The sequence below is a fragment of the Ambystoma mexicanum genome, chromosome 1q (genome assembly GCF_040938575.1).
Source record: "Ambystoma mexicanum isolate Mex_15411 chromosome 1q, UKY_AmexF1_1, whole genome shotgun sequence".
NCBI classification, from domain to species: Eukaryota; Metazoa; Chordata; class Amphibia; order Caudata; family Ambystomatidae; genus Ambystoma; species Ambystoma mexicanum.
The window spans coordinates 249,237,336-249,525,693 of NC_090922.1; the positions used below are offsets into that span (position 1 = coordinate 249,237,336).

At 48.3% G+C, this 288,358-nt stretch overlaps 1 protein-coding gene across 2 annotated transcripts; it reads left to right on the forward strand.

Moving 5' to 3' along the window:
* Positions 1-23,574: 23,574 nt before the first annotated feature.
* LOC138527157 (galactoside alpha-(1,2)-fucosyltransferase 2-like) lies at positions 23,575-130,863 on the forward strand. 2 transcript variants are annotated; one of them, XR_011283816.1, is made up of 4 exons: positions 23,575-23,739; positions 24,195-24,302; positions 24,516-24,620; positions 93,768-96,203. XR_011283816.1 is itself a non-coding variant. In XM_069638265.1 (4 exons), the coding sequence occupies exon 4, from the start codon at positions 128,925-128,927 to the stop codon at positions 129,969-129,971; it is 1,047 nt and encodes a 348-aa protein (XP_069494366.1). In that variant the 5' UTR covers positions 23,575-23,739; positions 24,195-24,302; positions 24,516-24,620; positions 128,904-128,924; the 3' UTR covers positions 129,972-130,863. The 2 variants fall into 2 exon arrangements, 1 of the variants encoding a protein (XP_069494366.1); XM_069638265.1 differs by lacking the exon at positions 93,768-96,203 and adding an exon at positions 128,904-130,863.
* Positions 130,864-288,358: the final 157,495 nt, after the last annotated feature.

The following is a 288,358-nucleotide window of genomic DNA, read 5'->3' on the forward strand; positions in this document are numbered from 1 at the left end:
CGTTCAAGCACACAGAGACAATAGGGAGTTAAACTCTACCAATCCGGTGTTTCAGGCCCAGTCTCCAGTCGAGTAGACTACAGGGAATGGTTCGAGGTCATAAGAGGTCAGAACAGGCTGAGTGACGTCCCCGTGAATACCAGGTGAGCGTTACACCTGGTTAAATTTAGAAGTCTGCTTAATATCCTCTCTGTGCAAAGTTGAATTTAGAAGTGTGCCTAATATCCTCTCTGTGCAAAATTGAATTTAGAAGTGTGCCTAACAGCGTGCCTTTTTTTACTTAGAAGCATGCCGAATATCCTCTCTGTGCAAAGTTGAATTAATAAATATGCCCAATATCCTCTTTGTGCAAAGTTGAATTTAGAAGTGTGCCTAAAATCCTATCTCTACAAAAGTTAAACTTAGAAGTTTATATTACAATATCACTTTGGCATAGCAGAATTTAGACATTGGGCCTTATTCCGAGTTTGGAGGCAGCCATGGCGCTATTAGCGCTATTAGCACCATGGCTGCCTCCAAAATCGGTCCGACTCCGGTCTAGTGAAGGGAGTAATTACCGGTCCAGTCCAAGGTCGGCGGGACCGGTAATTCCCCATTTACCAGAGCCATTCCCTATTCCCATTTGAGCCCCCATATGGCTCAATGGGAAGGGGGAAGGCAGCAATAACGGTACCGCAAACTGCGGTACCGTTATTGACCCCGGTAGCCCTTTGCGGGTCAGTCCATAACGCCTGGTAAAACCAGGTGTTAAGGGAGGGACCCGCAAAGGGACCACGGAATAGGGCGCAAAGGGATTACCGGCACCAGTGTCATTACCGGTGCCCGGTATCGCTTTGCGCCCAGGTCGTAATGACCCCGAGTGTCCCTAATAACGTCACTGTGTCAAAGTCTAGAAAGGCTGCCCTATAGCTTACCTGTGTCATAATTGCATTTACAAAGTCTGCCCTATAACACATCTGTGGCATAATTGCATTTACAAAGTCTGCCCTATAGCTTATCTATGTCAGAATTACAATCAGAAACTCTGCCCTATAGCATATCTGTGTCATAATTGCATTTGAAAGTTGCATTAGAAAGTTTACCCTATAGCATGTCTTTGTCATAACTGCATTTAGAAAGTCCTCCCTGAGGCCACCAGGGGGCATGGGCAAGATGGCCGCCTGAATCTCAAGCTCCCAGCATGGCCCCGGGAAACTCACGGAAAAACATGCCTTAAGTGCTTTCTAACCCCATATATCAGCGATCGTCGAGAAGGGGAACCGCTGTGGACTACCAAGAAGCTGGTCCGGACTTCAGAGATGCCCCTGTTCCCGAGATAACGACCTGTGAACGGTGACCCCCCTGCACCTGAGGGAAGGCCCCGCGTGGGAGCCGCACATCGCCTAGCTGCGCAGCGGGGGGAGGAGTCGAAAACCCCACCCGCTCTGACTTGTGCACCGAGGCCTGGGGTCCTCTCGACGGCTAGGGCGGGCCCTGCGGAGATCCCCTTCAGCGGCTTTGGCCGCACGGCTGACGGCCCCCGCCTCTCCGGACATCTCAGAGGAGTCCCCACGCCAGAAGCGACGGGTCATCTGACCCCACCAGAGAGGAGTAACGGCCCGTGCGACCGACACATAGGGCCCAACGCCGGGCGGGCCTTCCAAGAAGTTCCAAAGGCTGCCGGCGACCGGCCCATCCATCATTGGGGATACGGCGGCACCACTGCCACACCTACCGCTCTCACCGAGCCAACGTGGCGGCGCACCGCGGAACCATCTCAACGGCCCACGTTTCCACACCTGACCACCACCCCAACGGCCTACCTCCCCACAGCCCCCACGGGGCTCCGGATTAGTGGCAGAGGCGCCCACCCGACCTCCGGAGAAGGCTCATGCCGTTGTGGGAGCGCGCCTGGGCCACCCCGCCACCCGGCAGACACCTCAGGAGAACATTATAGCTTGGTGCAATCAATACCCCATGAACTGGAGGGATACCCTTGCGCAATACCAATACACGCCTGGGTCCCTCGAAATGGAGACCGGCCCTGCAGCCTAGCAAACCCCGGACATGAATGCCATACAGAGCAAAATCCAAATGATCTTAAAAGAGATTAGGGGTATGAGGACAGACATGGGGGCCAAGTTGGCGGACCTCACGGCCAAGGTTTCAACGCTGGAGGATCGGGTAGAAGGGGTTGAGTGTAACCAGGCATCGACGGACATCCTCGAGGCACAAATGGAAACTAGATTTCAGGAACTGCACCGCCACGAGGAGGACCTCTGGCACAAGGTCGACGACATGGAGAACCGGGAGAGGAGAAACAACTTGAGAATTTTTGGCCTTGAGGAGACGGAGGGAGAGACCCCGGCTGGACTCGAAAGCAAAATCCAAGACATCATCAGGATTGTCCTGCGGTCGGACTCGGGGGAGACTCTCCTGCTTGATAGAGTCCATCGGGCCAGCGGGGGGGGGGCAGAGGTCCACGCTCAGTTCTTGCAAGATCTCACTATTATAAGGACAAGGCTAGGGTGTTGGAGAGGGCTAGAACCCTATGGGATATTCAACATGGTAACTCCAGGGTGACGATTTATCAGGATCTCTCGGCCCTCACTCTCCAGATGCGAAAGAAATGCGGCACTATCACCAGGTGGCTACAGGAAAAGGGGACACACTATCGCTGGGGCCACCCATTCCACCCAGCATTTGAATGGCAGGGCCAGAGGTACCAACTAGTCACGGAGGCGGAAATCCGAAGGGACACTAGGATCTCACAGGCGACATTGCGGAACCATCAGAAAATCGGGATGAAACCAACGGAGACCGCCCTCGTGCCCCTCGAGGCCCGGACCTCTCCCAGGGGAAGCTAAAGGTCAAAGGCTCACGTAAATTCCGAAAAACCAGACGTCCACCCACAGACCGAGGAGATCCTGTATGAGCGTACGAGCAGCAACCAAGGCTCGCCTTTCTGCACAGAAGGCCTGATCCACACCCCATGCGACGACTCATGGAGCCCGCCGTTCATAGTGTTTTTGCCCCACGACCCATGGGGAGTTCTTTGTTTAATCGACTTCGGTCAGGGTTGACGTGTTGCCCATTTGGAGGCTGTTGTATGGTTTCATAGGAAGTAGCACGGCGACTCCACACGGACAACGGCCGACGCCTCTCCGGGCCTCATGTCGTGATACGCCCCGACAGGGGCAAAGGAGACACGACCAGGTACACGAGCCGGGGGGGCCTGGCTCGGGAGTCACTACAGCCAGTTCCCCACTGCGGATCAGAAAGGGCCGGTACTTAACGAAGAGAGACAGGTTGGAAAGCGCTACACCTAAGAAAACGTTTCCCGGGGCCAGGGAAGCGACCCTGGTGGTTCGTTGCCAGTCACATCCCCACCCGGGGACCCGGCGGCGAACGCCCCACAAAACGGGTAAGGGGGGTAGGGGGTAACAGGGATAGGGAGGGGGGATGGTGGGGAGGGGGGTTGCCCCACGGGGGGCTCGAGGGGAAAGGGGAAACCAGCTCAAACTATGGACACTTTTTTTGCAACGGGCTCCGAGTAGCGATATCAGTGCGCATAACGAAAAATGACAATGATTGAAGCAAAGATAGGCACGTTGAACGTCAAGGGCCTTAACTCCCACAATAAGAGATCTCTCACGAGCAACATGTTCCGTAAGCAACACCTAACGGTTCTTTTCCTACAGGAGACACATTACAGGCAAGGCAGGGAATCGAAGATCAAGGGGAAAGACATCGGGCGCAATTACTGGGCCTCACACAGAAGTTCTAAGAAGGAAGGGGTGGGAATCCTCCTGAGCAGGGCGTTCCATCTCACAAACATATAAACCAAGAGGGGTTTTAGTGGTCGTTTCTTGGGCATTAAGGGAACCTGTGAGGGTGAGCGCGTTACCCTGGCCGCTCTATACGCACCCAACTCAAAACAAATACACTTTCTCACCCAGGTCTTTCATGTCATGGATGAGTGGGCAGAGGGAGCCATGATACTGGGGGGGGGAGGGGTTCAACCTTATAATGGACCCGAGGCTCGACTGGTGGTCTGCGAGAGGGGGGACACCCAGGGGCATCTCCAAGGACAATCTGGCCCTGCAGGCCCTCCTGAGAGAGCACTATTGGGTGGACATCTGGCGAACAGCAAACCCGAACCAGGGTGGGTACCCCTTTTTTTCGCCCCCTCATTGCACCTACATCAGGATCGACCTCTTGTTAATCTCGGAGGAGGGGAATGGGGTGGCACAACAGCCGAAGGTGGAAGCCATAACTTGGTCGGACCACGAACTCCTCATAGCGAATTGGTCACTGCCCATCTCCCCTAGAACTTCCTGATGGCATTGCAATGACATACTCCTCAGGGACCCAGTATTTCGTGATTTCATGAGGCAGGAAATGCTGGCCTATTTTGAGACAAACGACACCGACGAGACGATATGTCCATGGTGTGGGATGCCGCAAAAGCCACCTTCAGGGGCCTTCTCATAGCGGAGGGTTCGAGACGTAAATGGGAGAGAGGCCTAATCGAGGGTAAACTCCGAGCAGAGCTGGATGCTCTGTGATCCAGACTGGGCCACCCGGGGGAGGATCGAGGGGCTCTCCTGGAGGAGATGCAGGGCAAAAGACAGGAACTCCATACAGTCCTCATAGGGGAAGTCATCAAGAAAATGAGATACACTAAGCAGAGGAACTATGAACGGGGAGATAAGGTGGGGACCCTATTGGTGCAGAGGGCTCGGAGCTGCAGGGTTGAGAGGGGAGTCACTCATCTCAGGGATGGAGCAGGTGGGATTCACGGGGGCAGCCAGGAAATAGTAGAGTGTTTTGCTGACTATTACAGCAAACTCTATTCCAAAAAGGTAGGTGAATCACTGGAGGACATCCGTGCCTACCTGGCGGAACACCCTCTGCCTAGGCTGTCCGATGTGGAGCTAGAGGTTTTGGAGAGAGAGATATCGGAGGAGGAGGTTGAGGGCGCCATCAAAAGATTGAAGGTGGGAAAGGCACCGGGGGAAGACGGCTACACAGCCAACTTTTACAAACAGTCCCAACCCGTCCTGCTGAAGCCCCTGGCCAAATTGTTTAACCAGATCAGGAACCGGGAGTCCATCCACCGACATTTTTTCAGGCCCTCATCACTGTTATACCCAAACCTGGAAAGGACCAGATGGAATGTGGGTCTTACAGACCCATCTCACTTCTCAATCTGGACGCTAAGATCTTTGCCAGAGTCCTGGCGACCAGACTTGAGGGCTGCCTTCCGCGCCTGGTACACCCCGACCAAGCGGGATTTGTCTTGAACAGGCAGGGTTCTGATAATATGCGGAAGACGCTCCATGTGCTTGCCTCGAGACGGGTCCGCGACGAAGGCACGCTTCTACTGGCCCTTGACGCGGAGAAGGCCTTTGACAGGGTCAGCTGGGCCTTTATGAGGGAGGTATTCACGACCCTGGGTATGGGCCCGAGGTGGCTGGGTTGGATCTCCGCACTCTACTCCTCCCCCTCCGCTAGAGTGGTGGCAAATGGGACCGAGTCGAGGACATTCCCCCTCGAGTGTGGTACACGGCAGGGATGTCCTTTGTCCCCCCTAATTTACGTGCTCGTGATGGAACCATGGGCAATCTCGATCCGCAACAATGCGGCCATCAGGGGGGTACAGGTCGGAGAGATGCAGTGCAAAGTCTGCCTCTTTGCTGACGATGCACTGCTCTACATCACAATCCCATCCCAAACAGTCCCCCGAATGCTGCAGGGCCTCTCGCACTATGGGGACCTATCGGGGTACAAAGTTAATCTGGAGAAATCGGTGGCGTTCGTAGGGGGTAATCTACCAGACTCAGAGATGACCTTTGTTAATGGGCTCCCCTTCAGGCTGAGAGACGACGGATTCCGGTACCTTGGAGTCCAGGTCACCCGAGACCCTGAGGGCCTATACCCGTCCAATTTCCCCCCCTCCTCTGGTCAGCAATCCGGAAAGACATAGAGCGATGGTCAGGGTCGGGTGTTCTGACTTGAGTGTCGTGTAGACCTTTGAGACCTCCGTCCCCAAGTGACACACAGGGGAACCAAAATAAACCCGCTGTGCGACCTTTGGGGCCACAGGTGGGAGATGTTACTTCCCGGATCCACGGAATCTCTGGAACACCGATGCTGCTGCAAAAGAACGAGGTTAAGTACCAGGCAATCACAATATATATATATATATCACAATAACCAAAGGATCTGAATAGTCTTACCTATCAGGTATTTGGAAAACCCAGGAAACCTAGGAGGGAGGTTCGAGACTCAGATGAAGCGGTCCCCAAAACGAGAGGACCGCAGTCAGGCGTGGATACAGGATAGGCCACCTGTAGAGCTGAAGGCGCAACTTGAATCCCAGAAAGTAAATGGCATAGAAGTTCAACAAAGTACCAAGGGATGATCCAAAGACAAGTGAGGGTCGTGTCAGAAATCCAGCAACAAGTAAGCAGTTCCAAGCAAAGGTACAAAAAAATAATCCGAAGGAGTCCACGTGAGAGTTCCAAGATCAAGGTAAACCACTAGTAATATCCAAAACGTAGCGCCAAACAGGGTCTGAAGACAGCTGAGAAGCAATGAGTGTTCCGTGCATCAAGCCTTATATACTGTGCGTTTCGGGGTCATGTGACGTCCACCAAGGTCACATGGGAAACGCCGCTCTGAATCACGTGAACAAGTGAACGATCGGCGTGGAGGTGTTCCGCCGCCCCTTCTGCTGTATGTTCTCCATGGCAACTGCCAGTGCAGGAAGGGCTGCAATCGAGCCCGTAAATCGTACCTGGTACAGAGCTTTCGGTCCTTTGGGTAAACCGAATCACATGAGCCTCGAACCCTGGAGGGAGTCATGTGGGAACCCGATGAAGGTGTTGGGGAAATGTGAGCAGTGTTCTGGTGTGCAGTGGATCGGTGTGCAGAGGATCGCCTAACATCGGGGCTCTCCTGGATGGCACGTCTCAACCTCATAAAAATGGTAATCTTCCCCAAGATTTTATTTCTTTTCCAAATGCTCCTGGTGCTGATCCCCAAAACGTTTTTCAAGGAAACTAAGTGAGTCCTCCTCAACTTTCTCTGGTCAGGGAAAAAACACAGAATCTCCTACGAGGTGCTGACCAGACTGAAGGAGGATGGAGGGGTGGGATACCCTGCCCTTGAAACATACCATAGGGCCTCCCAACTGAGGGTCCTGGTCGACCACTTTGCCCCGGGGACGAAAAACAATGGGTAGCCATGGACAACGGGCCTTTCGCGCCCGTCACCATAGAGGAATGGCTCTGGGTGCCGAGGAAAAAGATCCCCAGAAGTGTCTTGTGTCACCCAGTCCTAAAAGTGTTGTGTTCCCTATGGAAAGAGGGAGGGGGTTATTACCGCTGGCTCACAACCTGGCCCTCCCCCTTGAGCTGCATTTGCCCCCCCCCTTCCTGGCCAAGATAGCGGAGCCAGCGGCGTACCAGACGTGGTTCGAGATAGACCTTAGCAGGACTGGTCACCTATGGGTGGGGGGCTCTTTCTTACCCTTGAAAGATCTGGAGGAGGCCCTGGGAATAGGCACCCTGTCCCCCTTTCGCTATCTCCATCTTAAAGGAGTCCTCACCGAACCATCCTGGGGGACACCCTCAGGAGAGACCTTACAGACTTCGAAAAATGACTCCTTTCGGCGAGGGGCTCCAAGGGAATAATATCCCACCTCTACAAGCTCTTCCTCTTTTCTGTCCCGCGAGACCCCCCACCTGCATGCACACAATGGGGAAAGGACCTGGGTGAGGAGATCGACGACGAGAGGTGGAGGGAGATGTGTAGGCGGGCCAACCGCTCCACGGCCTCACTCCAGTATCGTCACCAGGCCCTCAAGGTATTGCATCGCTGGCACTACCCCCTGGAGAGGATTGCCAGAATGAAGCAGGGGTACGATCAACATTGCTGGAAGTGTAGGACCGAAAGGGGGGATTATATTCACATGTGGTGGAGGTGCCCGGTGGTCGAAAAGTACTGGGAGGAGGTTTTAACATGGATTAAGGGGATAGATGGGGTGGAGCGACCTGCCTGCCCCTGGCTTCTCCTTTTCGGAATTGACATTGGGGACGATCATGAAAGTACCCATGACCACATGCTCCAGGTCATGTTGGTAGCGGCCAGGTGAGCCTGGCACATAAATGGAAGAACCCCGGAATGCCCAAGGAAAAAGCATGGGTAACCAAGGTACGGGCCATTTACGTCATGGAATTCCTCACGCATTTACTCGACGAATCTAGATCCAACATCGAGGAAATATGGCTCGCCTTCTTCGAAAAATACGGCCGCACAGTGTAATCTTAGGCTCCAGACCCGGAGAACCCCCCTCTGGGGTCCTCAGGCCAGCGTTCACTGGTCCAACTCTGAGTCCTTCAAAGCTCGGCCCATGACTTCGGCGTGCCAAGTGCACAACACGTAGACTTTGCTATGCTCTTTTCGGAACCCGTCAAATATGCAATTATTGAGAACTTGAACTGTTGGGGGGTCAGGGGGTGGGAAGGGGTGGGGGACGAGGAGTTATAACTGGTTTCCTGTTTATTCATGTTTAAATATGCTCTGCATTGTTGTAACACAGGTGCGAAACCTAATAAAATTTGATTTTCAAAAAAAAAAGTCCACCTAAAAGCATATCTGTGGTGTTGTTAAATTCGAAATTCTGCCTAATAGCATACCTGTATCCCAGCTTGCTAGAAGAAAGTCTACCTAACAGCGTAACTGGGCTGTAGTTGCAACTAACTAGTCTGCCCAATAGCATATTCTATGGTCTAGCTACATTTCAAAACTGCCTAAAGGCATATTCTGCAGCCTAATTTGCAATTAGAACATTAAAACTCAGAATACGTGAATAATATGACCCTGTTTAGTTGAACCCAGAAACCATGAATAATCTCACCCAGTGGTGTACCTGAACTTATAAAGTCCAAATAAAGTGTAATTTGCATCTGAAACTGTACCTACTAACAGGTACTGTCGTGGTATTGCTAATCATAAAAGAGTGAGCAATTAACATCCAGTGTTATTGCGAAAGTCGGATGGTGTGAACGAAATCTTCCAACCCATCTATATCACAGTTACTAACACTGAATGCACCCAATCCACCAATGTCTGCCGGAAAGGACCACCGTACACCACCCCCCCTACTACCAGCCCTACCTCCCATCTGCCCCTTACCAAATCATCCCACCCTCCACCACATCCCCTACCCATCCCCTTTCCCAACACCAAGCCAGAGGGGCACGATGGCGAGCCAACCACCCTAAGACCATTGCTCCCCCGAACCCCTCCACCGATCAGCCTACTATGTTCATATTCGCTCCCCTCCCTAGCCTCCCAGGCACATCCTGCCCAGCAACCATGCACCCCGCTTTTCCTACCAACCCCCACCATCATCCCCCCGACCACACTCCTTCCCCTCCTTAAAAATTGCACGCATAGGCCTAGCAAGAACAGAAGCCTCATCCCTCTCCCCCTCTGACTCTCCTTCCCTCTCGTACACTCCAATCGCAACAAAGACACTAAAGAGGAAACATACCTGGTCCCCCTCAATCTCTCAGCACTCATCGCCTCCCCTGTCTCGACCCACCACCTCATCCCCCAATCACCACCCTCCCCCTAAGCCTCACCATGCCTGAAACCCCTCTCCCTCGATTTCTCACTGACCGCAACTGAATCTCCTAACCCCTCACAACCCACCTTCATATCCCCGGTGCCAAACCAAATCATCCCAACACACGCGTCCATCCACTCCAACCCGAAACTAACCAACTTTTCTGCTTGCCCACTCTTCCCATCGACCATCAACCATTCCACCCCTCTCGCTCTCCAGTTTCCACCCTCTCCCCACCATCCTCCATCTCTGCAGCTCTGACATCAACCGCATCTACCGAAGTGAATTTCATCCTATTTAATCCCCGATCCTTAGCAAAAAACAGACACAACATCTTTGACCCCCTCGCCTCTGACAAACCAGACCTGGTCTTCATCACCGACACCTGGTTCTCTGACGATTTCGCCCCTATCGCCAATGAAGTCTTCCCCCCGACTACTCCCTCATCTCAATGAACCGTCCCTCTAGAGGAGGAGGAATAGCATTCGCCTTCAAGTCTCATTTCCACATCTCAATCATCGACAACCAACCTTCCATTCCGTCCTGCGAATCACTCCTCTTTAAACTATCCCTTCCCCCTTCATTCTCCCACAGCTTCCTAATAATCTACAGACCCCTTGGCTACGATAGACAATTCTCAAACAACCTCTACAACTCAATTGCCACCCTCCAACTAAACCATCCCAACCTCAGCCTTCTAGGAGATTTCAAGATATGGCTCGACATTCCCAACAATCCTATGACACACCCGCTGGTTGACGGCCTAGACGCAATTAACCTCCAACCCCACATAAATGGCCCGACTCACTATAAAGGACACACTCTTGATGCCATCTTCAGCTCCCACAACCGGATACATCTAAACCCCCTCACCCCTATCAAATGGTCCGATCACTTCATTGTTTCTTTCGCCATTCGCTCACCCAACCCGCTTCCCGTACCCGAACCTGAACCTCTGAAACTACGCAAATGCTGGAAGAAACTAATAATCCTTCCTGACCTAGCCGACGCACTCCTCCAGTCCCCTCCCCCTACCTGCCTACTCAATAATCAACTAACCCCCGACGCCTTTGACTCATGGGTCAACACCTCACTAATGCAGCTCCCACCCTCTTGCAAACCATCAGCCCGCTGTGGCCTTTTCCCTAGATGGTTCACACCTGAATTGAAGACCAGTAAACAACTTTATAAATAGCTAGAACGCAAATGGCGGAAAGACAAAACTCCCCTGAGCAGATCCACCTTGGCCCGGCACCTTCATCAGTACAAGGCCGAAATACGGAAAGCAAAAAAAGGCCATTACAACTCCCGAATCCTAAATTGTAAAAACCCCACCAACTTCACAAATCATCACCGAATTCACCAAACCATCATGCACCACCACCGTCCCGAGCCCCTCACAATCACTGTGCGACTCACTCTCTCTCCACTTTTACACCACAGCTCTCAAAAGAACAAATGCTCTAACCAACAAACTAGCTCTCTTACACCCACCAGGCAACCTACCCCCCCATACCGGCCAACCCACTGCCTGCGACCACTACTCAACCAACGTTCGACTCCTTTAGTCCAATATCAGCTGACCAATTTCTCAAACTTCTCTATGCCCGCAAACCATCTGGCTCTCCGCTGGACCCTTGCCCGGCCACAACCCTCAAAGAAATGTTCGCATCTACCTGCACAGGAGAACACGCAAGAACCATCATAAATGACTCGCTTTCCTCAGGAATTTTTCCTGACGCATTCAAAACGGTGCATGTCAAACCTCTAATAAAAAAACCTTCCCTCGACCCTCTCGAGCCCAAAAACTACTGCCCCATCTCAAACACCAGGTTCCTTGCCAAACTCATCGACCAAACCACCTAATCCCAACTAAATGCCTTTGTTGAAGCCAACAATCTCCTAGACCCCAATCAATCAGGTTTCAGAGCCCGACACAGAACCGAAACCACCCTAACCTCAATCTGGGATGACCTTAAAAACACGGCAGACTCTGCGGGATGCGCCGCATTAATCCTTCTTGACCTATCCACCGCCTTCGACACAATCAACCACTCAATCCTCCTTGACCGCCTCCACTCCCTAGGAATTCATGGAACCGCTCTCAAATGGATAGCATCCTTCCTTAAAAATAGGAACCAAATAACCCTACTCTCCACCTATTCCTCCCAAGCCCAACCAGTCGACACGGGAGTTCCACAAGGAGCATGCCTATCAGCCCTCCTGTTCAATCTCTACATGGCCACCCTCCCACGCATAATTTGTTCACACAACATCCTGTGCGACAACTACGCTGATGATACTCAACTAATTCTAAAACTCCTGAACTCATAACCCAGTTGCCGACCTGACCTCACTTCCTGACTCCTCGACATAGACCTCTGGATGACCACAAACCACCTCTTGCTAAACCCCTCCAAAACCAAAATCATGGTATGTGGCAACACCAAACTTCTTCCACACCCACTACCCTGGCCACCTGCCATGGGCAACTCGCCGACTCCCTCTAATTCAGTAAAAAACTTTGGCTGCACCCTAGACTCTGACCTAACACTCTTGCGCCAAGTCAACAACGTCTCAAAGTCCTGCCACTACCACCTTAAAACTCTTAGGCGCATTTTTCCATACGTCTCCTTTCCCAACAGACTCTCCGTGGACTACGCTATCCCCTCTACCTCGGAGTCCACGCATACCAACTGACTAAACTAAAAAGATCACAAAACGCTGCAGCCAAACTACTCCTAGCGCTTGGCCTGAGAGACCACATATCCCCAGCCCTCAAAGCTTTGCACTGGCTTCCGGTTGCCCGAAGGGTGACCTTCAAAACCTTATGCATTTCTCACCGAGCACTGCGTAAATCTGGACCTCAATATCTGCAAGACAAACTAAAACCCTATCACCCTGCACATACTCTAAGATAAAGCTCAGCCGGCCTCCTAGTCATACCACAAACAAACTCAGTCAGGTTAGGCAGATCCTCATTCTCAGCCTTGGCCCCGACACTGTGGAACGCACTCCCACCCCACATCCGACTCATTGAAGACCTCCTCTCTTTCCGTAAATTACTGAAAACCGACCCAAACTCAAACTAACTCAAACTGGATAACAGCATCTCAATGACTTTGCCAAATGCTAGATCATAATAGCAATGCAGAATCATGATCCAAGCGAGAAATTGAAAACTAATAACCTCTATTGGCTAGCTAAAAAGGACAAACAAAATAGAATGAGAAAAAAGGATCAAACCTTCGAAGTAGATAAAAAGAATAAGTTGTACGAGAGAAGTAAAAGTGGCTGAAATTAATGAAATGGACGAAATAAATGTAATGGACAAGATGATCAATGTGGACGTGAGGAATAAGGTAGATAGCAACAATTCAACTAACTCAAACTACTAGATCTTAAATAACAATAAAACAAATAACAATACAACATCAAGATCCAAGCAAGAAATCGAAAAAACGAACAACTTCTAATGTAAACTAAAAAGGACAAACAGAATAGAATGAGTAAAATAGATCAAAGCAGTGAAGTTGATAGAAAGAACAAATTGTACGAAAGCAGTAAAGCGGTTGAAAGTAATGAAATGGATGAAATGATTGCAATGGACGAAAGGAACAAAATGGATGAAAGGAATAAAGTGAAGAGGATGGAAAGATGAATACAAGAGACAGATGAGGGCACAGACAGATGGCATGGAATGTATGAGTGCATGGTATAAATGGAAAGTACAGAATAGACGATTAGAGTACATGAGACGGGTGTAGTGCATGGGACAGATGGAGAGCATGGAAATGATCGAGTGCGTGCAACAAGTGACATGGGCTGAACCGATAATGCAAGATGAATGAACGAAATGAGTGGAGCGTATGAGGTTGGTGGAGTGGATGAATCGCGTAGAGCGGATGAGTGCGTTGAGCAGATGAGTGCATTGAGCAGATGAGTGCGTAGAGCGGATGAGTGTGTAGAGGGAATGAGTGCGAAGAGCGGATGAGTGCATAGAGCGGATGAGTGCGTAGAGCAGATGAGAGCGCAGAATGAATGAGGGCATGGAGTGGATGACAATGTGGAGCAGATAAGAATGTGGTGCGGATGTAGGTAATGGTGCGGATGTAGGGTGTGTGTGATTAATAGAGTGGAGCAGATGTAGGGTGTTGAGCAGATTTAGGGTGTTGAGCGGATGTAGGGCGCAATGGTGTTGAGCAGATTTAGGGTGCGGTGGTGTTGAGCCGATGTAGTGTGTTGAGCGTATGTAGGGTATGGTGCGGGTGTGAAGCGGATGTAAAGTGCGGTAGGGGTGTAGAGTGTGGAGCGGGTGTAGAGTGCAGAGTGGGTATAGAGTGCGGAGCAGGGAGCGGGTGTAGAGTGCGGAGCGGGTGTAGAGTGCGGAGCGGGTGTAGAGTGCAGAGTGGGGAGCGGGTCTAGAATGTGGAGCGGGTGTAGAGTGCGGCGCGGGTGTAGAGTGCGGAGCAAGTGTCGAGTGTGCGGAGCAGGTGTCGAGTGTGGAGCAAACGTGTGATGTATGTGAATGAACAGGTGAAGTGGTTGGAAGGAACGGGTGAAGTGGGTAGAAGGAACGGGTGTTGTAAGAGAAGAAACGGGTGAATTGGGTGGTAGGAACGGTGGATGGATCTGGAAAAACGGGTGATGTATATGGACGAGTCGTGTAAAGTATGAAGAAGAACGGGTGAAATATGTGGACAAAATGGGTCAAATATATTGAATAGAACGATTGAAGTATGTGGATGGAACGGGTGAAGTGGATGGATCAAGTGAAAAATGTGGTTGGAACGGGGGAAGTATGGGGTTGGAACGGGTGAAGTATCTGAGTTGAACGGATGAACTGGGTGGAAAGGATGAACTGGGTGGAAAGGATGAACTGGGTGGAACGGACGAACTGGGTGGAACGGACGAACTGGGTGAAATGGATGAAATATGTGGACGGAAAGGGTAAGGTATGTAGATGGAAAAGGTGAAGTATGTGTATACCGGGTGAAGGATGTGGATGGAACGGATGAAGTATGTGGATGGAATGGATGAAGTATGTGGATGGAACGGGTGAAATATGTGGATGGAACAAGTGAAATATGTGGATGGAATGGATGAAGTATGTGGATGGAACGGATGAAGTATGTGGATGGAACGGGTGAAGTATGTGGTTGGAACGGATGAACTGGTGTAGAATAGGTGAAGTGGTGGAACGGGTGAAATGGTAGAACGGATGAAGTAGGTGGATGAACGGGCGATGTGTTTAGAACCGGTGAAGTGGGTGGAACGGGTGAAATTGACGGAAAGTGCGAAATAAGTGGAACCAGTGAAGTGGATCGAACATGTAAAGATGACGTATGTGGATGGAGAAAGGATAATGTGGGTAGATCGAATGAAAGGAGCAGGGCATAGAATGGTTGGAGTGCATGAAATGGTTGGAGTGCATAAAATGGGCTTGGAGTACATGGAACGGATTGGAGTACATGGAACGGATTGAAGTACATGGAACGGATTGGAGTGCATGGAACGGATTGGAGTGAATGGAACAGATTGGAGAGCATGGAATGGATTGGAGTGCATGGAATGGATTGGAGTGCATGGAACAGATTGGAGTGCATGGAATGGCTTGGAGTGCATGGAACGTCTGAAAGAGCATTGAAAGGAAGGGGAAGATGACGGGTCACGCAACGCTCAGGCACCCCGAAAACAAAATGTAACGTGCACGCGACCCCTGGTAGCCTACCTGTGTGGAATAAAGGACCCGCACTACGCTGTTTCACCCAGAAACACAAAATTCAGCGTATGCATGGTACACGCAGGCTAAAATTACCTCTGAATGGGTGAGACACACAGGGGCAACCACAGTTGAAAAATATGTGAGCGACTCACCGTCTGCCTGGAAAAAGAATGTGGAAAAGACGCACGTGGGCGCGTTGGCAACACCCCCGCCAAAAGAAGAATTGAACGCTGTTTAAGTAAACAAGGAGTACGAACTGCAACCGTTGTGAAGTAATCGCGTGTGAACCGACAAGAAGTACAAGAATCACCCGTTTGCTCTGCACAAAAAGCACATACAAGAAAATGGTGTCCTAAGTGCACGTTTTAACCCTGCCCACACATGCCACGTCACTTACACGCTTACGCGCTAAGGGCCTTTCCCCCAATTACACGCAGTGACACCCAGACGTGCAGTTTTTGCACGTGTGGAATCACTATGCACCTGTGTGGAGGGAAACGCCTGTGCGCGTTACATCACAGACGTGCTTACGCGCTAAGTGCCTTTCCTCCAATTACACAGTGACGTGCTGTTTTTTCACATGCCAAATCACTCCGTATCAAGCTGGCCACGTGACAACACACGGAAGACCATGCTCCTGCCCAGAAGGCCATTTTCCTGCCCCCCCCCAGAGACCTGAGCCGGCTCCCACCAGCCATCTGCTGCTGCCTGCCCGCCTGCTGGCCACGTGCCCTGCTATTTGGTGCCTGCACGCCTGCCATCTGTAGGGCGCCAGTTGCTGTGACCACCCCTGCTGGAACAGAAGACTCCCGACTGCAGTTCCATCGCTCCACAGCCCAGCACCAGGACCCAGTTGCCCACCCACACCTGCCTCGGGGGTTGCCATGTCGGGGGAAACAACATCAGAGACCACTGGCAACCCCCAGCCAGAGAGGCAGAGGGCTACCAGCTTCAGTGCCGCAGAAGTTGGTATCCTGGTAGAGCAAGTCCTGGTGCATTATGATGCCCCCTTCGGAAGACCACGCGCCAAAGATGAAGGATGGAAGAGGATCTGGAAGGACATCGTGGCTGCCATCAACGTGAAGGGGGTGGCAGCCCGCAACATAGCACACGTCCAGAAGCGCTGGGAGGACTTCAGGTCCAGGACCCTCAGGAAGGCCCAGCGCCTCTTTGAGGCAGCGCATGCAGAGGGGTGCCGGGTCCGCCTTACCGACAACCAGATGAGGTTCCTGGAACGTATACGCCCAGTGCTCCACCTCCAGGTCCTTCAGAGGCAGATCCATCTGGAGTCGAGCGGTAAGTGTCCATGTGTACTGATTGGACGCAGTGCATGTTGAGGTGTGCCAGGAGTGTGCAGCTTGGACATATGTCTGGAAAGACCCATGTATGGTTGTGTATGTGCAGGGACATCAGCCCGCCGCATGTGAGTCCAGTCATGTGTCTTAATCCAAAGTTTATTCATGAAGTAGATGCAACCCTCATTATTACCAGACATGAACGTGTCCCATATATCATTATCACTGTATTGCCCACGTACTCCCCATGCTTGCAATACCCTTCACTAATGTCTTTTAACACACCACAGCTTAGCATTACATGTTTCACTGTTTCAATGCATTTGTACTCACATAAGCGACAGTGCCTATCCTCCCTTGGTGTACCATAACACGCTCCCAGAATTTCATGAGTGCTAGTAGCACCGGGAAACTTGATTCTGATGTATGCCCAAATCATGTAGTTCCCCAGGTAGTTAGCAATGTAAGTAGGTATGCCCACCCGCCTTTGGTAACATGCAACAAATAATAAATAATACAGCCGAAATATCAGCTAATTTCTGCTCAAGATCCAGCTTCTTAATTAAGTAACGCATCTCTTTCTTAAATCTCACAATAGGCGATGATAGCCTAGCACAAGTAGGTTTACTGGTCCATATGCGAGCACACAAGGCCAGCCTGCCTATAAAACTATACTTCATATGGTCGCCTTTACTGCCTAGAGCTTCTTTTAGAAACCGTATTAGTGTACGCGCACTTGCGTTTACAGTTTTCCAGCAAAACCTAATACAACATGTCTCAATCTAGTGATATCGTACTCCAGGTACATATATTCAAGAGGTGAGCTCTTCTGTAACCGTCAAAGCGTGTGCAACATACATCTTTCTAGTTTTGCCTACTCTGGGACCATCTTTATGCCCCAAAATTCCATGCCATGGGTGATAATAGGCACAATTTTCAATTGTACGGTTTAAGAATAGTGCCCACCAAGTAGCCTACCGCCTTCTGAGTCAGTTTTGATAGCATCAAAAACCTGGGCAGAACTAATTTGAACATTCTATAGTTGCAGCTTACCATCCTATTTGCTATCAATAATCCCCTCAAGATATTTATAGGGGTTACCAATTTCAATCCGATTTCCATTCAATGACCAGTTGTACACATTGCTTTTCCTCCTAATACGAGCGTTAGGTGAAAACTCTGTGATTTAACTTTTGCTAATGTTGATCTGAAGAGAGTTTAACTGGGCAAATACTTGCAGGTGATACAGTAGGGACTGCAATCCCTTAGGAGTAAGATCCAACAGTGTCAGGTCGTCTGCATATCCCAACCACTGGATGCTAGTATTAGACAATTTCGGGGGGATCAATGTGTTATTTATGATGGCCTCACCCAAGTCTGTTAGGTAGAGATTAAACAGAGTGGGCGCCAGGATGCACCATTTTTTGAGGCCGGAGCAGGTGTTAACCCATTTGCTCTCTCCTCCCAATCGGTTCACCCTCACTCTAAGCCATCAGGGCCAGGCACTCTAGAACATTTAGATGAGCCAATCATGTCCATGATGTCTACATATTCCAACCGATACCCCCACCGGGCAAGTCACTCTATATTGTCTATTACCAGACAAATGGAAGGAATGCCCAACATACCTTCAATATACTTCATCCAGTCACCTTCAAGCACCTCGCATATCTCTGGACAAGACCGTTTATGGGAATAGATGATATTCCAGAAGGATTTAGAGTCATTAATGGAGCTACTACAGACGCGTTTCTTCCACTTGTTGCACTCCATTGTGCATTTATGTTGTTTTAACCAGCGTTTATAGTACGCCAACACTTAAGGCATGGTTCCGGGGGTCAAGTGACTAACTACCAATGTTCCTCAATTCAGTTCTTAGGAGTCTTTTCCTATCTCTGAGAGCAATATCAAAATCATGTGTGTGAGTGGATTGTGCCTTCCTCCATCCAAGCGTAGTGGGTCTGTTCTTATTTGCTGGTATGCACACACTAATACTTTTCACACAGCCTTGGTATGTGACAATGCCTAGCTCAGCCAACTCCTTAGTTAGGTGCAGCTGAGGGCTGTTGTCTTATGCTGAGGCACAGCAATTAAGTATCTCTCTGGCCCTTGCCCCCACAACAGTTAGATTGTTAGAGGACCAGATAATATGATTGTTCTGCGTGTCTATGGCCAAAAACTGGTCTCTTTCTTTTCGAATTGGGGTATTTCCCAGTTTATTGCACTTATTAAGGGTAAATGATCACTCTCCTCCCTAACTAGTACAGTCATATCTGCCACAAATGTAGGGAACAGAGAATGGAAAACATAATTGATGCAACTAGATTTGTTAGAAGAAGATCAAGTATAATGAGCGGGGGAGTCCGAGGCACAGTTGCCATTTTCCATCTGGAGGCTAGCAGAATACAAAATGTTGGCCCAATCTCTACCATGCTTGTTAGCAGGTTTACTGCTACCATCGGTGACTTCAAAGGGACCTGAGGTCATGACATTTTCCTCTTCCATTCCATCTCTGGGGATGCAAGCATTACAATCACCACGTATAAGGATACCCTTCGCATCTGAATTAGTTTGTGTATTAATAAGGGTCTCCAGCTCTCTCATTACTTCACTGTGATCTTTTAGCACAGGGGATCATATATGGTGAAGCCCACTATCCATTCCCTATGTGGTCCCACATTACTCCTATTTATTAAAATGCTGCCCCCAAGAAGGTCATTACAATGAACCCAACTTCTTCCTCATAGTGCCAGACATGATATGCAGCTGCTGTTATCACTAGCGATTGCCCAGAATGAATATATGCCCAGAATGTACCTGTAGATACCCGATCCATTGTAGTAACATAGTTCTTGTAGCCCTGACATAACAATATTCCAGGGCCATTTAGTTAACATATGTCTGATGGTTTCACACTCTGCATAACCCCAAGATGCCAACCTTCCTCAGGGACACTATGCATGGCCTACTAATCTTAAAAAACATCAATTGGAAAGCCTGATATTTGCTTGGGACGCTAGATGTGAAGGCTTTATATACCTCTATGAACACACCTCAGCCTTAAAAGCCATAGACCACACGTACACTAAGGTCTCTGCATCCTTCTTTTCACCTCTTGAAATTCCCAGAAAATTCCTGGAGTTCCCCCTTCTGAATAATGTGTTCCTTGTCTATGGTATATACTACCGCCAAATCAGAGGTATTACTATGGGTGCAGCATACACCCCAACAGTAGCCAATCTATTCATGAACCATTATGAGCAGGTGTTTGCATTTGCTAACCCACTGTCATGTACACAAATGGTACAAGAACATAGACGAGGTACTAATGATCTGGTTGGATCATTGGACCAGCTTGCCTCCTTTAAGGAGTACTTCAACGCCAATTATTTCTGCATTAAACTGACAGGGAATGAGAGCTATGACAGTATAGACTTCCTAGATATCAGAATTACTATTGAAGCTTTGGGTTTACACCACAACAGATAGAAAACCAACTGAGGTGAACTCTGGCCTGTTCGTCACCAGCTGTCACAGAAAGATTGTCATCCAAAATATCCCCACTCAGGAATTCATATGTGCAAAGAGAAATTGCAGCAACGACTCAGTGTACCAAGCCGAACGCCAACTCTAAAAGATTTACGAACAGGGAATATCAACAAAGGGCAAGTGAAACTGCAAAGAAAACTACCACAGCAACGAACAGGGATACACTCCTTACCCCCACAGAAAAGACCAAACCTAAAGATGAAACAATAAGATCAGGGGTTAAGTCCTAAAAATTTAAGTGGGGGACTCATCAACAAACCTGATGGGAAGTGACGTCACCAGAAATTAGCATATCAAGGTGAAATATGCACATTTCATTAAATAGCCTTTGTATAACCACCCAAATTGCACAGTACACATGGCATTTGCCTTTCATAAAATCAACACACAAACAAAACCAAGACAGGATATTTTATTCTAATCGTGTTTTGGAAAACGTTTACGGTGTACATGTTTTAAAAAGACTAAATCAGTGACTCAACCAATTCAAATGTTTTCCCTGGCACTTGTAGTACCGAAATGAGACATTTCACCTTCAGTTTTTAGGTTTTTTCCATCATGTTATATAGTGCAGTGGTGAAGTATCCAGCCTGTAAACCTGACAACTGCATTTCGATCCCAGAGGTTGGTTTTAATTTATAAATTCAAATAGGATATTCTGTGTTTCTCATTTTAGCTGGGGGGACTAAGTCCACCCTCTGAAAAAAGTGTGTGGACTCCGTTCCCCGCGTGTACCCTTGATTTGAGCCCTGAATAAGATACATGTGGCAGTTCCACCAAGACAGTTACAAACTACACAAAATCCTCAACAAACTCTGGCATTTGTCAGCTACTGATGCAGACATCCAGAAATGTCTTCGAGCAAGACCATGCTTTTCATTCACCAAAGCACCCACCCTCAAAACAATTCTCAGCCCATCATACATGGCACTGACACAACCAGTAAGCCAAAACTGGCTCACTGCATCGAAAGCATCCGGTTTCCACAAATGTGGAACCTGCTCCATGTGTCGTTAGGCACCAAATGCCAAGTCTGTCAACCTCAATGACACCATCTGAAATCAGATCGATCAATTCATCAATGTAGATCTAAATGTGTTGTTTATCTTATCATTTATGTGTGCAAACAGTCAAATGTGACGCATGAGGAGGGGACCGCAAGCTCAGACTGCGACAACGAGAAGCAAGACTCATATGTAAATACAGATGTGTCAACCAGGGTTTAAACACTGAGCATGAACCTCATTTAATGCGTGACAACTAAAGTCTATAAAAAACACATTGTTGGCTGCCTGCAGCCCTGGGTGAACGGGGCTCTTACCTCATCACTAAGACGCAGGAGCACCGTTTTACAAGAACCCCACACCGGCAGCAGTACCCACGCCTAACCACCATGATCAGCGCAGTGATCTGGTCATTTCAGTGCTCTGCCCTTCTTTTAATTCATTTCCAAAGAAAAATCTAAAGTTTATTTTAGACTTGACCGCCGGTGAGGGAAATGTGGAAAGCCTTACACTATAGCACATACTTCTGCCAATTTGAAAACATAACTTGTTACACATTGAAAATCCGATGTGAAAGCAGAGTGATTTAGTCACTTGAAAGGTGCCATTACCCCACAGATACAGAGATTTCGGCCACGTAATGGGTGTGCACTAGTGTTGCACTCTTAAAATGCAATCCCAGTGCAATCAGGCAGATGTCAGAAGTGGCAGGGTGCAAATGCAGCTTCGACATCCCTGCAGTGCCGGTCAGAAAGCCCATGCAGAAACAATCAGGAACATGTGGGGACAAAATTAATCGCATTCACACAGTGTGAGACTGGGGCATAACATTGTCACCGGCACCAATGAAAAAGTGGGCCACAGTTGAAAAAGGCAATTCATACCTTTTGTAACAGAACCGTTTGAATAGTACCCAAGGGGGGGGGGGGGTGTTTTGATGAACTGGCATGGCGTAACTCATCGAACTAGCCCACATTGGCCCCAAAAGTGGGCCATTTTGACCAAAGAAACTGGCCCACGCTAGCATTTTGCCTTTTTCGCTCGGACATTGCCCTATTGTGCTATAGGGCAGTCCGAGCCTGCGTACACAAGCAGAGCCCGCTCCTGCTGCGCACCCTTCTAAGCCTGCACTGTTTCACACATTGCCTTGCTGAGAGGCCACTGATAGGCTCGTGGGTTGTTCTTCGGACTAATCAAGTGTGCGAATTATGCTACATTGCCATGATCACAACATCAGTTCGACAATGCAACCATGCTTTTTGTAATATTTTTTTCGAGAAGGAGGCCACCACACCTTTGACGCAATGCAAAGCAATACACGTTTGCAGGAATGTGCTAGTTGATCAAACGCCACTTAGTGCATTTTTTCACCTAGGGCAATTAGAACGCGAGTGTACATTGCCTTGACAGGCGTAGGATGCGGAGTAGCCATTGCCCCCACTCCCTCCGCTTGCCATCCCTCATGCCCACCAGGTGCCTGCTTCAGGAACATAGGGGCAAGTTCACCTATCCAAGCAGCCGATACAGCAGGTGCCTCCTGGGAGCACCAATGAGAATGAACATGCATGCATAGCTTTCATATTCGCTAGAAGGCTCTCCTACAGTGAATTCCAACGTGGTGTGTCTGGGTGTGTGTGTAATGGAGTCTGGGGAGAGTGATAGGTAAGAATGCAGACTTCAGCATGCGAGGCTTTACATGACGACAGTACAGGAGCATGCAAGACTGGGCTTGCCATTTGAGGCCACTAACTCGTTATACGAGTGTGTTCATAGTATGTGAGGACAGCACCTGAGCATCTGAACCCGCGCTTGCCATACGTTGGAGGTAAAGGTGCATGCAAGGCTATACATAGGGTTCCATGTGTTAAAATCGCAGCAAAAATGGCCATTTGCACAAAGAATCGCGGCAAAAAGGCTGTGCTTTTGCCGCCGCAATACATGTAAATGATGGGGGACGCCCCCTAAACCCCAGACCCATTATACCATTTAAGGAGAGTGGGGGACACTCCTGCAGCCCCCGCGCCCCTTAAATGGTATAATGGGGTACACTTTTACTGGGTCAAACCACAGCATTTTTGCCGCGATTTTTTGTAAAGGCAATATTTTACGCAATTGTATTACTGCATACCATACATAGCTCATACTTGAGCCTTTGTGGCAGTGCCTTAGGATATGGCACATAGAAGTGGAAGAAAAGTGCAGTTGGCACTATCTTCGGGCTCCTGATGTTACAGGAATACTGGAATAGACTGTGGCTGCTGGAAGACTGTGTGTGTGTCCCCACCCAATCAGGTTGCACACAACCAAGAGGCACGTCCCCCTTCACTAATTAGCGACGCCGACCAGCGTTGCAGGCACGGCAAGACCCACCCAATTCAGACAAATACTTCAATGGGGTGCGTCAGCCCTAATCCTTATCCAACCCGAACGCGGGCAACAAGGCAGTGAACTTTTAAAGCTGCGGGCTTCACTCTAGCGTCCACTTACAAGCACAGAAGTGCGATTCCACAGCCGCGGGCTGACGAGCGGCTCACGGGTATGCATAAGGTACGCTGCTTCATTCACAATCTCTCTCACACACTTACTGTTAGGAGCATCAGTTCTTCCTGACTCATTCACGCTGAGTTTTTCAACCGTGTTTCATTTTCTTTCTTTCTGACAGTACGGACCTGAGCTACTAATTATGGAAACACGAGGTCCCTTTAGCCCACTGTTTCTGACTGTTACCCGCCACAGCGAACACTGATCAGTGACAAAGCGCGGCTTCTTACTCAAAGAGATTAGACGTATGTGGATCCACCACACGCCGACCCATGTAGGCGGCTAGTGTATACCAAATGTGTGGCCACTGTTACCTTTGATCCTGCTTACTGCCATTCCGCGGTTTTCTCTTTTTCTTTTTTCCTAATATTTTTTCTCTATGCTTTGTTTTATATTTGAGTATTTGAACTCACATTATTGAGTTACCGCCATAATTTTAATTCTGTTACCGTTCCTTACAGGGGAATATTACCCACGAAACCATTGCCATCATGTCACCCCCTTTCGCTGGATGATTGAACATCAATCCCCTTCATTTCTATTCGCATACCGACGCACACCGCGACAAGGTACTGTGGACCAGTTTTCTCTTGCCTCCCATTTTTTGATTTCTTCTTTCATATTTTTACAGTCCAAACTTATTGCACCATCAACTGCAAATAACTGTTAATACCTCCTAGCATCACAACCCCTTTTTACCACTAGTTCTGTGTTGGTTTATCATTATTTTTTTGCCTACTCAGCCCAGTATAACACAGGGACCCATTTTCTCCTGTCCACAGAGTGTGTGTTTTTCTGTGCCCTTCCCCGCCATGTTGAAGCTGCACTATTGAGGATCACTATGGCTTATTATTTTTTTTCGTGCTCTGCCCTGAGAGATTTTTTGGGTAAGTACCACCGCAGTCTAAATATTTGGCAGTTGCCATTATGGCTACATATAGTCTGAAAGCAATCTTGACACTTTAAATCCAGAAGTTAAATTCTTGTCTCTTTGTTATACTCTTTATTTTTTTAAACTGAACTTGTTTGTATCTGCTCCCACATAGGGTCCAGTTGTGTCTTTTTCGCCCTGAGGAAGGCAATTGTTCGACTTTCTATGCCAAGCAGGTTGCTCTATTGCCGAAACGTGTTTGAGAGGTCCATTTTGTCTAGTAATCTCATGGAATCAATAACTTTGAGTGGCACATACACGTAGGCAGACCTGCTAAAAAATCAAAAACAAAAATTTGTCAGCCATTTTCTCTTAAAATTAAAGTAGTGGCTGTTTTTAAAAAAAAACACCACCAGTAGGTGCTTTAACAATTTATGTTGTTTAAGTGCACCATAGCTAGGTGTTTATGTTTTTGTACTTTTCTTTGTAATTATGTACAATGATTGACCTACTATTTCATTTTTTTGTTTCACAAACTAGATTGAACTATGTGATTTTGTTTAGTTTTCTCTTCTCTTACTTGTGTTATTACTTTTGTCTGTGCATTGTGTTTCGTATCACAAGATTCACGACAATAAAATGTCGATTTTCACAAGAGCTTCTTGAATGCTTTCAGAACTCAACATAGCCAGAATTTTAGTAGTGATATCGACAATTATACACTCTACATCTGAATCATAAAGAATTGTTTTACAATATAACTAATAACGAATTCTACAGCAGCTTGGACCACATTTTTTATGTTTTGCTGGAAGACTGCTGGCTCTGCCCACCCCCCTGATCTTATAAACCTGGAGGGCTGCACATAGCACACGCGTGGAAGTGCAAGAAAAGTGCAGTCTTCACTATCTTTGGGCTCCTGCTGTTACAAGATTACCGGAACAGACTGTGGATGTTGAAAGACTGCTGGCTACGCACCACCCCTCACCCCCTCCAGCTCTTCAAAACCAGGAGCATTGCGAGTAGCACAGATGAATATAAGTGCAACAAAAGTGCAGTCGGCAGTCTGCCATCTGCGGGCTGAGCAGCTGTGCCAGTAAACTTCACTGGCTGGGGCGGTGTCAACGCTGTTGAGCTTGAGAAGAGTTCTTGTGGATTCGACCCTTACTATCAATTTCTAATCTTGGCATATATCATTAATAATTGAGGAGCAAAAACAGATTTCCCCATGCCAGAAAATGTGTTACAATCTTAGGAGTGCGGGTGGGAGTTTGGCACAAGCCCCTCTTATGACTAATGGTCATATGTTGCTAAAGGCATTAAACTTAGACATCCCCAGTAATACAGCCTTGAAGGATAGCCTGATTTCTCGGGGGGAAATGACCTAATTCGTTCCTGTTTGTTTAGATAAACCAGCATCCACTCAAATAGTTTGGCTATTGAAGTAGGAACAGCTGAAATGACGCAGCATGTTGAGGCGAAACTGATTGACAACAACTCCCTATTGCAAATGTGCATTGGATTACAGGAGTCAAATGCTGTGATGATTACCCACTGACGATCATGCTCAAAACTCATTTGCATTACTCTAAGGAGGTTAATCTATCTGGAACCCCAAATTTTGAACTGATTTCTGGTAAATCATGCAAATTGAGTTATAACATAAGTGATACTTCTCTATCCTCCAATCGCTTAAATAACAGCGTATCGAATATCTTTATGATATCTATTCTAGCTGCCTGTACGGCGATACAAGAAACACAAAAATCAATATGTTATGCACAGCGAATAGCTGAACGAATGGAGGAGCCTGAGGTTGTTAACCAAGGTCACTCACCGGAATTACATAATAATTTGATGGAGGTGTCGGTACAACTGATACCAATAAGCAATGACCCGTGACAAATAAATGTTTTGGAAGAACGGGCGGGGAATATGTGACTCTATTAACAAGCGTGATATGCCTCAGGTTAACTATGTCTTGAAGCCTAACGCCCTTGTAAATCATTCCTTGATATCAAGTTTGGGTGTTGTTCAATCACATGGTTGGGGGAAAAAAGCAAATGGATGGAAAAAGTTGCAAAAACTTGTTAAACAGAAAATAATAGATATGTGAGTACTTGCGATGGTAATACCTCGAGCATTGTTAAATCCCAAACAAGTGGAAGAGAGACTGACCAAATTATAGTGGTGGAAACATTGGATAAGTGTGAAATCAGGAATGAAAATATGACCAAGACGAAAAGGAAAAAAAGATCAAGAGAGGGAAAAGCGCACTCGGCTACATTGGACACATGGTTGAAGCGACCTGTTGACACATTGGTAGACATTGATCCATCATCATTGTCATCTAAGGAAGTACCAGCAACTGCAGTATTTGAGGTTGATGGTGACTGTGGGGATATGCAGAAGAATGACCTTGAATCGGACTCAAATATGGGTGATATTACTCAAACACCACTAATAACTAGGAAGGTGTCTATTAACAAATCCCCCATAATCATTGGAGAATAAAGGTCTTTTGTTATGCAGCCGTAGGCTGACAACCCTGTTCGAATTAGTTTGAATGATCAAGGTAAGCTTACCGATTTAACAAAAATGAATAATAGCTTAAATCAGGGGTGCGTACCGGCACCCCTATTATTAAACGCATATATCTCAGACATTGATGGTATATTAAGCAGATTTAATTGCTATCCACCCAAGATTGGTTATAGTCATTTCACCTGGCTTGGATATGATGACGATTTAGCTTTAGTGGATAAAACCCCATTGGTATTGCAAAGACTATTGGATGATTTTGCTTCTTACTCTAAGACTAACCATTTACAGATACATTCTTCCAAAACAAAGATAATGAGAGTTGGTGGGAAGGCACGCACTATTTGTTTTTCTGGATGCTGAATGGTCAAAAGATCCAGAGGGTGGACCAATTCATCTATGTGTTCTATTAAGATCAGGCGCATAAGCGTTGACTTTAAAGAACTATGTAGCTAGTAAAGTAAGTAATACATTTATGCTCAATAATATAATGCAAGTGGCTTCTCTATTGAAGGGTTGCTTAAGTTATACAGCACATGTACCGTACCATCCGTTCTGGCCTAGAAGATTTTAAAGAAAAAGATGTAATATGGCAAGATGCACTTGAAGGTAATCTATGCTGCAGGGTACTGGGCTTAAGTAAATCAATCCCATTACAAGCTTCTAGCCCTGAGCTGGGTTTAATGAGCTTATTAACTAGCTCTAGAGTTAAAGGTAGCCTGTAAGTTGCCGCGATGCTGACAAGCCAGAAAAACACGCAGTTAGGCGACTTTGGCACACTGACTGAGAAAGGCTTGCAGGAGGAGCCTAAGGCCTTAAGCGAGTACACAGAAGACTATTTTAAATGTTGCATGTAAAAAAATTGGGATATGTGTTTAGAGAAGGACACTAGGATTATTAAAGCTTGAAGCAGCATAAAAGCATATAAATGGGATTGGGCTACGAATTGTGAAAATCTATCTAGTAAAAAGACTGATACGGAAAACACAAAACAATACTTTAAATTACTAACCATGCCTTATTACTTAAAAGTAACTCATGCGCACAGTTGATATGATATGACAGGTTATTTGTAATGCACGTAATACTCAAAGGGTTCTAAGCGCGGACCAGGGGATCGAACCTGTGTTGCTCCGTGTAGTCTTGCTTCCAAGGCGAGCACATTGCCCCTGAGCTATCCTCCCGAGTTGTGCTGTTTTATAATGCAGTTAATACTGAACAGTTTTCCTCTTTAGTCATAACTCCTACGCAGACCTACTCCTCTTTTGAATGCCTTGTCTGCCGACTCTCTCTCTCTCTCCTAGCCGTTCCCTTACTGTGGCTACTATCTATCGGCCACCTGCTCAAATTTCCTCCTTCCTCTCAGAGTGGGCGGACCTCTCCTCTTCACCCCTGTCCTCAACCACTCAACTCCTCTTTCTTGGAGACTTCAACATCCACCTGGATGCCTCCTGGCCCCCCTCTGGACTCTTTTGCGACCTCTGCGAGACTCTCTCACTCTGTATTCTCCCGTCTGGGCCGACTCATTCTACAGGTCACACTCTTGATGCTCTGATCTGTTCTGACCTTCCCCTCTCTGTCCCTCTCTCCACTTCTCTCTCCTGGAGTGATCACTTTATCCTATCCTCCCACCTCACCTTCCCTACCCCACAGGCAAAGCCACCCTCATCATTGCCACCCTCCTTCTCGGTAATCCGACCCATGAAGCCACCTTCTCGCCCCCCCCCCTTCGGCTGACTCCCACCCTGACACAGCCCTCTCCACTCTCCACTCTGCTATATCTGATACTCTTGATATCCTTGCCCCTGTCATGAGAATCCGCCGGAAGCCCAAAGCCAAATGTAACTCCTGGTATGACTCGGATCTCGTCACCCTTAAACGCAAGTGCAGGGTGGCAGAGAGGAAATGGCATGCTTCATGGTCATCCTCTGACAAACTGGCCTGCCGCCTGCTCCAAAGGCAATTCCGGCTCTCCATTCTCACCAAGAAGAGAGCCCTTATCCAAGCCCGCATCTCTGCGGCATCTAACAATTCGGCCGAATTCTTTAAAATCTGCAAGGAGCTGGCCAACCCTGCTGCAGTCTCTACCTCTAGTGTCCCCTCCCAGGCCCTCTGCACGGCACTGGCCTCTCACTTCATTTCAAAAACTCAGGACATCCTGTCCTCACTCTCCTCCTATCACCTCCCCCCCTCTATTCCCTGCTCTTCCTCTGGCCCTTCTGCAGCCACCCCTCCTCCCTCCTTCTCTGCCTTTCCTCTTTTTTCTGCTGACAAGGTTTCGAGACAAGTCCGATCTATTAAAGTCTCGTCAAAACAGGTCCACCCCTGTTCCTCCAAAACTATCAAGGACCACATCAACTCCTTGGCTCCTGCCCTCGCTGACTTCTGCAATCACTCCTTCACCTCTGGAGTCTTCCCATCCCCCCTCAAGCACTCCCTTGTGCACCCTCTTCTTAAGAAAACCTCTTCCGACCCTCTTCCGACTCCTCCTGCCCTGCCATCTATCGCCCAATCTCTATCACTCCCTTCCTGGGTAAACTCCTGGAGAAACTGGCCATCTCCCAGCTTAATCTCCATGCTGAATCTGTTGGTAGTCTTCATGACCATCAGTCTGGCTTCATAGCTGCCAGAAGCACGGAAACTGCTCTCGTGAACATCCGTGAGGACCTGCTCTCGAACCTTGACTCTAACACTCCATGTGTTCTCTTTTTGCTTGATCTCTCTTCTGCCTTTGATACTGTCAACCATACCATCCTGCTCAACCGTCTCCGTGATAACCTGGGTATCACTGGTCAGGCTCTGACGTGGCTGACATCTTTCCTCTCCAATCGACCCTCCCAGGCCCAACTGGGGTCCTTCCTCTCTGACATCTTTTTCTCTACCTGTGGTGTCCCACAGGGATCTAACCTCTCTCCCTGGCTGTTCAACCAGTATCTGGCACTTCTTTCCCACCGCATCGCCGCTCTCTGCCCCAACTTTCAGTGCTATGCAGATGATACCCAGCTCATTTTCAGGCTACCCTCGGCCTCCTCCTCTCCTTCCCTCATCTCTGACTGTCTTTCTGCTATCCATGAATGGTGTGCTGCCAACAACCTCTGCCTAATTGCCAGTAAGACTGAGATTCTACTCATCGGCACACCCACTCCCTCCTTCCCTGCAGCTCTCTGGCCGGCCTCTCTTGGTCCTGTTCCTGCTCCTACCTGCAAGGCAAAAAACCTCGGGGTCATCTTCGACTCCACCCTCTCTTTCTCTCCTCACTTCTCTGACGTCTCTAAGAAGTCACACTACCAGCTACACCTCCTCAGAGGTATCCTTCCTTTCCTCTCCTTCCCCCAGAAGCTCACTGTCTCTAGAGCCCTGGTTCTCTCGAAGCTGGACTACTGTAACAGCCCCTATCTAAATCTGCCTGCCTCTACTCTCCGCCCTTTGCAACTCATCCAGAACAGGACTACGAGACTTGTCCTTGGTCTCAAGCACAGGGACCGTATCGCTCCAGGACTGAAAACACTACACCGGCTCCCAGTGGCTGCGAGGATTAAGTTCAAAACCCTCTGCATTGTCCACAAGGCCTTCTGGGGCCTTGGGCAAAAAAACCTTCAACTCTCTCTTCCTAAATACCTTCCCTCTCGAGCTCTTCGCTCATCCGCCTCCAACTCCCTCAGGGTCAGCCGCTTCTCCAAGCAACGAGTTGGGGGTAGATCTCTCTCTGCAGCAGGGGCCTCCCTCTGGAACAGCCTTCCTGCCTCCCTGAAACTTGAGGAGAACCATCTCCGGTTCCAGAAGCACCTCAAAATCTTCCTCTTTGCCTCCGCTTTCTCTCCCCCTCTCCCCTGCTAAAATTACTGAAACTCCCCTGCACTGCAGGACTGTCTCTGTATCCCTACAGCCCCCCTTCCCAGCACTTGTCTGCACTTACCTTGCACTTGGCACCAGCTGGCCCTTATTTATCTTGTATTCTACTAACCCTGTACTGCACTTTCCCCTCTCCCTTTCCCCCTTGCACTTTTCCCTTCCCCTCTACCCTTGCGCGATCTGAATGACACCTGGCCTAGTAGGATCGTTGTCTGTCTCCCCTTTGTCCCCCCGCCTCGTCGCGCCTTGAAACACTTGTGTATAGGCGCGTTACAAATGCCATATCATATCATATCATAGCAGGTGCATGCAGAGGCATTCCACGAATTGAGAACTATTGCAGACTGTAATCCACTCGACGCTTATTGGTTCAATGTCCATTGCTCATTTCTAAATATGAATTGTATTATGCAAAATATGTACATGGCTAAACTCCATTGATACCAATAAATGTTGGTCCTATATATTATCGGCTAGATCTATTATCTTTTCAAATGTGGTATTGAATCTATGGAAAGATGTTTTTACGGGTATAATGAGTAAGGCGTCTTGCTAAAATCGAATTACTCAAATGTATTGGGGATTTGTTAATATTTATTAATGTAATAATGAAGTGATAATTTGGCTACTTTGGAATGCAATAGGGAATGTATTTTATGTTTTATATAATAATGGGTTGAAGGTTTATGTTAACCAATTGACACAATAAATAAATAAAGGTGCATGCAAGGCTGTACATAGCACATGGTGGACATGCTTGAGCCTTTGTAGTAGTCCCTTGGGATATGGAGCTGTAGCTGAACAAACAAAACTGTACTTGCAAATAAACCGGGGCATAACAGGCTACAGTGGACAGAGGATGCTGGTCCTATACATGAGCTGTTTGATGCATAAGAAGCTGTCTCTAAGAAATGCAAGCAGGCCCTACCTTGGCACTCCAGGATGTAGCCAGGAACAGAAGTCTGATATTGGGCATACAAATCTGCTCCTAGGGGGCGCTGCGGAGCAGCCAAGCAAAATGGCTGTTTAGCCGAGGAGCTACGCTCTGCGGCACGGAACACTGCACATATCATGTTGCAGTCATCATTGAAATTGCATAAGGAAGCTCTTTTTGAACTCCCCACTGGAGACTGCTTCGTTGGGTTGCATCCAACCTACTATATACTCTAAAAACCCACTACGCTTCGGGTCACCTGGCCCGTATTTTTCATATCCTCTGTGGCGCAGGGGGCCGCCCTGGAGCGTCATCTTCCCCTAAACTGCTTCACCTTGCGGGGGTGCGTGTGAGTGCGGTGGGCCACTGAGGCCGCTCATATCTGCCTCATTGCAGCGATTCCCCCACGCCATTATCCACGGCAGCAGTTGCCGGTGGGATCGAGCAGGAGAGCCATGCAGCATTGCCGCTTCGGGGAGTGCACACTCCTTCATCAGCCGCAGTGGCGTCGCTAGGGGGGGACTGGGGGAGCCGGGGCCCCCCCTGTGAAACCATGTGCCCTCCCTTGTGCCTCCCCCGCCTAAGACGAGCAGTGACCATATTCTCCCCTTACATGTGTCTGTGCCCCCATACTTTTGTCTTTGGCCCCCCTGTGCCCCTCCTAAATTTGATTCCCGGCGACGCCACTGACGAGCCGCTGAGGGTTTCATGCTTTCTAGAGGCCCGGGTTGCACTACAGTACCACGGTTGCGCCTGGCGGGCTCCGCGAAAGAGTGGCAGCACCAGGACTGCCCCTGACCTGATAGGGCCTGGCCAGACTATGCTGTAGCACTCACCTTATTAATAGGTGCTTGAGCAAAATTCCGATGACCCAGTGAAGTGTATTCTGGGCTCTGTTCTCCTCTCTTGCCAGATTGTCTCAGGTGGGGGTTGGGGACTCATGCCCTAAGATTGCGCACGGCCGTGTGCCCATCAGGGTGAGGGAGAGGTGCGCTGGTCAGGAGGGTAAAACTTAAGGCAGGTGCTTGAGTGAGTCTAGAATAAGGCACACACGCAGATCTGTGCTGGGAGTCTGCACTGGAGCATTGGTGCTGTAACAATGAGCATCGACTTCTCTCTGTTATCACCCCTTTTTTTAGTTTTTTAGTTTTGTTCGTTGCACATCATTACCAGGGGCGCAGGCGGGGATAAGAAACCTGGAACCATGGATAAATATATTAAATCAACCCCTGTAAATAGGGAAATTTGGCATTCACTGGTACAGCTGCCCCTGAGCAGGCTGGGAAGTGCCCTCCTTTGAATTGAAACATATGTTGGACACCATGACGAAGGGGTTCGCCACTATGAACAAAAAGCTAGATGACATTATGAACAATGTTACCACCATCAGGGCGCAGTTCGCTAAGGAAGTCCGACGGATCAACGAAGCTGAAGAACGCATCAGAGCCACCAAAGATACGGTATATGGCTGTCAGGCAACAGTGGCCGCGCTGACAAAAGATATGAGGTGTACGTCAAGGCCAAATGTGATGACCTTGAATCCCGCTCCCGGAGAAATAATGTTATGATAGTCGGGGTTGCCGGAGGATGCCCTCACTGGGAACATGGAACAGGCGAAGGAGCGACTGCTCAAAGAAATTGGGTGGAAGCCACTGCTTTCACCTTATTTTGCTGTTGAACGTGCGCACAGGGCGCTGACCCAAAAGCCAAAGCCGGTTGACTTCCCAGGGCCAATAATAGCAAAAATACTGAGCTACCGCGACCGAGATCTATGCCTGAAGCTGGCAAGAGACAAGAAGGAGCTCCGACTTGGCTCTCAAGTACTCTGGATTTTCCCCGATTTCTCTGTGGCGGTTCAGCAGAAGCGCTAACAGCTCTTGGGGGTTCTTTGCTTCTGCATTCTCTCCCCCTCCCCTGCTGAATTCCTGGTTGAAACTGCACTGGTTACCTGGCCACACATTCTGATCTCGGGCCCAGGCACACCTGCACTGCCTCCCTGGCAAGCCCCGCACCTGGGGACTGTTACTCTGTATCCCTACAGTCCCCCCACCAGCACTTATATTGCTCTTACCTTGCACTTGCCACCATCTGGCAGTTTTATTTATTCTACTATCCCTGTACTGCACTTTCCCTTCTCCCTTTCCCCCTTCCCATGCACTTGCACAATCTGAATGACAGCTGGCCTAGTAGGATCGTTGTCTGTCTTCCCTCTGTTCCCCCTCCCTTGCCTCGTCGCGCCTCGAAACACTTGTGTATAGGCGCGTTATAAATGCCATATCATATCATATCAAAAAGATGTTTAGGAACACAATATTCAATATGCAATGCTGTTTCCGGGTAGACTTTGCAGGTAAATTGTATGTTTTCAGGGTCCTGGAGGAGGCGGTGGAGTTCATCGAGGCAAACATCCTGCTTAAACACCAGCCTACCAACTCTCAGGCAGGACAGTCAGTGACATGAGCCTGTTTAGACTTCATGTTCCAAGGGCTTGTAGTCATTACTTATGTGCTGATGGCATTGAGTTTACACGAGTGCAAGGGCGGTTGTTTGCTGCTGTGTCTGCGTCTGGTATTCAGTCCCCACCTGGGAGCCTGCAGTGATTGCCTCCAGAGACCCCCCCCCCCCCGCCCCACCACCATAAAATCTTGGTTGGAGCCCCGGATCAGTGAAAGCCCGGCTGGTGCAAGGGCAGCTGTTTGCTGCCGTGGCATGTGGTTTAAGCGGCCAACAACAGCGGGGGATTTAATCACTTTCCTGCTGGAATTTGTGGGGCCATATTGCACGCACACACAACTTACAAAACAATAGCATATGTCAGCCGTTCAACTTCAAAGGCATCTAGACATATCAAGGTTCTGTTCGAGAAGCCGGCCAGAAGGATTTGCCCGGCAAGTAACGTTACGTTCAAGCAAAAGACACCCATGGCACGTTAGTTACTGCTGGCAAACTAACGAGTGTACCAAACCCCGAAAGATCTTTTCGCGTCTTGAAACACTTGTGTATAGGCGCGTTATAAATGCCTTATCATAACATATCATATCATAACTGCCAATTGAGCAATACCGGGTGCGCACGCAGAGACACACTGATTGCGCATGTCACCCGCCTGGCGAGGCTGCTGGGTCAGGCGCTTTGAGACATTCCATTCGACTGGAATAGCAGGGAGACAGACTAAGGCGTCCCCTTCAGCCATCGGGCGTGCCTCGCTCCGCCCCACTCCTGTTTCAGCTGGGCTATAGACATTCTTGGGATTAATTCTAAGTCGTTTTAATTTCTTAATTGATTTTATTAACTCGAGTGGTTTATTTATTACCTCTGTCGTGAGTTTTTAGGAACTCATTCAGTCAGGATCAAAGCATCCGATACAGCACTGGACACAGCAAAGTGAGAGATCGGGCGCGGGTGCTAACACGATATCTGGGTGTGTTGGTGGCCGTTTGCCGAAGACAAGCACCAACCGCCGGCCTGAAGTTAAGTGAAACCTGAGTTCCTCCATATTGACTCGCTCTTTTCTGAATGCTTTGCGTTTTTTTATCTTATTTTTTTGTTGACGTTTTTACTTGCATGGTTTTCACTAACAGCGTTGGAATCTTTATTGCCCTACTTGCATTTTTTTTTTTTTTTATAAATTAGCTCCCCGGGGAGCGGTCGCAATTCGTAAACACTCAATAATTCATTTCAATAGAACTCTTGTTTAGTGCTAACCATTATTGTTTCTATTCGAGTGGCAACTGATTTTTGTGCCAGTACGCCCCATCTCTAGTACATTTTAAGCACCTTCGTACTCATTATAGATGTTTTTTTTTAAATGTCTAAGAGGAAAGCTACCTCAGAAATCTCTCCAGGAGGGGGGCTTTTTAAAAATGTTCAAACCAATACAAGATGTTAAAGGTAAATCAAATTACTTATTAAATGGTGAGCAGGACAAGGCCATTTCTGAGATTGGACCTGACTGCGCGATTTCAAATAGAAACTTAGCAGTAGTAGGATGGGGTGCGGGGAAACACTTGATGAGTTCATGGTGGAAGGAGGGCAAGAGGCGGGCAAGAGGAGGCAGGTTAATGGCAGGGACATTGAATCTACACGGGAAGGTAGGCCCCTGTGTGATAGAACCAGGTCCAACATGCACTCAGTGTGATGTCCTTGAAGATACGGATGTAGGCGAGTTAGCATCCCCATTAAATGAAAACTCCTCCGAGGATGGAAGATTGAAGAGTGATACGGGGGAGAAGGGTGATAGGGAGGAGGAGGTAGAAGTTTCTCCCTTAATACCCACTGCAAACAGGTTTTCGCCCTTGACTGGCCAGGATAGCCCAACGAATGCTTGTCTAGGAAGGAGCCCCAGGACCACAGAGGTGACGCGGGTGGTGCTTGTCTAGGAAGGAGCCCCGGGATCACAGAGGTGACGGGGTGGGTAGGGACCCTGATAAGGGTGTGGATGTGAGCCTGATAACTCCAAAAATAAATAGGTCCCGTGCAGTGAATGCACAAGTTCAGACACCAATAGGCCGTTCAAAGACTAAGGCCAGAAATCCCAAACCCCCTCCCGAGGGTTACCCTGGGAGATTTGAAACGGAACACAGAGAAGCCACCTATTAGGATAGTGAGGGAAAAGGGGATAAACAGGCAAGGACCAAGATGGTGGAGTCGGGGGATGAAGAATCTATCCGTTGTCGGAATGAAGGGGCCATTGAAGTGCTTATACAAGGGGTGGCAGCCATGAAAGAAATGATGGAAAGAATATTAACTGATTTAGGTAGACTGGCAAGCACTACAATGCAGAGATGTATTCATGGCCCCGGCACCCACAATAAAGAACAGGGTGAGAACACTTTGGAGCCTATAAAGCACGTCACCACCAATATAAACCAAGATCGCCCCAAGCAAACCACAATGCGAACCAAGGAGAGACCACTGGGTATTGTTCAGGGTCAGGCTGAGAGCTTGAGTTGGGCAAGACCACTCCTAGAGTTTATACAAAATGAAGCTGCTAAAAGGGATTTGTTGACAAGAGATACAATGGGAGGTTTAAAACCATCTTGAGAGGCGACCAGGGAGCACGCAGATGAAGGAAGACTCTGCATAGTTCTCCCCGTTTATGGTCCCATAATGTGGATTGAGCCCACACTTGTACCCCCCGCCCCAATACAGACGGGACAGTGAGAGGTGAGAACTACCCCTGCAACTGCTGTCCGAAAGAAGGGAGAAAACTGGCCTGGGATTCGTAGAAAACGGGCTTCACAAAGGGACGCTGAAACCGAAAGTAAAAACTCTGCCTCCTGAGGAGCAGTGCTTGGAGGACACGTGTGATTCCGCTGAGACCGGATAAGAATAGAGGGGCGTTGCGACTGGTGACGGGAGACCCAGGACATATTTTCCATTTCCCCACGTAGCTGGCTGAGTGGTTCCCCTGCATGCCCCCGTGAAGGGGGAAGCGACACGAACCCGCTCCAGGCTCCATTGGGGGCAGAGAGGTTTGTGGGTGCGCCGCAGGCCCTGGCGGCGGAGAGCAGCCAGTGGTGAGGGGCCACCTGCCGAATAGTGGAAGCGGCCTGGGAGTTGCAGCACAGGAGCAGCGTATTGGCAGCAAGAGGGTGCGGGCAGGGATACAGGCCCTCCCAGGCCGGAGAGCAGCAGAGGGCCGGAGGCCCGCCCCCATCAGGGCAGACCACGAAGATTCATTCGACCTGTGCAGTGCTGACTCCACAGGGACATATGGACCAAGTGAACTGGCATAGGCCTTGCTCTGTACCCCCAGCACCACAGGACAATAAGTCAGCTGTTTGGTAAAGGAGTTGCATCAGGGACCACGTTTGATTAGTGCGTGTGTTCGTGGTGCACCATTGAATATGTGGGGGCACGGACACTGAGAGGGAAACCCACCTCCTGCCTACACCATCGGGGGGTTGGGATACAGAGGTTCTGAGTGACTGTTAGGTGGCGGACCCCCACGCTGAACAGTGCCCGGGGATGTTATCCATTGGAGCAGCCGTTCATGTGTGGCAATTGCTGACAAGACCAGTAGGCAGAGCACTCAATCCTCGGGGAGCCCCGGACCCAGGTCTTGCATGAAGAGTGTCCCGGGTCATAAAGGAATACAGCCCCCAATCCAGGGGCCCTGCACAGTTGCAAGGCTGTGAGGGGTATTGGTGCAGGGGAACAAGCAAACTAGGTATACTTCTGAGGGTTTCTCCTTGCTAGGCACAACCAGCCCCCCACGCCTGGAGAAGGTGTCGTTGCTCTAACTACATTGAGTCCCAGGGCCCGGCTGACATACAGGGAAGAAAGAGCAGAGGAGCTCCACACGACCAGGGAGGGGTGGGCCCCCGACTTCGGGGCATGTGCCCTCCTCCCTGTTTAAGGAGTCCCCAACGACCTGCTCCTGGGGAACTGATACGGCTGGACGGGACCCCACCCTGGTAGGCCAGAAGCTGAAGAGGAACAGTGAGAGCTGAAAGTGGACACTAGAATAGAGGCAAGGCACCAAAGCGTCTGAAGGCCCTAACTTTGGACCTCTGTGGGGTTGGCCCCCATAACTGGGACTTGTGCCTGCCATGTTGGCCTCAAGGGGAAAGCAATGACATAGTCAATCATGGACCACTGGAGAGGCAGGCAATAAATTACGGCATCTGCCCCCTGATAGGGCACGCCAGAGGAGACTACTAAGCAGCACTGCGATCTTGAAGACTGACCGAGCCTAGCTGCCATGGCACCAAAGAGTCGCTATTAGGGTATCTCAGAGCTCCGCATGCCACCTCTGGACTCGACTCGTCCCAGCCTTCATCCCCCTTTTGTGCAGAAGTGAGACGGCACAGCCGCTATCATCCATATGAGAACACTACCGGTTGGAATGTATTAAAGGCCATGCGAGGGGCAGTGAAGGAAGTGTATGGAAGCACAGCAAAAGTAAGACGCCTACAAATATAACCCACAACGCCCTGGGTTGGAGACCCCGACTTACAGTAACATGGCGGCGTCAGTGGAGGAATTGGCAGCAACAAAGCAGGATGTGGATGCCCTGATGGAGGAAATAAGGAACATGAGGGCGGACATTGGTGGTAGGGTCGACAAAATTACCCACACGATAAACAAGATGGAGGAGCACCTAGAGGAAGTTGAAAATAACAAGACCTCCCTGTCTACCTTGGAGGCCTAAATGGACCAAAGACTCATGGATCGGGAAGAGGAATTCCGCCTGAAGATGGATGATTTGGAAAATTGGGAAAGGCGTAACAACCTGAGACTCTTTGGGATCCGCGACAAAAAAGGGGAATCGGAACAGGACCTTAAAAGAACGCTTCGTGAAGTTACAAGGCTAGTATTCAAGGATGACTCCATCGATGAAGTGAAGAGCAAGAGGATTCACAGAGCCAGAGGGACATCCGGAGGCACTAGGTCCACCTTGGCTCGGTTTCATAGCTACAGTGACAAAACTAAAATCCTGGGGAAAGCGAGGCAAAAGGGCCCAATCACCTAGAGCTCTGCTAGAGTGACTATATTCCAGGACCCATCATCACCGACCCTAGCCAGAAGAAGGATGTGCATGCCCCTGATGAAGTGGTTACAGGAAAGGGTGTGCGCTATAGATGGGGTTCATGTGCTCCCTCACGTTTGAATGGGAAAGGCAAAAGCAAAGATTGCCATCAGAGAGGGACATCCGCAGATGCATTTCTGAGCTGCTGGGCGAGTCGGGAAGCGAGCAGAACTAGGGTGAAAGAGCAGCCGATGACAGGGAATGGAGTATTCAAGGGCCGAAACAGAGATGTATACCGGGCTCCAGAAAGTACAGGACAGTGAATGCTTCACCTGTGATGGACACCTGAAGTACACCGGATGTGCTATAACGTTTCTTAAATGCTCAATGGTGTCTGCAGAGAGTTTTCTATATCTAGAAGTCGGGGTCTTGTGGGAGTTTTGAAGGGTGAATCTCCTGACAATGTGCCAGAAGGTGGGGCACATGGCCCACGGGACTTGTTGTGGACTTGTATAGTGGGGAAGTGTTTGGGGGAAGGGGAGGCGGCTCAGTAATTATGGGGTTGAGTTAGAGAGGGACCGGTAGGAGATCAGTCCTAGCTGATGGTCCAAGTTCGGCCTGGTGATGTGAACTGGGTGGTGTCGGACGCCTTTGAGGGGGAATAGGGCGTGGGTGGCAACAAGGGTGGAAACAGTATCCTCTTTGAGGTGATTGTAAGTGACAGTGAGGAAGCAGAATATTGGAATGGGCCCCCTGGGGGGTTAGATGGTGATACAGGTGGGGAAACGCGAGTATGGCAGTAGAGTCAGGTTCCCAGGGGGGGCTCCTGAGGGTGTGCACTCTGAATGTCAAGGGGTTAAATTCTCCCACAAAACGGTTGTTAGTGGCTAGGGAATTTCCGAGAGCGGGCCTTGATGTGATGTTCCTGAAAGAAACTAAATACGCAAAAGGGGAGGAACGAAAGATCCTGGGTCTGAGATTGGGACGGGAATATTGGGGGTCGGGTCCCCTGAGGAAGGCGGGGGTTGGCATCCTCGTTAGGAAGGGGCTGAATATGGAGGTGACCAAAGTATGGGCAGGCGTGGAGGGTGGGCCCTGATGGTAGTAGGCACTGTACGGAACATGAATTTTACACTGGTGACGGTGTACTGGTCCAACACGGGCCAGCCACGGTTCCTGCAGAGGACACTCCCGAAATTGATGCTTGAGGCCGTTGGCCTCATAATCCTGGGCGGATGTTAAGCTGGACAGGCAAGTGGGAGATCATGGAACACAGGACCCGGGGTCACAGAGATGTTGGAGGTCTATGGGCTCAGGGACGCATGGCAGAATTTTCACCCGAATGAGAAGGGATACACCTTCTACTCGGCACCCGACGGTGCTTTCACTAGGGTTGATTATTTACACATCTCAAGTGCCCTATGGGACGTGGCGCAGGGCTCCAAGATTTCTCCCGTCGAGTGGTCTAACCACGATGTGGTGACTGTTGACTTGGATTGGGCTGGCCTGCCGCATAAAGGATCAAAGTGGAGATGCAATGAGTCACTATGGAAGGACCCTGTGTTCCGAACAGAGATGACTGGGGAAATTGGGGAATACTTAAAATGTAATCATACGGGTCTCAAAGAGGACAGTGTGGGAAACGGGGAGGGTGACATGACATGGTATTCTGACCAGGGAGCGTGCCAGGAAGAAGAGGGAGAGGACTCTGCTAGAGACCGCGTTGAGGGGGAGATTGCCCACCTGGACAGGTTGGCTAGGGAAGTCACGGAGGAGAGGGAGATCAGGGTCCTCGAGGCCAGACAGAAAAGAGAAGAGCTCAGACTCCTTGAGAAAGGCCAAATAGTCTGTAAATTACAGTTCCTGAAACAGAAATTCTACGAAAAGGGGGACAAGGCGAACGTGTTGTTGGCTGCCAGACTATGTGGACAGCGTGCCCAAAGATAGATGGGTGACGCCAATAGAGGGGGAGGGTGATAAGCGGGATACGGGTAGGGAGGGGATCCCAGACGCATTTGCAACGTTTTATGAGGCTTTATATAAATCTGAGGCCATTCAAGGCAAGAGGGGTATAGGACTATACCTGGCTGATACACAGATGCCAAGGCTCTCTCGTGAGGTGGCGTGCGCACTGGACGCCCCAATCACAGTGGAGGAAATTAAAAGGGCGGTGTTGCTATTGCCTTTGGGTAAGGCCCCAGGAGAAGGTCCTTTATCTCCCCTTCCCTCTCCTCCCCTCTCCTCCCCTTCATGGTGGAGCTCTTTAATGACATTCTCGAGACGGGGGAAGCCCCCAAATCATTTTCAAGGGCTTTAATTACAGTGATCTTAAAGAAGGCAAGGACCCCAGGAGTTGTGGGTTTTACGGTCCTATATCACTCTTAAACATTGACGCCAAGATCTACCTGGGGGTTCTGGCTGCAAGACTCGAAATATATATATGCTGCGTCTGATAAACTCGGGCCAAGTTGGTTTTATAATGGGACGACAAGGCGCGGACACAATGTGGAAAACTCTCCATTTGATACATGAGTTAAGGAATATGAGGGGGGACCCGGCTCTTCTCTCAGTGGATGCAGAGAAAGCGTTTGACAGGGTGGAATGGGGCTTTCTGCAGGAGGTCATGGGCAAAGGGGGATTGGGCTCTAGGTTCAATTAAAGGTGTCATGGCAGTGTATCCATCGCCTTGGGCGTCAGTTGCAGTTAATGGGGACTACTCCTGCTGGTTTAACCTGAGTAGGGGCACGAGGCAGGGGTGCCCCCTTTCACCGATCTTGTTCGCCCTTTCCCTCAAACCCCTAGTCCAGAGAATTAGAAGTGACCCACAAATGGAAGGTCTCATGTTGGAGAGGAGGAATAGAAGGTGGCTCTTTATGCGGATGACCTGTTGTTGCATGTACAGAACTCGCTGGCCTCCTTACCTAAGATGATTCAGTTGATTGAACAGCATGGGGCACTACCCAGCTTCACGATTAATAGGGCCAAGTCGATCATGTACCCACTAAAGGCCCGGGGGCAGGGAGATGGTACTAGATTTGCTTCATTGGGACTAATGGTGGGGGGGACACCCTGAGATACCTTGGGATAAACCTCACGTGGGAGATCGGAGCCCTGTTCGAAGCCAACTTCCCCGCACTGGCCTCTGGGTTCCGGGCTGACCTAGAGAGATGGGGAAACTGACCATATCATGCCTCGGACGACTGAAGGCTCTGAAGATGGTCTGCTTGCCCAGATTCTTGTACCCATTTCAAATGCTCCCCGTTCGCCTTCCAGACTCCTTCTTCTGAGAGGTGAAGGGGGGAAATGCTGAAGTTCCTATGGCAGGGGAAGAAAGCGAGAGTTGCGTATGAGGTTCTTACACTGCCCAAGGGAAGGGTGGGAGTGGGACTTCTGAATCTGAAGAAGTACTATGAAGCGGTACAGCTAAGGGTTATGGTTACCAATCTAAGAGGGCAGAAGGAACTGCAGTAGATTGCTCTAGATAACAGTAATCTAGCCCCAGCCATGGTGGCAAAATGGCTGTGGATACTGAGAAGTAAGCTGCCATGTAAAATTAGGGACCACCCGATTCTGGGCACCATATGGGAGGTTTGATGGGTGCGGGTCGACTTGCAGGGGATTACCACATGGCCATCTCCCCTGAGTCACATCTGGGCACCCGGGATCCGAGAGGCAATCTCAAACCCGAAAGATTTCAAGCTTGGCTTGATGCAGGCCTGGAGAGGGTGGGACAGCTCTGGAAGGGGGGCTCTTTCATTACGATCAGACCTGGAAGAGGCGCTGGGCATAGGACCCCTTTGGGTTTTTTCCTTCCTCCATTTTAAAGTGGTTGTTACAGTGGAAAAGTGTAAGGAGAAGATTCAGAGAGACCTTACCCCCTTTGAAGAGCTCTTAGATAAATGAAGGGAAATTAAGGGTTTGATTAGCCATGTGCGGAGCCCAGGTGATTTTTGGGAAGGGGTCAATGGAAAATCTAAGGCCCCAATGGGAGAGGGACCTGGGAACAGATATAGACCCGGATCTCTGTGGGAGAATATGTAAAGGGGCCTTGCAGACCTCGATTGCCAGTCAATATAAATTGCATGCTATTAAGCTTCTCAATAGATGGCAATACGACCCGCTAAGGCTTTCAAGGATGTTTCAGTCGGCTAGCCCTGGGTGTTGGCGCCTGTGTGGAGAGAGAGCTGATTATTGGCATGTGTGGTGGGGTTGTCTCCATATCAAGGTTTTCTGGGATTAGGTCTTGGGGTGGATAAGGGAACTGGATGGGATCCAACGTGCTAACTAACCGTTCTTGATACTGTTTGGGATGGAAGAGTCCGACGGAGACTTTAGGAGGGTGACGGGACTGGCAATGCCCCTTCTTCTTTCGACAAAGGCCTGCCTTGTGATGCAATGGAAAAGTACCCAGATACCAGGAAAGAAAGAGTGGATTAATGTTGCCTCAAACATATGTATAATGGAAAGGATAACTGTAGCGCTTCATGGGAAAGTCGCACCGCACAAATTGCTATGGGGTGACTTTGTGGCTAAATATCTGGAGAGCAAGTGATGGGATACATTGTAAAATGTGTTAGAGGATGGACAGCCATAGATGCAAGAATGTATTAGGAGAATACCCACTCCCACTCACAGAAGGGCCTTCCCTGGCTTGCTGATTTCGTATTATAGTTTATGCCCTCTCGAGGCGGCCAAAGGTAATGATTAAACGCAAGAGTGATCACTGTCCACACATCACAGTGGTACAGTCCTGTGATGGTGATATTTTGTAGAAGACAATGTTCAAGGGGAGAGAAGAGAGGGGGGTGAAGGGGGAAATGTAGCATAACAGAGGGGTGTGATTTTTGTGGGTTGGGGTGAAAGGCAAGTGCAGGTTTGTATCACAATCCTAGTTAAATTGTTATTGATTTTCTATGTAAAAACTGCAAATATATATATATATATATATATATATATATATAATTTTTTTTTAAAAAACATCTTGAGGGCTCAGGCCAAATAATGGCTGGCTAACTCCCATGGTACGAACATCAAACCCTGCCTGTAGCAAGAGACCTAGGCAGGTAACACCGGGAGGGGATGGTAAAGGGACTGGTGAACCCAGGCAAGAGAAGCATTTTGTGGGCCTGGTAAATGTGTTGAGATTAGTGGAGGGAATTTATGAGAACCAAGAAACGCTGGTTAATAGTCATCCACTGGATTCATCATAAGAGAGGGTGCACCACAGTGATCCTGATGACATTGTGTATTGTAAGAGAAGTAGATAATTCAGAGAAGAGAAAGATTACATCCAGGTGTTTCTGAGGGAGGAATGGTTAGTACAGGGACTACTTGGAATTGAAACCAGAACTTACCCACCAGAGGGTTGTAGCATTTCAATGAAAGCCACGCTCCCAGAAACCCATTTCATGGCCTCGTGGCCTCGGGCATAGTAGGAGGTAGATATAATAGAGATTCTCATTGGTGAATACAGGTATCAAAGTGCCAAATGGGTCCACTTGCCATGACCCTAGGGACGACACATTGGAAATGGTTGCTAACCATCAGGGTGTTGATTGACTGACACAGGTGGCCGTATCAAATAAGACAGCAAGGTCGCACATAGTAAAATTCCTTTCCTGGAAAATAGCATGTCTTACCAAACATCTTAGTGACAGTGAGTGGTTTGGGTCATTGGAGCCCTATGATGTAATCGTTTTCCAAGAGACATGGGCTTTGGAGGGTGTGGCGATCCAGGGGTATGAGTTTTCTTTTTATTAAGCTTAAACAGGGGCCAAGACAGAGGCCATTGGGGGGCTGGCTGTCGGGATAAAGACAGCACTAAACTGGGAAGTCAATCAGATTAATACAGGGTCCCTGGACTTGCTTGCCTTGGAAATTACTATGCCTAATTGTAGCAGGTTCCTTCTGTTTGATATCTACAACAGACAGAAAAGGCAAGTCGAACACTAATGCTGTGACAGCACTTTGAGATATCATTGAGCGTAGAGGGATGGCTGATAGTGACAGAACATGTATTATTGCCTTGGGGGATTTTAATACCCAATTAGAACTACCAAAGACGTTGGAAGGTCTCTGGAACGACTAGGATGAGGCCTGGGGTATTTTGAAAATATTAGTCAGTCCATCAGTGAGAACACATCAAAAGTTGCTAGTGACCACAAAGAGCCTGTATAACGCCGGCTTGGGAGGTTGTAATGGTCGGTTTATTACTGACCAACTGGCAAGGTACGCATACTATGGGCAGAACGGTAGATCTAGGATAGACTTTGCACTTGTATCAGGTTCTGATTGGCATGGAGTTGAAGGATTTGAGGTACTTGAGCGAATGGAAAGTGACCATAAACGGATTATGCTTCAATTAAAGAACCCTGAACCCTCACCTCCTAAAGCGGTTGATAGAGCAGTGGCCATGACAGTACATGGCCAGGCTAGGTGAACAGTGAAGTGGGCGACAGTGAATCTAGAGGATCTAGCCCCATTACTATATGGTAACATTATAAATCATATTGAAACAATGGGCCTCATCACGAGTTTGGCGGTAACCCTTAAGTCCGGTGGCAGCGCTGTTACCGCCGGATTTAAAGGTCTGCCAAATCAGGCATTTGGCGTATTTCTCCCCAGCTCCGAGCTGGGGGGAAATCCACCGAAAATTCATGCTCATACCGCCGGCGGGAAATCTGCCGGCGGTATGAGCGTGAAATTTCCCCATTGAGCCCAATGGGTTATCGGGCATTCCCGTATGGGCTCAATGGGGAATGGGGACTTCCAAATCCGCCAAACCCATGATCCGGCGCTAAAAGCGCTGGTGGGTTTGGCGGTAGGGCAGATTGTGCCAGCGTAATCGCCCAACTCGTGATGAGGCCCAATAAGTGGTGTAAACATACCTCCTAAGCATAAGTGTATGAGCTTTGTCAGCATGCTAGAACTGGTTGGCCATTTTTTAATGGTCCCAGTAAAATGGATTCGAAAGGGGAGAAGAAACCATGGACTTGGTTCGACAGGGACTGCAGAGAAGCAAAATGGACCCTGTACACATATGTGAGGGGCAATGGCCCAGTTGATAATGCCCATCTGCAACTACTTAGGAGGTTTTACAAGAAGGTTTTAGCAAAAATAAAGTCTCAGTATTTGCACGATAAATGGGTAACTATGACTGAACGTGTTCAAAACAGGGATAATGGTAGATTCTGGAGAATGATCTCGGATTTAAAAGGCAATGTAAATGTCCCGAATGTATAAACTCGATAAGGTGTTGTGACCACTATGAAGGTTTGTATACCTGCCCATCTAGGGGCGGATGGTGTGGGTCTGATGGCTGACCTGGGAGATGATGTTGAAGTAGAAAAAGGTGGTGACAATTATTTGGTCACTACAGTGGTAGATGTGGAGAGGGCATAAAGAGCGCAAAAGGGGGGGAAAGTGCCAGGACCTGATGGGGTGCCACTGGATCTCTGCAAGAGCGAGGTTGTTATCTGGGCCCCGGTTCTAACAATGATATTCAATGCTATCTTGCAGCAAGAATGGGTCCCAGCAACCTGGACATTGGCTATGATTGTCCCTATTTTAAGAAAGGGGACAGGGTGGACCCCGGCAGTTACCAACCCATCTTGTTGCCGGACGCGGCAGGAAAAACCTTTGCGAAGGTGCTGCAGCAGTGCCTAGCGACATGGGTGGAGGATGCCAATTAACTTAGACACCTACAGACCGGGTTACGGGTTGGTAAAAGCACAGTGGACCAGAGCTTCAGATTTAACTTAGAGCTCGAAAAGTATTCAAATGTCAACTTATAAAGGGTATTTGTGGACCTAAAGGCAGCTCAATGCCGTACCAAGAGATATTTTATGGGCTGCCCTCCGTGCAATAAACATCCCGATGAACTATTGTGACCTATACAACTTCTCTATAGTAATAGTACGATGGTTGTCTGTTGGTGGCTGGGAGGCAAAGTCACTGATCCATTCCGAGTAGACAGAGGGGTCCGCAAGGGGTGTGTCCTCGCCCCAATTCTATTTTGCCTGTACATAAACTCCATCATTCCGGGTTTGTTTTTTGCGGATGACGCAGTCCTATTATCTACAACACCCATGGGACAGTGTTCTGCCCTGTCCATTTTTGCAGATGAGTACAGCAAATTGGGCCCGGAAATTAATATCATAAAAACTAAGGCCATGATTTTCTCTACAAAAAGGACTGTGATTAAACCCCTGAACCGAGAGGTGGGTGGTAAAATCCTTAAGCAGGTGGACTGGTATGACTACCTGGGGATACGGTTTACAAGTGGGGGGTGATGGGGCAATCAGAACCTCAAGGCTAATATAACCTTACAGAAAAACTGTGGGGCATTAAAAGGCATACCACACAACACATGGTAGGGGTGCAATAGGACTGGTTCTTAAGTTGAATCAGGCACAGGCTAAGGCGACAGTGATGTACAAGGCTGAGATTTGGGGTCACACTGATACAACATCCCCAACAGTCTCTGAAAATACATTTTTGAAAGCACTCCTGCTGCTTCTGCAAAGCACCCCAACCACCACTAGCCATAAGGCGTGTGACCTCCCACCTAAATAGGGATTCACCGGTATATTATTGGGTTCAGGGTTGGGCCAGAGAGGAGCTGGAGAAATATCGTGAGGCCCTGGAACAAGTAATGTCGCTTGGGGGCTAGCACAGGATTCACTGGCTAGCTCACGTAAAAAAGTGGCTTGCTCTACTGGGTCTGTCCGCCTACTGGTATAATCCACAAACCATGGAGGGAAATATGAAGGATAGGGTGAAGGCTGCATTCCAGAGATATAAGCTGACTCGGGTGATGATAATCCCAGTAGCCCCAGCCTCTGGGCCCAGCTATTTAGAATGAAAGCAGATGAATCTAATGGAGCCAGCATATGCTTGCGCCCTGCTTCTGCGGATGCGCGTAGGTTGTGCACGGGTGCGAGAATATTCAACCAAGTGCGGAGGGAGAGGGAGCTCTCTTTGCCCACTGTGTGGCGATGGCGTAGAAACCATTGGCCGTTTCTTGTTACTTGGTGAAAATTTGAAGGAGCTCAGAATTCGGGATCTGAAACCTTTCTTCAAGTTATTTCATATCTCCACAATCAGGGATGCTTTGTAGTTCTGTAAAATAACTGCAGACTTGAGCGTGGTCTACTTTGCTTCTGAGTGCATCCACAGGGCATGGCTGAAGAGAACACATGTATTGCATCAGTGTGGGACGTAAATTGCTCTAAGGAACATGTTTAATCCCTAACATTTGTATTTACGAGCACTATTAAGTAATGTGATAGAAAGTGATTCTTGAGTGTTTTCTCCTGGAGATATATTTGGTTAATCCTACTGTGGTCTTGTGATTTTATCAACTGTAATTAGTGTTTGTATGCGACTGAAGCGAATTATGACTGTTTTTATTCAATCATTTGTAATGTGGTTTTATGATTTTATTAATTGTTATAAGTGTATTTACCTGTACACTGTTTGATGTACCTAAAAGGCTACAGCCGAATAAAGGTTTGCAACAACAACAACTACTATTGTTTGGGTGAAGGGTGTATGCTATCAGAATTTGTAAGAAGTGCCAGGAGTGGCGACCGTACACGCCTGTTGCGATAGCATGTTGATTATTATAGTCGGGGATCAGCCAGGAAGTCGGGCTGTACAGTTGTAGGTTGGGGAGGTGCGGAGGGTATGGTTTACACTGCCATTTGGGAGAGACAGTGAGGGTGGGTGGGAAAGGGGAGGGAGAGTTTGCAGGGTGCAAAGTTAAAAAGGCTTGGTGTCCTATTCAGCGTTCACAACATGGCGATCAGCACAAAGTTGTCCTAGGTTTTGTTTCTCAGAGAACCCATGGAATGCATGTCAGATGGTTGTTGGGATGGTGCTGAGTGTGACCAAGATCAATTTACTTAGCTAGAATGTTCGCGGGCTAGTTAATTTATTTATTTTATTTATATATTGGTAATTCTTAAAGCACCTATACACTTAGACAAGTGTTTCAAAGCGCTCCACCGCAGGCAAAAAGCACAGTATACAATCAGCAATAGAAAGATATTCTTACAAGGCCATGGAACATCCAAAATGGGGAAGTGCAATGTGTTAATGTGGTACAAACATGTGAACTGGGACGAAAGAGACTTGAACAACATGAAACATGGACCATCCTAACGACCTGACGGCATTTAGTGTGGTGCAAGTCCAGTGACATTAAGTGAGGGAAGAGAGGGGGTGGAGAGGGGAAGGTACACACAGAGACATACAGAATAAACCATTCTAGAGGCCTGGTGGCATCTAGTGTGGTGCAAGTCCAGTGACATTAAGTGAGGGAAGAGAGGGGGTGCAGAGGGGAAGGTACATACAGAGACATACAAAATAAACCATTCTAGAGGCCTGGTGGCATCTAGTGTGGTGCAAGTCCAGTGACATTAAGTGAGGGAAGAGAGGGGGTGGAGAGGGGAAGGTACATACAGAGACATACAGAATAAACCATTCTAGAGGCCTGGTGGCATCTAGTGTGGTGCAAGTCCAGTGACATTAAGTGAGGGAAGAGAGGGGGTGGAGAGGGGAAGGTACATACAGAGACATACAAAAATAAACCATTCTAGAGGCCTGGTGGCATCTAGTGTGGTGCAAGTCCAGTGACATTAAGTGAGGGAAGAGAGGGGGTGCAGAGGGGAAGGTACATACAGAGACATACAAAAATAAACATCCTAGAGGCCTGGTGGCATCTAGTGTGGTGCAAGTCCAGTGACATTAAGTGAGGGAAGAGAGGGGGTGCAGAGGGGAAGGTACATACAGAGACATACAGAATAAACCATCCTAGAGGCCTGGTGGCATCTAGTGTGGTGCAAGTCCAGTGACATTAAGTGAGGGAAGAGAGGGGGTGCAGAGGGGAAGGTACATACAGAGACATACAGAATAAACCATCCTAGAGGCCTGGTGGCATCTAGTGTGGTGCAAGTCCAGTGAAATTAAGTGAGGGAAGAGAGGGGGTGGAGAGGGGAAGGTACATGCAGAGACATACAGAATAAACCATCCTAGAGGCCTGGTGGCATCTAGTGTGGTGCAAGTCCAGTGACATTAAGTGAGGGAAGAGAGGGGGTGGAGAGGGGAAGGTACATACAGAGACATACAAAAATAAACCATTCTAGAGGCCTGGTGGCATCTAGTGTGGTGCAAGTCCAGTGACATTAAGTGGGGGAAGAGAGGGGGTGCAGAGGGGAAGGTACATACAGAGACATACAAAAATAAACATCCTAGAGGCCTGGTGGCATCTAGTGTGGTGCAAGTCCAGTGACATTAAGTGAGGGAAGAGAGGGGGTGCAGAGGGGAAGGTACATACAGAGACATACAGAATAAACCATCCTAGAGGCCTGGTGGCATCTAGTGTGGTGCAAGTCCAGTGACATTAAGTGAGGGAAGAGAGGGGGTGCAGAGGGGAAGGTACATACAGAGACATACAGAATAAACCATCCTAGAGGCCTGGTGGCATCTAGTGTGGTGCAAGTCCAGTGACATTAAGTGAGGGAAGAGAGGGGGTGCAGAGGGGAAGGTACATACAGAGACATACAGAATAAACCATCCTAGAGGCCTGGTGGCATCTAGTGTGGTGCAAGTGCAGTGACAAAACTTGAGGGAAAAGAGGGGGGAAGTACAGACAACAGACAGGAGGAGAAAAGAGCAAACCTATAACAGGGCACAGAAGGAGGAAAAAGGTCAGTGTTCATCACTGAGGCACTACTAAAGCACACAAAAAACGAAAATGGCTACACGATGCAAGGTCACCTAAATTCGGTTTTCTGGAAAGGCACACTGAGCACACAAAAACGAAAATAACTAGGGATGTATGGTCACAAGAAATCGATTTTGGTGAACTGCCACAACTTACAGGTAAATCTGCATGGGTGTATAGGTTTCAGAGGCCCAAGATAGTGGGGTCACAGTCTCCTTGCAAAAGTCCAGGCAACTGCTTCATGATGTGCTATGTTGGGGGGAAAAGATGGGCTCTCCTCAGCCCGAATAGGCCCAGACAGGGTCTGCAGTGACCCTTATATGAGGCGCCTGCAGGAGGGCCGGCCTTCGCCTGCCAGCTACCATGCCAGTGGGCTTTGTGGATTCTGGCAGCCAAACCTAGGCCTCCAGGCAGAGATCGGGGACAAAGTCAGGTGATGGCGGCCATGATGGAAATCGCCTCACTGGGCCTCTTGGAGGGGTCCCATGCGGTCCGGGTTTAAGGGCTGCAGGCAGATGGTGTGGGCCCTGCAGCAGAGGTGAAAGAACAGGCCCAGACAAGGTCTGCAGTGACCTTTATATGAGGCCCTTGCATGAGGGCCGGCGTTCGCCCTGCCGGCTACCATGGCAACCGGCTTTGTGGATTGTGGCAGAGAATTGTCTCGGCCTCCAAGCAGAGATCGGGGACAAAGTCAGGCGATGGCGGCCATGATGGAAATGGCCTCACCGGGCCTTGTGGATGGGTCCCATGCAGTACAGGTCTAAGGGGTGCAGGCAGATGGTGTGGGCCTTGCAGCAAAGGTGGAAGAACAGGCCCAGACAGGGTCTGCAGTGACCCTTATATGAGGCCCTTGCATGAGGGCTGGCGTTTGCCTGCCTGCTACCATGGCAACAGGCTTTGTGGATTATGGCAACCAATCATCTCGGCCCCTAGCAGAAATTGGGGACAAAGTAAGGCGATGGCGGCCATTATGATGATGACCTCACCGGGCCTCGTGGAGGGGTCCCATGCGGACCGGGTCTAAGGGCTGCAGGCAGAGGTGTGGGCCCTGCAGCAGATTGAAGAACAGGCCCACTTAACTTTGTGAAAATCATCACCCAGGCCAATAGGATGGTTGCTAACATACTCTTCTTACAAAAAAACTCTTGTGGTGGAATCAGTTGCTCAACGGGTCACCCTCCCCTGGGGAGGGCAACAATATTATACATCCTAGTCTACCAGGGCATGTGGAGTGATGATATTAATACATAAAGCACTTCCATTCTTGTGTCAAGACGTGGTTGTGGACGAGAGAGGCAGGAACGTGCTGGTGCACGGGTCACTTTGCAAGATGGATATAGTTTTACTAAACTGTTACGGCCCTAACATAGATGATCCAAATTTTTATGTAGAATTGATAGACTGCCTGTCAGGTTTCCCGATTGCGGTTCTTATATTGGGAGGTGATTTTAACACTATAATGGATACAGCAGTGGATAGGCCGACAGCTGGCTCCCAGGATCAAACGAGGGCAGCTCGGGCTCTTTGGTCTGAGGGGCGTCATTTGAATATTGTGGATGGGTGTCGACTGCCATGCTACTGAACAGGGATTTACCAATTATTCTGCAGTGCATGATATGCACTCCTGCATAGATATGTGGTTCCTCTCAGACTCTGTCCTTCTCAAGGTGGAGGACTGTTTCATGTATCCAAGAACTTTCTCTGATCATTCCCCCTTTATGTTGATTGTGAACTGGTCTTCAGAGGCCCGCCCTAAGCTCCCATGGTGTTTCAAACCTGAGTCATTGAGGGACCTTGCCTATGTGCAGGGCTTGAGAGAGAGAGCATCAATGTTTATTTTGCCCCAAATGTGGGATCGGTCACTGAAACGGCAGTATTGTGGCAGGCGTTCAAGGCCTACATACGTGGGGTTGCGATGTCGATTGATCTGGGGATCCTAAAACAGCGTACACGCGATATGGCTAAGTATGGGGAAAGATTACCGGAGCTCCACAACAGTCATGCCGGTACCTCTGCTCCTGCAGTGCTTTTAGTGTCTAAGAGGGAGTTGGATAGTTTCTGGGACCTTGCTCAGAGAGAGATACGATTCCGGGATAGGCCCGGAATGGCACACTGATATAGGTAGGCAGTTCGACCAGAGAGTTTCCTTACCCAGCTGATCCACAAAGAAATGGGTAGGGGACCGATCACTTATATTGACACTGATGATGGGTCCAGGGTTTGTTCTGAGACGGGTATTAGTGAACCATTTTGCTCTTTTTAAGACAATCTGTATCGGCCTAAGGACGAGGCATTCGAGGGTTGAAATTAAAGAATATGTTGGTGTGATTCCCACTTTTTATTGTCTATGGAGGCTTCTAAATCTTTGGCAGGTCCTCTTTCTGTGGAGGAGCTGACACAAGCAATTAAGGAACTCTCCTCGGGCAAAGCTCCTGGTCCTGATGGGTTAGAAGCAGAGTTTTACTAGGAGTTCCACAACATCCTGGCCCCACATTTGCTTAAGATGTGGGAGGAGGCCCTGGACAAGGGAACTCTCCTGGAGACGGTGCGTGAAGCTGTGATTACGGTTATGTTAAAACAAGGCAGATAGGCCGACGCATGTGTGTCATTTCGCCCCCTGTCCTTAATCAACGTTGATGACAAGATATTTGCTACAGCGATAGCAAACCGACTCCAGCCTTTGATGCCCTACCTTATCCATAGCGACCAGTTGGGGTTCATACCCAGTAGAGCTACTGCGTTGAATCTTTGCTGCTTTTACAATATCATTGCACGGGTGCCCCCGACTCAGATGCGGTAGCTATATCCCTAGATATGCAGAAGGCATTCAACACAGTGCATTGGCCCTATTTATTTGTAGTACTGGAGAAGGCTGGGTTTGGGCCGTGCTTTATGTCGTGGGTGCAGATACTATACTCTAACCCAAAAGCGAGAGTACTAATCAACGGCACAATATCTTCATCCATCAAGTTGGGATGCAGTACCTGGCAAGTGTGCCCGCTGTCACCCCTCTTGTTTGTGCTTGTTATAGAACCCCTAGCCAACTTGGTCCGCTCCCGACATGCTAAGAGTGGGCTTAGATTGGCTGGTCTGCCAACAGTAATATCATTGTACACAGACGATATTCTCCTTTGTATTGAGGAACCAGCTGGTGAAACGGGGGCGATTCTCCAAACGTTAGAGGAGTTTGGTAGATACTCTGGGTTGCATCTCAACCGTGACAAATCAGACCTTTTGTCATTAGCTATGTATGGACAGAATCAGTGGGAGGGGCATGGGCTGTGAATGGTGACCACCTCCTTTAGGTACTTGGGTATAATAGTCCATAAATCGGTGAAGGAGACGATAGCACTGAACTATACAATGTATATGCAACGGTGTCTAGTCAAATGGTCGACAGACAAATGGTCGACAGACAAATGGTCGACACAATTTGGTCGACAGGACAAATGATCGAATTAAAACATTTATTTTTAAGTTATATATATTTTTTTAGGTTTTCGTTTAGGGGAAAAAAGGGGTTTTGAGCAAAAAAAAGGAGGTAGTGGGGGAGACCCCCTCCCAAAAAAAAATGTGAAAAAAATAAATAACAAATTCGCTCATTTGACCTGTCAACCTTTTGGTGTCGACCATTTGTCCTGTTGACCATTTAGTTTCGACCAATTGACCTACAACCATATGCAACAGCTGGGGTCTAAGATAGAACACAATAGCAGGGTGCCAATGTCACTACTGGGACATCTCTCGATAGTTAAAATGCTGGTCATTCCGAAGAGATTATATTTGTTTAATAATATCCCGGTTTGGCCGGGCAAGACATTTTTCCTGGAAAAACAATCATTTTGTACATCTTTTGTGTATGGGCGCAGAGGGGTCTGTATGAGCTGGAAGGCAATTACCAGGCCTTGGGAGGAGGGTGGCCTTAGAACTCGCCATTTTAAACTCTATTATTTGCCGGCACAAGTGCTTTTTGCCTCCTATTGGGAAGATCACCAAGACCCAGCATCACACGTAGCAATTGAGAGGATGGCAGCGAGTACCGCTGAGATACGCACTGGAATGTATGGTACCACATATGAATCTCGTGGGCTCCTTGATCCATTAGCCACCACATGCCTGGCATGGTGAAGCGGCCTTGCCATCGTGGGTTGGAACATCCTTATGACAGCAAGGCTCCTCTATGGGGTCACGCAGGGATGACGCCAATGCTGGATCGACGCATATCTTGCAGCTGGAGCATGGCAGCCGTCACCACTATGGGGTGCATGTATACTCAGGGCACATTGATTGATTGGGAATAATTTAAGAGCTTTGTTGGTGACCCCCATACTGAGGCTACTTTATCGGTAGATCAGAACTGTGTTCAGGCTGAGGTGGCAGAATATCCACGTGAACCTGAGATGTCCAGGGGAATTGTATATACACGAGGCTACGGCGGGAGGTACTGCAAAACGGGTATCAGTATTGTATGATCGATTGTTACGTGTAATAGTACATAAGGGCCCAAGTGTAAGAAAGAAATGGGAATGTGACCTGTGTACCAAATTTACAGATAAACTGTGGGCCGCAATGTGTGGGTTGACCAAAGGAATTTCCCATAACTCTAAATTCCGTTTGATTCAGTTCATGGTTCTGAATAGACTACACTATACCCGGAGAAGATCCAGCAGTTTGGAAGCAACGGTTCGGCAGATGACCCAGGTATAAGTGCGAGGGGGACGATCTGTTGCACAAGTTCTATGCCTGTCCTCATCTGCAGTCCTACTGGGAAGGGGCTAGCGGTGTTCTAATGGAAGTGACAGGACATACCGAGTCATTCTCCAAGGTGGGCATATTGCTCGGGATCATGGAACCAATGGTGGAGGAGAGGCATAGGTTCCTCAATCTGGGACTCTTATTGGCTAAGAAACGGATTTTGTTTGCCTGGAAGCAATCGGGTGCCCCCTTAATACATGGCTGGTAAAATCGACCTAACATGGGTGAACAATATGGAAGAGTTACATGGAGCAAAGGTGCATCCCCAGTGCAGGCCCAAAGACATCTGGACTGACTTTTGCCACTATCTGTCTGACATTGCAACGCCCGAGTCGGGAGTGTCACCTGTTGTGGACACTTCTACTGTATAACACCATTCTTGTGCTGTAGGCTGCTCTGAAACTGTTCATGAAAATGCTATGCTGTCTTTCTCTTTTTCTTTGTAGAATAGAAGTTAAAGACATACTGTCCAACAGAGGTCCACAGCAATCAGCAGACACAAAGATTCGGGTCCTGACTCCGCTTCCGCTCAGTGGACGCCAGGGGTCTTTGTAGAATAGAAGTCGAAGACAGACTGTCCAACTGTCCCGGTAGGATAGCTCAGCGGCAACGTGTTCGCCATGAAAGCAAGTCGACACGGAGCAACATAGGTTCGATCCCCGGGTCCACGCTTAGAAACCTCTGGGTATTTAAGCGTGTTATAAATACGTAACTAAGACAGAAGAAAACTTTTCCTGTAACAGCGCCTCAATGCCCACAGGCTGTGTGAGCACTTTAAAAATTCAAATAAATAAATACAGAGGTCCACAGCAGACCGCAATCAGCAGACACAAAGACTCAGCTCCTGACTCTGTCCGCTCTGCAGATGCCAGGGGGTCTCTGTAGAATAGAAGTCAAAGACAGACTATCCAACAGAGGTCCATAGCAGACAGCAATCAGCAGGCGCAAAGACTCAGCTCTTGACCCCGCATCCGCTCCACAGACGCCAGGGGTCTTTGTACAATAGAAGTCGAAGACACACTGTCCAACAGATGTCCACAGGAGACGGCAATCAGCAGACACAAAGACTCAGCTCCTGACTCCGTGTCTGTTCTGCGGACACCAGGGGTCTTTGTAGAATAGAAGTCAAAGACAGACTGTCCAACAGAGGTCCAGAGCAGACAGCAATCAGCAGACACAAAGACTCCACTCCTGACTCTGCGTCCGCGGATGCCAGAGGTCTTTGTAGAATAGAAGTCGAAGACAGACTGTCCAACAGAGGTCCATAGCAGACAGCAATCAGCAGCCACAAAGACTCGGCTCTTGACTCCGCATCCACTCCACAGACGCCAGGGGTCTTTGTACAATAGAAGTCGAAGTCACACTGTCCAACAGATGTCCACAGGAGACAGCAATCAGCAGACACCCAGACTCAGCTCCTGACTCCGCGTCCGCTCCGCGGATGCCAGAGGTCTTTGTAGAATAGAAGTCGAAGGCAGACTGTCCAAAAGAGGTCCACAGCGGACAGCAATCAGCAGACACAAAGACTCAGCTCCTGACTCCGCGTCCGCTCCACAGACGCCAATGGTCTTCGTAGAATAGAAGTCGAAGACATTCCGCATTGGCTCCGCGGATGCCCGGGGTCTTTTGTAGAATAGAAGTCGAAGACAGACTGTCCAACAGAGGTCCACAGCAGACAGCAATCAGCAGACACAAAGACTCAGCTCCTGACTCCGCTTACACTCCGTGGACGCCAAGGGTCTTTGTAGAATAGAAGTCGAAGACAGACTGTCCAACAGAGGTCAGCAGCAGACACAAAGACTCAGCTCCTGACTCTGCATCTGCTCCGCGGACGACAGTGGTCTTTGTAGAATAGAAGTCGAAGACAGACTGTTCAACAGAGGTCCACAGCAGACAGCAATCAGTAGACACAAAGACTCAGCTCCTGACTCTGTGTCTGCTCCTCAGACGCCAAGAGTCTTTGTAGAATAGCTGTCGACAACAGACTGTTCAACAGAGGTCCACAGTGGACAGCAATCAGCAGACACGACTCAGCTCCTGACTCTGCGTCCAGTCCGCGGACGCCAGGGGTCTTTGTAAAATAGAAGTCGAAGACAGACTGTCCAAAAGAGGTCCACAGCAGACAGCAATCAGCAGACACAAAGGGCCTCAATACGAGTCGTGCGGTAAAAACGGGGTCATAACCGGCATGACGGAACGAGCGGGTGCGTGCTCGTATGACACCGCTAATAGCGGGTTATTATGAGTGCGCGAGCACGCGCGAACCCCCATGCCGGTAATGTCCATACCGGCATGCCGCAAAAGGCCCTCCAACCCCCAGATAGCGCCATCAAGGGACCCGCCGATACCACCACCGCCTAGGAGGAACCCCTAAATACCGACCCGGTAATACCAACATGCTAATACCGGGCTTGTAAAACCAGACCTGGAAATAACATCATTGCGTCGGAATGGGAAATGGGCCAGCGGCCATCTTTAAAAGCACAATCCACTGCAATCCTCCCAAACCACCAGTCGATTCCTGTTGAGCTCTGTGGCAATACTGTGAGGATGTCCAACGCTACCCGAAGACCACCCCCCGGCAGCGGAAACAGCGTTTCTCCGACGCTGAATTGAATATATTAGCGGACACTCTTGCTGCACATGCAGACCTCATTAAATCAAATGACATGAAGCGTGAGGCCCAGCAGAAGAAAAAAGAAATCTGGCAGGAGGTCGCCCGCAAGGTGTCGGCTGCGGGGACCACCACACGTACTGTCAGGAACTGCCGGAAGAGGTGGGACGACCTCTGCTTGAGGGTCCGCAACATCATGTCAAGCAACAGGAGGGCGGTCCCCACTCTCCTGCAAAAATGATGGCCTGAGAGGAGACCCCAAGCAGCTTCATCGATCCAGAATCCATTGAGGGATTCAGGGAGATGGGTGCAGCATCAACCCCAGAAGGAGGTGAGTGATCCTGCAGATCCCTGTAGGGGAAACCATGACGTAGGACAAGTGATGTGGAAGGGAGTCTAGGCAAGGCAATGCATGTCCCAACACCCACATTAACATATCCAAGTCAAGATTGCGGGCCAAACCCTGCCTGACAGAAATGCATGCTGAGTGCCAATCCCATAACCAACACACGGCCAACACACCTGGACGGTGCCCATGTAACACATCACACAAACCCTAAATCAACGGCATGCCACCTGCCATGCAGTGAATGCCAAAATGCCCCCCCAGAACACCTTGTGTGACACGCCTGTAAGACATGATTGCATAATTGAATGAATATTGAACAGCACAATTGTATGCTTCTGGCATGCACACCATCACTGATGCCCTGCATCTCTTCTACCCCCAGGCACCGATGAGGAAGATGCCAGGGAAGACTGAAAGGGCATCCACGTCCCACCCAAAGAAAAGGGCTATCGCCACCACCACCACCATGGCAGCCAAGCAGACCACACCCACAGCCAGTGTGCCTGACCGAGCCAACACACAGCCAACAACACCTGCTGCCAGTGTGCCGGACATATGTCAGACCCAGCAGCCCACACCAGTTGGAGGGGAGTCCCTACATGCACCGGCCACCACTGAGGAAGACATGGATGGCAATATGGACCAGGAGGGAGTCACAGAAGTGACATGTCCACCCAGCCCAAGCCCCCTGTCCACCCCCCCACCCCATATCGAGCCCTCACCCACCTACAGCAGTACCGATCCATGCCTCCATGACTCGGACCTGAGCACCATTGAGGAGGACGGCACCCAGAATGCAGGCCCTGTGAGTGCACCACCCACCACTCCAGCTCCCACCAACACCCTGGAGTCACGTCTGTCAAGGGTGGAGGCCCTACAGGAGGCCATGTTGGAGCTCCTGCGCCAGTACATTGCCAATGGAGAGGACACCAGGCGGGGAATCGCCACTGCCATTGTGGGGACCACAACGGCCATTGCAGCAAACACAGCCGCTGTGAATGCGTCAGCTGTGCTGATGAGGGATTGTCTGGGGGCAGTAACACAAGTACTCGTTTCAATCCTGCTCCACATGCAGCGGCCACGCCTTGGAGCAGGCGTGGAACCTGCCTCCGACTCATCAGCAGCCACCACACCTGTATCCTCAATCCCCACCACCCCTGTGTGCCAGACCTGAAGGAATGCACGGCACTCCGAGATGCCACCTCCGGACAGCAAAAAGTCCCGGAAGTAGTGTGGGCAGACAATGGGAGTGGGACACATGGTTGGGGGTGAAGGGGAGCATTTAATGGAGTAAATTGTTTTTTTTAGTATGTTGGGTGGTTTGGGAGTTCACTGGGGGTTTTGGGGGTTTGTTGGGTGGGTTTGGGAGTTCACTGGGGGTTTTTGGGGTTTGTTGAGTGGGATTTGGAGTTCACTGGGGGTTGGGGGTAGTGGTCACAATTTTGCTGTTTGAACTAATAGACCTGTTGTGTCAAAAAACATTCAATGGCTGGATATTGTTCATTTTGTGTGTATCCATTTAATGTGTGACGGTGTTCAGTGGCCAACTCCCATCAATCCCTGTGTGCATGTCCACATGCACCCATTGTGTCACTGACGCATGTCTATCATAGTCCCTGTGGTTCAGAAGTATTCGTGAATCAGTGTTTACTGGCAGGGGGGTTACTTCACCTCCGTCTCCATCCTCATCATCCTTTCCCGGTGCATGCATGTCAATGTCAGCTGGCAGTGGTACATTTCTCCGGTCGCACATGTTGTGCAGCATGACACAGGCCATGGTGATCTTTGCCACCTTCTCAGGCCTCTAAAGGAGTGCCCCACTAGACCTGCTTAGGCAATGGAAACGCGCCTTCAACAGGCCAAAGGTCTGCTCAATCACAAGACGGGTATGGGTGTGAACACGATTGTACTCCTCTTCATGGCTGTTCTGCGGGTTCCGCACAGGGGGTAAGTAGCCACGGCCTCAAGGGATATCCTGCATTACCTGCAAGCGAATATAAATAGGTGTGTCACTCTGAGCTTCCACCTTCAGGAGGCACACTCGTGGCCGCAGCTATTTGGTGTGGACATGCACATGTCCCTGTACGTATGCAAGAATGTTAACTTGATGCATACTATACTGCTATGAGGTGTGGTAGTCTGGATGGCGTTCAATAGATGATGCAGGGTTAAATAATGCATGCTTAGGCGGATGTACTGTGATTGTTTAGCCTCCCATTCATGCTGTGTATTATACACTGTGCATGGCCACACCAGCCACATTGCCACAGTTGCAATCCTGTTCAGTCATGCATTGCTTGACATACCCATGCTGGCGTGGTTGTGCCTCTGACTTGTTTTCATCGATATGCATAATTTGTAAAATGTCTGCCTGTGATGTGTCTTTTTGGGTTTGGGAGATTCAGGTCAGGAGTGTCTAGCTCTGCATGCATTCTCCAATCACCGTCAATTGCCACCCAGGTGGAGTATGCATCCCCCCTTTCACACCCAGGTGGAGTATGCATCCCCCCCCTTTCCCACCCAGGTGGAGTATGCATCCCCCCCTTTCCCACCCAGGTGGAGTATGCATCCCCCCCTTTCCCACCCAGGTGGAGTATGCATCCCACCCCCTTTCCCACCCTGGTGGAGTATGCATCCCTACACATCAGTAGCCCATTGTATTGCCATGGCCCACTCTGGCAACTCACCAAGCAGCCAGGCACGTCATCCAGCATGTCGCTCCATGTGACGGGGTAGCGTGGAGTTACGCAGCACCATGGCATCATGTGTCGATCCGGGATATCGGGCGCAACAATGTGTGATGAACTTGCTGTAGTTACATACCATCTGCACCTTGATGAAGTGGTATTGCTTGCGATTGCGGTAAACCGCCTCTAGGGCATGGGGGACTACCAATTCTACATGGGTGCAGTCGAGGCCACCAACGCAATTGGGCATGCCTGCCAGTGCATGGAAGCCTACTTTGGTGTCGTCTATCTCCTGGGCAGTCCGTGGTAGGGATATGTGGGTGCTAGCGTGCTTCAGGAGGGCATCCAGCACTTGGGTCAGCATGCGTGGAAAATAGTGGTTGTGAAATGCCAGGCAGCTGGCCCACTGTGTGCTGGTAGGTGCCTGTGGTTAGGAAGTGGAGCACAGACACCACCTTTAGTAGCGGGGGGATGAAAGTGCGTATTTCTGAGGCTGACGATGTCATGTATCATGTCCACAATGGTGGTGATGATGTCCTGGTCCAACCGGTACAGGCTGTGTATCTGCTCAGGGGTTAGATTGAATGGACTGGGTCTGATGCGAGGGATTGGTTGCTGCCTATGAGGTACTACTGGCTGCACTGGTGGTAATTGCTGGCCCTGTCTCACCCTCCTTCTCCTCCTGCGTCTCCTCTGTGCTGCCTGTTGCTGTAGTTGTTGTTGTAGTTGGTGTTGTTGCTGTAGTTGTAGCAGTATACGCATCTCCTTCAGCTCCATGATTGCAACAGCTAGTGGTATCATTTTGGTGTAAGAAGGGGTGTGGTGTGTGGGTGTACTCCTTTTATACTGAGACAGGCTCCATTGACTCCACCTGTGGTGATGTGTGCACCTGTGGCAGTTGCCTTGACTGCAGGTTGCTGTTTACGGGTGGTCCGCGATGCCTGTATGGCCGCCATCGTGCAGGCCCTTATTAGCACCTTCGGGATGCCGGAAATTGCATGCCCGCGTGAGCTGTGATGTCCTCCTATTACCGGCATCCCGGTATTTACTCCGCAAAGGGGCGCGTGTACGTGCGCATGCCGGTATGAAGGGGCACGTTACGGGCGGTGGCGGTATTGGCGGGTTGTCGGGTCGTAATGGCCCGGACCCGTTAATGATGCTGGTATTACCATTCCGCCTTCCTTTTTTCATTACCTCCTTTCTCGTAATGAGGCCCTTTGTCTTGGTCTGACATTGCTCTGTTAGCAGTGATACATTTGCACATTTAAACTGATTTTATTTGCACACACCTGTGCAAGCCATTTTTGTGTCACTGTTGGAAAATCCTGTTTTTCATGTGAACGGTATCTTTCATTCCTCCTTCTTTTGTAAATTAAAATGCTGCTTGTCCTTTGGTAATGACAGGTAGGCAGGCCCCTTTTTCACATGGCTCTTCAATTTTACTTGAAAAAAAAAACCAAAGGCGTTTTTGTTTCAGTGTTTAAAGTCCTGCTGTTCATGTAAAAGAGGCTTCTGTTTGGGGCCTTTGAATGCAACCCACATTTGCATGCTGGGGCTCTTAGTTTCATATTCCCATTGAAAATATAGGGGTTCAAATCCCAGTATGCAATTTGGAAAATCAGGGCTGACTAAGGGCATCATGCAGGGCTTTGGGCCACTTGGCTGCTATGTGCAATATCATCCCCAAAAATACATAACTTGGTATCCCTGCTTATGTTTATAAACTCTTAAAAAACATTGCTTCGCTTTAACTTTCGTTCTTCTACTCCTCTGTTTCTCATTCCTTATTCCCGTTTTCTGGAAGTTTCTATGTGTGCACCCTTTCTCTGCTTTTCCTTTCTTGTCCACCTTTTCAATGTAACATCATTGATGTGTGAGGTGCATTTAAGGCCCTAAGCAGAAATCCCCTTCACCTAAAAACCGCATTAAACATTGCCACCAAAATGGTTGTGCTTCTGTCTTCCTGGCACATGTGTGGCAATCAGTTAAACACTGCATTGGAAAAACGGCCCTGCCTTTGCTTCACTTTCATCTGCATAACATGAAGTGATGCCCTGCATTCAGAACAGCTTTGCGTTTTCTTGCATCTGGACAACAAAAAGTATGCACTACATCCAAAACAGCCTTGTCTTATTGATAAATCACATGAGGGGCAAGGATTTCTACATTGCGGCCCGACACAGCTTTTGTTTTCCCTTTGATGTGAACCACTGCACTCAAATCACTGCAAATGAAAGAAACAGCTTGGGCTTTTCCTCTTTTCTGTGTCAAAAGTAAAGAAACCCTGTGCAGTATCCCTCTGTGTCCATGAACCAACAGTACATGCTAACCCCTCCAAAGGACTAATTAAAAGAAAAAACCATGACCTACAGAACCGCATTTGAAATATTAAATGAAAGGCTTGCACACGTGTGAAGGAAAAATGACGTATAAAAGCCAACGTGAAATGACATCTTTTGCTGGAACAGAAATGCCTGTGAATATGTGTAGGCGGGGGTTTGGTTACACAATGTACCTTATGTTTGTTCCCAAAAGGATTTCAGTAACCTTGTAGAAGGCTCAGAAAACCAGTTAAACTGTTTTTTGGCTCAAGCATAGAATTCAACTGAAAGCCTGGCCTCCCACTGGAAGTCACATTAATCAGTGAACCATTCCGCAATGGCATGTGATGTGACCAAGAGTATGAGGATTCTCTGCTCTGCCAGACTAGCAGGCAGTACTGGAAGAGGGAACAAAGAAAGCCAGTTTGACTAGTGCGTGTCCAAGAAGTGATATTTCCTCCAGCACCCACTCTGAAGGATAAATGTAACGCTCACCTGGTATCCACGGGGACGTCACTCAGCCTGTTCTGACCTCTTACAAACTCAAACCCTTCCCTGGAGTCTACTCGACCGGAGACTGGGCCTGAAACACAGGATTGGTAGAGTTTAACTCCCTATTGGCTCTGTGTGCTTGAACCCGTTCTTCCCCGGGGTCCAACCCTTCCCTTTGATCCACAATTCACCTTGTTTTCTTGGAAAGTATGCTCTGTCCTGCTTTCAGCGCAGGGGCGTGTTGATTGATGCGGGCTTGTTGCTGCCTAGTTACTTCACTGGCAAGAGTCTGACAGGTAAGTATAATGAGTCTTTTGAACAGTTCTCTAACTTTATTCCTTTCCTCCCTTAGATGATGGCCGGTGTCCGGGGATGGCGACGTGCTGCTGAGATGAGTAGCGCTGAAGGTGAGTGAGAGCGCAATGCGCGATGCGACCCTTTCGCATTTGTATTGAACTGAGTTATTTTTTTGTGTCTTTTAGGTGCCGCGACGTTTTCCGCGTGGATGCCAGTTATGAAGAAGAAATGCGGTGAGTAAGCGCGGTATGCGGTGCCTCTCGATGTTTCCACGCTAACGTGGAGTGTCTTTTCCCTCTTGCAGATGGATGAGAAGTTCCGGAGACAGAGTACCCCCAGAGCAGCTGGGATTCAAGTAAGCGTTTGAAGCTCGTACAGTCTTTAAAAATAAGCGAAGATTTGCTGAATGCTTACTAATACATTTTTTTCTGTTCTTTTCCCTTTTCCTTAGGAAGCGGCGTGCCGGGATGGGAATGACACAGCCGAAGATGCCAGCAGAACAGAAGGAGCGATGAATGATGGGCAGACGCGCCGCAAGTTAAGGCTGTTCCTAATGGTGTTCTTGTTCTTGCAGGAGCTGAGTGCAGAAAAAAGATGCAGGCCTACTGGAGACCGATCCGAACACTGTGAGTGTCACGCTGCAGGTGCAGAAAACACAAAGCATGTTTCTCAGCCTGGGCGTGGCTTAAATAGTCTGAGTATCCCAGGTGTCTCTGGGGTGAACCACACCCAAAAGACTAGACTGCACATGCAGTTCTGGGAACCGAAATATGTGGGGGCATCCATCTTGTCCCCACCAATGCACTACAAGTCCAATCCCCAATGTTATCCTATGGGAGTGAGTGAGTCCGGTGCCACAAGCGCCAAGTCCGACTCCAAGTGGGTCTTTGGAGGGATGGAGAGGCCCTTGAGGACCACGTAGGTGATCGTGGCCTGGCTCCAGCCTGACATCTTGGAGGGCTGGGGACTTGAGGGGCAAAAATCATGACAATAAACTGTCAAACGTCAAAGGGCATCATAAAAGTCTTTTGTCGCGGCATCATAAGTCTTTTGTTGCAAGCCAAGCCAGAAGGAGACAGTTTGCTGTGGGGGAATGAAGCACCGCCCCCATATGTGACAAATCCTCCACATTGACATTAAAGGACATCTTCATTTTGAGAAATTTTTCTCAGCCCTCCTAATAAGTAATAGTTTTGTTTTATGCTAGTTTTCCATGTCATTTTTTGGTGGATGTAAAGAGACCAAGTGCATATTTCTAGCACTATATGAACTGAAATGGCCAGGTAAAACGTGTTTCTGGCTGATTTATAAATGGGACAAATATGAAACTTGGGGGAAAGATGCAAAATGAGATTATGAACATGTGCAATCATTGGCAGAATTTTAACTGGTATGCATTTTGTGAAAATGACCAAAAGGTGCCAAGGGGTGATGCTACCTCACAGAAAACGGCGATTGGTTTGTCCAATTCCCTGTGACCAATTGAATCCACATATCTACTTCTTATGGCAGTGGCTAGTATAAGTTTGAAGGTTTGATCCATAACTCATTTATGCTAAAAGGTGGACATGAGAGACTGAGAAAGGTCATACATTCAAACAGACAAATGATGCCCTTTCGCCTGAAACAATAGGGCCAGGGGGAGGAGGGAGGAATGGTGGGCTGTCCTATCCCAGTATAGGAGTAATTCCAGAGTACTTCCCCCAGATTGTAAAATAAGTGATGTCATTTGGGCTATATAAGGGAGAGACAGAGAGACACAAGGGATGCACAGCAAGATACATAGATTCCAGATCCAGACACACACAAGAATCAGGGGAGACAGCTGATCCCATCCAAGAGAGTTGCAGTGACCAGACCCTGGCCTAGCTGTCCAGAATCCCATCCAAGAAAGCGCAGTGACCAGATCCCTTGTGCTAGCTGTCCAGAGTGACCAGAGACCTCGCTGGCTTTCCAGAATCCCAAACCCAAGCTTACATTGTAAGTAGCAAAAAAGCCCAGTCCCAAATTGCATACCCCTCTCTTTTGAATCTTGCATCCCATTGAAAATCCCATTGAAAGTCCTAAATTGTCAATATCATTCATTCATCTTTCCTTAGAAGAATCTGTATCAGCCTGTGTATGTTAGCATATTCCTTTTATAAATCTTTTAGTTGTCTGTATAAGTCCTTAGTATCATTTTGAAGTAACCCCCTTGTGCTTAGTGTCTTCCTTTAATAACTATAGTCATTAAAATATAGAGTCTATATTTTAATGACTATAGTTATTCTCTGTGTAACAAAAACCAAATGGGCCTGTCTGCTGTGAGCATTCCCACGAATTCCTAATTTGCATCTGTCCCATAGAAAAACCCAAACTGTTGTCACATTGAGAACAATCCCTTTCTGTTAGAATCCTCTCTGTTATGTTCCTGTGTCCTTATCCTTAAAATCGATTTCTGATTTTGACAGCTAAGCCTTTTCCTTGACTGCCTGTCATCATAAATCCTGTGTAAAAACGAAATCCCCATTTGCTGTGTGTGGTTTTATTTCTTTGTTTTCTTCCCCGAAAATCGATGTTCCTACCTTGTTTCATGTTGTTCTATATAATGATTAATAGTCTTAAAGCTTCCTTATCTCCTCGAGTGTAGCAACACGAATTTCCTTTCTAGTAACAAGTCAAATCCGATTATGCCGTTTTGCTCATAAATCGGATTTTCATTTTCTTTTCTGGCCTCCCATCTTGGGGTGGTGGACTTTATTGCAAATCTGATTTTTCTCTCTTTATCCTCACTCCTTGCCACTGCTTTCCATCCAAAAAGAATTAAGTTAGCAGATGTTGGGGGTGAGTGTTACGGGGGAGTGCTTAACCTTAGTACCATCACATGCTTTAAACCCATTTTTCCTGTTTGCCATTAAAGATTCATGTGAAGTGTGGGGATTTTGAACTCAATGGTCCTCATTACGACCCTGCCGGTCCGGAAAGAAAGGTGGCGGTAAAACTGCTGCCAGCGTTGTTTCCGGACCGGCTGATTCAGTCCTGCAGGTCTGACCTGGCGGGATTAACACCACCCACCTGCAGGCGGACATGGAAACACCGGCTCTGTCATAGACGGAACCAGTGTTTCCATGGTCCCCATCCCCATGGAGTCTTATGGGACTACATGGGCATGGGGATTTACAGAATTCTGCCTCCGTAATTACCGGTTCACCAGGGTTGTAGTGCCCCGGTGATTCCGGCAATCACAGAGGCGGAATGGTATTACGGGTCCGGCAGCAGCCTGCCTGTTTTTCCAGCACGGCTACCGCCGGACTCGTAATGAGAGCCTGCAGGCGGGATTAACACCACCCGCCTACAGGTGGACATGGAAACACCGGCTCTGTCATAGACGGAGCCAGTGTTTCCATGGTCCCCATCCCCATGGAGTCTTACGGGACCCCATGGGAATGGGGATTTACAGAATTCCACCTCCGGAATTACCACTGGGGGTTGTAATGCCCCGGTGATTCTGGCAATCACAGAGGTGGAATGGTATTATGGGTCTGGCGGCAGCCTACCTGTTTTTCCAGCACGGCTATTGCCGGACTCCTAATGAGGCCCATTGTGTTAGAGGAATTTTTGCATTTGTATTGCCACAACATTGGTGGCTGCCATCAAATTGTTTGATTTTGCTTTTATTTTCATTAAACAATACATTTATAAATATCTTGTGACACAGGTGTTCGTGAAGGTTGGGTGCAAGACGGGTTGGGGTCCTACCCAAATAAAATAACCTGTGGTTGATTAAAGATAGAAAGCATTTTATTGTGCGCCACATTCATTGTCAGGGGAAGGAGTCCCTGGCTGGAGTGTGCCGTGTTATAAAACAGTTATAAAGTGGGGGCTCATGCCGTGATTGAGGTTAGTGTTTCCACCCGTGACAGTCTGAAACAGCAGGCTAACCCATTAAAGGTAGGGTTATTTTTGGTGGTTAGGAAGCTGTGTAACACAGTAAAGGCACTATCCAAAAATGTATACCCTAGGTATTAAGCCTGTGTCTCAAAATAAAGTATTGTAACAATAAACTAGGCAACCGCAGGGTAGAGATTTTGTACTTGCACAGATAAACAAAGGTTGAACACTCTTCCTAATGAGCACCATTGAAATTAACATAGCTAGGCAGCACCTTCTGTCCAAATTATTCATTAGAGGGGAATGGACAGAGCAGGGGCAGGAGGCCTGGCTATCCAGTATAATGCAACAGGTCACTTCCATAAGCATGGATGTGTGGCAGGACAGCGGCCTGTTACATCAGGCCCTGGCCGAATTTTATATGACTCAGAACATCAAAAACGAACAAATTAAGATGGTTCAACTCACTGCTTAGATGTACTTCCACATGATAGTCATGGATGAAAAGTACGAAGAAAGTGTAACCTCTGGGCAAAATCAATCTGAGCTTTTAAATCAAACCCAGAGTGAATTAAGGAAGGTAGAAGAAAAAATGTGAGAGAACCAAAATTCTGAGTTAAAGTTGGGAAATCTCATCAAGCAGTTAAAGGAGGAGTTGGCAGTACAGCAACAAATAAAGTCAGAACAGGAGGCCCAATAGTCTACACTGAAAGAGAGTGCCAGGAAAGGTTTCATTCCCTGAAAGAGAGTCAACTAAAATTGAACCAATAAGTAGCATACAATAGAATCTGCTTAGAGGACATGGGCGCTTTATAAAAACAGATCGAGAAATTGGAAGAGGAAAATAATAACTTAATCATTAATGAAGTCTATTCCCAAACCGATTTCGACCAGGAACACCCGAAGTTAGGCACTATAAAACAACAGAGGGATAACCTGACTGAACAGATTGGCACCTTGCATCAGGAAAAAGATGCCCTATGCCAGGAAGTGTGCACATTAAAGGCAGACATGGAGAGAAGTGAGTCGGGTCTTCAGGAACTGACTGACCTAAAAGCAGAGTATGACATTTCAATGGGGCACATAAAACAAATGGAAGGTGATCTAGAACAGACCACCCAGACCAAAAATGCGCAGAGGGAGGAGGTGCATCTCCTGCAACAAAAATGGTCTGAATGTTCCCAGACAATACAAGAAGCACAAAAAGAAGAGGAGGCTCTTTATGATAAGAACAGGGGACTCCAGAGCCAGGTAGCCGCACAAGGGAAGGCCATAGAGGGCAGTCAAGCCCTGATAGCAGAGCACAAGGCCAGGCCTTTGCCTACTGTCAAGAAATAGGGCCTGAGAAGGAGAAACCAGAGAGGTTAGAAAAAGAGTGTGCTAGGTTAAATAAGGATTTGAGGAACCGCGAAAGGTTAGAGAGTGGCAGGGCAACACCTGATCACAGTGTGATGACCTCTGCATCAAGGGCCTCAGGTCAACTTACCACCCTCTATGCGCAAGTCACTTCTAACTTCATGTCCACAAATTCCCAAGAATCAGGAACCATGAGGAAGCCGGACTCAATTAAGCCCAGTATGATTGAACCAACAAGCTAGCGTCCATCGGAAATTGATGAACGTGCATCCCTGTACAGGTTAAAAAATATTATGGCCGATGTATCTGACCAGGAAGACTCCTATGAAGAGAAGATCAGGGAGTTAGACTGTCAGAAACATCAGCTACAAAGGAACCTCTTGGTTCGCTTTGCAGATAAAAAGGAGTCTGAGTTAAGGTCCGAAAAGAGTATTCTGAAAACCTCCACGCAATCAGGGAGGTGGGGGGGAGTTCTCCACCAACCTCGAAAGAAGGGGGAGTCAGATGAGTACTGCCCTGTGTGAAAGAGGGAGTCCAAGGGAAGTGACCTGTTGGGGTAATTTCCCGGGGGCCGGCAAGGCTGTCCGCGGACCTCGGGGGTTGGGGAGGCCCCAACTCCTCCCGCATCCCAACAGAGTAGGAGGCACACACAAGAGCAAAGAGATACTGCTGTTTATTGCATAAAACAGTCAGGGACGGGCTCACAGGTCATAGGCATCCGAGAGACCTCTCGATCATGGTGGGCTCGCAGGCCCTTTTTCTATCTTTATGACGCGGCTATGTGCGTCACCTAGGAAGACTGGCCCCAAAACCTAACACCATCTCGGGTTGGCTCCCCGAGTGGTAGAGTCAGTATAGACACATATAGAGAAGACGGTTAGTGGTGGAGAAAGGGTCAGGTGGTACGCTTGGGCCGTAGTATAGTGGCATCATGGTGAGCCCCTCGTATTCTGATTGGTTCATCCGCGTGCCCCCAAGCCTGGGACCATCGCTGTTCCCAGCTCGCGGTGTACCTGGTGCTGGCAACAAAGTATGACTATGTGTCAGTGGCGGACAATGGACAGGTCTGACTATTAGCTGGTGTGCATGTCTTTCCCATCACTGTCAGTGTCCAATTTGTCACTTCATTGTTGCAGTCGGTGTCCCAGACTTGAGACCCCAGCGCTTCTCTGTCCCGTAGGGCTTGGCATCATATCAGGTCGGCCTGGTAATGTGTTGTGAGAGGGTGGCTAGAGCAGAATTATGAGAATTTGATTTGTATTTCAGCTCTGAGGAGCGTTTTAGCAGTGGTAGGTGTAACCTTGGCGAGGGGAGTGCGGCATGTAGATTGCAACATTGGGTTACATCTTCATAGTTGTAGTGGCGAGGAAGCATCTGTAAGCATGTACACAAGCTCTTCTGGCGTCTTGGGTTTCTGCGGTGCTGTAGGTGGCCTATGTGAAACATAACAACAATGCATGTGTGGTTGTAAGTGGTCCTCTACGTCATAGCACTGAGTATGTTCTTTGTGTGGATTGGTGTGTGGGTGTCCAGTGTGCTTGGTGACACGTGGTCTTGTCCGTTGGCTATGTCGTCATGGCATCTCTAACAATGGCAGTATTTTGTGGTTGCTGTCTAATCGAGTTGATCCATATGGTCGATGTCAGTTCCACCTGAGGTTCCCGCACATGGTTTGATTGATGGGCAGGTTCCCTGGCTGTGTGGGGCGGGCCACAGTGAATCTTGACATCTGGGGCGGCAGTGAGCAGGTCGAATTCCTCTCTCGGGTGGTGCTTGGGTCGTGACGTCCTCGGCCATGGTCTGGATGGGAATCGGGGGAAGGGATTGTCCCATTTTCCCTCATCAGTCCCCCCTCTGGTCGACTTGTTGACCACAAAATTATCCACTCTCTTGTCTTCTCATACTCGCCATACCTTCGTTATTCCTGCCAAGTGTCCGTATCAGTCCACATGATCTTCAAATGACCAGTACATATAAACACATCCGCCGCCGGGTTTGCAATAAACCCATTTTCCAACATAGCTTTTCGGGTTCCTCGGGTTCTCGACCTTTATTGATGGTGGATACAAATGTGCCTCCACTATCTGCTGGCGCAGCCGTTCACGTTCTTTAACAATGACGTCTGTGTGTTGGTCGTCTTCAGCTGGCATTAGGACGTGCATACCTATCATTTCTAAAGCAGTACGCCTTGATCTTTCCTTCCATGCCTCTATCCCCATCAGAAAAGCCATTCCCAATATTATGCATCCTGTCATAATCTTAAGACCACCTGAGAGCCATGATGGCCTCCAGGACCAGATGTAAGAGAACCAGCTACCGTCCTTCACTACCTTTGCTTCTTCCATTTTGGCGTGCATCTTGGCCAGCTGTGATACTGCCTCAGACAGCGTGCCAGGGTCCTCATCGTTGGCAGGAACAAACGTGCAACACGAGCTCCCAATTTTTGCACAAACACCTCCTTCCATTGCTGTCAGGAGGTCCAGTACATATCTGTTCTGTAGGGCCACCATCCTTATTGCCCTTAGTTCTTCCTTTATCGCGTTGAATCCGTTAACTGTAGAGTTTATTGTCATCATTAGCTCCCACCTTGTTATTTTGAGCCACTTTGCATTTGCATATGCCTGCACCCCTGGATGTACGATGGAGGAAAAGAACATTGCTGCTCTGCTAAATAACCTGTGTGCTGGTGGAATGTCACTCAGGGCTGTTTCTGACCTTCCCCACAGGTAGTTTCCCGTCAGTGGTTCTCCTTGCCTCTTTACTTTGGACAGGTGGGTAGTGTCGCTCAATTGCTTGCTTCCTCCCATCTTTAGTGACCTTTTCTTCCTTTTATTCCCTTCATCCATCTTAGGGAAGTTCTCCATGTTGACGTGTTTTTGCGGTACTACCAGAGATGGTACGTTGATGTGTACCATAGTGTATACTCCATTCCACAACGGTGGCAAGCTGTGGTATGCCTTCGCTCCGCAGGCCCAATAGTGATCCATCAGAACTGCTGTTCCTGCACCCCCTCAGGAATCTTTATTGTTCTTTTGCAACCATAATTTCTCCCAACATCAACTTCTCCGTCATGCTGATTGCATGTTGGTGCAGTGAGTGGAAGTATTGTTATTGGTTCCTCCTCCTTATCTAACCATGTGACCAGTGCTGCACTCTTTGTCCATTCATTGTATATACATTGGTAACGTTTTGATGAAGTTGTCTTCATAGGAGTATGTTGACCTTGCTTTCCATTTTAGTGTTGCTTTTTTCCCTTGAAATCACCCTCGTGTTTGGAACAATGCTAAGTATATCAGGCAATCCACCAATGTTGCAGGTACCTCGCCACAAATTTTGATGCGCGTATGGTGTATGGGATCAACGAGCACACATAGCAGTTGTCCTTAGTTGTGTCCTTACCAATTATGGAAATGTGCTTGTACCACATGTTGTTGGAGACGTGTGCGGATTCTGTAATGTGTATGTCCACCCCATGTACATCAATAGAAACACTCTGTTTATCCCTCTTTATGTTGGGCCCCGTACTACTTGTACCACCTGACGCTGTGCTCGTTGCAGCCATGGTAGGGGAGATGTTAGTAGAGGGGGATGCCATCACATAGAAAGCGGCAGTAATCAGACCAGTGGTAAAAAATATCCCTATCATTTTTATTACAGTTGCTAATATCACTGGCATATCTCTTACCTTTGCTGCGATCCTGCAGCTACTTTACTTACTTTTAGATGATAAAGATGCCTGCCTTAAAATCTCTCAAAATATGCGTTATTATTGTTAGTAGCTTTTAGTCAAGCCCTGCTTACCAAGTAATCGTTCAATGCCTAGACGAAAAGCTGTTCCCACGCTTTCCTTACCATTCTATATCTTAGGGCGGGTATTGCTGCATGGAGATGTGGGAATGATTGAGCTATTATCATAAGAAATGTGTTATAATATACAGGTATTCTACTTCTTCTTAAGTGTTTTGGCCTTTTTAAAAAATATACAAACTGGTGTGACAGTGCTTCAGGGATGTTATCGTCCACGGGTAGCATTTACTCATGGGCAGTGACGTATATTCCTTTTCTTTTGTTACATACACAATAGCAATGCGCAATACCTGCATGTGCGAGACAAAAAAGAGAAGAAAACATGCACGTGTTTACACAGTGTGGTGTATATTGCAGATTGTTTGACAATGTTCTTTATTAGATGGTGGCTGGTGGTGGTTAATTTTAGCTCATTTATTTATTTTGCCTGGGATCTCATGACCATAGGGTGGGCTATGGGTGGTAGGTCATTTATGTTCTTTGGGGTATCCGGTGTCTGTACTGTGTCGTTGTTGCTATCAATTGTTGTTGCTGAAGCGTTGGGCCCTTCGCTGAGATGAGGGAGGGTCTGTGCTTTGTAGGGCTTGATGTCGTTGATGTGGGTCCACACGTCTTTGCCTTTTAACTTTATAGCCCTAGGGGCTATTTTGTCCACCAAACGCGAGCCTGTAAATCTAGGATTGTTCCAAGTTCGTCTATAATTCTTGAGGAGAACCTGGTCTCCCTCTTTGACTGTCCACTGTGCTGGTTGTTCCTGTTCCTCGTTGGTTGCTTCCCCTTGTTGATTGTTCTTTGACCCGCCCTGTGTCCGTTCGATCTGTTGAGAGATAAAAGTGGCACTAGTAACCAAGGAAGAGACATACTCATGCATTACTTCACCAAAAACAGTACTTGTGGCATGGCAGTCAGTTGTGGACCTTGATGGTGGTGTGAGTGCGAGGTGCATTTGACGTCTGGTTACCACCTCGTGGGGAGTGAGGTGGTGCTCCAACCCTGGCCTATTTCTCAACTCAAATAAGGCCAAAGGGAGGCAGTACAGCCAACTCTTTTTGGTTGTTTGTTGGATCTTTGCTATCTCTTCTTTTAGGAGGCTGTTGAGGCATTCGCAGACGCCATTTGCTTGCGGGTGATACGCGCATGCAAACTTATGTTTTATTCTTAAAAGGGCAGTTACATGCTGGAACAGTTCATTGCCAAAGTGTGGACCATTGTCTGACCGTAACACCTCACATACCCCCCACCTCGGGAACACCTCACTCACCAAGAATATGGCTGCTCTGAACGCATCTGCATGGGAGCAGGGGGCAGCTTCGATCCACCTTGAAAATGGGCACACCACTACAATCATGTATCTGTAACCTTCACATACATTGATCATGTCAATGTAGTCGATGTGTAGGTGCAGGAATGGTCCTTCAGGCCGGGGTATTGTACCTTTGATCACCTGCAGTGTGTGACCGGCCGTAAATTGTTGGCATGTGAGGCAGTTGCATGATTCTTTTATTCGTGCAGCAATTACTTCTTTCCCTGTATGTGTGGGACAGTGTAATTGGGTCAGGGCTGTTTTCAATAGTGCCAGGGGCATCACAACTTTTCCGGTATTATTCTGTCACCATAATGCATCTGTGGGGGACATGGTGCATCCTATTTTAAGCCATAGTTCCTTTTCTGCCATTGGTGCTGCTGCCTGTAATTCCATGATCTGTGTCTCTGGGATGTGTGTGTACCCATCCTTCATCAACATCTGTCTAGCCCCCCCCCTTATCTTTTTGTTTTTCTGGGAGGGTCCATGTCTCACCAAAATACAGAACATGTTTCGCATGTGCGTCTGCTGTTTTGTTACCTCTTGATATTGGGTCATCCCCATTAGTGTGGGCCTGACATTTTACCAATGCTACCTCTTCCGGGTAATTAATTACTTCAATTAGTTCAGCCAGTAGGAGAGCATGTTGTACCGGAGTACCGTCTGCTCTTCTGAATCCTCTTCTTTGCCATTTTATTATTCCTGAGTGTACTGTTGATGTAACATTTGCACTGTCAGAGTATATAGTTTATCTTTTCTCATTGCTTTCTTCTAAGGCCAAAATGAGTGCCACTAGCTCTGCTGCTTGCGCTGAATAGTGTTGTTGTAATTGTATGCATTTCACTGGAAGGTAAGTCCAGTCTTACCTCAATCGTACTACTGCTGCTCCTGTCCTTCTTATCCCATCGCTCTGATCAATTGTGGATGACCCATCTATGTACATTATCTCTCCCCCCTCCAGGGCATTTTCTTCCACTCTCCTGGAACCTGAGTAAATTTCAATTGCCTGTGTGCAGTCATGTGCGTGCTTTCCGTCTTCCACTTCTTCTGCTGTAAATCGGGCTGGGTTAACATTGCTGCATCTTACTATTTTGAGCTCCGGTCTCGAGAGTATGATCTCATAACCTGTAGCTTATTTATTTATTTATTCACATTTGTTTAGCGCACAGGCAGCCCGGAGGGCATCGTGGCGCTTGTTACAGAAGTTGGAAATGACTTATTGTACATACAGTGAAGTCATTACTTAGTTACAAGAGGAGAATTGCAGTTGTAGGAGAGGAGGAAAAGAGAGTAAACAACTAGAGGGAAGACAGTGTTAGTTAAACAATGTGGTTTTTAGTTTTTTGCGGAAGGCAGAGAGAGAGAGGTTTCTGCTCTGAGCGTGCTGGTAAGTGCATTCCATAGCTTAGGGGCAATGTAGGGGAAACATATTCCACCTGCTCTAGCTCGTTTGATGCGCGGGACCCTTAGTTGGTTTGTGTGACATTGTCTAGTAGGTCTGGTGGACTGTGATCTGGCTAATGTATCAGACAAGAATGAGGGGGCTGACAGATTGATGCATTTATGTGCGGTGGTAAGAATTCTGAAGGTAATGCGCTCTTTGACAGGCAACCAGTGTGCTGCCTTTCTGGCTTGCGAGATGTGTTCCCCTTTTGGTATATTGAGAGCTGCTCTTAGTGCATTGTTCTGTGTTGTTTGGAGTTTATTAAGATTAGATTTGGAGGTGCCGGCCAGTAGCGCATTACAATAATCTAATTTGACTCCAATGGTAGCTCTGGCAATAGAAATGCAGTTATCTTTGGTTAGGAAAGGTTTGATGGCATTAATAAGCTTAGTGCTCAGGGCGGAGGCAGAAACAATTGAATTGACTTGCTTGTCCATGGAGAGGGAGGCGTCAATGTGGACTCCTAGAGTTTTGACACAAGGTAGAACTGGGATGACACAATTGTCTATGCAGAAATTGGTGTAGAGTGAGACGAGGTTAGTGAGAGTGGATTTTTGACCAAGGATGAGAATGTCAGTCTTATCTCCGTTAAGACATAGACCGTTCGTGGCCATCCATGCTTGGATGGTGGCGTATATATTCTGGAGGGTGGCAGCGTCCTGATGGTAGAGTCCTGTGAGTGGGAGGAACACTTGGGTATCGTTGGTGTAGGTGATCCCAAGTGGGTCCAGTTTATCAAAGAGGGGTTTGGTAAAGAGATTATAGAGGGTAGGAGCCGTACATGAGCCCTGAGGGAACCCATACCTGATTGTGGTAGGCTCTGCGTTTGCTATATTGGAAAACACTTTCATCACTCTTCCTTCGAGGAAGGCGGTGATCCAGTTTGTGGCCTGTTTGGAGAAGTGTGCATCCTGAGTGAGATGGTTTGTGAGGATGGCATGATCGACCAAGTCAAATGCCGCAGAGAGGTCTAGGAGGAGCAGGAGGGCCGGCTTGCCTTTATCTAGAATTTGGGTGATTTGGTTCTTCAAATATAGTAATACGGTTTCAGTGCGGTGACCTTTACGGAATCCAGACTGCCTTTTACCTAGGACAGAGTTGTTTTCCAGGTAGGACTGTATCTACATGTGTGCAGCTTTATCTAGGATTCTAAGGAGAAATGGAACCATTGTAATGGAACGGTAGTTGTTAGGTTGGGCAGGGTCCAGGGTGGGTTTCTTTAAGAGCGGGCGCACCCACGCCTCTTTAAGGCTGTCTGGGACTTTGCCCATCTTGAATGAAGCGTTAATGAATGCTGTGCCGATCGGTGTGAGAGGTGCAGCACATTCTTTAATGATGTTGGGGGGGCATATATCACTTTTGCATTGAGATGGTTTGAGCTGTTTAAGGATGTGAAGAACATCCGATTCGGTGATTTCAGAAAAGTTAAATTTTGGGTGATCAATGTGGATTTTGGCTTGTTCAGTATTGCAAAAAGGGCGTGCTCCACGTATAGCATGGTGGGGCATCCCATGGTGATTGAGGAGGATTTTTCGACCGCAAAGGCAGCTGCGGCTAGGCTCTGTTCACACAGGAAATGACCCATCATTACAGTATCCAAATGGCCACTGTAAAATGCAACTGGCTTGTGTCCCATGCTTGATTTTTGTGTCAGTACTGCTTTCATTACTGCAGTAACACAATGTGAGAATATGTAAAATTGCTCTTCGTAGTTGGGGGTGGCTAGTGCTGGTGCAGTTGAAATGGCATGTTTTAATTCGTTGAATGCCTCTGTCATTTCTCTTGTCCATCCCAACTTCCTTTCTCCCCTCTGTGCTTCTCTAAGAGCCTCGAGCAATGGTCCTATGTATGAGCTGTAGTCAAAGACCCATGCCCTGCAGTAGTTGCAAAGGCCCAAACATTGCTGCAATTCTCTGATTGTCTGAGGTTGTGGGGTATTTGTTATTGCTTGTGCCCTTTGTGGTGCAATGTTACTTCCTTTTTGTGAAATGATCTGCCCGATATAGAGCACCTGTTCTTGACAGTACTGCAGCTTCCCCTTGTCAACCTTGTATTCTTTCTCAGCCAGCACTGTGAGCATCTTTACAAAGTCCCTTCTGCACTTCTCCTTGGTGGTGCTGCAGACGATCAAGTCATCTACATATTGCAGCACTGTACTCTCCCTCTCTGTTTCCTAGATCCATTTGTATTACTCTGTTAAAGATGGATGGTCAGTACCCTTGTGGTAGTCTAGTGTGTTCCCACTTTGTGTTGCGGTATGTGAAACTTGTTAAGTCTTGTGAATCAGGGTGTAGAGGAATTGAGAAAAAGGCGTTCTTGAGGTCGATCACAGTGAATCATGATGCCTCTGTTGCTATCCCACACAGTATTGTTGCTGGGTTAACTGCTATTGGGTACTCTGCCTCTACAATGTGGTTGAGGGGCCTGAGATCTTGTATGAAACGCCAGGACCCTCCCTTCGCCTTGCCTTGCGCACAGAATACACTGCAGTGTTGCATGTTGACTCTGATGGTATCAGTATTCCTCTATTCACTAGAGCAGTTATTGTTTCATAGATCCCTTCATCAGCTTCTTTGGATAGTGGGTACTGTTACACCCTGGGAAGCATTGCACCTTTCTTTAACTTAATTTTTACTCCTCCAATGCTCTTTATGCAGCCTACATCATATGGACTAGTGGTCCATAGAGAGGCTGGTACTGCTGCTAAATCTTCCTCGTAGAAGGGTACCTGGGTAGTGGTTGGTGCTTCTAGTGCCATTGCCATTTTTTGTGCTACCTCTTTGTATGTCACTCTCAACCAAATATAGACGCTCATCTGGAACACCATCTCCCCATCTCCTGCTTCATCTGAAAACAGCTCCTCATCTGATACCTGTGTTAGCCTGAATCCTTCTGCCAGTGCTATTACTGCTCTCCATGCTTTCCCCTCCCCTTCCTGTGCGTGAACTGCAATGTAGTCTGTGGTTGCCACAATGCTTTCTATGTCCACTGATATTATAGCCCCTTCTCCTTCACTGGTCGGTGTTTCTGGTCTGAACAGGTAAGCTGTTGTTCTCCTCCACACCTTGCCCACAATTCCTGGTAGCTATGCTAATGCCATGTCCGTCCCATATTGGAAGAGGTCCCCATCCACAGGCTCTGCCCTCGCTACTGCTTTGCCACAGTAAGCCTGAAGTATGTGTCGTGCTGTGAGCATGTTGATGCCTGGTGTTGAGCACACTATTCCCTTATCAGTAAAGGATATAGTCATGTTCAACCTGCTCATTATGTCTCTCCCTAGTATGTTTACTGGTGATATCTTTGAGTATAGCAGTGGAAGAGACAGGTAGTGATCTCCAACAGATAAGGAGATGTTATCAGTGCAAGGAACCAACCCTCGAGCCCCAGAGAAACCTTGAGTGTGTGTAGCTTCACCAGACAAGTTGAACTTTCCCTCCCTAATCCAGGACCTAGTGGCCCCTGTGTCAACTATGAAAAAAAATGTTTTGTCACCTATCGCCACATTTATGCATGGTTAGGTGTTACCGATAGGATGGGACACATCAAGGATATTGTGGCTATAGTGACTGTCCGCTCCCTGAGTATCTGTGTATGGGTTGTGACCTAATATTGTCACCCTCCCCAATTGTGTCTATTGTATTGGTGTGTCTGCGGGTAGTAATTTATCCTCCTGTATTTGTGTGAGCTGTTGTAATGCCTGGGCGTGTTGTTGTATTGTTGCCACTTGCTGTTGTGCCTGTTGTTGCGGTTGTTGGTACTGTACTTGCGGTTGTTGTGGTGTGTATGTTTGTAGTTGTTGCTGAGGAGGTGGTAGTGGTGCTTGCAGTTGTATTAGAGGTGGTGGCGGTGGTGCTTGCTTTTGTATTAGTGCTCCTGTGCCCTGCTGCTATTGTTGTTGTTGGTAGAATTGTTGTCCCTCATTGTAACCCTGTTGCACTTGCTCCCCCCAACCTGCTTGTGTCTGTCTTGCCCTGCACGTTCGTGACATGTGTCCTACCATCCCGCATGTCCAGCACATTGGTGGCTCCCGTGCTTGCCATGGGTATCCCCCAGTGCTGTCTTCATATCCCTGCTGCCCATATTGGTTCTGCCCCCGGAACCCTCCCCCTTGTACTATGCTGCTGGCCCAAATCCCCTCCCTCTTGTGTGCCCGCCCCTCCCCCGGTAGTTGTTCATGTACCCATTTCCCATTTGAGTGTATCCACCTCCCATCTGTGTTGTGTATTGTGCTGTGTATGGTGGGGGTGGTGGAATTTGCTGTGTCGTCATTTGTGCTTGCTGTAGTGATGCTGTTTGTTGTTGTGTAGTGTCTTGTGTCGGTGCGCCTGGTTGGGGCCTTTTATCAGTGCACCTTCCATGGCATATTTGGACAGTTTCTTTTGGGCCAGTTTCGCTTCCTCTGCCTTTCTGTCTTCCTCTTTCTGTTTCATCTTTTCTTGCCATAGTTTACAATGGTGCACTATTGTCCGCTGTATCTCGGGCCATGCCTTTGCTTCCATCCCTACTAATTTCTTTAATTGTCTCTGCACTTGTTCTGGGAGGCCTTGGATCAGTATGTGATAAAAAAATTGCTAGTGTTTTGTCCCACGGTTCCCGTGTTTCCAGGCGCCACTTCTCTTGAATCTCCTGGATGTAACTAACAATATGTTCATTTTCATGCATTTTGCGTGACGTTATTGCTCCTATGTCTGAAGTGTCTGGGTATTGCACCCTCAGCACCTGCCATAGCGCTTGCCTGCAATTTACGAATGGTGCCCCATCTTGTGATGTGTCGCTTATAGTTACCCTCGGGAATCCCGTCCTCTTCCAAATGTAATCTGCTGCGTCACCTAGTATTGAAATTAACAACCGCTTTACATCACCTACCGCTAGTTTTTGCCCTGCAGTGTGTTTCTCCATTTCATATATCCATTTCCCGGCCCCTCCACTCAGTGATGGGAGTGTGCATTTGATATTTTCCTTGTCTGCATGTTCCCATGGGACATATTGTGGCCTTGCTCCCCCCTCTCTCTAGTAATGGCATTAGAGTGTATTCCTTCACTTTCCCTGGCGTTCGTCTGTGTGGGGATGTGTGAGTGTATTCGCTGTCCTCTTCCATGTCAGAAAGTTCTTCAATGAAGTCAGTAATGTGTTGTGTCACTCTATCACCCCCTATGCTCTTGCTCCTCTTATGCTCGCCCATTTTACTCTTCCTGTGTGTATCAGCTAATTCTTCCATTCTGCGTCCTGGGAGGTCTCCGAGTCTGTTAACATATGGTGTGTGCTGCGCTGGCGGTGTCAGTGGCTGTGGCGTTCTTCCTCTTAGTTCCCTTTTCTTTTCCTTTCCTGTATTTTCTTCTTCCCGTATCTCACATTCCCACGATGACCCGCAGCCTGTGCTTGTTATGTATAATTTGCTTAACCCCTCCCCGCTTCCATCACTTCGTCCTGCACACGATCCCTCCTCCTCACTGCAGAATCCATCTGAAAATGTCAATCTTGGGCCTGGGCATTTTCCTCCCACTGTAACGGTCCCTAAGTCTATGACTGTGTACTCACCTGTCTTCTCTGTGCCCTCCTTTTGCGGTGTTGTTGCTACCTCCCTATTGCAACACGTGTATGTTTTGGTCCCGTGTTCCTTGCGCGTCTCTCCTTGCGCTGTATTGTTTTGCTTGCCCACTTCACCACCTATTGCCGTTTGGAATCTGCAAAACTCATTCATTATTGCGTCGCTTACCTGTTCTAATATCTTTTCCTCTTCCTCTTTGTTGCCCCATATTCCGCCCTCCCGTGCCAGTATACTTTCTATATACCTTTCCCTCCTCATATTTTCGTACGCTTTCCGATATAATCTTCTTCCTCCATAGTCCCATTTCTGTCATTTTCTTCTTGTTCCTCTTCTTTTCTCCTAACCTCCCGCTGCTCCATGCGTTCCACCCTTTCTGCAATTGCCCTTATGCAATCCTCTTCTCGTTTCCTCTGTTCTTCCTCTTGCCGTTTTAACCCTACCTTTCCGCCCTTCCTGCTCAAACTGTTTGATCAGCGTGCTCCGTGCTTCCCTCAATTCCACTAATCTTACCTCCAACACCTCCTCTTCCTCCTGTGTCATTCTCCCTTCCTCCTTTCCACTTACCTCGCACTCTCCCTGTGTGTATTCTTTCTCTTCCTTACCTACTTTCTTTACCGCCTCTTCCTCCTCCCTTGTTAATGTCCCTCGAAGCTTCAGTAGCACCTCTGCTGCTATCCATTCATCTGGTCCTATACCTGCTAAGTCTAGCTGCACCCTTTTTTCGCCCCAGTGCTTACCTGTGTTTGTTTCATATCTGCTGCACTCCTCGCGCCTACCCTCTTTTGGTAGCTGTCTGCTGGCTCGTATGGTGGTGGGTTGTTTGCAGGGTTGGAATATCCCTCAGCAGCTGTCAATTGCGATCAGGTAGCTTCCCTCAATTCCCTCATTGGATGGGTGTCTCTCCTTCACCTTCCTTTTTTACCTCTGCAACTGTGAATGATCCTTATGATTCTTCCTCGCTTTCCTCAGTACTAGGTGTATTTTGGGGTGCTTTGCACCCACCCTCTCTGCTCGCCTTTTCCTCCTTTACTCCCTGCACGGTGAACATCCCTGGTACCCCTGGGGCGCACCCCTGGAACATTTTCCAGAGGTTGAAAACTTCCAAGTGACCTGCTAGTTTCTTCCCCTTGTATGTGTTATGTAGATATGCTAACAGCGAGTGTTGGGTGCACATATCAAAACTGCCTTTGGGCGGCTATGGTATCCTTATTTTGTTGTCTGTCCCCTGTGTCCATTCAATACTGTACTTTACTATTTTATCTGTGTGGTATTAGTGTTGCACAGATGTGTTGGAGTGGTGTTGTTAAGGCGCTGGCCCTGAGCCCCAGCCCTGCCCCTGTCCCTATCCTGTAGTATGTAGACATTGTATAACTTCACTTTCTCAGTACCACCGTTACCTGGCCCTGTAAATTGGGGTCTTCAGATTTTCCGCTACAAGGAAAAGCACATTTTATTACAATGACTCGTGCTCAATGCCACCGCCCTCTTGATCTTTACAAAAATGTCTCCTCCTTTTGTGCTTCTCCTTCCAGAGCTAGGGCCCCCTTTGACCCGTGGCTCATGGAGGCCCATGTGGCTGAGTGCCCCGTACTTTAAGCTGCCCCGCCTTTTCCTGTGCCGCTGCTACTTGGCGCACCTGCAACGTACTTCTAACTCCTCCTTTTTCTCCTTTGCCCTCACTGCCTGCGCAGTGTAGGCTCTTCTGATCCCCCTCCCACCGGTCGCATCACCTCCTTGTGCGACCCCAGTTGTAGAGTACGTGCCGGTGTTTTCCATGTGTGACCGCCTCTCTCCCTTCATCCCACCCTTACTGTGTGTCCCTGCCCCGATCTCTCTTGCAGGGGAAAAAGAACCGTGGTATCCTATGCAAGCTTTATGGGTGACATCACCAACCATTACAAGAAGTTTTACCGGTATGTACAATTTCAGCAAATAATCAATGCGCGCCACATTTGACAGTCTTACTCCCCGTTATCCCTACAGCTGTCTTCCCACCATGTCTGAAGTGGAGTATTCATCAGTTATTTAGGTAATACAATCAGCCTGTGCACGCTACGTCGCCTCGCGTGTGATACGCCTCCTCTCTATGGGGGCTTAACCAGCCAATTATCTTCCGCACTGAGAAACAATCTAGCTACCTCCTGCAGGAATACGTCATCTATTCACAGAGCTAAAACACTCAATCAATAGTAATCTTCATCTATTCATTGATCTACAACGTCAACTCATAGGAATGCCACACCCGCTTATACAGGTGTCTGCGATCTAGACCAATCAGCGCAATACGCCAGTCACACGTGGGTGCGTGAAGCCCCACTCAGTCTGCTCTGTAACGCTAGAGGGGACGGCCCTCGTGCCAGGCCCCGCTACACCTTACACATTGATCGCCGCTCAACTGACAAAATCTCTTCTTAACACCATTTAACAACCACCCGCCACCCAAATTACAATTCCTCCCCCCTCCTGCACAACATTGTTTTGCTGGTTGTGTGTGCCATACTCACATCGAGCTCTCGCCTGCCAGTGCCGCTCGACTGCGGGCACCCCTCCCAATCAGCTCGCCGCCTCCCCTCGTCTGGACCACACCTGGACACTCGCCAACTGCGGGCGGGATACTTTTGAACTCGGCTCCGACAGCCATTCTCCAGATTGCGCTGTCCGGTCGTCTCACAGTTCCGCGATGGTCGTGTAGCCCTCCAAAGGGGGCAACGGCAGAGGGGGCCGCGTTGCCGGGCCACCTCGATGCAAGCGGCCTTGCTCAGTCTCAGCAGATCTCAGCAGTGCCTCCAACTTGTCAGGGTAATTTCCCGGGGGCCGGCAAGGCCGTCCGCGGACCTCCGGGGCTGGGGAGGCCCCAACTCCTCCCGCGTCCCAACAGAGTAGGAGGCACACACAAGAGCAAAGAGATACTGCTGTTTATTGCATAAAACAGGCAGGGACGGGCTCACAGGTCACAGACATCCGAGAAACCTCTCGATCATGGTGGGCTCGCAGGCCCTTTTTCTAGCTGTATGACGCGGCTACGTGCATCACCTAGGAAGACTGGCCCCAAAACCTAACACCATCTCGGGTTGGCTCCCCGAGTGGTAGGGTCAGTATATACACATATAGAGAAGACGGTTAGTGGTGGAGAAAGTGTCAGGTGGCACACTTGGGCCGTCCCTAATAATTGTTACATGAAAGTTGTTACAAGGGGACAATTAGTGATTGGCTAAACTATAGTGGGGTCATGGTGAGTCCCCAAGCTTGGGACCATCGCTGTTCCCAGCTCGCGGTGTACCTGGTACTGGCAACAAAGTATGACTATGTGTCAGTGGCGGACAATGGACAGGTCTGACTATTAGCTGGTGTGCATGTCTTTCCCATCACTGTCGGTGTCCAATTTGTCACTTCATTTTTGCAGTCTGTGTCCCAGACGTGAGACCCCAGTGCTTCTCTGTCCCGTAGGGCTTGGCATCTTATCAGGTCGGCCTGGTCACGTGTTGTGAGACCGTGGCTGGAGCAGAATTATGAGCATTTGATTTGTATTTCAGCTCTGAGGAGCATTTTAGCAGTGGCAGGTGTAACCTTGGCGTGCGGAGCGCGGCATGTAGATTGCAACATTGCGGCATTGGCTGTGGGCTCTCGTCGGGGCTTGTTCTGCGTGATCAGCACCTTGCAGTTTTGTCAGAGATGCTCTGGCCTGGAGACTCTTGCTTTGTGGCCTACCTTGGCCTGGCCTATGGGTGGCGGTACATGGTCCATAATATGGGGGTCACAAGGGGCGACAGAGATTCATATGCATTAGTCCATATATATAGGGTTACATCTTCATAGTTGCAGTGGCGAGGAAGCGTCTGCAAGCATGTACACAAGCTCTTCTGGCGTCTTGCGTTTCTGCGGTGCTGTAGGTGGCCTATGTGAAACATAACAACAATGCATGTGTGGGTGTAAGTGGTCCTCTACGTCATAACACTGAGTATGTTCTTCGTGTGGGTGTCCAATGTGCTTGGTGGCACGTGTGTTCTTGTCTGTTGCCTATGTCGTCATGGCATCTCTAACGATGGCGGTATTTTGTGGCTACTGTCTAATCGAGTTGATCCATATGCTCAATGTCAGTTCCACCTGAGGTACCCGTACGTGGTTTGATTGACGGGCAGGTATCCTGGCTGTGTCGGGCGGGACCACAGTGAATCTTGACATCTGGAGCGGCAGGGAGCAGGTCGAATTCCTCTTAGGGGGTGCTTGGGTTGTGATGTCCTCGTCATGGTCTGGATGGGAATCGGGGGGAAGGGATTTTCCCGTTTTCCCTCTTCAGACCCAGAGAGCCCAAAATGCAACAGGGGAGAAGATACTAGGCTCCATCATTCTGAGAGAGACTTCCAGGCTCAAAGAATCAGGGAGCACCTAGATGATAGGGATGGGACCCCAAATAGCAGCAGCTCTGATACTGAGGGTTAAATGGACTCAGGTGCAGCGGAAAAAGAGGGTGCCAAACAAGAGAGAACTCGGGTGAAGCACCCCATTAGACAGATAAAAGCCATTAGAAGTTTCATGACACTGTACCATCAAAATGCCAAATATTCAGTCTGGGAGCATCTGGAGCTATATGACCAGATGATGACATCTTTTGACATTAAAAATTATCAGAATTCTATAGAGTTTGCCAAATGGACGTTCTCCCCAGAATACTCCAGCTTAATTGCTGGGCTGGAGGATCAGAACCATTCAAGGTGGTCTACTTACAAGGTTGAAGCACTTCTCCATGCACAGGAATCCCCAGGAGGCTCGCAAGGTGGCCTACAACATGGAATCCCCAGGAGGCTCGCAAGGTGGCCTACGACCTGCAGTGCAGAGAGGATCAGACTCGAGAATTTGTTCAGGAATTGAAGCAGGCATTTGCACAAACCACTAGGCAGGTGCGCATGAACAGTAGGGAGTTCATAAATACCAATTTCCTTGCACTAAGTAAATTATGACGCAGTTGGTAAGGGACTTCCATGATGAAAGGACCCTGGACTGGGTAATAGAGCAAGCTACCCGGATCTATGAGGTCCAAAAGCCTGTAGAAAACAAGAATCCCCCAAAAACACCAAACAAACCAACACCCCCGCTGCTGCCAAGGTGGCGGAGGTGAAGGTAATCCCCATTTTGGACCTAGAAACGGGAGAGCCTAAAAATACACCTCCCCCTAACCAACCAAACCAGAGGCAGAGAAGACCCTCTGACCAGTCACAAACAGGTGGTAGTCTGGCAGGGTACACCACAAATGTGTCACCTGACTCTACCAATTACATCAGCCCTAGTTACAAGGGGAACAGACCCATCTTAGGGTATGTGTGGATTCCCCCGGCCGAGGGGGGATCCAATCAGGTGAGTACAGCCCCAGGGAACTTCCCTCAACTTCCCTCAGCAGGGCAGTAATCTTCCATTCTCTAATTTAAGTTTCTTCCCCAGGTACCCTCAAAACCCCAACGTTCAGGACAACCCTCCTTACTCTTCCCACTTTCAGGAGTCTCGACCACCAAATCAGGGAGAGGGGAGACCAAGGATGGAGGGCTACCAGGGAAACCCTCAATACCCAGGTTACTCTGAGAGAAAAGACAGTTACCCTTCCGGAGAGCAACCCAAATTTGACTCAAGACCCCCGTATCAGCCAGAGAGGGTGTCCCAACTGGAGCGCCAGGTCCAGAGCTTGACCCAAGGCCTGAGCCGCGTGTTTTGAGCTCAGCAGATCCCTCAGATGAACATGGCTGCTCAGAACAGCTCGAACTAAGGGTCTGGCAAACAATGACAGGACAAGAACCCCGACAACCAACAGGTTCCAGAGGAGGAGGCCCGGGAGGAAGGGCGCTGCAAAGCCCTAGAGGAAGCTTCCTTCCTCACCCGTGAAAATACCCTAGAAACCCCTGAACCTGAACTCAAATCTCTTACCCCCGAAAAACTGCAACCTAGGGAACAGAGGGTAAGTAGGAGAAACAAAGGGGCAAAGAAGATCCATTTTGTGGAGGAAGTCGGTGTCCTCCAGTTTCAAGGGGAAGAATCCTTGGAGGATTCTGGGAAGAAAGCCAAAGAGAAATGGGTCCCAAAATACCATATGTCAGACTGGATAGGTATGGGGACTGACTTAGAACCGCCTATCCCTGAAACCCAGAAATGTCATATTGAGAACTTAAAAATCACTGAGAGATCCTCCCCACAAACCGATTCAAGTGACTGTCTCCGTGAAAATGGGGACAGCACAGAATCAAAGGAAAAAGGGATCCAAAAACCCACCAATCTCAGGATCCCAAATTTTATTTACAGATTCCGGAACCAGCCAAGATTCCACAGTGTTGGAGTCCAAAATAAAGAAATTAACTGCTTAGCTGACCCAAAATGCCCATTACCTTTGGCCCCTGGAGGAGAAAGAAGGTAGGTTTTATGCCCCCATCCGGGTGCAAGGGCAATGTGCAATTTTAGCACTGGTGGACACCGGATCCCAAACCACTCTTCTGTTAAAAAAAGGGCCTTTGAGCAACTTAATTCAGGAAGGGGGGAGAGCCACCAAATTCCCCTCACCCCTCTTCCTAGACAACTCCAGAACTTCGAGGGGACAGCGGATCTAGAGATCAAAATTGGGCGACACAAGGTGAAACACCCAGTTATAGTCGTAACTCCAGAGGGGACCCCCTGTCTCTTATGGGATGAACTCCTTTGGAGGTTGTCTCCACTAATAGACTGTGTGAACAAGGTCCTCTGGACGCAGGCTAACCGGCCAATGAAATTAAAACAGAGCACCAACTATGTCAGTCTAAATGGAACATGCCACATGGTTGAGCAGCGATCTGACAAAATTGAGTTCCATTTTCAGAACAATCAAGTACCCGACATTACTGTAATTGCTGTAGGACAACAAACTGGTGACGGGAACTACTCTTCATTTCTGAAAATCAACCTTCCTTCCAGTTCCAAGTGGCATTCCACAATGGAAGGAAATACCCTGAGATTTTATACCGATCCACAATTCGAAAACCCAAATCCTATGATAAAAAGTGATGAAAAACCAGCTCAAAGGTTTGCCGATATTCGGAAAAAGGGTGAACAGCTGTTCCTCCCCGTTCAGGTAAATGAGGGCAGGGAGCCTGTTCTCGCCAGAGTATGGAAAAAGCTTAATCAGCGAAGCGTTATTCAGGAAACTCCCAAAAGATCAGCCCATTCCCACATTTAAATTGATTCATAAGTGGGAAATGGGCCTGAAACTCCCAATTCCAAACATCTCCTGCCTAGCAGGTGCATGCTAAAAATTTCCATTGGTGATAAAACCATACAGCATAATTGTTGGGTCGTGCAAGATGTCCCTTCTGCATTCTACTTAGGGAGACACATTCACAATCGGTTCGCAATTAATTTGGACCTCATAAATTACTAAGCATGGTCCTGACTGAGGGGTAACCCCATGGGCTTTGATGATCCTGAAAAGGCATTTCGGTCAGCTCAATTGCTACCGTATGCAGTTGAAATTCAAATTGGAGAGGAGGTCACCATCCCAGGACCGACCCAACAATTCCAGATCTCCCTAAAAATCAAGAGAGGACAGAAACTCCAAAGCCTGGACACTTGTATAAATTTAAATCACCATCTCCATCAACGGGCGTGGGGTTTGAACCCGACACCATTAGTTGGCTTAACACATTACACCATTCCAATATTGGTTGATAACAGCGACCCTAGGAGTATAATTCTGGGCGTGGACACCTTTATTGGAATGGCGGTTGATGACCAGCATTTCTCCATGGACTTAGGGAATGAAATCATAGGACCAATCCCCAATGACTGGTATGACTTTGACAATGACATAACGCCAGAAAAGATCATCACCTAGCAATGGGGGAATTTTTTTGGTGTACTCTTCCTGCCCTTAAGGAGGGGAAGAGGTGACCTGTGACATCAGGAAGGATGAGGTGATATTCCAGGTCCACGAGGATTGCCTCTCCTACCTGAAACCTCCTGTCCAGGCCAACACCCTAACCAGAGATCTCTCCACGCTGCTGGTACTGCTGAGATTTCAAAACCCGTGGTCTTTCCAGGCTTCAGACAGATGGTTGAGGAACAGGTCAACCACGCTGATGGCTGTGAGACCGAGGTGCAAAAGCAAAAGCTGAAGCAAGTGTTTTTAGATTTTCAAGAAATCTTTGCTGTGGACTCGTATGACTGTGGTCGCACTGAGATACATTCTACCTCAATTTCCACAGACCCTAGGATAAGTCCTGTATTTGTGACGCAATATTGCTTGCCTCTGGCGTCTATGGAGTCCTTCACGGAAATCATAAAGAACCTAGAGGCCCGTGGGATAATTCGTCCAGTCCACAGTACCTTTAAAAATCTGGTACTGGGGATTCTAAACCCTAATGGCCAATGGAGACTATCAGCAGACCTTAGAGAGCTAAACAAACGAGTCCACATGTCCCAATGGCCTCTTCCCTACATTGACCAGGAACTGGCCCAGATCCAGGGGTCAAAGGTGTACACCGCCATTGACCTGACCAATGGATACTGAACAGTACCCATAAGTAGGAAAGACCAGTACAAACTGGCCTTCACCTTCGGGGGGCAGCAGTACACATGGACCTGAATTACCTTCGGATATATAAACTCCGGCAATGAATTTAACATCTTTCTGCATAAGGCCATGCCCGACTTGGTTGAAAGGGGTAACCTGGCCTATGTGGATGATGTCCTAATTAAAAGCTCAACTGTGGAGGAACACGTAGCAGAAATCTGCTATGTTCTGACTCAGTTAAAGGTTGCCTGAACAAAACTGTCCTTTCAGAAGGCACAGTGGTGTAGGACCCGTGTGAACTCTTAGGGAATGAAATCACCCATGAGGGTCTCTGTACTCGGGCGAAAAAAGTGGAAGCACTACTAAAACTAAAAGACCCCACAGCTCTGCGTGAACTCAGGAGCCTTCTTGGACTGACTAATTACAATAGGAAGTTCATTGAGGATTACACAGAGATCACGAGACCCCTGGTCCATTTCTTAAATGTCGGGATCAAGTGGGAGTGGGGTCCAGAACAAGCTGTGGCAGTGAAACGACTAAAGAGAAGCCTCTCACAAACGCCTTGTCTATCTTACCCCGTCAAAAGAAAAGGAGTTCTCCTTGGAGACGGGGTTCTCGAATACGTGCTTAACAGCAGTATTATACCAAAAGCATGACAAGGTCAATAAAGTCATCTCCTATGCAAGTAAGACTATATCCTCTGTGGAGGAAAAATTCCACGATTTTTAGAAGGCACTCCTCACAACGGTGTGGGCATTAAAAAATTACCGCCCTTTCATCCAGGGGGAACACATCATCGTCGAGACTCCTCACCAGCCTTTGCAATACCTCCAAAGTGACAGAATCCTTGCAGGGAATGTGACTAATTCCAGAATTACTTCCTGGATTCAGTCCATGCAAGACTTTCTTGTGGAGGTCAGATAAGGCAAAAACAAGAAGAGTCCCCTTGCGCAAGATTTGGTTGACTTGCATGATTGTGCCTGAGAAAACTGTCTTGAGGACGAAAGTTTCAGAACCCAAGACAACGTGGAGGTGTACCTGAATTCCCTGCACAAAGTCTATGAAGAAGACACGTGCAAGGGGATGCCGACAGTTTATGTGGACGGGTGTTCCTATCAGGTTGATAACAACGGGGAAAAGGAACCAGTGGCCGGCGTTGGGAATGCCTGGGTGAATGATGCCCCGGAGCCCTCCGCTGGGTACAAGATCGGTCCCCTCAGTAGTCAGGTAGCAGATTTGATGGCAGTTCACCAGGCCATCCTCACTGCTGTGCAACACCGACTCCACAAACTGGTCATAATCACAGATTCAGATTATGTTCGGAACAGGTTTGTGGCGCACCTGAGTAATTGGAAAACCAGAGGCATGCTGTGTGCAAACAATAAACCACTAAAGCATGGCAAACTAATACAGAACATTGATGATCTGGTCACCTCTAATGGGATGACCATCTATTGGAAGAAGATCAAGGGTCATTCCAGAATGAGGGACCAGACAAAACCGGAAATGACCTGGCTAATCAGTTGGCCAAAACCAGAGCCATCAAGGGGGATTTCCTTGAGACCAAGACCATGTAGGGGGGTCCGAAATCCTTGCCCAAAATCCAAAATGAACTCTCAACCACCTAGTGGAGTAACGAGACCCCAGATGCTGATTTGATCACGGGACAAAAAGGGGATCGATTATTTGGAAATTTTACCAACACATTGAAGACCCCGTGAATTTTCCTCTGACGGAAACCGATTACATTGGGAAAGAAGATCTCCGGGTGTAGAAGTTACCCAAAATGTTCTGAATTCAAGACGGTTTGTAAGGATATCCATCTCTGGGTGTGACTAGTGGGTGGTACCTACCTCATTCCAAAGCCTGATGCTAAGTCACGCCCATGACGCTGCCACAGCTGGTCATCGGAGGTTTCATGCTACTTTGGCAATCTTGCGAGAGGTCTCATACTGGCCGCATATGGGGCAGGACCTCGACCAATATTTTGAAGGGGTACCTTGTGTGTGCACAATTTCAGCTAAGTTCACTCACACCAAACTCCCCTCCAGAAAAGTGGGATGACGCTGCCTTGGTCAGATTTACAAGTAGATTTAATCGGGCCCGTGATTCGCTAATCTAGGGGAAACCAGTACATATTAACAGTAACATGCTTGTTTACCAAATGGGTGGAATGTCTCCCGGCCCCAAATTGCAAGGCAGAAACAGCAGCTGCCCTGATGATCAACCACATCTTCTCGCGTTTTGGCCTTCCCCAAAGGATTGAGTTGGACCGAGGAAGTCACTTCATCAGTGAGGTGATGACAAAAATGTGGGAGATACTTGGCGTAAAGAGAAAACTCCATATTACATACCACATAGCCTCTAGTGAGGGATTTGAGAGGTACAATAAAACCATTGTGAGCATTCTTAAGAAGTTCATGACAGACTCTGGGCCTAGTTGGGACATCCAACTACTGCTTGTCCTGATGGCCATCAGATCTACCCTATCTTCTGCGACCAAATGTCTCCATTTGAGCTAATGACTGGACGAAAAATGGTGCTACCCCAGCATCTGCTCCATAGAACACAAGAGCAGACACTGATTAACGCATCCACAATACATGAATATATTGAGAATCTGAGAAAACACCTTCAGCATGCTTTTGCATATGCTCAGCAGAATCTGGAGAAATCGGCAGAGGGGATGAAAACCCACTACGATTTTAAAGACAACTAAAAAAGAATATCAAGTAGGAGCAGGGTCTACTTGTACAATTTTCAGAGGACCAGACCTGTCATGGCGTGGCCCCTTTGAAATTGTAGACAAAATTTCACCTGTCACCTATAAGATCTGCATCCACAAAGAACAGGCAGAAGAAAAATTGGTCCATATCAATCAGTTGAAAGCAGTCACCCCAGACACGCTTTGCAGCTGATTGATGAGCCAAATGAAAGTCGAGCAGAGGAACCATCTGAAGAATGAGAAGAAAGGAGGAAAAAGCAGACAGAGGTATTTAGATGCATAGGTATATCTATATAACAGGGAGTGATTTACCTGGTGTTATTGTAAAAATGGAAAAAGATGTCATAAAAGTTGTAAATTGTTGTCATGATTCTGTTGAGTTATTTACTTGGTGTTATTGTAAAAATGTGAAAAAACAATATCATAAAAATTGTAAACTGCAATCATTGTTCCATTGTTGTAAATCTTCTGGGCATAATGTCAGTAAAAAGTACTAAAAGATTTTTTCTATCTTCTATTAGATCATTAATATACTTACATTCTAGCCTGAACAGGATCACTCCGGGTACCTGGAAGGGAAGAAAGATAAGAGGGTGCTGCACCATACACTCCAACTTAAAGACGGAAGGGATCCTGGAGTGCCACTCCCTGATGAAGGAGAATTCCACCAAAGGAAAGCCCACTCTGCCCTACTCTTCCCCAACAAGATGTCATGGAAGAGGAAGGGGAAATCTGTGGGGTGCATTTAAGGCCCTAAGCAGAAATCCCCTTCACCTAAAAACCGCATTAAACATTGCCACCAAAACGGGTGTGCTTCTGTCTTCCTTGCACATGTGTGGCAAGCAGTTGAACATTGCAATGAAAAACGGCCCTGCCTTTGCTTCACTTTCATCTGCCCAACAAGAAGTTATGCCCTGCGTTCAGAACGGCTCTGCGTTTGCTTTTCTTGCGTCTGGACAACAAAACGTATGCACTACATCCAAAACAGCCTTGTCTTGTTGATAAATCACATGAGAGGCAAGGATTTCTACATTGCACCCTGGCGCGGCTTTTGTTTTCCATTTGACGTGAACCACCGCGCTCTAAGCACTGCAAATGAAAGAAACCCCTTGGGCTTTTCCTCTTTTCAGTGTCAAAATCAAAGCAACCCTGTGCCGTATCCCTCTGTGTTCGTGAACCAACAGTACATGCTAAGCCCTCCAAAGGACTAATTAAAAGAAAATCCCATGACCTACAGAACGGCATTTGAAACATTAAATGAAAGGCTTGCACACGTGTGAAGGAAACATTACATTTAAAAGCCAAAATGAAATGACATCTTTTGCTTGCACAGACAGAAATGCCTGTGAATATGTGTGGGTGGGGGTTTGGCTACACAATTTACCTTATGTTTGTCCCCACAAGGATTTCAGTTACCTTGGAGAAGGCTCAGAAAACCAGTAAAACTTGTTTTTGGATCAGGCACAGAATTCAATTGAAAGCCTGGCCTCCCACTGGAAGTCACTTTAATCAGTGAACCATTCCACAATGGCATGTGAGGTGGCCAAGAGTGTGAGGATTCTCTACTCTGCCAGACTAACAGGCAGTACTGGAAGAGGGAACAAAGAAAGCCAGTGTGGCTAGTGCGTGTCCATGAAGTGCAAATTCTTCCAGCACCCACTCTGAAGGATAAACTGTCAAACTTCAAAGGGCATCATAAAAGTCTTTTGTTGCAAGCCGAGCCAGGAGGAGACAGTTTGCTGTGGGGGGGGAATGAAGCAGCGCCCCCATATGTGACAAATCCTCCACATTGACAATAAAGGACTTCTTCATTTTAAGCCATTTTTCTCAGCACTCCAAATAAGTAATAATTTTGTTTTATGCTATCTTTCCATGTGATTGTTAGGCAGATGTATAGCGATGAAGTGCATGTTTCTAGCACTTTGTGAACTGAAATTGCCAGTAAAGACTCATTTCTGGCTGATTTATAAATGGTACACATATGAAACTTGGGGGAAAGATGCAAAATGAGATTATGAACATGTGTAATCATTGGCAGAATTGTAACTGTTAAGCATTTTGTGAAAATGACCAAAAGATGCCAAGGGGCGATGCTACCTTGCACAGAGTCGGCGATCAGTTTGTCCAATTCCCTGTGACCCATTGAATTCACATATCTACTTCTTATGGTGGTGGTTAGTATAAGTTTGAGGTTTTGATCCATAACTCATTTTTGCTCAAAAGTGGACCTGAGAGACAGAGAAAGGTCATAAATGCAAACAGACAAATTATGCCCTTTCCCCTGAACCAATAGGGCCAGGGGGAGGAGAGAGGAATGGTAGGCTGTCCTATCCCAGGATAGGAGTACTTCCAGAGTACTTCCCCCCCCCCCAAGATTGTAAAATAAATTATGCCATTTGGGTTATATAAGGGGGACACAGAGAGACACAAGGGATGCACAGCAAGATACACAGATTCCAGATCCAGACACACATAAGAATCCGGCGACACAGGGGAGGAGGCAGCTGAACCCATCCAAGAGAGCGCAGTGACCAGACCTGGGCCTAGCTGTCCAGAATCCCATTCAGGAGGGCGCAGTGACCAGACCCTGGCCTAGCTGTCCAGAATCCCATCCAGAAAAGCACAGTGACCAGATCCATTGCCCAAGCTGTCCAGAGTGACCAGAGACCTTGCTGGCTTTTCAGAATCCCAAACCCAAGCCTACATTGTAAGTAGCAAATAACTCCAGTCCCATATTGCATACCCCTCTCTTTTGAATCTTGCATCCCATTGAAAATCACATTGAAAGTCCTAAATTGCCAATATCGTTCATTCGCCTTTCCTTAGAAGAATCTGTATTAGCCTGTGTATGTTAGCGTATTCCTTTTAAAAATCTTTCACTTGTCTGTATAAGTCCTTAGTATCATTTTGAAGTAAGGCAATTCATTCCCCCATATGGAAATTCAGTGTAAGATGCTTAAAATTAAAAATTAACCCTCTTGCGCGTAGTGTCTTTCTTTAATAACTATAGTCATCAAAATATAGCCTCAATATAATTCGTCTCTGTGTAACAAAAACCGAAATGTACCCGTCTATTGTGTGCATTCCCACAAATTCCTAATTTGCATCTGTCCCATAGAAAACCCCAAACCGTAGTCACATTGAGAACAATCCCTTTCTTTTAGAATCCTATCCGTTATGTTCCTGTGTCCTTATACTTAAAACCGATTTCTGATTTTGACAGCTAAGCCTTTTCCTTGGCTGCCTTTCATCACAAATCCTGTATAAACACAAAATCCCATTTGCCGTGTGTGTTTTCTTTTGCATTTGATTTCTTCCCCGAAAATCAATTTTCCTACCTTGTTCCATATTGTTCTATATACTGATTAGTAGTCTTGAAGCTTCCTTATCTCCTCGAGTGTAGCAACACGAATTTCCTTTCTAGCTGTCCCTGGCAGTTGTGAGTAACTGCGAGTAACAATAAAATCTGATTATGCTGTTCTGCTCATAAATCGGGTTTTCATTTTTCTTTTCTGGCCTCCCATCTTGAGGTGGTGGGCTGTATTCCAAATCCGATTTTTCTCTCTTTATCCTCACTCCTTGCCACTGCCTTCCATCCAAAAAGAATGAAGTTAGCAGATGTTTGGGTGAGTGTTACAGGGGGAGTGCTTAACCTTAGTAACTTCACAAGCTTTAAACCCCTTTTCCTGTTTTCCATTAAAGATTCATGTGAATTGTGGGGATTTTGAACTCATTGGGCCTCATTACACAGATGGCGGTAAGGGTTTACCGGTACCGGTATTTTACCGGTACCGGTATTTTACCGGTACCAGTAAATCCTTACCGCCTTAATACGAGGTCCCTTTGCGGGTTGGGGAATTTAACGCCTGTTTTTTTTTTAAAACCAACCCGCAAAGGGACCAGTGGAGCTAATTACGGTACCGCAATTTGCAGTACCGTAATTAGCGCCATCCCCGTTCCCATAGAGCCCTATGGGGCAAAAATGGGAATGAGGAAGGGCAATGGTGGAAGGGGGAATTACTGCCCCACCAACCTTGGAATAGGGCGGTAATTCCCCTTTCCACCAAGGCGATGCCGGTATTTTACCGGCATGAGCGCCATGGTTCACCGCCATCTGTGTAATGAGGCCCATTGTGTTGTAGGAATCTTTGAATTTTTATTGTCACAACATTGGTTGCTGCTGTCAAATTGTTTGATTCTGCTGTAGGAAGTGCTGTAAGATATGTCAGCATGAAAGGACGTGCTCAGCAGCACACATGTAAAACATGGCCAATGCACACAGCCTCCTACATACCGTTCACCATACCTGCACCTAACAGCGTAGGCCTTCATAACAGCCACCACAACATATTGCAGCCATGCAGTTGTCACTCTGCATGCATTTGAAGTTGGTGACTTTTACACAATGGTTGTGGAGGACATTGCACACTTGGTAGACCAGCAGAAGAGAGCTGCTATGCGTAAATTAGCATAAGGTGTACACCACTGCCCCTGTTGCACAATAGGGCAGCACATGTCACCATCTGCATTTCATATGGTTTGCTGCTTACAAGCCCCTTGCTTTACGGAGTGCTTTAAGATATTGCAGCATGAAAGCAACCATTTAACATATGGCTAATATACACAGCCTCCTCCATACCGTTCAGCACACCCAACGGACTGTTATGAAGCCATGCATACAAATATGTGCCCTGGGTGAAAGCTGGCAGGCTCAATTGAAGATGGGGAGTGCAGTGCACATGGCATGAGCATTTAAACATAGTCTGTATGATGGTGTCTGCATGCATGTGAAGTTGGTGACTTTTATACAATGGTTGTGGAGGGCATTGTAGACTTGGTACAGCAGCAGAAGTGAACTAGTATGCATACATTAGCATACAATGTACATCATTGCCCCTGTTGAACGATAGGGAGCCACATGCCACCATGTGCATTTCCTATGGTCTGGCCCTTATAATCCCCTTGCTTTTGGGAGTGCTGTAAGATATTGCAGCATGAAAGGCTGTGCTCAGCAGCACACATGTAAACTATGCGTTAAGAGCACCAGGGACCATGGGTTGCCGCGCCATCCATCTTTGTTATCGGTGCACTAACAGCCAGTTGGTGGAAACTTGTGAAAAGGCCTGTGCTCGTGGTGCCTATTTTGTGTATCCAGAGAGAATTGTTATAGTTTCCACTGAACCGGGAGGCAGAAAGATACAACACGAGAGGTATTGACCTCTGCTAAACCAGGCACTGGGCGGACTGAACCCTTGCTATTACCACTACCCAGTAACTAACTGACCTACCTGCAACAAGCAGGAACCAGGACAATCCCTCTATCTTACCTATCAGCCTAGAAAAAGACCTGTTAGGTCGAAACATGTGTCAGCACCACCTGTTATATCATCAATTGATGGATTTGAGACAATAAAACATTGGAAAAAATGAAAATCACAAACCTTGTGGAACTCCATTTTTCAAACGCAGCAAAAGACAATGGGGTAAATCCCAGCATAAGAAATTGCACATGCGACGAATGAGTGGAAACTATACCAATTCTCTCTGAATACACATGTAAACTATGGCTAATGTACACAGGCTCCTACATACCATTCAGCACACACAATGCAACGCTAAGCAGCCATGCGTGCAAATATGTGGCCAGCGTGAAAGCTGTCGGGCTCAAATGCAGATGGGGAGTACAGTACACATGACATGAGCATTAAACCATCGCCTGTACTATGGCGCGTTTTCTGTGGGGAGGCCTTAGCGCCTTGCATGCATGGCTGGAGTGGAATGGGAAAAAGGAGTCCTCCTGCTTTACAGCGGCGCGGCCCTCACTGTACTTGGGGAAGTGTACGTGCCACATTCTGCATTTCTCACCATGCTGGCCAATGGACATGGGACTATGGCCTTTGTCCAATCAGGTGCTCAGGGTGTGCGTCACAGACAAGAGCACCAATAGGGAGAGGGACTCCTCCTGCTTCACTGGGGCGCGGTACTTGGGGAAAGGCACGTGCCACAATCTGTGCTTCTCACCATGGTGGCCAATGGAAATGGGACTATGACCTTTGGCCAATGAGGTGCTCAGGGTGTGCATCTTAAGCAAGAGCACCAATAGGGAGAAGGACTCCTCCTGATTCACTGGGGCACGACTCTCGCGGTACTTGTAGAAAGGCACGTGCCACATTCTGCGCTTCTCACCATGGTGGCCAATGGATATGGGACTGTGGGGAATGTCCAATCAGGTGCTCAGGGTGTACGTCACAGGAAAGGGCGGCAATCATTTCTTCCATTTGTTTGTGTAGTGCAGCTGTGTCCTTGCAGTGCACTGTGGTGGCGAAATCGAAAACCCCCCAGAAATTTGCCAGTTTTGGTAAGCTAAGCAACCATAACTCGCACCACCACTGTGAAGACTAACACCCATGACATCAAAGGTGAGTTTGAGGGACATTTTGACCAGGTTGTGGAGGGGAGTAAATGTAACACTCACCGGGGACAACACATAAGAAATACTGCCTCGATAAACAGGTGGTATTTTGGAATGGGGAGGATTCCCTGGCTATGCACAGCAACTGCAACCATATGGGATTTCATTATGAGTATGGCGGTAATTCAGCAAATTTTCAGTGGAATTACAGCCAAACTCATTTACGGTTACAGGCAATCGGGCCCGTGGATTTACCACAGGATTACAAGCACTGGCACGGATGTGTGCATTTCCAATTTGGAGCCCATATGGCTCAGAGGATGCTTTTGTTGATCTATGAGTGGGTGATACACCTCCAGCTTTTTGCTAAAGTTTGTTAAAGTGAATCCTCCACTTTACCTCCATTCTCGGATTCCAGCAGTGCAGTAAAAGTGGAAGAAATTCGGCTAACGCCAACAAATTCAAGAAAAAGAAGGAACTCGCTGCCATATGACATCAATAGGTCAAGCCTGTAAGCGATTTCAATCCGGCACTTCACCTAAATTAATGCCTAGCGTGGGATGCACAACTGAAACCCTTAATTATTTATTTGTGTCTAAAAGTTCCTTTATTCTGAACGATGTACCACTTATATCACGCCCCTCTCTTTTAACCTCCCCCACCACCCCCCCCCGGTCACAGTGAACCAGGAAGCAGGCTGGTTTGCAAAGTTAAAATATTTATTTATGTATTTCACAATATATATATATATATATATCCTTTCTTGCATCCAAGACCGTTGCTGCCTCCTTTGTCCATGTATTTCAAATAATAAAGGACACTTTGACTGCACGGTACACAAGCCTGTGTGTGGATTTGTTGGAGACATCCAGTCTTTCGCTTTTATCACAGCCGGAGTGCCGATGTAATTCGGATTGGTTTCCAGTCCTTCTCTACATATATATATATATATATATATATATATATATTACATGTAGTGGCCATGTAGTTATGGTTAAGTTGCTGTTTCCATAGGAAGAGCACTTTTTGGGTGGCTTATAACTTCGCTCTCCCTGGACGGACCCTCACCAAACTTTGCATAAAAAGTATTTGGGTCACTCTGAATTCTTTTGCAAAGTTTGGTGAGGATTCGTCCAGGGGGGGCAAAGTTATAGGGGGGGCCCCAAAACTTTTTTTTTTCCCATAGACATAATGGGAAAAAACTTTGCTCACGCCTACAGCCCAAACCGCTGGACGGATTTACACCAAATTAGCGGCAGGAGCGGCGGCTTGGTCCCGAAAGCGTGCTTTGCTATTTGGTGTAAATCCGTCCAGTAGTTTTTAAATAAATGACAAAAATGTAAGTGAAAAAAATTAGTGATATCTGTGTTCGCTTCGCGGACACACTTCCCTGTTCGCTCCGTGGACAGCTCGGTGATTGGGCAAGCAGCTTGCGTGATGTCCGCGGACATCTGACGTGCTCTCTCATTGGATGCGTGAAAGCGTGCAGTGCGTCTGGCTTCAGAGACGCCCGCCATCTTTGTTCCTCGCATGAGAGGCTTTGTATCCCGCCTGCACAGTAAGTCCCCCGCCCATGCCCGTGTCTGTCTCCTGTTCCTCCCACCCCCCGCTCATGTCCATGTGTCTTTCTACATCCCGCCCACCGCCGGCTCATGTCCGTGTGTCTTTCTCCCTCCCGCAAACCCCCGCTCATGCTCCGCTCGTCTCTCCCAACCGGCCACCCCCCGCTGTTGCCCGGTGTGTCTCTACCAACCGCTGCTCATGTCTGTGTGTTTCTCCCCACCCGCCGCCCACCCCCCGCTCATGTCCGTGTGTCTCTCCCCACCCGCCGCCCACCCCCCGCTCATGTCCGTATGTCTCTCACCACCTGCCGCCCACCCCCCGCTCATGTCCGTGTGTCTCTCCCCACCCCCGCTCATGTCCGTGTGTCTCTCCCCACCCGCCGCCCACCCCCCACTCATGTCCCGTGTGTCTCTCTCCCTCCCCCCATCCCCGCTCATGCCCCGTGTGTCTCTCCCCATCCCGCCCACCCCCCGCTCATGCCCCATGTGTCTCTCTCTCCTTCCCCCCACCCCCCACTCATGCCCCGTGTCTCTCTCCCCCCCCACCCATGCCCCGTGTGTCTCTCCCCCTCCTGCCCACCCCCCCTCATGCCCCGTGTGTCTCTCCCCCTCCCGCCCACCCCCCGCTCATGCCCCACGTGTCTCTCCCCTTCCACCACCCCCCACTCATGCCTCGTGTGTCTGTCTCCCTACCCCCCACCCCTGCTCTTGCCCCGTGTGTCTGTCTCCCTCCCCCCCACCCCCGCTCTTGCCCCGTGTGTCTGTCTCCCTCCCCTCCACCCCCGCTCTTGCCCCGTGTGTCTTTCCCCCTCCCGCCCACCCCCGCTCTTGCCCCGTGTCTTTCCCCCTCCCGTCCACCCCCACTCTTGCCCCGTGTCTCTTTCCCCCTCCCGCCCACCCCCGCTCTTGCCCCGTGTCTCTTTCCCCCTCCAGCCCACCCCTGCTCTTGCCCCGTGTCTCTTTCCCCTTCCCGCCCACCCCCGCTCTTGGCCCATGTCTCTTTCCCCCTCCCGCCCACCCCCGCTCTTGGCCCGTGTCTCTTTCCCCCTCCCGCCCACCCCCGCTCTTGGCCCGTGTCTCTTTCCCCCCTCCCGCCCACCCCCGCTCTTGCCCTGTGTCTCTTTCCCCCTCCCGCCCACCCCCGCTCTTGCCCCGTGTCTCTTCCCCCTCCCGCCCACCCCCGCTCTTGCCCCGTGTCTTTCCCGCTCCGGCCCACCCACACCCGCTCTTGCCCCGTGTCTTTCCCCCTCCCGCCCACCCTCGCTCTTGCCCCGTGACTTTCTCCCTCCCGCCCACCCCCGCTCTTGCCCCGTGTCTTTCTCCCTCCCGCCCACCCCCGCTCTTGCCCCGTGTCTTTCACCCTCCCGCCCACCCCCGCTCTTGCCCTGCGTGTCTTTCACCCTCCCGCCCACCCCCGCTCTTGCCCCGCGTGTCTATCACCCTCCCGCCCACCCCCGCTCTTGCCCTGTGTCTCTTTCCCCCTCCCGCCCACCCCCGCTCTTTTCTCCTCCCACCCACCCCCGCTCTTGCCCCGTGTCTCTTTCCCCCTCCCGCCCACCCCTGCTCTTGCCCCGTCTTGCCCCGTGTCTCTTCCCCCTCCCACCCACCCCCGCTCTTGCCCCGTGTCTTTCCCGCTCCGGCCCACCCACACCCGCTCTTGCCCCGTGTCTTTCCCCCTCCCGCCCACCCCCGCTCTTGCCCCGTGTCTTTCTCCCTCCCGCCCACCCCCGCTCTTGCCCTGTGTCTCTTTCCCCCTCCCGCCCACCCCCGCTCTTGCCCTGCGTCTTTCCCCCTCCAGCCCACCCCTGCTCTTGCCCCGTGTCTCTTTCCCCCTCCCGCCCACCCCCGCTCTTGGCCCATGTCTCTTTCCCCCTCCCGCCCACCCCCGCTCTTGGCCCGTGTCTCTTTCCCCCTCCCGCCCACCCCCGCTCTTGGCCCGTGTCTCTTTCCCCCCTCCCGCCCACCCCCGCTCTTGCCCTGTGTCTCTTTCCCCCTCCCGCCCACCCCCGCTCTTTTCTCCTCCCACCCACCCCCGCTCTTGCCCCGTGTCTCTTTCCCCCTCCCGCCCACCCCTGCTCTTGCCCCGTCTTGCCCCGTGTCTCTTCCCCCTCCCGCCCACCCACGCTCTTGCCCCGTGTCTTTCCCGCTCCGGCCCACCCCCGCTCTTGCCCCGTGTCTTTCTCCCTCCCGCCCACCCCCGCTCTTGCCCTGCGTGTCTTTCTCCCTCCCGCCCACCCCCGCTCTTGCCCCGTGTCTTTCACCCTCCCGCCCACCCCCGCTCTTGCCCCGTGTCTTTCACCCTCCCGCCCACCCCTGCTCTTGCCCCGTCTTGCCCCGTGTCTCTTCCCCCTCCCGCCCACCCCCGCTCTTGCCCCGTGTCTTTCCCGCTCCGGCCCACCCACACCCGCTCTTGCCCCGTGTCTTTCCCCCTCCCGCCCACCCCCGCTCTTGCCCCGTGTCTTTCTCCCTCCCGCCCACCCCCGCTCTTGCCCCGTGTCTTTCACCCTCCCGCCCACCCCCGCTCTTGCCCCGTGTCTTTCACCCTCCCGCCCACCCCCGCTCTTGCCCCGCGTGTCTATCACCCTCCCGCCCACCCCCGCTCTTGCCCCGCGTGTCTATCACCCTCCCGCCCACCCCCGCTCTTGCCCCGTGTGTCTATCACCCTCCCACCCACCCCCGCTCTTGCCCCGTGTGTCTATCACCCTCCCGCCCACCCCCGCTCTTGCCCCGTGTCTTTCCCCCTGCCGCCCACCCACGCTCTTGCCCCGTGTGTTTCTCCCTCCCGCCCACCCCCGCTCTTGCCCCGTGTCTTTCCCCCTCCCGCCCACCCCCGCTCTTGCCCCGTGTCTTTCCCCCTGCCGCCCACCCACGCTCTTGCCTCGTGTCTTTCTCCCTCCCGCCCACCCCCGCTCTTGCCCTGCACCCCCGCTCTTGCCCCGTGTCTTTCCCCCTGCCGCAAACCCCCGCTCTTGCCCCGTGTCTTTCCCCCTGCTGCCCACCCACGCTCTTGCCCCATGTCTTTCTCCCTCCCGCCCACCCCCGCTCTTGCCCCGTGTCTTTCGCCCTCCCGCCCACCCCCGCTCTTGCCCCGTGTCTTTCACCCTCCCGCCCACCCCGCTCTTGCCCCGTGTCTTTCACCCTCCCGTCCACCCCCGCTCTTGCCATGCGTGTCTTTCACCCTCCCGCCCACCCCCGCTCTTGCCCCGTGTGTCTATCACCCTCCCGCCCACCCCCGCTCTTGCCCCGTGTGTCTATCACCCTCCCGCCCACCCCCGCTCTTGCCCCGTGTCTTTCCCCCTGCCGCCCACCCACGCTCTTGCCCCGTGTCTTTCTCCCTCCCGCCCACCCCCGCTCTTGCCCCGTGTCTTTCCCCCTGCCGCCCACCCACGCTCTTGCCTCGTGTCTTTCTCCCTCCCGCCCACCCCCGCTCTTGCCCCGCACCCCCGCTCTTGCCCCGTGTCTTTCCCCCTGCCGCAAACCCCCGCTCTTGCCCCGTGTCTTTCCCCCTGCCGCCCACCCACGCTCTTGCCCCATGTCTTTCTCCCTCCCGCCTACCCCCGCTCTTGCCCCGTGTCTTTCTCCCTCCCGCCCACCCCGCTCATGCCCCGTGTCTTTCACCCTCCCGCCCACCCCCGCTCATGCTCCGTGTCTTTCACCCTCCCGCCCACCCCCGCTCATGCCCCGTGTCTTTCACCCTCCCGCCCACCCCCGCTCATGCCCCGTGTCTTTCATCCTCCCGCCCACCCCCGCTCATGCCCCGTGTCTTTCACCCTCCCGCCCACCCCCGCTCATGCCCCGTGTCTTTCACCCTCCCGCCCACCCCCGCTCATGCCCTGTGTCTTTCACCCTCCCACCCACCCCCGCTCTTGCCCCGTGTCTTTCCCCCTGCCGCCCACCCACGCTCTTGCCCCGTGTCTTTCTCCCTCCCGCCCACCCCCGCTCTTGCCCCGTGTCTTTCCCCCTGCCGCCCACCCACGCTCTTGCCCCGTGTCTTTCTCCCTCCCGCCCACCCCCGCTCTTGCCCCGCACCCCCGCTCTTGCCCCGTGTCTTTCCCCCTGCCGCCCACCCCCGCTCTTGCCCCGTGTCTTTCCCCCTGCCGCCCACCCACGCTCTTGCCCCGTGTCTTTCTCCCTCCCGCCCACCCCCGCTCTTGCCCCGTGTCTTTCTCCCTCCCGCCCACCCCGCTCATGCCCCGTGTCTTTCACCCTCCCGCCCACCCCCGCTCATGCCCCGTGTCTTTCACCCTCCCGCCCACCCCCGCTCATGCCCCGTGTCTTTCACCCTCCCACCCCCGCCCACCCCCGCTCATGCCCCGTGTCTTTCACCCTCCCGCCCACCCCCGCTCATGCCCCGTGTCTTTCACCCTCCCGCCCACCCCCGCTCATGCCCCGTGTCTTTCACCCTCCCGCCCACCCCCGCTCATGCCCCGTGTCTTTCACCCTCCCGCCCACCCCCGCTCATGCCCCGTGTCTTTCACCCTCCCGCCCACCCCCGCTCATGCCCCTTGTGTCTCTCCCCCTCCCGCCCACTCCCGCTCATGCCCCGTGTGTCTCTCCCCCTCCCGCCCCGTGTGTCTCCCTCCCGCTCACCCCCGCTCATGCCCCGTGTGTCTCTCCCCCTCCCGCCCACTCCCGCTCATGCCCCGTGTGTCTCCCTCCCGCTCACCCCCGCTCATGCCCCGTGTCTGTCTCCTGTTGCCCCCCCACTGCCCCGCTAATGCCCCGTGTATGTTCTCCCCACCCCCCGCTTATGCCCGTGTCTGTTGTTCCCCCCACCCCCCGCTCATGCCCCATGTCTGTCTCCTGTTCCCCCCCCACCCCTCGCTCATGCCTGGTGTCTGTCTCCTGTTGCCCCCCAAACCCCGCTCATGCCCTGTGTCTGTCTCCTGTTGCCCCCCACACCCCGCTCATGCCCTGTGTCTGTCTCCTGTTGCCCCCCACCCCCGCTCATGCCTCGTGTCTGTCTCCTGTTGCCCCCCACCCCCCGCTCATGCCCCATGTCTGTCTCCTGTACCCCCCACTGCCCGCTCATGCCCCGTGTCTGTCTCCTGTTGCCCCCCTGCTCATGTCCCGTGTCTCTCTCCTGTTGCCCCCCACCCCCCATCTCATGCCCCGTGTCTGTCTCCTGTTCCCCCCACCCCCCGCTCATGCTCCGTGTCTGTCTCCTGTTCCCCCACCCCCCGCTCATGCCCCGTGTCTGTTTCCTGTTGCCCTCACCCCCCGCTCATGCCCTGTGTCTGTCTCCTGTTGCCCCCACCCCCCACTCATGCCCCATGTCTCTCTCCTGTTGCCCCCCACCCCTGCTCATGCCCCTTGTCTGTCTCCTGTACCCCCCACCCCCCGCTCATGCTCGTGTCTGTCTCCTGTACCCCCCCAACCCCCCTCTCACGCCCCATGTCTTTCTCCTGTTGCCCCCCACTACCCCGCTCATGCCCCGTGTCTGTCTTCTGTACCCCCCACCCCCCGCTCATGCCCCGTGTCTGTCTCCTGTTCCCCCCACCCCCCCGCTCATGCCCCATGTCTGTCTCATCTTGCTCCCACCCATGCCCCGTGTCTGTCTCCTGTACCCCCCACTCCGCGCTCATGCCCATGTCTCTCTCCTGTTGCCCCCCACACCCCCGCTCATGCCCCGTGTCTGTCTCCTGTTCCCCCCACCCCCCGCTCCTGCCCTGTGTCTGTCTCCTGTTCCCCCCACCCCCCGCTCCTGCCCTGAGTCTCTCTCCTGTTGCCCCCACCCCCCGCTCATGCCCTGTGTCTGTCTCCTGTTCCCCCCACCCCCCACTCATGCCCCGTGTCTCTCTCCTGTTGCCCCCCACCCCCTGCTCATGCCCCGTGTCTGTCTCCTGTACCCCCCCCGCCCCCCGCTCATGCTCGTGTCTGTCTCCTGTACCCCCCCAACCCCCCGCTCATGCCCCATGTCTGTCTCCTGTTGCCCCCCTGCTCATGCCCCGTGTCTGTCTCCTGTTCCCCCCACCTGCTCATGTCCCGTGTCTCTCTCCTGTTGCCCCCCACCCCCCCGCTCATGCCCCGTGTCTGTCTCCTGTACCCCCCACCCCCCGCTCATGCCCTGCGTCTCTCTCCTGTTGCCCCCCACCCCCTGCTCATGCCCTGTGTCTCTCCTGTACCCCCTCACCCCCCGCTCATGCCCCATGTCTTTCTCCTGTTGCCCCCCACTACCCCGCTCATGCCCCGGTCTGTCTTCTGTACCCCCCCACCCCCCGCTCATGCCCCGTGTCTGTCTCCTGTTCCCCCCCACCCCCGCTCATGCCCCATGTCTGTCTCATCTTGCTCCCACCCATGCCCCGTGTCTGTCTCCTGTACCCCCCCACTCCGCGCTCATGCCCATGTCTCTCTCCTGTTGCCCCCCACACCCCCGCTCATGCCCCGTGTCTGTCTCCTGTTGCCCCCCACCCCCTCGCTCATGCCCCGTGTCTGTCTCCTGTTCTCCCCACCCCCCGCTCATGCCCCGTGTCTGTCTCCTGTTCCTCCCACCCCCGCTCATGCCCTGTGTCTGTCTCCTGTTGCCCCCCACTCCCCGCTCATGCCCCGTGTCTGTCTCCTGTTCTCCCCACCCCCCGCTCATGCTCCGTGTCTGTCTCCTGTTCCCCCCCACCCCCCGCTCATGCCCCGTGTCTGTCTCCTGTTGCCCCCCACCCCCTGCTCATGCCCCGTGTCTCTCTCCTGTTGCCCCCCACCCCCCCGCTCATGCCCCGTGTCTGTCTCCTGTACCCCCCACCCCCCGCTCATGCCCTGCGTCTCTCTCCTGTTGCCCCCCACCCCCTGCTCATGCCCTGTGTCTCTCCTGTACCCCCTCACCCCCCGCTCATGCCCCATGTCTTTCTCCTGTTGCCCCCCACTACCCCGCTCATGCCCCGGTCTGTCTTCTGTACCCCCCCACCCCCCGCTCATGCCCCGTGTCTGTCTCCTGTTCCCCCCCACCCCCGCTCATGCCCCATGTCTGTCTCATCTTGCTCCCACCCATGCCCCGTGTCTGTCTCCTGTACCCCCCCACTCCGCGCTCATGCCCATGTCTCTCTCCTGTTGCCCCCCACACCCCCGCTCATGCCCCGTGTCTGTCTCCTGTTGCCCCCCACCCCCTCGCTCATGCCCCGTGTCTGTCTCCTGTTCTCCCCACCCCCCGCTCATGCCCCGTGTCTGTCTCCTGTTCCTCCCACCCCCGCTCATGCCCTGTGTCTGTCTCCTGTTGCCCCCCACTCCCCGCTCATGCCCCGTGTCTTTCCCCCTGCCGCCCACCCCCGCTCTTGCCCCGCACCCCCGCTCTTGCCCCGTGTCTTTCCCCCTGCCGCCCACCCCCGCTCTTGCCCCGTGTCTTTCCCCCTGCCGCCCACCCACGCTCTTGCCCCGTGTCTTTCTCCCTCCCGCCCACCCCCGCTCTTGCCCCGTGTCTTTCTCCCTCCCGCCCACCCCGCTCATGCCCCGTGTCTTTCACCCTCCCGCCCACCCCCGCTCATGCCCCGTGTCTTTCACCCTCCCGCCCACCCCCGCTCATGCCCCGTGTCTTTCACCCTCCCACCCCCGCCCACCCCCGCTCATGCCCCGTGTCTTTCACCCTCCCGCCCACCCCCGCTCATGCCCCGTGTCTTTCACCCTCCCGCCCACCCCCGCTCATGCCCCGTGTCTTTCACCCTCCCGCCCACCCCCGCTCATGCCCCGTGTCTTTCACCCTCCCGCCCACCCCCGCTCATGCCCCGTGTCTTTCACCCTCCCGCCCACCCCCGCTCATGCCCCTTGTGTCTCTCCCCCTCCCGCCCACTCCCGCTCATGCCCCGTGTGTCTCTCCCCCTCCCGCCCCGTGTGTCTCCCTCCCGCTCACCCCCGCTCATGCCCCGTGTGTCTCTCCCCCTCCCGCCCACTCCCGCTCATGCCCCGTGTGTCTCCCTCCCGCTCACCCCCGCTCATGCCCCGTGTCTGTCTCCTGTTGCCCCCCCACTGCCCCGCTAATGCCCCGTGTATGTTCTCCCCACCCCCCGCTTATGCCCGTGTCTGTTGTTCCCCCCACCCCCCGCTCATGCCCCATGTCTGTCTCCTGTTCCCCCCCCACCCCTCGCTCATGCCTGGTGTCTGTCTCCTGTTGCCCCCCAAACCCCGCTCATGCCCTGTGTCTGTCTCCTGTTGCCCCCCACACCCCGCTCATGCCCTGTGTCTGTCTCCTGTTGCCCCCCACCCCCGCTCATGCCTCGTGTCTGTCTCCTGTTGCCCCCCACCCCCCGCTCATGCCCCATGTCTGTCTCCTGTACCCCCCACTGCCCGCTCATGCCCCGTGTCTGTCTCCTGTTGCCCCCCTGCTCATGTCCCGTGTCTCTCTCCTGTTGCCCCCCACCCCCCATCTCATGCCCCGTGTCTGTCTCCTGTTCCCCCCACCCCCCGCTCATGCTCCGTGTCTGTCTCCTGTTCCCCCACCCCCCGCTCATGCCCCGTGTCTGTTTCCTGTTGCCCTCACCCCCCGCTCATGCCCTGTGTCTGTCTCCTGTTGCCCCCACCCCCCACTCATGCCCCATGTCTCTCTCCTGTTGCCCCCCACCCCTGCTCATGCCCCTTGTCTGTCTCCTGTACCCCCCACCCCCCGCTCATGCTCGTGTCTGTCTCCTGTACCCCCCCAACCCCCCTCTCACGCCCCATGTCTTTCTCCTGTTGCCCCCCACTACCCCGCTCATGCCCCGTGTCTGTCTTCTGTACCCCCCACCCCCCGCTCATGCCCCGTGTCTGTCTCCTGTTCCCCCCACCCCCCCGCTCATGCCCCATGTCTGTCTCATCTTGCTCCCACCCATGCCCCGTGTCTGTCTCCTGTACCCCCCACTCCGCGCTCATGCCCATGTCTCTCTCCTGTTGCCCCCCACACCCCCGCTCATGCCCCGTGTCTGTCTCCTGTTCCCCCCACCCCCCGCTCCTGCCCTGTGTCTGTCTCCTGTTCCCCCCACCCCCCGCTCCTGCCCTGAGTCTCTCTCCTGTTGCCCCCACCCCCCGCTCATGCCCTGTGTCTGTCTCCTGTTCCCCCCACCCCCCACTCATGCCCCGTGTCTCTCTCCTGTTGCCCCCCACCCCCTGCTCATGCCCCGTGTCTGTCTCCTGTACCCCCCCCGCCCCCCGCTCATGCTCGTGTCTGTCTCCTGTACCCCCCCAACCCCCCGCTCATGCCCCATGTCTGTCTCCTGTTGCCCCCCTGCTCATGCCCCGTGTCTGTCTCCTGTTCCCCCCACCTGCTCATGTCCCGTGTCTCTCTCCTGTTGCCCCCCACCCCCCCGCTCATGCCCCGTGTCTGTCTCCTGTACCCCCCACCCCCCGCTCATGCCCTGCGTCTCTCTCCTGTTGCCCCCCACCCCCTGCTCATGCCCTGTGTCTCTCCTGTACCCCCTCACCCCCCGCTCATGCCCCATGTCTTTCTCCTGTTGCCCCCCACTACCCCGCTCATGCCCCGGTCTGTCTTCTGTACCCCCCCACCCCCCGCTCATGCCCCGTGTCTGTCTCCTGTTCCCCCCCACCCCCGCTCATGCCCCATGTCTGTCTCATCTTGCTCCCACCCATGCCCCGTGTCTGTCTCCTGTACCCCCCCACTCCGCGCTCATGCCCATGTCTCTCTCCTGTTGCCCCCCACACCCCCGCTCATGCCCCGTGTCTGTCTCCTGTTGCCCCCCACCCCCTCGCTCATGCCCCGTGTCTGTCTCCTGTTCTCCCCACCCCCCGCTCATGCCCCGTGTCTGTCTCCTGTTCCTCCCACCCCCGCTCATGCCCTGTGTCTGTCTCCTGTTGCCCCCCACTCCCCGCTCATGCCCCGTGTCTGTCTCCTGTTCTCCCCACCCCCCGCTCATGCTCCGTGTCTGTCTCCTGTTCCCCCCCACCCCCCGCTCATGCCCCGTGTCTGTCTCCTGTTGCCCCCCACCCCCTGCTCATGCCCCGTGTCTCTCTCCTGTTGCCCCCCACCCCCCCGCTCATGCCCCGTGTCTGTCTCCTGTACCCCCCACCCCCCGCTCATGCCCTGCGTCTCTCTCCTGTTGCCCCCCACCCCCTGCTCATGCCCTGTGTCTCTCCTGTACCCCCTCACCCCCCGCTCATGCCCCATGTCTTTCTCCTGTTGCCCCCCACTACCCCGCTCATGCCCCGGTCTGTCTTCTGTACCCCCCCACCCCCCGCTCATGCCCCGTGTCTGTCTCCTGTTCCCCCCCACCCCCGCTCATGCCCCATGTCTGTCTCATCTTGCTCCCACCCATGCCCCGTGTCTGTCTCCTGTACCCCCCCACTCCGCGCTCATGCCCATGTCTCTCTCCTGTTGCCCCCCACACCCCCGCTCATGCCCCGTGTCTGTCTCCTGTTGCCCCCCACCCCCTCGCTCATGCCCCGTGTCTGTCTCCTGTTGCCCCCCACTCCCCGCTCATGCCCCGTGTCTGTCTCCTGTTCTCCCCACCCCCCGCTCATGCTCCGTGTCTGTCTCCTGTTCCCCCCCACCCCCCGCTCATGCCCCGTGTCTGTCTCCTGTTGCCCCCCACCCCCTGCTCATGCCCCGTGTCTGTCTCTGTTGTTCCCCCACCCCCACTCATGCCCCGTGTCTGTCTCCTGTTGCCCCCCACCCCCTGCTCATGCCCTGCGTCTCTCTCCTGTTGCCCCCCACCCCCTGCTCATGCCCTGTGTCTCTCCTGTACCCCCTCACCCCCCGCTCATGCCCCATGTCTTTCTCCTGTTGCCCCCCACTACCCCGCTCATGCCCCGGTCTGTCTTCTGTACCCCCCCACCCCCCGCTCATGCCCCGTGTCTGTCTCCTGTTCCCCCCCACCCCCGCTCATGCCCCATGTCTGTCTCATCTTGCTCCCACCCATGCCCCGTGTCTGTCTCCTGTACCCCCCCACTCCGCGCTCATGCCCATGTCTCTCTCCTGTTGCCCCCCACACCCCCGCTCATGCCCCGTGTCTGTCTCCTGTTGCCCCCCACCCCCTCGCTCATGCCCCGTGTCTGTCTCCTGTTCTCCCCACCCCCCGCTCATGCCCCGTGTCTGTCTCCTGTTCCTCCCACCCCCGCTCATGCCCTGTGTCTGTCTCCTGTTGCCCCCCACTCCCCGCTCATGCCCCGTGTCTGTCTCCTGTTCTCCCCACCCCCCGCTCATGCTCCGTGTCTGTCTCCTGTTCTTCCCCACCCCCCGCTCATGCCCCGTGTCTGTCTCCTGTTGCCCCCCACCCCCTGCTCATGCCCCGTGTCTGTCTCTGTTGTTCCCCCACCCCCACTCATGCCCCGTGTCTGTCTCCTGTTGCCCCCCACCCCCTGCTCATGCCCCGTGTCTGTCTCTGTTGTTCCCCCACCCCCGCTCATGCCCCGTGTCTGTCTCCTGTTCCCCCCGCTCATGCCCCGTGTCTGTCTCTGTTGTTCCCCCAACCCCGCTCATGCCCCGTGTCTGTCTCCTGTTCCCCCACCCCCCGCTCATGCCCTGTGTCTGTCTCCTGTTGCCCCCTGCTCATGCCCCGTGTCTGTCTCTGTTGTTCCCCCACCCCCGCTCATGCCCTGTGTCTGTCTCCTGTTCCCCCCCGCTCATGCCCCGTGTCTCTCTCCTGTTGCCCCCCACCCCCGCTCATGCCCCGTGTCTGTCTCCTGTTCCCCACACACTCATGTCCCGCGTCTCTCTCCTGTTGCCCCCCACCCCCCGCTCATGCCCCGTGTCTGTCTCCTGTACCCCCCCACGCTCATGCCCTGTGTCTCTTTCCTGTTGCCCCCGACTCCCCCGCTCATGCCCCGTGTCTGTCTCCTGTTCCCCACACACTCATGTCCCGCGTCTCTCTCCTGTTGCCCCCCACCCCCCGCTCATGCCCCGTGTCTGTCTCCTGTACCCCCCACGCTCATGCCCTGTGTCTCTTTCCTGTTGCCCCCGACTCCCCCGCTCATGCCCCGTGTCTGTCTCCTGTACCCCCCACCCCCGCTCATGCCCCGTGTCTGTCTTCTGTTGCCCCCCACTCATGCCCCGTGTCTGTCTCCTGTTCCCCCCACACACTCATGTCCCGTGTCTCTCTCCTGTTGCCCCCACCCCCCCGCTCATGCCCCGTGTCTGTCTCCTGTACCCCCCACCCCCTGCTCATGCCCCGTGTCTGTCTCCTGTTCCCCCCACCCCCCGCTCATGCCCTGTGTCTGTCTCCTGTTGCCCCCACCCATGCCCCGTGTCTGTCTCCTGCATTCCCCCACTCCACGCTCATGCCCCGTGTCTCTCTCCTGTTGCCCCCCACGCCTCCCGCTCATGCCCCGTGTCTGTCTCCTGTTGACCCCACCCCCTGCTCATGCCCCGTGTCTGTCTCCTGTTGACGCCCACCCCCTGCTCATGCCCTGTGTCTCCCTCGTGTTACCCCCCGCCCCCCGCTCATGCTCCGTGTCTCCCTCGTGTTCCCCCCACCCCCTGCTCATGCCCCTTGTCTCTCTCCTTTCCTCCCCACCCCCGCTCATGTCCCGTATGTGCCCTGTACCCCCCAGCTCATGCCCTGTGTCTCCCTCGTGTTCCTCCCCACCCCCTGCTCATACCCTGTGTCTCCCTCATGTTCCTCCCCACCCGCTGCTCATGCCCCGTGTCTCTCTCGTGTTCCCCCCACCACCGCTCATGCCCTGTGTTTCCTTCCTTTTCCCCCCGACCCCCTGCTCATGCCCCGTTTGTACCCTGTTCCCTCTCACCCCCCGCTCATGACCATGTGGCTCCCCTGTGCCCCCCCCAACCCCGCTCATGCGCCGTTGTGTTCTTTATACACCCCGCCTTCCCTTTCCATGGTGGCCATCTTGGTAAAAGATTTTCCTTCCTACACCGAGACGCCGCAGGCGTCCCGGCGTAGGAAGGAAAATCCTTTTCTTTTTTCTACCACCCGGCATTCCCACTTTGAGGACATAAGATGTTAGTGGTCTTCATCTATTGAAAAGGATGTTATGGTCACGTTGTACTAATAAAAACCTTTAAAATTTAGTTAAAAAATGTTACAGAGACGTTATGGTTAAGTTGCGCTACTAAAAACCTATGAAATTCAGTGAAAAAACTTTGTTAAAGGGACATTATGGTTCCAAGTAAAACCGAAAAACCCTTGAAATTCGCCAGTTATGGTAAGCTAAGCAACCATAACTCGCGCCACCACCGTGCACTGCTAAGACTAACACCCAGGACATCAAAGATGACATCACAAATGTCATTGATGGCATCACTGATGACATCACATGTCTGGCTCACTCTTTTTTCTTTTGCTGACATATCTAGGCCACATGGTTTTCTTCAGTAACAGTCAGAAACTAAACATTTTATTTTATTTGTAGACGTATCCTTCAAGTAGGTTCTTACAGTAATTCTGTTAGAGTCCAGTCACATCATATGAAACATATACATACGGGAAGACACAAGCTTGAAAGACAGCAATCCTTTTTGTGCATAAAGATAATCAATAGACTTATGAGCACTTTCTGATAGTTCTGTTGTTTTTTTTATGGCTGTACTTTCCCTGTGGGTCCAATCACATCAAGTGATACATATACATAGGGTGAATAGCAGCTTTGAAACAGAGCAATCATTTATTTGCATGAAAATAATCAGTTAAGTTATGAATTGTTTCTGCTACTACTTGTGCTTTTTTGCTAACTTCACTTTCCCTGTATATACCCATATTGGTATGTGTTCTTGTGTCTTTGTGTTTTGTCTATAGTAATGTTTTATTAGCTACGTATTACATATTTCACAGTACACAAAAATCTATTAAGAAAACAATTATCATTTCATTATTCAACATATTAACATTACAAATATTATACCTTCATCTTGTACACTGCACACCATGTTATGTTTCTGTATCAGTAGCTTAGTAGACTAGATAGAACCCCATAATAGAATGCTATTTATATCAATGCATCGCTCAATGCACTAATTAGGGTATGATATTTATTGCAATGATCCTTGACACTTGTTTCGCAACATTATAATAAGAATCCCTTGTACACATATTTCATGAAAAGTACATACACATGTGATGTCATCAATGACATTTGGGATGTCATCTTTGATGTCCTGGGTGTTAGTCTTAGCAGTGCACGGTGGTGGCGTGAGTTATGGTTGCTTAGCTTACCATAACTGGCGAATTTCAAGGGTTTTTTGGTTTTACTTGGAACCATAACGTTCCTTTGACAAAGTTTTTTCACTGAATTTCATTGGTTTTTAGTAGCGCAACTTAACCATAACGTCCCTTTAACAAAGTTTTTTCATATATATATATCACTTTTTTAATGGGGATACAATAATCCCCAATAGGGTGATATCACACTACACAATCTCTTTAATCACAGGGAGTAATGATGGGCAAAAACAATGCACTGAAAATACTTTTGTGGGTTTGTTCAATCAAATGGCAATGTGATTACTATTTCCCCCTGCACACCCCTCAATCCCCCCAATATGCAATATAAAGAGATAGAAGGAGAGAGAACAGGTTTCAGGAATGCAGAATTCAAGCAAAAGTATCAATCCCAATTCCCCCCCCCCCAGCAAACACAAGAGAGAAACACGAATGATTGGCAAACTTGCCAAAAATTGTTTTAAAGTTGGCTTTGAATGAATGGGGTAAAACACTAAAAATGGGCTAAATCACAGAAATTGTTGAAATTCTAATGGGAGCCGCTTTATCTGGGTTCAGACACACACTAGCAATGATTTGAGAGTAATAAGCAAGTTGAAAACTTAAATTTGAGGTTGGGTGCAATGAAAAACTATTTTACACGTTATAGATTTTGCCAAACGAAAAATTTGCGGCAAACTTTTCAGCGCGCGGTAAACGTGATTGTGGAAAAAATATAAGGAGTTGAGATGCAGACACTTCAATTTCGTTTCTAGCATGAAAATTGAAGAAGCTATGGCCGTTTTCGTGGAGGTCGTTTTTTTCAGATAGAGGCAAATTGTAAAATAAGGATGCGCTTTAAGAATACAAACAAGGTTTCTTTACACTAGGGATGGACTATGAAGAAACAAACTACACGAGAGCACCGCCACCAGACCAGGACGTCTCCGATCAGGTTTTTACCCGCCGAGATGCTTGCCTTCTTCAGATGAAATTTATCAGCGCAAAGATGATTTTAACAATATTATTACAGAAGGACTATAGGATGAGAGAGAAAGTTCAGGGAAGACAAAAAGGATTTCTAACAATACAGTTCTGGATATAAGATATATTTGATTTGGATAGGGATGACTATGGACAGTACATAGGCTAGTGACAATAGGCTATGGATACTCACTACCAATGTTTTGAATGGAACCGTCAGGGATTCTGGTTCTGGTCAGGAATACTTTCTGAACAGACGCTGGGCACACCGGACTGGACAGCAAGGCGCCCTGGTCTACACTGCACAGCACGACTGGATTGGACTGGATCTGCAATGTCTCTCTGGTCGGCACGGCACGGCACGAGATTGGGATTTAATCTGCCCTTCTGGTTATGTAGATAATTCTTTGGCAGGCAAGCAGTTACAGCACAGCCTGGCTGCTTCTTTGGTTTCCCCCTTAAGTTGAGAGATGGGTTCTGGAAGTTAGGCCCAGCTGAAAGTGGGTCAGCTATGCTCTGAGCCTTTCTGCTTGCAAAGTTTTTAAAGTTTGGAACAAGGAGTATGGATGGATCTCCTTCAGAATGCTTTGCCAAATCGGGATGATAGTTGGATCAGTCTGTTTTTCTGAGTCCTAAACTGTCTCTATTTATGTTTTTGACAAAGGGGTGGGTTAGCTGAATTATCCTAGGCACACCCACTAGGTAGTCAATTGGCTAAAGTCGGCTCTCTCCCTTGATTGATGGAGAAAACAGTGTGTCATCATGATGATGTGGTTTATGAGGCAAAACATCCTCCCCTTTGCCTTTTACACACAAAATCTATTTTTGATATAATACATGTTTACATGTGTAAGTCATTATACCAATAACATACATAGATCACATAATTTGTGGGGCAAACCCTCTTTCAAGCCTCATTGCGGTGAGATCTTGGGTCTGGATTTGACAGATTTTCGCACTTTGTCCGGGACACAATGTCTAATCTGTCCAAAGTTTTGTACATATGTGCGCATGAAATCTGGGCATAATCATATGAGGTTTCATGCTTCTGACATAAATACAATTGCTACAAAACCAGAATTTTCACTGTGCCTTCTCAGAACGTCGCACAGAGTTCTGGCTCCTTTTAAAATGTGCACAAAAAAAAATCACATTAACAATGCTGTTAATTCTATAATTTTTACAAATTTGCACAGTCCTTTATCAGTCTTTTTCAAAAATATGCTTTCTGTCCTTTATGAATCAACAAAAGTGTCTGTCTCCGCCTCCATCTCCATCTTGCAGCTCAAGAGCAATCTCCGCCCTCTACCTCCTGGCTGAGGTCACTTTGACACTTTACAATGTGCATATCCTTTCAGCCAAGGAAGGTCCATTGTCTCTCGCAGGAGCAGCCCAAAATCTCCTCCCCTGATTTAATCAACACAAAGGTGTAAGTTCCTGGCCTTTGTGGGAAGCAGGAGAGATGCCTTGTTGGGAGAAGCTTGGGGGAACTAGTCTGGTGACTCTGAGTTCAGCTAAATTCACTGTCAATTTATAACATTTTTCTTAATTTAAAATACAACTTGCAATTTTTAATCAAGCAGCTAGAACTCTGATTCCAGTCTCTAAATCATGGAGATTAAATAGTTACAACCTATGTTCCTCTTAATGACAGCTCACTTGATTCCGAACATTTGATTTCAATTGCATAGTTTAAGCTTCTGATGCAATTGCTGACTGCTGTGATACAGGAGGCTGCGGGTACTGCGCCCATATTTTAACAGATTGTCACAGGCAAGCACACTTTTTACTGTGGATATTTTGATGATAGATTCCACTTTTCCTGACATTGTGTGTTCATATTGATTCCTTAAATGAAGTGACGGGTAACACCCAGCAAAGATATTGGATGTTTTGTGGTGTTTTGGACCGGTAATTGGTATTTTCAGCAACTAAGAAAAAGGGATTTCAGAGCAATTTCCAGGTTTCTTTCAATAAAGCACTGCCTTTCATGCAGTTTCCAATTTTTCCATGGTAGGCAGCACAGTAACATGTTCCAGCAGTGAGGTCTCCTTTCCACTACTGACAACAGGCAAAGTAGATTTGGCAGCCATCTTTTCCGGTTTCAAAGCGCAATTTTCATAGGTTTTGGCACGCATAGGTCTTTTGCTGCCATTTTGCTGATTCTGGTGCCACCAGCACACAGTGATGCCGCAGGGTGGGCGTGGCTTGGCAACCATGGAGTAGGCTGCATCTCTACAAAGCTCCAAGATCGGTCAAATGATCCAGGAAAGCATGAGCTGTCTGGCAGAAGATAACCGTACCTAAATAGCAGTATGCACGTGGGAAGGCGATGGGAAGAAGCACCTATCCATTAATAAATCGAGCCAGGCGAACGGAAGATCCATCACTTTATGCCCCAGACCGAGGGCGCCGGCAACTACAACAAGATGGCGGTGACCCTAGGACAAAGAGACCCGCGACGAGATCAGTAATGAAAATAAAACGGGCTGCTGACGGAGGTACAACATACAAACTGCAGCAAATAGAAGTGCTGCCGTGCGGCTGTGATATTAAAGGCACACGGGCCTGCAGGCAGAAGCGGATGGCGAGCCCGAAATCTCGAGGCGGACAAAGGAGGCTGGAGACTGCACGACACGGCAAGCAGAGCGTATGGTGGCTCGTTGCCGTGCGTGCATGAAGAGAACTGCGGACCCCGCCCCTGCGGAGACCGGTAGACGCGGAAACGTGCAGTGAGTGCCCCCCCAAGAGAAGAGTAGAACGGCAGGGCGCACACGCGCAGGGCACGTATAACTGATAGCGGGACACCCGCGAGACACCCGCGAGGCTGATAGTGTGTCAGGAACCTACGGTTCGCAAGCCGTACCTGCAGCGTTGGGAAAAGGATCAGCCGCGGAAAGATATAACACATATGGCATATCTAGTTAATTGCGGCAAGTGGAAAATAAAGGGCACTCAATCGGGAATATATATGCTTTCAGAACTGTTTGGCTGATACAAAGGACCGTATCACGCGAGTGAAAGGGCATCCAGATGAAATTGACACGGGACTGCACGCAGGATGGAGGAGGTGCGCAAGGAGCTGCTTGAGGGCAGGGGAGTTGGATCAGGCTCCTCTGGAGTGAGAAGCAGCTGGAATCCTGCACATTACGCGACCGCCAAGCAGCCGTAAGCCGACCCAGGACCAGCACAGGAGGGGACACTATATAATGACTGGCACAGGAAACCAGCAATATTTAAACAAAAGCCTGAAGAGAGGCTAGTATAATAAGGAGTGGGGAATGGCCATCGGGAGATAGGGCTGGATAAGGACGGACCCTCACCCCCCCTTGTGGTCGAATAGCACAAAGCTCATCAGAAAGGGAGGGCAGAGCTGCACATTCCCCCTCAAAGGTGCTGCACGCTGTACAGTAACAGAACACGATACTGTTGAAACAAGCAAGACGGATATCAGAACTAGGAAGCCCATGAGGACACTGCAAGACACATAACCCGATGCGGTGAATGCAAGCTGTGGCGGGAAAGAAAGTAGTGGGCGAGTGACTGGGAAGCGCCTACTAGGAGAATAGTGCAGCATGTTGGATCGTGCTATGTGGAGGGGAGAGCTGGTTTGAGCACAAAAACAAAAGGAATCCTGCCCATCACATGGAAAACTACAGACTGTAACTAAACCAAAGCACAAAACGAGGCATTGCACTGATCGAGGTTACCTGGGCTCATACAAAGGCCAAAGATAAACTAATAATTGAGGCTAGAAGCGGAAGTCGGCTGAGGATGCAGTAAAAGAAGAGCAGTGCAGAAGACAAATTGTCGGGACACAGCCAGTAAACAGTGAAAGGAGTCAGAACCCAATTTGCCCTAGACAGTCGCTGGACGACGGCAAATAAGAAGTAAGGAATCAAGCAGGCTAAATGCAGATGCTGCGGGAAAGTTTCCCTTTAAGGTGAATATATATAGCACCGAACTCCACGGAGGTCTGAGGCACAGTGGTAGAGGCAAGTAGGGTGCACTTATTGGCTTCCAGACACACGCTAATGGGACATTGACTACAGAAGTCAGAGGAGGGACGTGGGAGGACAAAGCCCACTCGAAACGCTACTTTTCACGCCACCACACAACGCAGCCCATTGAGGAAGACACTCCAGCGCCTGACTGAACTGGTGAAGTCACAACAACACTGAAGAGCTGGAAACAGAAACGTAGGAAGGATTGCATGATGTCAGTGAAAGGGGTGAGGGCCAAGAGCAAACCACCTACAATGGAGACCTTTGCAAAGGCAGAGCGGACCCCCTCGACCCCGGCACAAAGTGCAGTAGCGGCCTCCGTGGATGGTACCCCAGGAGAAAACCATCAGGTCCTAGCAGCAATAACAGAACTGAGCGATAAGTGGGGTACAGCAATGGCGGATCTAAGGACGGCCTTGGAGAACAAAATTGATGCAGTAGGAATCGAAGTCACCCTGCTGCGACAAGACGTTAGGGCGCTGGCAGAAAGGACAAGTGGCCTGGAGAGCGCGGTGAAGACTAACACAAATGTCAGCACAAATAATGCAAAAGAGGTCCACGTACTAAAACAGCAGGTTGCTAACCTTGAAAACCGAGTGGAAGAAGCGGAAGGAAGGGCAAGACAGAACAACATCCGGGTGGTCGGCCTGCCGGAGGGAGAAGAGGGCCAAGACCCCACGGTCTATGTGGAGAACATGATCCTGAAAGAGATAGGGGCAGACAAGCTCTCACAAGGGTTCACAGTTGAACGTGCACATTGGGCCCTGATGAGGAAAACACGGCCTGAGGCCCCACCGCGGCCAATAATTGTGAAAATTCTGAACTTTAAAGACAGAGAGAAGATCCTGAAGTATTTTCGTGAAGGCGGAACGATAGAAAGAGCATCCACCAACATCACGGCATACCCTGACTATACTATGCTGGTGCAAAAACCGCAGCATAGATAAGTGGGCGGTCAAGAGGAGACTGCGTACGGCTGGTATCAAGTACATGCTTTTGTACCCTGCGAAGCTAAAAGTCTTGCACAAAAGCACAGCGCTCTTTTTTGATACCCCAGAGGAAGCAGCGTCATGGATGGACTTGCAGGGCTGTCCGGAGCGAGATGAGGAGCAAGATCGCCCGGAGCATGATAAGTGAGGAGAATGTATCGTGAACACTGTGGGGATAAGCGGGGGGGCGGGGGGAGTCCTAGTAGGAAGCTTTGGAACATTTGATCGGTATTATGTAGCTTTTGGACTCTATGACCCTGTTGGACTGGAATATAGTGAATAAAATGCACAAGTGAACTGGGCAGCACTATGCGTAGCAAATTTGGAACAAACAGGAGCAACAGGATGGAGGCAACCTACCCCCGAGAGTTAGTAGTAAGGCGGCCACTAGGGCGACTTCACCCTGCTGAGCCGCGAGTACAGGCTTTTGCCAGAAAGGGCTAGATGCGGGGGTGCCTGAGATCCAGGGATGGAGCTGGACAACAGTTGGGGAGGGTGTTGTTGGGGAAGAGTAGGGAGGTGGGAGGGCTTGTTGTGTTTATAGTTAGAGGGAGTTCAAGTTGGGGTATGAGCCTATATAGACGAGTTAAGCAACTGGAGTTGGACTGCATAGGCGGGTGGGGGGAAGAGAGACTCTGACATGCCATGGGGGATTCTAAAATAGTCACTTGGAACATCAGCATCAAGGGGCTCAATAGTTACCTGAAGAGAAATAAGGTTATGCTATACCTACGGAGACGAAAGATGGATATTGCCTTATTGCAAGAGACGCACCGGACGCAAGATAAGATGGAGATGATCAGGAGGAAATGGAGGGGAATGGTGGTGGGTTCGCCATATTCGACTTATGCCAGGGGAGTGATCATCTGGGTGGCGCCACACATCCCATTTCAGCTGTTACAGACGCTGGTGGAGACGGACGGGAGGATGGTCGTGGTGAGGGGATTGGTGGAAAATAGGGAAATAAGTATTGTAAATACGTATGCCCCGAACCAAAATGCTGTGGCATATTTTAAAACGCTGTGTAACAATCTAAGCATGTGTGTGGGGAATGCAGTGAGTTGGGGGGGGACTTTAATTGCGTATTAAACCCTAGGGTGGACAGGTCAGATGAGAAAATGGATAGGCCTGCCCCATCGGCAAAAGCGTTACAGACGCTGCTGAATGATTTTGGGTTAGAAGATGTATGGAGGGCGCGCCATCCTCAAGAGAGGCAATACTCACATTATTCTGCCCCGCAGCAACTACACACAAGGCTGGACTATGGGCCTCATTACAAGTACTCCGGTCCGGAATTAACACTGCCGATAAAACCATTCCGGCACTGTTTCCACATCCGCCCAATCATGACCCGCGGCCCTGGAAATAGCACCACCCCCAACCGCCACCGTGGAAATAAGTGTTCCGTTAAGTCCGTCTGCACGGAAACCCCTCCGTTACCGGCAACACGAAACACCGCGAGCATCACAACTAGCGCAGACACGGAAACACCGCCAGAAAAATGGCGTTAAAACCGTGATCACGGTGGCGGTACCGCTGCCACCGCGAACATGACGTTAAACACTGCCTGCTGAACTGAATCAGGGCACAGGTGCACTAAATCAGCCCAGCTGGACCTAGCAGCCCACTGGGAGCCTACAAAAGGGCCACACCCAGCCCAGCCCAACACAACACAGAACCATTCAGGCAGCAGCTCTAGTAGCACTGGGACTGGGCCTACTCAACCAACAGGCAGCACTGCACATGATGGCAGTAATGGCGCAGAGGAGGAGGAGGAGGCGGAAGAGGCGCAGGCGGCAACCAGCCAACCCTGCACCTATAGCAAACCCCATTGTCCAGCCGGCCCTACCCCGTAGGCAGCCAGCAATACCACACATCAGGGCCTCACCCTGGAACCTCACCCCAGGACAAATCCACACACTATACCGGCTGGACCGTGCAACAATACTCCACATCACCGCCATGATTGAGGACGACATCAGCAGCCAAATTGACACCCCCACCGCCATCCCCCCCTCCTGAAGGTCGTGGCAGTACTGCATTTCCTTGCCACTGGCACCTATCAACACACGGTTGGTGAGCTGCACGGCATATCACAACCCTGTTTTTCAAAAATCCTGGTACAGGTACTGGATGCCCTGTTGCGCCATGTGTCAGAACACATAGCCCTACCCCGCACCCTCCCCGAGGTCATTGCCACCAAGTTGGCCTTCCATGCCATAGCAGGCATGCCAAATTGCATAGGCGCAGTTGACTGCACCCACCTTGAGCTGACAGTACCTCGTGCAATTGAGCTGGTGTTCCGCAATAGGAAACAGTATCACTCGTTGAATGTACAGATGGTATGTGATGCCATGCAACTGATCACACACTGCTGCGCACGTTTCCCAGGCTCAACCCATGACTCAATGGTACTGCGGAATTCCACGTTGCCACGGTACATGGAACGCTATGCCGGACAAAGCACATGGCTATTGGGTGAGTAGAGCTGACAATGCTTCAACCCTGTCGAAGTGCTGTGTGTGTGTCCAGGCCAATGAGCATTGGGTGTGCCGCTGTGACCGCACATGCATCACCCCCCCTTCCATCTGCCAAATACACAGCGGATACCAAACATCACAAAGGAAGACATGACAGGTCACCACAATGTGCCCGTGCACACCCTGCCACAGCCCATCCCGTCACTGTCCCATGAACCTTGTGCCACTGCAGACACCCACCCTCAAATGAAACACTGCCCTCAAAATGCACGAGATGCCTGTAAATGAGACGTTGTGCATTTACTACTTCAGTACAGTGGAGTCGATCTGCCATGTGTGGACAGCACTGCACCCTGACATGCTCACAATCAAATGTCACCCGCAGGGCACAGTAGACATGCACGTTAATGTGTTGGCCCATATCCAGTTTCCGACATACATTCTGATGCCCAATATACACCTCCAAACACTGCATGGCACATATGCATGAAAGAACAATGATACAAGATTGCACAGCATCAGATGAGTACATGATGCCACAAACACTGACATGTTCCCCCCCATCTACATCCCATGTAGGTGATGCCGGATAAGCACTCACGCCATGGATGATGACACCTGTACGGAGACCAAGGAAGAGGCATGAAGAGGCATACAATAGGGCACATGTCCGCATACGTGGAATGATTGAGAGGACATTCGGACTGCTGAAGGCACGTTTTCGCTGTCTGAGAAGATCTGGCGGATCACTGCTGTACAGCCCAGTGAAGACGGGTAAAATCACGCTCGTATGTGCCATGCTGCACAATATATGCCTGCGCAGGAACATCCCAATGCCACCAGACGCAGATGAGGGAGATGGGGATGGAGATGGGGATGGGATGGCACCACCTCCCCCTGGGGGTCCACTTGATGGCCAGAGAGCACGGGATGGCCTGATTCGCATTTACTTTTGAGACACAGCACATTCACAGCAATGCACGAACATGGTGACGACAATAAATGATTAGTTGCACTCTCAATGAAATGATCAATGTCCACACATGTATGTCTTGATTTCAAATGGTGATATATTGATGTAAACACAACAGGGAAGGAGGTGCATTGGTTAGGGAAGCTGTACACCCGAGCCCACCCACCACCCAAACGTACCCACCCCCACCCAGGCCCCATTGTTCAAACCACCAAAACTACCTGCCCCACCACCCAAACGTGCCCACTCCTCTCACACCCTTCTAGTCCACGAGTGTCCTGCACTGCCCCACACACATGCCATCACTTCCGTGTGCGCTTCTGTGCCTGTGCAACCTTGCCCGAGGGACCCGTTAGCCTACTCGAGCACCTCCTTGGACCGGCAGTAGTGGAGCTGGATGGGGTGGTGGTGTTTGATGGCACTGAATCTGGTATTAATGGCATCCGTGCAAGATTTGCCTGTTGCCCAATCAACATGGCCTCTACGAGCCTGGAGGTGTTGTCGTTACCCTCCCGCACATGGCGTGCAAGGGTGACTATTGTGCTTGCAAAGCGTCCAATAAACCTTGACAGGCAACGCACTGAGGTGCTATAGCTCTCCCTCTGCAGCCTAGATTCCTCAAGCTGCCTCTCCACCAGCTGGGTGAGGGTAGCCTGCTGCTCCTCCATCCGCTGCATGTGGGTATTCAGCTTGGTCATAGATGGGGTGGGTGACCTCATGGGACTCCTGAGTGAGGTGGGGCTGAACTCCAGCTGATGGAAGGAACCCATGTCCTCAAATGTGGGCGTCCCCCCCCTGTGGCCCAGTATCAGAGTGCTCTTGCGGGGCACTGTTATCTCTACAGGCCGCCCCCTCTGCAGTGCTGCTGCCTTCTGTGTTGGGTGGCCATGATGGGTTCCCGTGGCACCTGTCTTGCCTCAGGCAGTATGGAGACGGTGGGGATGTCGGTGGTGGTGGGCGGCACATCTGTTGCAGTTGGTAATGTGGGCAGAGATGCCGAACTGCCGGCAGCATCCTCTAGTGTGGTGGCGGTGGCTTGGGCACTTGCCGGTGCAGATTGCCTGGCCTGTTGTGCAGTGTCACTGTCACTTGATATGGCTGTGGGGACACAAAGGAAATGCAATTAGTGTTGTGGTGGTGGCTGATGGGTGCATCACATGCGTCATCCAGGTTGGACATTGAATAATGTTAGTTACATGCATCTGATTGCTGGGGGTATGCATTTTTCTGATGTTGGTTGCCATACGGATCATGATGTGTCCTATGGGCCAGTCATGCACTGCCGGGGGGGGGGGGGGGTTGTTAATGGGTCCTATGGGCCAGTCATGCTCTGCCGGGGGGGAGGGGGTTGTTAATGGGTCCTATGGGCCAGTCATGCACTGCCGGGGGGGGTTGTAAATGGGTCCTATGGGCCAGTCGTGCACTGCCAGGGGGGGGGGTTGTTAATGGGTCCTATGGGCCAGTCACTGCCGGGGGGGTTGTTAATGGGTCCTATGGGCCAGTCATGCACTGCCGATGGGGGGGTTGTTAATGGGTCCTATGGGCCAGTCATGCACTGCCGGGGGGGGTTGTTAATGGGTCCTATGGGCCAGTCATGCACTGCCGGGGGGGGTTGTTAATGGGTCCTATGGGCCAGTCATGCACTGCCGGGGGGGTTGTTAATGGGTCCTTTGGCACAGTACTGCCATCTACATATTCTCATATGGCATTCAGGTTTCACCACTTACCAGCATCTGCAGGTGGGCTCACTCCTGCCTCAGCCTCCCCGATCCCATGGATGCCCTCAAGGTGGAGGACACTGCTGCAACGCTCCTCCCATGCTTGCAGCCTCAGTGAGGAAGGGGGTCCTCCGCCTGTACCACTGCTGCGTTGGCGGTGTGTGGATATCAGGTTGCGTACCCTCAGCCTGAGGTCGTCCCACCGCTTGTGGCAGTCCTTGACGCTCCGCAATGTCACGCCCACAGCGGTGCACTTGCGTGCTGCTTCCGCCCACACTTCCTTCCTCCGCTGCTGTGTAGCACGCCGTTGATCGGCGCTGAACAGCATCTCTGCATTCTCCACAATATGCTCCACCAGGACAGTTAACTCCGCCTCACTGAAGCGCTGTTTGCGCTGCCTCTGAGCTGGAATCCTGGCAGACATGCTGGTGGTTCCTTTGGCCTTCTCACAGTATGGATTGTGCTTGTGCTGACTCTGGATGGCAATGGATTGCGCTTTTATATGATGGCCGCCTCTCTGTTTCCTGTTTTGGCGATCATGGTATTTCCGGTCCCGTGTCCGTGGCGACGGAGGCGGACACGGGTTTTGCGCTACATGTGGCAGCGCTATGTCCATTTACGTGACTTTTTCCGTGATGGCGGTAACAACGTTTCCGCGTCCGTGTGGTGCGCGCGACCCACAGCATGTAATCGGACGGTCTTTCCGCGACCTTGCGGACACGGAAACGTTTTTACCGCCGTCACGGATTTACCCCGGTCCGGACCTAGCAGGTTGTAATGAGGCCCTATGTCTTCGTCACTCCAGAGATACTGACAGAGATCACGCAAGTCGAATATAAAGCGAGGGTGCTCTCGGACCACTCGCCTCTGCTCCTTAGGTAGCAATGTTGCCCCCCGATAGCAAGAATTCCGACGTGGCGCCTCAGAGCAGAGGCGCTCAGGGACTCCCATTTTAGGGAGGACATGAGGGAAGAAATAGTTAGCTACTTTGAGACGAATACGGGCAGTGTAGATTCAGCGGGCACATTATGGAAGGCCTTCAAAGTTGTGATGAGAGGAGTGGCTATAGCAAAATCTAAAGGTTTGCAGGGAGGGATCCTGGTGGACCTGCAGGAAACCAAGGGAGAACTGGAAAGGGCACTTAAAGGAGAAAACAGTACCAACCAAGACATTGGGCCTCATTACAAATCAGGCGGTCTGGAAATAACGGTGGCGGTAAACCCGCCGCCACCGTTGTTTCCGGACCGCCTGATCCCGACTCCTGCAGGCGGGAGGTGATGTTCCCGCCAGGTTTGACCTGGCGTGTTTAACACTGCCCGCCTGCAGGCAGACGAGGAAACACCGGCAGCATTACGAGATGCTGCGGGTGTTTCCATGATCCCCATTCCCATTGAGTCCCAAAGGACTCAATGGGAATGGGGATTAACACCATTCCACCTCCGTGATTCCCGGAAAACCGGGGTTGTAATGCCCCGGTAATTCCGGGAATCACGGAGGCGGAAAGTTAATACGAGTCCGGCGGTAACCAGGTGGTTTTACCGCCTCGGTTACCGCCGGACTCGTAATGAGGCCCATTGATCTGATACTAAGACTGCAGCAAACGTGCGCAGTGCATTGGGAAAGATTGTGTAACCTTAACTATAAAAAGTATATAGTGATGCTGCGGGGCAGAGCAGAGTGGGTTAAAACATCCCACAAGTCCTTTTCACCAATATTCAAGGTATCTTTAATTTCATTTGCATGGATGCAATATGATTATCTATGGATGCAATATGATTATCTAAGTCTGCATGCGCCATTCGCAAATGCTTTTGATTTCAAAACCTGGAAATTGTGTGGGTGTGTGGGCATGTGATGCCAATACTTGGCCGAAGCCAGTACATCAGCTAAAACTATAGGCTTTGCCAATGCTTGTTTAACACTAAAACTGCTGCTCACCTCCATTCCTCTGACTCTCCCAGGAACCTTTTCTGTCTTCAGGTTTTCATTAATTTCTACCAAGCTTCATGTCACTGTGATTATGTTCCTCCATATGTTACCGAATTGAGTACAGGCATCCCAATCCCACAGAAAACGCCTACTAATTCTCCTAGGAGCCAGGACATTCCAAGGGAGTCAAAATGAACGACTATCTGCTCACACGTTGCTACCAAATGATCAAGTAGGGGAAATCTTCCCCATTGCTTCCGCTTTTTAAACAAAAAGTCCAGTTTTTCTACAATTTGTTTTCAGTTAACATCAAAGGAAATGTCTCCTTTTTTGGTCATAGCACTGGGTCTTCACCTCTCAAAAATCCTTGTCCTCCCCATCCTCTAAAATCTCACGATGATACCGGCAGGCACTTCAAAGTTGTTAGAATGTTCATAAAAAAGTGATCCATGTTTAAGTTAATCTTATTGAACGTTGACCAGTTTCGAGAAAGCCAGATAACCAATAAGCGTTTCATCTCTTGACTGAAGAGTACTCAATATGCTTCATTTGTTTCTCTTTGTACAGGTCGGCTGGTGAAGAGGGGAGATGTGTTTAAGGGTGACTGGGCCCAACTGTAGAAATGGCGCTGTACTCGCTCTTTTCTGTGTTCTTGGAATCTTTGGCATATCCTATTACTACCATTATGAGAGTCGATGCACGCCTGCGTGCTCAGCCGATTCAGTGACCAGAAACTATGAGCGACCAAAAACAATAACAAACATAACCAATGCCCTTGGTGACGGGGTTTGGACTATAAGTTCCATTGGCCGTCTGGGCAACCAAATGGGTGAGTATGCAACGTTGTATGCCTTGGCTAAACTCAACGGGCATCCAGCTTACATAAGACCAAAGATGTTCAACTTTTTGGCTCCCATCTTCAAGATCAGTTTGCCACAGCTGCATGAAAGTGTGATCAAAAGGATAAATTGGAGGCATTATGGGCTGCATAACTGGATGTCTGAGGAATACAAGAGCATCAGCGGAAAGTATGTCCATTTAGATGGCGTTCCCTTTTCATGGACCTTCTACCACCACTTACGAAAGGAGATCCTCCGAGAATTTACTTTCCACGACTTTATCAAGGAGGAGGCCAATGCCTATCTGGAAAAGCTAAAGGGCTCTCGAAAGAATGCGACTTACATTGGGGTTCATGTTCGTAGGGGGGACTATCTCCATATTATGCCCCAATACTGGAAAGGTGTGGTAGCTGATAAAGGCTATTTGGACAAGGCTATGGCTTATTTCCTGGACAAATATCAGGAGCCAGTGTTTGTGGTGACAAGCAATGGGATGCAGTGGTGCAAGGAGAATATCAACAACTCCAGAGGGGATGTCTACTTCTCCGGCGACAGCGATGAGTCCTCCCCCAGGAAGGACTTTTCTATCCTTGCCCACTGCAACCATACTATCATGACCATTGGCACTTTTGGGATTTGGGCAAGTTACCTCGCTGGCGGAGAGGTGATATACCTCGACAATTTCACCTTGCCCGAATCACAATTACTCAAGTTCTTCCACTATGATGCTGCATTCCTTCCGGAATGGAAGGGTATTCCAGCTGACCTTTCACCTCTTCTCTCAGCGAAACCTTGACAATAGACACTGTACAGGACCCACTTTTACCGGCTCACAGAAAAGACTCATGTCTCAGTTTCCCACTGGTCTTAAATCTGTAGGCATCATTATAGGCTAATAAGTATTTATGTTTCTCATACCCAGTCTGTGAAGAGCATCAAGGTCAATATATGGTATACATGTCAAAGGAAATTGAAGTAACCTCAAGTGTCATTGCCGTACGTTCATATGGTCAGTTAACCAAGTGAGTACAGCAGCAAGGTTGCGTGCACAATGATGTTAATGTTAAAGTATATTTGTACCGCACCCTATCACCACCAGAGTGGTCCCCTGGCACTCTTATACATCTGCCAGATGTTGTGATCTTCATGCAATCTACAGAGTGATATTCAAGGTTTGCTCACCATGGCGTGACATACACCGCAGCTGACCATATTCAGCAAACGAGCCAACCTGTTTTGCTCGCACACGTCTTAGTTGAACGTATCAACAGATTAACAAAATAATATATTTTCTTATCATGATTTGTTGGCTTGTATACTTGGGTTGCCAAAAATGAAGGATGAGTCCGGCGTATCAGCGTTCCTTGAAAAGATGCATTATTTATTTATCGTATAGTTCAAATCACAGGACTCCAACGCTTCTCTGGGGCCCGGAATCTTTGACATGGTGATATGACATCCTCCTGTCACGTTAACATTGTACTGTCCACCGCAGGCTGTTAAAAATATATACATACATTGTACTGTTCAAATGATCTGCCGATCGTATGTAGTGAGGGTGACTCCAGAAGTCCCACAATACCCTCCCTTCCCCGCATTTCAAGTGATAATGCTAAAGTCTCAGCTGTTTAGCAAAATCCCAATGTAAGAACGTTTTGGAAAATTTAATTAAAATAACTTTAAATGTGTTCAAATGGGATGGATTGTATTCAGAATTGGTAGAAAGAAATGTTCGGCCCTGTGTTTCTCGACTGTTCCAGAAATCTAAGTTGTGACACTTTTTAGTGACCTGACTGAAAAGCAGATGCACAGAAGGCGCAATTCATACGGGTTCAAAGGCTCATTCTTAACATGAAAGCCACTACCATGAGTGCCACAGAGTAAAAGGAATGACGTAAACCGGAAGTGATAATGTATTCCCATGCAAAACGTCCACGTGGCACAGGAAAAAGACAGAGGCCAGGAGTGCCCAGGTCACACATTGCTGAGATGCCCACCTTATCTCCAGAGTAATACACCTGAAAAAGGAAGCGTGGTTTTAAAGGGTGACTGAACGCACTCATTGTGCGTGAATTAGAAAACATGTGCCGTCTCACAAGAAGGAAGAGGAAGCACTTGATTCAGGTGTTCAATGTGCTCGATCGCACGCCTGCGCCACCGCCAATTTTCCAGCAGGCCTTGTGACAGCACCCATGATGCCATGGCATACCCGCTTGCATACATTAGTGTTATGAGAGTGCCCCAGACACTAATGTATGGCATCCCAGCAGCACCCACATGGGCGATGGGAGCGCGTTTCCCATTAACAGGCACAAAAAGGACCTATCATTGTAAAAAGTAAAAAAGCATTCAGATCTCCATTTTGGGGCATAGAAATGCAAGTGGGACAACAGCAGTTCAGTTGTGCAGTAAAAGGTATCAACGTACATGTGGTGAAATACATTTGGTCTGTGCAACCCGAAAGCCAGCATGGACTGCATTATTTGTATTAGATTATTAATCCACCACCTGGACTGGATAAGAGGTATTATGCCACCAAGCAAACCATTTTTGCAACAACTTTTCGAACCTTGCTGGCGCTTGGCCAACGGGATGGCTGAAATGAATGGGCTTCTAGCGACATAAAGCAATGAGTAACCTGCCATTAATGCCGACGCCCTAGTATGGGTCAATAACATCAGGGCTTGCAAAATCTACTAGCCCACTAGCATTGACTAGTAGTTTTTAAGCAGGGTGAATACCATTTGCATGATACTCAACCTTTTTGGCGAGTATGGGGATGTTAGAAACTTATTTTTCATTTACTGCAAACACACTTTGTTTGCAGTAAATGGCAAATACAGGTTTCACTGTGCATGCTTGACAGTGCAGAAAATCTGAATATGCTTATGGTGACATGCACCATTTTACAAAAAGCAGTGGTAAATATTTTGTCAGCAGTCACCTTGGGGCAAGTGCATTTCTCTTAGGTCGAGTATGTAAACGAGTGAACTCGCCCTGCAGGTCTAGTGAGATTTGTAAGAATTTGCAGGGTCTGAACATGAAGATTCCTTCAATAAGGGAATTATTATTTTGGTACACATAGTGAATTATAGCACAAAATGACCTGAGCAGGGCATGACGGGGGTTGCGTTTTTGGTTGTATTAAACCTGTTAAGGTGTCTTGAACTGAGGTTTTTTCAAGGAAATTGAACCAAGTAACATTACCTGCAGTGCCGCAGGATGCAGCTGAAGGCCATTTTGTAAAGTCACTGTGAACGCCCCATGGCCATGTCCCTTTCACAATGAGCACCCGATCAGATCTGGCGGACATGACTTTCAGGCACTTTGCTTGAGGCATGGCATTTACTGAAGTCCCAGACAGCGCCCACAGAGCACTAGAACGTAAATAGTGGCCCTGGAAATGTTTTTCAAAGTGGCCCCATGTTACACCACGTGAGCGAGCCCAACCCCAGTAAGAGGAGCAGAAAAAAAGAATACCCTCACAAAACAGTTCCATGGTGCAGAGGCGAACTGGGAATCTCCAGAGTTCTCTGTAGGCCAGTCCAGTACTGCATACCTGTAGGGCTGTGTGGGCACAGTGCCACCTGTGTCTGTGCACAGGGTCGGACTGGGGCATGAAATTGTCTCGGCACCAATGAAAAAGTGATCAAATATTATGCAAATTGTGAATTTTAATGAATATTCATTCAATAGCACTGGTCAAAACTATTAGCCGCATAATGAAGTATCTTATCAAACTGGCCCACATGGGCCAAAAAACTGGCCCACGCCAGCATTTTGCATTTTTGGTTCGGGCATTAGCCTATTGCCCAATAGCCCAATCCGAGTCTGTCTGTGCAGTGCTACCCCCCTCCCACTCTTTTCCCTCCCCGCACACACACACACTTCCCTCTTCATGTGCATAAGTCTAGCTACAAGTGTTAGTTCCCGCCAAGGAAGATGGGAAAAACAGAGCCCAACGTCATCATGAAGAGTCGGGAGGAAACCAGGGCAGCTGCTCACACCAGGGGCTGGGAGTCACGCCATTCAGTTTTCTCTCCACTGCTGTCATCCAAGCACACCATGGCACACATCAGCAATTCAGGTCAGTCTTTCCCTCAATAAAAGATGGAAACAGTTCATACATCTGTGTGAAAAAGAATCCAGGGACAAGTAGCATTTCACGAGGAAGCCCAATTTCTTCCGGCAGCTACAATACAGGTTATTCCCTTTAGAGGACACCGGCCAATGCATTGACATCAGCGGCGTATTTACCAAATAGATGGAAAACGCAACCCCCTAACCCAGGTGGATTCCTTCAGACTCCAGCAGCCGTTGTAACAGGGGTGAGTGCAGTTGCTTTCTCCGAGAGGCGCCATGCTGAAGGCAGGGGCCAGACCCCCTCAGGGACCAAGGACAGAATTCAGGGAAGCCGGAGCCGAGAACTGCCAGCTCCCAATGGCTGATTCCCTTTACTGATGACGCAGCAGCTGCAGGCAGCAGCATTCCCTTATTAAACACGGGGAACTGTTCAGTAAACTCCATATTGCGCACAAGAGCTGTGCAGCGGCATCCGTATGGCGCATTCCAAGGCAGCTTCTTATGTACATTTCAAGGATATGCGCAGCAGCGCAGCCCCGCCTTCACCCCTTAGTGGCAGATCCAGAACATTCCATGTTCACCCTTCAATGCGGAACAGGTAGGGGGGCATATAGAGAGGGAGTCACATGGCATGGGACGCAACTGGGATCTCCCAAATCAAGGAACTTACAAACTGAATCCCACTCTCACTTCCAGCTTACACATTGTGGGGACTTCCGGGCGCGAGATCTCGCGGGAACACGATCTCGCGAGATCTCGGGCCTGCGAAGCACGAGTAACGTGCAGCTAGGAGAAGCGGGCTGGGGAGTGCAGCAAGAGGACTGCCCCGTGCTCCTCCTGAAGATGGAGTCGGCAGGCTCACAGGCCTGCACCTTCAGCACACACACCAGAATGTAACATTATGACTGGGGACAGCCTCCTGGGGGCTCTGGTGTAATTGGTGTGCCTCACCTGCAGGGACTTCATAGCAGCAGAGAATACACTACTGCAGTATGGGCTACAGGACTGTGAGTACAAGTATACCCCCTGCGCCTGGACACTGCAATCCCAAGTTGATCCCTTCACCCCAATTGTTCAATAAATAACACAGGTACCACATCAGGTGTCCTGTCTTCATTAAGGCCACCACACACAAATCCACCAGCACGCTCCGGCTGGACGGGCCCCTTTCCAACCCTCGCCCCCTAACTCTGTCCCCACATACTTCTTTCTTGCGCAGCTGTCATTTTGGACTTCAACACATTGCCTCACGTGACTTGGCAATCCCAGACTCTATCCCCAGAACGAGGATTTGGGAAGCTTTTGCACATCCAATTCAACTGGGCTCCAAACCACGTTGGACTGCAGGCCCATCGCACAGCCAATCACAATCTCTCTGTGTGCACCTACTGCGTCAGATACGCCAACTAGAGAACACTCCCACAGATAGGATCTCAGACCTTCCACTGTACTTGTGTTGAATTCACATGCGCTTAACCAACAACTCCACCACCCAACCTCAGTCCCTTATTCTGCTGTGGCCTTTCTGCTCCCTGTTCCTCCGACAGGCTGTCAACCCACCCACTCGTCTTAGAACCAAAGACCAAGATCTGGAATCCCATGGGTCATATCGCCTCTGGGAAGCCACTACAGCGTTAACGGGCACAGTATGAATGCCCTTTACATTGCAGAGCTGGTGCTCTGCCTCACGTCATCTGCAGTGTCTGTTATGACGTCTTCTGGGATTATCTAGGGGATCATGGGCAAAGCTTGGTGTGGGTATGGTTGCACATCTGGCCATAAATGGCCAATGGCAGTGTTTTTTAGGGGGTGCATCATAACCAGAATGACCCAGGTCACCATCGATTCGTTCAAGAGGACCATGACTTACCTTAACCACAGTTCTTTCAGTTCATTTTGTGGAGTTCATAATGACACCATATATCAAAAAGCACTTCCTGAAAGACCGGAAGGGGTGGCGTGGATTCCAGAAGAGACGAGCAAGTCATGATAAAGGGTCGCAAGTTTATGTAGATGGCTTCGACTTCGAAGCTGAAAATGCACCATGCACGACTTCTTTCCACTCTCTATGTACAGCCAGTGTACAAGCAATGAAGAGATGTGGGAGTTAAAGACCATAACTGCGCACACGCTGCCTGAACCCGGGACCTTCCAGCGCAGATGGGACCCGCCCTCAAAGGTGGCTTCAACAAATGCAGCTTTGGATGGGAGGCAAGGGCCCGTTTTAAATGGCTGTGTGCTGCAGATTGGCTATTCAGCCTTGCCACATAGCACAATAAAGAAGTGCGCCCAAATCCAGCTCTGCAAATACATTGAGAAATCCCGAGACAAAGCAAAAACGCCAAATGTACATTTTGATAACAAATTGATGGGGGTTATATGTTCCCCCAATGCCTTCTAAGTGCTGTTGGGAAGGATTAAAACAAATCTCAAAAACAGAGAGCAATCATTGCCATGGTGTTAAATTAGATACATATTTTTGATGTATTTATATATAAAATACAGTGAAAAAGTTATCAAAAAAATGTTTGATATCGAAGATTCCCTCTCTGAAGAATGAGCTCAAAATTATGATTTTCAAGGAATGGCTCCTCCTTGGCAGCTAGGTCCACACGCCCACTCCCCCCCCCATCCTACCTGAGACTGGGGGCACACGCCCTCTCCCCCCACCCTAGCTGAGACTGGGGGCACACGCCCTTTCCCCCCACCCTAGCTGAGACTGGGGGCACACGCCCTCTCCCCCCCCACCCTCGCTGAGACTAGGGGCACACGCCCTCTCCCCCACCCTAGCTGAGACTGGGGGAACACACCCTCTACCCCCCAGCCTAACTGAGACTGGTGGCACACACCTTCGCCCCCCCCATCGTAGCTGAAACTGGGGGATCTGCTCCATGACCTCGTTCCCTCCCCTGGTTGCTTGTAGTTCCCTTACTGCCAAATTCTCTGCCCTCCTCTCCTCGTTGCATTGATCCCTCGCGATCTGCCACCCTCGCCGTGTCCTTCCCCGTCTGACATGTAAAGCACTCCGTTGCACCCCAAAGCTAGGTCCGGGCTCAATAAATACCCCAATAATAATATTGCTTGGCGCGCAGATGGATGTACATCAAAGAAATGTATTGGGCCACATGTGACAAGGAATTCATAGACTGCTGCTTCAAGAGGGCCCCAGTCGGTGTGTTCCCCAATAATGCATCCAATAAACTGCTAGGCACGCTGTGCCCCTATCACCATCATTGCATAGAAAAGGGATGCAGATGGCTATCCCAGTGGTCTAGAGGGTCCCCACTCAGGGAGCCGTACCACCTCCTTCCCTCTAGCCCCACCTTCGGAGTCCCTCTGAGCCCTGTCTGGGTCAATTTATATACAGGGGTAACAGATAAATGGCCACTAGATCCATCAAGACTGCACAGGCCCATCCAGGCCCATCCAGACAAAGGGATGTGGTGCTCAGCTAGACCAATCTAAATGGCTGCCTTTACATTGATAGACAGCATTCAACCACAGCTATGCAATATCATTTTCAAAATATGACAACTATTCCAATTCTATGTCAAGACGGAGGCGAGCATTAAGCTTCATCTTCTTTTATTTTCTCTCTCCAGCAGTTTCAACAAATAATAACTTTGTAAACTTTCTTTTTTTTTAAATAACCTTTTTTTTTGTATAAACTTCAAGTCCCATCATTCCTGTAGTCCTTTAGTCTCTGGCCATGTGACCTAGTCCTTCCTGTTCCTCTGTCCTTCCTCTTCTTTTCCTACTCTCCAGAGATAAGTACCATTTTATACAAGCTCCGTAATAGGATTGTGTCTTGATAGTGATTTGTACATGGTTTATTAATACTAGACGGATAGCAATACGCCCCAAAGGTGCGCGCGTGGCGCAGCATTATACTTATTATACATTTTCGATTGTGAGGTGTCTGCGGCCCGTGCCGCACTACCCGGCACATCAGGGGCCTGCAGATCTCCTCGCAGCGTTCGCAGGGACCCGCAGCGCTTTCGCTCGCGCCTAGGAGCGGGTAAGCCCCCACCCTCGTGGGGGCGGAGACAGACACGAGCGGGAGATCCTTCTTCTCCCGCTCGCGTAACACAGGAGGAAGCCCCCACCGTCAGGGCGGAGGAGCGCGGCGCGAGCAGGAACTCCTGGTCCCAGCCACGTACGCAGGGAGCAGTAGCCCCCACCCTTGTGGAGGAGGACATACAGCAAGCGAGCGAGGCTCGCGTCAAGAGGGAAAATCCATCATTATGTATCGCGCACTCTAATAGGAGCGAAATGCTCGCGCGAGGAGCCCCCACCCTTACGGGGGCGGAGCCTAATATGAAATGCTCCGTGTGAAGCTTTCAATCAGAAAGCAAAGCCACAACGCGAGGCTACGGAGCAGCAATAAGCTCTGTTAGCGTTTCTCTGGCAAATATACATTTGAATAAAACCACTATAAAGTGTATTTTTACACAAGGGATACTAGAAAAGTCCCTGGAAAGATACTGCACCTCCTCTTACCTGGTGCAGACAAGATGCAGCCTCACAAGAGTGGATCAGTGGATTTGCCACTACACCTGTAAAGGTATTATCAAGGCACCTGACAGCACTAACATGTCCAATTTTGAGTGGAGTGAGGAAGAACGGGAGGCAGTCTATCATGAAGACCTAGCCTATAGTTTTAAAGAAGTGCTGGGGCATTCACTCACAGAGGCAGTGGCTCAGGGAGTTAAACCCCACAAGAGAGACTCCATACCATCGAGCTATTTTTGAGCCAGAAAGGAAAGAGCACCGAAGAAAGCACGTCCACTAGGGTCATAACAAAGGGCCCAAAGGGGTGCAACAAGGCCCGGAAGAACAAAGACTCTTCTGACCCCCCGGGCCAGATGGAAGGGGCAGGTACAATGGCCCCGGAGGCTACTGACGCTTTCAGTAAACTAAGGGAAGCGTTCATGAAAAAATCGCAGCCGCCGAGCCTGGAGACCTCCTACGCAGGGGACGATAATATGGGCAACATAGAGGAAGGCTTCCCCGAAGAGGAACCACCAGAATCCCCGACCTCTTCAAGAGAGGAAGCAGATAATGAAGGGGATGAGGAAAGCCAACCTCCGCTGAAGAAAAGGCTGAGAAAGATGAACAATTTAGAAGAGGATGAAACCTCGGATATGTTCCAACCTGAAGACATCAGGAACCCGAGATCATCCGAATGGGTACCCTCGCCGAGGGTCGCGAAATATATGACGCAAAGGCTGAGAAAGGCGCTAAAGAAGGAAGTCAGGCAGAGGATGAGAGCAGAATGCCCAAGACCAGATTTACCGGGCAGGGTGGCAGAAGCCCCGGAACTTGACCCAAAGATGCTATCTTTCGTCTCTAAGTCTAACAGAGACCCCAGGAAAGGCATAGACCGTTCTTGGAAAAGCTGCCAAGAAAAGGTCCTCCACATAGCGAGCCTGCTAGAAAACATTTTGGACCTGGCAGAGCGGGCAAAGGACACTGGAGAGGAAGTGGACCTAGGAGTCCTAGCAAACTGGGCGCAAATAGCTGTATGCCTTTTAGGCAATGCAAATTGCACAATCTCATCCGAACACAGGAGAGGGCTCCTGCTTAAGATTGACAACAAACTAGGAGATTTGCCGTCATATGAGGCTGGCAAGGCAGCGCAAGGACTATTGTTCGGTGAAACTTTTGGCAAAGAAATGGGGAGATTCGTGGGAACCTATACCTCCCTAGAAAAGGGCCAAGCGTCAATGAAGAAAATCTTCCCCGGGAGAGTTTTTGGCGGGACCGGTCGGTCCAGAGGCCAAGCGACCGGTCGGTATCAAGCATTTAGAAGGCCTCAAGGAAATAGAAATAACTACTGGGAGAACAGACAGCCAGACTCATTCTTCCAGCCAAGAGGTCATTTCCCTAAAGGAAGGCGAGCCAGAGGACAGGGAAGAGGACACAACTTCCCACAGGTGAGAGTTTTCACGTACCCACCAGTTGGGGGGAGGCCGGCGATATTCTGGGAGAATTGGCGTGCGCTTTCCAGCGACGCCTGGGTTCTGCAGACAGCGAGAGGCATGCGCATAGAATTTATAGAGACCCCCGCGCAATGTCAAACATCCCGTCCTCTAGCCGCGACGCAAATAGAGAAAGGGCTTTTACACGCAGAACTGCAGAAGCTAGCAGAGAAGCAAGCGATAGAGCCATGCGAGTCATACCCAAAATCTGTGAGCAACATGTTTCTGGTCCACCGAAAAGACAAAGTAAGGCCAGTAATAAATCTAAAGGACATGAACAGATGGGTAGTATACAACCATTTCAAGATGGAAGGGACCCATCGGCTCAGAGATACACTCCGACAAGACGACTGGCTAGCGAGGATAGATTTGAAAGATGCCTATCTGACGATACCAGTACACAGAGATTTTCGCCCCTTCCTGGCGTTCGACTGGGACGGGCAATTATGGCATTTTGCCACAATGCCGTTTGGGCTAGCATCAGCGCCATGGGCATTCACGAAGATCATGAAACCAGTAGCAGCAGCGATCAGGGTGAAAGGGATACATATGATTATATATCTAGACGACATCCTTCTGATGGCCAGCTGCAGAGAGACACTCCTCTATCAGACCGATTGGGTAGTGAAACTCCTGACGTCCCTGGAATTCCTAGTGAACCAGGAGAAATCAGAGATGAAACAAACCAGGATCCTAGGGTTCCTAGGGTTTATCGTAGATACCAGGACAGCAACCCTAGACATTCCAAACAGAAAGAGAAGAGACAAAGAGAGAATTAAGTACACGTCTCAGCAAAACAGTCATATCACTCCGCACAATAGCACAAGTAGTAGGCTTATTAGCAGCCTCGATACAAGCGATATTTCCAGGTCGAGCTCTGCAAAGGCTGAAGATAAGACACCTGCAACAGGGTCTGCACTATCACCAGTTAGTACACATCGACCAAGAATCCAGGATAGAGCTGCAGTGCTGGCAAACATGGAAGCATGGAACGGGAGAGCCATATTCGGCGACCGTCCAGACCTGATAATAGAATTGGATGCCAGCAGAGCAGGCTGGGGAGCCTGATGCGGAGATCTCCAGAGGGGGGTGGAGCTCGGAGGAACTCCAGCTACACATCAACTGTCTGGAACGGTTAGCCGGATCCTTTGCGATCAAGGCTTTTACGAAAGGAAAAGTGAATTCTTGTATTCTGTTGAAAATCGACAACATTTCAGCAGTCAAGTACATCAATCACTTAGGACGGACGAGATCCAAAATGCTGGCGGAAATAGCCAAAGATTTTTGGCACCTGCCTGGAATCGGGGATTTCAGTAGTAGCCGAATAACTGCCAGGGTTGCTGAATGTAATAGCGGACTGGAACTCTGGGTACCTCTCAGACTCCAGCGATTGGATGCTGGATCGGGAAATATTCCGGCGGCTGGAAGAACGTTGGGGTCCGATTCACACAGATCTGTTTGCGTCCAGACTGTACGCACAGAAAGAAAGATTCTTCAGCTGGAGATTAGACCCAGCAGCAGCCGGAGCGGATGCTTTCCTGCAGGACTGGAGAGAGCGGACACTCTGCGCTTTCCCACCATTCATAATGATGAGCAGAGTATTGGCAAAAGTGCGCAGAGAAGCGGCGAGCCTGATAATAGTAGCTCCGATATGGAAATCTCAAGTATGGTTTCCAACGCTCATGGAACAATTAATAGACTTCCCGAGACTACTACCCCAAGGAGTGAGCCTGCTCACGGACCCAGTTGGGTCATATCACCCTCTGAGAGTGAAGGGGACACTGCCGCTGATGGCGTGCAGGATAGCAGGAGACGCTGGAATCTCCCGGGAATTTCGCTGTAAGCTGCGAGCCTCATTGCAGAGTAATGGGCGCTCTCAACATGAAGGAGCTACGACGCAGCTTGGAATAGGCGGTCGACATGGTGCAGAAGGAGAAATATTCATCCCGTTTCTGCCCCTCTAGTCGAAATACTAAATTTCTTAGCGGAACTTCTGCAAGACGACAAAGCTTAAAGGACTATAGGAGTCTATAGGTCCGCAATTTCAGCAGGTCACCTGCCCTTAGAAAGAATACCAATAGGGGAGAACGTAGCTGTGATAAGACTGCTAAAAGGGATAAGATTTAGGAATCCACCACAGCCGAGGTACGAAGTATTATGGGACGTATCCATAGTATTGAAGATACTAGCAGATTGGCCCAATAACAGATACCTATCCCTAGGACAGTTGTCCGAAAAACTAGCTATGCTCCTGTGCATGGTATCATGCAGGAGAGTAGCAGACGTGAAAGCATTGGAAATAAATAGAAAGACATTCGGGCCAGAGGGAGTGACATTCAACCTAGCCAGAAGCGTTAGGGCAAGGTGCAGCTTTGCAGGACAATATGAAAGCAGAAGATTGGGCTAGCGATACAACGTTTAGGACGTTTTATTTTAGACCAATCAATACGATACCAGAAGTAGTGGTAAGAAGCTTTGAACAAGCTTAATGCTCGCCTCCGTCTTGACCTAGAATGAAGATTCCCCCTGCTAATAGCACAGGGAGCTCTTGATTCTATTAGAGACAAGGAGGCGAGCATTAAATTCCTGGGCCAAATACACAAAGATGATGCAAAGATAAAGTAAATGAAGCGATGCACTGCTTATAATTAACATGATTATTCCTTCCAGAATAGGGTGTGTATTCCCCGCCCTAACATATACAATTTGTCTTCTGTCACTAGGAGATGAGCAAAAGAACAGCTGAAAGCCTTAAAGAGAACAAGTTGTCCGGAGTGAGCCCGCAAGTTTAAATGTGAGAGTCCGATCCGGCATAAAGCAGGAAGTTCAAAACAAGTTGACCAGTTGGTTATGCAGTTTGGGGAAAGATTGCAGTTCGAAGCAGTCAAAGAAGAGGAAGGACAGAGGAACAGGAAGGACTAGGTCACATGGCCAGAGACTAAAGGACTACAGGAATGATGGGACTTGAAGTTTATTAAAAAAAAGTTATTTTTTAAAAAGAAAGTTTACAAAGTTATTATTTGTTGAAACTGCTGGAGAGAGAAAATAAAAGAAGATGAAGCTTAATGCTCGCCTCTTTGTCTTTAATAGAAACAAGAGCTCTCTGCGTTATTAGCAGGGGGAATCTTCATTATGAAATGCATAATTAATCAATATCTGTTTAATGAGAATATTAATCTTATGTCCCTACTCTCGTGTTCTGAGCAACCTCAGCAAACATTCAGATGTGTTTTGTGTGATGAAAATAATGGGAACTGATAAAAAACATGGCTTAATTCATAGATTGATTATAGCTCTTCTGCCTGAAATCAGCTATCACTTTGGATGTACTGCTCCTATCTGGGTATTTGGGTACAGAGGTGAATTTGATCCTTTTTCAGAGCCGCCAGGGGACCACTCAGGTGGTGATGGTGCGCGGTACAAATATCCATTAACATTAACAGATTGTGCATTCGATATGAGTATTCAGGTAATCTGCGTGATGCAAATTTAGAAAGACATTTTTTTCATGTATATATAATTGTCTCCTCTGTATAGATTCTATTTTTTTATGTGGGGGCAGGGAAAGAAATGCCAAGACACTAATTGTTATTTTTTTGATTTTCGCCATGAATAAATGATTTGATTTGTAAACATCTGCAGAGACCTGTAGTTATTTGAACGCCCCCTCGCTGTACGTGTGGCCTCCTGCCTGCCCATCTCTCCAGAGGTTGGGCTCATCTCAGCCCTGCAGTTCCCTTGAGGAGACCAAGGGTCGCACAGCAGCTCCAGCCGAGTCTCTGATGCGCACTTCCGGGGTTCGGGGCACGGCCTCCCTTTCAATGTACAGAGGTAAATGTGGGACCGGGAGACAGTTTAGAGACGAGTGGTATATATAAAAAAAGAACATTCTTTTATATCGCACTTGATACCGGACTCGAAGCTCTAAGGGCGAGAGCTGGTACCGTAACAATGTTTCTCGGCGCTGTCTTGTTTGCATGACGCAGTTGAGCCATCCTCCAGGACATCATGTGTATGCAGATCATTCCCGGAAAAGCCAAGATCTGGGTCATGGAGATGCGGGGAGGGGGCGGTGCCTTCACAACGCGCAACGTGGCCAAGAGGTCAACGGACCACTCAAAGCCAGTTGTGAGTTCATGCTGTTCGTGCATTCTCGTCAGCACAGTGGTTAGCGGTAAACTAAAAGAGGCCTTCCCAATGCAAACAGTGCCTAGGTTTTGCCTCAAAATATCAAGGAGTGCGAATTCTACTCTGGTCTCCACTCCCCTTTGCATTGTGGTCCTCAGTCTGTCCCTCCCTTTTTAGGTGAGGGTCATCAGCCGATATAGATCAAGCAGTCATCAATAGGCCATGGGATTCTATGGGATTCTATCGTGCTCAGGAGCACTTCTTTTATGGCCATTGGTCCTTCTGGGCTCTCTGCTACTGGGCCCCGCCACTCCAGCACCACAGGTCATCTCTGTTCAGTTGGACCCAAGGGTACTTTCACGTTCCTCTCCTGGCAACGCTTAGGTGGTCCTTTCCAAGAACACAGTTTGACTAATCTCTTGGTGCCACTTGTCTCCAGCCCCATGACTGCCTTCTGGCACCGCTCTTCCACATCTCTCCATTGCCCCTTCCTTCTGTCTGGTTTTCACGCTCATCCTCTCCCACCACTTGCACTCTCCCTATACTCGAATCCCGGGATTTCTGACAGCATAAAAATATGGTTCAGGCTCCAGGCACAACAAAAAAAAGGATAGGTAGCAAGATAGTGAAGCAAGAAACTGGTCAAGACATTCCCTTTAAAATGTGATTGGCCCTCTTTGTTGATGAATGTGCAAAGTTAATTACTGATGATCAATAGTGCCCCTGAGTAGCCTTGGTACTACGTGTATAGCTCAGACTCAAATAGTGTCTCATTCGGCCATAGCCACCTTCTCATACAGTGAAACGCAGAGCATATTACACCGGCGCTTATTCACTCAGGTCAATCACGGCATGCGTAAATGACGTTGCACGTGCATTTTGCGCCATACCATAGATGAGGTATAGAGGGGACCGATCCAAGATTCAAATGCAGTTCCTGCCTGTCCTACAATGCACAGAATACAAATGCACAGCATGAGCGTTTACATTTCAGTGTTTCTTCTTCACCTATGAAATGAGGGTGAAGAAGTAAAGCTGGCATTGCCTCCTCGTCTGTCTTTCTCGTCACATTCCTCATTACATGAGGTGACAGCACCTTGAGACAGACTCTGCCTGACTCCACGAGGCAAGTAACCTCTACAACCAAAAAATATTGTAGTTCGGGAGGATATCTCGCGCTCACACCATACACTTGATCTATGTTTCAACCTATTATAAGTCCAACCTCACTATTCTTAAAGTCACTCAAAGTCAATCCAAAAGATCCATTTGCATCGTGCTTCTCAAATTTTAATGTTTTTAATTCATCAAGAAAAGAACAGCCGACAACTGTTTCGACCAACGATCGTTCTGAAGGCCCATATGCAAATCCCTATATCTCTCAAAAATGAGATCTGAATGTCAGTTGATCACATTTGATCTTATATTGAAAGCCATGTTTTCATATTTTTCCTGAGAAAGTTTGAGAAGGTCTGGTCGGTTCGGAGGTGCAAGAGTAAGGCATTCCAGTATTGGGCAGCCTGTACCGGGAAGCTGTTCCCACCTGCTCTTTTCAGGTTAAATTTGGGAACTGTAATACAGCAAGATTGGGCTTCCCTGGTGGGGCGAGAGGATGATTTTCTGATGATTATTTCTTGGAGGTATTGTGGGGCGGCGTTATTTAGACATTTGTGGGTGATGGACACTATTTTTAAATGAATCCTATCCTTGATGGAAAGCTACTTTGTAACTCTTCTAGCTTCAGAGATATGTTCTCTCTTTGGAATGCTTAGGGCTGTTCTCAAAGCATTATTTTGTAAAATGTGGAGTTTGTTGGTGGTCTGTCTGCTGGCTCCTGCATATAGGGTGTAGTAGTCGCGTTTCGACAATATTAAGGATCTCGCTAGAGTAGTACAGCTCTTAGTAGATAAGTAAGGCTTACAAGCGGGAATCAACTTACATGTGTACGCTGTAGCAGAGGAGGTGGCTTTGACTTGCTTACTCATGTTGAGAGTAGCATCTAGGTAAAAGCCTAATGTTTTGGTTTCTTTGGCCACTTCGATAGCCGTACCATCAATGGTGAAGGATGTATATTGCGCATCAAGTTTATTCAGCTGGGCTGGATCACCTAGGATTAGTATTTCTGTCTTGTTGTAATTCAGGCATAAGCCATGGGCCGCCATCCATGCCTGAATGACTCTGTACATTTTATTTAGGAGGGCTAGATCTAGGTCATAGTTTCCAGATAGAGGCAGGATATCTGGGTATCATCTGCATAGTTGGTATCGATGATAACCAGATGGTCAAATTTGTCAAATAATGGCTTGGTGAACATATTGTACATGATGGGGGACACGCAAGAGCCCTGGGGGACTCCACATAGGGGCGGGGTCTGCGGCTGCCGACTGGGAAAACACCCTCATTGACCTGTTGTTAAGAAAGGATTGAATCCAGTCTGAAACTTCTTGAGAGAAATTGGCTGCAGAGGATTAAGTATTCAGTATTTCATATCTGAGGCGCCGGAAATCGTCGGAAGCGACCGGTGTGACTTGAAGTGTTGAGGGACTCATTGGAGGGTCCTTTTCTCTAGTATTGCTGTGGAGGCTGTTGGTGCTGCCGGCTGGTGCGCTGGCGTCACAGTTTAGGCTGCTGGGTTATCAGTGTTTTTTCTGGAGCAGAATGCGGGTTGCTGCGTGCTCTCGAGCGGTGAACCGTGCCTGTAATCTCGAGCTGTGATCAGTGCCTGCTCTTGAGCTGTGATCCGTGCCTGCTCTGCTTGCCACGCGTTGTTGTGAGGATTATTGGATTATCAGAGCTGCAGTATTGCAGGTGGGGTGCTTTTCTCTTCCTCCTGCTCATTATGTCCAGCATTGGAGCGTGCGTTGTACGGGGTACTTCAGAATATTTAATTAAGTCTTCTTTGCAAAGCAAGTCCACTGAAATAAAAACACCCACAGGGCCCTTACAATCTGTTTCTAGTTTAGGGTCTGAGGGTTTGGTCTTTCTGGATGCTAGTACTATAGGCAGGAGTGGGAGTGTGAAACCAAATGTGACTCAGTCAATTGTCCATAGTTCTCGTAAAGAGCCTTATGAGGAGGCAGCTCCTTCAGAAAAATTCAGTTAAATCCATTGACTCAGATATGGATATGGGGTTATCTCTGGTCGGGTCTATGACTGGTTGTGAATCAGATAAGGAAGTTGTCTCTTGTCATAAAGATGATGTGAACCTCCTTAAAGAAAAATTCCCAGGAAAGCTTATTCCATTTTTATCTACCATGAGTTTGGAAACTGCCATTTTTGAAGCTGGTTTACAGACCCCCCCGAATAGATAATAAATTGGCTAGTGTTGGAAGTCATGAACAGAATTGGCAACTTAAGGCGAAAATAATTTCTGACCTTAACCAATGTTACAATAGTGACAATTTTGGCCACTGGTCCAAAGATTTTGATATAACCATGCTACAAACATCACCGGCTAGGGTGGATAAACAGTGGCAAACTGATGTTAGCCAGACTTGTCCTCCTATGACGAGTACAGCGTGCCAAATCAAAGGGGCTGTGTCTGGTCCCCCTTTTGGGGGTTGTAACAAAGTCAATACTCATCTGGTGGTCATGAAGGATATTGCCACCATAGTCTTTCCAAACTCTCTGCCCATTGGGAAACCATTATCTATAAGAAATGGAAGTGTGGAGAATCTTGCTGATATGCCTATGGTCTCGCGAACGAAGAAGAACCTACGTCGTAAGAAGCAGAGTATGCCTGAGATCTTCAACAATAATTTGAGAACTTGTGTAATGGAAAAGGGATTTTTATTTTAACCAATATAAATAAGGCTGAGCGATGGGAATCTAGACAATCCTTAAAAATAAAGGTTTTCCATTGGTTAGATGCAAGAATGGAGCATGGTTGTGTTAGAATGATGGATCTTGGATTTATACATAGGGCTCAAGTTAAGGGCTGGTCCACTGAAGACAACGGTGATAGCATTATTGTGGGTTGTGGTTTCAGCAATCTTCCTGTCTCAGTGAGCCATTGGAAGACTCTACGGAACTGTTCTCTGGATTCTAAGAATAGGATTGGTCTTGATGAAGTGCGTTAAGGACTGAATAATGGAAACAACATTTTTTGTTCTTTATATCATTTTTAGTTTGTGGCCTTTCTGTGTAGTACGTTCTATGTCCTGTGATCATTTGTTTGTATATTTGTGTTAATGTGCACCTCAATGCCTCACGGCTTTGGTGCAGCATAAATAAATAAACATTAAAAAATAAAAACTGAACAGATAGACATAGAAACAAGCAACTCTCAATAAAGAGACCCTTGAGAATCAAAGGAAGAATCAGTCAAGGGACTTTGTAATATTCAAGCAGGGCTCAACCAGGACTCCTTCTGTTAGACTTGTCCTTGTGCCTTATCCAAAAGGCTCCATTCCCCTTCCTGAACCCAAAAAGCAAAGGTCAGAAAGTGAATGGTTGTGGAAAATGGCCTTTTCTCGAGAAAGCATGCCTACCATTCTAAGGTGGATCTTTAATGCCCATAAAAAGTCTAACGTCTAAGTAAACTTTGCCCATGTGAATTAGTATTTATTTTTAAAATACACTGTTCATTTAAATTCCTTTACAGCTCTTAAGAGCAAGGAGCAGAACAGCCCACTTCTCCAGAAATAGCTCCCAGGATTACTCACAATTTCATCTACACCTCTAGTCGGTAAGACGCAACAGCGAGATCCTGTTCCTCATTTCCACTGATCTTCAAATCCAAGGTCCTACCCTTTCATGCATTCCTCTAGTGCTAGAGATCTTCCATTCTGATTTCATCCCTGAAGAAAAGCTGACACTTCCCTATCGCAAACCATCTTCCCATCTCTCAAATATGTTTAACACTATCGGAGACTCACACTTTCAATTGATCTACTACAAGGTATCTACCAATGCCTACTGCCAGCAAGCTCTTCTATTGCCTAACAGAGTTCTTTCATTGCTTCCTATCAGAGAGCACCCTCTCAAGTCACTCCCCTTTAGCATCCATTCTCCATCACCTTGTGCCTATTCCCTGCTATAAGAAATCTCTTCATGTGCCTACTAAAGACACAGACCTGCTCCATTGTATTCAAATCTCCTGCTCTCTTTCTACCACAAACCTGGTCACATTTTCCTCCTTCACTAGACATACATCTGTCCTACGATGAGGGGCAGAGAATAGCAAGCGCCCCAGTCCTCCCAACGCAGGCCCTTACCTCTCAAAGGTACGCCATTTGCACAATTAATTATTTTCTCCAAAAAAAGTTGTCGCCATAGAAGCAGGTGATTTCCTCGTCTGGTCTTATATCCCTGAGAACCTCGACAGAGGCAGTGTTTCTTTCTGTTGAAATAAACTCTAGAGAAAGGGGGGGGCACAAATTGCAGCAACATCTGGAATGTGGGAAGTCATTATTCCTGGCTCTCTGTCATAGTAGCAAGTCTTCTGTTTCCCTGTTGAAACCACCATCGTCTTCCCTGTGCACACAATCCTTACCTTACAATTTGGCCTGCAGTCTTCAAAATCCACAAACCAAGAAAGCAGGTGAAGATGAAAACAAAAAGAGCAGAAAAATAAATCATTAGTACAGATTTAGCAAATGTTCAGAATAAAAAAACGAGAAGGACAATGAAGAATTAAGATAGTCAATTAAAGGACAATGAAAGGCTGAGAATGAATAGGTGAACGAGCAAGAACGTAAGATAATATTTAGGTCGACTTGGACATCACGGGCAGGACCAATAACGACCATAATGGCACAGAATGCATTCAGAAGCGACTGTCAATCTGTATCAATGGAATAAAAGTTGAATACAATGTACATAAAAATTACTTTTAATCTTAAAAAAGATATAAAAAGAGGGAACCCAAATATAGTTACATATCTACATTAATAAAAGCATCGTGACAAAATGTTCTCCAATGTTGGTGTTTTATATACTATAACAGTAGAACAGACCATTTACACGGGCCAAACTGCGTGAAGAAAGACATTTTAAGAGTGTTAGAGACATCATTTACAGAAGCCCTCTGTATGGGGAACAAAAAAGTAATGTCTTTTTCCTGAGAAATAGTGCTTAATCAAATGAATTTCTGCTCATATATGTTTTTTTAAAATGTATTTATTTTCTTATTGTATGCAACTTGAAATAGCCTGTTAAAGTGGTATCCCTCTCTTGGGCTTTTCTGCAGCTGATTGTATGTTATCAATGTTCTAATACACATTTTGTTAGTCTGCAAATGAACCCGAAGTTTTATTGTATGCGTAAAACAACAGCTCCCTCTCTCACTGATAAAAGGCAAAGCGTACAGTCTCTTCTGCGGAACTTAAAGTCTTATTGTTGTATGTATAAGGTAATAGCTCCCTCTAGCAGTGGTAACAGGTGAGCAGGTGCAGGACGGCTTCGGACAAACATACCTCTGTCCTTTTATTATTTAGTATGATATCATAGGGGGCAGTTACTGCCATATAGTTAACGTGAAAGCTATGAACCACTGACTTTTGCCAACATTTGATTGCTACTAACCTTTGGCTCACTGGACAGATCTGCCTGGAATTATTCTACAAATTAAATTGAGTGACACATATCCCTCCAGACTTGATAATTTGAGGCTAATTCATCTAATTGTTCAAAAGTTAGTAAGCATAGAAAAAAGCTATTTTTTTGACAATGCAAATCGATTCCCCCCATCAGAAAACATGCTTCCATTGAATAGGTGCACAGTGAAAACCGCCAGACAGATTTGCCCCAAATAAGAAACAAGTTGGGCACAAAGTTTTGCAGAATTAACTTTTTTTGGTCTTGTGTAAATCCGTCAAAAAGTTTTTTTTAAAAAAATCTGACAAAGAAATTGGTGCCCTGGCAACAACAATCTTTTATATCCCCCATTAACACCCTGGCAGACACTGTCCACCAATGAAAATGTTCTGAACACGGGCTGTATTCAACAAGGAAAGCCTGCATTCCGAGCATTGTCATTGGTGTTGTGCATACCTGCCTAACCTCTGGAATTTTCCCGGAGACTCCAAATTTCAAGCATTTTCTCCGGAAAAGTTCCTTGAATCTCAGGAATTTTTAGATTCTTTCCGGTCCCGTCATATTCTCCACCTGATTGGCTGCCGCCTGTGGCGTTGCCCCGTAAGGGCTGCGCACGCGGCGGCGTGACGTTGCACGTCGCCGCGTGCGGCTTAAATAAACGGGGCGTTCCCGGAAGCGGGAGAGCGACCGGGGAGCCCGAACCTGACGGACGTGTGAGTGTGAGCTCTGTTGGGTTGGGGGGCTCACGGGCACGCCTGGGGGGCAAAGGACAGACCCCCAACAGTGGCGACAAGTGATGTCGGATGCCCGGGCCCGGCGGTGAAAGGCGTCCGGAATTTTTTCAAACGATCGGAACGTTCACGGACGTTTCGTTTCATGCCGTGGCTGCGGACCGCACACGCGGCTGGTGGCCATTTTGCATACGAGGCCGCGGAACTTCTCGGAGCTCCGGTTCGGACCGAGAAGGTGATCCGGGTCTAATTTTTGGATTTTGTGGTTGCTGAGTGCATGACCTGCACGCCCATACCCAATTTGTGTGTTTTCATCAGATTTTGGGACTGTTACGTCGAGTGTAAGCCAGGATAAGGACTAATATGGTAGGGCCTGCTTAGTCCAGTCCATCCACGTGGCTCAATTTTTGGGACTTCTATACGGCAGTGCTTTGCTGCAAGGTGGCAACAAGGCACTTCCTCGCCCCCTTCATCATCAGGACACTCTTTTTGATCCTCTTCATCATCACGAGGTGGTGGCCGTTTTGGAAGTTCTTCGTGTGTTTGCACCAGGCTGTTTGTGGCACGGGGGTGCATCCTTCCGCATAATGATGGTGGGAATCTGAGTTGCGGCCCCAGGTCTGGTAGTGGGGTGCCTGTGCGCTCAGTCCCATGTCCGACAGTGACCAGGACGGTGACACCGCGGATCCTGGGGAAGAATCTCAGGACGAAGGTCAGGCGGCCCAGCCTGCAGTTCTGCAACCGCTGCCACCGGGGAATCAGGGGCCTGCACCACAGGCACCACTAGGGGCACAGCCTGTCGCTCCACAAGGGCCCCCCATTATGGCTCAAGCTAGAGCCCAGGCGGCCCTGCAACCGATACCAGAATTCGATCCTACGGGCCCCCCGTCCAGTCTGGGGCCCCGATGGAAGAGGTGGGTGGCCCGCCTGGACATGTACTTCAGGGCTGCTCGAGTGGATGACAATGACAGCATGGTAGCTACCATGCTGTACTCGGCGGGAGCCGCGGTTCAGGAGATCTTCGAGTCGCTGACTCCGGTGGAACAGACCTATGGTGAGGCAAAAGCGGCTCTCCTCGCACACTTCCTTCCACTTGCCAACGTGGACTTTGAGAGATTCGTGATGCTGTCGGCCAAGCAGAAGGATGATGAGACCCCTGGACACGTTTTACGGCCGCCTACGCCGCCTTTCCCAAGGGTGCGCGTGGGGGGACGCGGAGGACATGATACGGACAATGCTGATCCAAGCATGCGCCTCCGGCAAACTGAGGAGACAGGTCCTCAGAGAGCCGGGAATCACTCTGCCCCGTTTACTAGAACTGGGTCGATGTCACGAAGTGGCTGAGGCACGGGCAAACAAGATGGAAGCGGGTTCACGCTCGATCAAGGCCGAAGAGGTGTGCGCTGTGTGGCGGGGCGGCAGAGGAACAAGAAGGCCTGGTGGAGCCCCCCGAGACAGGCCAGGAAGATCGGGGGAGTCATGTCAGAAATGTGGCTATGACCTCCCCCACCCCACAGAGTGCCCAGCCGGTGGAAGAACATGTGGCCAATGTGGACTGCCGGATCACTTCTCGAGAGTGTGTAAGTCGGCTTTACCTGTCATGGTACCCAGAGGTCCTGCCCGAATCTGGACTCCGCGCCAAACCCGGCCATCCAACGTGGCCCAGGTGGATCAAGCGGAAGAGGAGGCTCAGGCAGAGGAGGCTGAAGTAGAGGAGGAGGAAAACATCTTCTTCGTCTCAAGCATGGGGATCCTGAAAGGCAAAAGCAGGAGACAGCCAAGGTGCGTGGTGGAGGTGAACCGCTCGCCTGTTCCCGTGCTGGTGGACACAGGGGCATCGGTCAATGTTATGGCGAGGGGACATTATGACGCTCTTGACCCATTACCGAACCTGGCTGTGCCAAGAGCTCGCATCTTTGCCTTCGGTGGACTCGAGCCCATACCGCTGGACGGAGCGTTTGTGGCGAAGGTGGAGCATGAAGGCTCGAAGATCAGAGCCCGGTTCTATGTGACCCCCATAAGCAACAACACCCTGCTGAGCTGTGCGGCTGCGGAGGCACTCGGGATAGTGGGTTTTGCGTACTCAGTATACCTGGAAGATATCAACAATCTACTGGACAAGTACGCAGCCCTGTTCAACGGCATTGGGAGAATGACCGGTGATCCAGTCCGGCTACACATTGACGACTCAGTACAACCAATTGCCCTGAAACACCGGAGAGTTCCTTTTCATCTGAGGGAGCAAGTCGACAAAGAACTGGACAACCTGGTGGCCTTGGACATCATCGAGAAAGTGTAAGGCCCAACACCATGGGTGTCCCCCATTGTCGTGGCCAGGAAACCAAAGCAGCCGGACTCCGTTCGCATCTGTGTGGATATGAGGCTACCCAACAAGGCCATAAAAAGGGAGCGACACCTGACCCCGACCATCGATGACATAATTGCTGAGGTACAGGGGGCCAGATTCTTCTCCAAACTCGACCTCAGAGCAGGGTACCATCAAGTTGTCCTCCATCCGGAGTCCCGGTACATTACTACATTCACCACCCACCGGGGACTCTACAGGTACAAGAGGTTGAGCTTTGGGGTATCGTCGGCTGCCGAAGTGTTTCAGAACATTATCCGGGGTGCACTTGCTGATCTTGAAGGGGTACTCAACATCAGTGATGACATTTTGGTGTTTGCCAACACGGAGGTGATCCACCTTGAGGTGCCTGGCCAAGACCTTTGAGAGACTACAGTCATTGGGCCTCACCCTCCATAGGGACAAGTGCGAATTCCTGCGCCCATCAATAGAATTCTTTGGGTTCGTGTTCAAGGAGGGAGGGGTATCACCCGACCCGCGGAAGGTTCAGGACATAAAGAGTGCACAGCCCCCGGAATCCGTGTCGGAAGTGAGAAGTTTTCTGGGCATGGTGACCTACTGTGGTCGGTTCATCCAAAACCTGGCCTCGAGGTCTGAGCCGCTCAGAGCTCTTACCAAGAAAGAGACTGCCTGGCACTGGGGTCCACTGGAACAGTCGGCGTTCGAGGACATCCAGAGCGCCCTAACAACGGAAGACACCATGGCGTTCTTCGACCCGGCGCTACCCTCGGAGATCGTGGTCGACGCCAGTCCGTTTGGCCTGGGGGCGGTCCTGACCCAGGTGGACCGGGATGGAAACCTCCGGCCCGTAGCATACGCCAGCAAGGCGCTCTCGGAAACGGAGCAGCGGTACTCCCAGATCGAGAGGGAGGCCCTGGCGGTCTTGTGGGGATGCCAACATTTTCGCCTCTATGTGCTGGGGCGCCCGGTGACTGTGGTGACTGATCATAAACCCCTGCTCCCGATTCTGGCGGGCTCGTCATCAAAGCCCCCGGCCAGAATTGAGAGATGGATGCTCGCATTGCTTGAGTACGGGGTCACGCTGGTATACCGGCCAGGTGCCAACAATGCAGCGGACTTCCTTTCCCGTCATCCCGGAGTGCGTGGGGGAGTGGCGGGAGACACCTGCGCAGAAGAAGCGGACGACCATGTCCGGATGGTGGTGGAGGGAGCAACACCAAATGCACTGCCCCTGTCGGAGCTGGAAGCTGCGGCGGCCGAGGATGGGTGCTTCCAGATACTGAAGCAGTCGATGCAGAGCGGTTCCTGGAAGCTCGTCTTGGAAGCTCTCGCAGGGCGGACCCATGAAGCGAAGACCGCCCTTGAACAGCTGTGGAAGGTGAAAGATGAGCTGTCTTTCTCGGAGTCGGGGCTCCTGCTCCGGGGGGATCGCATAGTGGTCCCCCACTCCAAAGTGGGTGAGGTGATCGCTTTGGCCCATCACGGACATCAGGGTGCTGCCAAGACGAAGGCGAGGCTGCGGATGAAGGTCTGGTTCCCGGAGCTGGAGAAAAGGGTCGATGACTTTGTGGCAGCCTGTGTATGGTGCCAGGCAGCCTCCCCGGTGCAGAGGGAACCGGCTATCGAAGCAATGCCTCGAGGGACCAGGCCCTGGGAGGTCGTGCATGCGGACTTTGGGTCCACGTCCGTGGGCACCCATTTTCTGGCCATAGTCGATGAGTACTCCATGTACCCCGAAGTGGAGTTTGTGGAATCGGTGGCATTCGAGCATGTGGTAGTCGGCGTGGAAAAGATCTTTGCAACCCACGGATTTCCCCTGACGCTGTGCTCGGACAATGGGTCGCCATTTCAAAGCGAACGCTTCTCAGAGTTCCTGGCCAGCTGTGGAGTTCAACATCGAAAGATATCCCCGCTGTGGCCTCGGGCCAACGGCGATGCAGAAAGACTGATGCGAACACTAAACAAGACATTTCGGATTGCGCAAGGACAAGGCCAGCCCCTCCAACGGGCATTGTATCAATTCCTGAGAGTGTATCGCACCACCCCACATGCCTCCACTGGTGTCGCCCCGGTGGAAGTGCTGTTCCGGCGATGCCCCCGGGGTCTACTGCCGGAGGTACAGGAGAGAGAACCCGGGATTATCAACGACCAGCAGGTTGAGGCCGACCGACTGGCCAGGATCAGCCAAGAGAACGTGCGCCGGGGCCTGCGGCCCCAGCGGCTGGAACCCGTTGATGAGGTGCTCATCCGGAACCGCCATCCTCACGGGAAGTTGTCCCTACCTTATGAACCAGCGCCCCTGGATGTGGTTGCCGTGAAGGGGTCAATGGTGACGGCCTCCGATGGGCGAACGGCTGTCACCCGTAACGTCAGCTTCTTCAAGAAGCTGGGGGACTCGAGAACTGAACCCCCTCTGGACCCTGGTGTCACCGAGATCCCTGAGGAAGATGGGCCCCCTCTCGGTGTCCCGGCCTCTCCGTGTCGGGAGGCTACTGTTGATGGACTGCCGGTGCCGGAGGTGAGCGGGAGGTACCCCCAGAGGACTGGGCGAGGGAAACCCGCTTACCTCAGTGAGTATGTGTTGGGACAGTTGGAGAGTCGTCCGGGGTGAGGGTGGCTGACATTAAAGGGGCCTGGGTCCAGGATGGGCAAGTTGTTTGTTGTGTGATATGTTGTGTTTAACTAATAACGTAATTGTGTGTCCTCCTGAAAAAGGAGGAGTGTGGCGTTGCCCCGTAAGGGCTGCGCACACGGCGGCGTGACGTTGCACGTCGCCGCGTGCGGCTTAAATAAACGGGGCGTTCCCGGAAGCGGGAGAGCGACCGGGGAGCCCGAACCTGACGGACGTGTGAGTGTGAGCTCTGTTGGGTTGGGGGGCTCACAGGCACGCCTGGGGGGCAAAGGACAGACCCCCAACACCGCCGGTAGCCAATCAGGTGGAGAATATGACGGGACCCGGCGCCTAATGTTCGTGCCCACTGCCTGCACCACTATAATAATAGTGCTTTCAATCCATATCATTGGATTGAAAGCACTATTATTACGGCGGCGGTGCCACGTTCATTTAGCTTACCATAGCACTGAAAATCATTCATTCAATGCTATAGTAAGCAAAATGAAGTCGGCGCAGCAAGCGAAATAATGCTATTTGCAATCCAATGATATGGATTGAACGCACTATTATTTCGGCGGTGGCGCCGGTTTCATTTTGCTTACTATATAGCATTGAAAATCATTCATTCAATGCTATAGTAAGCACACTGAGGGCGCCGTTGCAGCAATAATAGTGCTTTCAATCCAATGACATGGATTGAAACCACTATTATTTCGGCAGCAGTGCCGCCTTCATTTTGCTTACTATAGCATTGAATGAATTATTTTCAATGCTATAGTAAGCAAACTGAACGCTACAACAACCGAGTTTACCTTTTTGACAGTTGGGCGGGGCGTGTGGGCGGAGCCGTGTGCAAATAGGCGGGGTCTTGTGTGGCTGTGGGCGGGGCATACATCTCAGGAATTTTGATCTTCAATTGTAGGCAGGTAAGGTAGTGGGTGCTTCCCATTCCTTCCCCGCTCACCCTTCACCATTTAGCAACTGTGTAGTGTTCTACACAGGTGCTTCTGTTCTCCTTTTTGAAAAACATTTTTAAAAAAGAAACTTACCTTTTGTTGAGTGGCCCAGTGCTGCACATAGCTGTTCTTCGGGAAGTAATTCTATGTCAAGACCGGAGGCTCTGATTATGCTTACTCTTCAACTTTACTGTTCAGCAGCAAAGAAAACATTTCCAAAGAACATGAATACAAATTTATAAAAACTACAATAACCATGTTTTTTGAACATTTGTAGTTCATTTCTATTGGTCTCCAACTGACCACGTGACCATTTCTAAACCAATAAAACAGTCCTCAATGAACAAATACTCCTGTCCTCTTTCCCTTCTTCCTCTTTCTTTGCTGCTCGGCAGCGAGTTAAGTACTTTCTTCTATATTTAATAGTTCGAAATCTGTGTATGCATGTTTATTTCACTTAGTGTGACGCGTGGTGTTTACGATATCAGGCGGAACATTTCCGCGACGGAAAGGCGGCTCTGAGGAGCGGCGACCGCGACGGGGCTGGTGCTCCGGCGGCCGCAACGCCGGCGATCCGTCATAGAGGGCACTATATAACGGAAGAGAGAACGCGACGGGACCGCGTAGTTCCGGCGCTCTCTCCTTCGTTATATTTCGTGTGTTTGGATTCAGTTCAGAACGAACGTTGTGTGATCCCAGAGGGAGACTCTCGGATATATATTGGATTAAGAGCAACAACAACACGCATCGCTCGAGCGTAGCGTCCTGTTATCAGCTCTACAGCGCCCCTGCAGGCAATACTCTGTCACCGCACCATAAATCGGGCACAGTCCCAGGTAAAACCTGTAAATTTGAGATCTACTCCTATATTTGGATAAATTATACCAAGGAAATCCTGGTATATATACTTATATATATTTGAGTATATATATATATATATATATATATATATATATATATATATATATATATATATATATATATATATATATATATATATATATATATATATTATAATTATATATCATATCATAACATTTTGCCCCAGGGCCTGGGAATCATGAGTTCCTCTAGTGATGAGGGGAAGGCTGGGGTCAGCCAAAAGAGGAGCCATTCAGAAATGAATGTTGTCTTCCAGAAAGCCCTGGGGGCTTCTCTGGGACATAATCCGCAGCAGATAGCGCTGATGGAGGATTGGCTCAGACTATCCCAGGGCCTGGAGGCGGATAAGAGCCTTAAGGCTCGAATGAAGACAAAAGGGGGCAGTAATTTAGCTCGCAGGGCGGATGAAGCCCACACCCCCCCGAGCACTCCACCTAAAAAGAAAGGTGGCAAAAGAAAGAGAAAGGGTAAGACGGTGCCTCGCAGGGGACGAGTATCATCCTCAGATTCCTCAGAGGAGGGCGAGAATGACTGGGAGGAAGAATACCCCGATGAAGAGGAAGTGTTATCTATATCCTCCTCAGACGATGATCAGGAAGCGTTAAAGAAAAGGAAGAAAGAGGAGGAGGAGATAGCAGATGAAGGGGATTTCGATCCAGAAACCCTGATCCATCCCAGATCCTCAGAATGGGAACCTCCCAAGAGGATTTCAGCATATCTAAAGAAGCGCCTGAGAGCGCCATTAGCCAAAGAGGCGAGAAGCAAGATGAGGGCGGAATGCCCCAGACCTCTTCTCCCTGAGGGAGCGGCGGACACACCGGTAATAGATGAAAAAATGATAACTTTTATGAGTAAGTTTACCAAAGATGTGAGGAAGGGCCTGGACAGATCCTGGCGTTCGTGTCAGGACAAGATGTTGGATATGACGGGGCCCCTCACAAAAATTCTCCAGATGGGAGAAAAAGCGAAGACGAAAGGAGAGCCGATTGACCCGGCAATCCTTATCGGATGGACACAGAGGGCGATATGCATGTTAGGAAACGCTAATCATGCTATTACGACAGAAAGGAGGAGATCGTTACTAGTGAAGATTGATCCAAAATTGAGTGAATTGGCCTCCTCAGAATCTGCCACTTCGGCAAAAGGGAAATTGTTTGGGGACTCCTTCATAAAGGAGCTCACCAAATTTGTAAATTCATATGCAGCTTTAGACAAAGCTCAAGCCTCCCTTAAAAGAGTGTTCGGGAGACAGATTTTTGGACGGGCCAGCAGAGGGAGGGGTCGTTCGGCTGGCCGGTTCCAATACAATCGATCCTATCATGACAGATCACAATGGAGAGATTATGAGGAACGCAAACAAACACTGTTCTTCCCTTCGAGAGGTAGAGGAAGAGGCAGAAACTGGCGAGGTGAACGTCAGCAGAACAATCCAGGTGAGACCACCAATCCCAGGCGTAAATACCATAGAAGTGGGTGGGAGAACCGCCCAATTTTTACAGAATTGGTTGAACATATCAGGGGATACCTGGGTGATTCAGACTGTGCAGGGTTTTTATATAGATTTTCTAGACACACCCCAGCAGGAGAAACCACCAAAGGGAATAGTTTTGAACAGAGGAGACAAAATATTGTTAGAAAGAGAGTTGAGAGGTTTGGTAAACAAAAAAGCCATACGTCCAGTTTCAGATCAGTCAAAGGGTTACATAAGCAATATGTTCCTAGTAAAAGGGAAACACAAGACAAGACCAATAATCAACATGAGAGGTCTAAACAGTTACGTGGTATACAGACACTTCAAAATGGAGGGGATACACCTACTAAGGGATATTCTACTTCAGGGAGACTGGCTAGCCAGAATAGACTTGAAGGATGCATACCTGACTATTCCCATAGCAGAGGAACACTGCAGATTTCTGAGATTCATCTGGGGAGGAACGACATGGGAGTTTCGATGCCTCCCTTTCGGACTGGCATCAGCCCCATGGTGTTTCACCAAGATGATGAAACCAGTAGTATCACACCTCAGAGCTCAAGGGATACGACTCATAATTTATCTAGACGATATATGTCTGATGTGCCAGGAGAAGGAAACACTGGTAGGACAAGTGCAATTAACAATAGAATTATTAGAAAACCTGGGCTTCATTATAAATTGGGAGAAATCCAGCTTAATCCCAACACAGAAGATGGAATTCCTAGGGTTCATAGTGGACTCGGATCAGGGAACCCTCAGTTTACCCATTCACAAAGTGAACGAGATCAAGAAACAATTGAGACACACACTAGCAAAGGGAGAAATATCACTGAGGGACATAGCGAGATTGGTGGGACGCCTTGCGGCTTCAATTCAAGCAATCTTCCCGGGGCCATTACATTACAGGGCACTCCAGAGATTGAAGATATATCACCTCAGAAAGGGCGCTTCATACGAATCAAAAGTGAACATCTCACCAGAAGTGAGGGAAGAGTTGAATTGGTGGCTCATTCATATGGATGCATGGAACGGGAGAGCCATATTTGGTTCATCCCCGGACCTGATCATAGAATCAGACGCCAGCAGATGGGGCTGGGGAGCCCGTTGCGGGAATCTATCGACAGGGGGCAGATGGTCGGATCAGGAGACGAATCTCCATATAAACTGTCTAGAATTACTGGCCGGATCGTTTGCAGTCAAATGCTGGACACAAGAGAGAGTTCAATGTTGTGTCCTTCTAAAGATGGACAATATCTCAGCAGTCAGATATATCAACAGGCTGGGAGGGACAAAATCCAGAATTCTTGCGGAACTAGCGAAGGAATTTTGGGAACTTTGTCTGGAAAGAAGAGTTTCAGTGAGACCAGAATATCTGCCGGGCCAACAGAATGTAGTGGCCGACTGGAATTCCAGATACCTCAGAGACTCCAGCGATTGGAAACTGGACGAGAGGGTGTTCCAGGAACTAATGTCTCGGTGGGGTCCATGCCAGATCGATCTTTTTGCATCGAGGTTGAACAGACAATTACCCCGATTTTTCAGCTGGAGACCGGACCCCGGAGGCAGAGGCGATAGACGCTTTCCTGCAATTCTGGGGCTATCAGAGGAACTATGCATTTCCCCCGTTCTCCATGATAATGAGGACCCTTGCTCAGGTGAGACGTCAGAGGGCATCACTAATCCTAGTAACGCCAGATTGGAGAGGTCAGGTATGGTTTCCCAGTCTTCTGGAGATGTCTTATCAAAACCCACTGACCTTACCCAAGGGAGAATTAATAATACGAGACCCCAGAGGTCTCAGTCACCCTTTGGTGAGGTCAGGAGGAATCAACCTGGTAGCGTGGGCGATTTCAGGGGATCTTGGATTAGGCCAGGACTATCGAATGAGGCTGAGAACATCATCAACGAATCCTGGGCCCCCGGAACACACAAGGCTTATAGATCAGCATGGGCTAGATGGCGTAGCTGGTGTTTGGAGAGGAACATACATCCCGATGGAACGGATGTAGTACATGTAGCACATTTTTTAGCTCAGATGGCAGCGCAAGGTAAAGCTTATAGAACCATTAACACGGCCAGGTCTGCGATATCGGCTGGACATCCTAGAGTTGATGGACTAGCGATTGGGGAACACCCATTAGTTTGTAGACTATTAAGAGGAGTAAAAATGATTAAACCGCCTAACGAGAAATATAGTGAATTATGGGATGTAGATAAGGTCCTGAGACTATTTTTGACATGGCCAGATAATCAAGATTTGACACGTAAAGCAATTTCAGGTAAATTAGCTATGATTTTATGTATGTTAGCATGTAAAAGATCGTCTGATATCAGAGCACTGGAGATTAATAGGCAGAGTATGTCCCCCAATGGAGTGACCTTCCTCATTTCGAAGAGGACTAAGACAGGTTTGAAATCTATTTCATATGAGGCTTTTCCAAATCAACCAAAATTATGCCCAGTTAGATGCATAAAGGCATACGAAGATATGACGAGGGAAATAAGACCCCAGGGGGTAACTCAACTATTAATAGCGATTTGTAAACCTTTTAAAGCGGTTAGACCGGCGACCATAGCCAGATGGCTTAGGTGGGTGATGGCAGAAGCAGGCATAAATATTGAGAAATATGGCGCTCATTCAGTCAGAGGAGCGATAGCTACTAAGGCATATAACATAGGGGTTAGAGTAGAAGACATCATGAAATCGGCGGATTGGTCGAATGAATCGATTTTTAAGACTTTCTATTTTAAACCTTTAGAAAGTGCAACATCGTTAGTGGTAAGTAAGCTTTGAACAAGCATAATCAGAGCCTCCGGTCTTGACATAGAATTCAGATTTTCCACACATTCGTTACAGAAAGTCATAATTCTATTAAAGACACGGAGGCGAAGGATTATCCCACCCGATCAATCGTAAGAATGAGATGTTTACATAACATGTTTCTGATATCATTATGCAAAAAATCGTTTAAGAGGTATAATGAATATGATGATGTTGCTAATGTTCAATGTTTATACAAGTTATTACTAGATGTGGTATTATACGATTGACCCACCCTGTACTCTATTTATAGTCACTGTTATAAATTATGTTTTTCTCTAGGGACGATGTCAGATGGCAAACAGATGGGAAATTGAGAATGGAAGAGAATATCAAAGACGTACAGAACTCATCCTCGCAGAGTCAAAGAAAGAGGAAGAAGGGAAACAGGACAGGAGTATTTGTTCATTGAGGACTGTTTTATTGGTTTAGAAATGGTCACGTGGTCAGTTGGAGACCAATAGAAATGAACTACAAATGTTCAAAAAACATGGTTATTGTAGTTTTTATAAATTTGTATTCATGTTCTTTGGAAATGTTTTCTTTGCTGCTGAACAGTAAAGTTGAAGAGTAAGCATAATCCTTCGCCTCCGTGTCTTTAATAGAATTATGACTTTCTGTAACGAATGTGTGGAAAATCTGAATTTTCCCATGTTGATGACATCACGGTCATCAACATGGAAAAAGGACACCCTGATAGCAGCACTGCCAGTGCGGAGCTGCACCACTAAATGTATGTTTCTTTGTTTAAAAAAAACATCTGTGTGCTAGTGGCGTCATTAACCTCGGTGGCGGGTCGACCCTATCGTTAACAGCAGCACCGTCCTAAGCTTTGCTTGGGATCTTAACTTCGGTGGCAGGCCGTTACCGATAGGGTCGCCCCGCAGTGTTGTTTAATATTGTCTCAGGATGCACTGCTTGAAGGTGGGACACGGGTTTTCCGAATGCAAATTTCGAGTGCCATCTTTGATTTTCATGAGAATTTTCTTTTAGAAGGAATACGATAAGGACATTTTGCAGACAATATGTGTTATTTTGTTGTGGGCTGAGGAAGAAGTGGTAGGCAGCTGTTGATTTAAAAAAAACAAACAAATAAAACTACTGTTGTAATACCATGTTCTTCTGAAGTGTTCTGTGCTCCTAAGGCCGTGAATCATTAAACAAGCCCTTCAACATCAAAAGGCTACAACATCGCGAAGTTTTATCTGAAGGAGTAAACAAACTCAAGCAAAATACAGGTTATCCTTCCCTTTAAAATTCTTTTGAGGTATTTCATTTATAATGTTAACATAGCTCTCAACTCGGGTGTCACCCGCCTTGTAAACAGCTCTCTCACCCGCCAAGCCTCCTGCACGCCCATTCATTCCAATGGGCGTCTCACCCGCCAAAAACAAAATCGGGGTATTTCACCAGCCTTTGTAACTCAAATGGTTGACAGCTATGACAATATGGGCGCTCCTTTGATGTGCCTTCCACAAGCGACATGGGCAATCCCACAGCATCCCTGCCTCCCTCTTCCGGATACCACATTAGTAATCCATTGCAATGCCACAGTCCCTCGCACACATCCAGCCACTCCTACCCATCCAGCCCCTCACACACATCCATGCTCCCACAGTCAAGTCCCTGGAGCGTATCTCACCTCCACCGCCCGACACTGTCCACAGTACTGCCTCGTACTTGCCAACATTCTGTGATCAAAAAGCTGTAGGATTTTTTAAGTTTCAAAAATATTACCACGCATAACAATTACATCACAGGAAAATACAACACATTGTTGGCACCACTGGAGCATTCTAAAATACACAACCCATCAAACAGCGCAACATGGAAAGATGTTCAAATGTTTAAATGTTTAAAATGTATAATTCTGTATGGTAAATTAACACCGAATTCAATTACCTAACTTCATAGAAGGTGATCACTCAGAGCTGGTAGGCAACGTTTGCCACTTCTCCGTAGCAGCATTGTGGGTAATACATATGTATTCCTGCAGTGCAAAATGAATAACCGAACAACATGGAGCCTGATATCCTCCTAAGTCTGTGATGGTGGCACTCTCTGCCATTTGTCTTCACTGGTGGTTCAGACTAATGTGTTGCATGCTTTGTCCTGGGCCGGTCTCAGGTTGCCTGACTTAAGAGTCACATAAATTATCTGACTCTGTAAAAAGCTGTAGGAACTGTCACCCAAATCTGTAGGCGGTAGGACAGCTTAAAAAGCAGTAGCCAACTGCCTAAATCAGTAGGGTTGGCAAGTAGCTGCATGCGCGCACCTGACTGACACTGTCTGGCAGTCCGCGCTCGCGCCTACCGACACTGTACCGACAGTCACCCCCTCACACACACTTTGCCGACACCATAGCTCTCAACTCACACGCTTTTGGCGGTGGTCACTGTCATGTTGACATCTCTGTGGTTACTTGGGGGGTGGGCATTCAGGGAAGGGAAGTACGTCAGGGGATGGGAAGTGGCGGGAGGCGGGACAAGGGCAGTTCTTCTATGTTCAAGTATAAAGAGGACGTGTGAAGCATCGCTCCGTCGCTCATATTTTCTTGCTGCGCCACGCGGATGCAGTGGGCCTCACCCCACGCCATTACAGTCACCCGCCTTGTAAAGGGCTGACTCACCCGCCAAGCCTCCTGCATGCCCATTCATTCCAAAGGGCTCTCACCCGCCAAAAACAAAATCGGGTGATTTCACCCGCCTTTGCAACAAAAATGGCTGAGAGCTATTCCACACTGTCCCCACAGTCACCCCCCTCGCATACACTTTGAAGACAATGTCCTTGCCAAACCCCCCACACTCCCTCGCGCACACACCTTCGCCGACACAGTTCCCGCAGTTCCACCACTAGCTGACAGTGTCCCAGTAGCCACCCCCAAACCCATCTTGGCAGACACAGTTTCTGCAGTCTCCCCTCGCTGACACGTACAACACTGTCCCACCTTGCACGCACCTCGCAGACACTGTCCCTGCAGTCCCCCTCCTCCCCCGCGTGCACATTGGCAGACATGGATCCTGCAGTGTCTCCATCACACACACCTCACAGACACTGTACCCGCAGTCCCCCCTTTCCATCGCACCCCTTGTCCAACACGGTTCCTACAGCCCCCGCAAGTCCTCTCGCCAACAGTCACTGCTGTGTTTTCTCTCTCTCTCTCCTTTCCCACCATCACCTCACACACCTCCCATCTCTTTACACGCATGGCGTTCGGTCACTCGTGCACATCCCTACCTCCCAGCACCCACGCTGCCCAGTCCCTCGCATTGCATCTCCCCACACGTTCTGCTCCTCACATGCACATCACACCTCCCCCTACCGTCAGCCACACCTTCCAATCCCTCACACACACCTCCCCCCACCCACAGTCCAGTCCTTCATGCGCCCATCCCACCTCCCCAAACCCACAGTCCAGTCACTTGCATCCCATCTCCCCATGCCTGCACAGTCCAGTCCCTTGTGTGCGCATCCCACCTCCCCCACCCAGTCAGTCCCTCTCGTGTGCATCCCTCACTCAGACAGTCCAGTCCCTCACTCACACACACACATGTATCCAACCTCCCACCACCCAGACAGTCCAGTACTGCATGCGCGTATCCAAACACCCACAAGCCAGTCAGTCCAGTCCCGTGCGGGTGAGCCAGTCCACACCCTCCCACGCTGTTAGGCAGAATCCTACGCAGTTCCCTTAGGGAGCACTACAAAATATTAAGACTTCAGGTATATGCAATAAATCCCCTTTGGTATCAGTCCGTACCACACAGATTTAGTTGGTAGCTGTGGCTGAGCAGTCAGACTTATCTCAAGAGGGAGATGAGCAGTATTCAGGGTTTACACAATATGACTACAGTACTATGGCACAAGGAAACACTGACCAAAGCTTTGTATTAAAAAGTAGTTATATATTTATTTTATACACTTCTAATAAAACAAGCAAGTTAAATTAAGTCAGAGGAAAAATATAAACACTCCCAAGTTAAATTGTAAACCAAGTGAACAAGAGTGAAAACTGAACAAAATGACACAGGGAAAACTACACACAAGGGATACTCTAACAATTCCTTATAAGGGAGGGAAAACACAAGTTATTCAGAAATAGTTTCCTACACACCCTAGCAACACTTCCCATAAGTTTGTGGGCCAGTTCAAGCAAGACAGTGCATCAGTATAGGCAATACTTAAATGAAAACTGAGCAAAATGGCATTTCACAAGGTTTAAAAATGGGAAGGAAAGGGTAGTTGTAAGAATTAGGTGCACCACACAGTTCTAGATGAAAATCAATCTAAAGAAGGCAGATCTAACGAATGTGACCAGAGTTAGTAGGCCAATTGGTACAGGGCAAGGACCCAGGAGCAAAATGTTCTCTTAGCTGCAGTCAAGTCTTTGGTTAACGATTTTGAAGAGGTGGATGCAGAAGTCGAAAAGACAATGTTAAGAGAGAGGGGCGGCCAACCCAACAGGTAGGTAAACGATTTAAATCACCTTTAGTGCTACCGAGAAGAAAGGGCGGCCTGGCGGAACAATGTACCTTTCAATGGAGAAGCGGCTCCTGAGGGGGCGGTTGTTCCTGTTAGTTCCTGCAGTTCGGGTGATCCAGCAGAGGAAGAGAGGCTCTCGTTGTGGAGGAAGGTTCGAGTTACTGCAAAACCCAGGGAGGAAACCAGCCGCGGTGCTGCCCGACGAATAAAAGGTACGCTCCTTTAAATCACGGTCCGGGTGGACTGGTGCCTGGCTATCGGGTCTCCTAGTGCTGGGCGCTGGCGATTCGACCAAGGCAGGTCCTGGAAGGCGATTGGCAAACTGGTTGGCCCCACCAGCTCAAGGGAAGAAGACTTTTGCAGGTGAAGATCTTCTCGGGTCGTTGGAGAAAAATGGTGAGGATCTGCAGCAGGGCTTCAATGGTGGTTCAGTTGTTGCAGATGTCTTCAGCTTCTCTCCTCTTCGGGTTTCTCAGTTCCATTGGCGACGTCTTGTCCTCCAGTCCTCAGAGCCCTGCTTTTATGCAGGAAAAATCCCCATTCATACAGCCTAGCTGTCACTCACACAGTGGGGTGGCTACCCTGGCGGGATAACCCCCCAGCCTATCAAGGCAGGGTGTGACTTGGGTTGCCTAGGTAACTCTGTCCAGGGTGCCTATTCCCCCTCCCACACATCCTGTCTACCCCAGACTCAGTGGTGCCGAGAGGAGGGCTTCTGTGCAGAAGCCCACCAAAGGGACAAACAAAGGATCCCCCACCTGGGTTAGAATTTCAGAGAAAGACACGAGAAAGAAATACTATCAAAGATCTGGCAATAAAAAACTACCGGAGTAAAGTTAATATTAAAATAAACCGGTGATATGTTAGAGGCTGTCAGTAAAATTGGTAGCCTCGAACAATGGGAAAATCCCATAGGGAAATATTCACGGTCGAATATTTACAGTAGTAACCACTGCCACCAGCCAGAAACTTTGGAGAGAGGGACTGTACAGTACCCTCTCGAAAATGAACACCAGGGAACAACTATTAACCCTTGCCAGTACTTCCATGGTAAGATGTTTTTTACTGGTTTAGTAAAATTGACTAGTAAAGACAATTGGGACTTTACATGCCCTGGGAGACAGTAGTCAGTCCCAGGGTATGGAGTCTATGTTTGGGGGTCGCTATGACACCCCTGTGCCACTGCATGGAGGGTGCTGTGTAACACATATAGACATTAAACACAAAAATAGCCTAGAACACACATAGCAAAAAGTGCCTAAGAGTGGGAAAAAGAGCCTCACTCCTAACAGAAAAAAGAAACAAACCCTTCAAATCCAGCAAAGCTGCTGGGAGACTCTATAGGTAAGGGAACTTAGCCATGAGAATTCTTCCTAACACTCGCCCCCCCAGACTAAGGGACAGGAGGATCTAATCCACTCCTGGATGAGTCTCTTACCTCCTAGTCAGTTATAAACATCCTAGAGAGACCATCAGCATTTTGGTGGTGACATCCAGACCTGTGCTCAGTGGTAAAATCAAACCCTTGAAGGCAGATTGACCATTTTAGCAGTTTTGGGTTCTCCCCTTTCATTTGCATCAACCATCTCAAGGGTTGGTGGTCTATTTGAATGATGAAAGTAGATCCATACAAGTATGGTCTAAACTTCTTCAAAGCCCACACAATGGCAAAACATTCTTTCTCAATAGTTGCCCACCTTGTCTCAGGTTCCTTCAGTTTCCTACTGATGAAGCAAATGGGGTGTTCCCTACCTTTCTCATCCAGTTGACTGAGTACTGCACCTATACCTATATTGGAAGCATCTGTTTGTACAATGAAGGGTTGGTGGTAGTCAGGAGCTCTGAGAACTGGGGCTTGACAAAGGGCTTTCTTCAGGCTTTCAAAGGCCTGATTGCACTCCTCATTCCATTTGATCTTTTTAGGGCATTTTAGGTGAAGAGATTACATTCAGTGGAGAAGCTATGGATCCATAGTTCTCAATGAAATTCCTGTAATACCCAGTGAGGCCTAGTAAGGCTCTCACCTGGGTTTGAGTAGAAGGGGTTGTCCAATTTGCACAGCTTCAATCTTGCTGAGCAAAGGCCTTATTTCACCACCTCCTACCTCATGCCCAAGGAAGACCACTTTACTCTGACCAATTTGGCATTTACTTGCCTTTATGGTCAGTTGGGCCTGTTCAAGAGCCTGCAAAACATATCCTAGGTGGTCAACATGTTCTTTTCAAGTAGGGCTGAACACTGCAATGTCATCCAAGTATGCCATGCAGAAGTCATCCATCCCATTCAGAACCTGATTAACCATTCTGAGAAATGTAGCAGGTGCAATCTTTAATCCAAAAGACATAACCTTAAACTGGTATAAGCCAACTGGGGTGGAGAATGCAGTTTTCTCCTTGGCATGGTCAGTCAGGGCTATTTGCCAATAGCCTGACGTGAGATCAAATGTGCCGAGGAACCTAGCTGAGCCAAGTTTATCCACCAGCTCATCTGTCCTTGGCAAAGGATGTGCATCAGTCTTAGTGACTGCATTCAGAGCTCTATAGTCCACACAGAATCTCAACTCCTTGGATCCTACCTTTGATACTAACACAACTGGGCTAGACCATGAACTAGTAGAGGGCTCTATTACCCCGAGATGAAGCATCTTGTTGACCTCTCCTTTGATGTGGGTTCTTACATGTTCTGACATCCTGTAGCCCCTGCTTTTGACAGGTAAACAGTCACCAGTTTGGATATCATGTTGGCCCCAAGGGGTCAAGCCTGGTGCTAGAGAAAACAGGGAGGCAAATTGATTCAGCAAAACTTTGCACTCCTCCTGCTGCTCAGGTGTCAGATTAGAAGAGAGATTAACTCCTTCTATTTTCTCATCAAAAGGTTTGCCTCTAAGGAGGTCAGGTAGAGGTTCACTCTCCTCCTCCCCTTGAGCTGAAGCTAGAAGCAGAGCTTCCAGTTCTGGTCTTGTGACATAAGATTTTAGACGGTTGATGTGAAAGACTCTAGGAACCTGCTTAGGATTGCCTAAGTCCACCAAATAATTCACCTCTCCAAGTTTTCCCACAACCTTGAAGGGTCCCATCCATTTGTTCTGCAAGGCCATCTGCCTTGTTGGGACCATAACAAGAACTAGCTGGTCTTGAGAGAACTCAACCATGTTGGCCTTCTGGTCATGCCAATGGTTGACCAGAGCCTGACCTGCTTTCAAGTTATTACTTGCCTCAGCCATCATGTGTGACATTCTCCTCCGGAGTCCTATCACATAGTCAGTGACTCTGACTGGTGTGGGGGAAGGAGCATTCTCCAACCCCTCCTTGATCGCGGCCAATGGACCTCTGACCGGATGTCCATAGAGAAGTTCAAAGGGACTGTAACCCACTCCCTTCTGAGGGACATCTCTATATGCAAAGAGAAGGCCTGGCAGTAGAAGATCCCACTTTTTCTTAAGGGGGTCCTCTAAAGCTCCTATCATGCTCTTCATGGTTCTATTAAACCTCTCTACCAACCCATTTGTCTGAGGGTGGTATGCTGTTGAGAACTTATAGGTAACTCCACAGTTTTTCCACATGGCCTTCATGTAGTGGGACATAGAATTTGGCTCCCTGTCGGATATTACCTCCTTAGGAAACCCAACCCTGGTAAAGATACCAAGGAGGGCCTTAGCCACAGCCGGAGCTGTAACAGTCCTCATAGGAAATTCTTCAAGGAACCTATTAGCATGGTATACTACAACAAGGATAAACCTGTTGCATGAAGATGTTGGAGGATCAAGGGGACCAGCAATGTCGATTCCTACCCTCTCAAATGGTACTCCCACCACAGGGAGAGGCACTAGAGGTGCCACAGTCTTGGAGCCACTTTTACCAGAGGTTTGGCAAGTGTGGCAATACTTATCTACCTCAGTCCCCATTTTAGGTCAATAAAAGTAGAGAGAGAGCCTTTCCTTTGTCTTCTTGAAACTCAAGTGACCAGCCAAAGATATCTCATGGGCTAGTTGCAAGAATTGGAGTCGGTTTGCTTGGGGCACTACAAGTCTTTTGTAGTCCCCATGGGTTGACTCTGTTGGTTCACTATAGAAGAGGCCATCTTCCCAGTGTAACCTATACTTCCCAGGCTCTTGCCCTTCAGGCTGAGAATCTGCCTGGTGGCGAAGACCTTCCAGAGTTGGACATTCTCTTTGTCCCTTACTGAAGTCTGCCCTGTCGGGCCACCTTCTGCCAGTAAAGACTGCAGCTCAGGATATGATATGATATGATAGTTTATTTATATAGCACCTATACACAATGTGTTTCAAAGCGCTTCAAGGCAAGGAAGGGAACAAGGGAAAATACAACGACATTCTTACAGGCCATGAACAGTAAGGATGTGAAATTAACTATCATACTCGGCCTGACGGCATTTCAGATAGTGCAAGTGCTAAGACATAGATAAGGAAGGGAGGGGGAGAGTGGGAAGGAAATGGAAACAGACAGGCGACTACCGTACTAGGCCTGATGACATTTCTGGTAGAGCCGGAAGAAAACAAAAGGTGAGGGAGAGTGGTGCAGAAAGGGAGGGGAGGATCAAAACAAGTGACTATCGTACTAGGCCTGACAATGTTTCAGATAGTGCTGGAGGTAGGGGGGGCAACAGTAAGGGGATAGGGGAGTGACAGACGAGGTTGCTATCATAGTAGGTCCAGGGACAATTCTGATAGAGTAAGTGCATAGAAAAAAGTAAGGGGAGGAGGGGAGGACATGGGAAAAGGGAGGGGGAGGGGAGGGAAGGAGAGAACAGAGAGTAAGCAGTCCAAAAGAGTGGAGAAGCAAGAGAGGAGAGCGAATACAATTGCAGAAGTCAGTAGGAACACGTAATGTTGCAAGCCAGGATACAGGATGGTCCACAGGATCAAGATCTCCAATGAGTTCTTGGCCTCCTACTAGATCTGAGTCCTCAGGCTCTAGTTCAACCACACAGGGTTGTACCTCACGCTCAGCCTCAGCTGGAGGAGGAATCACAGGTGTGAAGTTTGACAACCTAGGAGATCTGCTGGTTGGCAGCACTGGAGTGCTTTCTGCTGGTTTCTTCTTTGAAGTCTTGGGTTTCCCCTTTGCTTCTGGTTACTTTGAAATAGCAGTTAGTAACTCCAGTGGAGTAGGAGTGATTTCTTTTTCTATCATCTCCTCAGGAGAGCCCCTCATGGTCCTCTCCCTTGCAGGTCTGGTAAGCTCCTGTAATCTCTTACTGGGAGGTCTGGGAGTACTTGACAATACTCCAAGGTCTATCAGATCATTGCCCAACAGCGCCCTTCCTGGTACTTCAGATTGTACACTCACAGGTATCCTGACAGTCATTTCATTGCACTGGATGAGAGCTGGTAATTGGGGAAGCATCTGCGCAGGCCCTAACTTGGTAGGCGTTTAGGTGCCTTAGCAACATCCTCCACCTTGAAAAAAGATTCATGCACCACAGTTATGCTGGCCCCAGTGTCTCTAATGGCAGGGGTCTCCTGACCATTGACTAGGACACTGTCTTTATAATACTCTTTAGTATTAGGAGGGATAGAATTATATACATCTAAATTCTGTTGTTCCCACAACCCTAGAGAGACTAAAGATACACTAGCTGAGACTCCAATGGGATCTTCAGCTAGTAGGTGAAAGTTTCCACTGGCCATATGTACTTCCTCCTCTGGAGTGAAGGCTAAGGAGACAGTGTGGACCCCTGAAGGTTTACCCTTACATCTGGGATCCCCTTTCACATGATCAGTAGAGCCACAAACAACATTTTCCAAATGTCTTTATGAATGGTGGCTTGTTCTGACCTCCTTCGGTCTGGGACCAGAAGGTGCACTAGCCTGATGAGGTTTCCCTTGTGGCTTACCCTTAGGATTTTGTTTGGGGCCCTCTTTGGAATTGGAATTATTTGAATTCTATTTGTTGTCTTTCTTTGGATGCTTTCCCTCATCCTTTTTCTGAGTTACCCCTGAATCCTTGTGAGTAGCCCTGTTGGCAACCCACAAGTTAGCAGCCTTAGCTAGTTTCTTAGAATCCAGTTCTTTAGAATCAGCCAAGTGCTGTCTGAGCTCAGGAGAGCAGGCATCATAGATAGACTCCATCATTATAAGATTTCTCATTCCTTCATAAGTGTTAACTCTATAACCCTTAATCCATCCCTCTAAGTTCTTCAAACACTAATTCACCCAAGTAGCCCAAGTATCATGCTTTTTGAGGGCCCTAAACTTCTTAAGGTACTGCGAAGGAGTCTTCCCAAATCTAACTATCAAAGCTAGCTTTACACATTTATAATCCATCCTATCCACCTCCCCCAACTCCATTACCACATCAGATGCAACAGGGGGGGAGCCTAGAGAATAACCAGGGGATCAACTGATTCCCTGTGATATCCTGGAGCCCATGATTGTATTCAAACATAGCAAGCCAATCTAATACATTCAACTTAGGTTCATACATACCCACAATCTCTTTAGGCATCCGGGATCTTTTTGGACTGGAAGATCTAGAGGATTCGGGGCGAGAAGCATTTTACAAAGACAATTTCTTCATTTCAAGCACATGGCTGAGCTCCATTTCTTTGAGCCTTAGTTCGTGATGTCTCTGTTCAGTTTGGGCACTAATTCCTTTAAATTCTAGTTCAAGTCTAATTTTTTATAGTGAGATAAATTCAGGACTTAATGTGGGACCTGGTAAGGGTCCAGTAGCCATAGGTTGAGGCCTTTGAGCAGGTAGAGGGCCAGAGGGGGTGACATTTTTATCCTCCTCTTCCTCATCTGTTTCAACAATAACATCTACATTATGTTCCTCAAGATTTGCTACATTTGCTGGAGTAGTGGGCACTACAGCACCACTATCCAGACTTTGTTTCTCTAACAGTCTATCAATCATTTCTAATTTCTTGCCTTTGACAGGAAGACCTTTCTGTCTACACAGATCCCTTAAATAATCAGCAGTATTAGTAAGGAGGGTCTCCTGGCTGTAACCTTCCATATTTTTGACTTTTTGTTTAAAATAAACTTGTTGTGATAATTAGCCTTGTGGTTATTTGAACCAAGGTACTATCAGAACTCTAAAATGTAAATCCAATACTTTTATCCTCACCGCTGTACACCAGTGTTAGGCAGAATCCTGTGCAGTTCCCTTAGGGAGCACTACACAAGATTAAGACTACATGTGAGAGCAATAAATCTCCTTTGGTATCAGTCTGTACCACAAAGATTTAGTTGGTAGCTGTGGCTGAGCAGTCAGACTTATCTCAAGAGGGAGATGAGCAGTATTCAGGGTTTACACAATAGGCCTGCAGTACTATGGCACAAGGAAACACTGACCAAAGCTTTGTATTAAAAAGTAGTTATATATTTATTGTATACACTTCTAATAAAACACACGTATCACAGTCATCAAGCAAGTTAAATAAAGTCAGAGAAAAATATACACACTCCCAAGTTAAATTGTAGACCAAGTGAACCAGAGTGAAAACTGAGCAAAATGACGCAGGGAAAACTACACATAAGGGATACTCTAACAATTCCTTACAAGGGAGGGAAAACACAAGTTATTCAGAAATAGTTTCCTACACACCCTAGCAACACTTCCCATAAGTGTGTGGGCCAGTTCAAGCAAGACAGTGCATCCGTATAGGCAATACTTAAATGAAAACTGAGCAAAATGGCATTTCACAAGGTTTAAAAATGGGAAGGAAAGGGTAGTTGTAGAATTAGGTGCACCACACAGTTCTAGATGAAAATCAATCTAAAGAAGGCAGCTCTAACAAATGTGACCAGAGTTAGTAGGCCAATTGGTACAGGGCAAGGACCCAGGAGCAAAATGTTCTCTTAGCTGCAGTCAAGTCTTTGGTTAACGATTTTGAAGAGGTGGATGCAGAAGTCGAAAAGACAATGTTAAGAGAGAGGGGCGGCCAACCCAACAGGTAGGTAAACGATTTAAATCACCTTTAGTGCTACCGAGAAGAAAGGGCGGCCTGGCGGAACAATGTACCTTTCAATGGAGAAGCGGCTCCTGAGGGGGCGGTTGTTCCTGTTAGTTCCTGCAGTTCGGGTGATCCAGCAGAGGAAGAGAGGCTCTCGTTGTGGAGGAAGGTACGAGTTACTGCACTACCCAGGGATGAAACCAGCCACGGTGCTGCCCGACGAATAAAAGGTACGCTCCTTTAAATCGCGCTCCGGGTGGGCTGGTGCCTGGCTATCCAGCTTCCGAGTACAGGGTACGGGAGATTCGACCAAGGCAGGTCTGGGAAGGCGATTGGCGAACTGGTTGGCCCCACCAGCTCAAGGGAAGAAGGCTCTTGCAGGTGAAGATCTTCTCTCGTCGCGTGGAGAAAAGTGGTGAGACGCTGCAGCAGGGCTTCACCGGTGGTTCAGTCATTGCAGATGTCTTTGGCTTCTCTCCTCTTCAGCTTCTTAGTTCCAGTGGCAACGTCTTGCTCTTCCAGTCCTCAGGACCATGCTTTTATGCAAAAAGATCCCCATTCATACAGCCTAGCTGTCACTCACACAGTGGAGTGGTCATCTTGGCGGGAGACCCTCCAGCCCATCAGGATAGAGTGCGACATGGGTTGCTGAGGCAACCCTGTCCAGGGATCCTACTCCCCCTCCCACAGAATGGACCCACCCTAGACTCAGTGGCCCCGAAAGGAGGCCTTCTGGGCAGAAGCCTGCCAAAAGGACGAACTAAGGATCCCCGACCTGGGTTAGGAGTTTACAGAAAGACACTACAAAGAAGTTATATTAAAGTTCTGGCAATAAAAACCTACCAGAGTAAAGTTAATATTAAAATACACCGGCGGTATGTTAGAGGCTGTCAGTAAAATTGGTAGCCTCGAACAATGGGAAAATCCCATAGGGAAATATTCACGGTCGAATATTTACGGTAGTAACCACCTCCACCAGCAGAAACTTTTGAGAGAGGGACTGTACGGTACCCTCTCGAAAATGAACATAAGGGAAAAACTATTAACCCTTTCCAGTACCTCCATAGTAAGATGGTTTGTACTGGTTTAGTTCATAAAAATTGACTAGTAAAGTCAATTGGGACTTTACATGCCCTGGGAAACAGTAGTCAGTCCCAGGGTATGAAGTCTATGTTTGGGGGTCGCTACAACACCCCTGTGTCACTGCATGGAGGGTACTGTGTAACACATGTGGATAAAGATGGTTTCTAAGGGGGTGAGAAAATCCCATAGACATTAAACACAAAAATAGCCTAGAACACACATAGCAAAAAGTGCCTAAGAGTGGGAAAAAGAGCCTCACTCTTAGCAGGAAAAAGAAACAAACCCTTGAAATCCAGCAAAGCTGCTGGGGGACTCTATAGGTAAGGGAAATTAGCCATAGAATGAGAATTCTCATTAACACCAGGCCACCGGAGGTGTCCACGGACACTTCTGTTGGAATTCTAGAGTGTGCCCGTGGATGAGAGTGTCCAGCACCCATCAGTCAGTGGAGATCTTCTTCCACTCGCTGATGAAGCCTGCCAGCCGGCCTCCCAACGGGGTTCATTGGGGGGGGGCCTGATGTCCTGGTCAGTTCACACTTGCTTCAGGGCATGTGTGCCGCCTTGGAAGCAACAACAACGTCGGCCACCTCCAGCGAAAGCCTTGGAACAGCCTTTGTAGGCCTCCTGGGTCATGGACCAGGAGGGCTGATGGTACGAAGAAGACCCTCCAGCGAAACCCTTTGACGATCTGGCAGACTTCCCTCGGGGGCATGAAAGGACAGGCGGAATTGAAGAGTGCCCAAGGCACGGACCGTTTCAATGTCAGTCTTAATGGCCTGCAATGACTCATCGACAGCCTTCCCAAAGAGGTTGTGCCATTCGAAGGGCATGTTCAGAACCCTCGTCTGGAATTCCTGACTAAAGTTGGTGGCTTTCATCCAGCAACGACGACGGAGGCAGACAATGTTCCCCATCTCTAGGAACCCTGTGCCCGCGACATCCAGGGCCACCGTGATGGCATAGTCCGATGCCACCTTCCCCTCTTGGAGGATGGAAAGTGCATCGACCCGCTTGTCGTTGGTTAGGAACTCCAGCAATTGGATTGCAAGGGCGTTGGCCGTCTTGACTGTTGATGCTGCCAAGTAGATGACTTTCCTTCCCATGGAATCTAACTTCTTCCCCTCGCTATCCGGAGGGACAGAGGATGAAGACGAGGAGTTAGCTGACTTCTTCCCTACTGCCACCAAGACCACTGAGTCCGGGGAAGGCTGTAAACGTGGGCCCTTGAGTGTGGACTCAGGCAGCCGGTATTATTTCTCCAGCCAATCCCTTTTGGCCGGGCCGGATTTCTCATCAAAGCCAGGCCTTGCTCCAAAACATCATCCAGGAGAGGCACCGCCAAGATGGTCTTCCTCTTGACCTTGCATCATTGATATTGGAATCCTTCCTTCCTGGTCTACTCCGGTGTCAGTTGGAAGAGTTCACCTCCATCGTCATCATCCCCATTGGGATGTTTGCCATCTGCGCCGTCGTCCCCCATGTCCTCCTGGATCGTGTGTACGGACGCCTGGTCCTCCTCGTCGAGGAAGAAATATCCGTGCCCTGGAGTATGGTTGAGGCCTCCTCCCACCTGCCTTTATTGCCTCCCGGGGGAGTCGGTTTGGGCTCAGGGATGGCATCCTCTTCTCATGTGTCCTCTCCACTGGCTTGGCCGATGCCTCCCGTTTCGGGAGCAGGGATATTCTAGGCACTGACGGGCCTAACTCGACTGGGTCAGCCCCTTTGGCCTTTCAGATGGCGGCCGCCACCAACTCGACTGCCGACTACCAGTTCACCTGAGCCGCCTGGGCCTTCTGGGGCAGGCTGGTTGTCTTTTCCAGCACCTTCATCTTCTCTGGCTTTTCCTGCATCTTCGCTGGGTTAGCCGATTTCCTCTTCAAGGAGGAGCTGGAGTGATGGCTGGAGATGGAGGCCAAAGGTGAAGATGAGCGCGCCCTGCCCACCGCGGGACCTGCTTACGCAGCACCCCCGAAGGAAACAGACACGCAGAGCTTGGCCTTCTCTTAGGCACCCACGGACGCAGGTCCCTCAAAGGACTTAGAAGCCTGCTCTTCGGACCGGCCAGTCCTGGGTGAGGCATGCCCCTGCTTCCCGCACGGGGCAGAGGCCTTGGCACTGAGCCAGGCCGCCAGCCTACTGTGACGATCCTTCACAGTTTGTTTGGAGAACCTGGGGTAGATTTCACAATCTGCTTCCCTGTGATCCGGATGGAGACAGTAGAGGCATTGGAGGTGTTTGTCCTCTACAAACACATCGGCAGTCCGCAGCTGGATCCAATCTTGAAAAGGGAGCTTCCCTCCTTCTTCTCCTCTGACATGGTGTGCAGTAGGCCCGATGGCCCTCTAGAATCTTCGATGAAACTTCACTGATTCCTGCCCTTGAGGGGCGTTGAAATTCACCAACAAATGGAACCCCGCTTGTCGGCCAATGTAGAGCAAGAGCACACAGGCTCTGTGTGACAAAAATCAAACATTTTACCGAAAAAGTGCAAAAAACATAGATCAGCTCACCAAGCAAAACAGAAGGACTCCCAACACTTGAATGTGCGGTAAGAATCTGAAGATGGCTGCCAGAGGAGGGGCTTAGGGAGAGGGCAGTCATTGGCTGGGGCAGTATGACCCAGAGCTCAGTGATTTTGATTGGTTTAGAGACGAATACAGTTTGTAAGTGAAACAGTTTTTACTTTTACCGAGGATTCCCGGTCTGATGACGATGAATATTCATGATCATGTGAATCCATGCCAGACCCCATGCTTGAGAATGTCACTGTGTGTGTGTGTTGTGATGGGTCAGAAATGTGAGATGAACACAAAAGTAATGTTCTCTCTAGGTTTTTTAAATGCCATTTATTAAATGAAAAAGGGTGACATAAACACCTATTTTCCCCTGTTTTAACAAGGAATTCCCTACATAGCAAACTAAATGAAAGAAAGATGACCTAATGTCCAAAGGTATCTGACCCTCACACTAATACATACAACAAAATAACATAAGGTATATTTGGCTGTCTTCAAGTTCAACACAATAAAGTAAAGGGTTGTGACCAGGATTGTATTCCCTTCCCCTGCATCAATGCAGCAATACCATTGGAAAAGTTGTGGTTCAACAAAGTTCTATTCATTTCAATACAAAAGATATTTTTCCTTCAACACGACCTTCCACTTGTTAAAATAAATGTCTCCTTCATAAATACTTCTTCTACAAATCAAAGCATATGGTATCCTTCCCAATATTCTTCTTAGTGAAGAAAATTGTCTTTCTCTCAAACAGTAGTTCTTAAACCAAAGGAATTGGTGTCTTTTACAATATCCTTCTTGGTAAAGCAAAGCAAAAATGTATTTCATTCAAACACAAGTTCATAAATCAAAGCAAGTGCAAGCATATCAGATTTCTACTTCAAATAAAATACTTTGTTAGGATAGCACAGCAACTACTTCTGGTAATTTTACACTTGTTCTTCAAATGAAGTACAGTTAGGGAGAATTTTCAGTTCTGTGCTAATTCCCTTTAACCCCATAGACCCCCAGCTCTTTTGCTGGACTCTGGACTTTTTAATTTTTCAACTCCTGAGTGAGTGGGAATTTTCACACACTATGCTTTTTCTGATTCTACTTTTTTATGGAGTCTGGTAAACTCCATAGGCATCTGCTTTTTGCTTCGTGGCACACAGCACCCTCTGTGCAGTAACACTGACAGTTTATTTGGACTTCTCTTAAGGTTTAAATACCTTTTCTTGTGAGAACTACAGTTCCCAAGAATATTAGTATGAATTTTGTCTTACTTCCCTTTTCTTTTTGTGGATCCAGCACATACCACCCTATGTGGGGTGCTGGGGGGTTACATAGTAACTCCTTATCCCACTTCTCATGTAACTTTTTCTTACACTGACTGACAAATGGATGGTGGAGAGTGGTTACTTTTTACTACCTTTCGTGCAGGGTATTTGCAGGCTGATTTCTCAGCTGCAGTACAGCACCCATCGGTGACCATTTTTCCAAAATGGCACCTGTCTTCTTTTTTCACCATTTTACATTTGTCAGTTGCTTCTGGGCTTTTACTTGATCGTTTAGACTAAGTTTGAGTCCTTTGTGTGTTTTGCCTTTGGCGGGCTTCATCCCTGAAGTCCGCCCAGGCTCTAGTGTGTCCGGGAAGGCAGGAAGTGAGGGAGGAGCCCGAAACCTTATTGGAGTTTGAAGGAATGCCTGGCTGAAACAAGTTCTAACTGGGCGTCTGGCTGCTCCCAGGTGATTGACAGCTGTATGACTGTAAATGACTGAAATTCTCCAATAAAGGCAAGGATTTTGAGACTACAGAGTCGACCACTGGCTGTCGAACCAGACATCCGATGAAGAGGATGAGCAGAGATGCCAGCAGCACCTTCCAGGACCACAAAATCAATGGTGAAGCCTTGCAGCTTTGCCAACCCCATTTTCACATCGATAGGGAAGATCCGCCAAGGACGACTTCCTCCTTTAGTCTGGTGGCACCAACTAGCCACGAGCCCCACTTCATTTAGGCTCAGCCCCCCAACCCCCCAGACTTGCTGCGACCTTCCTGGGCTGCAATATTCCAATACCCGGAGTACCTGGACCATCATTGTGTGCATCGTCTCCCGAAGAACGAATCCAACTGAAACTTGGCAGGCATCCATGAGGTGCTACAGAAGCAGAAATTCTTCATCAAAAGTCCCTTCACCAGAGTTCAGGACCGAGTGACTTAGGGAAATCCAACAGGGGATATTCGTTCCTCTTTGGCACTGAGAAAAAGACACCAAAACCACAAGGAGCTGCGGAAGTGAATGGAATCCATTGCTGCCTAGTTCCTCTCCAGAGTGCTGCCACAGAAGCCCACCAAAGGTCCCCCCTTTCGTCACCACGACCAAGGAACAGGAATTAGGGTCTGATTCACTGCATCAGGAAGGAAGCCAGCTGGAAAATCTTCATCTTTAAGGTACTGTGGGGATTGGGGTGTAACTACCCTGTGCCATTTTCAGAGCTTCCGGGCTTGGGAAGTGTTGTTTTCACCCATCTATAGTTTACCCCAACTCACCTGTACAGGCCTTGCAGCTTGTGCACCATCAAGTAGGCTCCTCTTGAGCTGCAGGAGTTCTTCAAGAATTACTGACTGTGTGATTACATTTTTCTCTGAAGAACTGCATTAGAACTAGAACTATCCACTTGACCTTGGGTATCCTGGTTCCCTAAAGGCTCCTCTTCTCAACCCTATTGGCTTTGGCAGTGCTGGTTCCACCCTAGGTTTTTAATGTGTAACTTCCTTTTCTGCTGGGAAACAGACTACCTACATCCCTCTGGGAGAAAATACTATTGGAACAGTTGCTAAAGTGTGTTCTATCTAACTCTGAAACTTTCTCTCTCAAACTCGTGCTATTACTGACCTTGATTGATTTCACTCCGTGTGCTGGAACTCTATAGCATAGAAAGACATTACTCATCTGCATTATTGATTCTTATATTGATTTAACTCCATCTTCCATTGAATGTTATTGCTAGTTGCTGCCTTTTTAGTTTGATTGATTTGCCTTGTGTATACATAAATAAATATTTGAATATAAAGTGTATAAGTGTTTACTTGGATCCTCGTGTTTACAGATTTCAGTGTACTGCTCTACAGCTCACATTACCCCTCATAAAATAAGCCTGGTTGCTCAGCCACTCTACTAACTTGTGTAGTATGTAATGTTATGTTAGTGAAATTTCTTGAGCGCACAGTCACCATACTGTATCATGGCTCTAGAGAGCGGGCAGACATCTTAACAAGAAGTTTAAAAAAAACCACACCTGCCTAAAACAGGAATGTCTTTACCGCCTTTCTAAAGGCCAAATGGTTGGGCAATTTTTTTATGGGCAGTGGAAGCTCATTCCATAGTACAGCTGCTGCTATGGAGAAGGCACGTCCTCCAATCCGCACACGCCGGCAGGGTGGCACAACAAGCAAGTCTGCAGAAGCGGAGTGCAGCCGGCGGTTGGGATAGCATCAAGTAAACTTTGCACGGAGGAATTCCACACCCTGATCGTGCAGCCCCCGATGGACGATACATAAATCCTTAACCCTGATATATTGAGTCACCGGAAGCCAGTGGAGGGACCGTAACACTGGAGGGATGTGGGCTCCATAAGGTGTAGCAGTTGCCACACGGGCTGCTAAATTTTGTAGGTGCTGCAATCTCTGAAACAGCCCCATTGGCTGTGCCAGATAGAGAGAATTAAAATTATCCTACCGGGATAGCATCATAGCTGCCACCACCGGAGGACGAAGAGGGGGCGGAATCATAGGGAGTACTTTCTTAAGTACTTTGAGCTGAAAATAACCAGCTTGACAAACGCCTGCTACTTGGCTGTCCATGGATAAGGAAGCTGACAGAACTATACCCACATTTTTCACCTTCCCCGCTGGGGCAGGAAGGGGACCAAGAGAAGGAGGCCAGAAGGAGGACACCCAAAGTGAAGGATAGGGAGGACAGCCCACGACCAACACATCCGTCTTGTCTACGTTCAATTTAACCCAGTTGTGGTTCATCCAGTCCCCTACAGTCGCCAGGTACCCCCGTAGGCACAACGACATCTCAGCCCGATCAAGATCTAAACGGATCAGGATCTAAGTGTCATCGCCATAGGATTAGCACCTGATGCAGAAGGAGCGGATGAGACACACAAGTGCCCAGATGTAAATGTTAAATAGAATCGGAGACAAGGAGGAACCCTGCGGCACTCCGCAACTCAGATGACAAGGGGCAGAAAGAAAAGGGGGCATAGAGAGAGTTGGAGTACGATCAGCCAGGAACAAAGTGAACCAGGCAAGTACCTACCCAGGTGTCACACCCATGGTGCGCTCCACCTTGCACCGGCTGCTTTCCCCCCGTGTTAGGAACTGTAGTTTGCGGCGAGCAGCGCCTTTCTGGCAATGCTGGCGGTTGCTAGGGAAGCGAAGTTTGTTGCCACAGGTCCGTATGCATAGTCAGCTGACATCCATGTTGCCACCAGGACGCTGGATATGCCCCCATCGCCCATAAAACCATTTGCAGTGTTGGTGTCGGCGCTTCTGATTAGCGTTGTTATTTTGAACCACTTACTACCGAGCTCTTACCTATACCGACCTTGCTACCCATTCCCGACTATTCTTCTGTTTATCCCTGTACATTAGTTTGATCTGCTGGTTACCAACCCGGACGGTCCCAGAACCCGCCTACTCCAATCCGAAGCTCCTCGCAACTTTGGTTCCCTGTCTCCCTCGCCCAGCACGAATCCCGACTTCAGGCTGCACGGACGGGATACTGATTGTGTCGGAACTCGAAACGCGAGTGCTGCCGAAAACAAAGAGACCTTATCTCAAAGCAGCGTGTACCATTCTTCACGCGACTCAAGAACCAGGCGCTGTCCAAAATGTACTTCATATGCAATTTCCCGCAGGACATCAACCAGTGAAGAAAGCTTGCAGTTCGTCCACCGGTAAGACAGGAACGTCTTTTCTCCCTCCTGGGTTTGTTTGCTTCTTAGTAGTGCCCCTGTCTTCTAAATCCTCAAACATCATAAGACTATCTATCTCCTACTAACAGGACTTATTGAAAACATCACTGCAACTAAAGGGACCTCGTAGTGCAAATACTGAACGCTCTGCTGTGAAGTGCATCAACCCGGCACTAGTTGCAGCCCTCGTTCCATTCAGGGGGTTCCCTGTACTAACATCCCCCTTTTGTTATTTTATCCTACCGTTGTTTCCATCGTTAGGAGTCTGATTACTTTGCAGAGGGTAAGCCTCGAATATACTTTTGCTGTTCTGCCCATTTGTCTCTTCTCTGGCCTTAGCACATAACTCTCCCTCTCCTCCTAGGTACTACCAACTCAAAAGTCACCTGTCTTACAGGCATTTGATCTTAGATATAGACCTGGAATTTACCTACTCATTATCCACTCCGTTCTAACCTATTTTGTTTTTCCTTTACAGCCTGGTGAAAGCGGTGTGGATAACCCCGCTCTTTTGGGTAATTTACCGTCTTGGCTGTTATCATCAAAAAGCAGGAAGGTCCATTGTCAGAAAGAGCTCCCTCAGTGAGAGGGGGTCCGGTCTGGTATTCCCCTTTGGGAATTACACCAGCAGTGACTGAAGTATTTGGACCCAAAGAGACACTCTATCTGATCCTAAGCCAACGCCCCGGCCAGTCTGCACGGTGGTGACTCTAACAGAATCAGAAGCCTTAAAACAAACAAGCCAATGGATCCTGCAGAATCTTTGGCACAGTTGATGCAGATGGTTACGGACCTCAGGTCAGGCATGATCTCTGCACAAGAATATTTGTGGCAAAGGATCGATGTCCTCCAGCAAATGGTGACCCCTCCCGTACCACAGGTCTCAGGGGGTACTAGTGCTCCGGCCTCAGGGTCTGGGTTCCCTACTCCTGGTCAAGAGCCAGCCCCGATTGTTGTTTCTACCCAATTCCCTTTGGCTCCACCTGAAAGGTTCATGGGTGACCCTAAGAATTATCGTACATTTGTTAACCAATGCAAACTGCACTTCCTATGCCATCCCGCATCGTTTCCCACTTCAACTACCAAAGCTGCTTTTGTCTTATCACACCTGGGGGGTACAGCCGCTGCCTGGGCCAATCCGCTTTTGGAATCTAATGGCAATGTGCTATACGATTGTGATGCACTCCTTACGGCCATGAGTCAAGTTTTTGATACTCGTTATACCACTCAAGCATCTGACTTGGAGCTGCTTAAACTCAGGCATGGTACCTCCTCCTTGATCTCTTATTTAGCTCGCATTAATCAACTTGCTGCAGAAACAGATTGGCCTGAGGATAAGAAGACTGTTGTATTCTACCAAGGTCTATCGGAGGAACTTAACGACACGCTTTCCACAGTTCCTGTAGTACCCACGAACTATAGTGAGCTGTTGGATTTGGTGCTCCAAATAGATGCTCGTAGAGCAGAAAGAAAAGGCGAGAAGCGGCCCACTCTTACTCTTATGGCTTCAGCGACTACCTCGGTTTCTGCTTCAGCTCCTGAACCTATGCAGATTGGAACGATTAAAGGACCACTTACCCCTGCTCAAAGGGAATACCGCAGAAAAAATTATCTCTGCATGTATTGTGGGTCCTCAGATCATTTGTTACCCGACTGCAATAAGAGACCAAAAAAGAAGGCGGGAAATGCCAATTCCCGGCAATAGAAAAAGTATCTTTGTCGGGAAATACTGTTTTGGACTCCATTATAGCCATCCCACATACTTTGATCAGCCTCCCAACCACTTTTTCTACACCCTCGGGGGTACTTTTCTCTGCTTCAGCCATTATTGACTCGGATGCCACTGGCAATTATATCGATCACGAGTTTGCGTCTTCCTGTGGGGTGGCGCTACTCAACAAACCTCAACCCGAAACGGTTAGTCCAGTAGATGGTTCCGCACTGATCTCAGGTTTAGTAACTCAGAATACGGTACCACTCAAGATGTGTACTACGGATGGGCACACTGAGGAAATTACTTTTGATGTCATCAAGTCTCCTGCTTACAAGATCATATTGGGGATTCCATGGTTGCAGCTCCATAACCCAACGATTGATTGGGCTTTGGGTATTGTTCAGTTTCCTTCCCCGCTCTGTAACAGCCAGTGTCTGACTGCTAATGGTGTCTTGACAGCCACCCCAGGTCATGCTTTGGCCTCCGTTACACCCTCTATAGGGGCCATTTTGACAGAACCTAGTGCCGTTATTCCCCCGGAATATTTGTCATTCTCCAATGTCTTTGACAAAAAGATGGCAGAAACTCTGCCACCCCATAGAGACTATGATTGTCCTATTGAATTGATTCCAGGAGCTAAAATACCCTCGGGCAGGGTGTACTCATTATCTCAAAGAGGACGCCGTGCTTAAAGAGAATCTGGACAAGGCATTGTCCATGGGCTTCATCTGACCCCCTACATCTCCTGCTGCTTCACCCATTTTCTTTGTGCCCAAAAAGGATGGTGACCTTCGGCCCTGTGTTGATTACCGAGCCCTTAATGCAGTAATTGTGAAGAATCAATATCCCCGACCATTGATCTCGGTCCTGCTCGATCAATTGCGGAAATCCAAGCTATTTACTAAATTAGACCTCCATGGGGCATATAATTTGGTATGTATCAGGAGTGGGGATGAATGGAAAACTGCATTCAAAATGCTGTTTGGACTCTCCGAGTATTTGGTAATGCCTTTCGGCCTTTGTAATGCCCCGGCTACATTTCAGGCATTCATGAATGATGTATTCCATGATATCATGGATCAATACATGGTCATTTATTTGGACGATATTCTGATCTACTCGTCTTCACGAGTGGAATACCTTCAACATGTAGCTACAGTACTCCAACGCCTCCGGAATCATCAGTTGTATGTAAAGGCAGAAAAATGCGTGTTTCATGCCACGCAAGTTGAGTTCCTGGGGTTTGACCTCACTGACCACGGTATAGGAATGTGTTCATCTAAAGCAAAGGCGGTTCTGGACTGGCCGGCTCCTAAGTCGGTCAAAGCCCTGCAATCCTTTTTAGGATTTGCGAACTTTTATAGGCGCTTTATTCATGGCTTTTCCTCATTGGTAGCACCACTTACCGCTTTAACAAGTGCCAAACAGCCATTTATATGGTCTCAGGAAGCCCAAAAGGCTTTTGAACAACTCAAGGCTGCCTTCACCACAGCGCCAGTACTACAGCACCCCGATCCTGAACGTCCTTTCTATGTTGAGGCAGACGCTTCCGGCTTCGCTATTGGGGCAGTCTTGTCTCAAGTCTGTTCGGACTCAGGGGATGTTCATCCCGTCGCTTACTTCTCTCGGAAACTTACGGTCTATGAGAGGAATTATGCCATAACTGAGAGGGAACTGCTGGCAATAAAGGAAGCCTTCGTCGAGTGGAGAAACCATCTTCTGGGAGCTAAGCATAGTGTCACTGTTTACTCTGATCACCAGAACCGTTTGGCCTTTCGGTCTATGAAGTGCCTTACTGCTCGCCAAGCCCGCTGGCATTTATTTTTTTCCCAGTTCCGTTTTACCATCACTTATAGACCAGCCCACATGCAAGCCTCAGCGGATGCTCTTTCCCGTCTACATATGGATCAACCCCCCACTTGTACTGAACCAATATCGGTGTTGCATAACAATGTGGTTTGTGGTTGTTCAATCCAGCCCTCCCTGCGCACTCTTCTGAAGGAGTGGGTATCTTCAAACCCTGCTGAAATAACAGAACTGAATTTGGACCTCTGGAATGGCCTGTCCTTTATCCAAGGAAGAGTGTTTATTCCGCCGGGCACTGCTCGTCTCCTGGCTGTGCAATGGGCTCATGATTCCATGAACGCTGGTCTGGGTGGCCTTCTATGTCTAGAGATGTTATCGATCATTTGGCCAATTGCGCAATTTGTGCTCAATGTAAGTCTTCCAAATCCAAACCAATGGGTCTCTTAAGACCTCTTCCGGTGTCATACAAGCCTTGGCAGATGATCGATGGATTTTGTGGTAGAATTGCCCAAACTCAAGGGTTTTGACACTATCCTGGTTGTGGTCGATTATTTTACCAAATATGCTATCTTTATACCATGTGTCGGCATACCTGCCGCTCCTGTCCTGGCTGTTCTGTTCCTGGCACATGTCTTCCGGAGGTTTGGTCTCCCTTCCATCATTATTACTGATAGGGGGTCCCAATTTACCTCCCGATTCTGCAGGGCTTTGAAGGCTGCTTTTCTTATCGATGATTGCTTCTCTTCATCTTATCATCCTCAGACTGACGGGCAAACGGAGCGTACCAATTCCACAATGGAACAATACTTATGTTGCTTGTGCCTCCAGTTCCAACAATCATGGTTACAGGCATTGCCGCATGCTGAGTTTGCGTATAACAACTCTTTGCACTCGGCCACTAAATCTTCACCTTTTCATGTTCTTTATGGGTTTCACCCTCGTTCGTTGCCTTTGGACCCTACCTTGCTGGTTGACAACACGGCCGCTGATGCTTGTGTTCGTGATATGGATCAGCTTCGGCAGGATGTGCACTCCCACCTTCTTCGAGCCCAGGTAAGAGCTAAGAAGTATGCTGATGCTCGCCACTCTCTGGTGCTTTCGTACTGTGTGGGCTCGAAGGTATGGCTTTCTACGCGTCATCTGCGTATTCCTGGGTGCAAGAAACTGTTGCCTCGCTTTGTGGGTCCTTACAAGGTGGTCGTGGTGGTTAATCCTGCAGCCTTGCGTTTATCCTTGCCCTCCAGCTGGAGGGTTCACCCAGTTTTTCATGTTTCTCTTTTGAAGCCATGTCCTGAGGGCTCTCGTTTGCCTGTTCGTCCTGACCCTCTTCCTGTGGAGGGTGAAGATGAGTTTGAGGTGGCGTGCATCCTTGATGTGAAGATATCCAGAGGTACTTTGTACTATCTTGTGGATTGAAAGGGCTACGGCCCTGAGGACCGCACCTGGGAACCTTTGGATCACATCCACTCACCTGATCTCCTTCGTTCCTTCCATGCCTCTAGGGGGTTGCCACTATCTTTGGGGGCGGATGCTGTCAGACCCATGTTGCGCTCCACTTTGCACCGGCTGCTTTCCCCGTGTTAGGAACTGTAGTTTTTGGCGAGCGGCGCGTTTCTGGTAACGCTGGCGATTGCAAGGGAAGCGAAGTTTGTTGCCACAGGTTCGTATGCATGGTCAGCTGGCATCCACGTGGCCACCAGGACACTGGACACGCCCCATTGACTCGCGTCCCAGCGCCATAAAACCATTTGCAGTGTTGGTGTCGGCGCTTCTGATTAGCGTTGTTATTTTGAACCACTTATTACCGAACTCTTACCTGTACCGACCTTGCTATCCATTCCCGACTATTCTTCTGTTTATCCCTGCACATTGGTTTGATCTGCTGGTTACCGACCCGGACCGTCCCAGAACCCGCCTACTCCAATCCGAAGCTCCTTGCAACTTCGGTTCCCTGTCTCCCTCGCCCAGCACGAATCCCGACTTCAGGCTGCGCGGACAGGATACTGATTGTCCCGGAACTCGAATCGCGAGTGCTGCCGAAAATGAAGAGACCTTATCTCAAAGCAGCGTGTACCATTCTTCAGGCGACTCAAGAACCAGGCGCTGTCCAAAACGTGCTTCATCTGCAATCTCCTCTGCAGAACATCGACCAGTGAAGAAAGATTGCAGTTCCTCCACCGGTAAGACAGGAACGTCTTTTCTCCCTCCTTGGTTTGTTTGCTTCTTAGTAGTGCCCCTGTCTTCTAAATCCTCAAACATCATAAGGCTATCTACCTCCTACTAACAGGACTTATTGAAAACATCACTGCAACTAAAGGGACCTCTGCAAATACTGAACGCTCTGCTGTGAATTGCACCAACCCGGCACTAGTTACGGCCCTCGTTCTGTTCGGGGAGTTCCCTGTACTAACATCCCCTTTTTGTTATTTTATCCTACTGTTGTTTCCATCGTTAGGAGTCTGATTACTTTGCAGAGGGTAAGCCTAGAATATACTTTTACTGTTCTGCCCATTTGTCTCTTCTCTGGCCTTAGCTCATAACTCTCCCTCTCCTCTTAGGTACTACCAACCCAAAAGTCACCTGTCTCACAGGTATTTGATCTTAGATATAGACCTGGAATTTACCTACTCATTATCCTTTCCGTTCTAACCTTTTTTGTTTTTCCTTTACAGCCTGGTGAAAGCGGTATGGATAACCCCGCTCTTTTGGATAATTTAGCGTCTTGGCTGTTATCATCAAACAGCAGGAAGGTCCATTGCCAGAAAGAGCTCCCTCAGTGAGAGGCGGTCCGGTCTGGTATTCCCCTTTGGGAATTACACCAGCAGTGACTGAAGTATTTGGACCCAAAGAGACGCTCTATTTGATCCTGAGCCAAAGCCCCGGCCAGTCTGCACGGTGGTGAGTCTATCACCAGGCAGGACTGTACTACAGTCGTATATTAAGAGTTGGGTCCCTAATACCAAGAGAAAAGTCTTATAGACTCCCACACCAGTTGGGACAACTACTTCTGGTAATGCCATATTTGTTCTTCAAATGAAATACTGTTAACACATTATTTTCATTACATTTCTTTGCCACAATTACTCTGCTTTTAAACATCTTCTTTCCTGGTCCACTCGCCTGCCAGGACTAACAACTATTGGTCCCTTTCCTGGTTTACTCGCCTGCCAGGATATAAACTCCTTTAACTACAATTATGTTTTGGGGCAATGTTTGTTCCAAGATTCTCCACATCAGTATCCTTTGTAGGGAGGGTTGAAGAGTGCCTGCCTCTTTTTATAGTCTCTTGGTAATTCAGGTTACAAATTTCGCTCAGTTGGTGTCCCATATAAGGAAGTTATGCCCTTGTTGCCTTTCTTCTGCTCCTTTACAGTCTCTTGGCTGTTGGTAATGTGGGTTATATATTTGTCCCAGTTGTTGTCCCCAAAAGGGGAGGTTGCGCTCTTGTTGCCTTCATTCTGCTCCTTTATAGCCCCTGGGATGTATGCAATGCAGGTTACAAATCTCCCCCAGTTGGTGTCCATATAAGGAGAGTTGTGCCCTTGTTGCCTTTCTTCTGCTCTTTTGGTTCTATGTTCATTTTCCAACAGTAATTTTGTTTGAAGTGTTTTTTTGCCGTATTTCTTTTTCTCAAAAAAAATCACAATTTTTTTTCTCTTTTTGGTCCCCGCGCCCCTATTAATTTAACTCTATTCCCGGCGCCCCCTATGTTTTTCAATGAGATTTTTGAAAAAAGAAAATCAGCAAAAATAATGGTCGATAAATGAACAATGTACCGCTCTTTTATAGCCTCTCAGCTGTATGCAATGCAGGTTACAAATCTCCCCCAGTTGATGTCCCATTTAAGGGGAGTTGCGCCCTTGAGTTGCTTTATTTGTTCAGTATTCAAAAGTAGTGCTTTTTGCTAAATGTTTTATTTTGAACACCCGAAGGTTAACTTTTGATTTAGGCCAACTCGCCAGTCTTCTATGGAGTCTCTTTATTCCCTGCTGGAGCTGTCGTAGACCTATCTTCTTTCTGCTTTCTGGTCGGCTCCCGCGTAACTCCTGCGGTCTGCCCGGTTTCTTCCCGGAGCTCTGACAGCTCTGGCGGTCCTCCTGCACTCCGAATCGCTGCTCGTCGGGTTGGGAGCTTGTCTCCTTTTTAGCTGGGCTCTTCTACTTGATACCCCTTCACGCCGTCCTTAATCTGCTACGCCACTAACCTTCACAACCAGAGTCGGCATCAGCTGGCGTTCTTCGATTTTCTTCTGCGACTGACAGCATTCTGGTCTGCTTCTGCTTCATCTGCTCCTTCAGCGTTCTCCTCTCATCCTTCTCTCCTCATCCTTCTCTCAGCTGCAACTCAATCCTGGATTTAATTGTCCTGCTCAGGTGTTGTGGTCTAGAACAAGTAGAATGCACATTCTGGTTAATGACATTGTTGATCCCTACTACTAACTCTGGGTTCCTCTTCTTTGTCCCAGTACCTAGGGTACTATGTTATGTTAACGGTATTTCTAAAGCGCACGGTCACCCAGGGGCATCATGGAGCTAAGAGAGGGAAGACTCTAACTACAACTACAGCCAGCTCAGCCTAAAAAAAATGAGTCTTCACAGCCTTCCTAAAGGCGAGATAGTTGGTAGTTTTCTTGATAGCAAGCGGGAGGTCATTCCACAGAGTAGCCGTAGCTATGGAAAGTGCATGACCACCGACCCGGACCCGATTAAAGATCGGGTTAACCAGCTGATTAGTTGAAGCAGAGCATAGACTACAGCTGGGAAGATATTGAGTGAACTTAGCTTGGAGGTATTCAGCACCTTGGTCGTTAAGAGCACGGTGAACAATGGATAATGCTTTACAGTTGACCCACTTGGTCACCGGAAGCCAATGGAGGGCTTGTAGCACAGGCAAAATATGGGCACCATAAGCTGTGCCAGTGGCCACATGGGCCGCTAGATTCTGCAAGCGTTACAGCCGTTGAATCAAGCGCTTTGTTTGTGCTAAGTATAGAGAGTTGCAGTAGTCTAGCCAGGATAACACCATGGCTGCCATCACTGGAGGACGCAGTGGGGCCGGAATCATGGGTAACACCTTCTTTAAGATTTTAAGCTGAAAGTGGCCGGCTTGGCAGACTGCAGTCACCTGCTTATCCATTGATAGGGACGCAGACAGAATAACTCCCAGGTTTTTAACCTTATCCACCGGAACCGGAAGAGGACCCAAAAATGAAGGCCAGAAAGAGGACACCCAAAGGGTGGGATCAGGAGGGCAGCCCACCACCATCACCTCAGTTTTGTCTCCATTCAATTTGAGCCAGTTGTAGTTCATCCACTCACCCACGGCTGCCAGACACTCCTGCAGGCACGACGACACCTCAGCCCGATCAAGATCTAATTGGATCAGGATTTGGGTGTCGTCGGCATATGAGTAGAATCTGATTCTGAAAGGAGTTGATCAAACATACAAGTGCCCAAATATAGATGTTAAAAAGAATGGGAGACAGAGAGGAGCCTTGTGGGACACCACAACTGAGGTGACAAGGAGCCGAAAGAAAAGGGGACATAGAGAGAGTCTGTGTCCGATCCGCCAGGAACGAAGTGAACCAGGCCAGTACTTGACCCATTATGCCTAACTGGGCAAGCCGGGTCAGCAGAATGGAGTGGTTGACCATGTCAAATGCCGCTGATAGATCTAACAAAATCAGGGCCCCCACTCCACCTGCATCGACCAGCCTGGCCATATCATCTTGGACGGCGACCACTACGCTCTCTGTGCGCCGCCCAGGTCGGAAACCAGACTGGCCAGAGTCCAAGAGATGGGAGGATTCAAGAAATGTGGAAAGTATGGGGGACACCAGTGATTCAAGAAGTTTAGACAGAAGAGGGTGAAGAGAGATAGGGCAAACATTGGAAAGCACAGCAGGATCCAGGGAGGGTCTCCTAAGAAGGGGAATGACCCTTGCTGCTTTCAATTCCTGTGGAACCAGTCCAGACTGCCATGAGCCATTAATGGCAGTTGTGGTCTTAAAGAGGAGGTATGGAGAGATATCCTTCATGACTGGAAGAGGAATAGCGTCAGAAGGGGAGCACGATTTCATCTTTTGGATAGCTGCCAAAACGATCTCTTCATTGAACCTAGGAAAGGTGTACCAGCTCTTTGTAGCAAGGTGAGAGGATCCTGAAGCCCATAATGATCTTGGGATTTTGATGCACAATTATTTTGGATTGCCCTGTGAAATTGTGTTTTGAGTCTCTATTTAAGACATGACCATGACAATTAGAGGATGTATTTAATTCTTGAACCCCTAAAGTATACACCTTATTCTGATTTGATGACTTTTCACAACATATTCTTTGGGTATTTTCATAAGAGGGACTTGTACAGTGACAGCATGCCATTAAATATTTGGGGATCTCCTCCTCATAAGAAGAGGAATAATGTGTCTCTCCCAAAGTAATCACCACTTTGCCTTGGCTGCCATATCATCCCATGTGATCTTCCTACATGTTACAAACCCCAGGGTTAGGATCAGGTAGCGGCTACCTTCCCCTGGCCACATGGGAGGAGATCTCAGGCTGGGGTCTAGTGATAACTGTGCAGGATTCATCACAGTGAGTTACGCAGACGTCATCTTTCTGTGGATTGTATCTGCTTGGAATCATATAATTTACCATTTAGTGGTTGGTGCAAGTATTACATCTTGATTTACTTTTCAAATTCGACATATTATATATATGACACATATTATATACCTGTAATTGTCTTTCTGAGGCTTGTATCTGCTTAGATTCACATGCTTTGCATAGGCTGAAATCTAGTGGTTAGTGCAGAGTATTGCATGTTTTGTTTTTTGAAGTTCAAAAAGGGACATCGACACGGCATGTCTGAAATACGATCCCTAGTGTGACGTGTACTGTGCCCATGGTCCTTCAAGCGTCAAGAGTCTCAGATTGTTCTGTTTCGGACAGGAGGAGCATAATGTGTGTATGAGAGTACAGAAAGGGTGAATAAAGATGTAAGTTGTCTATGTACCTTCAACTCCAACAAGGGGAGCACGGGTGGGTTCATGTGAATCCAACCAGATGCAAGCCTCAGAAAGATGATTACAGGTATGTAATATTTGTCTTCTGAGGCTTGTGGATCTACTTAGAATCATATGCTTTGCATAGACTAGACTAGCGAGCAGTACGAGGAGAAGGAGGTGGGCTGATGGAAGGTACAGAGGCAAAGAGATGTTTTAACAATGCCTGCCCCAACTGAGAATCACTCCTTGAATGAGTACTACAGAGTAGTGTTGTGTGAATGTATGAACTGAGCTCCATGTAGCTCCTTTACAAATTACTCTAGGGGCACATCTCAGATGAATGATAAGGTTGCACCTTACCCAGAGTTCAGTGTGCTCTGGGTGTAAATGGTAGCTTTGTTTTTGATAATGTGCAGCATTGTTGAATGCAGTTTACAATTGTCAGTAGATTTCCATTCTTGAGTGAAATCCTCCCCCTTTGTGAGTCTCCCAGCATTTTTGCTGGACTATTGGATTTTTGGACTGATTCTCCTAAGTGAGTGGGAACATTTTTCCACACGCTCATTCTTTTACTCTGACACTGGGAACCCTTTTTATCTCTTCCTGATACTTTTCAATAGAGTTATGCTTACCTCCATGTTTTCTGGCATCTGCATTTTATTATTGCAGCACTTTCTGTACAGCATTTTTGGGAGCTCCTTGAGCTTTCCTTTTGGGTTTCCCTTTGGTAACACTCATTACCAGGGCAGGAGGACACCCTTTTGTCCCTCCTGTACTTTATTTTATGAGAGCAGCATACCCCACCTTATATGGAGTACTGAGGGGAAACATAGTTTCCTTTTTCTTGCTTTTTCAGTAACCTTTAGTTACTGTTATAACCGGCTGTTGGCAGTGTACATTTTTGCTGACTTTTTGTGAACTTTTGTCACAGGCTGCCATCACACCTGCGACAAGGGACACTACGGTCACCATTTGTCTAAAATGGTGGCTGCACTTTATTTAAGCCCCGTTCATGATTACTTTATCTTCCTTGAGCATTCTTCTACCTGCCTGGGGGGGGGGGAGAGGTCTTGATGGGTGTTTGGTCTTTAGCGGGCTTCCCTTGGAAGCTCTCAGAGTGCAGGGGCAGGAAGTGCAGAGGTAACCAAAAATCCCCTGGTATTTGTCCTGCAGCGTGCCTGCCTGCAACCAGTTTGTGCTGGGAGGCTGGCTGTCCCTCCCCCCATTGGACAACCACCCCCCAAGTTTGAATGAATTCATGGCTGTTGATTGGTGGGCTCAGCCAGTTTTCCTGCATAAAAGATGAGTGTCCTGGAGCAGAAACTCAGGGATGACCACTGGAACTGAAGATCCGAAGAAGAAGGACCAGCGACCGCTAGAGCCATCTGAGTATTTGCTGCAGTCCTGACACCGACTTCTGAGCGTCAGAGAAGCCCAGAAGTGGACAGCTTCCTCCCTCGGACTGGTGTGCCAAACTGCATTTTGCACCCTCCATGGAAGAGCTGCAACCTCCACGCCCCTCAATTCACCAATACACAGTGTTCTGTGCCATTTTGCAGTGCAACTTCAACTGAAGCGCGTATTTGTCTGAAACTTTGCAGGCATCCTCTTGGCACTTCGGAGACTGGATCCCGTTTCTGAAACTCCCCTCAGCTGGGACAACAACAGAGAGCCAGAGCAAAGTCTACCGCATGACAACCATCCTTCAACCAAGCCTTACAAAAGGCGCCAATGTGCCAGTGCTGTGAAGATCTTCTGCCGGGCATCTAACTACTCAAGAGCAACCATCAGATACATTGCAAGTTATTTTCTTCAGTCACCAAGACCAAGAAGCCGTCGGGGTCTGCTGTTGCATCTCTGCAGGGATCATCCTGCTGCACACGCTTCTTCACTGATAAGGTACTGTTCAGCCCCTAGTACTTACCTGGGCCCTACTTTGCTATTCCTGTGCTTTGGAGGGTTGCAGTTCTGTTACTTGCATTCCCTCCCAGGGCTACATTGAGCTACATTGGGGTGGACAACCCATTGTGCTCTTTACCAAAGAAATCTCCTGCTATTTACCTTTACACCTGAAGAACTCTTCATATACTCTTGCTTGTATGCTGCTTACCTGTTTTTTTTCTTCCTTTGCACTTGGTCACTGGATCCCCAGTGCCCCTCTTGACTATGTGACTAACCTAGAATAGGGCCGGACCTCCTAAGATTAGTTAAGCAGGGGTTAAATAAAGTTATACAAGTTGGTCTAAAGTTTGCATACTGTTTCAGAAGCTTCTACCACATGTGTGTTATTTTAAAAGTGTTCTAAAGTATCTTATCCTTTTGATATTGCATATATATTCTGTGTATAATGCTACTGTGTGATAGTACTTACCTTACCTAAAAGTTACAAGCTCTCTGTAAGTTCTTCACCGATTGCTTTGAAATTTTGACACAACATTGCATTCGAATAGGCGCATTTTTATATACCTACCATACAGAGATGTCACACGTGTGACAGGTAAAAACATGCGTTTTCTGAAAAACAGCGCCATCTGTTGGACGTAAAAGCAACACACGCTATACTGAACATTTTACTGCAAAACAGCGCCATCTGTTGGATGTAAAAGCAACACAGGCTATTTTACGATTCCATTTCAATGTTTCCGATTTAGAATGGCTCAAATACGTACCGAGGAAGCAGCAGAGCGATGTGCAGCCAGTCTTTAGGATGCACGGTTGCAAACACGTTTCCGATTTAGAATGGCTGAAATACGTGCCGAGGAAGCAGGATGCACGGTTGCGAGCACAGCGATCGCGTTCTGCAGCTTCAGATCTACTTCGTTCTCAACAGAATGAACGCGACAGGCTGAGAGTGGCTAAAAGACGTCAACGAGAAACAGCAGATCAGCGTCAAACACGACACAGTGCTCAGCAATCGTGCAATTACAATCGCCTTGCATTCCGGTACAACCCAGCTGATGATTATAGTTTGAGCCAGCATGCTCTCATCGGCACCATGACTGAAGTGTGTCCTTATTGCAAGGCTCTGAAATTTAATGGAGAAACGAAAGGAATGTGTTGCGCCACGGGAAAATTAAACTGCCTCAACTTGGAGAACCGCCAGAGCCAAATAAAAACTACCCACAAGCATTGTCAAATTAAACATATCAGAAACGTGTGCTTTCTCTTTTCTTTCTATTCCATTTAACCAGACTGAGCCACAGCAACGCATGGGTGGGGACAGCTAGTATAAAATAAATGCTTATTTTTAGATACCTGCTAGTGTGTGTTTCCTTCAACTAAGTGTATGCTCTGAGTAATGTGTTCCTCACTACAGCCCTCATCCCTCCTAGACTAAGCCTGGCTGCTCAGCCATTGCTACCAAACCTTTTGGTAGTTCAGGCTATCAGGGGGCTATTGTCCCCCTGTTCATCCAAGGTGGGCTTTGTAAAGTCTTATCACAGAAAGGACTTTTGTTAAACCTGCTAACAACAATCCATCTTGAGATTGATGTTTTAGAGACAAGGTGAACTGATCAGTGTTCCTTGTTGGTTTGGTTTTGTCTAGATAGTACATCACCACCCTCCTGACATCTAGTGCTTGGAGGGCTCTTTCCCCAGAGTTTTGTGGGTTTTGAAAGAAAGCTGGAAGTTCCACTGACTGATTGACATGAAATTATGAAATGTATTTTGGTGGGAAGCGTGGATGCCTTATTAAGACTCCATTGTCTTTATGCATGGTGACAAAAGTGTCTGCAACTGATAGCGCTTGTAGTTCACCAAGTCTTATAGATGTAATGGCTATAATGAAGGCAGTTTTGTAGGTAAACTCTTTAAGGCTTGCTTTATGCATGGGTTCAAAAGGAGGCCCCATAAGTTTAGATAGGACGACATTTAAATCGCACCCTCTGGGAGGTATTGCAATGGGGGATGCATTCTTTTGACCCCTTCTATGAAAGCGTTAACAGGGACCTTCCACCAAGACACTTTGCTTGGCGAGGTATTGTAAACTGAGAGGGCCGCTAGATGGACTTTGAGTGAATTGAACACTAGACCGGAGTTTAACAAATGTATCCGGTAGTGTACAATATTAGAAGGTGAACAGTCAACAGGATTGACCGTAGTTTTGTACACCATATAACAAACCACTTGCATTTATTGAAGTAACAGTGTCTTGTGTCTGGTTTACAAGATTCTTTCAATATGTCCATGCATCGCTGAGGTGTCTAAACTCTTTGACCGCAGCAGCCAAGCTGCTAAATTCAGTGTCTAAGGATGTGAATGGAGGGCTGATGCTGCAAGAGCGTGTTGTAAGGGCATGGCAGTTTCACTGGTGGAGAGACATTTTCAGCAGATGTGGGAGCCAGGTTTGGCACACCCACATTAAAATTATCAGGACTATCGTGAGACGTTTTCGATGCAATTTGTGGATTACTTTGTTTAGAAATGAGGTTGGGGGGGAAAAGATTATGCAAAGGTCCCTGACCAACTCATCCACAATTCGCTCGCCTTGGAGTTTGGTTGGGGAAACCTGGATGCGTAAATGGGGCATTTTGCGTTTTGTTGTGTTGCAAAGAAATCTATGTCTATCCATTCTTTGAAAATTTTGTTTATAATGTTTGTTTGCAATTCCCACTTGTGTTCTGAGGGAGGCTCTGTGTATCTGCTGAGCAAATCTATGCGACAGTTATGTACCTCTGGAATGTGTTGTGACAGGAGATGAATGTTCTTTTGCAGAGACCAATTCCAGATCTTGTGTGCTAGTTTGCAGAGATTTACTGACTGTGTACCGCCCTGTTTGTTTCTGTAAAACATGGTGGTTGTACTGTCCCTGATGGCAAGTACTGTTTTGCCTGATAACTAGTGTTGAAAGGCGGATTTGCGGTGGTGAGAGTTCATAGAGCTCTCACAAGGAGACCTCCCCCAGCAACCCCCCAAGGCCAATCATTGCCAAGATATTGAACTACCGTGATAGAGGGAAGCTATTGGAATATTTCCAGAAAGGGGGCACCATATAGAGGGCATATGCGAACATCTCGGTATATCCTGACTACACACTTCAAGTGTAGAGACGGCGACTGAATTACGGGACAGTGAAGAGGAGATTGCGAGATGCGGGCCTGCGATATATGTTGATGTACCCAGCAAAGCTGAAACTGTTCCACAAAAACAAAGCTCTGTTCTTTGAGACTCCGGAAGATGCAACAGAATGGTTGGATGCCCAGAATTGTCCAGAGGGAGCAGATAGTCGGAAAGAAGACGGTACGGACAAGTGAAGCCTGATCCTGAGACTGAGGTGCTGTATATACTGTGACTTTGGGACTTGAATATAAGATAGAGTAGGATTGTGTTGAAATGAAGGGGCGACGGATTGAGAATACAAGCTCGGAAGGCGCACAACATAATGTGGCAGATAACAGGAGACACGAAGGATGCACTCTTAAACCCCAATAGATAAGATAGTTAGGTTGCTGATAGGGTGGCTACCCCCTGCTGAGTCCTAGTATCAGCATCGCCAAAGAGGTACTAAATGCGGGTAGGCCTGAGATCCAGGGATGGAGCTGGGAACCAGTTGGGGCTGAGAAATGGGGGGGTGGGGAAGGGAGAGGGCGAGGTTTTGGGGTGTTTGTAGAAGAGGGGAGGGAAGGTTGGGGGTTGGGGTTGGAAAAGGAGTGGGCAGGGGGAGAGGTAAAGTTTGGGAAAGAGCCTACAGACATGAGCGATGGCTTGCAAGTAAAACCTGCAGACCCACACAAGGAGGGGCGGGAAGGCATTGGATAATGGGGGACCTCAAAGTACTAACTTGGAATGTTACGGGGCTCAATAGTTTCTTGAAAAAGAATAAGGTTATGATGTACCTGCGCAGACAGAAAATAGACATAGCCCTGATACAAGAGACACACCTTACGAAAGAGAAACTAGAAGTTATCCAGAAGAAATGGAAGGGGACGGTGGTTGGCGCGACATATTCGGCTTATGCTAGAGGGGTGATCATCTGGGTGGTGCCGCATGTTCCGTTCCAGTTATTACAATCCACAGTGGAAGCAGACGGGAGGATGGTCGCAGTAAGAGGTTTGGTGGAAAATAAAGAAATAGGTATTATAAATACTTATGCTCCAAATCAGGACACAGTGGCATATTATAGGACCCTGTATACCAAACTGAGCATGTACTTGGGGGAGGCGGTGATTTGGGGGGGGGGATTTTAACTGTACGCTAAACCCGAGAGTAGACAGATCGGATAACAAAATAGAGAGACCTGCCCCGGCTGCTAGGGTACTGCAGTCATTGTTAAAGGACTTTCGGGTTTGAGGACGCTTGGAGGATGCGCCACCTGCAGGACAGACAGTATTCACATTCCTCGGCCCCACAAAATTTGCATAGTAGGCTAGATTACATGTTTGTCACACAAGAGCTGATGGCAGAAATAGTACAGATAGAATACAAGGCAAGGGTCTTGTCAGACCACTCGCCACTGGCCCTCACATGGCAATATAGACCCCCAAGAGCAAGGATACTGATGTGGCGCCTCAGAGCTGAGGTGTTAAAAGATGTAATGTTCAGGGAGGATTTGAGAGAAGAAATAGTCAGTTACTTTGAGACGAACACTGGTAGTGTTGAGTCAGCGGGTACGCTTTGGGAAGCCTTTAAAGTGGTAGTGAGGGGGATAGCCATAGCTAAGACTAAAGGACTGCAAGGAGGGATACTAACAGCACTGCAGGAAGTGGAAAGGGAGCTGGAGAAAATGATGAGAAGCAAATGCAATACTAAAGAGGACACTGAAACCATAAGCAGATTGCAACAAGAATGTGCGGAACACTGGGAGAGACTGTGCAACTTAAATTATGAGATATGTAGAAAGACAACGGGGGTCATTACGACCTGTGCGCAAAGGGATACCGGGCACCGGTAATCACACCGGTGCCGGTAATCCCTTTGCGCCCTATTCCGAGGTCCCTTTGCGGGTCCATCCCTTAACGCCTGGTTTTCCCAGGCATTAAGGATGGGACCCGCAAAGGGATACCAGGGTCAAATTGCGGTACCGTTATTGATGCCTTCCCATTGAGCCCTATGGGGCTCAAATGGGAATGGGGAATGGCTTTTCAAATGGGGACTTACCGGTCCTGCCAAGGTCGGACTGGACCAGTATGTCCCCATACTACCAAGCCGGTGGCGTTACCGGTATTGGTGCTAGTCATGGCGCTAATAGTGCCATGACTAGCACCAACCTCGGAATGAGGACCAACGGGAGGAGATATAGAACACACAAGAGGGGAAACTTCCGAAATTGCAATTGTATCACTAGACGCAATAAAAGCATTTGACTCAGTTACATGGCCATGACTGATAACAGCCCTGACCATTTATGGGATAGGACCTGGGTATCTTAAATGGGTCAAATTGCTGTACAGCGCACCGTTGGCCAGGGTTAAAACGGGAGCGATAATATCGGAAAGGTGGCAATTTAGCAGGGGTACTAGACAAGGATGCCTGTGGTCCCCCATGCTGTATAGTTTAGCATTAGAGCCCCTGGCGATATATCTAAGGCAACAGTATGACACGATAGGGATAAACATAATTGGAGAACCGCACTTGATCTCCTTGTACGCTGATGATATGCTGTTGTATTTACAATACCCAGAAGAAAACCTCCAATATGTTCTGGAAGTAATGGAACGATTTGCGGTGCTGTCGGGCATAGGGGTGAACCTCAGAAAATCATGCATATTCCCTATGGGTAGATATGTCGGTATTCCACGAGAGAAATTGCCAGTTCTACAAATACCGTGGGAGGTTAATACATTTAGATACCTTGGGATAGACATCTACCATACGTTGTGGCGGAGCACCAGCATAATACAGAGAAGGCGGTCAAGGGCATCGAAAATAGCATGAAGTTTTGGACAAAGCTCCCTCTGGCGATGATGGGGAGAGGGGCAATGTTGAAAATGGTGGTCCTAACCAGATTACTGCATTATTTTGGGAATATACCATATCTGATACCAAGACGATTCTTTGACAAGGTGCACAGCATGTGTAGGGGGTTCCTCTGGCATGGGACGAGGAGCAGGGTCGCCCTTTGGAAATTGCAAAATGCGTATGATAAGGGGGGCATAAATTTGCCAAACTTCGAAATGTACTATCTTGCGAGCCCGCTACAATATGTGGCAAAATGGCTATCAGAAGACCCAACCTCAGAATCTAGGCCTGTCAGATAATGGAAAATCCGACCCCGTGTTCCCCGCAGGTGCCACTGGTGGTACTGGCAGGGAAAGAGGTGCAGTTAATGAAGATAATCAGGAAACACTGGGAACCGGTGGGGATAGCGACAATAGGAGATATTTGGCAAGAGGGGAAGATAAAGGAATTTGGCCTAGTGGAGATATTAATCCGAAGATTATTTTGCTTATTTATGGGTTTCTTTATATTTCAAATGCAGAAAATTTAGGAAAAACAAATACAATAGACAATTAGTGATTATAAGCAACAAATTTTGCTATTTATTTGTATTTTCAAGGGCCCAACGCATTTCGAGTTGTCAGAACTCTTCATCAGGGGCAGCAAATTCATCAAACAATTTCTACAAAAAGGAAAATTGTATACAATATATTAGCGTTTTGGATAGACTTAATAGTGAACAAAGTATAACAATAGAATCACATTTGTTATGTAAACAAAAATCAGTTAAACACTTTTGCTGAATTGGTGGGTAACACCTTCTATTGAAAAAAATGTGCCCAGTAGTACCTCAGTCTTTCCACATTCACCAAGAGAGAGTGATTATGCGACATGTGTGTCTATATGAATGTTAGATAAATGACCATGTATTTTGCCCTTGGTGCAACAAATTTTTCGTAGTTTAATACTATGGAGTGGGAATTAGTACCACCTGTGGTGAAGTCATAGTGCTAAGTTAAGGCGTAATAACATCTTACCTAGAGTGTATGCTTGTAACAAGCAAATACTCAGACGGCAGTCAATTGTGCACTGTCTGGTGGGCACACGGGATCTGGTTCCTTTACATTGTTCCCCAAAGGAACAGATGGGAGATACGATTCTCTCAAGTCTAGAGAGAAGAAGAGATATTTTTTGAAAAAGGGGCTCTCAAAGATTGAAAATAGGCTTAGAGCCAAGAAAAAAGTGCAAGTGGCAAGTAGTTTAAGTCCGGCCAGGATACTCACTTCGATTCACGGCAGCAGTGTAGGAGGTGTCCAGGAGCCGCGGGAGATGGCAGTTGAATGAGCCTCTCTCACATACTCCGTGTTTTTATATTGTTAAGTGCTATGACGTCACTCGCGCATGCGCCGGCGGCGTCATGCAACGGCATGACGCCACTCGCGCATGCGCGAGATGATGTAAACAAACTCCCATGTTGTTTTGTGAAATTAAACTTAGTATTCCACCATGGGAAATACATAAAAGGAAGAAGCAATGATATATATTTCTACTGTATGACATCACTTTGCTAATACTCGTGATGACCGTGGATGTACATTTCATTATGTGAGTCATATTCTTCATCACTGATCTAAAATTCGCTATAGAGGTGATACGTGAGCCTCCATATGGGCAAAACAGGTCAGACGGGCCATATAATATGGCTATACGACGAAGTGCAACTAAAAAATTTGTTTTTTAATTGGGTCACTCTTTAAATTGTGATGTTGTGTAATTGAACTTTGTATACATGGCATCAACAGTACTGTCAAGGGAGCTTTTTGTTAAAATATTTAGCATTTTCCAACCATTATTAACATTTCTAAGCCTACAAGTGAAACATAGGGAAAACACACATTTTAAACAGTAACCAATGACTAACCCGTTTAAGTAGTACGGGTGTACAATCTAAATGTTAAAATATATAATCACATAGACATAGCAAAATAAGAAAACCACAGATGAGGTTTTAGATGTAAAAACTAGACCGAAAATGACTTCTAAATTACATGTAGTTCATTCAAAAGGTTATGTGTAGTGTAGGGATGACCTATGTAAGTGAAATGGCTACCTCCTTGTTGAAGGAGTTCATAGAAATGGCCCTAGGTAGTAGTCCTCATTAATTCCAAGGGGTGTCATAGCGTCCAATTTGTTGATCCAGAAGAGTTCTCTTTGTGCAAAAGGTAATTGGTCATCTATAGGTGTGTTTGCAATAGCCTCATCTGTGACAAGGGACTGTAGTAAAAAGTCATCTGGGTCATCATAGTCGGTACCCTCGATCGTAGTCGGTACCCTCACCATCATCAGAATACATAACTATACCATCATCTTCACCTAGATTAATTATACTGTGAGAATTTGTCTCAGACATTTTCTACTCTGGCTGTTTTAGCAGGCAGTTACCCTTCTACGGAAACATATTTTTGTTTAGTGGGTTTTATTTCTAAAAAACGTGCAAAAGAAGACACCTTGTCCATAGTTTCCTCAAAATGTTGTTTGGTCCATGTGCTTGTCTTTGGAGTTTCCGGGAAAGGAAACACAATTTCCTGTGGGTTAAGTGTATGGGAATCTTTGTGTAAATCCTGAGACAATGTTGTTGAAAACTTGGTTTATTGTTTAAGTTTTGAAAGTATTTCAGTTTGTTTGGACCAATGATTTGAAATTGTAGTAACAGACGACTGTTTCGGCGGCTGCTTAGGCGCTGCCATCTGGGAAGGCCTAGTTGTAGATACTTTATGTGCCGTAACCGTTACACTCAGCGTCTGTTTAGTTTTTGAGTCGTGCGCTTAATCTGAAGTTTTAGGCACAGAGGACTTTGAAGCATCTAGTACCAGCACTAGAAGTGCTCTTTGGTACTGCAGGGCCACTTTTAGGCATTTTCGCTGAGGCGTGGGTAGGGGTAGTGTGTTTGTGTATCCCTGTGTTTCTGTTTGCGTGTGCTCCTGTCGCCAGGGGTCGTCTCCACAGCAGAGTGTGATGCCCGCCCTGCGGAGCTGGGGATGAGAATGTGAGAACCAAAGGCGCTGATGCTGCGTCACACTCCTTCGCACCGTTGGGGTCATCCAAATAGGCCTCAGCCTGCATGGCGTAGGGCGTGCACCATTTCATGCGAATGAGCTTGCACGCGTGGCACTGACCTTCTGAATGGGCAGTGACAGTGGTTGCACACGTAATGTGTGTCCTTCCATAGGAATTTTTGGCTACACTTTTTGCAGAATTTAAAGGAAGCTCTCCATAACTAATAAAAAGGGAAGCTGGACAATAAGTATGAAAGTAAACGGTAAACAGAGACTCTCTAAGTGTGAAGGTAAAGTGCTGATATTCCCCCCACTTCTTTTAGCTGGCCCACTCATCAAAGGGCCAATTTTGGGCCTGCACTACCTGTGCATTGTCTTCTGCACATCACAGAGCGAAGGATGCCAGCCCTCTCCCTTCCTGGTAGCCTGACTGCATGCCCGGAGGTCGTGCCTGCCGCCACTCTAATCAGACTGAGGTAGGAGGATCCTTGAGTTGGGAAAGAGCGATTATTTTTGTGAAATCAAATAAAAGATAGGAGGAGGAAAAAAAATGGAAAAGACATTTTTCATTTTATTTTATTTCTGGAAATCTTTTAAAATACTGCCAGTTTGCCGCGCTACCATGCATTGCCTTCTGTGGCCAACAACTCTTTGATGTTCTGAGGGCTGTGAAGATCACAAATCCCCTGACCTTTCCTTGCCGTCCCGCAGCAATTCCAAGATGGCCGCTGCCTTTGCCGGGCCATAATGGGTGTCTGTGTACTTCCTAACCTGCCTCTCTATTGGCCACTAGGAATCTTAAAGTGCCATACCGGGGACCGGCAGGCTTTAATCGGCCCCCTCATCAAAGGCCCACTTCTAAGGCCCTGTCTGCTGTCTGCTGCCCTGCCGTGTCTGGGGTCCTCCTCTACTAATGCTGTCACAAGTATAACAAGGCACCAATAGCCGTTACAGACTTAGAATTATTGAAAGTGTCTCAGTATCGAAATAGAGATTCCAGATTAGACATCAAATGTATGTTTTATCTTGGATGCTAATGTTGCATTTCTTTCATGTTATGTTTTTTCGGTATACAATTGTTTGTTTTGTCTTGTAATTCTAACAGTAACTACAGAGAGAAACACTTTCTGTAGGTAGGAATAGTTTTTCTGTTTTTCTATTTTTTCATGGTATAGGTTTCTACTTTACTAAGACACAGAATCTTTTCAGGTCCTACTTTAGGACTGTTTTTCCTAAACAAACTTGTTTTGCAAACTTTTTTTGTTGACTTTGTTTTTTTGTTGTCCAGCACATTAGGATTTGTGATGGTTGTCATAAAAAATGTTTATATTAAAATAGGTTTTAATCTAAATGCAATAATAAAATAAAAAGAGATATATATATTTTTTCAACCAAGATTGTAGTGTCATTTGTTGCAATCGAGGAGGTGAGTTTATAATGTCTCCCCATAGATGAGTTTAGATCTGAAAGGGTGAGTTTCAGAGAGGAGTTAAGACCCTTTGTTTTTAAATGAAACATTTTGTATTGGCCGCTGTCCTAAGCCTCCGTTTCCCAAAAAAAACTAGTCCTCTGTAAGTTTTTCAGTCCTCCCCTACCCCCCACTTGAATGCATGGGGGCTGTTGGCCCCTGCACTCTCTCTGAGGAACATCGTGAAACTTTGACCTCCCTTGCTGGTTAGTCGCCATTCCTAAATTCCACTTCCATACCCCTCTGTCTCCCACCCCCTCACTCCGTCTCACCTGGACTTCCTTTCTCATTACCTCCAGCTCTGCCTAGTGGCTGCATTGCATTTTCATGTGTCCTGCTGGTTTCGAGTTTAGTTGTGCCTAGTGGCTGCACTGTGTTTTCATGTGACCTGCTGATTTCAAACTAAGTTGTGCCTAGTGGCTGCACTGTGTTTTTATTTGTCCTGCTGATTTTGAATTTAGTTTTGACCAGTGGCTGCATTTTGCTTTCATCTGTCCTGCTGTTCCCCTCTTGTTCCGTCTCTTCTGCTAACACCCCCATCCTGTTTTCTTCCCTAGTGTTGCCCCATCTCTCCTCTTCCATTCACCTATGGCGCTCTCGGTTTCTCCTATCTTCTCTGTTTCTCTATCGCCTATTCTACCCTCCTCATTAAGTCTGGTAGGAAGAAGTTCAAAAAGGATATCCTGGTCTCCAATCTAGGCCTCCCTATTGCTGATACCTATATTAGCGCTTCCTCCAGACAGACCCTTACCAACAACCTTATTGTTGTTCCTTCGCCAGACCTATGGACTCTTCATATGGTCTATGTGCTCTCTCCTTACTCTTCCTCTCCCATTAATAGTAGCACCCAGTGGGAGGCCCTCCTGGCTTCCTAACACTCCTCTAAGGTCATCATCAATGTTCGCCTCAATGGCACTGTCCTGGTTCAAGGCCCTCACGCCAACCTCCCCCTCTTTGATAGACTCTTCCCACGCCTTATCAATTTCCTCTACTCTCCCGCTATCTCTTCTCTCCCTTCTTTGGCTTCCTTGCCTCCACGCTCTGCCACTACTCTGGTGCCCTCTTCCTTCTCCTCGGCTTCCTTGCCCTCAGGGACGTCATTTGGGGGTCGCCAGAGGTCGCAAGTGCGACCTCTGTGGTCTCCCTTGCAACCTCTAATAAAAAAGAAACATATTTTTTTATTTTTTGTAATGCAAGCTCCTGGGCTGTGGCCTGCACCATGTGGCTCTTTAATTCTGGAGTGGCTAGCTTCTTGTTCAGGCCCCTTAAAAAAAGAAGAAAAATAAGAACAGGAGTGCCACAAGTCTAACACTTTCAGCACTGACCCTAAATAGGAAAGAATAGGAATGCCAAAAAATGTGTCTTTCTGGAATTCTATACAATAATTGCTAGACTCATTAAAGGTTTATTTCAGGCACACTTCAGGGGGTGAGTCACTGATTTAGTCTGTTCTTAAACGCCTCAACTCAGCCTTTCATCCTTCTGAGTTCGATAAATGGGTACTGTGAGGATGTGAGGGTGGACGCCAGAGAGCGGGACGCACGGCCAGAGGAGCCCGCTGTACCGCGGGCGTGTGCGACGCTGAGGGCGGGCGCAGGGGAGGTGTCCCTGTTGCCTTGTCGGCGTCCTGCGACAATGCCGGCGTTGCAGCCGCTGCGCCGCGGGTGCCCACAGCCGCAGCGCCGCGTGTGCCCACGAGGACCCGGTACACTGGCGCTGCGGCTGGGAGACCCGCGAACGCAGTGTGCTTTGGCAGCCTCCGGCAGCGAGCGGCGGCGAGGCTCGGGAATTAGAGAGCCCCGCTCGTGCCGACCGCTCGTCATCGGAGGTGCGCCAGACAGCTGGGCAGGTACCTGACAGGGGGAACAACCCAGAACCCCCTCCTTACCTCAAGCGGGGCGAACCCCTAGCGGCAGCATGGGGCCTCGAGCGGGACGGGCCTCCGGGAGACATGCCTCGGGGGAGACACCATGTTGGGGGGCGGGGCCGATGGAGAGGGCGTGGCTGACGGCAGGGAGGGGGAGTCGGAGCCAGGCAGCCAGAGTATAGGAGGAGGAGGGGAGGAAGCAGCTCTATTCATAGAGGGTGGTTGCCTAGAGTCCCCACCAGTGGTCGAAGTGAGCGGGAGCGGTCGGGAGCGGTGCTCCTATACTTTTTTAAATTACCTTGTACAGCTCCTATACTTTTATTTTAAAAAGAAACCGTTCCGGAATGGTTTTCTTTTAAAATAAAAGTGTAGGAAGAAGTTGAAACCTTCACTTTCAGTGCACTGCACTGAAAGTTCCCTTAAACATCAGGTGCAAGTGTTTTGAGGGGTGTATTGTGTGTGGGAGGGGTTGTGGCAATGGGGCTTGTGGGGAGCAGGGCCAGGCCAGCAGGGAACATAGCTCCACTACTTCTATTCATACACTTCGACCACTGGTCCCCACCAATCGGAAAGGGGGGAGGGGGTTGTCCCTGATTGGCCCTTTTTCCCTCCAAGCACCAGGTATAAAAGGGACTGGCCTAATGGCATTTTTGTTGCTTTTTGCAGGGAGAAGGAGAGGAGAGTGAGAGCAACTGGTGGGCCTATCCGGGTCCGTGAGAGTAGGAGACACTTCAAGGGAAGAGGAACTCCTGGTGCCTTTTACTCACAGTGAAGTAACTGTGGGGTCAACCTGGAGTCCAACTACTGTGGTTAAGACATTACATTTAACCAGTGTGTAATAAAGGTCTACAAAACTCCACATCGGCTACTGTCCTGATTTCTACAAGTGTCGTAGTCGGCAGGATAAAAGAGAATGCGATGGAGAAAATAATACAGACCCTGTCAGAGGGGCAACAACAGTTACAACAGCTCTTCCAACTTCAGGCCCAGCAGGCGACCGCTGATCGCCAAGCCTTTCAGCAGGCAATACAATTGCAGGGTACCCTGCAGTCCACCTCTCAGGACAAACATCAAGAGACGATAAAACACCTGACGGATGCTGTCACCGGCACCCGAAACCAGCCCATGGTCCCTTCCGCAGTGTTGCAGAAATTCAGGGAAGGCGAAGACCCGGCTTTCTTTTTCACCACATTCGAGAGGATCGCCCAAAACGCTCAGTGGCCGGTGGACCGCTGGGGCCAGTATGTTGCTCCCCTTTTGTCTGGCATCATGCAAGGTGCCTACCAGGCCGTTAACCCAAACGGAACCACGCCTTACACTGAAATCAAAAAGGCAGTATTGGACCGGTTGGGACTTGACGAAGAGGCCTACAGAATGAGGCTGCGCGACACTAAACTCAAACCGGGGGAGAACCCCCGACAACTCTTCTACCGGGTTAAAGACCTCACCGAGAAGTGGTTACAAGCACCGGGAACAGGCCTCCAAGATGTCTTAGATAAGGTCACCCTCGAGCAGTTCATTGAGGCCCTACCCCCTCCGATGCAAAGATGGGTCCGACAACATCACAGGCCCTCCTTATCTGAGGCTGTGGACATAGCGTCGGCCTACCAGAAGGCAGGGGGAGCGGGTAAACCCTTTGGAGTCAGATCTCCCATTCGCAACCCGATGCCACCATTGGAACCCCTCACAACCAAGAGCCTGCGAGTAGGGCCTCCCAAATGGAGAGCAATGGAAGGACGCCCTTCTGGATCCGAAGAGAAGAGGAGTGGTCCCGACCCGCGGTCCACCCCGTTGTCCACGGGATACCGGCAACCGCAATGTTATGACTGTGGCAAGTGGGGCCATATAGCCCGGTTTTGTCCCCGGAAGAGAGGCACCGAGCCGATGGAGATCGGATTCATGAGGACCGAGCAAGGACCACGATGCCAAGGTCTCTACGAGATGGACATCCGGGTAGACGGGAACCAAGCCAGGGCCCTACTCGACAGTGGAAGTCGGCAGACGGCGGTACTACCAACCGTAAGTGATTCTCCTTACCTCACCAATGTTAGTATCCCAATTCGGTGTATACATGGGGATGTGAGGACCTACCCCATGAAATCCATAACAGTAGAGGTGGGCCCTAACATTGCAGAGATGAGAGCTGCCGTCCTCCCCTCCTTACCCGCCCCAGTGGTGATTGGGACCGATCTGCCCCACTTCCACCAGACTATCAAAGCCCTAGACCAGGGATGGTGGGAAGAAGCACCCTTTGCCAGGGAGCCCATCCCCCCGAACACCCAGGGACGAGAGAGACCCGCTAGGAAAAGAAGGGAAGCTCGCCTTGCTCAGTGCGCATCCATGTATGCCACCCAACGGATAGCCTGGAACCCGGAGGACCATGAGGATTCCATCCGGGGAGAAACCTTGACGGACCCTACCTTAACATTGGCCCGCGAAAGGGCCATCCCAAATGGGGACCCAGACCTGACTAAGGGAGCCGGTTTTACATCTAGACAGGACCTGATCTATCGGGTCTACCAAGAGGAGGGAAGAGCACGAAGGGAACAACTACTCCTGCCCAAAACACACAGGGGCATTGTCCTCCAGTTGGCACATAATCACCCGTGTGGCGGCCACATGGCCTCCCTAAAGACACAGCAAAACATTCTAAAACGTTTCTACTGGCCAGGGGTCTATGGGGAGGTGGCGAAATTCTGGAAGGAATGCAAAATCTGCCAGTTGACGAGTGGGGAAAAGCCAGCCAAGGCGCCTCTTGAGCGGATGCCCTTGATCACCATACCCTTTCAAAGGATAGGTATAGATCTGAAAGGCCCGCTCGAGCCAGTCAGTCGTGGATATTGATACCTGCTGGTCATTGTGGATTATGCCACCCGGTACCCCGAGGCCTTCCCCCTAAAGGGGACGTCGGCTAACCAGATATGTGACCAACTCATCCCCTACTTCGCACGGGTAGGCCTACCCACCGAAATCCTCACCGATCAGGGTACAAACTTCATGTCGGCTGTCATGCGACAAGTCTGTGAAAGACTACAGATCAGACGGCTGCGTACCTCAGTCTACCACCCCCAAACGGATGGGTTGGTGGAGAGGTACAACCAAACGATAAAGAAATTGATGAAGAGGGTAACAGGCCCGGGCGGGAAGGACTGGGATAGAGTCATACCCCTGATCCTAATGGTATTAAGGGACACCCCCCAGTCCTCGACAGGATTCTCCCCATTTGAGCTGCTGTTTGGAAGACAGCCCAGAACAATCCTAGATCTGGTCAAGGAGGACTGGGAAAACACTAAGGAAACGTCCCTCACCGAGTACGCTGAGGACCTTAAGAACCATCTGTTTACTTTGAGGGGACTAGCAGAATCCCATCTAAGTATAGCCCAAGACCGGCAGGAGAAGACATACAACAAGGGCTGTCGCCTAAGAAAGCTAGAACCAGGGGATAAGGTACTGGTGTTACTACCCACCAGTACGAACAAAATGTTGGCTCGGTGGAGAGGTCCTTATGTGGTGAAGGATGTGGTGGGACCAGTGAATTACCGGATATACCAACCTGACCGAAGCCCATCACATAAGGTCTACCATATAAACCTGCTGAAGAAATGGACGGAGCCTGCCCCGGTCGATATTCTAGCCACCCAGGATACGGGGGTGTTCCACACAACCGGCCAATTGGATGCAGTGCAGTGGGGTGAAACACTCACTGAACACATGAAGAACGAGATCCTGGAGACGCTCAAACCACACCGCAACACCTTCTCCCATTTACCTGGAAGGACCGGCCTAATGGAGCATCGTATCGAAACCCTAAACGGACAGATAGTCCGGCTGAGACCCTACAGGATCCCAGAGGCCCGAAGGTTGATCATTAAGAAGGAGATCGAAGAAATGATTAGGTTGGATATTATTGAACCATCTGTTAAGAAAGGAAGAAGGCCTTGACTATGGCAAGGGGAAAAGTGCACAGAATTGCACAGTGAACAACTTTGGATCTAACAACGTGCATAAAATACCCAAGACTCTTGTATGTATAAACCCAGGAGTGCAAATAAAGTATTTACCAATATATGAAAAAGGAATGTGGGGTAAGCACTTAGAACCTCCTTATGACTGAAAGGAAAGTCGGCAAACTCCTTACCCACTATGCTATTACAGATACTGACAGCGCTAAGCCCACGTAGAGGGCAAGCAGGGACAGAATCTGTAAGCTGACACTCTAGACGGTACTGAATAAAGAATTTGGAAACAGTACTCACAAGGACCGGAATGACCACATGGATGTCCGTATTCACGAGGACCGGAAAGACCACTCAAAAGTCAGTACTAACCCACAACCCTGTAAATCAAACAAGAACCCAGAAGGCAGTAAAGGCAAAGAGTGAGGATAACTAAATACCTAAACCCAAGTCAAGAGGCAAGAAGGAATAGTACAGTGTGGAAAACAAAAGATAATCACACAGGAGCTAGTTACAACAGCTTCCCACACCTAATAATAAAATAGGAAATAAATGTAAAAGTGTAAAGGAAAACATGGCATGGATCCCAATAGAAGGCAAGGATCAGGAGCAGTGAAAACGATATCAAAAGGGAAACCTTCCCACCCATCCAAGGTGAAAAGGCAGGAAACTAAACCTGTAAAGGAAAGATTAATGCAACAAGTCTTTCAGTAGCAAAGGACAATTTCTAGGAAACAGTGAACACAGGCAATTGGGCTGCAGCAAAAGGAAAGCTCAGAGAAAGGCTGCCTGCAGACAGAGGAAGACAGAAAGGGAAATTCAGAAAGCATAAATCAATTAGCACATAAATCCGAAATCCAGGACAGAGGAACAAGATACAGGAGCTAAGAACTGGGCACAAAAGCTAGGAACTGGAACTAGGTACAAGGCACAGAAACCAGGAACAAGGAACAAGGAACAGGAGACTAGTCACAACAGGAACACTGCTACAATGACCAGCGCCGGACTGAAGCAAACTGAGGCTTTTGAAGCTGCTAAACGAGCACACCCCTCAGGCGTGCCGCCTGCTGCACCTGCAGCCACAGGTGTTGCCTATCCTCCACCCAGCCTTGTGCTGCAAGGGAGGAGATGAAGCAGTGAGCCAGGCATTCTGGGAAGCAGGAGGTGAAGCAGTGAGCCAAGGCATTCTGGGAAGCATAGTCATTTGATTTAAATAGCATGCTGGCTGCCAGAGAGGAGATGAAGCAGTGAGCCAGGCATTCTGGGAAGCAGGAGGTGAAGCAGTGAGCCAAGGCATTCTGGGAAGCATAGTCATTTGATTTAAGTAACATGCTGGCTGCCAAAAACCTGGAATGGATCCGGAAGGGAAGTAACTTGGAATATAAGGTTTTAACGCTCCCAATTCATCAGAACACTGTAGCATAGGGTTCGAAGGAAACGTCCAGTAGGGAATAAACCCCAAAACATGCCCTCAAGTGGCGGGAACGGGAGCGAAGGGAGCGAGCCGTGACACTATACCCCCTCCCACGGCCGACTCCAGGCGGCCGTTACCCGCACAAAACATCTTCTTTCCATGACAGGAGCGCTTTGTCTTCAGAAGTGGCACTGATGGAAACGACGACCCACGGGCAGAAGCAGAAGGACTGGAATGAATAGAATCAGGCCGCAGTCTATAAGAGCCATAGGCAGGTTTTCAGTGAGGAAGAGACTCATGGGTCGAAGAAAGGCATGAAGGACTTGCAGGACCTGAAGCAGATTTGGAAGGTCCAGGAAGCTCAGTCTCTGGAAGCGAACACTTATACAACATTGAGGAGGGAGGCAGGCTGGTGCGACATGCTTTGGACAATGATTGTTGCTCTGGTAGCCCCCCTGCTGAGAGCGGACACACAGGAGGTGAGAAATCAGCAGGTTTCAGAAAACGTTCATGTTCAGACAAAGAAGGTGGCGGCCGAGGTAGAGGTTCGGATCTTCTCCCATCATCCATTTGATTAAAGGCCTGTGGTTGAGGGTGACCAAGGTTCGACTGCATCTGTCCCACGCCTTGGGGGCCTGGAAGTCCAATGGGTTGTACGAGGTTGGCACTCCTGGTGTCAGTCATGTAGCCACCTTGTTGCTCATGGAATACAACCGCAGGAATGTTTGGCATACCGATAGGAGTGATAGACGCAGTACTTGGCACATCAGGCACATTCGCAGCAGGAGTAATAACGGGCACATTTTGAACTGCAGCAGTCATGTCCTTCCTTTGGCTACTAGCACCCGAATGGTGCAGCAGTTGGGGGGCCGTGCCCGTCCCTTCCTTCAGGCTCATGTGGGATCCGGCAACAAAAAGGCTGTCAAGCGGCTGATCCAAACCGGCCCCCAAATGTGAACCGTCCAGCCCGTTATCCTGGTTGGCTACTTGTTCGATGTCTGGGCCATGGCGGATGGTATCCGTCTCCCAATTGTAACACTCCAGGCTAGTCCAACGGCCTTGCATGTAAGGCCCTCCCGAGTCGTGATCCAGCTTGATGTTTCTGGCAGAAGATTCAGACTCAGATGTAGCATATGCGGGAGGTGCTGATTCTACAGTCAAGCAGTTGGGAGAATTAACTTTTGTAAGAGGCAGGCCTTCTGGTGATCCTCCTGAAGCATAAGAAGGGCAGATAGGACGTTCATCCGTAATAAATGGTTGTGATTTAGGAGGTAGCTCAGAAGCAGATGAATCTGCAACACGATCAAACAGAGCAGACAGGTGCACCTCCGATATTGGCAGCAAGGCTGAACAGGATACAGGTTTTTCATGAACTGAAGCCAAACTAGCAGTAGGCTCTGGGATCGAAGACAGGCACTCAGGATGTGCTACCGGAGGCTCCGTGGCTGAAGGATAATCCGCTGGATGAGTCACTGTAGCCGAAAACAGGCATGCCAGAGGAAATTCAGAGGCTGAGGGCATGCAAGCTGGAGCCGTCACGTTAGCTGATGACAAACTTGTCAAAGTCTTTGACTCTGATCACGTACATGGTGAAGGCTCTTGAGTGATTGGCAGACATAGCAATTGTTCATTGATTGAGGACACGTTAGACAATGATGACTGCAGAGCCGTGGACTGGATAATCGAAGAGTCAATGGTTGTAGGAGGACAAACAGAAGTCCCAGAAGTCAACAGACAAATTTGTGGCTCAGGAATGGAATGCACCTCTAGGGTGGTTGACTCCTTGGCACCAGTAACCAAAGACTGAGCTGTAACCATGCCGTCCCTCTCCTTAGTGGATGACACAGAGTCTCTTCCTTTGTAAAAATCAAAATCAACCAGAGGGATCACCATAGTAAAGTCTCTGTTAATCAGGATTTCGTCAAATGTCCATTCCTTTGTCTCAACCTCTGAAGGTGGCGGATTATCAATCAACAGTTCAGGAATCGCCTGCCGGGTCTTTGTTTTAGTATACTGTGGAATGAGTCCATCGAAACAAGAATTATGTACTGTCTTAGATTGTTCATTGTGACATAATTTGGCAGAAGAAGGAATGAACACAGAGGTAGCATCGTTTTCCACATCAGCTTGAATGTTTACTTCAGTCTCAGCAGCTAGATCAAGGGCAGAACCTAAGCCTACGGTAGTGACTGATTCTGTGTATGCCACCATTGTGGATAATGTTTGGGAATCAGAAGCATGTATGTGTTCAAACTCTGAATTATGACTGACTGCTACAGAGGAAATCTTAGGTAAAGGAGTGACTTGTAAATCCTCAACTAATAGCAATTCCTGACAAACGGTAGAACAATTGTCAGAATCTGTGCTCTGAATAAGTGCTGTGCAAGAAAGAGGACTTTCACTCCCAATAGATTTTTCATATTGACAAGTATCATGACCTACTAAAACCTCCTCACTCAGAGATTGAACAGTCTTCACTTCATCAACGGATAAAGTTTGAGGTGTAGTCAGAAAAAATCGTAAAGTTTTATTCTCCTCTAGTAAACTGATGTATTCTCGTTTTAACTCCTCAAATTCAGCTTTTAGCATGCCCAGGCTTAACTGTACATCCCTATCAGTAGGCACAAGGGAAGGCATGGTGATATCAGGGTTGGATCCTACCCTAGTCATCCGGACGTTTACTGATTGTACATTGTCATTTACTGCTTGCAAGTCTTGTGATCTATACTCTCTCTTACCGACTTGGTCTGTGTTACCCTTAAGGAAACTACTGACATCAGACCTCTTGACATTAGGGACTACAGTAAGTACTTGTGCAGAGGAGTAAGCAGTTGACTGAGGGCTGAAAACAGAAGATATGTAATGAACCCCTTCATTCTTTATGTTTGAATCATGAAACTGTTCAATCTGAGGTAAAGCACAACCGGAATCATGGGGTTCAACAACAGATGTACTCGTATTTAGTAAATCTAACAGTGTTTTATTTTCCGCTGCTAAGGCTTGTGCGGACATATCTGGATCAAAATTAAAGACAGAACTAGGATCAGGCAATGTACGATGGGCCACCCTGTGGGTAAAATACTCAGCACGTAAATACCCATTTGTATCAAGGAGTTCCTTTAAGTCAGGATCAATGATTTGATTGTCACAGGTAGACTTAGGGGAAACTTTCTGTACTACCTTGTTAGTGACCTTGCTGCCTTTCTTTCTTAAACTGGCCATATTCAGACGGGAATAACGGCTGGTCATTCTGTTAAGAAAGGAAGAAGGCCTTGACTATGGCAAGGGGAAAAGTGCACAGAATTGCACAGTGAACAACTTTGGATCTAACAACGTGCATAAAATACCCAAGACTCTTGTATGTATAAACCCAGGAGTGCAAATAAAGTATTTACCAATATATGAAAAAGGAATGTGGGGTAAGCACTTAGAACCTCCTTATGACTGAAAGGAAAGTCGGCAAACTCCTTACCCACTATGCTATTACAGATACTGACAGCGCTAAGCCCACGTAGAGGGCAAGCAGGGACAGAATCTGTAAGCTGACACTCTAGACGGTACTGAATAAAGAATTTGGAAACAGTACTCACAAGGACCGGAATGACCACATGAATGCCAGTACTCACGAAGACCGGAAAGACCACTTGGATGTCCGTATTCACGAGGACCGGAAAGACCACTCAAAAGTCAGTACTAACCCACAACCCTGTAAATCAAACAAGAACCCAGAAGGCAGTAAAGGCAAAGAGTGAGGATAACTAAATACCTAAACCCAAGTCAAGAGGCAAGAAGGAATAGTACAGTGTGGAAAACAAAAGATAATCACACAAGAGCTAGTTACAACAGCTTCCCACACCTAATAATAAAATAGGAAATAAATGTAAAAGTGTAAAGGAAAACATGGCATGGATCCCAATAGAAGGCAAGGATCAGGAGCAGTGAAAACGATATCAAAAGAGAAACCTTCCCACCCATCCAAGGTGAAAAGGCAGGAAACTAAACCTGTAAAGGAAAGATTAATGCAACAAGTCTTTCAGTAGCAAAGGACAATTTCTAGGAAACAGTGAACACAGGCAATTGGGCTGCAGCAAAAGGAAAGCTCAGAGAAAGGCTGCCTGCAGACAGAGGAAGACAGAAAGGGAAATTCAGAAAGCATAAATCAATTAGCACATAAATCCGAAATCCAGGACAGAGGAACAAGATACAGGAGCTAAGAACTGGGCACAAAAGCTAGGAACTGGAACTAGGTACAAGGCACAGAAACCAGGAACAAGGAACAGGAGACTAGTCACAACAGGAACACTGCTACAATGACCAGCGCCGGACTGAAGCAAACTGAGGCTTTTAAAGCTGCTAAACGAGCACACCCCTCAGGCGTGCCGCCTGCTGCACCTGCAGCCACAGGTGTTGCCTATCCTCCACCCAGCCTTGTGCTGCAAGGGAGGAGATGAAGCAGTGAGCCAGGCATTCTGGGAAGCAGGAGGTGAAGCAGTGAGCCAAGGCATTCTGGGAAGCATAGTCATTTGATTTAAATAGCATGCTGGCTGCCAGAGAGGAGATGAAGCAGTGAGCCAGGCATTCTGGGAAGCAGGAGGTGAAGCAGTGAGCCAAGGCATTCTGGGAAGCATAGTCATTTGATTTAAATAGCATGCTGGCTGCCAGAGAGGAGATGAAGCAGTGAGCCAGGCATTCTGGGAAGCAGGAGGTGAAGCAGTGAGCCAAGGCATTCTGGGAAGCATAGTCATTTGATTTAAGTAACATGCTGGCTGCCAAAAACCTGGAATGGATCCGGAAGGGAAGTAACTTGGAATATAAGGTTTTAACGCTCCCAATTCATCAGAACACTGTAGCATAGGGTTCGAAGGAAACGTCCAGTAGGGAATAAACCCCAAAACATGCCCCCAAGTGGCGGGAACGGGAGCGAAGGGAGCGAGCCGTGACACCATCAACCAGTGCGTGGTGTTCTCCAATCGTACTCGACAAGCCAGACGGGGCTGTACGATTTTGTATGGACTTTAGGCAACTCAACATGATATCCCACTACGAAGCCTATACCATGGCCAGGATGGATGAACTACTAGAAAGGCTGGGTGCTGCCCGTTACCTCAGTACCTTGGACCTCACCAAGGGTTACTGGCAGATCCCACTACGGGAATCTGACAAAGAAAAAAACGCTTTTGCTACACCCCAGGGGCTCTTTCAGTATAAAGTATTACCATTCGGGTTGCATGGGGCTCCGGCCACCTTTCAGAGGCTGATGGACATCCTCCACAGCCCCACGACCAGTACGCTGCAGCCTACCTGGACGACATCGTGATATACAGCGCATCATGGAATGACCACCTAACCCATCTACGCGAGGTGGTCGGCACCCTGACCCAGGCTGGACTCCACATCAACCCAGCGAAATCGGTACTAGGGACCCAGGAAACCAAGTACCTCGCCATATAGTCGGTGGCGGCGTGATTCGGCCACAGGTGTCCAAAATCGAGGCTATTCAGGTGATCCCAGTACCAACTAACAGAAAACAAATTAGGGCCTTCTTGGGGTTTATAGGGTACTATAGGCGCTTTATTCCCGGTTTTTCTTCCCTGGCTGCGCCACTGACCGAGGCGTTGAAAATCGGGGGTTCCCCGGACCTGTCGACCAATCACGCAGCCATACTGGCCATCGAGGGGCTGAAGCGCAGTATATCATCCCACCCGGTGTTGGTATGCCCGGACTTCCGAAAGCATTTCTTCCTGCAGACGGATGCCTCTGGCATGGGTTTGGGGGCGGTCCTGACGCAGGAGGTAGACGGGTTCCTACGACCGATCTGTTTTGTGAGTCGGAAGCTCCTTCCGCATGAGTTAGCATATTCCACTATCGAAAAGGAATGTCTCGCCATTAAATGGGCGGTGGACTCTTTGCGATACTACCTACTGGGAAGGAAGTTTACGTTATATACCGACCATGCACCACTGCAGTGGTTGGCGAGACACAAGGACACCAACCAACAAGTTCTGCGATGGTTCCTGTCCCTCCAACTCTTCGACTTCATTACCTTACATAGACCTGCCAGCTTTCAGCTGGTGGCGGATTACTTGTCCAGGAGTTCGATCCGGCCCGACCAGCCTGGATCTGTGGTGGGGGTATGTGAGGATGTGAGGGTGGACGCCGGAGAGCGGGACGCACGGCCAGAGGAGCCCGCTGTACCGCGGGCGTGTGCGACGCTGAGGGCGGGCGCCGGGGAGGCGTCACTGTTGCCTTGTCGGCGTCCCGCGACAATGCCGGCGTTGCAGCCGCTGCGCCGCGGGTGCCCACAGCCGCAGCGCCGCGTGTGCCCACGAGGACCCGGTACACTGGCGCTGCGCCTGGGAGACCCGCGAACGCAGCGTGCTTCGGGGGCCTCCGGCAGCGAGCGGCGGCGAGGCTCGGGAATTAAAGAGCCCGGCTCTTGCCGACCGCTCGGCGTCGGAGGTGCGCCAGACAGCTGGGCAGCTACCCGACGGGGGGAACAACCCAGAACCCCCTCCTTACCTCAAGCGGGGCGAACCCCTAGCGGCATCTTGGGGCCTCGAGCGGGACGGACCTCCGGGAGACATGCCTCGGTGGAGACACCATGTTGGGGGGGGGGGCGATGGAGAGGGCGTGGCTGACGGCGGGGAGGGGGAGTCGGAGCCAGGCAGCCAGAGTAAAGGAGGAGGAGGGGAGGAGGCAGCTCTATTCATAGAGGGTGGTTGCCTCGAGTCTCCACAAATCGGAAAGGGGGGGGAGGAGTTGTCCCTGATTGGCCCTTTTTCCCTCCAAGCACCAGGTATAAAAGGGACTGGCCTAATGGCATTTTTGTTGCTTTTTGCAGGGAGGAGAGGAGAGTGAGAGCAACTGGTGGGCCTATCCGGGTCCGTGAGAGTAGGAGACACTTCAAGGGAAGAGGAACTCCTGGTGCCTTTTACTCACAGTGAAGTAACTGTGGGGTCAACCTGGAGTCCAACTACCGTGGTTAAGACATTACATTTAACCAGTGTGTAATAAAGGTCTACAAAACTCCACATCGGCTACTGTCCTGATTTCTACAGGTACCAACACAGGTTGGGTGATATTGGGTGTATATTTCTTCTATGTAAAGCGCTTAAGCGTAAGTGCTATATAATAACACATCATTATCATTTGGTCATGGACGTCTGCTTGCATTCACAGTAATTTGGTAATATGGGCCTATACACACTGATCTTAACGATACATATGGCGATCCATTCTGGTATGAAATGTATATCACATTAGAGTGATATTGTAACCATATTTTTCATAGTGTACAATGCTATGTGATGCCACTTCCTCTTTTGTCAACGGGTCAAAGGTCATGTTCCATTGCTTCCCGTGAAATCACTTTGGGGTGGGGTCAAATGACATCACTTTTTGTGATGTCATCAGGGGTCAAGGGTCGTGTGATGTCACTTCCGCTACCTTTGGCATTTTGGTCAAATGACGTCCCGGCTTGCCCTCTCCTCATACCTCCAATGCCCTCCCTCGGGTGCCTTCTACACCTACGCAGCGAGTACCTCTGATGTGTACCCCTCCCCGGAAGTCTTTCAAGGATGGCAACGTTCCCCACCCCACCACTCTTAACTCTCGCTCTGCCATCAAACACTCCTCTGACATCTGTCATCTCCTGGAAGAACTGGACCTTGATGTCCTCGGTCTCACTGAGACATGGTTCACGGGCAAACTCTGTCACGAGCTTCGATACTCTACTTCCTGATTGCTACAAGATCCTCTCTGCACCCAGATCCAACAGTTCCGGTGTGGGTGTAGCCCCGATTTTCCCTGTGTAGATTCCTGCCTCTATCATTCCCATGCAGGCCTACTCCTCCTTTGAATGCCTGGTCTGTAGGCTCTCTCTCTCTCTCTCTCTCTCTCTCTCTCTCTCTTTCTCTCTCTCTCTTTCTCTCTCTCTCTCTCTCTCTCTCTCTCTCTCTCTCCTGGCCACGCCCTCACAGTGAATACTATCTACAGGACACCTGGTCAGATCTCCCCCTTCCGCTCAGAGCGGGCGGACCTACTCTTCCTCCCTCCTGGCCACAACCACTCAACACCTCCTCCTTGGAGACTTCAACATCCAACTGCATGCTTCCTGCCCCACCATGGGACTCTTTAACGACCTTTGTAAATCTCTCGCCCTCTTTTTTCTTCCCTCTGGTCCGACTCACTCTGCAGGGCACACTCTCGATGTTCTGATCTCCTCTGACCTATCCTTCTCTAACAATCTCACCACTCCTCTCTCCTGGAGTCACCACTTTCTCCTCTCCTCTCATCTCTCGCTCTCTCTACCCCTCAGTCCAAGCCTACCCCCACACTGCCACCCACCTTCTCAGTCATCTGACCCATGAAGCGTGGCACAGTTGAGGCTTTCGCTGCCTCTTTCTCTCCCCCTCCTGCACCTCTGGCTGACTCACACCCTGACACAGCCCTTTCCATGCTCCACTCTGCTGTCTCTGATACACCTGACAAGTAATAAAGAAAGGGGTACACCTGCAATTTTAATCCCTGGTCCTTCAGGTAAAGTACATCATAATAAAGCAAAGTGGACCAGTGGAATGGGATGACACATACATTTATTAGCTCAAATATAAATTTAAATTTTAATAGTTCATCAATACAAATTTCACATCATTAGTGCATGTATGATATAAAATCATAAAACCACATAGTTCATTTCATCAATTCAACATTTGTATCTCAAACATTCATTCTTAACCCCATACTTTCAGATTCAAACCATCAACAATAAAACCATTTTGGCATGTCAAGGCAGTGTGAACTGTTGTTATTAATACAGTCTTCCTTAGTTTTATCATATACCCATGACCCAGTCTATAATATCAGGTGTCAAAAACTCTGGTATTTAGATTAGTCCAGAGGCACACTGTAGATCGTCGACACGTGTTTCGGTCACAAAGACCTTATTTAGGACGTAGGGCACCAAGTAATAACTCTGCCCGTCTTTGAAACGTATAGGCTAATGTTCATTCTAAAAAACATACATATACAATCATCAGAAAAGCGTCATCCCTCTTTCATTTAAACGGTGACTTATATTGTCACAAAAGTGTCTAGACAATAGAAACACCACTGTCTACTCACCCCCAAGAGCCTATTCAAGGGTAAACAAGTTGACCAACGGAATAAATCCCCCACGGGACTCTATAACATCTTAGATATCCTGTGGATCAAAACAGAGAATGCAACTTAGTCTATTTGTGATAACCACCACTAGGCACTTCTACATCGCTTAGCCAAGCTAAAAACAATAAAAATGTGCCACAAACCACTTACAATCACTGCAGGTTTGTGTAGACAAAATTTGCACGGCTTCGGCGCAGTCCAGAAGTGTATTTCAGTAGATGTGTCAGGTTGGTTCATCTATGAATCCATCCACAGTCCCAAATCAGGTCTATACCACTATGGAAATAGAGAGGACAAAGTAATAAGTAACTTGAAGGGTATTCCTGGTCACGCTACCCACATGAAATGAAACATGCTAACCCTGAGTGATAAAAATAATGTCCATTATGGTGGAATTATAGGCACCAGTGTCCCATTAATTCCAATATAATGCATTCTCAACATGATCCATTATAACCCGACCCCGCCGCCTCTCGTGCAATCTCTTATATATAAACACCGGTGCTCGGTCTCACCGCACCATCTAGTGTGACTAATGTAACTCTAGAACACACATTTCAGGTGGTCCTAGCAATGCGTGCCGACATACGTGCTCGAACTACCCGTACCGCCCGGTGTTATATAGATTCTACCAGTGAGTAATAGCACAAGTTTAAGTATCGCATTTAAACGTACATTTGCAATCTGTGACAGCCGTTTGTTGTGCCTCCGGCACGTGTCGTCCGCCTCCGGCGCATAACGTCCGCATATCATTACGATCAACACCAAGTAAGTACAAGACTCCAACTTCCGCACGCTTACCAGTATAAGCTTTGCAGCATACCATTCGGCGGCACGTCTCTCAGCTAGTTGCTAACAAACAGAAGGAGGACAACCTCTCATTTATGAGCGCGCGAACGTCACTGAATGGGCTTCAAACATAAAAAAGGGACAAACATAAAAAAGGGACTAACATGAATCCCAAGATGGCCGCGAGACCATTCAAAATTAATCTCTGTGGAACGTCTCATATTCCACTGAGGCCATAGACACAAGGACTAACAGCCATGCTTGCAAATATCGTTTAAAAATCCAACTATATCTCAAGCTGTCCAAAAAGAATATTATACTATAAAGAGCGCATAATGCACCCATGTGTGGCATCTGATCAAAATCAATATAGTATAAATCAGAGCGAAAAGAAGAGAGAAAAGACTCCCTAATAGTCTAGATGGGGTCCTCAGTGCATACACACAATTAACAATGTTCAGTCATTATGATCTGCCCTTAATGCCACTTCGTAATCATCGTTCACATATGGAAATTCCAGACTATCCATTGGTTGGTTATGAATCCCGATACACTTGCCCCTGTCATGAGGATCCACATGAAGCCTAAAGCCAAGTGCAACTCCTGGTATGACTCAGATCTCGTCACCCTTAAACGCAAGTGTAGGGTGGATGAGAGGAAATGGTTGCCATCTTGTACATCCTCTGACAAACTGGCCTGCTGCCTGCTCCAAAGGCAATACCGACTCTCTGTCCTCACTAAGAAGAGAGCTCACATACAAGCCTGCATTTCTGCAACATCTAACAATTCGGCCGAACTCTTAAAAATCTGCAAGGAGCTGGCCAATCATGCTGCAGTCTCTACCTCTCATGTTCCCTCCCTGGCCCTCTGTACGGCCCTGGCCTCTCACTTCATCTCTAAAACCCAGGACATCCTGTTCACCCTTTCAGTTTCTCCTCCTTCTCCCTACAGTCTCTCCCCTTCCTCCATCCCCCCTTTTAATCCCCCTTCCCTGCCTTTCCTCTCTTCTCCCCTGATGAGGTTTCTAGACAAGTCCAATCTATGAAAACCTCATCAAAACAGGTTCTTCCCTATTCTTCCAAAACCATCAAGGACCACAATGACACCCTCAATCCACCCTTAGTTGACTTTTGCAACCAGTCCTTCACCTCTGGAACCTTCCCCTCCACCCTGAAGCACTCTCTTGTCTCACCCCTTCATAAGAAACCCTCAGATGACCCCTCCCTTCCGGCTAATTATTGCCTGATCTCTATCACTCATTTCCTGGGCAAACACCTGTAAAAGCTGGCCATCTCGCAGCTTAATCTTCATACTGAATCTGTTGGTTGTCTCCATGACCATCAGTCTGGCTACAGAGCAGCCGGAAGCACGGAAACTGCTCTGCAGAACATCCGTGAAGATCTTCTCTCAAGCCTTGATTCTAATCTCCCCTCTATCCTCATCCTACTTGATCTCTCCTCTGCCTTTGAAATGGTCAACAATGCGATCGTGCTCAGCCAGCTCTGTGATAACCTGGGTATCTCTGCTCAGGCTCTGGCCTGACTGACTTCTTTCCTATCTGACAGATCCTTCCATGTCCAACTTGGGTCCTTCCTCTCCTCTATCTCTCTCTCCACCTGCAGTGTTCCCCAGGGGTCTAACCTCTCTCCCTGGTTGTTCAACCAATACCTGTCACCTCTCGCCCACTGCACTGCTGCACTCTGCTCCAACTTCCAGTGTCCTTCGATAGGAATTTTTGGTTACATTTTTTTCCAGAATTTAAAGGAAGCTCTCTCCATAACTAATAAAAAGCGCAGCTGGACAATAAATATGAAAGTAAACGGTAAACAGAGACTCTCTAAGTGTGAATGTAAAGTGTTGATATTCCCCCCCCCACTTCTTTTAGCCGGCCCACTCATCAAAGGCCCAATTCCGGGCCTGCACTCCCTGTCCCTTGTCTTCTGCACATCACGGAGCGAAGGATGCCAGCTCCCTCCCTTCCTGGTAGCCGGACTGCTCGCCCAGATGTCATGCCTACCGCCACTCTAATCAGACTGTGGTAGGAGAATTCTTGAGTTGGTAAAGAGCGTTTATCTTTTGTGAAATCCAAAAAAAGATAGGAGAAAAAAAAATGGAAAAGAAAATTTGATTTTTATTTAATTTCTGGAAATCTTTTAAAATACTGCACGTTCGCCGTGCCAGCATGCATTGCCTTCTGTGGCCAACAACTCTTTGATGTTCTGAGCGCTGTGAAGATCACAAATCCCCTGGCCTTTCCTTGCCGTCCTTGAGGCATTTCAAAGATGGCCGCCGCCTTTGCCAGGCCTTAAAAGGTGCCTGTGTGCTTCCTAACCTGCCTCTCTATTGGCCACTGGAAATCTTAAAGTGCCCTACTGGGGACCGGCAGACTTTAGCCGGCCCCCTCATCAAAGGCCCACTTCCGGACCTGCACTCCCTGTGCCTTGTTTTCTGCACATCACAGAGCAGAGGATGCAAGCTCCCTCCCTCCCTGCTAGCCTGACTGCACGCCCCGGAGGATATGCCTGCCGCCACACTACTCAGACTCAGGTCAGAGGATCCTTGAGTTGGGAAACAGTGATCATCTTTTGTGAAATCCAAAGAAGGATAGGAGGAGAAAAATAAATGGAAAATAACATTTTTATTTTATTTTGGTTTTATTTCCAGAAATCTTTTAAAATACTGAACGTTCGCCTCATTACCATGCATTGCCTTCTATGCCCAACAACTCTTTGATGATCTGAGGGCTGTGAAGATCACAAATCCCCTGGCCTTTCCTTGCCATCCTTGCAGCATTTCCAAGATGGCCGCTGCCTTTGCCGGGCCGTAAAGGCTGCCTGTGTACTTCCTAACCCTGCCTCTCTATCTTTTTTTCCCTAGACGTAATGGAAAAGATTTTTTGCTCACGCCTACAGCCGAAACCGCTGGATGGATTTTCACCATATTTGCAGCAGGAACGGCGGCTTGGTCCCGAAACGAGCTTTTGTAAATTTGGTGTATATCCATCCAGTAGTTTTCTTTAAAACAGGCAAAATGTAGCTCTAAAAAAATGTGTGATAGCTGGGTCCGCTAAGCGGACCCATTTCCCTGTATAATCCACGGACCGGACTCCGTTTCGTCCGGAGGGTGTCGTGGTGTCTGTGGACACCAAACGCGCCCGCTGATTGGCTGGTAAAAAGCGTGATGTGCATCATATTTTCCCGAAATGCCTGCCATGTTCTATCCGCGGATAGCTGCGGCTGTCCGCGGATAGCACAGCGGGGAACAGGGCTGGGAAACATGTTTTTGGGCATCTGGTGTTGGGAAGAGGGGCTGGGAAAGGTGGAGGAGTGAAAGATGGTTGATATCGTGTATTTGTTTAGGTGGAAGAAAAGCGTGCAGAACGCAGCAGTCCGCAAGCACCGCGGTAGTCCGCAGACAGGACCTTGGGCGCTGGAGCTTATCTGGTGAATGCAGGCAGGTTTCATTAGGGTAGGGAAGTGGAATCTAGATGATATGAGGATGTATGTATAGGTTCAAAATAGGCCATTCACACAGGAATCAAGGCTCTGGCAGAACTACTGCAATATCATACTGTTAGGCAGAAACTGGTGCAGTTCCCTTAGGGACTACTGCAAAAGATGTAGGACTACAGGTGGTTGGCAGTAAACCCAATTGGTAGCAGTCCATACCACCCAGATTTACCTGGTAGCTGTGGCTGAGCAGTCAGACTTCTCTCAAGATGAGTTAGGCAGTATATAGAGTATACACAATAGGTACAGAGATACAGTAGCACAAGCAAACACTGACCAGAGCTTTGGTGTAAAAGTATATAATTATTTATTTAAAGACACACTTGTAAATTACACTAGCACCAAGAGGTAAATAAATTCAACACACAGTCACTATTATATATATACAACCCTAATTACTTATTAGACAAGTCTTAATGAGAAACACCACTTATTTTCAGACAGAGGTGAGCGCTTAACATAAGATGGCACTCTAATAAGTTATTAAAAAGGGAGGGAAAAAGACAGGGTTATGAAAGCACACAAATTTCGGAACCACAGTGAGGCAGATTAGGCAAAGTCTACTGGAGAGCAAGGAAGTTCAAATGCCAGACCCACTCTTAGAGAGCAAGCAAAATGTGTCCAGGATCACACAGTGGGGTTATGCCCAAGGAGTCTTTGTAGAAAGTTCACAAAAGATTGAGATCAAGTCAGGAAAAGTTAGTTAACAGGTCCCAGGCTAGCCCAGGTTAGAAAGTCGAGGATTTACTGTCACTCCGAACGATCTGTCGCAAGGGAAGCCAGGCGGGACACAGTACCTCAAAGTGGGAAGAACGCTCCAGCGGGGGCAGTTGTTCCTGGCAGTAGGTGCAAGTCGGTGTTTCGTCCAGAGGAAGAGGAGGTCTCGACGTGGAGGAAAGCTGAAGGTCGTTGCGCTGCCAGGGAAGAAACCAGCCGCAGAGTTTCCCGGTTACAAGGTACCACCCTTTTCTTCGCGGTAGTGGCAAGCCCTGGTATTCCGGTTGCCAGGGTGCTTGGCACAGGCAAGGAGGCCACAAGATGGTCCAGAAAGGCGAAAAGACGGGCAAACTGGTTATGCCCACCAGTCAAAGGAAGAAGACTCTCCGGGCTGGAGATCTCCTCTGTCGTCGGGAAAAGTGGTTAGACGGTTCAGCAGGGCTCCACCGGTGGTGTCGTCGTTGCAGGTCGGCTCGGCTTCTCCCTCCTCGGATTCTTTAGGTCCTGTGGCGACTTCTGAAGTTCCAGTCCCCAGAGCCCTGCTTTTATGCAGAAACCCCCCATTCATTCAGCCTAGCTGTCACTCAAACATGCTAAGCGGTGAGCCGGGCGGCTCACCACTTGGGCCAATCACACAAGAGTGCAACTTGAGTTGCCGAGGCAACTCAGCCCAGGGTGCCTAAACCCCCTCCCACACCCTCTGTGGTACCCAGACAGAGTGGCACCACCTTTGGAGGCTTCTGTGGAGAAGCCAGCCAAAAAGTGGAACAAAGGGCTCGACTTGGGTTGGAGTCACAGAAGCGAACACAAACGACATTTTGGAACCAAGTTTCGGCAAAAAAATACCAACTGGTGAATTTATATTAATTTAATAAACCGGCGGTATGTTCGAGGCTATGTTAAAAAGTGGTAGCCTCGAACAATGGGAAAATCCCATAGGAATATATTTGTGGTCGAATATAAAAAGTAGTATCCACTGCCACCAGCCAAAACTCGGTCAGGGGGACTGGACAGTGCCCCCTCGAACAACAGACCCTGGGGCAATCGAATTGCCCGACCAGTACGTCCACAATAGGATGGTTTGTACTGGTTCTGTTCACAATTTGAGACTAGTAAAGCCAATGGTGACTTTACATGCCCAGGGAGACAGTAGTCAGTCCCAGGGTATGGAGTCTATGTATGGGAGTCGCTACGACACCCCTGGGTTACGGCACGGAGGGTGCTGTGTAACCCACATACCAAAAACACATGAAGCCCTATGGGGTAAAGGACCCCATAGCCCATAAAACACATACAAAGTCAAAGGAACACCTCCAATCATGTCTACGAGTGGGAGGAAAAGAGTCTCACTCTTAGCAGGAGAAACAAATAAACCCCAAAAATCCAGCAAAGCTGCTGGAGGACTCACTAGGTTTGGGAAATTAGCCTTTACAGAGAATTCTCCCTAACACATACGGCCATGCAACCAAGAATGCACAGTAGGTAGTGTTTGGTGGGCAGTTGGAGAAACATGTTTGGTCTTATTTGGTGACTGCACAAGAGCTTCTTACAGTAGGGGAGTGGAGTCTGGATGATATGGTGATATTGCCATTGGTGAAAAATAGGGTTGGCAGTCTAATTTAATATCTGCAGATGGTGTTTACATTGGGAAGTTAAGGGCAAATTGTTGTGTGTGGGTTGTGGCCACTGGCCAAATTCTTGGGTGCATGGGCTTATTATGCTGTAGTGGTTGTGGCCAGTCCCTAGACTCTTGGGTGCATGGCCGCATGCACCCAAGAGTCTAGGGACTGGCCACAACCACCACAGTATAATACAGCCATGTACCCAAGTATCTTGACAGTGGCCGCAAGTATTGTACTAATATTTTTACAGAAATAGACTTTGGCCATTTGAAAGAAGCATTATAATTATACGTGTGTAGTCATTATACATACTGTATAGGCAGTGTACACTTTTTGGAACACAGAGACACAATACAATTTAAGTGGAAATGGTACTTTTCTTTCATGTACCATTGCGGGCACAGATTGTGCTTGTTGCACATGGTAATACAGGAGAAATCTTTGCTTCTTTCTCTGTGAAAAAACAGCATAATATGTTAGGTAAGATACTTCACAATCTCACATTGCACACAATGTCACATAGTGAGAGAAAGAAGATTCTACCTCGAATCCTCCCGTCCCCTGCACACTTTCAAATGTTTGGACAAAAGTCCACTACTATGGTTGCTACAGAGATACAATAGTATATTAAATACATTCAAATGCAAATAAATAAAAACAAAATCTCACCAAGGGATTGTTTTTTTGAACGGAGTATGTAATTCCAAAAAATATATATATTATTTACAAAAAAGAAGACAAAGTAGCATCATAGTTTACATAAAGAAAATGAAAACAGAGTACGTTATATTCGGCGACGCGTTTCGAGGTAAAAATCCTCTTCTTCAGATGACCAACAAGGACTCTTTAAATTAAAGGAAAAACACAATGATGTATACAAATGTACTCAAAAAGATATATACAGTAATTCACTTTGTTCATTCAGTTTAACACACTCTAAATACCAGTTCATTATGGCAATTTCACCTTATGGTAATGGTAACTCAGCCGATGAATCACAGGTATTTAGCTTAATCATGGTTCAATTCATCAATCCAAAGTCAAATTAAAATTAAATGGTGGAATTAATGTGTACCAGCTACCCCACGTTACTGGTAATTCAGTTGGAAGATAGTATGCTAATGTGGTAGAAGTAAATCAATGGTAAAAATATGGACCGAAATCCGAGTTAGAGATTATGTAATTCTCCAGTGTACACTACTAGATGAGAGCTTTTATCTAAATCTCAAATCTACCTTGTTAGAGTTTAAAGGAAAAAGTATAGAACAGAAAAAACATATTTACACTAGACGTGCGTAATAGAGGTCACGGTCTGTGCACCCATAAAATCGAATGTCTAAGTAAAACAATTAGATGATGAAAAGTACATTTTAATCCAAAAATGGTCTCGGTAATGATTCCATGTATCAACTCGAGGCTAAAGGGATAAATACGAGCACATTAGAATAATAAATAACTGGATAATTGCTTAGTACATAATACAGTGCAAAAACCAACCTAATTGGCATCAAGGCAGAAGTGTAGAGCGTACATACAGGGCGCCAAGAAGAATTCCAGATTAACGAAAGCAATCGGTAAATCTCTTTTGATTTCAGAATTCACTGCCATCTGGTGGATAACATAATCATGGATCACTGAAAGGTGCTGGGACCACATGAGGACTAAATAAAGAAAATATAACTAAAAATAACTGGAAAGTTCATACATACCCAAAATGAAAGCGCAGAGCGCGCCAACTTGTGTCTGAAAAAGAAACGTCCCCAATTGGATGAAAGCTGTGGTTATCTTTAACGTGATGCTACGGCACGTCCGTATCCACATTTCTAAAATAAAAGTATAGAATATAAGTGGGCACCTGATAGTTTGCAGAGGATCCCTAGAGGGATGCATCCAGTAACTCGCTGGTGCGTACCTTCGATCTGGAAGAGCGTCTAACAGGATCTCAACGTTACGTGGCCGCGTCCATGCTGGTTGCCATGGAGACAGCCGGCGCCATTTTCTAACCAATCGGCACATAGTTTCAGCCATGTTGGTGGTATAGATATGGAAAGCATGCAGGAACGCATGGTGTGAAGAGGATCAGTGCATAAGAGCCATATTGTTGAGTGCCCAGAGAAAAGGGGCTGTGGTATACAGAGTCCACGGGAGAAATATATGCAAACCATCACATATGGAAATTCCAGACTATCCATTGGTTGGTTATGAATCCCGATACACTTGCCCCTGTCATGAGGATCCACATGAAGCCTAAAGCCAAGTGCAACTCCTGGTATGACTCAGATCTCGTCACCCTTAAACGCAAGTGTAGGGTGGATGAGAGGAAATGGTTGCCATCTTGTACATCCTCTGACAAACTGGCCTGCTGCCTGCTCCAAAGGCAATACCGACTTTCTGTCCTCACTAAGAAGAGAGCTCACATACAAGCCTGCATTTCTGCAACATCTAACAATTCGGCCGAACTCTTAAAAATCTGCAAGGAGCTGGCCAATCATGCTGCAGTCTCTACCTCTCATGTTCCCTCCCTGGCCCTCTGTACGGCCCTGGCCTCTCACTTCATCTCTAAAACCCAGGACATCCTGTTCACCCTTTCAGTTTCTCCTCCTTCTCCCTACAGTCTCTCCCCTTCCTCCATCCCCCCTTTTAATCCCCCTTCCCTGCCTTTCCTCTCTTCTCCCCTGATGAGGTTTCTAGACAAGTCCAATCTATGAAAACCTCATCAAAACAGGTTCTTCCCTATTCTTCCAAAACCATCAAGGACCACAATGACACCCTCAATCCACCCTTAGTTGACTTTTGCAACCAGTCCTTCACCTCTGGAACCTTCCCCTCCACCCTGAAGCACTCTCTTGTCTCACCCCTTCATAAGAAACCCTCAGATGACCCCTCCCTTCCGGCTAATTATTGCCTGATCTCTATCACTCATTTCCTGGGCAAACACCTGTAAAAGCTGGCCATCTCGCAGCTTAATCTTCATACTGAATCTGTTGGTTGTCTCCATGACCATCAGTCTGGCTACAGAGCAGCCGGAAGCACGGAAACTGCTCTGCAGAACATCCGTGAAGATCTTCTCTCAAGCCTTGATTCTAATCTCCCCTCTATCCTCATCCTACTTGATCTCTCCTCTGCCTTTGAAATGGTCAACAATGCGATCGTGCTCAGCCAGCTCTGTGATAACCTGGGTATCTCTGCTCAGGCTCTGGCCTGACTGACTTCTTTCCTATCTGACAGATCCTTCCATGTCCAACTTGGGTCCTTCCTCTCCTCTATCTCTCTCTCCACCTGCAGTGTTCCCCAGGGGTCTAACCTCTCTCCCTGGTTGTTCAACCAATACCTGTCACCTCTCGCCCACTGCACTGCTGCACTCTGCTCCAACTTCCAGTGTCCTTCGATAGGAATTTTTGGTTACATTTTTTTCCAGAATTTAAAGGAAGCTCTCTCCATAACTAATAAAAAGCGCAGCTGGACAATAAATATGAAAGTAAACGGTAAACAGAGACTCTCTAAGTGTGAATGTAAAGTGTTGATATCCCCCCCCCCACTTCTTTTAGCCGGCCCACTCATCAAAGGCCCAATTCCGGGCCTGCACTCCCTGTCCCTTGTCTTCTGCACATCACGGAGCGAAGGATGCCAGCTCCCTCCCTTCCTGGTAGCCGGACTGCTCGCCCAGATGTCATGCCTACCGCCACTCTAATCAGACTGTGGTAGGAGAATTCTTGAGTTGGTAAAGAGCGTTTATCTTTTGTGAAATCCAAAAAAAGATAGGAGAAAAAAAAATGGAAAAGAAAATTTGATTTTTATTTAATTTCTGGAAATCTTTTAAAATACTGCACGTTCGCCGTGCCAGCATGCATTGCCTTCTGTGGCCAACAACTCTTTGATGTTCTGAGCGCTGTGAAGATCACAAATCCCCTGGCCTTTCCTTGCCGTCCTTGAGGCATTTCAAAGATGGCCGCCGCCTTTGCCAGGCCTTAAAAGGTGCCTGTGTGCTTCCTAACCTGCCTCTCTATTGGCCACTGGAAATCTTAAAGTGCCCTACTGGGGACCGGCAGACTTTAGCCGGCCCCCTCATCAAAGGCCCACTTCCGGACCTGCACTCCCTGTGCCTTGTTTTCTGCACATCACAGAGCAGAGGATGCAAGCTCCCTCCCTCCCTGCTAGCCTGACTGCACGCCCCGGAGGATATGCCTGCCGCCACACTACTCAGACTCAGGTCAGAGGATCCTTGAGTTGGGAAACAGTGATCATCTTTTGTGAAATCCAAAGAAGGATAGGAGGAGAAAAATAAATGGAAAATAACATTTTTATTTTATTTTGGTTTTATTTCCAGAAATCTTTTAAAATACTGAACGTTCGCCTCATTACCATGCATTGCCTTCTATGCCCAACAACTCTTTGATGATCTGAGGGCTGTGAAGATCACAAATCCCCTGGCCTTTCCTTGCCATCCTTGCAGCATTTCCAAGATGGCCGCTGCCTTTGCCGGGCCGTAAAGGCTGCCTGTGTACTTCCTAACCCTGCCTCTCTATCTTTTTTTCCCTAGACGTAATGGAAAAGATTTTTTGCTCACGCCTACAGCCGAAACCGCTGGATGGATTTTCACCATATTTGCAGCAGGAACGGCGGCTTGGTCCCGAAACGAGCTTTTGTAAATTTGGTGTATATCCATCCAGTAGTTTTCTTTAAAACAGGCAAAATGTAGCTCTAAAAAAATGTGTGATAGCTGGGTCCGCTAAGCGGACCCATTTCCCTGTATAATCCACGGACCGGACTCCGTTTCGTCCGGAGGGTGTCGTGGTGTCTGTGGACACCAAACGCGCCCACTGATTGGCTGGTAAAAAGCGTGATGTGCATCATATTTTCCCGAAATGCCTGCCATGTTCTATCCGCAGATAGCTGCGGCTGTCCGCGGATAGCACAGCGGGGAACAGGGCTGGGAAACATGTTTTTGGGCATCTGGTGTTGGGAAGAGGGGCTGGGAAAGGTGGAGGAGTGAAAGATGGTTGATATCGTGTATTTGTTTAGGTGGAAGAAAAGCGTGCAGAACGCAGCAGTCCGCAAGCACCGCGGTAGTCCGCAGACAGGACCTTGGGCGCTGGAGCTTATCTGGTGAATGCAGGCAGGTTTCATTAGGGTAGGGAAGTGGAATCTAGATGATATGAGGATGTATGTATAGGTTCAAAATAGGCCATTCACACAGGAATCAAGGCTCTGGCAGAACTACTGCAATATCATACTGTTAGGCAGAAACTGGTGCAGTTCCCTTAGGGACTACTGCAAAAGATGTAGGACTACAGGTGGTTGGCAGTAAACCCAATTGGTAGCAGTCCATACCACCCAGATTTACCTGGTAGCTGTGTCTGAGCAGTCAGACTTCTCTCAAGATGAGTTAGGCAGTATATAGAGTATACACAATAGGTACAGAGATACAGTAGCACAAGCAAACACTGACCAGAGCTTTGGTGTAAAAGTATATAATTATTTATTTAAAGACACACTTGTAAATTACACTAGCACCAAGAGGTAAATAAATTCAACACACAGTCACTATTATATATATACAACCCTAATTACTTATTAGACAAGTCTTAATGAGAAACACCACTTATTTTCAGACAGAGGTGAGCGCTTAACATAAGATGGCACTCTAATAAGTTATTAAAAAGGGAGGGAAAAGACAGGGTTATGAAAGCACACAAATTTCGGAACCACAGTGAGGCAGATTAGGCAAAGTCTACTGGAGAGCAAGGAAGTTCAAATGCCAGACCCACTCTTAGAGAGCAAGCAAAATGTGTCCAGGATCACACAGTGGGGTTATGCCCAAGGAGTCTTTGTAGAAAGTTCACAAAAGATTGAGATCAAGTCAGGAAAAGTTAGTTAACAGGTCCCAGGCTAGCCCAGGTTAGAAAGTCGAGGATTTACTGTCACCCCGAACGATCTGTCGCAAGGGAAGCCAGGCGGGACACAGTACCTCAAAGTGGGAAGAACGCTCCAGCGGGGGCAGTTGTTCCTGGCAGTAGGTGCAAGTCGGTGTTTCGTCCAGAGGAAGAGGAGGTCTCGACGTGGAGGAAAGCTGAAGGTCGTTGCGCTGCCAGGGAAGAAACCAGCCGCAGAGTTTCCCGGTTACAAGGTACCACCCTTTTCTTCGCGGTAGTGGTAAGCCCTGGTATTCCGGTTGCCAGGGTGCTTGGCACAGGCAAGGAGGCCACAAGATGGTCCAGAAAGGCGAAAAGACGGGCAAACTGGTTATGCCCACCAGTCAAAGGAAGAAGACTCTCCGGGCTGGAGATCTCCTCTGTCGTTGGGAAAAGTGGTTAGACGGTTCAGCAGGGCTCCACCGGTGGTGTCGTCGTTGCAGGTCGGCTCGGCTTCTCCCTCCTCGGATTCTTTAGGTCCTGTGGCGACTTCTGAAGTTCCAGTCCCCAGAGCCCTGCTTTTATGCAGAAACCCCCCATTCATTCAGCCTAGCTGTCACTCAAACATGCTAAGCGGTGAGCCGGGCGGCTCACCACTTGGGCCAATCACACAAGAGTGCAACTTGAGTTGCCGAGGCAACTCAGCCCAGGGTGCCTAAACCCCCTCCCACACCCTCTGTGGTACCCAGACAGAGTGGCACCACCTTTGGAGGCTTCTGTGGAGAAGCCAGCCAAAAAGTGGAACAAAGGGCTCGACTTGGGTTGGAGTCACAGAAGCGAACACAAACGACATTTTGGAACCAAGTTTCGGCAAAAAAATACCAACTGGTGAATTTATATTAATTTAATAAACCGGCGGTATGTTCGAGGCTATGTTAAAAAGTGGTAGCCTCGAACAATGGGAAAATCCCATAGGAATATATTTGTGGTCGAATATAAAAAGTAGTATCCACTGCCACCAGCCAAAACTCGGTCAGGGGGACTGGACAGTGCCCCCTCGAACAACAGACCCTGGGGCAATCGAATTGCCCGACCAGTACGTCCACAATAGGATGGTTTGTACTGGTTCTGTTCACAATTTGAGACTAGTAAAGCCAATGGTGACTTTACATGCCCAGGGAGACAGTAGTCAGTCCCAGGGTATGGAGTCTATGTATGGGAGTCGCTACGACACCCCTGGGTTACGGCACGGAGGGTGCTGTGTAACCCACATACCAAAAACACATGAAGCCCTATGGGGTAAAGGACCCCATAGCCCATAAAACACATACAAAGTCAAAGGAACACCTCCAATCATGTCTACGAGTGGGAGGAAAAGAGTCTCACTCTTAGCAGGAGAAACAAATAAACCCCAAAAATCCAGCAAAGCTGCTGGAGGACTCACTAGGTTTGGGAAATTAGCCTTTACAGAGAATTCTCCCTAACACATACGGCCATGCAACCAAGAATGCACAGTAGGTAGTGTTTGGTGGGCAGTTGGAGAAACATGTTTGGTCTTATTTGGTGACTGCACAAGAGCTTCTTACAGTAGGGGAGTGGAGTCTGGATGATATGGTGATATTGCCATCGGTGAAAAATAGAGTTGGCAGTCTAATTTAATATCTGCAGATGGTGTTTACATTGGGAAGTTAAGGGCAAATTGTTGTGTGTGGGTTGTGGCCACTGGCCAAATTCTTGGGTGCATGGGCTTATTATGCTGTAGTGGTTGTGGCCAGTCCCTAGACTCTTGGGTGCATGGCCGCATGCACCCAAGAGTCTAGGGACTGGCCACAACCACCACAGTATAATACAGCCATGTACCCAAGTATCTTGACAGTGGCCGCAAGTATTGTACTAATATTTTTACAGAAATAGACTTTGGCCATTTGAAAGAAGCATTATAATTATACGTGTGTAGTCATTATACATACTGTATAGGCAGTGTACACTTTTTGGAACACAGAGACACAATACAATTGAAGTGGAAATGGTACTTTTCTTTCATGTACCATTGCGGGCACAGATTGTGCTTGTTGCACATGGTAATGCAGGAGAAATCTTTGCTTCTTTCTCTGTGAAAAAACAGCATAATATGTTAGGTAAGATACTTCACAATCTCACATTGCACACAATGTCACATAGTGAGAGAAAGAAGATTCTACCTCGAATCCTCCCGTCCCCTGCACACTTTCAAATGTTTGGACAAAAGTCCACTACTATGGTTGCTACAGAGATACAATAGTATATTAAATACATTCAAATGCAAATAAATAAAAACAAAATCTCACCAAGGGATTGTTTTTTTGAACGGAGTATGTAATTCCAAAAAATATATATATTATTTACAAAAAAGAAGACAAAGTAGCATCATAGTTTACATAAAGAAAATGAAAACAGAGTACGTTATATTCGGCGACGCGTTTCGAGGTAAAAATCCTCTTCTTCAGATGACCAACAAGGACTCTTTAAATTAAAGGAAAAACACAATGATGTATACAAATGTACTCAAAAAGATATATACAGTAATTCACTTTGTTCATTCAGTTTAACACACTCTAAATACCAGTTCATTATGGCAATTTCACCTTATGGTAATGGTAACTCAGCCGATGAATCACAGGTATTTAGCTTAATCATGGTTCAATTCATCAATCCAAAGTCAAATTAAAATTAAATGGTGGAATTAATGTGTACCAGCTACCCCACGTTACTGGTAATTCAGTTGGAAGATAGTATGCTAATGTGGTAGAAGTAAATCAATGGTAAAAATATGGACCGAAATCCGAGTTAGAGATTATGTAATTCTCCAGTGTACACTACTAGATGAGAGCTTTTATCTAAATCTCAAATCTACCTTGTTAGAGTTTAAAGGAAAAGTATAGAACAGAAAAAACATATTTACACTAGACGTGCGTAATAGAGGTCACGGTCTGTGCACCCATAAAATCGAATGTCTAAGTAAAACAATTAGATGATGAAAAGTACATTTTAATCCAAAAATGGTCTCGGTAATGATTCCATGTATCAACTCGAGGCTAAAGGGATAAATACGAGCACATTAGAATAATAAATAACTGGATAATTGCTTAGTACATAACACAGTGCAAAAACCAACCTAATTGGCATCAAGGCAGAAGTGTAGAGCGTACATACAGGGCGCCAAGAAGAATTCCAGATTAACGAAAGCAATCGGTAAATCTCTTTTGATTTCAGAATTCACTGCCATCTGGTGGATAACATAATCATGGATCACTGAAAGGTGCTGGGACCACATGAGGACTAAATAAAGAAAATATAACTAAAAATAACTGGAAAGTTCATACATACCCAAAATGAAAGCGCAGAGCGCGCCAACTTGTGTCTGAAAAAGAAACGTCCCCAATTGGATGAAAGCTGTGGTTATCTTTAACGTGATGCTACGGCACGTCCGTATCCACATTTCTAAAATAAAAGTATAGAATATAAGTGGGCACCTGATAGTTTGCAGAGGATCCCTAGAGGGATGCATCCAGTAACTCGCTGGTGCGTACCTTCGATCTGGAAGAGCGTCTAACAGGATCTCAACGTTACGTGGCCGCGTCCATGCTGGTTGCCATGGAGACAGCCGGCGCCATTTTCTAACCAATCGGCACATAGTTTCAGCCATGTTGGTGGTATAGATATGGAAAGCATGCAGGAACGCATGGTGTGAAGAGGATCAGTGCATAAGAGCCATATTGTTGAGTGCCCAGAGAAAAGGGGCTGTGGTATACAGAGTCCACGGGAGAAATATATGCAAACCATCACATATGGAAATTCCAGACTATCCATTGGTTGGTTATGAATCCCGATACACTTGCCCCTGTCATGAGGATCCACATGAAGCCTAAAGCCAAGTGCAACTCCTGGTATGACTCAGATCTCGTCACCCTTAAACGCAAGTGTAGGGTGGATGAGAGGAAATGGTTGCCATCTTGTACATCCTCTGACAAACTGGCCTGCTGCCTGCTCCAAAGGCAATACCGACTCTCTGTCCTCACTAAGAAGAGAGCTCACATACAAGCCTGCATTTCTGCAACATCTAACAATTCGGCCGAACTCTTAAAAATCTGCAAGGAGCTGGCCAATCATGCTGCAGTCTCTACCTCTCATGTTCCCTCCCTGGCCCTCTGTACGGCCCTGGCCTCTCACTTCATCTCTAAAACCCAGGACATCCTGTTCACCCTTTCAGTTTCTCCTCCTTCTCCCTACAGTCTCTCCCCTTCCTCCATCCCCCCTTTTAATCCCCCTTCCCTGCCTTTCCTCTCTTCTCCCCTGATGAGGTTTCTAGACAAGTCCAATCTATGAAAACCTCATCAAAACAGGTTCTTCCCTATTCTTCCAAAACCATCAAGGACCACAATGACACCCTCAATCCACCCTTAGTTGACTTTTGCACCCAGTCCTTCACCTCTGGAACCTTCCCCTCCACCCTGAAGCACTCTCTTGTCTCACCCCTTCATAAGAAACCCTCAGATGACCCCTCCCTTCCGGCTAATTATTGCCTGATCTCTATCACTCATTTCCTGGGCAAACACCTGTAAAAGCTGGCCATCTCGCAGCTTAATCTTCATACTGAATCTGTTGGTTGTCTCCATGACCATCAGTCTGGCTACAGAGCAGCCGGAAGCACGGAAACTGCTCTGCAGAACATCCGTGAAGATCTTCTCTCAAGCCTTGATTCTAATCTCCCCTCTATCCTCATCCTACTTGATCTCTCCTCTGCCTTTGAAATGGTCAACAATGCGATCGTGCTCAGCCAGCTCTGTGATAACCTGGGTATCTCTGCTCAGGCTCTGGCCTGACTGACTTCTTTCCTATCTGACAGATCCTTCCATGTCCAACTTGGGTCCTTCCTCTCCTCTATCTCTCTCTCCACCTGCAGTGTTCCCCAGGGGTCTAACCTCTCTCCCTGGTTGTTCAACCAATACCTGTCACCTCTCGCCCACTGCACTGCTGCACTCTGCTCCAACTTCCAGTGTCCTTCGATAGGAATTTTTGGTTACATTTTTTTCCAGAATTTAAAGGAAGCTCTCTCCATAACTAATAAAAAGCGCAGCTGGACAATAAATATGAAAGTAAACGGTAAACAGAGACTCTCTAAGTGTGAATGTAAAGTGTTGATATTACCCCCCCCACTTCTTTTAGCCGGCCCACTCATCAAAGGCCCAATTCCGGGCCTGCACTCCCTGTCCCTTGTCTTCTGCACATCACGGAGCGAAGGATGCCAGCTCCCTCCCTTCCTGGTAGCCGGACTGCTCGCCCAGATGTCATGCCTACCGCCACTCTAATCAGACTGTGGTAGGAGAATTCTTGAGTTGGTAAAGAGCGTTTATCTTTTGTGAAATCCAAAAAAAGATAGGAGAAAAAAAAATGGAAAAGAAAATTTGATTTTTATTTAATTTCTGGAAATCTTTTAAAATACTGCACGTTCGCCGTGCCAGCATGCATTGCCTTCTGTGGCCAACAACTCTTTGATGTTCTGAGCGCTGTGAAGATCACAAATCCCCTGGCCTTTCCTTGCCGTCCTTGAGGCATTTCAAAGATGGCCGCCGCCTTTGCCAGGCCTTAAAAGGTGCCTGTGTGCTTCCTAACCTGCCTCTCTATTGGCCACTGGAAATCTTAAAGTGCCCTACTGGGGACCGGCAGACTTTAGCCGGCCCCCTCATCAAAGGCCCACTTCCGGACCTGCACTCCCTGTGCCTTGTTTTCTGCACATCACAGAGCAGAGGATGCAAGCTCCCTCCCTCCCTGCTAGCCTGACTGCACGCCCCGGAGGATATGCCTGCCGCCACACTACTCAGACTCAGGTCAGAGGATCCTTGAGTTGGGAAACAGTGATCATCTTTTGTGAAATCCAAAGAAGGATAGGAGGAGAAAAATAAATGGAAAATAACATTTTTATTTTATTTTGGTTTTATTTCCAGAAATCTTTTAAAATACTGAACGTTCGCCTCATTACCATGCATTGCCTTCTATGCCCAACAACTCTTTGATGATCTGAGGGCTGTGAAGATCACACATCCCCTGGCCTTTCCTTGCCATCCTTGCAGCATTTCCAAGATGGCCGCTGCCTTTGCCGGGCCGTAAAGGCTGCCTGTGTACTTCCTAACCCTGCCTCTCTATCTTTTTTTCCCTAGACGTAATGGAAAAGATTTTTTGCTCACGCCTACAGCCGAAACCGCTGGATGGATTTTCACCATATTTGCAGCAGGAACGGCGGCTTGGTCCCGAAACGAGCTTTTGTAAATTTGGTGTATATCCATCCAGTAGTTTTCTTTAAAACAGGCAAAATGTAGCTCTAAAAAAATGTGTGATAGCTGGGTCCGCTAAGCGGACCCATTTCCCTGTATAATCCACGGACCGGACTCCGTTTCGTCCGGAGGGTGTCGTGGTGTCTGTGGACACCAAACGCGCCCGCTGATTGGCTGGTAAAAAGCGTGATGTGCATCATATTTTCCCGAAATGCCTGCCATGTTCTATCCGCGGATAGCTGCGGCTGTCCGCGGATAGCACAGCGGGGAACAGGGCTGGGAAACATGTTTTTGGGCATCTGGTGTTGGGAAGAGGGGCTGGGAAAGGTGGAGGAGTGAAAGATGGTTGATATCGTGTATTTGTTTAGGTGGAAGAAAAGCGTGCAGAACGCAGCAGTCCGCAAGCACCGCGGTAGTCCGCAGACAGGACCTTGGGCGCTGGAGCTTATCTGGTGAATGCAGGCAGGTTTCATTAGGGTAGGGAAGTGGAATCTAGATGATATGAGGATGTATGTATAGGTTCAAAATAGGCTATTCACACAGGAATCAAGGCTCTGGCAGAACTACTGCAATATCATACTGTTAGGCAGAAACTGGTGCAGTTCCCTTAGGGACTACTGCAAAAGATGTAGGACTACAGGTGGTTGGCAGTAAACCCAATTGGTAGCAGTCCATACCACCCAGATTTACCTGGTAGCTGTGGCTGAGCAGTCAGACTTCTCTCAAGATGAGTTAGGCAGTATATAGAGTATACACAATAGGTACAGAGATACAGTAGCACAAGCAAACACTGACCAGAGCTTTGGTGTAAAAGTATATAATTATTTATTTAAAGACACACTTGTAAATTACACTAGCACCAAGAGGTAAATAAATTCAACACACAGTCACTATTATATATATACAACCCTAATTACTTATTAGACAAGTCTTAATGAGAAACACCACTTATTTTCAGACAGAGGTGAGCGCTTAACATAAGATGGCACTCTAATAAGTTATTAAAAAGGGAGGGAAAAAGACAGGGTTATGAAAGCACACAAATTTCGGAACCACAGTGAGGCAGATTAGGCAAAGTCTACTGGAGAGCAAGGAAGTTCAAATGCCAGACCCACTCTTAGAGAGCAAGCAAAATGTGTCCAGGATCACACAGTGGGGTTATGCCCAAGGAGTCTTTGTAGAAAGTTCACAAAAGATTGAGATCAAGTCAGGAAAAGTTAGTTAACAGGTCCCAGGCTAGCCCAGGTTAGAAAGTCGAGGATTTACTGTCACCCCGAACGATCTGTCGCAAGGGAAGCCAGGCGGGACACAGTACCTCAAAGTGGGAAGAACGCTCCAGCGGGGGCAGTTGTTCCTGGCAGTAGGTGCAAGTCGGTGTTTCGTCCAGAGGAAGAGGAGGTCTCGACGTGGAGGAAAGCTGAAGGTCGTTGCGCTGCCAGGGAAGAAACCAGCCGCAGAGTTTCCCGGTTACAAGGTACCACCCTTTTCTTCGCGGTAGTGGTAAGCCCTGGTATTCCGGTTGCCAGGGTGCTTGGCACAGGCAAGGAGGCCACAAGATGGTCCAGAAAGGCGAAAAGACGGGCAAACTGGTTATGCCCACCAGTCAAAGGAAGAAGACTCTCCGGGCTGGAGATCTCCTCTGTCGTGGGGAAAAGTGGTTAGACGGTTCAGCAGGGCTCCACCGGTGGTGTCGTCGTTGCAGGTCGGCGCGGCTTCTCCCTCCTCGGATTCTTTAGGTCCTGTGGCGACTTCTGAAGTTCCAGTCCCCAGAGCCCTGCTTTTATGCAGAAACCCCCCATTCATTCAGCCTAGCTGTCACTCAAACATGCTAAGCGGTGAGCCGGGCGGCTCACCACTTGGGCCAATCACACAAGAGTGCCACTTGAGTTGCCGAGGCAACTCAGCCCAGGGTGCCTAAACCCCCTCCCACACCCTCTGTGGTACCCAGACAGAGTGGCACCACCTTTGGAGGCTTCTGTGGAGAAGCCAGCCAAAAAGTGGAACAAAGGGCTCGACTTGGGTTGGAGTCACAGAAGCGAACACAAACGACATTTTGGAACCAAGTTTCGGCAAAAAAATACCAACTGGTGAATTTATATTAATTTAATAAACCGGCGGTATGTTCGAGGCTATGTTAAAAAGTGGTAGCCTCGAACAATGGGAAAATCCCATAGGAATATATTTGTGGTCGAATATAAAAAGTAGTATCCACTGCCACCAGCCAAAACTCGGTCAGGGGGACTGGACAGTGCCCCCTCGAACAACAGACCCTTGGGCAATCGAATTGCCCGACCAGTACGTCCACAATAGGATGGTTTGTACTGGTTCTGTTCACAATTTGAGACTAGTAAAGCCAATGGTGACTTTACATGCCCAGGGAGACAGTAGTCAGTCCCAGGGTATGGAGTCTATGCATGGGAGTCGCTACGACACCCCTGGGTTACGGCACGGAGGGTGCTGTGTAACCCACATACCAAAAACACATGAAGCCCTATGGGGTAAAGGACCCCATAGCCCATAAAACACATACAAAGTCAAAGGAACACCTCCAATCATGTCTACGAGTGGGAGGAAAAGAGTCTCACTCTTAGCAGGAGAAACAAATAAACCCCAAAAATCCAGCAAAGCTGCTGGAGGACTCACTAGGTTTGGGAAATTAGCCTTTACAGAGAATTCTCCCTAACACATACGGCCATGCAACCAAGAATGCACAGTAGGTAGTGTTTGGTGGGCAGTTGGAGAAACATGTTTGGTCTTATTTGGTGACTGCACAAGAGCTTCTTACAGTAGGGGAGTGGAGTCTGGATGATATGGTGATATTGCCATCGGTGAAAAATAGGGTTGGCAGTCTAATTTAATATCTGCAGATGGTGTTTACATTGGGAAGTTAAGGGCAAATTGTTGTGTGTGGGTTGTGGCCACTGGCCAAATTCTTGGGTGCATGGGCTTATTATGCTGTAGTGGTTGTGGCCAGTCCCTAGACTCTTGGGTGCATGGCCGCATGCACCCAAGAGTCTAGGGACTGGCCACAACCACCACAGTATAATACAGCCATGTACCCAAGTATCTTGACAGTGGCCGCAAGTATTGTACTAATATTTTTACAGAAATAGACTTTGGCCATTTGAAAGAAGCATTATAATTATACGTGTGTAGTCATTATACATACTGTATAGGCAGTGTACACTTTTTGGAACACAGAGACACAATACAATTGAAGTGGAAATGGTACTTTTCTTTCATGTACCATTGCGGGCACAGATTGTGCTTGTTGCACATGGTAATGCAGGAGAAATCTTTGCTTCTTTCTCTGTGAAAAAACAGCATAATATGTTAGGTAAGATACTTCACAATCTCACATTGCACACAATGTCACATAGTGAGAGAAAGAAGATTCTACCTCGAATCCTCCCGTCCCCTGCACACTTTCAAATGTTTGGACAAAAGTCCACTACTATGGTTGCTACAGAGATACAATAGTATATTAAATACATTCAAATGCAAATAAATAAAAACAAAATCTCACCAAGGGATTGTTTTTTTGAACGGAGTATGTAATTCCAAAAAATATATATATTATTTACAAAAAAGAAGACAAAGTAGCATCATAGTTTACATAAAGAAAATGAAAACAGAGTACGTTATATTCGGCGACGCGTTTCGAGGTAAAAATCCTCTTCTTCAGATGACCAACAAGGACTCTTTAAATTAAAGGAAAAACACAATGATGTATACAAATGTACTCAAAAAGATATATACAGTAATTCACTTTGTTCATTCAGTTTAACACACTCTAAATACCAGTTCATTATGGCAATTTCACCTTATGGTAATGGTAACTCAGCCGATGAATCACAGGTATTTAGCTTAATCATGGTTCAATTCATCAATCCAAAGTCAAATTAAAATTAAATGGTGGAATTAATGTGTACCAGCTACCCCACGTTACTGGTAATTCAGTTGGAAGATAGTATGCTAATGTGGTAGAAGTAAATCAATGGTAAAAATATGGACCGAAATCCGAGTTAGAGATTATGTAATTCTCCAGTGTACACTACTAGATGAGAGCTTTTATCTAAATCTCAAATCTACCTTGTTAGAGTTTAAAGGAAAAAGTATAGAACAGAAAAAACATATTTACACTAGACGTGCGTAATAGAGGTCACGGTCTGTGCACCCATAAAATCGAATGTCTAAGTAAAACAATTAGATGATGAAAAGTACATTTTAATCCAAAAATGGTCTCGGTAATGATTCCATGTATCAACTCGAGGCTAAAGGGATAAATACGAGCACATTAGAATAATAAATAACTGGATAATTGCTTAGTACATAACACAGTGCAAAAACCAACCTAATTGGCATCAAGGCAGAAGTGTAGAGCGTACATACAGGGCGCCAAGAAGAATTCCAGATTAACGAAAGCAATCGGTAAATCTCTTTTGATTTCAGAATTCACTGCCATCTGGTGGATAACATAATCATGGATCACTGAAAGGTGCTGGGACCACATGAGGACTAAATAAAGAAAATATAACTAAAAATAACTGGAAAGTTCATACATACCCAAAATGAAAGCGCAGAGCGCGCCAACTTGTGTCTGAAAAAGAAACGTCCCCAATTGGATGAAAGCTGTGGTTATCTTTAACGTGATGCTACGGCACGTCCGTATCCACATTTCTAAAATAAAAGTATAGAATATAAGTGGGCACCTGATAGTTTGCAGAGGATCCCTAGAGGGATGCATCCAGTAACTCGCTGGTGCGTACCTTCGATCTGGAAGAGCGTCTAACAGGATCTCAACGTTACGTGGCCGCGTCCATGCTGGTTGCCATGGAGACAGCCGGCGCCATTTTCTAACCAATCGGCACATAGTTTCAGCCATGTTGGTGGTATAGATATGGAAAGCATGCAGGAACGCATGGTGTGAAGAGGATCAGTGCATAAGAGCCATATTGTTGAGTGCCCAGAGAAAAGGGGCTGTGGTATACAGAGTCCACGGGAGAAATATATGCAAACCATCACATATGGAAATTCCAGACTATCCATTGGTTGGTTATGAATCCCGATACACTTGCCCCTGTCATGAGGATCCACATGAAGCCTAAAGCCAAGTGCAACTCCTGGTATGACTCAGATCTCGTCACCCTTAAACGCAAGTGTAGGGTGGATGAGAGGAAATGGTTGCCATCTTGTACATCCTCTGACAAACTGGCCTGCTGCCTGCTCCAAAGGCAATACCGACTCTCTGTCCTCACTAAGAAGAGAGCTCACATACAAGCCTGCATTTCTGCAACATCTAACAATTCGGCCGAACTCTTAAAAATCTGCAAGGAGCTGGCCAATCATGCTGCAGTCTCTACCTCTCATGTTCCCTCCCTGGCCCTCTGTACGGCCCTGGCCTCTCACTTCATCTCTAAAACCCAGGACATCCTGTTCACCCTTTCAGTTTCTCCTCCTTCTCCCTACAGTCTCTCCCCTTCCTCCATCCCCCCTTTTAATCCCCCTTCCCTGCCTTTCCTCTCTTCTCCCCTGATGAGGTTTCTAGACAAGTCCAATCTATGAAAACCTCATCAAAACAGGTTCTTCCCTATTCTTCCAAAACCATCAAGGACCACAATGACACCCTCAATCCACCCTTAGTTGACTTTTGCAACCAGTCCTTCACCTCTGGAACCTTCCCCTCCACCCTGAAGCACTCTCTTGTCTCACCCCTTCATAAGAAACCCTCAGATGACCCCTCCCTTCCGGCTAATTATTGCCTGATCTCTATCACTCATTTCCTGGGCAAACACCTGTAAAAGCTGGCCATCTCGCAGCTTAATCTTCATACTGAATCTGTTGGTTGTCTCCATGACCATCAGTCTGGCTACAGAGCAGCCGGAAGCACGGAAACTGCTCTGCAGAACATCCGTGAAGATCTTCTCTCAAGCCTTGATTCTAATCTCCCCTCTATCCTCATCCTACTTGATCTCTCCTCTGCCTTTGAAATGGTCAACAATGCGATCGTGCTCAGCCAGCTCTGTGATAACCTGGGTATCTCTGCTCAGGCTCTGGCCTGACTGACTTCTTTCCTATCTGACAGATCCTTCCATGTCCAACTTGGGTCCTTCCTCTCCTCTATCTCTCTCTCCACCTGCAGTGTTCCCCAGGGGTCTAACCTCTCTCCCTGGTTGTTCAACCAATACCTGTCACCTCTCGCCCACTGCACTGCTGCACTCTGCTCCAACTTCCAGTGTCCTTCGATAGGAATTTTTGGTTACATTTTTTTCCAGAATTTAAAGGAAGCTCTCTCCATAACTAATAAAAAGCGCAGCTGGACAATAAATATGAAAGTAAACGGTAAACAGAGACTCTCTAAGTGTGAATGTAAAGTGTTGATATTCTCCCCCACTTCTTTTAGCCGGCCCACTCATCAAAGGCCCAATTCCGGGCCTGCACTCCCTGTCCCTTGTCTTCTGCACATCACGGAGCGAAGGATGCCAGCTCCCTCCCTTCCTGGTAGCCGGACTGCTCGCCCAGATGTCATGCCTACCGCCACTCTAATCAGACTGTGGTAGGAGAATTCTTGAGTTGGTAAAGAGCGTTTATCTTTTGTGAAATCCAAAAAAAGATAGGAGAAAAAAAAATGGAAAAGAAAATTTGATTTTTATTTAATTTCTGGAAATCTTTTAAAATACTGCACGTTCGCCGTGCCAGCATGCATTGCCTTCTGTGGCCAACAACTCTTTGATGTTCTGAGCGCTGTGAAGATCACAAATCCCCTGGCCTTTCCTTGCCGTCCTTGAGGCATTTCAAAGATGGCCGCCGCCTTTGCCAGGCCTTAAAAGGTGCCTGTGTGCTTCCTAACCTGCCTCTCTATTGGCCACTGGAAATCTTAAAGTGCCCTACTGGGGACCGGCAGACTTTAGCCGGCCCCCTCATCAAAGGCCCACTTCCGGACCTGCACTCCCTGTGCCTTGTTTTCTGCACATCACAGAGCAGAGGATGCAAGCTCCCTCCCTCCCTGCTAGCCTGACTGCACGCCCCGGAGGATATGCCTGCCGCCACACTACTCAGACTCAGGTCAGAGGATCCTTGAGTTGGGAAACAGTGATCATCTTTTGTGAAATCCAAAGAAGGATAGGAGGAGAAAAATAAATGGAAAATAACATTTTTATTTTATTTTGGTTTTATTTCCAGAAATCTTTTAAAATACTGAACGTTCGCCTCATTACCATGCATTGCCTTCTATGCCCAACAACTCTTTGATGATCTGAGGGCTGTGAAGATCACAAATCCCCTGGCCTTTCCTTGCCATCCTTGCAGCATTTCCAAGATGGCCGCTGCCTTTGCCGGGCCGTAAAGGCTGCCTGTGTACTTCCTAACCCTGCCTCTCTATCTTTTTTTCCCTAGACGTAATGGAAAAGATTTTTTGCTCACGCCTACAGCCGAAACCGCTGGATGGATTTTCACCATATTTGCAGCAGGAACGGCGGCTTGGTCCCGAAACGAGCTTTTGTAAATTTGGTGTATATCCATCCAGTAGTTTTCTTTAAAACAGGCAAAATGTAGCTCTAAAAAAATGTGTGATAGCTGGGTCCGCTAAGCGGACCCATTTCCCTGTATAATCCACGGACCGGACTCCGTTTCGTCCGGAGGGTGTCGTGGTGTCTGTGGACACCAAACGCGCCCGCTGATTGGCTGGTAAAAAGCATGATGTGCATCATATTTTCCCGAAATGCCTGCCATGTTCTATCCGCGGATAGCTGCGGCTGTCCGCGGATAGCACAGCGGGGAACAGGGCTGGGAAACATGTTTTTGGGCATCTGGTGTTGGGAAGAGGGGCTGGGAAAGGTGGAGGAGTGAAAGATGGTTGATATCGTGTATTTGTTTAGGTGGAAGAAAAGCGTGCAGAACGCAGCAGTCCGCAAGCACCGCGGTAGTCCGCAGACAGGACCTTGGGCGCTGGAGCTTATCTGGTGAATGCAGGCAGGTTTCATTAGGGTAGGGAAGTGGAATCTAGATGATATGAGGATGTATGTATAGGTTCAAAATAGGCCATTCACACAGGAATCAAGGCTCTGGCAGAACTACTGCAATATCATACTGTTAGGCAGAAACTGGTGCAGTTCCCTTAGGGACTACTGCAAAAGATGTAGGACTACAGGTGGTTGGCAGTAAACCCAATTGGTAGCAGTCCATACCACCCAGATTTACCTGGTAGCTGTGGCTGAGCAGTCAGACTTCTCTCAAGATGAGTTAGGCAGTATATAGAGTATACACAATAGGTACAGAGATACAGTAGCACAAGCAAACACTGACCAGAGCTTTGGTGTAAAAGTATATAATTATTTATTTAAAGACACACTTGTAAATTACACTAGCACCAAGAGGTAAATAAATTCAACACACAGTCACTATTATATATATACAACCCTAATTACTTATTAGACAAGTCTTAATGAGAAACACCACTTATTTTCAGACAGAGGTGAGCGCTTAACATAAGATGGCACTCTAATAAGTTATTAAAAAGGGAGGGAAAAAGACAGGGTTATGAAAGCACACAAATTTCGGAACCACAGTGAGGCAGATTAGGCAAAGTCTACTGGAGAGCAAGGAAGTTCAAATGCCAGACCCACTCTTAGAGAGCAAGCAAAATGTGTCCAGGATCACACAGTGGGGTTATGCCCAAGGAGTCTTTGTAGAAAGTTCACAAAAGATTGAGATCAAGTCAGGAAAAGTTAGTTAACAGGTCCCAGGCTAGCCCAGGTTAGAAAGTCGAGGATTTACTGTCACCCCGAACGATCTGTCGCAAGGGAAGCCAGGCGGGACACAGTACCTCAAAGTGGGAAGAACGCTCCAGCGGGGGCAGTTGTTCCTGGCAGTAGGTGCAAGTCGGTGTTTCGTCCAGAGGAAGAGGAGGTCTCGACGTGGAGGAAAGCTGAAGGTCGTTGCGCTGCCAGGGAAGAAACCAGCCGCAGAGTTTCCCGGTTACAAGGTACCACTCTTTTCTTCGCGGTAGTGGTAAGCCCTGGTATTCCGGTTGCCAGGGTGCTTGGCACAGGCAAGGAGGCCACAAGATGGTCCAGAAAGGCGAAAAGACGGGCAAACTGGTTATGCCCACCAGTCAAAGGAAGAAGACTCTCCGGGCTGGAGATCTCCTCTGTCGTCGGGAAAAGTGGTTAGACGGTTCAGCAGGGCTCCACCGGTGGTGTCGTCGTTGCAGGTCGGCTCGGCTTCTCCCTCCTCGGATTCTTTAGGTCCTGTGGCGACTTCTGAAGTTCCAGTCCCCAGAGCCCCGCTTTTATGCAGAAACCCCCCATTCATTCAGCCTAACTGTCACTCAAACATGCTAAGCGGTGAGCCGGGCGGCTCACCACTTGGGCCAATCACACAAGAGTGCAACTTGAGTTGCCGAGGCAACTCAGCCCAGGGTGCCTAAACCCCCTCCCACACCCTCTGTGGTACCCAGACAGAGTGGCACCACCTTTGGAGGCTTCTGTGGAGAAGCCAGCCAAAAAGTGGAACAAAGGGCTCGACTTGGGTTGGAGTCACAGAAGCGAACACAAACGACATTTTGGAACCAAGTTTCGGCAAAAAAATACCAACTGGTGAATTTATATTAATTTAATAAACCGGCGGTATGTTCGAGGGTATGTTAAAAAGTGGTAGCCTCGAACAATGGGAAAATCCCATAGGAATATATTTGTGGTCGAATATAAAAAGTAGTATCCACTGCCACCAGCCAAAACTCGGTCAGGGGGACTGGACAGTGCCCCCTCGAACAACAGACCCTGGGGCAATCGAATTGCCCGACCAGTACGTCCACAATAGGATGGTTTGTACTGGTTCTGTTCACAATTTGAGACTAGTAAAGCCAATGGTGACTTTACATGCCCAGGGAGACAGTAGTCAGTCCCAGGGTATGGAGTCTATGTATGGGAGTCGCTACGACACCCCTGGGTTACGGCACGGAGGGTGCTGTGTAACCCACATACCAAAAACACATGAAGCCCTATGGGGTAAAGGACCCCATAGCCCATAAAACACATACAAAGTCAAAGGAACACCTCCAATCATGTCTACGAGTGGGAGGAAAAGAGTCTCACTCTTAGCAGGAGAAACAAATAAACCCCAAAAATCCAGCAAAGCTGCTGGAGGACTCACTAGGTTTGGGAAATTAGCCTTTACAGAGAATTCTCCCTAACACATACGGCCATGCAACCAAGAATGCACAGTAGGTAGTGTTTGGTGGGCAGTTGGAGAAACATGTTTGGTCTTATTTGGTGACTGCACAAGAGCTTCTTACAGTAGGGGAGTGGAGTCTGGATGATATGGTGATATTGCCATCGATGAAAAATAGGGTTGGCAGTCTAATTTAATATCTGCAGATGGTGTTTACATTGGGAAGTTAAGGGCAAATTGTTGTGTGTGGGTTGTGGCCACTGGCCAAATTCTTGGGTGCATGGGCTTATTATGCTGTAGTGGTTGTGGCCAGTCCCTAGACTCTTGGGTGCATGGCCGCATGCACCCAAGAGTCTAGGGACTGGCCACAACCACCACAGTATAATACAGCCATGTACCCAAGTATCTTGACAGTGGCCGCAAGTATTGTACTAATATTTTTACAGAAATAGACTTTGGCCATTTGAAAGAAGCATTATAATTATACGTGTGTAGTCATTATACATACTGTATAGGCAGTGTACACTTTTTGGAACACAGAGACACAATACAATTGAAGTGGAAATGGTACTTTTCTTTCATGTACCATTGCGGGCACAGATTGTGCTTGTTGCACATGGTAATGCAGGAGAAATCTTTGCTTCTTTCTCTGTGAAAAAACAGCATAATATGTTAGGTAAGATACTTCACAATCTCACATTGCACACAATGTCACATAGTGAGAGAAAGAAGATTCTACCTCGAATCCTCCCGTCCCCTGCACACTTTCAAATGTTTGGACAAAAGTCCACTACTATGGTTGCTACAGAGATACAATAGTATATTAAATACATTCAAATGCAAATAAATAAAAACAAAATCTCACCAAGGGATTGTTTTTTTGAACGGAGTATGTAATTCCAAAAAATATATATATTATTTACAAAAAAGAAGACAAAGTAGCATCATAGTTTACATAAAGAAAATGAAAACAGAGTACGTTATATTCGGCGACGCGTTTCGAGGTAAAAATCCTCTTCTTCAGATGACCAACAAGGACTCTTTAAATTAAAGGAAAAACACAATGATGTATACAAATGTACTCAAAAAGATATATACAGTAATTCACTTTGTTCATTCAGTTTAACACACTCTAAATACCAGTTCATTATGGCAATTTCACCTTATGGTAATGGTAACTCAGCCGATGAATCACAGGTATTTAGCTTAATCATGGTTCAATTCATCAATCCAAAGTCAAATTAAAATTAAATGGTGGAATTAATGTGTACCAGCTACCCCACGTTACTGGTAATTCAGTTGGAAGATAGTATGCTAATGTGGTAGAAGTAAATCAATGGTAAAAATATGGACCGAAATCCGAGTTAGAGATTATGTAATTCTCCAGTGTACACTACTAGATGAGAGCTTTTATCTAAATCTCAAATCTACCTTGTTAGAGTTTAAAGGAAAAAGTATAGAACAGAAAAAACATATTTACACTAGACGTGCGTAATAGAGGTCACGGTCTGTGCACCCATAAAATCGAATGTCTAAGTAAAACAATTAGATGATGAAAAGTACATTTTAATCCAAAAATGGTCTCGGTAATGATTCCATGTATCAACTCGAGGCTAAAGGGATAAATACGAGCACATTAGAATAATAAATAACTGGATAATTGCTTAGTACATAACACAGTGCAAAAACCAACCTAATTGGCATCAAGGCAGAAGTGTAGAGCGTACATACAGGGCGCCAAGAAGAATTCCAGATTAACGAAAGCAATCGGTAAATCTCTTTTGATTTCAGAATTCACTGCCATCTGGTGGATAACATAATCATGGATCACTGAAAGGTGCTGGGACCACATGAGGACTAAATAAAGAAAATATAACTAAAAATAACTGGAAAGTTCATACATACCCAAAATGAAAGCGCAGAGCGCGCCAACTTGTGTCTGAAAAAGAAACGTCCCCAATTGGATGAAAGCTGTGGTTATCTTTAACGTGATGCTACGGCATGTCCGTATCCACATTTCTAAAATAAAAGTATAGAATATAAGTGGGCACCTGATAGTTTGCAGAGGATCCCTAGAGGGATGCATCCAGTAACTCGCTGGTGCGTACCTTCGATCTGGAAGAGCGTCTAACAGGATCTCAACGTTACATGGCCGCGTCCATGCTGGTTGCCATGGAGACAGCCGGCGCCATTTTCTAACCAATCGGCACATAGTTTCAGCCATGTTGGTGGTATAGATATGGAAAGCATGCAGGAACGCATGGTGTGAAGAGGATCAGTGCATAAGAGCCATATTGTTGAGTGCCCAGAGAAAAGGGGCTGTGGTATACAGAGTCCACGGGAGAAATATATGCAAACCATCACATATGGAAATTCCAGACTATCCATTGGTTGGTTATGAATCCCGATACACTTGCCCCTGTCATGAGGATCCACATGAAGCCTAAAGCCAAGTGCAACTCCTGGTATGACTCAGATCTCGTCACCCTTAAACGCAAGTGTAGGGTGGATGAGAGGAAATGGTTGCCATCTTGTACATCCTCTGACAAACTGGCCTGCTGCCTGCTCCAAAGGCAATACCGACTCTCTGTCCTCACTAAGAAGAGAGCTCACATACAAGCCTGCATTTCTGCAACATCTAACAATTCGGCCGAACTCTTAAAAATCTGCAAGGAGCTGGCCAATCATGCTGCAGTCTCTACCTCTCATGTTCCCTCCCTGGCCCTCTGTACGGCCCTGGCCTCTCACTTCATCTCTAAAACCCAGGACATCCTGTTCACCCTTTCAGTTTCTCCTCCTTCTCCCTACAGTCTCTCCCCTTCCTCCATCCCCCCTTTTAATCCCCCTTCCCTGCCTTTCCTCTCTTCTCCCCTGATGAGGTTTCTAGACAAGTCCAATCTATGAAAACCTCATCAAAACAGGTTCTTCCCTATTCTTCCAAAACCATCAAGGACCACAATGACACCCTCAATCCACCCTTAGTTGACTTTTGCAACCAGTCCTTCACCTCTGGAACCTTCCCCTCCACCCTGAAGCACTCTCTTGTCTCACCCCTTCATAAGAAACCCTCAGATGACCCCTCCCTTCCGGCTAATTATTGCCTGATCTCTATCACTCATTTCCTGGGCAAACACCTGTAAAAGCTGGCCATCTCGCAGCTTAATCTTCATACTGAATCTGTTGGTTGTCTCCATGACCATCAGTCTGGCTACAGAGCAGCCGGAAGCACGGAAACTGCTCTGCAGAACATCCGTGAAGATCTTCTCTCAAGCCTTGATTCTAATCTCCCCTCTATCCTCATCCTACTTGATCTCTCCTCTGCCTTTGAAATGGTCAACAATGCGATCGTGCTCAGCCAGCTCTGTGATAACCTGGGTATCTCTGCTCAGGCTCTGGCCTGACTGACTTCTTTCCTATCTGACAGATCCTTCCATGTCCAACTTGGGTCCTTCCTCTCCTCTATCTCTCTCTCCACCTGCAGTGTTCCCCAGGGGTCTAACCTCTCTCCCTGGTTGTTCAACCAATACCTGTCACCTCTCGCCCACTGCACTGCTGCACTCTGCTCCAACTTCCAGTGTCCTTCGATAGGAATTTTTGGTTACATTTTTTTCCAGAATTTAAAGGAAGCTCTCTCCATAACTAATAAAAAGCGCAGCTGGACAATAAATATGAAAGTAAACGGTAAACAGAGACTCTCTAAGTGTGAATGTAAAGTGTTGATATTCCCCCCCCCACTTCTTTTAGCCGGCCCACTCATCAAAGGCCCAATTCCGGGCCTGCACTCCCTGTCCCTTGTCTTCTGCACATCACGGAGCGAAGGATGCCAGCTCCCTCCCTTCCTGGTAGCCGGACTGCTCGCCCAGATGTCATGCCTACCGCCACTCTAATCAGACTGTGGTAGGAGAATTCTTGAGTTGGTAAAGAGCGTTTATCTTTTGTGAAATCCAAAAAAAGATAGGAGAAAAAAAAATGGAAAAGAAAATTTGATTTTTATTTAATTTCTGGAAATCTTTTAAAATACTGCACGTTCGCCGTGCCAGCATGCATTGCCTTCTGTGGCCAACAACTCTTTGATGTTCTGAGCGCTGTGAAGATCACAAATCCCCTGGCCTTTCCTTGCCGTCCTTGAGGCATTTCAAAGATGGCCGCCGCCTTTGCCAGGCCTTAAAAGGTGCCTGTGTGCTTCCTAACCTGCCTCTCTATTGGCCACTGGAAATCTTAAAGTGCCCTACTGGGGACCGGCAGACTTTAGCCGGCCCCCTCATCAAAGGCCCACTTCCGGACCTGCACTCCCTGTGCCTTGTTTTCTGCACATCACAGAGCAGAGGATGCAAGCTCCCTCCCTCCCTGCTAGCCTGACTGCACGCCCCGGAGGATATGCCTGCCGCCACACTACTCAGACTCAGGTCAGAGGATCCTTGAGTTGGGAAACAGTGATCATCTTTTGTGAAATCCAAAGAAGGATAGGAGGAGAAAAATAAATGGAAAATAACATTTTTATTTTATTTTGGTTTTATTTCCAGAAATCTTTTAAAATACTGAACGTTCGCCTCATTACCATGCATTGCCTTCTATGCCCAACAACTCTTTGATGATCTGAGGGCTGTGAAGATCACAAATCCCCTGGCCTTTCCTTGCCATCCTTGCAGCATTTCCAAGATGGCCGCTGCCTTTGCCGGGCCGTAAAGGCTGCCTGTGTACTTCCTAACCCTGCCTCTCTATCTTTTTTTCCCTAGACGTAATGGAAAAGATTTTTTGCTCACGCCTACAGCCGAAACCGCTGGATGGATTTTCACCATATTTGCAGCAGGAACGGCGGCTTGGTCCCGAAACGAGCTTTTGTAAATTTGGTGTATATCCATCCAGTAGTTTTCTTTAAAACAGGCAAAATGTAGCTCTAAAAAAATGTGTGATAGCTGGGTCCGCTAAGCGGACCCATTTCCCTGTATAATCCACGGACCGGACTCCGTTTCGTCCGGAGGGTGTCGTGGTGTCTGTGGACACCAAACGCGCCCGCTGATTGGCTGGTAAAAAGCGTGATGTGCATCATATTTTCCCGAAATGCCTGCCATGTTCTATCCGCGGATAGCTGCGGCTGTCCGCGGATAGCACAGCGGGGAACAGGGCTGGGAAACATGTTTTTGGGCATCTGGTGTTGGGAAGAGGGGCTGGGAAAGGTGGAGGAGTGAAAGATGGTTGATATCGTGTATTTGTTTAGGTGGAAGAAAAGCGTGCAGAACGCAGCAGTCCGCAAGCACCGCGGTAGTCCGCAGACAGGACCTTGGGCGCTGGAGCTTATCTGGTGAATGCAGGCAGGTTTCATTAGGGTAGGGAAGTGGAATCTAGATGATATGAGGATGTATGGATAGGTTCAAAATAGGCCATTCACACAGGAATCAAGGCTCTGGCAGAACTACTGCAATATCATACTGTTAGGCAGAAACTGGTGCAGTTCCCTTAGGGACTACTGCAAAAGATGTAGGACTACAGGTGGTTGGCAGTAAACCCAATTGGTAGCAGTCCATACCACCCAGATTTACCTGGTAGCTGTGGCTGAGCAGTCAGACTTCTCTCAAGATGAGTTAGGCAGTATATAGAGTATACACAATAGGTACAGAGATACAGTAGCACAAGCAAACACTGACCAGAGCTTTGGTGTAAAAGTATATAATTATTTATTTAAAGACACACTTGTAAATTACACTAGCACCAAGAGGTAAATAAATTCAACACACAGTCACTATTATATATATACAACCCTAATTACTTATTAGACAAGTCTTAATGAGAAACACCACTTATTTTCAGACAGAGGTGAGCGCTTAACATAAGATGGCACTCTAATAAGTTATTAAAAAGGGAGGGAAAAAGACAGGGTTATGAAAGCACACAAATTTCGGAACCACAGTGAGGCAGATTAGGCAAAGTCTACTGGAGAGCAAGGAAGTTCAAATGCCAGACCCACTCTTAGAGAGCAAGCAAAATGTGTCCAGGATCACACAGTGGGGTTATGCCCAAGGAGTCTTTGTAGAAAGTTCACAAAAGATTGAGATCAAGTCAGGAAAAGTTAGTTAACAGGTCCCAGGCTAGCCCAGGTTAGAAAGTCGAGGATTTACTGTCACCCCGAACGATCTGTCGCAAGGGAAGCCAGGCGGGACACAGTACCTTAAAGTGGGAAGAACGCTCCAGCGGGGGCAGTTGTTCCTGGCAGTAGGTGCAAGTCGGTGTTTCGTCCAGAGGAAGAGGAGGTCTCGACGTGGAGGAAAGCTGAAGGTCGTTGCGCTGCCAGGGAAGAAACCAGCCGCAGAGTTTCCCGGTTACAAGGTACCACCCTTTTCTTCGCGGTAGTGGTAAGCCCTGGTATTCCGGTTGCCAGGGTGCTTGGCACAGGCAAGGAGGCCACAAGATGGTCCAGAAAGGCGAAAAGACGGGCAAACTGGTTATGCCCACCAGTCAAAGGAAGAAGACTCTCCGGGCTGGAGATCTCCTCTGTCGTCGGGAAAAGTGGTTAGACGGTTCAGCAGGGCTCCACCGGTGGTGTCGTCGTTGCAGGTCGGCTCGGCTTCTCCCTCCTCGGATTCTTTAGGTCCTGTGGCGACTTCTGAAGTTCCAGTCCCCAGAGCCCTGCTTTTATGCAGAAACCCCCCATTCATTCAGCCTAGCTGTCACTCAAACATGCTAAGCGGTGAGCCGGGCGGCTCACCACTTGGGCCAATCACACAAGAGTGCAACTTGAGTTGCCGAGGCAACTCAGCCCAGGGTGCCTAAACCCCCTCCCACACCCTCTGTGGTACCCAGACAGAGTGGCACCACCTTTGGAGGCTTCTGTGGAGAAGCCAGCCAAAAAGTGGAACAAAGGGCTCGACTTGGGTTGGAGTCACAGAAGCGAACACAAACGACATTTTGGAACCAAGTTTCGGCAAAAAAATACCAACTGGTGAATTTATATTAATTTAATAAACCGGCGGTATGTTCGAGGCTATGTTAAAAAGTGGTAGCCTCGAACAATGGGAAAATCCCATAGGAATATATTTGTGGTCGAATATAAAAAGTAGTATCCACTGCCACCAGCCAAAACTCGGTCAGGGGGACTGGACAGTGCCCCCTCGAACAACAGACCCTGGGGCAATCGAATTGCCCGACCAGTACGTCCACAATAGGATGGTTTGTACTGGTTCTGTTCACAATTTGAGACTAGTAAAGCCAATGGTGACTTTACATGCCCAGGGAGACAGTAGTCAGTCCCAGGGTATGGAGTCTATGTATGGGAGTCGCTACGACACCCCTGGGTTACGGCACGGAGGGTGCTGTGTAACCCACATACCAAAAACACATGAAGCCCTATGGGGTAAAGGACCCCATAGCCCATAAAACACATACAAAGTCAAAGGAACACCTCCAATCATGTCTACGAGTGGGAGGAAAAGAGTCTCACTCTTAGCAGGAGAAACAAATAAACCCCAAAAATCCAGCAAAGCTGCTGGAGGACTCACTAGGTTTGGGAAATTAGCCTTTACAGAGAATTCTCCCTAACACATACGGCCATGCAACCAAGAATGCACAGTAGGTAGTGTTTGGTGGGCAGTTGGAGAAACATGTTTGGTCTTATTTGGTGACTGCACAAGAGCTTCTTACAGTAGGGGAGTGGAGTCTGGATGATATGGTGATATTGCCATCGGTGAAAAATAGGGTTGGCAGTCTAATTTAATATCTGCAGATGGTGTTTACATTGGGAAGTTAACGGCAAATTGTTGTGTGTGGGTTGTGGCCACTGGCCAAATTCTTGGGTGCATGGGCTTATTATGCTGTAGTGGTTGTGGCCAGTCCCTAGACTCTTGGGTGCATGGCCGCATGCACCCAAGAGTCTAGGGACTGGCCACAACCACCACAGTATAATACAGCCATGTACCCAAGTATCTTGACAGTGGCCGCAAGTATTGTACTAATATTTTTACAGAAATAGACTTTGGCCATTTGAAAGAAGCATTATAATTATACGTGTGTAGTCATTATACATACTGTATAGGCAGTGTACACTTTTTGGAACACAGAGACACAATACAATTGAAGTGGAAATGGTACTTTTCTTTCATGTACCATTGCGGGCACAGATTGTGCTTGTTGCACATGGTAATGCAGGAGAAATCTTTGCTTCTTTCTCTGTGAAAAAACAGCATAATATGTTAGGTAAGATACTTCACAATCTCACATTGCACACAATGTCACATAGTGAGAGAAAGAAGATTCTACCTCGAATCCTCCCGTCCCCTGCACACTTTCAAATGTTTGGACAAAAGTCCACTACTATGGTTGCTACAGAGATACAATAGTATATTAAATACATTCAAATGCAAATAAATAAAAACAAAATCTCACCAAGGGATTGTTTTTTTGAACGGAGTATGTAATTCCAAAAAATATATATATTATTTACAAAAAAGAAGACAAAGTAGCATCATAGTTTACATAAAGAAAATGAAAACAGAGTACGTTATATTCGGCGACGCGTTTCGAGGTAAAAATCCTCTTCTTCAGATGACCAACAAGGACTCTTTAAATTAAAGGAAAAACACAATGATGTATACAAATGTACTCAAAAAGATATATACAGTAATTCACTTTGTTCATTCAGTTTAACACACTCTAAATACCAGTTCATTATGGCAATTTCACCTTATGGTAATGGTAACTCAGCCGATGAATCACAGGTATTTAGCTTAATCATGGTTCAATTCATCAATCCAAAGTCAAATTAAAATTAAATGGTGGAATTAATGTGTACCAGCTACCCCACGTTACTGGTAATTCAGTTGGAAGATAGTATGCTAATGTGGTAGAAGTAAATCAATGGTAAAAATATGGACCGAAATCCGAGTTAGAGATTATGTAATTCTCCAGTGTACACTACTAGATGAGAGCTTTTATCTAAATCTCAAATCTACCTTGTTAGAGTTTAAAGGAAAAAGTATAGAACAGAAAAAACATATTTACACTAGACGTGCGTAATAGAGGTCACGGTCTGTGCACCCATAAAATCGAATGTCTAAGTAAAACAATTAGATGATGAAAAGTACATTTTAATCCAAAAATGGTCTCGGTAATGATTCCATGTATCAACTCGAGGCTAAAGGGATAAATACGAGCACATTAGAATAATAAATAACTGGATAATTGCTTAGTACATAACACAGTGCAAAAACCAACCTAATTGGCATCAAGGCAGAAGTGTAGAGCGTACATACAGGGCGCCAAGAAGAATTCCAGATTAACGAAAGCAATCGGTAAATCTCTTTTGATTTCAGAATTCACTGCCATCTGGTGGATAACATAATCATGGATCACTGAAAGGTGCTGGGACCACATGAGGACTAAATAAAGAAAATATAACTAAAAATAACTGGAAAGTTCATACATACCCAAAATGAAAGCGCAGAGCGCGCCAACTTGTGTCTGAAAAAGAAACGTCCCCAATTGGATGAAAGCTGTGGTTATCTTTAACGTGATGCTACGGCACGTCCGTATCCACATTTCTAAAATAAAAGTATAGAATATAAGTGGGCACCTGATAGTTTGCAGAGGATCCCTAGAGGGATGCATCCAGTAACTCGCTGGTGCGTACCTTCGATCTGGAAGAGCGTCTAACAGGATCTCAACGTTACGTGGCCGCGTCCATGCTGGTTGCCATGGAGACAGCCGGCGCCATTTTCTAACCAATCGGCACATAGTTTCAGCCATGTTGGTGGTATAGATATGGAAAGCATGCAGGAACGCATGGTGTGAAGAGGATCAGTGCATAAGAGCCATATTGTTGAGTGCCCAGAGAAAAGGGGCTGTGGTATACAGAGTCCACGGGAGAAATATATGCAAACCATTACATTTCTGTCAAGTACCGTTGTGTCTGTGATGAATGCGAAGCTTAATGGAAAGTTGGTAAAACTATTGCAATGGAGCTAACTGTTAAAAAGAAAGACGTAGGGCGCTGTTGTGCTGAACAGAGATGGCCGCCTGAGCACAGAGCTCTGGACTGGGGAAATCCTTTCAACACAAAAACAACCCCAACCACTGAGCGTTTCCTCGTTTTTTTGGTCTGCAACTTGCGGGGGAACCCCCATACTAAGCCCCCGCCGACTTCTGGAGCTGGGCACCCTGTCTGGGCGGAGCGGCGACCGAGGCGAGATCCGGCGCTGTGCGGGCCCACCTTGTGCCGTTTGGCGGCTCCGGCGCCCGCGGCCCCTGCACCTACTGTGTGCCGCGGCGCGGTGGACCTTGGTGGGGGAGGGGTGTCTTGGCCCTGAATTCGCGCCCAATCGCTTGTGACCTGCTGGAGGTTCCCCCCGTGGACCCGGGGCACATTTCCATTCATCTTGGGCCCGCTCCCGCCTGTCAGGCTCCTCACGGACAGAGGCGCTGCGGGAGGACTGTGGTGCCACGGCTGGGCCTGCGCTGGTTGTGTGGATCGCTGGGTCCCCCTGCGGCTTGTCACCTGGTCCTGCCCTGCGTGGGACAGAGAGAGAAGAGAGCAGTAAGAGCCCTGGGTTGGGTGGGGTGGGGTGGGGCGGCCCGGGGAGCCGCACTTGCACCGCCCGCTGCCTGCCCTTGTGGCCCGGGGCCCTCCTCGCTCCCTCCCCCTGGGCTAAGTGACTGATAATGTTGCTCACGAGGAACGAGATGGGGGCATAAAAGGATATCGCTGCCCCCCTGCAATTTCGGGTAACGAACCTTGCGCCGCACTGACACTCAGGACTGGCCCCCCTGGATGGCAGCACCCTAGCTCCCCATCGCGAGCCACCCGCCCCTAACCTGGCATTTGAGGAGCGGTGGTCGCGATCTGTGCCCGCATACATCCCGGTGACGAGGGGTCTCGCGGGTCACCTCTCGGCGCTGCTGCTGGCGGGCACCGCTTTCACTGTTTCCGCCTTGGTGGTGGCTAGGCACGGCATTGGGCGCCGGGGACTGGAGTGGACCCGCGGACCGACAAGACAGCGAGTGAGTCTCTGCAGTGATACCTCCATGGGCCCCAAATAGCCCCACAGCACATCAATCAATCTACGGGGCCGCCACCGGCAGCCATATTTCTTGCTCCACATCCTCTAGTGGTTATCTGCCCCCCCCGAGACTGCCAGTGCAACTCAACTACACCACTGGCATCGCTGTCTGGGGCGGGCCTGGGGCTGCCCGGTGCCGTGATACAACTGTTGCTGGGACAGGCTTGCGGGCCCCAAAGACTGCTGGGATCATAATTTAACTACTGGACTACGCTGCTGCTCTGATAAAGAACCGTGCATCCAGCGCGCCTTCCGACCCCTCTGCGCTGGGTGCCACGACGAAATTACCAGACCTCTGGCCACCCATGCTTACCCTTATTACCGGAACACCACCTCATCAACACCATGACCAAAGGGGCTGGCGCAGGGAAAAAACAGAACTTGCTAAATATGTTTACAAAAACACCGGCCAACTTGACGGGCGCCCGCGTCCTCGACCCCTCCGGTCACGGACGACTCCCAGAAGATGCTGGAGTATATTCGTGAGGGGTTCAACATATTGCATACTAAACTCAATGACATGAACGGCACCATCTCATCCATAAAAGCACACATCGAGAAGACCGATGGCCGGGTGGCCGAGATCGATTCAAGAGTGGGGATTGCCGAGGATGATCTGGACTCCCTGCGGGCGGCGGTCTCCACGCTATCCAACCGGGTGCTGGCAGTTGAAAAAAAGAATGACAATCTCGAATCCCGTTCAAGACGCAATAACCTACACATAATCGGGGTGCCCGAGGATAACATCAATGAGCCCTTGGAGGACTTTGTGGTGCGCATTCTCCTAACGCTCCTGGATACGCCAAAGCTATCTCCGCAATTCACTGTGGAAAGAGCCCATCGCTCCCTAACGGGAAGGTCCAGGCCCGGCACGCCGCCACGTCCCATCATAGCCAGAATCTTACATTTCCGGGACCGGATTGCTCTTCTGAGGGCAGCCAGAGCCAAGGGGGAGCTGCTTCTTGGAGCGGCAATAATTAATCTCTATCCAGATTTCTCCGTGGCAGTACAGCGCAAAACCGTCATGGAAGTGAAAACGAGACTCTGAGACTCAAGTACTCTATGCTATTCCCTGCAAAGCTGCGGATTGAACACTCGAATCAAACGTTCTTTTTTACGATCCCAGAGGAGGCTTCAAAATGTATTGATGAACATTTCCAAGGCTGATCCCCCGCTGTGATGGTGGCACTTTTGGTCCTAAATAACCCTCGCAGAAATAGCTCTGTATACTGCAGTGTGCATGGCTGTGGCTCCACCTCATAAGAATGCATTAATAGGTGATCTTGTTCCTTTTTTTTTGATCTGTTGATCCTTAAGTCCTGTGTTTCCTGATTATTCATACTGGTTCACGTTGTTTAATGATACAAACATCCTTATGCACCCCCAGTCCAAGGCGGTAACGCCAGGCCAGCTCTCAAGCCCGCAGGCGTAGATGCCGCTGATCTGGTTGTTGTTATGGTCAGGTTGGATTATCATCCCTCTAGTTGGGGGAGGGATGTGGATGGGGGGAGGGATGTTGAGGAGTAATGTTAAAAAAGGCTTGACAACCACGAGAGATGGCAAGTATACTGCAACACCTGGTCACAGTTACATTGATAAAATGATGTATCCACCTTGGTCGGGTCGGCACAGTCCGCCGCTCCACGGTGGAACCGATTTCAACCAACTCCCCCACACAAATGTCAGACAATAATTTAACGTTCATGAGTTGGAATGTACGAGGTCTGGGTAACAATAAAAAGATGCGGCAGATCCAACTTTATGCTGAGCGCAATGGCGCTAAAATCTTTTGTTTGCAGGAGACCCATGCCCGCTCTGAACAATGTGAGAAATTTGCTAAATCTTGGGGATCCCAGAGGTACTAAACCAATTACTCCACCCAGAGTCGTGGTGTGCTGACTCTGATACATAGAAGCCTGAAATTCAAGTGCACTCACTCGCGTGTAGACCCACAGGGGAGATATATATTAACTTTAGGCACCCTACAAAATCAGGAGGTAGCCATATTAAACATCTATGGGCCAAATACTGATGACCCTGATTTTCACCTACACCTGGCCTCTATGCTGGAGGGGTTGCCCCTGGTCCCGATCATATGGGGGGGAGACTTTAATACTATATTGGACATCAATCTTGATAGATCGGGCTCCAGACCCCGCCAGCTCTCCAGAGCACCCTACTCCATCTTGACAGTGCTCCCGCGCTTATCGGTGGTGGATGCATGGCGTATCATATACCCAGACTCGCGCGCATACTCTTATTATTCCTATGTACACGACTCGCATTCAAGAATAGACAGGTGGCTCGTATCAGACATTTTAATTAGGTCTCTATCCCACTTGTCGATCCTCCCTCAAACCCTATCTGATCACTTACCAGTGGTCATCTCCTTGAATTGGGGCCCTGACTATGATAGAGCCAGGCAGTGGAAGATGAACCCTCACTCTCTGCTTGACCCGGTCTTTAGCTCAGAACTGGAATCTTCCATGGAGGAATTCTTTGAGGTCAACACCAATACTAAGTCAGCACAAGCCACTCTCTGGGAAACTTTTAAAGCATACACCAGTGGGGGTAGCCATCTCCAAGGGGAGTGGAATCTTGAAAGAGATTCGCACAGGTCTCGCGAGAACGGAATCAGCCCTGACCACCCTCGAAGCTCAATATGCTTCGGATCACTCCCACGGGCCTCTGGCGCTGCTGGGATCGGAGCTGGGCATGTTCCGAGACCTGGCGGGACGGGAGGTCAAATTTCTGGACGGCCCCCACCTGGCAAGGAAATATGAGGAGGGGGAGCGACCGGGCCGGTTGTTAGCCAAACTAATATGCCGAGAATTCGGAGCCCCCAATATACCGGCGATAGAGAGGCGACGATGGAACAATCGCTACATCATCACAAGATATCAATACGGAATTCCTTGCATTCTATAGCTCCCTATATTCAAAAGTGGATAGTGTCCAGATATCTGAGATCGACTCCTATCTTAAGAACCTCCCTCTTTCTAAACTCTCCACCGATGCTAGCACCTCCCTTGAAAGGCCTTTCACACCCGAAGAACTTTCGGAAGCCATGGAGTCGCTGGCATCTGGCAAGGCCCCTGGTCCGGATGGCCTGCCCATTGAATTTTATAAACGATTCAAGTCCCTTCTGGTCCCACACCTCTTGGCCTTATGGGAGGAGGCTTGTGAAGCGGCCATACTCCCTCCCACACTCCGAGAGGCAGTGATAAGAGTGTTACTCAAGCCCAGCAAGCCTCCCACCCAGTGTGGCTCGTACCGCCCCCTCTCATTAATTAATTGTGATGTTAAAATGTATGCCAAACTATTGGCCATGCGGCTAGCCCCACTTGCCCCTCACATCATCCACCCGGATCAGGCGGGATTTATCCCGGGCCGCTCCACCTCCCTGAATCTGAGACATCTATTCAATGTGATCAGTAGAATCAGCCCCACGGTACAGGCGGTGGCAGCTACCCTAGACATGCAGAAGGCATTTGACTCTGTATCATGGGAATACCTATGGCGAGTTCTAGAGAAATGCAAATTTGGTCCCACCTTTCGGTCCTGGGTTAAACTTCTCTACACCAACCCATCGGCTAGAGTTCGCACTGAGGACAGGTGCTCTTCCCCCTTTCAGATAGCTAGAGGAACACGACAGGGCTGCCCCTTCTCCCCGTTAATATTCGCCATAGCCATGGAACCATTCACAGATATGATGCTCAGTCGCATGCTCATAGAGGCATGCGAACGGCGGGCCATGCGGATATAGTTTCCCTATACGCTGACGACGCCGTCCTCTATATCCGTTCGCCAGACACCAACCTCACCCCGATCTTGGAGGACGTGGTCCAATTCGGATACATATCTGATCTAAGGGTCAACTGCTCTAAATCCGCCTTGTTCCCGCTCACCGACTGCACATAACCCCCCTCTGATTTAATGGGGTTTACATGGTCCCAATCCAAGTTCACTTATTTGGGGGTGGCGGTCTCATGGGACGCTCAGATGCTCCGTGAAGACAACTATCGAAATTACCTCACAAACCTAGTTACAAAACCGAGAGCTGGGCCAGACTCCATATCTCTCTAGCAGGCCGCATAGAAATACTTAAAATGGTTGTTCTATCCAGATTCTTTACTGCTTCACTAATCTGCCCCTGTGGCCAGGAGACGACTTCTTTCAGACACTATGCCGCATGACCAATACCTTCCTATGGCACTCCGGGGCAGTCCGACTCAAACTAACAATGCTAACCACGCACATGGAGTACGGAGGTTTCAGTGCTCCGGACGTCTTCAGGTCCTGGCTGGTTGCACAACCCCAATTTACATCCCACTGGTTTAATACTGCAGACCCCCCACCACATGTTCGACTGGAGAGGCTGGCGGTCAGCGACCGTGAGACCTGCTCCCTCGTTCTCAAACCTGCCCCAGGGGACCCGGGGTCAACTGATCCAGTCGTTAGTACCACCTTGGCCCTCTCTAAACTCTGGAAGCTGTTGGACACCCCTCATCCCTTTCACGGAGACCTGCCGCTCTGGAATTTCCTCCCAGGGGTTCGTGCGCCTGCACTCCATTGTAACTCGGGCTTACTCGGGCTTCTTAGCACTCCATGATTTATATGTACAGGGTAACTTCCTCGAATGGTCAAACCTCCTGTCATCCCTTAAATGGAAACCATCAGCTTAGTTGCAGTACTTTTCTCTCCGGAAACATCTCAAAACTAAATACCCTGACTTTCCTACAGTGCCACCTGACGAACCCATAATAGCCGAGCTGTGCTCCTTCGACTCCTCGAGAGGGAAGATATCTCGACTTTACACCCAGCTGCAGACTAGAGCGGTCCCGTCATTCGCCAAGCTGAGACAAAGGTGGGAGAGGGATCTCGGGGTGGAGATGACAGATGAGCGCTGGTCCCGGATGTGTGCACGCACCCACAATGTATCCTTCAATACTCGATTTAAATTAATACAATTTAAGGTGTTGCACAGATATCATCATACACCCAGTAGGCTACAACATATGTTTAATGACCTATCTTCCAACTGCCCTAGGTGTAACTCTGAGAAAGCTACATACATCCATATGGTCTGGTCCTGCGCACACCTGTCACCTGACACCAAATCCATCCCCCCCACACCTCTGCATGCTGCCACCACCCCAGGTGCAGTGACTTCTTAATCCTTCCACTGCAGTACTGTCTGGTTATTGTCTAACTCAGGTATATGAAATGCTCATATGACAATGGAATGGTAATTCAGCATGTGGAAATGTATGTTGCTGTCTCACCGTGTACATCTCTCACTGTTGTTGTGGGTTGTCAAGTCAAATAAAGAAAGTTAAAAAAAAAAGACATTTTTTGTATTGCCAATCTACAAACTGACTTAGGCATGATTCAGTGCTATACCTGGAGATTCATAGAAGATCAGTAAGTCATTATATACAGTTTTCGAAGCAATATTTTACAACTAAAAAAAACAAACTGAGTCGCAGTCTATTCATCAACTTTCAGTGAGAACTCACATCTTGCAATGTTTATAATGGAAAAAACATATTCATCGATAATTAGATTGTCCACCAGTAGGTTATATATTATTTACACTATTCAGAGCAGAGGAACACAATTGTAGGAGAGACGATTCACATGAATTGCATACAATACTAAATAGGTCAAATTTTTGCAAATAGTTAAAAAGAGAAAAATACAGAGAATGTGTGTACTAATATTCTTGTCTGAAGAAAAGTGATCAAGAAGAGCCACTTGTGAAGATGTTAAGATACATTTTGGCAAATAAACAGAATTACAAGTAACACTTTAGAGAAAAATCTTCATTAAGACCCCATTGGTTTAGGGAATCCATCGTATCGATCCAATAAGCTTCCCTTTGTAATAGGAGAGCTTGAAGGTCACCCCCTCTTGGGGGGTGCTTAACAACTTCAAGGATCTGGAACTTTAATTGTGCAACTGTATGCTTCTGTGAATTGACATGCCGGTCCACTTGTGAATGCTGATTGTTGCACCTTATATTAGACTTATGTTGAGTTAACCTTGATTTGACTTGTCTTTTGGTTTGTCCAACATACGCTTTGCCATATGGGCATTTTATAAGGTAAATTACACCTGAGGACATACAGGTTGAATAGTCTCTCAGTTTGATTTTTTTGCCCGACCTAGGGTGAGTTACAAAATTCCCTTTCATTACATTGTTACAATGTGTGTATGCTAAACATGGGAAGGTTCCCAATTTTCAGGTGGATAGGAATTGTTTTTTGTCTTTTGGAATCCTTTCCGTTTTAACCAGTTTATCCCTAATGTTCTAACCCCTTTTAAAACACATAATTTTTTTTTACCATAAACCAACTGATGCTAACAATTTATTACACTATTCAAGTTTCCACCCGAGAGCAATGCTACAGAGTCTACCTTTGTCACATCCCGTTTTTGTTGGAAATTGCCATGGCGTTTATATGAGCGCTCTTCAACACACAGAACCCACTAAAACTACAATTCCCATCCTCCTGCTATGTTAGTCACGTGACACGCACGCACCACGTTGCCGTGTCTTCTGAAGACCGTATTTAATACTGTCTGTTCGAGTGCCAAGCGCTCCTAAACTGTGTTAGTTTCGAGCGTTGTTTCCTGACTCCTATTTGGTCTTGAATCCTGTGCTAATCTAAGCCTTCGCCCCCTACCTTTCCTTCCTGTTTCCGACGCCCGTCCCTCCTCGACTGATTTCTCCGGAATCCTTGAACTCGGCTTGCAACTCGACCTCCACTTGTTAAAGTCCTCTGGCTGTGACGCTTTTTTCACTCGAACACGATAATAAAGGAACTAGCGTGAAGTAACGCTTGTTTCCTTTGCCCTTGATTTTGTTTGCTTAAACAATCATTTTTTGACACTGTTTAATTTGGACGCTTTGCTGATTTCACCTTAAGTTATTTCTGGGTACTTTCTGGACGCTTTGCTGAATCTACTATTGGATTGCTTTGGACACTTTGGGACGCTTTGCTGAAATCGAATTGGATCACTTTGGGATATTCTTTGGGACGCTTTGCTGAAATCGAATTGGATCACTTTGGGATATTCTTTGGGACGCTTTGCTGAGTCCATTTTTGATCACCGTGGACATCTTCTTGGGACGCTTTGCAGCACAGATGTCCTGATACACTGGTGCACTCCTCCTTCACCGTTGATATAAGATTTCCCCTCTCTATCCAATACTAGTAGGTTACTGGTACATTGTTACTACGGAACAGGTAAGAGTGGGTACTTGGGGGTGTTGTTTGCTGTTAATTTGGCAATACCTGGCTGCATTCTGAACGTCTGCTCTGCTCTTCCCTCCTTTAGCTCTGCTGAGTCTGCTCCTGCCTTTTCGCTCAAGCCCTCAGCCTAACAGGTGGAATAGATTCATTGTAGGCTGAGCTCTTGGGGGGAAAGTCTTTGGCATATCACGTTAGAGACTTTCGTGTTCGAAGAGAGAAGGATACTTTTCCATAACTGGGAGATTGATATCTGCGACAACTGGGATACCATACCTAGGCTGTGACAACCTTACAGTCGGATCTTAAGACTTAAAGGATAGTTCCGGGACTTTTTTTTTATTGTTCCTACGGTTCGGCCATGTGTTTTTAAGCATAAATCGGTAGATCGTAGAAAACTTTCCTATGGACCTTACCCGACTTTTCGTCCATTAACGCACTCGAAATCAGCCGCCATTTTGTGATAATCCTATCATTTCCCCCCATCGACCTGGCTCACCTGCGTTTGCGGCACTAAAACATATCCCCCGCCCCTGAGCCTGACATCAGCAGACGCGTACCGCCCATTTCCCAACGCCAAAACACGTTTCGTGTCAACAATCGCTGCGCCTCAGCTAATGAAGTGTCGCCATGGAAATGGCAGGACGCCTCTTTCCTCAATAAGTATAAACACACCGTTTCACAACACACAGCAGCAGATTTTCGATTCCATTACTCTCTCTGTGTTACTTTGAGTATTCTGTGACTCGTTTCTGTGCTCTGGTCAGCTACCTTCGCCGCTTCTAGGCCTTGTGAACACCTGTACCATCTCTGTAAATTATTTTACTTTCTTTACCACACAATGGCTACAATAATGCCGTATATGTACGAGCCCGAGTACACCAAGGAGGAACTACTGGAAAGGCAAGCATGCGAAAACGATGGGGATTCGGACGGCAGTTGGGAGGACCAGTCAACGGATGAAGAGCCTGGACCATGTCGCATGGACGGCGTCTCCACCTGGTGCACGTGAAATCGGTGCAAGCTAATGCCAACTGAGGAGGAGAACTGCTGCTGCCGTGAAAATTCCGGGTGCTTGGCCTACATTTCGGAAGGCGAGCCAAGTCCGCAATGCATCACCGAGCTGCCAGAGTTCAGGGAAGCCTGCCTCTCACGGACCGTGTTGAGGATGATGATGGTGCTTATGCACGAACTTCGCGGCACTGTTCGTCCGCGTAATCCGAGTAACGAGTAAGTATACTCTGGTTGTGATGTCAGTGATGCCACTACTATTTCATGGTCGTCTCCCACATATAAAATTACATCTACATATCATTCGAACGCATGTAAATTGGTTCCATATTGTGCCTTTTCTAGATAGAATTTTTTTCAAAGCAGAATGACATTTTTTACCTGAATCGACATTGATAAGAAAGTTTTGTCATTTTAATACAGTTTGCATCTTTCTTTTTCACAGGTGGTACAGGCTGGTGGCCTATCGTTGCTTCACTTGGTGGCTTCACGGGAGGCTCGGACACCGCGTTCGGAGAGTAATACCTGCCTGTGCGGTACTTGCCATTAGACAACATTTCCCCAGCGACAGTGGACAATACCGCGGATTTTCCCTGGATGTGCTGCAACCGGAACTTTACAATGTGTAATGTTTATTATTTATGTTCAATTGAAATTAAGATCTAAAATAAAACCCAACATATATTTTAACAATGGTTGTTTTGATTTTTTAAATGAATCTAGTGTGTCTCCATTGAATAGTCTTCCTGTGCCTTGTCTTGTCACACCACATGTCTCCGGCCAGCATCCTCCCTCACGCTGGCCGCCCACCTTCAATCCACATAACCGTTGAACCCATATGCAGCAGACATACATATGTTATTTTGCGGGTTGGCATCAAGCCTCCCGGCCTTGCCTCCTCCCCCAAAAATACTTACCACACCACTTTGTTCAAGCTTTAGCAATAAAAAGCCGTTGGATTTTATTGATACAAAACATGGTTATAGGTAAATAATCAATATGGTTGATCATAATAAATCATCCTTTTGGGCACCGGGTACAGAGATGACCCCCTCTGGCCCGTGCCGCCTTGCCACCACAGGCCAGCCTGCTGCTGACTAACTGCCTAGGCATCCAGGGTCTCCAGGGTGAACTGCACCCATATATTCTCCTGGGAGGGTGAGGTATTTATAAACTCACCCCCCTGCCTTCCATGTACTAGATCCTGCAGCCTGCCTCTTACATGCAGTTAGATGGCCTCTCCTTGGTGAGGCCCTGCGGCAAACGAGTCTTGTCTGCACGACCACCGCCCCAATCCACCCCCCGCCCTATCAAAGGCAGTTCGCACCGGGGTACTTGCGCTGGCAAGTGGAGCGGTCAGGGAGCGATAAAGGCCAAGAGGTGCCAAAGACCATGTACACTTCAAAGTGGTCTATAGAGCATGGGTTGTTGTTCCCATGTCTACCTCCAGACCCCGTGTCTCCTGCCAAGCATCCCCCCTCACGCTGGACGCCCCCCTGCAATCCACATAAGTGTGTCTCCATTCACAAGTCTTCCTGTGTCTTGTCTGCACGACCACCGCCCCAATCCACCCCCCCGCCCTATCAAAGGCAGTTCGCACCGGGGTACTTGCGCTGGCAAGTGGAGCTGTCAGGGAGCGATAAAGGCCAAGAGGTGCCAAAGACCATGTACACTTCAAAGTGGTCTATAGAGCATGGGTTGTTGTTCCCATGTCTACCTCCAGACCCCGTGTCTCCTGCCAAGCATCCCCTCTCACGCTGGACGCCCCCCTGCAAACCGCATAATGCCACGACATATTCACGTCATTCATTCACAAACACACCCCTGTTTCGAATTCTTTATAACCCACTTCATATTTCTAATGAGAACTTCTTTGCGCTTTGCTAGTCAACCCGTGAAGGTGCTGGTTATCTGCTCTTCGTCTCTGTGAACTTCCGTGACCACTTCGAGCAAACTCGTCAGTTTGCAACCTGTGAACTGCTCCCTGTTCTACGACAAGAAACTACTCCCTGCATCTAACTGTTTGTTCGTCAAGGTAGGGCCATGTACCATAATCATTTTGCGTCCAATTTTTTAATTTATATCTATTTGCTAGTAGTCATCAAATTGCATCCATGTTTTCTTTTCGTTCAAGACAGTACATGCAAGGAACTAGTCACATGTTCTGAGTTTAGTCAAATTATTTTTCTATTTTTTTAAAGTTATTCAAATACTTATCTGCATGTGAATAACGTGTATAGTTCCAAGAACCAAAATGAACCTTGCATTGAACCTTTTATGTGTCATTTAATTTTTTAACACATTGGTATTCATAGAGAATTGTTGATCTTTACTTTTCAGAACTTTCCACAATGCCTGCCTGTTCCATTGCAGTTGCCCTTCGAAGACCCATAAAAAATCTGAAGGTACTATAATGCATGTTTTCCCTAAGACAATAGATCAGATAAGAGAATGGGTCCGATATTGCGGATATCCACCGTCTGACCTTGAAAGTAGAGTCCTAGAAGTCTTTGCGGACAAGAGGGGTGATCGATACCGCATCTGCAGCAGGCACTTTACCTCAGACATGTACTCCACATCATTGCTAATAAAGAAGAACACACCGCGAGCGAAGCGAAAATTGCTCTCAACCGCTATTCCCACTCTATTCGTCCACATCCCTCCACTGGTGAGTCAAGTTTACGGACTTAGCTCTCGGCCTTGCGGTAGTGTGTAGCATTAGCTAACAATAATTTCCCCATTTATGTATCCACTCAATATGAAGGCGGAAGATTCTCCATCCGTGTCGTTATTGCAGTCATCAGCCACTTCAAGCGCCTATCGGGTAATCTTACTTAGCTATTCTGCCACTGACTTGTTTTAGGCATGTAAATCAATAGTTTTAATTTATTGTGTAATTATTTTACCTAATGGTACACCCTAGTACTCGTCCTCTAGTCTTTGTTTTCAGTTATAATTATTGTTATCCAAAATAATGCAACTACTGTCTTTCAGGGAGATGCTGAGGAGTCCAACGCATTGACGACAACCGTTGATGTCACTCAGATGCTCGAGGTACGTTTCCGGACAGTTCCATCGATGGAGATCATCAGATCTTGCATTCTTGTAGCGTGATTGTTACACACAATGTTTCTTTCGTTTTTAGCCATTGATATGTCCTTCTGTCGTCGCCCTCCTATGTGTCTTCTTTTTTCAATATTGTGTTCATAACTAATGAAAGTCCTATGTTTCAGGGAGTCGATGGAGCATTAGTCCAAGAAGAAGGGGGAGCATGCAGTTACGGGTCGGCGCAATGTTCTACAAGAACATCACCCCTAGTAGTTGATACAGATCTCTGGGTGGTGACACTTCCAACGATCGAGCAAATCGAATCATATTTAGATATCCATTACTTATTTTAGACAACTGATCATTTGTGCAGGTCTATTTAGATGAGCCGTTGACGCCTGCACAAAGTTTATGTTCTTTTTAACAAAATAGAAAACCATACTAATGCAATTACTGTGTTTCAGGGAGTTGCTGAAGCGTCATCTTCAATAATATCATCAATGGAAGTCTATGCGGAGCCCGAGGTATGGATCTTGACAGTCCCATCTAACTAGATCAACAATGCGTGAATAATTGTCGTTTGAATGTTCTACACAATGCGTTCATTCGTGTTTTGCTATTGAGATGTACGTGGGTATTGGTCCCCAAGTACATTTTGTGTTTTCAATATTATTATACATACTAATGAAAGTTCTATGTTTCAGGGAGTCGATGGAGCGTCAGTGCGTGATGGATGTGCTTATCATGAAAATATAGTCGTTGCAGCGCAAGAGGAAGTGGAGACATGCACACACGAGTCGGAGCAACAGCGTCCTGATGTTGAAGTTCGAGGCAAGAAAGTTTCAAAGAAAAGAAAGCAAAAGAAGGTTAGTGTCCTGGTCACTATATTATGTTGTTTTTCACTGTTAATAGTTCAATACTGTAAGTTGTGTTTAAACTGAACATCCCTTTTCCAATCTGTCCTCTAGTTGCGAGTGGGTGTACGAACTAGATCTACACAGACAGTGAAGCGAACGAGAGATGTTGCTTGTCAAACCTTTTGGCAGGGACTTGAGACTGGAGATGCATCGTGCCAATGGGAAGAATATGAAGTGATTGACAACGGAGCTATACCACCACCAGCCATTGATAGTGAATGTCCTCCTGGTAGTTCGGATGCAGTCGGAGATCAATTCACAGAATCCACACCCGCAAAAACTAAGACCGTGAGAAAGTTGAAGAAATTGTTTTATTCACCCATCGCCGGAGAAGGAACAGATGTTGCAATGGAAGAGAATGAAGTGGACGACAATGAAACACCATCAATATCACTGAACATAGCGGAAGACGATATCAGAGATTCTACCTTTCATGTGAGTGACATGTCCTCAACGTTACAGGCCGAACCAGCTGGGATGCAGAGTGACAGTATAAGGAAAGAGGCCAAATTCATTGTATTCGATAGTTGTTTGATTGATTTTATTATTAGGATGAAATGTGGGCATTCGGTTGGTGGGGAAGTATGTGGGGAGCCATTGATTAATGTGACTCGTGCAATTCGAGGCACTAACCTTAAAATACATGCCACCTGTACAAAATATCATCCTTTCTCATGGCCTGCACAACCCATGCTGGGGCAACTGCCAGCAGGCAATCTACTTTGTGCAGTGGCCGCACTTTTTAGTGGTTCAAGTTTTAAAAAGTTAGAGTATTTCTTTCAGTTTGTGGGAATCCATTTTATTGCGAAAACTCAGTTCTACAAATACCAAATCGATTATCTATTTCCAGCCATTAGCGAAGCTTGGAGAATGGAAAAAATGTCTATTGATAGTACATTCGCGGGCAAACGGTTCAGGCTAGCCGGTGATGGACAGTGCGACAGCCCAGGATTTTCAGCCAAGTACTGCACCTACCACTTTCAGGACATGGAAAGTAAGAAAATTGTGAGTTCGGTGGTCGTGCAGGTGTCACAAAGTACATCCTCAGTGGCCATGGAGAAAGTTGGCTTTGTAGCATCATTGCAAGAACTACAATCGCGGGGAATGGTGATCGACCTGATAGCCACGGACAGACACGTTTCAATTGCCAAGACAATGAGAGAAGAGTACAAAAATATAAATCAACAATTTGACGTATGGCATCTTGCAAAAACAATCAATAAAAAAATGTCGGCTGCAGGTAAAAAAAAAGATATGCAAGGTATTTCACAGTGGTCCAAGTCAATCAGCAACCATCTTTGGTGGAGCTCAAAAACATGTGGAGGGTCGTTGGAAATTCTACTGGAAAAATGGCGGTCAGTAATGCTACACTGTAGCAACGTTCACCGCTGGACCACAAACCAACATTTCCACAATTGTGAACATGGCCATTTGTCCACAGAGGAGGCACGGAAGAAGAAGTGGTTGATTCCTTCATCACCCACTCACAAAGCCATTGAAAAGATTGTATTTGATAAAACTATAACAAGAGATTTGAGGGGACTCACGGAATTCTGCCACACAGGAGATTTGGAGGTGTTCCACAATATGTGCCTAAAGTACAGGCCAAAAAGATTGCATTTTGGCATGGAGGGCATGATAAATCGGACTCTTCTAGCGGTCTTGGCACATAACCATAATGTTGGCCGTCAACAAAGTAGGACGACCGAAACTTTAGGGACTCTTCGCTACAATAAGGCCTTCACTAAAAGAAGTAAACAATGGGTGATCAAACCAGTGTTTGAGGATATGCAATATGAGTTTATTGAGAGACTTATTGTTGATGTCCTAGATAGGCACATACATGGAGTTGTGAACTAACCTGTGCAGGGGACAACTGCATTTCCACCCAACATTGCCTCTGTTCCATGTCCACCTAAAGCAGAGCTCATTGAGAAATACACATCACGGTTTAAATGATTGTAATTTGATTGTCTGTTCTCTCGAGTCTCCTCATGTTGCAGGCCCATTGAATATGTGTATCTATGTAATGTGTAAATAAAAGTGATTGCTCAGTGTACATGCAATGTGTCTCTCCACCGTTGCCCCTCCCTTCACCGTGCAGTTGTGCGAACCACCCGGGTGTCACCTGTGACTTTGCTCTGGAGTCTTCTCATGTCGCAGGCCCATTGAATATGTGTAGCTATGTATTGTGTAAATAAAAGTGATTGCTCAGTGTACATGCAATGTGTCTATCCAACCTTGTTCATTTGCGCATTAAATTAAACCAAACAGTAATATAAATCATTTTTCAAAAAATATAGAATGTCTCCGTATTTATGGTTCTCTGGGGCTGCAAATGCACGCAGACAAAATGCAAAGATGGAGTGTAAATTTCAAGCCCTGTGAGATGGCCTTACACTGAATGTAGCTAACTAGGAATGTGTGCTCGTTCAAAGTGAAGGTCAGCTACTTTAATTTTTACTCGGGTGCCGGAGTGGCCCACGACTCAGTATAAGGTTCTATTGTTATTTGACCTTGACAGGCCGGGACCATCCCGAAAGACTTCTTTTTGGGGGTGTGGTGCAATAACGTAAACGATAATGAATATAATTTCAGAAACGAAAGCCATTTAATGTTCGTTCATTAGAAGAAATAACGTCGGCATAGAAGGAGTGGTATTTCGGGGCTGCCCTACGCACAGACACAATGGAAAATGCAAATATAATGTAAGTAACTCTTTAGATGAGTTTATACCGCAATTTAATTACTATACAGTAGCTTTAAAGACGGGTTAAGTTGTACTTGTTCGTTCTATGTGGCATATTGTTTTGTACCGCACACTATCTTGAGGAGAACCATCTCCTTTTACGGAAGCGCCTCAAAACCTTCCTCTTTGCTTCTGCTTTCTCTCTCCCTCTCCCCTGCTACAACTGGTCCACTGTCTGCGACCTCGGTCCTGGGCCCTTCCACTCTCCACCTGCACTGCCTCCCTGTCAACCCCTGCACTGGGGGACTGTCTCAGTATCCTACAGCCCCCCCTTCCCAGCACTTGTTCTGCACTTACCTTGCACTCGCCACCAGCTGGCCCTATGTATTTATTATTTTATGCTACTTACCTTGTACTCCACTTCCCCCCTCCCCTTCCCCTTGCACTTTTACCTTCCCCCTACCCCTGCACTTGCGCGATCTGAATGACACCTGGCCTAGTAGGATCGTTGTCTGTCTTCTCCTTGTTCCCCCCCCTCCCTGCCTCGCCACGCCTTGAAACACTTGTGTATAGGCACGTTGCAAATGCCATATTATATCATATCAGTGACAAAGTGGTCCACTGGCGCTCAGGCGGCTCTGAAAAAGGCGGAGGAGAGGGGGTGGGTTACTGGAAATGACGTATAATACCCAGTTGCACTGTCCTAGCTATGAAATAATTTCCCGACCTAATATATAAAATGAATAATTTTAATAAAGATCTGATGGTGAGACTAATTTCATTTGTTATGTTTTTAAAACAGGTACATCCTTCATTATTGTATGTGTCACGAGTACCAGACACCGGCGGATGGCTTTTACAACCGCCAGTTGCTTCTCCGCATGAACAACGTTACCACCCTGACCATTTTATGGGACGATCGCCAAGTACAAGTATGCCCATACGCGGTACTAATGGCTAGATGCAACATACATACCGTTGTGGTGGCCTAGTGCCTCGTTGTTGGAACAGCCATGCGATTATCAGTGCGACCGAAGAGCTTATTTTATCGTAAACCAACACCCTGTGTACTGCACACGAACATCGCTTGCCTCAAGACGAACTATTTTGGATCGAGAGCAAAGAAAAATGCAAATCGCTGAATATTCTCTAAACATTTGATGTCAAATAAATGTACTTTACCAAATTTACAATCTTGCGGTTTGATTTAAAAGTACAGTTTCATATTCCGAATTGTGGCGCGCTGTGTTGTGAGCTGATCTGTGTTGGTTTCCGGGTTCTGTGTGGAGTCGCGTAGAAGACGCCTGGGCGCGTTTGCCTACGCAGCACAGTCACGTCACGGATAGAGGCGGGGAATATGAATGTTTTGATAACGTCTGTTTCAGGGGCGGGGGATATGATTTAGTGCCGCAAACGCAGGTGAGCCAGGTCGATGGGGGGAAATGATAGGATTATCACAAAATGGCGGCTGATTTCGAGTGCGTTAATGGACGAAAAGTCGGGTAAGGTCCATAGGAAAGTTTTCTACGATCTACCGATTTATGCTTAAAAACACATGGCCGAACCGTAGGGACAATAAAAAAAAGTCCCGGAACTTGCCTTTAAGAGAATCACTTCTGACCCAGAAGAACTTGACGCGGAATGTGCATATCTGGTTAGTAAATTCCAGAAGAGAGGGTACCCCTCTGAGATCTTAGAAGAAGCCAAAGACAGAGCTGCAGAGATAACATGAACTGATCTACTCAAAACCAAAGTGAAGTCCAAAGAAACACCACTGCTCTTTATATCTAAGTTCTCTAGACAAAGCTTTAAAATATCCAAAAGTATCAAGAAACATTGGAATATTTTGCATAATGATCCAACCTTGTTAAGACTGTTCCCGACATCACCCCATGATGTGATGTCTCTCTTACAATTTTGTTCCTCTGCTCTGAATAGTTTAAATAATATATAACCTACTGGTGGTCAATCTAATTATCGATGAATATGTTTTTTCCATTATACACATTGCAAGATGTGAGTTCACACTAAAAGTTGACGATAGACTTCGACTCTGGTTTTTTTTTTAAGTTGTAAAATATTGCTTCGAAAACTGTATATAATGACCCACTCATCTTCTATGAATCTCCAGGTATAGCACTGAATCATGCCTAAATCAGTTTGTAGATTGGCAATACAAAAAATGTCTTGCTTTTTAACAGTTAGCTACTTTGCAATAGTTTTACCAACTTTCCATTAAACATCGCATTCATCACAGACACAACGGTACTTGACAGAAATGTAATGGTTTGCATATTTCGAAGGGATTGTGTCCTCCGACGTATTCCTTATCTTAGATATATCCTTCCAGCTCTGCTGGCCTCGGAAAATGTTTCTCTAGAGGGCGCTGCGCGTCGACGTCCGCCGAGTCGATGTCCCTCGACAGCCGCCGTATCAACGTCGACGTCATCCTGCCTATGAAGGCCGCGCGCAGCGTCCGTTGCTCAGTTCCGTTTTTCCGCGCTTACTCAGTGCCTCGGAATACCGTTGCTCAGTTTTGTAGACTATTTATCCTATTTACCTCGAGATATTCGATCCGTACTTGATGGCTTCCTCGTCGGAACCGACGACCCCTCGGTCCGGCTTCAAAAAATGCCGAGATTGTGGGAAAAAGATGTTGCTGACTGATCCTCACAGAGTTTGTCTGTGGTGTTTGGGAGCTGAACACCATTGTTCGGAGTGCGAGGACTGTATGTCCATGACAGCTAAGGCCCGAAGGAGCGTAGGGGGAAGCTGGAGAAAGGTAAGACTTTAAAAGCTTCTTCTTCTTTGACAAAGTCGAGACATTCGTCTCCTCGTCACCATTCGTGCTCGAGGTCTCGGAGTGGGTCCCATCACTCCTCGGGATCGAAGCACTTGAAGAGGAGACGTCGAAGATCTCCTTCTCCGTCCTCCTCTTCCTCTGTTTCTCCAAAGAGAATCCCTTGCCCCACGAAACATAGTTCCCAGGCTGAATGGGAGGAATTCCGCAAAAATATGATGAGCGTCTTCGAGAAAGCGGCCTCGACCCCCTCGAAGACTGCCGAGAGCGATGCTCTGGTCGAAAGACCCAAAGGTCAAAAACGCTACGAGTCGCAGTACCCGGCGAAGGAAGCTTCTCGAGCGCGTCACGAACCCTCGAGTAAAGCTATGACCTCAAAACCTTCTTTGAAGGTTCCGTCGACGCCATTGACGAAGGTTCCGTCGACGCCGAGGTCGGTGTCTTCGACTCCGTTGTCGAAGGGACCTTCGACACGCGGGTCTGTCGACTCAACGCCATCCAAGGAAAGTCATGGTTACGACGCACCCAGTGGCTATCCCCAGGTCCTCGATGACGATGGCGTCGAGATTGTCGACTTCCTCGAGCAGAATCCCAATTCTATCGAGGTCCTCGAGGCCTCCGCCTTTGTTTTCGACGCCACGCCCGAAGCCTTCGACGTCGGCGTTGACGACATCGACGTTTTCGAGGCCGATTATGACAAGTTTGGCACCCTCTGCCTTGGAGAGGGGTTTTACACCCTTTGTGAGTTCAGAACAATTGAGAACTATGTCCTCAATTATGGAAGAGGGTGAACTATCTGAACAGGAAGACACATTTGAGTTGCAGGGACCTGCAACCCCAGTTAGAGAGTTATCCTCAGAAGAATGCAGGTTAAAGGATCTTCATGATTCCTTACATGAGGCAAGCGGGTTAGACACTTGCCCTGAGGTGGAGTTTGCTAGGCCAGACCCGGGGGAGCATGCTGAAACCCCCTATAGAGCCTTAATGGCCAGGATCACAGAATTTAGGGGGTGGTCAACACCTTCACAGGCTTTCCAACAAGATGACCTCACGGATATTCTTGACAAAGGTCCACAGGAGGATCCTGTAGTGCCCTTTCATAAAGCTCTTCAGAGGAAGATTATGACGAACTGGGAAACCCCAGATGTCGTCCCGGCAGTAAATAAAAAACTGTCTACAAAATACAGGGTATCTTCTGCAGACCCGGAGTTTTTGTCAAAACACCCATCCCCAGAAAGTCTGGTGGTACAGGCAGCATCTTCTACTGACGTCAAGACTGCTTACCCTACCGTCCCACAGGACAGGGACGATAAGAAATATGATGCTATGGCAAAGAAAGTTTTTTCGGCATGTAGCATGGCGTTAAAATCTGTTAATGCTACTTGCACCCTTGCTAGATTCAGCCATACACTTTGGGAGTGTGCTTCTACAGCGGCTGACTGCATCCCGGAGGGAGAAGAAAGGGAGGCGTTCCTAAATATCATACAGGACGGTAAAGACGCTATGTGCGAATCCCTCCAGACGGGCATTGATTCGGCTGACAGTATCAGCAGAGCAATGGCGGCAAGTACAACAACCAGGAGATTCGCTTGGTTGAGAAAGTCTGGTTTTGCCCCAGATGTGCAAGCCAGGCTCTTGAACATGCCATTCGATGGCTCTTCTTTGTTTGGGAAAAAGGCGGATGACAGTTTAGAAAAACTGCAAACATCAAAAGCAGCAGCAAAATCCCTAGGCGCTGCACCCGAGGTGGACGGGGTAGATATTCAAAAGCCGCAGCAACAGCAGGTGCCTCTTTACCATCGGCATCTGCATCAGCCGCCCCAAAACCACTCTGAGGACTTCCCTCACAGGACACCTGTAGGAGGCAGGTTAACTCAACATCTGGCGGAATGGCAGGCTATCACTTCAGATGCTTGGGCATTGGAAACAGTTGCCCAAGGTTACTGCCTGCCTCTCCTACGCATACCTCAGAGTCATCCACCGGGGATCAGCTCTCAGAAAGCTCCAGATCCGCTCCTCTTGCAGGAAATTTTGGACCTGCTAGAGAAAGGTGCCATAGAACCGGTATCTGTAGCGGAGAGGAACAAGGGCTGGTACTCCCCTTACTTTCTCATTCCAAAGAAAGACGGAGGACTGAGACCCATCTTGGACTTGCGAGAATTGAACAAATTCCTCAGGAAAGACAAATTCAAGATGGTAACTCTTTCTCAGATCCTTCAGGCCCTTCAGTTCCAGGACTGGTTGGTATCTCTGGACCTTCAGGACGCTTATTTCCATGTGCCTATCCATCTCAAACACAGGAAATACCTGAGGTTCGCAATTGGCAACTCTCATTGTCAATTTCGAGTGCTGCCATTTGGGCTGACCTCCGCCCCGAGGGTCTTCACCAAGTTAATGTCGGTAGTGGTGGCAAGTCTAAGGAGGGAAGGGATTCACGTCTACCCCTACCTGGACGATTGGTTGATCAGGGCTGTATCTTCGGAACAAGCTCAGATCCAGCTAAGTCACGTTTGCCACTCCCTTCACAGACTGGGCTTCTCCCTCAATTTAAAGAAGTCACAAATGATACCATCGCAGAGACTCCAGTTCATCGGAGCGATCCTGGACACTTCCCTGGGAAAAGCCTCGCCACCAGAGGTGAGGGCACAAGATATTCTACAGATGGTTACCAAGTTTCAAAATGCCCAACGTCTCCCAGCCTTCGACTTTTTGAGGTTGCTAGGCCTCATGGCATCCTGCATTTTCCTAGTGCCCGAGGCTCGCCTGAGAATGAGATCCCTCCAGTGGGCACTGAGGACTCAGTGGTCACAATTCTCAGGAAGAATGACAGATCTTCTTCAAGTTCCCGACAGGGTGGCTCGAGACCTTCAGTGGTGGGCCTGTCAGGAGAACAGTTTTGGCAACCCTGGCCGGAGATAACAGTAGTCACGGATGCCTCACTCACGGGGTGGGGAGCTCACGCCAACGACTTGACGATCAGCGGTCGTTGGTCTCCATCGGAGTCCAGACTACATATCAACCTGTTAGAGCTGAGGGCCATCAGACTTGCGCTGAAGGCGTTCCTGCCAGCTGTACAAGGGAAGAATGTCCTGATAATGACGGACAACACAGTGGGCATGCATTACCTCAACAAAAGAGGAGGCATAAGATCACTACCCCTGTGCAGAGAGGCGATGCAGCTCTGGTTTTGGGCAATCCAAGAAGGAATCTCTCTATCGGCAGTTCACCTAGCCGGAGAGAAGAACTTGACAGCGGACGCTCTGAGCAGGCAGAGCACAGTCTCCCACGAGTGGGAACTAGCTCAGGAAGTCCTTCAAGAGATCTTCGCCCTTTGGGGAACCCCTCAGGTGGATCTGTTCGCCACCAGTGTCAACAGGAAGTGCGATCTGTTCTGCTCAAGGGAATTTCCCCCGAGAGGAGCTCTGGGAGACGTGTTCATAGTGGACTGGGAGTTTCTGCTTCTGTACGCGTTCCCACCGGTCCCTGTCATTCCTCAAATGATCAGGAGGTTGAGAAGATTCTGGAAAACCATGATCCTAATTGCCTAACGTGGTACCCGGACCTTCTAGACCTGTCCATCTGCCCTCCAATTCGACTTCCACTCAGAGAGAACCTACTCTCACAGAAGGGAGTTCAGGTTCTCCATCCAGACAACAAAACCCTCAACCTTCACGCTTGGCTTCTGAAAGGCTGAGGTACAAGGATTGGGACCTCCCTGATGATGTTATGGAGGTGTTGCTTTCGGCAAGGAGGCCAGCAACAAAGTCTTTATACCGCTGCCATTGGAACAGATTTTGCAGATGGTGTAGAGAAAAGAATATCGACCCCTTTTCATGTGGTACACCAATGGTTTTGTCCTTCCTACTCTATTTGGCGAATTCAGGCCTTCAAGTTGGCACCATTAAGGGCTATCTCGCAGCGCTATCCATCTTTAAGCGCACTGCGGAAGAACCATCCTATTTCAAGTTACCCTTGGTAATACAGTTTCTAAAGGGGTTAACCAACGTTTATCCCCCAAGACCATTCCAGGTTCCCCTATGGGATTTAAACTTAGTCCTAACTTTCCTGATGGGCACACCTTTCGAACCACTCCATTCTTGTTTGTTAAGATTTCTTGCCCTTAAAACTGTTTTATTAATAGCACTTACATCTGCTAGAAGGGTGAGCGAGTTACAAGCTCTTTCTTGTAAAGCCCCTCATATAATCTTTCAAAAAGACAAAGTTGTCCTGCAAGTGAAGCCTAATTTCCTCCCAAAGGTGGTTTCTGAATTCCATATTACTCAGAAGATTACCCTGCAATCTTTCTATCCTCCTCCTCATCCGGGGAAAGAGGAAGAGAGGTTACACAGGCTGGACCCTAGAAGGGCTTTACGTTTTTACATCAGTAGACTGGCCAGGATAAGACAAGCAGACCAGCTGTTTGTAGGCTACACAGGTCACAAGCTGGGGTTACCAATAACTAAGCAGACCATTTCCAGATGGATCATTCTAGCCATTTTGGAATGTTATAAACTGGCAGGAAAAGAGCCCCCTAAAAACCTTAGGGCTCATTCGACCAGAGGTATTGCAGCTTCATCGGCCCTCAAAAGAGGAGTGCCGGTTAAAGACATTTGTGCAGCCGCCACATGGTCGTCCGTCCATATCTTTACACGATTTTACAACTTGGATTCCTCCTCCAGTCAAGAGACTAGGTTTGGAAGGGCTGTATTGCACTATATTCATCAATAGAAGGCAGCAGGAAGTCAGTACTCCCACCTCCAATAATAGAATACTGCTATGGGAGCCTATCTAAGATAAGGAATACGTCGGAGGACACAATCCCTTCGAAGAACAAGTTACTTCTTACCTTGTAACGTTCTTTCGATGGGATGTTCCTCCGACGTATTCCTTATCGACCCTCCCATCCATCCCCGCAGTTCTACTTCCCTTGTTGTTGCAGCTTACGCTCCTTCTGGGTGATTAGTCTAGTCCAGACAGAAATACTGTGGGCTACAAAACGGAACTGAGCAAAGGACGCTGCGCGCGGCCTTCATAGGCAGGATGACGTCGATACGGCGGCTGTCGAGGGACATCGACTCGGCGGACGTCGACGCGCAGCGCCCTCTAGAGAAAAATTTTCCGAGGCCAGCAGAGCTGGAAGGAGATATCTAAGATAAGGAATACGTCGGAGGAACATCCCATCGAAAGAACGTTACAAGGTAAGAAGTAACTTGTTCATTTCTCCCGTGGACTCTCTATACCACAGACCCTTTTCTCTGGTTACTCCAACAATATGGCTCTTATGCACTGATCCTCCTCACACCGTGCGTTCCTGCACGCTTTCCATATCTATACCACCAACATGGCTGAAACTATGTGCCGATTCTTACAGTCCCTCCTCTATTTTTAGCACCCCAGCACTATAAAATTGGTTAGAAAATGGCGCCGGCTGTCTCCATGGCAACCAGCATGGACGTGGCCATGCAACGTTGAGATCCTGTTAGATGCTCTTCCGGATCGAAGGTATGCACCACCGAGTTATTGGATGCATCCCCCTAGGGATCCTCTGCAAACTATCAGGTGCCCACTTATATTCTATACTTTTATTTTAGAAATGTGGATACGGACGTGCCCTAGCATCACGTTAAAGATAACCACAGCTTTCATCCAATTTGGGACGTTTCTTTTTCAGACTCAAGTTGGCGCGCTCTGCGCTTTCATTTTGGGTATGTATGAACTTTCCAGTTATTTTTAGTTATATTTTCTTTACTTAGTCTTCTTGTGGTCCCAGCACCTTTCAGTGATCCATGATTATGTTATCCCCCAGATGGCAGTGAATTCTGAAATCAAAAGAGATTTACCGATTGCTTTTGTTAATCTGGAATTCTTCTTGGCGCCCTGTATGTACGCTCTACACTTCTCCCTTGATGACAATTAGGTTGGTTTTTGCACTGTGTTATGTACTAAGCAATTATTCACTTATTTATTATTCTAATGTGCTCGTATTTATTCCTTTAGCCTGGAGTTGATACATGGAATCATTACTGAGACAATTTTTGGATAAAAATTTACTTTTCATCATCTAATTGTTTTACTTAGACATTCGATTTTATGGATGCACAGACTGTGACCTCTATTATGCACCGCCTAGGGTAAATATGTTTTTTCTGTTCTACACTTTTTCCTTTAAACTCTAACAAGGTAGATTTGAGATTTAGATAAAAGCTCTCATCTAGTAGCGTACACTGGAGAATTACATTGCTGCCAATGTCAATCAATGCGTGATCTGGGGTTAGACCATGTGATTTGTGAATAGTGACTGCATATGCAATAGACAGAGAGAATTGTTCTCTGCGTACATACGTGTCTTTGAAAAGAAGGAATCGTGCTGTTGAGCGTCCTATCCTTTTAACTCATACCTTCTTTAAAGACTGTGCTGCCAATGTCAATCAATGCGTGATCTGGGGTTAGACCATGTGATTTGTGAATAGTGACTGCATATGCAATAGACAGAGAGAATTGTTCTCTGCGTACATACGTGTCTTTGAAAAGAAGGAATCGTGCTGTTGAGCGTCCTATCCTTTTAACTTCTGAAAGTTTGTCAAAGTGGATGTTGACAAACTGAATGTTGTTGTCATGTGGGTACGTCTGGAAGCCAACAACTGTACCAAGTGCTCCATTAACTAAACCTTGCTCCACGTCAATGTTACGTTTCAGAATTACTCTACAGTTTAAACACAATGTTTATATGTTCTCCAAACCAGCTGTGTTGGAGATAGAGTTTGCTAAGCTATACAGGCGTGTTGCTGCTTGTTGACACATAGGGAGTGTCATGCTGCGCACTTCCAGTTTGTCTGTGGAGTTAATATGCACTATTGGTTGCATTTCTTTTGAACATGGTCTCATTGAATTGCGTATAGCTTGCTAGGGTTGGCATTAAGGACATACATTTTACATTTCTGTGTGCTAATTGTTCCACGACATCAGGAGCAGATGTGCCATGCCCATAGAGCTCATGGTTGAGTCTACTATTTAAGATAGATTGTGCATCCTTAGAAAGAAGAACAATGGGAATGCTTTTTAACATGTTAGCATAGGTGAGGTCTGCAGACTGACACAGCTTTTGAGTTAGTTTTCTGTATTGGAAATGTTGCCAGACATTTAGATTTCCTATGCTGCCAAGTGTGTTATGGCACAGTTTGTGTCTTAAGGTTTTAAAAATAGGTTCACCTTTCACTGGTGTTAATTGTAGGAGATCTCCAAAAACAATAACGTGCTTTCCACCAAAGAGTTCTTTGTACTTAGTTTTAAGGGCCTCTTGCAAAATGAGGTGAATCAAAGCCAACATTAGGTTGGAGACCATGCTCACCTCATCTATTAGGAGCATTTTCATTTGTTTCTGAATTCTGCGTAGCTCTATAGCAGCTTCTGTTGAAAGTTTGTAGTACTCTAATTTGTTTTGGTGCTTTACTGGAAGGAGCAGTAGTCAGTGTAAACTAACACCTCCTATGTTGTAGGCAGCTAAACCTATAGGGGCTGCTACAACAGCTGAAAGCTTGTTAGTTAATATTTGGAGGAATTTCATGATGATTTTTGTTAAGAATCGTTTGCCTGAACCAGCTTCACCACTTACATAGAGGAGTACAGGTTTATAATTTTGACAGCTACAAGTTCTACGTTCATGCTGCAAACCATGTTTAATTTGTTTAGTTACTTCTAGGAAATTGTTATGTTGCTCATCATTGAATTGTGATTTCAGCAGAGCAAATTTTCTTCTGATTCCCCATATTGACACATGGTGTTTTCTACTTCAGGCATGACTAATTCTGCTTAATTTACTATGAGTGGCTCTCCAAGTGGTTCTTGGCTTCAAGTAACAGAAGGTTGACTGCCCACAGGAGTGTCTTCATTTAGTTGTGCATTAACTTCTGTTAGGCAGAAACCTGTGCAGTTCCCTTAGGGACCACTGCAAAAGATTTAAGACTACAGGTGTTTGGCAGTAAACCAACTTGGTAGCAGTCTGTACCACACAGATTCACTTGGTAGCTGTGGCTGAGCAGTCAGACTTCCCTCAAGAAGAGTTAGGCAGTATATAGAGTATACACAATAGGTACAGAGACACAGTAGCACCAGCAAACACTGACCAGAGCTTTGGTGTAAAAGTATATAATTATTTATTTAAAGACACACTTGTAATTTACACTAGCAGAAAGAGGTGTGTAAATTCAGCACACAGTCACTATCATATATATACAACCCTAATTACTTATTAGACAAGTCTTAGTGAGAAACACCACCTATTTTCAGACAGAGGTGAGCACTTAACATAAGATGGCACTTTAATAAGTTATAAAAAAAGGGAGGGAAAAAGGCAGAGTTATGGAAGCACACAAGTTTCAATACTTTCCCAAGAACCACAGTAAGGCAGGATAGGCAGAGTTCTACTGGAGAGCAAGGAAGTCAATTGCAAAGCCCACTCTTGGAGAGAGCAAGCAGAAGGGGTCTAGGTTCACACAGTGGGGTTATGCCCAAAGAGTCTTTGTAGATAGTTCGCACAAAAAGGATGAAATTAAAGTCAGGAAAAGTTAGCTAGGTTGTCCCAGGCCAGCCCAGGTTAGAAAGTCGAGGCTTTACT

Bases quoted from the DNA above. Each gene is read 5' to 3' on its own strand.
- LOC138527157 (XM_069638265.1), top strand. From the start codon at position 128,925: ATGTGTTTAAGGGTGACTGGGCCCAACTGTAGAAATGGCGCTGTACTC.